The sequence below is a fragment of the Tympanuchus pallidicinctus genome, unplaced genomic scaffold (assembly GCF_026119805.1).
Source record: "Tympanuchus pallidicinctus isolate F22 unplaced genomic scaffold, pur_lepc_1.0 scaffold4, whole genome shotgun sequence".
Taxonomy (NCBI): domain Eukaryota; kingdom Metazoa; phylum Chordata; class Aves; order Galliformes; family Phasianidae; genus Tympanuchus; species Tympanuchus pallidicinctus.
In genome coordinates this window covers 48,639,620-48,927,977 of record NW_026294758.1, presented here as the reverse complement: position 1 = coordinate 48,927,977, position 288,358 = coordinate 48,639,620, and the positions used below count along the sequence as shown (strand labels likewise).

Genomic DNA, 288,358 nt, shown 5'->3' with positions numbered 1-288,358 from the left:
AGTGTTGAGGACAAGTTTTTTGGAGAATATAATAGATAGATTCTGTTACCAGGCTATTACAGGAACAAATCCATCCTGAACCACCTGTTCTGCTCTCAATCTCACCCAGAACTTCTGAGATTGTTCTTACAGCTGTCACCTTTGACAGAATACTTCCTAATGACCACACCTAAGGATGTGACTGTTATTTCACCATAAGCATAGGTAGTATGCAAATTAAAACAAGTAACTTGGAAATTCTTTGGGGTGAATATGTAAACATTAATCAGATCACATTACAAACAATGAAATCCTAAATCACCCATAGGTAAGTTACAAGCAACACATAGTTATTAGCTCTGCACAGAAAAACTTTCATATCATCTCCATTGTTATCCTTTAGCACATTAATCTTGTTAATCTACAGAATATAGAAGGCGATTATTTGGTCAGGAGAAATACAGTTCCTTTCGTATGGCCTATTTAGTGATTGAGAATAGAAATGTACTATTTTAATCTACTTTGTGTTTCATTCTGCTTTTGTTGTTTTCACATCAGGTTCCATTGGTTTCATATTTGTTTTAATGGGAATTTGACTGAAATAAATCCGATGCTTTCCAACTAAAACAGTGTTCTCAGTATGTATTCAGAGTAACAACATCCATCTATGTGCTTAGATTTTCCGGTACATATCCTTTTTACATAAGGGAATCTGAGGCTGCCATCATAATATGGAGTGTGTTCCTGGTGATGAATGCAAGCAGTTTCAGACTTAATTCTGCATGCATGTTTTGATTTATTTCAAGCCTGCTAGCTGCAGTATAATTTCTGTTTTGTGATAGATACAGGCAGGATTTCAGTGTCAATGTGTATGGATTTTGAGATGTGTGCATTGCACGGAACTGTCTTCCCTGTAGTTTTCTGGAATTATTTATTCCCAAGAAACACAGTGGTTTTAGTAGTTCCCTGCTGTTGAGTAGAGGTTTTTCTTGTGCCAAATCTTCTCTGAAAATCCTGTGAAATAGGCTTACTTCCTCTGGTCAGAGCAAGAGATCTTGCAGAAGGGGCATCTTGGTTCACAAAAGGATTTCCGGAGCAGTCACTGCCCTTTGCTGCAGTTTTGACCCATTGTGCTGAATGCATATAGCTGGGAAAATGCATGGGCCTTTTTCTGTACTATATTCCAGGAAGAACAAGATTCTTACTTGCCAAATGCAAATGCAATTGGCTTTGTTAAAGCTGTCAGAGGAATGTTGGAGGAGGGGAAAGTGGTCAAGATAAAGACATATTTGAAATTCATTTGGATGCAAACTGGGTAACAGTAAAATTCCTTCACCAAGACTGCTTGGTATAATCAGCGTAAGGCCTTTTCAAGTGAGCTTTAATAGCCTGTTCACACTTGGTTGTATTAGTTATGAAATCCACACCAAAAGTCATCGTGACTTAAATACATGTAGGCCAACAGTTGTTATCTTGACTTAATAATAGTTTTTGTGAAATCTGATTAATTTTTAATTTGTAAAACACCTACATTTCACAGGAGTAATCGTATAATCCGGATGATCTAGAGGTAATCTGTTGATGACCCTCACCCAGGCTGCACTGTGTTATATTTTGTACTCTCTGTCCATTCATGAAGCTATTTTTAACAACATGATTAAGAAAACTGTCTTTACTATAAATAAAAAGGCACAGCTTCTTTCTCCAATTGTAAAAAATAGATTTACACAGATTATAAATCAATGAAATAAATCCTAAAAGTAGCCTGTTGTGAAGGGCAGATGATAGCCACCTAGCTGTATTGATGTTTTCTGTTTATAATAGGGCTCCTTGTCCCATTTCATCAGCAGAAGAATGCCATATTTACTTATACAGCATATTTTATCCTGCTTAGTGGTTCTTTTGTTTTTTGAGTGGGTAAAGAGAACCTTTGGCCATAGTATAGGAAATATCTTATATAAAACAAAACAAAAAAAAAGAAAAACCAAACAACAATTCAAACCAAGGTGTGCAAACTCAGATATCCTGACTGCTTGGATTGCTGCTAACTCCTAAAAATAAAATGGTTGCCATTTATATTTAAAGCTAACTGTTAAAACAGTGCTTAATGAAAAACATACAAGAAGAGAAACCAGTGTGTTAATATAGGAGAAATGTATCATTGTATTTTCTAAAATACATCGACATTATAATTTTAAAAATGTTTTGTTTTATTTTTAAGCAGACTTTTTTTCCTGCTGGTTGCGGTAATCCAAGTTATCAAATCTTACTGCTTGCTTTTGTGGTTTGTTTCCTGGATAGACAGTTTAATTACTTTTTCAAAAACTTTATTCCAACAGACATCTGAGACATCTGAGGCAATGTTTATATAGACAGTTGTTGTGGTGTTGTGATATTTTGCTGTCAGTATTCCACCTCAGACCACCATGTGGACCAGTGGGAGTTAACGAGTTAACGTTCTGGTTCCGTTTACTGCCTTTTATGGGCACTTTGAGAACGCGGATGGGAGGGGAGGGGCGGCATCCCCGCAGGACGCGGCGGGCAGAGGCAGTGGGGCGGAGCTCCGGACGGGGAACGGGGGGCTGCTTCTGTCCGTCCGGCCCGGCTCAGCCGTCTCAGCTCGCCGCGGAGAAAGCACGTGCTTTCCCTCGCACTGCCGTAGCTTGACTCGTCTTTTGGGTGCTCTGGTCTCTCTCGTTTTGTTTCATTTAGTGAGATTCAGTAAATTACCCTTCCTCCTCAGATCCTTGCCGTTGTGTTTTCGTTAAAACTATCGGCTAGCTCTCTGCCCTTCCCCCTCTCCCGGAGCGCACGCGGCCCGGGGCCGGCCGGCTTGCGGCGAACCGTTCGTACCCCCTTTTCTTTTTTCTCTCTTCTTGCCGGGGCCTGTGCCCCTCTATCACGCGCTTATATCTAACGATAACCCCGTGACAACAGTGAATGTAAAGATTCATTCATTCAAGAACATTACAAAGAATTGCATTATGGAAAATAATAAAATTACAAAAAAGAGGGTTTCAGTTTACCAGAGCTCTGATAATTTCGTGATTTTAAGGTAATGATGAATAGCAGTTGCTATTTTTAGCACAGAAAATCACAATGCATCATGAAGTGAAAATTGAAATTCCAAACGGTGATAAGAGCGTTTTTTTTTCTATTTTAATGTTAGCTAATATGGCAACCAAAGTCAGGCTGACCACTAAAATGGCTGATTTTTTTTTTTTTTTTTTTTAATAAAATGATAATATGCCATCATCTGTGAAAGTCTCTCCAGAGCATAAGAATGAAAAGCAGTCTTAGGCAATTTGGCTTTGCTTTATTTTTCAGTTAATTTGCTTAAAATGTTTGCACTGGCTCTGTACTAAAAGATTAATAGGAGGCTTTGGGGCAATGAAATATGAGTTGATGAAGTATTGAATGACACCAAAGAGAAAATTTTAAAGTTATGAGCCTTTCAACTATGTAAAGTTCCATCTGAAAGGAAATGGTTGGGAATAAATTAGACAAACCATAAAGCAAGAGTGCATTATTGCATAGACTCAATAGAACACAGAGGTGTATATTTGCTTTAGTGGAAGAATGAGCCACATTAAGCTGATTAGTGCAACAGGTACAGTTAATTACCTAAAAAATTATTTCATTTTCTTTTATTTTGTGCAACATTCATCTAGTCCGTTTCTATCTCCTCCAACTCTACCCTTATTTTCTTCCTGTCTTTTGAAATTTCTTGATGCCAATTCTGAGCCAGCCTGCATGAAACTCAGTGAAACTGAGGAAATATGTTCCTAAAAACTTCCCAAGTTTCTTCCACCTGTGATGTCCCAGGAAATCATAAACAAGAACTCTGAAGAGCACCGCAAGTGCTTTCTTTCATAAGCACTGGCTTATGAAAGAAAAACTAGTACTGATTCAGGTACTGTGTGTATGGGAGACTGGCTTTTGATAGCCTAGACCTTTACAATAACCAGAGTAATAAATTCAGATTGTTTTGCTTACTGCTGACACACCTACACTTGCAAAGTTCTTTCTCTAGGGATACCAGCAAACAGAGATACCTCAGTGCTGTGTCAGATTGCCAGACAGTGTGGACTTTCTTCTTTCTCTTCACATACACTTGTTTGTGTTGCGCAAAGTACAGACTTTCACTTTGCAGTAATGCACTCCATTCTCAACACTAAATTGCTTTGGTAAGAATCTGTTAGTAAATTATACAATCTCTTCGGGTTTATGAACATTCTGTCTGCTAGATCGCAGACAAATCTGGGCTAACCATTGCTCTGTCTGTTCTTGTTAGTCAGGTAACAGGTTCACAATGGGTAAATGTGATTCTGAGCCAATAAGATTTCCTGGCATGCACTTGCTATGCTCTTTTGAGCACTCAGTGAACACCATACTACCAAGACTGCAGAATGTTACCCCCAATGTAATGAAATGCTGCAACAGGTATCTTCACACCAACCAGCTTCTGCATTAAGAATCCACTGATACCAAGTGAGGAGGCAGAAAGGTGAGAAAACAGATCACTTGTTATACAAGGGTGCCTTCAGAAACATCTCAGAGGTTACTTCTGTTTGAGAGACCATGGGAATGATGTCTGTAGTCATATCACCATCAGAATCTATTTGTTGAGTTTATGTGAGAATTACCATTCTCCATTTATTTTCTCCATTAGTTCTCTTCCCAAAAATATCTGATAGAGCTGAAGAGCCAATGAAAAGTAATAAAGCTGCTATAAAGAAAAGGGGTCTGTTCCTACTACCATTTTACAGCTTTGACAGTGATGAAAGGCATCTCAACTCCCACTCTGCCTTGAAGAATATAGAGGTGTGCTAAAAACAAACAAACAAACAAACAAAACCAGTTCAGATAATTTCCTGGCTTGTCAACAATTTCTTTTCACTCCATGTCATATCAGGTGCTCTAGCAACTGACTCTTTTAGCTACCTTGAGCTGGATGGGAATTTACATTTGAAGAAAGAACAAACGAAAGCATTAGCTATAACATTTTTAACATTGCACATTAACACCACAATGTACTTTTTGTTGCAAAACGATATTTAGATAGTACCAGACTCAACTGTCCTTGTGGATCCCTTCTAACTTGGGACACTGTGATTCTATGATTCTAGAAATGGCTAGTCATGAACAATTAATAGAGCCATATTAGAGCAAGACAGATCACCTGAAGCCAAAAGATAACTCAGGGTAAATCCTGGCAAGAAAGCAGAAAAAATTACCCCTTTCCAAGAATTTATGCAAGAGCCATGGTAAAAAGCAAGCCTGAAGGTGAAGCAACAACAAGGCTTTTCTACAAAATAGGCTCCAGTAGGAAGCACAAGACAGCTGTGACCAATGCTAATGGTCAGTGCTACGTTTCTTTTCAGCCAGGTCCTTTTCACTATGGACAGCAGCTGTCTAAAGTTATCTAGGTAGATGCATTCTGAGGTTAATTAAGAGTATGTTTGTGTGGGATGGATACATCCTGATACAAGTTTGAAATTGTAGTTAGAGTCTGAAAAACACTTTTTTTTTTTTTTTTTTTTTTTTGTTAATTCAAGTTGGCATTTTTTAAAGAACATGTGAAGTTTCTTATGATTGCATACGCTGTGAGGAAAGACACAAGGTCATACAGAAGTGTGAATCTCTGTCTGAAACATGAAAAGATTTATTGAATTTTTGGGATTGGGACGCTGAAAATTTCCCAGCTGTTTCCTATGAACAGTTTCAAAAGATTATCTCCAACCCTCCGAAGTGGTTTGGGTGTGGTGAGCAGAGATACTTTCCTTGAGTAACTCTCTGTTTCCCTGGAATTGCCAGCTGGAGCTGTGGGTACTGCCATGAGGGTGCTGTAGCAATTGGCCACATAGATGTATTCTTTGCTGGAACAGAAATACTTACCTGCACAGACTTGTGAGAGGGACTTCTATATGACTATAACCATATTTATGTTACTTTTTTTTTTTTTTTTTTTTTTTTTTTTTTTTTTTTTTCCCCTCAGAGAATTAATATGCCTTAGAACAAGACATCATACTACAGTCATCATAGAATCATAGAACCATAGAATTATAGAATCATAGATAGGTTTGGGTTGGAAGAGACCCTTAAGATCATCTAGTTCCATCTCCCCTGCTACAGGCAAGGGACATATTCCACTAGACCAGGCTGCTCAAAGCTCCATCCAGCTTGGCCCCCAGCACTTCCAGGAAAGGGACATCCCCAACAACCTCTCTGGGCAGCCTGTTCCAGTGTCTTACCACCCTCACAGTGAAGAATTTCTTCCCAATATCTAGTCTAAATCTACTCCCAGTTTAAAGTCATTTCCTCTTGTCCTGTAACTACAAGCTCTTGTAAAAAGTCCCTCCCCAGCTTTCCCATAGGCCTCCTTCATTTACTGGAAAGCCGCTATGAGGTCCCCCTGAAGCCTTCTCCAGGCTGAAGAGCCCCAACACTCTCAGTCTATCCTCATAGGGGAGGTGCTCCAGCTCTCTTAATAATCTTTGTGGTCCTCCTCTAGACCTGCTCCCACATCATGATGTCCTTCTTGTATGGGGGTCCCCAGAACTGAGTGCAGTGCTCCAGGTGGAGTCTCACAGGAGCAGAGTAGAGGGGCAGAATCACCTCCTTCAACCTGCTAGTCACACTTCTCTTGATGCAGCCCAGGATACAATTGGCCTTCTGGGCTGCAGGTGCACACTGCTGGCTCATGTTAAGCCTTCATCAACAGACATCCCCAAATCCTCCCTCCGGTCTGCTCTCAAGCTGTTCTCCACCCAACTTGTATCTGTGCTTGGGATTACCCCAGTGCAGGTGCAGAACCTTGCACTTGATGTTGATGAACTTTGTGAGGTTGGCATGGGCACAGCTCTCAAGCCCGTCTCAAGCCTGTGCCTCTGGATGTCATCCCTTCCCTGTAGCATGTCAGCTGCACCACTCAGCTTGGTGCCATCTGCAAAATTCCTAAGGGTGCACTTCATCCCACTGTCCATGTCACCTACAAAGATATTAAATAGCACTGGTCCCAGCACTGATCCATGAGAAGTGCCACTTGTCACTTTCTCCACTTGGACACTGAGCCATTGACCACAACATTCTGAGTGCAACCATCCAGCCAATTCCTTATCCAGTGAGTGGCCCTTCCACTAAATCAGTTTTTCTTCAATTTGGCAACTAGGATGTCATACGGGACAGTGTCAAATGTTTTACACAGGTGCAGGTAGATGACATCTGCTGATGCTCCAACTCTATCATAAAAGGCCACCAAGTTTGTCAGGCATGAGTTGCTGTTGGAGAAGCCATGTTCATTACCACCAGTCATCTCATCTTTATTTTCTATGTGCCTAGCACGGCCTTGCTCCATGATCTTGCTAGGCACAGAGGTAAGACTGACGGGCCTGCAGTTCCCAAGATCTTCTTTTTTTCCCTTCTTGAAAATGGGGTTATGTTTCCCCATTTCCTATCAGTGGAAACTTCACCAAACTGCCATGGCCTGTTAAATATGGTAGTAGTTTAGCAACTTCATCTGCCAGTTCTGTCGGAACCTATGTATGGATGTTGCCAGGTTCCATGTAACCATTTACCTTTAGATTCTTTAGATGACCTTGAACCTGATCTTCACGTATAGGAGACAGATATTCCTTCTTCTAGTTCTTACCTTTGCTTTCTGCAACACAGACTGTACAGCTAAAGCCATTGCCGGTGAAGACTGAGGCAAAGAAAACCACCTCAGCTTTCTCTGTATCCCTAATGACTAGACTTTCAGCCTCCCTCCAGAGAGAGCCCACATCTTCCCTGACTTTCCTTTTATCACTGATTTGCCTGCAGAAAATCTTCTTGTTTCCCATTAAATCCCTGGCTAAATTTAATTCTGTCTGGGTTTTAGCTTTCCTAGCTTGATCCCTGGCTGCTCAAACAGATTCTTTGTAGTCCTCCCTAGTAACCCATTCCTGCTTCCACTCCCTATCTTTTTGTGCCTAAGTAAGTCTAGAAGTTCCATGTTGATCCATGGAGGCTTCCTAGCACTCTTGTCTACCTTTCTCTTTCTTGAGATGTGCTGCTTCTGCTTCTGGTCTTGGAGAAGATGATCCCTGAATACTAACCAGCTTTCTTGGGCCCCTCTTCCCTCCAGTGCTTTATTTCATGTCACCTTGTCAAGCAGTTCCCTGAAGAGGTCAAAGTCTTTTCTCCTGAAGTCCAGAGTAGGTGCTTGCTGCACACCCTCTTTGATGCTCTGAGGATCTTGAACTTGACCATGTCATGCTCACTACAGCCAAGGCTCCACTTGAGCTTCATGTTACTCATCAATTCCTCCTTGCTGGTGAGGACGAAGTCCAGCATAGCATTTTTCTTCTGGATTCCTGTACCACTTGAAAGAGGAAGATATCATCAGTGCATTCCAGGAACCTCTTGGATTGCTGGTACTTTTTTTTTTTTTTTTTTTCCCAAACCACTGCTTAAATTGATCTTACTCTGCAGACTTTCTATGAATGCATCACATATTTTGCCATTTCTTTTAGTACGTTGTATATCAGAAATAATAATAAAAAAATCAATTGTCATCTGTAATCCTCATAGACCATGAGTTCAGCACCTTCTAAATAAAAAATACATTATAGCCCATGAATATTCACAGCTACTGTCAAAGCCATGGTACATCACTGTGACATTAATATCAAACAGAAGGGACTTTCCAGTGGAAAGCTGGTGCAAGTAGGCTTAGGCAAGCTGTTCATCTATCCCATCATTTGCTGTCATGTATGTCATGCAAAACTGGCAAAAAAACTTGTTAACAGGCATAATGTCACTGCAACATATCACTGCTACCATAGCTGCAAAAGCACATATGTGCACCAGATTGTTGGAAATACAGAAGACAGACATGTTATGAACAAAATTACTGGCCAACACAGTTTATGCTAAACTTGCATATTTAGGTATCAAATAGTAATTATAAATACATTTCCTTTGCAAAACTCTCTTACTTCTTTAAATATCAAACACTTTTGCCAAAGAAATAAAATAAAATGAAATAAAAACAAAATGAGAAATGAAATAAAATAAATACTCATAACTCTACAGAATTGAGACTGGCAGAAATTTAGACTGGCATGTGATAAACTCTCTAAGCCAATATCATTGCTGGTAGAAACAGTCCAGTTCTTCCTTCACTTCAAGAAGTTTGTGTTACAGATGTAACTCTTGCAGCTGTGCTGGAGAAGTTATGCCATGTAAGTGGGTCCAAGTGAAGGGATAAAAGCCCTACTAGTCTCTTTTGACTACCAGTAAAGCCACAGTTAAATAATGATGAAGAAGAGTTGCATTTTGTATTTCTGAAGGTTTCTTCCCACACCTTCAAGCTTTAGCTCTGAATTAATTAGGTAAATCAGAATAGCAAAATTGTGTTAAAATGTAGTGTCAGAAAGGAAAGCATTTAAATTCCGTGTAATTAGCTTTTGTAGCAGGCTATTATAGATGATTTCTGTTTCTGAACAGTGTACAAATTACACTTTGCATGTTAAGCCCAGTGCCAAATGTTGCAGTCCTTTAAGGTGCATTGAACTGCCTGGGATCCAGCTGCTGCTGGATTCCAGTATTAGGGATGTGGCAATGAATAATTGAGAGCCCACTCTGCAGTTGATTACCTGGCTCTACTCCTGTCTTGGCTTGATCCTGTTCTTCTCCTGTTAGCCTTTCAAGCCCTACTATTTTCACAAAGGTTGTTTTCTGGAAGTACTGATTCAGTGCTCTACACAGTGGTAGCACTTTGTTGTTGCCCTTCATCTTCTCTTTTTTTTCCCCTTGCCTTTCTGCAGGTGAAAATGTGTTCTAACAAACTTCCTCATCTGTAGAAGTTACTGCATTTTTCTACCAAAGCTGACTTTTAGTTCTTCAATTCACTCTAGCTTTTAAATGAACAAGGCATTTTGTTCTATGTTTAGATGACTAAAATGGTATTTCAGTTATTTAATAGTAATAGGCAGAGCAAGCCAGCCCAACAAGACTCCTCTTGACAAGAAAAGCTTTTTTGTTCAGGATGAATAATGCAAATTGGAGAAATAACACTGCTACTGCATTTTATGCGTAGGCAGATAATGTCCTATCCTTCAGCAAGTGCATTAGGCAAACAAGAACACTTCGGGGAAGCAGCTATTTCCCAGAATAGAACATTATGTTCTTGCCATAGTAGAAAGAGCTTTCCAAGTAAGTTACAGTATTTTCAACTGCATGTTTTAAGATTTTGATGTGCAGTTGCTTTGTTTGCCTTGCTCTTTCACTCTTACTGGAGTTGCTGCAATAGGAGACTCTAGAAATTAATGATCCTCTGCATTATCATCAGAAATGCCTGGCTCCAAAGGGCACATGCCATCCCCAACAGGTAGAAAAGTAGGATGATGACTTATCCTGGAGCAGGAATGATAGTAAACTGGTTTGCTTACTAGTAGTAATCTTGTCAGCAGGTTCTGAGACATGATGATAACCTCTGGCAAGAGTCAAATTTTGTCCTCTTCTTATAAAGTAAGAGTTACTCTGATTTGTAGGCTCTGTAGTGCTCAGAGGTTCTCAGACTCTCAAAGTGATTAGATAACAAAGTCTCTGCTGCCTCAGCCAGCCCAGTGCTCCTATTTCTAAGAAGAAAAAAACGGAAAGAGAACCAACCAACCTTGGTAGGCTGGTGCTAAAACCATGGATTGTATTCCCTTCAATAATGTAAAGAAATAATAATAATTAAGAAGTCCTACAAGTCTCACACTATGAGCTCTCTGGGGCTGGTAGCTTCATTGTAAGTATTCCTTTGTATATTCACAGAATAGGGATGCATAAATACATATCTGAATAGGAACGTATATAGGAATATGTATTCAACATATATGAATAGAATGTGTATTTTGTTGACATGCTAACTTACTTTTAGAACTTTCTGAATTAAACAGTAAATCAATTACTATTACTTATCTTTACATACTGTTAGGTAGCAGAAACACAGACTCAAGTCTCTCTGTCTGAACTATTTGAGAAATAAATGCAAGAAAGGTATGATATTCTTACACTCCCATATAAAATGTCACCACTTGCTTCATCTCAAATGTGTGGGTGGTGAAGACAGCTGATTAATGTGTCTGTGAGATCACAGATAAACTGGGTCTCTGGGAGAGATCTAAATAGAAGAACAAGAAGGTGGCACATCACAAGAGAGACAGAGAATTGGAGAAGGAAATAAAAGTCATCTATAATTGTGTATCCAACAGCAGTGCATGGATGTGGCGAATAACAAAATTCAGTATGAGGCAGAAAACCTTTTTTTTTTTTTTTTTTTTCTCCATAGGGGTATAATAAGAAATATTCTGGTGGGGGAAACAAGCAGAAGTTATTAGTGTTGCGGAAGTTGAACAGACCAGCAAGGCAGAGTTAGAGGCTAAGCAACAATTAGTGCACTCAGGAAATGTCTCCCAGGCTGTAGTTTGTTCATGTCCTTTGAAGTCTGTTTGCTTTCTAAAAGTTATTATGTTTCCTCCACCTCCAGGTTTCAGTGCATTTGTCCATGCCACATCCACACACCCAGGCATTCCATCACATTTTCGCCAGTGTAGTCTAGAGACATACTAGAATTGTGTTTGGAATCTTGGACTGGACTGGAGTACTGCCTGGTGATCATTTGTCGGCTCATTGATTAAGCTGAAGACATAAAAAAAAATTCAGGAGAATTTAATTGACATTCTTCAAAAGACAAAAAATGTTCCAGAAGCTCCAACTGTGATATGTGGTTTTGAAATTCAACACTAAGAATGAGGCAGAAGTGATTGAGAAGACATTTGGGAATGTTCTTCCTTATTGCTTCTCACTTCATCTGGTAGGAAAGTAAAACTAACCCTCCTCTGCCATGATTTCATTGTTTTCTTTGAGCTGCTGGTAAACACTTCTTGCTCTGACTCTAGGCACACTAAGATATCTGACCAGCACAAAAAACCTTTTTATCATGTTTATTCCTGAAGCCTATAAAGAGAACAGACAGTGCCAGCTGCTAGTCTTGTCTATTTGTGATAATGCAGTGCTTAGAGGCTCAGTCAGATAAGTCTCTGCTCATATCCATCAAATCAGTGATAGACTGGCCATAAGAATCAGGTTTCTCAGTGTGCTGTGCACAAAATGTTGTTCTTCAGTCCCATTCTTTTACAGAATTTCCTTAAGTGAATTGTTAGGTATTATTTCTGGACTTGGCCTCCAAAGACCAAAATAGAGACCTAAAATCCTAAGAAGATGACGTATACCCTGAAATCAGTGTATACAAGAAGAACCAAAGCATGGACTTGACAGTCGGAATTGGATAGAATGTTATACTATTTTATGTATCTTCAGCAATGTCTAGAACTATGCAAAGGTACCTTGCACGTGAATTTTCATCAGAAATCTTGCATTTTACCCTCAATTGTCCCTGCAAAAACTAAGAATTAATATGAGTCTTCCACTGTAAGTGTTGCAATTTTCTTTCTATCTATCCGTCTGTCTGTGTATGTATGTATGTATGTATGTATGTATGTATCTATCTATCTATCTATCTATCTATCTATCTATCTATCTTCTGTTTTGTTTATTAACTGTGCTGTTAACACTGCTCTTTAAACCTAATTTCCTGTAATTAAGTGAACAGAATGTCAGCCTAAATTATCCTTTAGGCCATATTAATTAATTTGAAAATTTATAACATTTAAAAAAAAGGTTGTGAAATCTTTCTGTGAAATTAATCATCTGTTGAAGTTCTGTTTGGAAGGAGTAAGGAAGTACTTCCATTCTGCACATAAATCTACAACAAAATACACGCCTTCTCTGTTGGAGCTCTTGTACTCTCCTTTTCTGGCAGCTTCTAAGTACTGCAAAATTTACACTGGTAGGATATGTTGTGCTATAGAGGGCCATCCAGGAACATAACAGCAGGAGTCAGTGACACAAGTTTTGAGGGGAGAGGAAAACAGTAAACATCCATCAACAATAGTACACATGTTCAATTTCTCTAGAAGCAGACCACTAGTTTAATAATAATTGTATAGATTAATAATTTGTAAAGAACTTCCTTAAAATAAATTACACATGCACATGAAAAGTTGTGTGGTGGTACTGTAACAGCAGTCACAAAGAGAAAAAAACTTCAAGCAGTCACAGAAACCCAGTCAAAGGGCTGGGACTTATTTTGCATTCTGGGCAGAAACACAAATTTCTTTGTATGTCTGTCAAAACTTGTACAAGAAGCAACTGAATAAAATAACTCATAAAACATATGTTGCAAGAATCTAAAGATGAATTTTTCAAACATCCTGGGGGAATATTTTTTAAAATATTTTTGGTTTCACATTGTGAGATGGAGTTCTTAGTCAAGGTGCTCATGGAGAATTTTGGATATTGTTGCTTTAATGTTGAGTTCTTTAATACCCACACAGTGAAGTCATGCTAAGAATGCATAACTTTACTATAAGGAATTACTTTATTAAGACTAAAGCTGCAAAATTTCACTCAATACAGAATACCAAGTCAGTGTTACTCATTCTGAGTAGCAGTTACCTTATAACTGGGGAACTTCCACATAATTCAATGGATAAAACAGAGTAGCCACTCAGAGAAATAAAGATGGAAACAAGTGAAATGTAAAGGGTGGTTTTAATGTGCCTGATCTCCATGTACTTGCAGTGCTTTGGGGAAGGCACACTGTTCAGCACAGTGTCTTTGAGAGTAACTCCTGCAGAATTACAAAACAGCATGTCAGTGAGAAACTGTGCTCCATGGCATTTCACAAAATTTCCCTCATTTGGACAGTGACACATGTACGGTGCAATGGTTGGAGGCCAGAGTACTGGGTACATCAGTTAGTTCCCATCTTATGCCTATAGGGACTTTACAAACTGAAGCTACTCAACCCTGTTGTTGTCTTCACAAGAAGGCACACTTGTGTCCTGCTTTATTTTGAGTTGTGAATGAAACAAATCTTACTCAGTAGAGATAGTAATGTGCAATGAACTGTTAGATCTTTCTCTCCTGATGCATACAGACAGACGTGGCATAAGACAGGCTGACAAAGAATGAATAGGTTGTCAAGCTGTGCACTGGCCAAAGACTGCAGAGATGTGACACAAGAGAAGTCTCTCATTAAAGCCAGCATATGGAACAGTTTCCTCCAGTATTTCTTCCTCTTTCTTCTGCAAATGTAGTTATTCACATTGCCTTTGAAAATGCATTTTTCTGTGACAAAACTGGGAGTTCTTAGCTTTCCAGGCCCTCACCCAAATAAGAAGAACATCCACCAGCTGAAGTTGTATTAAACACTTTAACAAGGGCGCTTTTTTTTCTCACAGGGAAAACGCATGCAAAGAGAAGATGTAAATGCAAACTGCTTAAATCTTGCTTGGTTTAGAGACAAGATGTCAAATCTAATAATGGAGTGACATCAGTAGTGAAGACAGTTTCACTGACACTTAAAAATATTTTTCAAACAGTCTTAATTAAACAGTTCAGTGGCTGTTAAATTTTGTGTAAGGTGGAAAAGAAGACAATTAGTTTGAAGTTACTGAGTTACACATTTGGATTTTGTTCTTAGATAGTCTGTTTCTGAATGTATTTAATGTCTCCTTTACAGAGCTTTTCTCCAACTCTGTCCAGGATGCTACACAAGAGCTGTTAAGGATTTACTACCTCAATTAAGGCTCTGAATATGCAAGTCCAGGCATTGAAGAATTTTTCCTATTGCCTTTTCTTTTTCCCTCATTTTATCAGTTAATTTCATTTGGTTTAATTATACTGCGTCTGCATTTTAAGCACATTGTCTTGTTTTGTTCCCCACGTGTTAAGGGCAACAGTCACTTCAAAAAACACATATTCTTCACTATTAGCACAGAGAATGAAATGCCCAAGTCACGGAAATCTCTTCAGAGTATCAGTTTTATCTTTATCACTACACTAATTAACTTCAGTGGGAGAATATCATCGAGATATAAGTTGCATTTTTTAAATAGTTCACCTGGTATGAAGGCCTCCATTCTGCTTCCTACTGTTGTCGCAGTGGCCTTTTGACCCAGGCTTTGGTGCGGTTCATCAACTGCATCTCTTAATGATCTCTCCTCCAGGCCTTCACTGTCTGTGATACTTGCTTCAGAGATGTGCTGTGCTGTCATCTACAGCAGACCAGAGTCTTACTGTGCTTTATTTCCTGTACATGTCTGTGCCACTGGTTTCCTTGAGTGGCCCCGTTTGCAACCAACCTTCGCTAGAAAAGGTTTCTTAGTACTTTCTTAACATATGCCTACTGTCATCAGTAGGCCTTAAAAGTACCTTTTAAACCTTAATCACTGACTGTATGTTTACATCCAGTTGCTTAACTTCTAGCTCAGATTACACTTCCCAGGAAGAATCTTCTGGCTGTATCACTGATAGCTTTCTTTTCCTCTTTTGAGTCTGAACCAGAGATGGGAAGAAGTCTTCATCCTCTGTGTCCAACCAGGGACAGGCCCCACACTGCTGCTACTTGCTTGATTCCTGGTGGAAACCCATGATTCCATGGCCATCAAGGGAACCATGAAGAACTCCATCAGAAGACGGATGGCCAGCAGGGATAGGGACGTGATTGTCTCTCTCTACTCTGCTCTTGTGAGGCTCCATCTGCAGTGCTGTGTCCAGGTCTGGAGCCCTCAGTACAAGAAAGACAGAGAACTGTTGGAGAGGGTCCAGAGGAGAGTCACAAAGATGATCAGGGGGCTGGAGCACCTCCCCTATGAGGACAGGCTGAGGGAGCTGGGTTTGTACAGCCTGGAGAAGAGAAGGCTGTGGGGTGACCTCATTGCAGCATTTCAATATCTAAAGGGAGCCTACAAACAGGAGCGAAGTCAACTCTTTGAACGGATAGATAACAGCAGGACAAGGGGAAATGTTTTTAATTTGAGGCAGGGAAGATTTAGGTTGGATGTCAGGGGGAAGTTCTTTACTATGAGAGTGGTGAGGTGCTGGAACAGGCTGCCCGGAGAGGTTGTGGATGCCCAGTCCCTGGAGGTGTTCAAGGGCAGATTAAATGGGGCCCTGGGCAGCCAGATCTAGTATTGAATGGGGAGGTTGGTGGCCCTGCATGTGGCAGGGGGTTGGAGATTCGTGATCCTTGAGGTCCCTTCCAACCCGGGCCATTCTATGATTCTATGATTCTATGATATGTTGCTCTCTATAGCTCTTTTGTTGGTTCCAGTGAAAATTTTGTAAAAGGAAGTAGCAAAAACTAGATCCAAAGGCAACAGTCTAAATAATTTATTCTACATGTCTTCAGAAATCCAGCACCTGAGGTATGAGTTTGGCCATCTGGTTCAGTCTTTCTTCCAACCCACTGCAGGTTGTGCCAGATTTTATTTGCGCTCTTGTATGGATCCACAGTTTCACATAAGGCTAAATTTGGTAATATTCTGCAGCTCATCTGCAAAGTGCTCTGGAAAGTATAACTTTTAGTTCTTGATAATATACTTGCATTTATGAAAATTATATTATGGGTTTATTTGCTCTTGTTATTACATCAAAGCCCAGAAATTTCAACTAGCTTGAGATCCCTCATAGTAAAGCATTCTGCAGATATGTAGCATGCTCCTTCAAAAGCTTGCAGTTTACATTATTATTTTCACAGATAACAAGGGCAAAGAAGAAAACATAGTAATTTTTGAAATGTTTTGCAGCAGGGCCAGGAATGAGACACTGAATTCCCTTCTACTATCGGGTATACCACAGCACATTATCTCATCAAGATTAGCAGGTCAAATTGCATCTCATCAAGTGAGAAGCTTCTACATGTGGTTTATGTTCATTTGTGACTGTGTGTCCATGCAGACACATACCAACATATTCCCATACAAATTTTTAAATACTTCCTTGTGTAGATCAAATTCTTTGCCCATGGAGTTTGATTTTCATGTAAAAAAGCTATATGTTTACTATCTCTTTTGAGAATATACCACATTACTTTTTAAACTTTTCTATTTCTTGTTTATTTTCTGTTCCAGTAACTTCATCTGTCTTTCTGTCTACAAAGTAACAAGGAAAAAAGCACTCAGAACAGTAGTGTTTTAAGAGCATTTAAGAGTCTTGGTGCTATCTCCTAGAAACAGGATCTTTGTCTGTATTTTTATTTAACAGTTCTACATAGGTCAAATGCGAATACTTGCAATTATTTACAAGAAGAGTTTGTAATGCTGCACTTGCAAAGATACACAGCTGTGTGACTACAGAAACTTCCATCTTAGCACTCCTGAAAATGGTAAAGAAGTAATGTATCTGTCTGTGTATTTCAACAATGAATATCTTAAGATTTCATCACATGATCTCAATATATATTTTCTCTGTTACATAAAACTGAATTCATAACTAATGCAATTTTAAGATATATTGACCATTTACATGTTTAATTGATGGCATGAGAGTTACAATACATAGCATTTTGGGACAATCAGAAGAGATTGAAATCCTCTATTCTGGTTACTCAAGCCAGCACCTGAGAGGCATTTGGTATGAGATGACAATGAAATTAGCTTAAATCTTTCTTTTTCTTTTTTTTTTAACGCAGATGAAAATGTAGTACTAGAGCCTACTTAAAAATTGCTGCTTGATATATTAAATGCATTTAAAATCTGCATACCAAAGGAGTAACAACATTCCTCCTCACACCATGATCTCTCACCCCAACCTCTCACTCTTCCCCTCAACTCTCCTTAGGCTTGAGACATTCGCTGTCATTTGTACCTGCCTGTGTCTTCCCCTATTCCACACAGAGGTGTTAAAGTGGCAAGCGCTGATGAGAGGAGGGGACGCAGCTGTGCAAGGCCAGGTCACTGTCCCAGCAATCAGCAATGGCACTCTGTGGCAGCCCCGTGTCTGAATCTGTGCTGAATCCTAGAGGAGAGCTCACATGCACACACACACCGCAAATTGCTGCTGTTTGGCATTCCATCAGCTGCGGCTCTGAAGTAACACAATTTAGATGAAAGCCCTAAAACTGCCTGCACAACGGAGTCACCAATATCTGCCAAAACTGCTTTCAAAGCTTACACGTCCTTGTCAACAACAGGTCATGTGTGGCTCTTTCATTGCAATGGGACTTTAACTTTTGATAAATTCTACAAGTAGTTGTCACAAAATACCACTGCCAGTATAAAACACAACAGTGACCATGAGCTCTGTGGCACTCAGTGCTGCTGAAGCACTCCATTTTTGCATTTCTCAGAAATACTTGTCATTTGCTTGAGTAAGAGGATCCTCTACAGCACTCTGTACTTTTTGATGTTGGGAGTAGCATAATGATTCAGGCCGATAGCTCTTCTAACTGCACACCACTGGCACAAAGGAACTGTGAGAAAAATTAAGTTTGACATCTCACCATATTCCAAACCTACCAAAAAAATGACCTACAAGGCTGCTTAAAGCAATAATGATTGTCCATAAATGATTACATCAGATGTGAACACTGAAGCTTTAGTTATAAAACCTTTAGTTATATATGCCTCCATGAAAACAAGCTTCAAAACTTTGGATTTCCCCCTCAAGGGATGGAAATTTAGTTCAAAATACAATCATGCTCCTGCTATCTGGACTGAGTGTGACTTATGCCACTGTAGTTACTTCTGCTTTTGGAATGCCGCTGCTCTGCAGGCATCAGCAACCATTTTACAAGAAGCTACGATAGCTGAGCAGAAAGTGTTTTGATCCTATTTTTAGTGAAATTGAAAATGTGGAAGTTGTTTCCTTATTGTAGAGACACACTTGTGCTGTGAACCGCAGTCTCAGTATGGGTGTATATATCCAAGTACATCTCCATTTGGAAAAAAATACCACCACTACATATTGCCACTAAAAAGGAAAGTTGTTTTCTGTTATGCTGTTACTCTTTTTTCATATTCAGAAAATATTAGCAAGAGTTTTTAACTAGCTTAGCCACCTCAGAATATTACCTTTTTTTTTTTTTTAATTTATTTTTCTTAATCAGAAGAAGTCAGCTCTCTTTCACACATAATTTTTCACAAAAGATTTCAGAGAGTTCTCCCTTTCTTGTTACTCACAAGAAAAACAATCCATTTTATTAAAAAGGGATTCCTTCCTGGTTATTCATATTTTGTTTAAATTTTATTTTAAAAAGAGCTTTATCAGAAGTACTTGGCTGTACCTGGAGCTGAACGTTACTAGCAGTGACATAAAATACTGACATTAAAAGCAGACAGAAAAGACAGAATCTCAACCTTAATGACTCTTAAAAATTACTGCATTTAAAATCAATAAGCACTACACATCTATAAGGAAAGTAGGTATTTTCTACTAAGCTGTTATTATCAGGAGTTATAGAGATGGACTATGAAGCTTTCCTTTATGGGGCTGAGAAATATGGGTAGAGCATAGTTGGTATTGCAAAGCACTGTCAAATTCAGGACTTTGATAACGGAGAAAATTGGTTTTGAAAAGCTTTTAAGGACAGTGTGTTTAGCAACAGTACCACATGCCCTGTCCAGGAAATTGCTTTGATAACCATTAAAGCTGAAGAAGTTGAAGGTATAGAAGCAGACTAAATATTGAGACAGCATATTATGTGCTTCTTAGTAGAGAACAGGCTTGCAGTTTTTTTTTCCAGCTAATCAAGAATTAGCTGGACGGGGGATGAAACAGATTTGAAAAGATTAAAAACATCATGAATTAATTCGTTAAATCTTGAAAGCAGTTTTGGCAGATAAATCTATATCTTGTGATATAGATAATTGTCAATAAATGCCAATAAAAAGCAATGATAGTAACAGTGTACTTTACGTTTATATGTTATAAAGGTACCTTCCCACTCAGCCTCTAAATAAACCTAATATTAAGCATTTAATATCTGAGACTGGTTCCCAAAATCTGATATCAGTATGTATGACTGAGAATTATTCCATTTTTCCAGCTAGTGTGCATTAACTCAGACAGCTTGCCATCAGCACAGTTCTCTACCTCACGTCAGTGGGAATTATGAGTAAATACACTAGTGGCAACAGTGGAATCTCTAGTCAGAAAAAAGCGTGTAGGGGAGGTGCAGATCAGTGAACAGGTGGCCCACATGGCTTGTGGGGTCTATCTTTAGAGACATTCAAAGTGTGACTGTGTGGCCCTGAGCAGCCTGCTGCAGGTGACCCTCTAATGAGCAGAGGGTTGGACAAGGAGCACACCCCCACCCATGCCGTGAGACAGCAGAGGCATCCTGACTTTCACATCTCTCAAGCAAATCTCATGACTTGGGAAATAAATGCTGGTATGTCTGCACTCACTCACTGTATAAAAAAAACTTGCAAAGACTTCTACAGCCTACTAGAGTAGAGCTTATGTAATAGAGCCCAATTTTCAAAATAGCTCAGCATGTAGTTGTTGCCTTTTGGGAAACTAGATCAGAAACTTGCTTGATCTATAAGCAAATCCCTTCCATTTCAACAGCTTCTCTTAGCTCTAATGGCCTTTATCAAACTTTACTTGTTTTAATTAAGGAAGGATGACATTTTTTGTTTAAAAATATTAACACATATATGTATTCATATAATAGTATGTAAATGTATACGCAACTATGAATACAGATCAAATTTGTTGTTATGTAATAGGTCTTGCAATGACAACCATTGTGCCACACCAGGACAGCCATTAGAATATGGTTCCAATGTCAACATTCCATGCAGGACTCTTAAATGAGGCTTGTAAATCTATGTAAGTGTACTCCCTGTTAGCTGCACAGTAAAAAAAGGACAAGAAGGTGCTCATTTTATGAATTTGTTGACTGCAGATTTAAATGGTTATATTTGAGTTAATGTTTAAACACATTAGTTCACAAGCACACAACTCCGTAGCAGTCATTCCAACCCATTTGAACGAATACAAAGATGTAATGAGGTCTCTGGATTGGCTGGGATACAAAAGCCTGACTAAAATTATATCTTTTTCTCTTTTGAATTAGTCTACACACAGAGTCTGTTTGAAATGAATAATGCTTTGTACATTGAGTCTGAGAGTGCATGGACAGTAAGACATGGAAATAATAAAAATTCCCTTCATAGTAATGAAAAGGGAAGTACAAGCACTGCGAGTACTCCTGCAGAGAATGGGTGCATATCACAGCCTCAGAGCTCTCTGTAATTGCACGACATGAACATTGCACAAGTTATATCGTGCCTCTTGTCTAAAATAATTGTCTGGTAATCGATGAATTAAAAGTTCAGGTGTTATCTATGCTGAAATTCTGATGAAGGTACTTTTGTAACAGTAACATGGAATCATAGAGTATTATTAGAATAGAATATATATACACATAGATGTTTATATAGTATATATACACATATTAGACATATATATATACATAAGTCATGAAAACAATTAAGTAAGAGCAGAAAATCTGTCTTATTCCAAACAGAATAAACAGTACATTAAAAATCAGAAAAAACAGGTTATTCTCAAACTATAGTCAAGATATATCTTCACAACTCAAGATAATATATAGATGGTGCTGAAATGTATCCTGTGAGCAGAGCATAGTCTGCTGAATACCTCAGGCTGTAGTGACTCTGAGTCTGGATGTGAATATATTTCAAGCTCTGCCAAGACTTTGTAGCAAATTAAAATGGAATAACTGAATATATTTGTCAGTATTGGAACACTCAAGTTAAGCACTTGGATGATCACTATGTTGTGTGAATTTTCTAACTGGTATGTGGAATTTGGCTGCCGTTTACACTCGGTGGTTTAAGAACTGCTTTCTGGATTTGGTCCAGTTTAGTCATAACTGCTGGTGCTATAAATCATCTGAGTGTTACGAAAGAATCCCTGCTCAGCTTCACTGGGCTGATACACTAGCAAGACCTAATGAAATACCTTAATTGCAGATGTCTTTCCCTGCAGAAAGAGCAGAAGTGGTGGCACAAACTGCTGAAACCACACTAATAAAGATGGTATTGAGTTATCTCCACATTTTTCCTGACTGGAACCTTTGCTGTGCCATTCTTCCACCTTCTCTACCTCCATAAAGATTCCATCTTCGCAATATTTTGACAATATAAATATCATTTATAGGCCAGTGAGAAATTTTTCTTCATTGCCCAAAAATACCCCGAGGGGATTATGTCTTCAGACTGGACAGTAGGGCTACACAAATTTGACACAGAAGGAGACGTACAGCTTACTGTTCACTCGTATCTTAGAGCCTTACCAGCACAATATGTTAGGCAACAGACCTAAAAGGAATCACACAGTGCCATAGCCCTTTGCATCACAAAAATAAGTAGGCTGGAATGTGAGCCACCACCAGTAAGTCCACAGCTCCTTCAAGTTCCTCCATGGGCGATTGGGGATGTAAGTCCCTTGCCTCAGCTGACAGATCCTATTTCCCATTTCATTCTCTGGGAATGCTTTTGGCTCAGCAAAACCCCAGTTTACAGAGCTCTGCTCATCTCCTTTTGCTGTTAACTTTCAAATGCAGTATTGCTGCTGCACTGCCTTGCAGCACGCTTGCATGCCCTGTATGCATCAGTCAGGCCCTTGCAAAGAAAATAGTCCAGAATGTGTGGTGCCACGGTTTTTGTGCTTGGGTTCCCCTTGTGGTCACATTTATGTTACATCAAGGGGTACAATTTCGTGGTTTAATTCTGCCAGAGAACTTAAGGAAGCACCCTCGAAGTAAGGAAAAACTACAGTGATTGCTCAAGACTTCTGGAGCCTGAGAATTTAGTCAGACAGACAGAGTTTTATTACCAGTCCTTATAATTTAAAAGAAAGATTGCAAATATGCAACTACTTGTGCTTCTAAGTAGGGTTTTACTGACAACACAAATCATTTCCACAAAAATTTGATATAAGTTTCTTGATAATACATACACCTAACCCCTGTAAATTAATACATAAATAAGTCACGAGTATAGATGTTATAATTCAGAATAGTGCAATAGTCTCCCAAACACCATTCCAATTGCCGCTGACCAGATTTTCTGGAATACCACGTGTACAGCGACTTTCACCTTCTAAGCCACTTTATGAATTTTGCTAATATAATTTTCCCTTAAATAAACTCATTACTGATTTTGAGACACATATTTGCAGTTGCAGGCTTTATTTTTCACGAGGTGATCAGTTTCCTTCAAAATACTGCATTCTCTTACTACATATAGAAACAGAAATTGGATTATTCCCTCCTTTAGTTGAAACACTTTCTGTTTTGAGGTCTGTAAAGAAAAATAAATTTTTCTCTGATTTTTTTTTCCAGTGAATTTTAAGTACATCCTTTTAATAATGAGAGTTGAAGACATCTCTACAAAGTGATCCAATGGATCTTACGTGATTTCTGAAACATTCTTGTGTGTGTGTGTGATAGCCAAATGAAATAGTTATCAGTCTCATGTATATCTGTGTGTATTCTGTAACACTGAGACCTCTTCCATTTGATTGGATTAGGTTGTGAATATTCTTTGCAGGTACTCACGCTAAATAAGACATAGAGGGCAAAACCAATCAGTGCCTCCAGACACTGGAATAAATAGAAGGCACTGATGCTACTGTTGCCATGTCACTCACTTATCATGCACAATATGATGTTATATTCAAGACTCTCCTGGACACCTACTTGTGCGACCTGCTGTAGGGAACCTGCTTTGGCAATGGGGTTGGACTCGATGATCTCTGGAGGTCCCTTCCAACCCCTGCAATTCTGTGATTCTGTGATTGTATATGCTGTTACTTTCAAATTACATTTTCTAAGTAAATTCTTTCTGGAAGTGTTGATGGAATAGAGATTATCTGAAATTATCAAGTTACTGCTGATAAGGTAAATATAGATTAAAAAATTCCACTGTGAATGAGAATACTTCAGAAACATAAAGCATCAGGAATTCAGTTTAGGTCATAACTGGTTAAAAAAATCTCTACAATATTCTCTTTATGGGAATGGTAAAAAAAAAAAATACTCAGAGGAGATGCCAGCTGCATGGTTCCCATGAGGGAGCTTGTTTTCTTTTTCTCTAAAAAAGTTTTCTTTTCCTCTAAAGATAAAGATGTGATGAGAAGGTGGTGATGCACCTAAGTCAACTGACTTTTACTGTGTTTCATGGGGCTGATTTTCCACACAGCTTTGTTGTCCAGGCTGGTGTTACATTCTACAGCATCATCCTCTGGGGAGACTGAAGTTTACCATAAAATGACTCACTCAATTGGAAGTTCCATTACTTTTCTCAGCTAATGCCTGTTCCTCAGGTGGCATTCTGTGTATTAACTCCAATAAAAGAAAAATGAGCAACGTAGACAACAGGACATTTGGGAACAGCTTAATATTTCTGTGACAGAATGTGAGTAGCATAGGTTTCTCTTCCACTTTCAGCATTAAGAAAAGCTAATGGAATGTAACGAACGAGTGATTAAAAAGTATTACCACGAAGCCAGTCAGAGTGTGAGCACTATATGTGCACAACAGAATGCTCTCCTTCCATATTCAACGGACGACTCTAAAAGCATTATTTCTGCAAGACACTGATCCCATCCCTCAATGCTGTGAAACCCTTTGTGCTTTGGGAAAATATGCAGCTCTAACGATGCTGTTTTCTTAGAAATCTGATGGTGTGTGTAAAGAGACTTAAAATTCTAATGGTAATGCATGATAAGCACAAGTGCAGAGGGAAAGTTAAAACTGCAGTTAGCTCTTTATTGAAGAAAAGGAAAGAACAGCAAAAGAAGGAACCAACTCCCCAAATGTCAAGCCACTGCAGCCCTGTCATGTGTGTACTAAGCAAATATGAACACAGCTGTAGCAGTTCTCCCTTGCAAGAGAAAAAAAACCTCATCTGTGCATTTGTTTATACACTGTTCTCTGACATTTGGCCAGGCCACGCATCTCTGAGCTGCAGCAGAACACAGAACTCATATGCTTCAGACACGCATGAGAGGATTTCTCTCTCCACAGCAGGCATCCCTGTGCCACGTACATCAACAGAGCCAGATCTGCTACCCAATTAACCTCTGGCTTCATAACACGTGAACCCACACCTCAGCAACAGCCAGCAAGCTGAAACTTTCTCCTTTCTGATGTGCTGAGGAAGGCCTATGGAACCCTGGGCTGCACTCGGCTGTGTGGAGGAGCCGGCAGCATGTGCAGCAGTGGCATGCAGCCTGCTGCCAGTAACCAGGGGTTGTGTAAGGATGTTGGCATTTCATACTGCTGTGCAACCTGCCCTACGGCTGGGCATATTGATCTCATCGTCCTTCCTTAAAAAAAGGAAACACAGAAACATCCCCAGCACTCCCATACTCCAAATGATTATTATTTTGTTACTTACTTCTGGTAAGTAACAAAAACCAAAAAAACTTCTGGACTTTCTGGGACACATTCATTCTGGAGTAGCATAAAATAAAGAGTTATGCTTCAGCTGGGTGCAGCTTCAGGATCCACAGACAATTTCCCAGGGAACGCTGACAGATTATAAGCCTAGAGACTGCAGAATGGCCATCTTTCAATCCTTATCTCAAGAAATCTGGAAATAACCCCACAGATCCCCAGAGTCCACCGACTATGGATTGAAAGTATTCCTAGAAAAAATAACAAACTCACTGCTGTGAACAGCTGCATTTACTCTTTCATTCTAATTTATGACTGTAGGTTACAAGGAGTTCCAGCTACTTGCTGTAACATCATGATTCAGTTATTTAATTCCTGGACACAGTTCAGAGAGAGGTAAAATCAACATCCACTTGGTGGAATTTGTTTGCTTTTCTGATCATCCCTCCATTGTTTTTCCAGTCCATCAAGATTTCTGCAGGAAAACACTATTTGTTTTCTTTAGGAGTGAACAGAAAGTACAACATGTTACTCATAAAATAAAAGACAAAGCTTTACGTGTCGCTGTTTTCCTAGGCTTCATGGACCAGATTCTACCATGATTAATTATGAGTAAGTTGGATCTATACACTGTTTGTGTATGCATCCCACATCTCCCCATTTCTTCAAATAAATTTATTGTAGAAACAATAATGGAAAAATCTTAGCAAAATCAGTCCAATTTTTCTACTTTTTTTTCCATATCCTTCTGGCTTTGATCTGATTTGCAGGAAAAGGAATGTACAGATCAAAGAGAAACCTGAAATAAAATTCTAATTACATACTGCATCCACAAGCCATGTTATGAATGCAAGTAGGAGAATTGAATTCTAATATGATTTAAATGCATGTTCATCAGAATGTATATAAATGTTCTTCCATACACATGTTTTGCACAGTTTTAAGCCCCTGAGCTCACTTAGAATTACTCTGGAGACATGATGGTGCAATAGATGAGATTCTAGTCTAAATGATATCATGCTGGCAGTAGTTAATCTCTGAACTCAACACTGGGGAAAAAAACCAAAACAACACCAATTGCAGCGGCTGAGATGCCAAGTATGTTAAACCTTTGAAAAGAAATGATATAAAAACTTGTCCGGAATGTGATGATTTCACCAACCCGTGGGATAGTCTGTGCTTAGCTGCAGATGTAGAAATAAATGTGCTTTATGACAAAACACAAATGTGACTGTGGGCCAAGTTCACACTGTGTGAGGGAGCACAGGACCGATTTTGGCAGATGGTGTTTCCACAAGGCGAACTCATTCCCTGGAGATGCAGAAAGGTCTGTGACGAATGTACTCAATGAGGCAGTGCTTGTTTAGAGACAAGTTTTTGCTGAACTTGCCTGTACTTAATAACCCCACCTCAGGCTTCCATTTTGTTAAGTTCAATGGATGGATGATGTAGGAGAGCACTCCTTTCAACTGTGAGCTCTGCTCACCTCCCAGTGAAGCACAGCTTGGTGGGGAGGTGGTCCTGCCTGCTGGCTAGGCAGCCCACCTGCCACTTGCATAGCCACTGGGCAGCTGGAAGTGTCTGCACCAACACAAGGCTCAGAAATTGTGTGGTCTGGTTAAGTCTCCTGTTGTAACAGCTGACAGAATGTAAATGGTGGATCATGGAATAATAAATCTGTGCTTTTTGTAATTAAAAACAATGAACAAAAATTGCTGTTAGTGGTGTTTTTAATTTAGCTTAATGTATTGTGCTGCATTACATAATTAGTCTCATACTTTCACGCTTAGTGAAAAAATAACAAAAATCATGGGGGTGGTAATGATAGACGAATATGAAGTAACTTGGAGGTTACATTTGTCACTCTTTATTTTATATGTAAATACTAAAGAAAGGACCTAATGTCTGTATGCATAGAATATCAGCAATCTGAAAGATATCTGAAAATACTGCATGTTATGTAGAAGCATTAAATTTGACTTTGTAGTTCAGAATTCTCAGGTAAAGTCTCCAAAACTACAACCCAGATTGTAGTTTTGGTTCTGCCCTTATTCTACAACAAAATTATTCAAAGTGCATTAATTATAAAAAGGTGAGTTTTAAGTAACACTCCTTTCCTTGTTCCAAGCAATATCTCTCTGCTCTCTACCCAACTGCCTCTCAGTGGCAGTGCATGTTCCTGAGCCCTGCACTTGACATGAGTGCCCACCCTGTCCAGCTCCAGCCACCTCTGTCCCCATGGCCCTGCCTGCTCATCTCAGCACTTTGTCTGACCCTGGGCTCCCCCTCTCCACCTGATTTCCTAAATGTCTTTTCAGACAGCCAAGCCACTATACTACAGTGAAGTAGATGATGATAGTTATTCTTAAACACCTAGTTAATATTTTAGGTTAGACTTGACTTAGATTTCCTTTTGCATGCAAATTTAGTACAAAATCTGCAGAGGGACAAAATGAAATCTGCTGTCAAGACAAAGGCAGTGCTTACTGAACAAAGCAAACACCATAACTGTTCAAAACTGTCAAACAGTTTTTGTCAAACAGCAAAGATTTTATCTAAAAAATACATGGTCTTCATTCTACTGTCTTTCACAAGTAGTTCTGAAACTTATGGTTATATATTTCCACTATAAACAAGAAATACCTAAAAAAATACATAAAATCTATTACTTTTCAGTTGTATAGACATTCATATCTACAACTCTCAACATATTTCAAAATTGAATGCTTAGGGTTGCAGCACTAAAGGTGTAGCAATAATAGATAGATAATAAGGAACCAAAAGTGTTTTTACATTTGTCTGGTTAAGGACACAAGGATGAGCTGTGGTGGTGAATGGAGTTAAAATCCAGCTGGTGCCCGGTCTTGTGCGTTGTTCCCCAGGGCTCAGTACTGGGGCCTGTTCTGTTCTGTATCTTTATTGATGATCTGGACGAGGGCTTTGAGTGTACACTCAGTAATTTTGTAGATGACACCAAGCTGGAGGGAAGTGTCAATCTGCTTAGGGTTAGGAAGGCCCTACAGAGGAGTCTGGACAGGCTGGGTATCTGGGCTGAGGCCAGCATGATGAAGTTCAACAACACCAAGTGTTAAGCCCTGCACTTCAGCCACAACCACCCCAGGCAATGCTACAGACTTGGGGCAGAGTGGCTGGAAGATTCTTTATGAACAGCTGAACAATTTATCTTCTGAAAGAGTGGTCAGGTGCTGGAATGGGCTGGCCAGGAAGGTGGTGAAATCATTGCACCTGAAAGTGCAATTAAAAAAATGTTTAGATATGATGCTAAGGGACATGGCTTAGTGAGAAAACATTGGTGGTAGGTGGACAATTGGACTGTATAATCTTGGAGGTCTTTTCCAACACTGGTGATTCTATGACTCTGTTCTGTGATAGTGAAAGATGTATCAAGATAATTGGAGCTGCTCAGGAAAAATGCATGATGTAAATCATAGCACAGTTCGCTTTGATTCACAAACTCACCTGAAGTGATAGACTACACTTTTCTATCTTCACTATTTTTTACCTTACATCTCCAAACCTCACTATTCAAATTCAAAACCATGATAATAGAAATAATTTGCTTTCTATGTTACATAACCCTCCAGGTGTGAATACCTAATTGTTCAGGTTTTTAGATCTCCGTTTCATACACTAATTGTCAAACTCCATTCAAATATGCAAGAAAACCTACACAGTACAGCAGCCGTTACATCTTACTATAAAATTGCTTGATCAAATTCATCGAAATTGTTTTAGTAGTAACATCTGATTTTGCAAACACAAGATTAATCTTTTGCTACTCGAATACATAAGCACAAGAAAGCTGAACTCAGTGGAGCTCTGTCTGCCTATGTCAGCAATGGATTTGGCCCCAAGGCTTCATTATTTAGATTGTGAATTCCTCACGCGAGGAGCTATGTCTCCATTTGTTTGAGAGATGATCTAGACGTTTTAGCCACTTTGTAAATAATAAATAGTAGAACAAACAGATGGCTTGGGAAGGGGAAGCCTGATGATGAGGGAGAAGAGCTTTGCGCAGACACATAAAAGCTTCACTCCAGCAACCTTCCCAGGACTCACAAAAATAAATAAATACATAGATAGATGTTGGTCTTTAATTAAACATTTTGGCTAGCATGCATTTGGATCTCTGGAATACTTCAACATAGGCAGTCTACACAGTAAGTTATTTATCCAAGGGGATCCTGTTGCAGATTCCAACATGTTCATCAGCGTTTAGTAAATAAAAAGAAGGAAATAACAGACAGGAAAATTTTGATGCCCTCTTTTTCAGATGTGCTCAGAAGACAGTTAACTGAGAAGGGACTAGAAAGGCTTACTGTCACCCTCTGAATATCATTCATCATCATATCATATCATTGGTGAAGCCATTACTCACCCAGATACCATGGCCAACCTGGTGCCTTTTCACTTTGAAGCAGCTGACCGACGTGGAGATCTACCTCACATAGCACAACAGCCAAAATTTCACTTTAGCTCATCAGTACAAAACACTTGAGCAATGCAGCATCTTAGTATGATGTACTGCCTCATTTCCAAACAACTGTGAGAATTTTTAAATTTAAGTAAAACAAAATGTGGAAGATAACCATCTGCATCAAGGAATGAAACTTCAGATTTGTGGAGAGCAAAACAAATATTTCATGGATAACCTAGCCTAACAGACTTTATGCTGTTTGTAGTACCAACTTCAAGTCATCAGCAGTCTGGGCAACAATTACTGTGACTTAGAGCATTCTGAGGATATAACTAAATTGGAGATGTAGTAGGGTTATGACTGCCATCAGATTTCAGGGCAATGACATTAGACAACTTCATTCTTTCGCATGAATGAAGTTAGAGATATTTGCATGAACTAAGGAAGGTAAAAGTGTACACACTGCTGTGCAGTCGAATTGTTGGTGGAAATTTGCAAAATTCCACCAAAATTGCAAAAAAAAAGATCTTTTGATGTAGAAATTGTTGGAAGATGGCAATAAGGCACTGAATTTTCAGCTGACGATATGGTAAGATTTATATACAGAGGAAAATCCTCAGTGCTAAATTTAATTAAAACATTCCCACAGAAAATATCAACTTGAAATGCATTAACTATACAGTCCTCTGGAACAACGGATACACTCTGGAACACTAATAATGATGGGAACAGATGGAAAACTAGATGCATTTGTAGCAGAGAAGAAGAAGGATTCCAGGTCCTTCTGCTAGTTTGTTGAATCTTTGAAATGACATGTTCGTTTAGAAAACACACTATTTTCTTGTTTCAATTTACCTAATCTTGTGAAATCTCTGCAAACTGTGGAGAATTCAGGACAGTACACTTCTACAGCCAAAAGCAGTTATTTGAGGTCTCTGAGCATTCTGTACACTGACACATTGTAGAGCTGCAGCACAGGGATGTGCATCTCAATTCAGGAGGTTGGATCTGACACTATTTTATGCATGTGTGTATTTTATAAATTCAACTTGCACAACATGGAAAAAGAAGATCTATATTTTGAGGATACAAATGTTCCTAGAGAACAGATGAGTCAGCAAATACATACTGTGATTAGACATGAGGAATGAAAATGCACTTATTATTTAGAAGGATTTTTCAGTGACTATCAGTATTAATGGTGATTTTACTACAGAACTAATTCAATCATATATTGTTATGTATATGATAAATTGAACTTATTTGCATAATAATGCAAAACCAGGTGCTGTTGATTAAGGTGAAAAGAGCAACTACTGACAAAAATAATCTTTGTCCATGACTTATCACTTTGGTAGTGATCATCAGATCAAATCACCCGCTGTTCAAAGTGCTTGTACTGTTTCTGGAGACAAAGGAGTCTTTTCTATCATGGTGCAGTACTAAAAATTAAAGAAAAAAAAAAAATCCTCATTTTAAAAACTAGTACTTCAGTAGGGCCAGTATTTTTTCTCTGTATGTAGTTAGAAGAGAAGGATGGAATGTGCACGACTGTGAGTAGAATAAGAATTGTGTACTTTTCCACAGATAGGAGGATTGTTCTGAATACATATTAGTGTAGGACCTATAAGTCCAAGTAATTCAGTCAGAGAATTTTTTTTTTTCTGAAATGTTCAAGAACACCTTTTTCTTAGACTTGTTTATTCAATTTTAGTTTGTGCTATTTGATTTAGGGATCACACCAAAGCAAGTTAAATCTTAACCATTTTTCTTAGTTGTTATGAATCAGTATAGTCACAGCATTAGCTGTTTTTCTGTTCAGAGCTGAGAAAGCCTTTCTGATACCAGACATAAGATTCTGTTGGGTTTTTTTTAAGCACACAAAAAGCAATCTCACATGCAAAGTGAGTAGCACATACAAAGATAAATTTATCCATGTGTAAACAAAGGTAGGTTTTCAGTTTGGTTCAAATAAGAATGTAGTTGATTTTTTTTTTTCTTTTTTTTTTTTTTTCTTTTTTTTTTTTTTTTGAGATATGATTTTTTTGCTTTTTGCCTCCTGTATTGTGGGGGGAGAGGGAGTGTTTAGAAAGATGAGAGCAAAGTAATCTTGTAATAGCTGCAATAGCATTTTGGAACAAGATTTGGCAAAAAACAAGTGCATTACTTGACCCGCAGAAGCATATTGCCTATGACTTTAGTGCTTCCAATTATCATCTCAAGAATTAGCTCTAGGGGCAAGTGTTTAAAGCTGAAGTAGCAGCTTTTGCTCTCCCATTGTGTTTCTTGAAAACTCTTTCTGCTTCCATTTTGGTAGAAGGAAAAATAGAAAGAGAAAACAAAGAAACAAAACAAAAGAGCAATCCGCTAGAGCTTCCAAGATAGCAAGGCTGCAGCAAAGAGTCAGAGAGAAGCAGGTATTCTGCCCCCCTGGGCATTCTACTCGTAGTTTCTGCTTTTGCAGCTGTATTGCCAGGCAGTAGAAGATTCATACAGTCCCTCCAGACCTATGAAGGTCGCTGTGCTAAGAGTAAGTTGTTCACGACCTCAGTACCTAAATGTTGCAGCCTTTGAATCCATATTACTCAGAAGGGGAAATCTGGGAATGAGAGGCAAACACAGAATTGGTTAGAGCATAAGTAAGACAATATTCTGTGGTTTTGTGGTCTGGGTGCTAGTAGAGTACTTTCTATGAACTTCACAGCCCCTCTCCTACATTTTTCCTGTATGTGAAATGAGAGTAATATCCCTGGGGTCTAAAGAGAATGGCAGAATTAGCAGGATATTTGTAAGGACCTGTAGAAGTGCTAAAACACGGACAGACAACAGAATGACAAGTTAAATAATTGTACAAAAGACGAAACGGAAAACTTCAGGAGGAAGTCCAAGAATAAACATCTGGGAAAAGGGGGAGGCAAAGGTGGCCTGACAGAAGGAACAGAAAAGCAGCATTATTGGTTTGTTTTTCCCTTTGTAGATCAAACTGACACGTCAGATGCAATGCAATCTGTTGTTTGTACAGAAAAAAAAAATGGGAGAAGAAAGACTGGGAACATCTGAACTACAAAACCTCTTAAAAAATAACTTTGCAGTGCCAAGAAATGCATGTGATGATAGAACACTTCTTCAAGTGTGGTTCTTCAAAGAACCTGGCTTTCAGCACCAGCAGTGTCCCAGGACGTGATGCTTTCAGCTCTAAGATCCAAACTGAACTGACAGGAAAAATACTCTTGTGTGGACAGAAATAGTTTTCTGTGTCTTTACAAGGAAGAGGAAAAGGTAGCAGGAAATTTAATTTATGCATAAGCCTGACTTAACCCAGTGACAGGCATTCAAATATACCAGTAAAACAAGCAGACAGAGGTCCCAGTGGCTCCTTCCCAATTCTCTTTCTAGTTCTTCATTCAGGCCCCCAACTTCCCATATCTGTATTCTCTCTCTTCACTTCTCCTGCATTCTTCCTTATTCACCTCTGTTCTATTTCACCCTTTTGTCTCTCTATCTTCCATTCTCATGCCCCTCTTTCCTTTGCAGCTCTCAGTGTACTCAAATATATACTTTCCTAAAGTCTCACCACTGTTGTTCTTTCAGTAAATAATACCAGTGACACCTGTTACACCTTGGTACTCCAGTTCTTTTGCTTATAGGTAGTGTTCTTGTGACTAATGTTCCTGTTTAGGGAACTGAAACTAAACAGATGATCTAAAACCTTCAGTTAGCTGCAATACTAAAACTGCAAAACAGTGAGAAAAAAAAAAAAAACATAAAGCAGAAGAGTCAGCATGGGAGAAATGTAAGACATCACCATGATTGATCAAACTGCAGATGAGGCAGATGATCTTTTATCCAACAGGAGAGAGGAAGGATATAGAAGTCCTGTGATAAGAAAGATGGGCAACTTATGTTCTAGATGGTAGAGAGGGAGATGCCAGCAGAATATATAATATCTAATCTAGGTGGGAAGCTGTTGTCCACGTTATACAGTTCACATTTCAACCTTTTTCTGCTTGTTAGTTAAAGCAATATACAAAAAAATTTTAGGTTCATACCACAGCAACATTTCATATACATCAAATAATCAAAAGAAAAAGCCAGTCAGAAATTTTAAATGAAGATGTGAAGGAAAGATTCCTCAGTCTCACTGAAGAGTTGCAGTTATATGTGACAGACTCACTAAATGGGAGGAAAGGAGGTGCAAAGCACCCACCTTCAACTGTAGCTATCATCCTGTACAGGAAAGCACATGGAAAACACCTTTGGACCACTTAGTAGAGAAGGTCCTGATGTAGTAGCATATCTGTATCTGGGTCATGCCTTTTGGAGGTCTTTTTCCAGAAACTGTCAAGTTCTTTTTCGGCACTGCTAGAGACAAAGAACCAAAGGTGTCTGATTCCAAATACAAACTCAGCAAATTTTCCCATTCAGACCTCAGTCTCAGCCTCTTTACCTTTCCCTTTTGCCTTCAGGGCATGTACCCACCACCATATTAACAGCTATTTGTTTCTTTTATTTTTTTGCTAACAACACTCAATAAGCTTGCAGTTCAAGAGACATCAGGTCAGCTGGGGAAGATATACCAGAAATCTTCCTGACTATTCCTTCCTCCAAAATAAAATAGCTCTAGTTAAATTCTTCCTCTACTGTCAAATACAGATAACTTTTCAGACAAAACATACTATTTAGTCTAAACTTGATAACAATTTCTCAACATATCCATTATAATATTTGATGTGAATCTTGCATGACTCTAACAGCCACTCTTCATCAAACTCCCAGAATAGGAACGGTTGGCAATCAGAGAAATTTATATAAGAATATCAATAATATTTCTTGTACAGTGTGGTTAGGTTAAACATATAATATACTACTCTTTAAGGGGAAATCATACTGAAATGAAACATCAGAAGCAAAGATGAGAGCCTGTAGTATCTTTGTGGTGAGAGCTTTCAGGTTTCACTAACACGAACTTATGTATGCTTCAAAGAGAAGCACTGCAAGACATTTAAATTAATGTAACTTATTGAAATGTAAACCCTACTGCAGGCAATTACGAGTAAAAATATTAAGGTTCTGATTCTGCAGTCCTTTCCTCATAGCTATCCAATCACACTGACTTTACCCACGTGTGGGAAGGCTGACTAAGTCAGGCCCTGATTTTATAAATCAAATCTTTCCTTCATAATAAAACAAGATAGCTAACCTTGAAATGATGGCTTTAGAAAGACATTTCTTGTCTTCTTTAGCAATGCAATTTAAACCTAACAGTGAAATTTTCAGGAAACTTGTTCAGCCTTCCATGCTCAGTTAGGACTAATAATAAATAATAAAATAATAAATAAGAAAAATATCGGTAACACACAGCAATAAATCCTCTTTGTTTCATGATATTTTAGGGTTTCATTGACATGAATTAATTAAGCATTACAGACACTTGGAAGTAAGTAATGTAATGCTCTGTGGGAGAAATTGAAGTGTGAAGAGTGATATCAGTTATGTGAGTTGAGGTAGTGGCTGATTGGGAAGCAGAACCCTAACATCCTGACTCTTGGTTTTCTTTTTTAACACCTAAAGAAGTTTTCCTCACTTGAATACTGGGAGCCAAATCAAAACAAAACCCTTATCAAAATGCTTAAGACAATCAGATAATGAATCAGAAAGTTTTTGTTCTTTCCCAAGACTGCTTGAAGACGTTGCCTCTGATGGCCTAAGTGCCATTCCCAGGCAAGAAGAGAGAAAACTGGGAGCAGATATTCTTGAGAAAATGCTGCTTATTTGGGCTCTCCACAGGATAAGTAAATGGCATGGAAATGTCAGACATCTAGAGATAGGAAGGGAGAATGTGGACTCACCCATTCCTTGCACTCCTCATATGTGTTCCCATTCCTTCTTTTCACTTCAGTTTCAAGACAAATAAAAAATAATCCAGCATGGCTTGTTTGTTTGTTTTTGTTCTTGTTTTTGTTTTTGTTTTTCTAACTCAGAGCTGCCTAAAACTGAACTTGAGAGTCCATCTATCAAAGGATTACATTTCAGACTTGACACAATGCAACACTCATTGAAGTCTATACAGGACTTCATCTAACCTGCAAATCCTATGGCTATGCACAAGTACTGTGAGATGATGACAAGGTTTGAAAATCAAGAAGAAAAAGTGAATACTGAAAATGAGAAAGCAGGAGGAGAATAAAGGAACAAATGATCTGAAGGATTTGCATCAGGCTAGACAACACTGAAGAAAAGAGCATATAGATAAGCAAAAACAAGACAATTTTCCCCCTCCCAATCAGAGACTCAGAGAACAACAAATACTGTTGTTTTAAATGGACTATGCTGAACGTGCTCCAATGTAACAGAAGAATGTGTGACCCAAGACATTCCAGTGGAAAAAAAAAAAAAAAAAGTCCTGATTACTGCTGTTGCTTCTTTGGCAAGGAAAACATTATCCTAGCCTTCACTTTCTAGCATATGTTTCCCTGCAGCTCATTTTGACCTGAGACAGAAGACGTTCTTTCTCCCCCCACCCACTGTAGTGTGTGCCTGTATTTCTGTGAAGAGAGACTTTGACCGAAGTGTCATCTAGGTGAGAAAGGGGAGGTCTGTTGTGGCCTGCATGGCAGTAATTACAGTTACTATAACCACTGCTGGGACAGGGACAGTGATAGCCAGACACATAAGTAGCCTCTTATTTCTGTGTATGAAGAGGTTGAGCTCCTGCCAACATTGCTTGTATAAGGCTGTGACCTGCTGGGAGATGTGGGCAACCACATCTTGAAGCTTCACCAACCACCTGAACTCCTTTGCTGCATTTTTCCCAGTATTAGCAACAAGGTTTCATGTTAGATTTAAATATAAGAAACCAGTGAACTGTAGGAATGGCTCCCAATCTTCACTTGAATTCCTGCTGCCTGGTCCCCATCTTCTGCAGTCCCTTCACAGACCTATGCTGCATTAGTCTGTGGCACTTAACAGCTGGGCTCAGACCTGGATTTTGACGGCATCTCAGATGTCTTTACTACTAAGTCCTCTGGCTTCCTCAGATCTGTATTTGGCCTACTGGAAGTGTTTACATTATAAAGAGACACAAGGTAACGTGCTGATGGAACTTAAAGTTGTTTGTGAAATGTACAGGCTTGGGACAATACAACTTCTGGTATCATTTAATGGAAAACATCATTTGACCTTCTGACTAAATGCAGTGCAGTGCTAATAACACGTCTTCTGTGTTTCTATCACTTGAGGAGATCCTGCTCTGTGTGACATTAAATTTTATCTATACCATCAGTCTCTAGTAGAAAGACATACAGAAGCTCTGCTTAGGGGACTGTACAAATCTTTTTATTATTATTAATGCCAAGCATAGCCATTTTGACTTTGTAGTCATTATTTTCTGAATTCATCTGTTCATTGTTCTGGAACTTGAGAAAAATATAGGTTTTATGTCTTATTTAATGAACTGTGGTTCACACTGTAATGGAATTGCAAGCTACTGTCAAACCAGAGATAATATGCCATCTGTGATGCTATACTAAATTGCTGGGCCAAGTATTCTGCTGGTATAAGTCAGCACAGTTTAATTGATATCAGTAAAGTCTTTTGATCAAATTTGAAGTAACAAATTCATCCAGCCAAATGAGCGTTCCTTTCTAGTTTCAGAACCAAAGTGCAGGTTTTGGAAGTTGTATTCCGGCCTCTAAGAGTGTGAACAAAAAGCAAACAAACAAAAAAAGCAAAACATCCCTTTTTAAAAGAAGTTCTTATATATCTTAAATATGAATTACTATGTTCTGCTTGCCTATACACATTAAATAGTCTTTAGCACAATATTAATCTCCAGGTCTTCTCAAAAACTCATGCATGTGCTGAGTACTTCTGCTTGTTGCTGTTTAAGCTCACTCCCTTATATATGTGAAAATGGATATTTATTTGGACTCAAAGCACAAACATCTCTTGGCTTTTTCACCAGTACAATAACAAGTTTTCTTAACAAGCTTTATTGTATAATTTCTGTACGAATACCTGAAGTTGTTAAAGTATCTGCAGCAGTCTGTGTATAACAATTCCCTTTGCTTTTCGTTGAGGGAAGGATGTCACAATGCTCTGCCTCAATGCTGTTTTCTTATGGGCCTAGCACAAGTCTCCATAAAAGGTACATCTAAGGCATTTTATGCAAGATAGAGATGGCCTAAACATTGAGTAAATGCTAGATGCAGTTCCAGTCATTTGACAAAAAAGAGAGTACAAGGTTTTTGATAGGTCCTTAAGGTGTTCTGCTTTTGTCTTTGCTGTAACTTTTTTCACACTGCCTTAAAATTATGTAGAGTGCCAGCTATGGTTTTTATCAGGCATTATCAGGCATGTCCTTGCCCACAGCAAAGGTACTGGATTTTAAGGTCCCTTCCAACCCAAACTGTTCTATGGTCCCATGATTAGCAAAGATGAGCAGAATACAGATGCTGTGATCATACTGTTCATGAAAGGGTGAGATAAGAACCTTAGAACGGCTCAGCACTAGGAGAAAGGTGCAGACAAGTAAGAGGTAAGTTAACAAATGTATGTTCAGAAACTCTAAGCTGTATAGCAAAGTGGAAAAGATGAAAGCCCAGCATTTCTATACAAAAGCACTGAGCTGGGGCCTTTTGCAAATATACAATAGTAGTTGTAGGTAAACCCACAATGCATTCAACATTCACTGATAGTGAAAGTTCTGAAGAAAGACAAAGTAAAACCTGGAGCTCTGGACTTAAAATAGCTTTCCTATCACTTTGCAGAGCTTACAGCACAAACGGGGCTGCCCACACCCCAGTAGACACACAATGATCCTTTGGAAAGAAGCACCTATGGGAAAAGAAAGGATGGGAAGATTTTTCCACAGTATCTAGGAGTATTTAGTCTGCAGAAAACCCCTGCAGGCTGGTTGCCAGCCTGCCCAGGAGCAGGAATACACAGTGGCACATTCTGGTGTTATTCTCCAAAAGTGTTAATTTTGCTGCTCTTTGGGTGTTTTTCGTCATCCTTATCCAAAGAGACAGACAAGAGGGGCCTTTTCCTGCTTTTCAAAGGCAACAGCAGGCTTCCCTTCAACAGCCACCCAGCAGGATCTATACCTGACCAGAAGATTTTATGTTTCTGCAGCTGGCCAACTTTCCCCTGAAGTACTGGATCTGAGTCACGACTGCCAGAAATAATTGAGTGGCTCCATAAGGACAGCTTTTGGCTTTGGAGCTGGTACTCCAAAGTACTGAAGCAAATGGTACTTCTTCACTTATTGTCACTCTCTACACAGAACATGCTGCATTGGTGGCAATGCCCTCTTTGTTTTCTATGGCACTATACTTTCATTCTCGCACTGGGATACCAACACTGGTTGTGTTAACATGTTGTCAGGTCAAAAGAAATCACCAGGCTGGACTGTCTTCCCTGCAGTCCTCTCAATAGTGCTCCTGTAGCATAGAGTTGCCTTGCAGGGGAAGCTACCAAAAATGGTGTCCTTGCTCTGGTGCCACTAATAGCAGCGTAAGAGATCACACAGGAGCACAGGATCATAGAGGTTGGAAGGGACCTCTGCACATCATTTAATCCAACCCTGCTAAAGCAGGTTCCTGCAGCATGTCACACAGGAAAGTGTCCAGGTGGATTTTGAATATCTCTAGAGGAAACCCCACCACTCTTCCCTCATCTAACCACCCAGTCATGGCAGAGTAGGAGACCAGACAGGTCATGCATCATTTCTCCTTGATGAACCCACACTGATTACTCCTAATAATTTTCTTTCCTTCCATGTGTGCTGAAGGAGATGTATTTCTTCAGTTGCACAATTTCCATGTCATGCACTTCTGGAACGAGTTTTATCTTTGGACAGAAATGACACTGGTTATACTGATTGGGGAAACAAACTTCAGCCTTGGATACTGTACCATTTCTGATGGTAAGTATAAACATACACACAATGATACACAATTCATTTGAATGTTCCTGTGTTACTTCCATGCTTCTTGCAGGAGCAATCTAGGAGAAAGCTGTAAAGGTGACTAAAGAAGAATCTCTCTGTAGTGTCTACCAGCTTACAGGGACAGACTGTTCTCAGAGTAGCAAGCTGGACCTAGTTCATGTCTCATTGGCAAGGGTGATTATGTTGGAAGAAATGGAAATTGGTAATGCTCTGTTGTTAATATTGAAAGCATTATGTGGAATGTGACACTGAAATTAGAAATAATATTAGATTTCTGCCTCCTAGAGATGCATTCCATTCAACAGGTAAGCTAAATGAGGATAGGCTCAATAAAACATTTTTGCAAGAGAGTAAGATGCAGTGTAAGGTAGAAGAGGTCTGTAGGCCATAGCTAAAGTGCCAGTGATATTTTTCTTGTGATAGCATTACTCAGCCTAATAAACCTCAAGCCATGCAAGCTCATCAGAGACACAAGCTAATGCTTATGGTATTGAGATGAGAGAAGAAATGGGTCTATGGGAGCTATTCAGTAACTGAACAAGATGTTAAGTAGTCAAGTTCTCAAGATACATGTGCATACATAACTAACAAACACTATCAGGAAGTAGAAGGCCCTGTATTATGTGATTACACAATACATGTCATACATACTGCTTTACACCATGATGTGATAAATCACTAGTTTATATCTACAGTTTGACATACCTTAAAATAATCAGTGATAGATTGCGTTGTAGACCAGCTTGTCACTGCTAATTCTCTAAACTTCCAGTGACCACATTTTGGTCTATATTGCTATTGTTTGTCCTTTAAAAGATGTGGCAATGTAGCAAGTATCAAAACAGGAATAAAGAAACACATCCAAAGCATTAGCATAACGAGGCTCATTCTTTCTTGAAGTAGAATTAGAGCTAGACATCTGCAGTCCTCTGCAGCTGAGGCACTGCACTTTTTCCCTTAGCCTCATGTAACTTGCAGTGTTGCCTGATAGCCTGGTGCACTGCTACAGACTGTGCCAGACCACGTCTCTAATAATTTATACCAAATAAAATATTTGTGGATTGTCTCTATGTCTTTCCTATACTTAAAAAAAATACAACTGGTGGAAATTCTTTTTGTGTGTGTTTTTTCCAACACTTGACACAACTTTGTAGATGACTTTTAGACCTCAGAATCCTCCGATGAAAAAGTCTCCCTGGATTTTGTTAAGATGGAAGCAAAATAACAGAGAAATCAAATGGTCTTCTCAAAAGCATATGAGAAAATTAGTAGAAAATCAGGAATGGAACAAAAATAAATATCCCTATCACACCATTTCTCGTATCAGCCCTTGTACCAGTCATCATCACTGCCTTTTTAATATAAGGCATAGCAGAATATGATTGCTTACACTGATGCTCTGCTATGAATATCTTCACTGCTTAACAACTCCTTTTTCTGAAGACAGGGTAATATTAAAAAAAAAAATTATATGTAGATTATTCTCTGCCTGTAACAGTTGACTCTATGATCACATGTGATTCTTTGTTTTTATTTATGCCTTGAATACAGTGTGCTTTCAACAAATTTTCCTTCATAAGCAAGAACAACTATGCATGTTTGGTTGGATTGTTGGCTTGTTTTGTTTGATTTGTGTTTCTGAAAGAGATTATGAGGATAACCAGAAAAGATAGCCTTCTGCTTAAAGGAAGTCTAGCAAGGGCTTTAACTTTTTAAATTATTGTCATCCAGGTTGAACACTAGGGGTCATATTTAGATAACCACTGACATATTATAGAGCACATACAGGAGAAAAAATAACCATGCATTCTCACCAGTGATTTATGAAGTTTTAACAATTGACAGAGGAACAGGAATGATTTTAGTAGTATACAGTGCAAATGCTGGCTTGCTCTGAAGAACTGGGTTGAGTTCTGTATTACTGTGCTTCCACTTTGAGTTCAGAAACAAGATAGGAAGGCTCAAAACATGCTCACAGCACTAGAATAGCACTATCTTTTCCCTAGAGGAGAATTTTTCTGCACAGACCTTTCAAGGTACATGACCTGTCCCTTTTGTATTTCCAGTGCCCCACCAATTCCAAGGGAAGAAGAGTGGGGCACAACACTTTTGTTATTGAGTCAAGATGTTCTTGGGAAATTCACAAAGTTCGTTTAGGATCAGATTTAGAGGCAGCAACACCAGTTGTCTTACTAAGCTTCCCTCTACTAACACATTTTTTTAACTTTCAGCGACTAAAGTTTCTACAGAATAGAGCTGACTTCAAGCAAAGCATCTGTACATTACTCCTGGGAGACATCCTGGAGACCAGACAATGACATTGTGTGTAATAGATGTAGCATAACACTTTTTTTTGGTCATTTTTACATAGTAGAAAAAGACTGCAGGAGATACGTACTTTTGTGGAAGTGCGGGTCTGACAATGTGAAGAGAGACCTGTTGGTTTATATGGTGATCAAGAAATAATGGAAATGGTCTGGCTGATGCTTCTGCATTGACACTAACCCCACCTATGTAATGGAGCCTTTACAGCTGCAGATTTCTTATGCTTACGTTTTGATGGATCGTTATAGTTCTGTTTGGAGCTGGCATGTTGCACTGTACTACTGGAGGTCTAAACAATGAAATATTATTACTAGAGAATAAGTTTTGGTCATGCCTAATCCCATTCTGTCTGCATGGCTTGCTTGTTTCCTACATTATAGTTTCCACTGCTTTGTCGAGTCACTTTTAAACATCCTAAGTACTGGAGTTTCCACCATTTCCTTTAGGAGGCTATTTCACAATTTAAAACATCTCACTGTCAAGAAGATTTTCCTGACATTCATCCTAAAATTTCCTTTTCTTAATTTCATCTCATTATTTCTAACTAAACACCCATGTAAGTAATTCCTTCCCACAACCAAAGCCAGATTGAAGACTGAGACTGAGAAAAGAGACAGGAACCCAAATGTATCCTTGCCCTGTGTGATAAATGTAGAAACACGTAATTGTCTAAAAATCCTCATTTCAAATTATGAAATGATGAATATATGTGCACTTCATTTGAATGCAGATGCTGTAGAAAACATGACAGAACTGAAAACAAATAAGCAGCTCAAGACAGATAGAAGGCAGAGTGGATTTTCACTACCTTAAAGCTTTTTTAAGAACATCTACTGCTATTCCATGCTAAAGATATGTTGTGACATCTTTTTCTGAAAATGTAGTCATCTTTAACTATCCCCACTGTTTTGTGGGGCTTCTTGTATTATTGCTTGACTGCTCTAAATCTGTTTTTTAAGTTTTTAACAAGTTATTCCAAGGCTTTAGTAATAGTAAGTTACCTCTCAAATAGGAAATAAAGATCAGGTGTGGTGATAAGAACCACTGAATTTTTAGATTTGGCACTTCTGGCAATAACAAAAGATTATTAAGTTCTGCTTAAGTTCTGGCTTACCTCTCTTGCACTGACATTTAGCTCTCCTATAGTTTCAAGCTGAGTATGTTGTCTTTCATTTCCCTTCTAAAGAACACTTAAAGAACAGTTGTGCAATATTGCTAGTACATGATGCTTTGATTGTGAATCCATGAAGTAATTGGTGAAGTGGTTAAACTTCAAGATATTCTGCATGAAACAAACAAACAAATTCTATTGGCATAGAAGCATATAGGTAGAGATCAAATATCTGCTGACTGCTGGAACATAAATCTGTACAGGGGATGACAAAAAAAATGTTTACAGTTGCGATTCTTTGTGCTACAGCAAAGAGTAGCAGTGCACAGCGCAGAGCCCTGGCAAACACTGCCATTCCTGATCTGCATATAGCAGGGCATGGAGAAGTGGAATAGCTCCACGCAATTGGCACGTGGGTAGAATGGGGTAGCAGACTCTCCCAGCTCATCACAGCCATGAAGGTTCGATCTGGGAGCATGCTGCAAGGTGTATGTCTCAGGATGGGAGATGCAACAGACCCAGCTCACAGAGCGTGGGGCTGGCTGGGTGCTGCTCCAGCTGAGGGCCACAGGTGGAAGGCCTGCTCCTCAACCTGCTTAATCTGGAGCAGAACAAAGTGACACATTAAAATAAGGCAGATGGGGCAAGCCATCAGAGGCAGGCTGGAGGCTGGAAGAACAGGCACAGGAATCATGCAGAAACATCTGTACTTAATATGTTACTGTATTCCAATAAACAATCACGTGAATGGCACTTGTCAAATCACAAACTGCACATCTTTTGAAGGCTGTTAAGAGGAACTTGTTTTGGGAACCAGACTATGCAAAACCTTAAGCAGGGGCATTTGCTGTGGACATAAAGTCAGCAGATCATGTCTGGGTACTGAATCCATCGGATGACTCTCCAAGTAACAGTTTTTCTCTTTGGGAGTTGCAGAGACCACTGTCAAAGAAGTGCCTGAACATCATCGCTTCTTTTCAATAGAGATTAGGGAATTCACCACTTGATGAGAATGAAACTGGGTAATATTCAGTGTCATCTTTTACTGTAATCAGCTGCAAAGTAAAGTAAGCATTTCTCTAGAAAACTGTAGCTGGAGAACTGTTTAAGTAGAATTAAATTTGTGTTTTTTGATACTGTAAGTACTAGGGCCATTTCTGCAGCCTGCTTAGCTGGGGTTTTATCTAAAGCATATTAACACAATTTACTGATTCATTAGGGAATGTACCATAATGCACAATGCACCACTGGTACATCTTGACAAAATATGTTCATTTTACTTTGGCAAACAAGCATATAAATGGCAAAAACTGTAATATGTGATTATGAGAATGTTCATTAAAGGACGTGTTTTTCAAAATGTAATCATCATAACTATTTGTTTAATGTTGGCAGAGTGCTTACTGCTCTGCAATAACAAATAAAAGTCATATTTTAATATCTTTGAGCCAACAACACAATAAAGAAGAGGCACAATGGAAAAGAATGAATATATTAAAAGAATTAATTTGAGTTATTGCTGTGAACTTGCAATGTTATGGCTATTGTAAAAGCAAAGATTTTTCCAAATGGGTTGAGTGAAGAGAGCTGTAAGTTTGGTCAGGTGCAGAGTAGAGGTTTTGAAGCAGAGTTTCCAGACTGTAAAGCTCCTGCCATACGGCTTTGATATGAGAGCAGTGTTCAGAGGCTGAAGCCCAGCATCCACAGGTTGTTTTCTTCTGTCATTTCCAGATATCCTGTTTAGCTGTCATTTGGACAAAACTACAGACATTAAGGTAAATATCCACTAATTCTTGTCCCTTTCCCCCTCTTTTTCTGAATATGCATCATATTAAATATAGTGTGGAATTTAAATCTGTTTTGCTTGTAAGAAAGCACAAGAAGGTAGCAGGAATCCAAAATAATTAAGAAATATAGTGGGTATAAAAACAAAGGAAAGCTGAGCTGTCAGAGAGGGGAATGCCCTGCATTTCTCTGAGATGTGCCAGTGCAGATAGCAAAACACCAAGACTGTCCTTGATTAGACAGCTGAGGATACCCATGGAGAAAACTCTAACCTAGCAACTGCAGGTGGTACAGGGGGGAAGAGCATAACTCCTCATGGAGGTGTGGTCTAGAAAGTTTTTGGCTGATCCAAGGTGATGCTAGCCTTGGCAGAAGTGGCTCTGTGCTTTCCCTCCTCCCATGTTCCTGTTACTTCCCTTGTGTCCGACTCTGGCATTTGGTCAGGCAAGCATAACATCACGTTTCATTGCTTTGCCTTTTCTTTCCCGTTCGTAACAGTGTAAAATATAACTGACTATTTCATCTTGGGTGGAAAAAGCAAGCACACCTCCTCCCTTCGGGTGCTGCATCGCAATGCTGTTGTTTCCAGGTGACCAAAAAAACCAGACCACTACTCTCCACCCTTGGGATAGCTGAATCACTGCACTGAGTGGAACTGTGTAATTCAGTCCTCGGTATCTCAGCACTGCCTGTGGGACTCTCTCTGCCCTGCAACGTGTGCACAGTCCACTGCCCTAGGAGAATGACTGCAAGCATGGGGAACCATACTGGGAAACTTTGTGTGTGCACAGAAAAGATCTAGTGTTTTCCATACTGATGTTCCAACCCCTACCATGAGAAAGAGGGAGCAAAGGGACTCATGAGACTGCTGTAACAAAGGCAAAGAAAGCACAAAAGTAAGACCTGCACACCAGCAATGGATGATGTATTTATGAAATGCTTAGATCCTGCTTCGTTCTCCAATGGGATGTGATATGTCCAAGGATGTGATCATGTCTCACCAATCTGGTGGTCTTCTGCACTGGCATGATGGCACTATTGGACAAAGGCAACTTATATCATCTAATTGAACTTTTGCAAGACTTTTGGCATGGCCCCACACCACATCTTTTTGTCTAAATTGGAGAGATGTGGGTTCAAAGGGTGGATTATGCAGTGCAAGAAATTGGTGACAACCAAAGGATTGTGGTCAATGACTTTATGTCCAGATGGAGGCTGGACAAGTGATGTTGTCCAGGAGTCCATCTTGGGTCTGGTACTCATTGACATCTTTATCATTTACATAGTTGGTGGGATTGAATGCACTCTCAGCAGATTTGCAGACAGCGCCAAGTGGAATGGTGCAGCTGAGATGGCAGGAGGAATACCATCCTGAGAGACCTTGACAAATTTGAATGGTGGGCCCATGTAAATCTAATGAAGTTCAACAAAGCCAAGTGCAAGGTCTTGCACTAGGGTCAGGGCAATCCCAGATATGTCTTCAGAAGAACTGATGGAGAGCAGCCCTACAGAAAAGAACTTGTGGGTCCAGTGATGAAAAGCTTGACATGAGCAAGCAGTGTGCTCTTGCAGCCCAGAAGGCCAATAGTATCCTGGACATCATCAAAAGAAGGATGGCCAGCAGAGAGAGGGAGGTGGTTTTCCCCCTCTGCTCTGCCCTATCTGGAGTACTGTGTCCAGGTCTGGGGTTCTCAACATAGGAAAGATATGGAGCTTTTGAAATGGGTCCAGATGAGGGCCACAAAGACAATCAGAGGACTGGAGCAGCTCTCCTATGAAGTATGGCTGAAGGAACTGGGCTTGTTTAGCCTGTGGAGGAGAGGGCTGCAGGAAGACCTCATGATCTTCCAGTATTTAAAAGGAGACTATGAACAGGGAGGAAATAAACTTTTTATACAGGTAGATAATGATAGGACAAGGGTGAATGGTTTTAAACTAAAGGAGGGGAGATTTACGTTAGAAGTTGGAGGGAAATTTTTCACTGAAAGGCTGGTAAGGTGCTGGAACACACTGCCTAGAGAGGTTGTAGATGCTTCACCCCTGGAATTGTTCAAAGCTAGGTTGGAAGAGGCCCTGGCCAGCCTGATCTCATGTTTGATCTAGCAGTCACAAACCCTACTCATGGCAGTACTTTGTAACTAGATGATTCTTCTAGAGATTCCTTCCAATCCAAACCATGCTATGTTTCTACAAGTCCATGATTCTCTCTTTTATGAGTGTAGAGTGTTTAAAATCTTGTCCCGTAGTGATACTGCATTTTTTGAAGCTTGTGAAAATGATGGGACACACCTGAGTCTAAGACAACTCTTTGCTTTGTGGATTATGGGAGCAAATTATTAACACTCACACAGAGAGGATGCTTGTGTGGCTGATCTCTGCATGTATTTGTTTTAGTGTCAGCTGCTAGCAAAGAACATGCAAGGAGAATCTGTATTTCAGCTGTGTGGGAGTGAGTAGGAAAGAAAAATGTCTTCATATTTTGTAGATTGTTTTTTTTATTAGTGCAATAAAGAAGTAATAGGAGTGTTCTATTTGCTAGTCACAATAAAAATGTTTAAAGTAATTGATGGGTACTTCAAATCCAAATTTTACTGCTCTTAAAGCAATAACATAAAAGTTTATAAAACTTAAAGATTATTGAAATATTTTGCAGATGAATATGACACCGAAAGATGATTTTTGCTTTGGATTTTGTAAGAACTAATACATGACACAAAACCTGATTCATAAGCATAGTCTATCTAATTAATCTAATACTTCTGAAATGAATGAAGATAAAGGCTAATCGAAGAGTATAATCATGAGAAACAATGAAAAGTACATGGACTTGAAACAAATACTACTGAAATTCAATGATCATGTATTCCTGGCTCTACTGGTGTAAAAATGGCTAACCGAACTTGCTCTGAAAGTGCCTGGAGTGCCTGACTGCCCCTTGCTGCCGATCTGGGACCCTCATTTACACAGACACACCATGGCATCCTTATGATGTCTGAGCATGTGCTAATTCCCATGGCTGGCCATGGACAGTAAGGGAGTAGGTCAGCCTTTGTATTGTGTGGATACAAGAAATCATCATGGGCAGCTATCCCTCAAAGACTGCAGTTCTCCTTTTCTCATATTGTTCTGCGCAATGATTCTGAACACTGGAAAAAACATTTATTCTTTGAGTATGTTTGGTTTGTTGCTTTTGTGCAGCTGTTTTGATCCTGAATCACATTCAGTATGCGTTCCTGAAAATGCCATCCTATGGAAAGAGCTGAAAATCACATGCTTTTGCAAAGACAGTCCCTCTTTCCTCTACAAAGCCTTGCCTGCACTTTGTTTCTTCTCCCACCTCACAGAATGTCTCAGATTGTAACAGATTTAAATTCTGATTATCCTCTGATATTTTTCTTATGCTCCACTGATCCAGTGGCCATCCAGACATTGTGGGAAATTAATTTTGACTTTGTTCCCTTTTACTCAGATTTAGGGTTCCCTGCTGTTGCTCATTGCTCTGTGACATTTTTCAGCCAGAGCTGTTTCCTAGATTCTGAAAGAGTCAGACACTCTCAGAACAATATTGCTTTGTATCTGTGTTATCAGCAAGAACTGTGTGCTCCCCTCATGACCTCCCCTCTTCTTCATCTTGAACCTTTCAAGCTCCAGGTTTTTTCATTCTGTTTCCTTAACAGTGAAGAAAACTGAGACATTGTCAGAATCAGGCATTTTGCCTCTGATTTGGTTTCATCCTGAATGTGATCTCTGAGTGGGTTAGCAGTCAGGAAGACTGGTTGCATTGCTCTGAGTCCCAGCATACAGACAAGCTAGAAGCTGCTGAGCAGAGCATAAAGCTTTTCAATAAGCTCAGTCACTGAGCAAAACAGACTTCCAGAGTGGCCAAGTAGATATATGTCATACACATCCCTCTTTCACGCACAGAATCAAAGCTCAGGCTGTTGATTTGGAATGCACATGATTTAGGAGACAAAGCTTGTATAATAACCCTGAAGTTTTAAGTGTTTATGTTTTAGCAATTTAAACGTACATTTTTGCTCATCGTATACTTAAATATTGAAATATAAAAAACGAACAATTTCGTAAGTGATCCAATTATTAAAAAGCAATCAGGTCAGGAGCCAGAGAAAACCTGAACTTCTTGTCATGTTATTTTTGCCATATAAAATAAGTTTTTAAAATCTGTGGTTTTATCTTGTTGAGATGTGGAAAGAAACAATAATTACAAGAAAAAGAATTGGTGATGGCTTTTGCAATTCTCTAGTTGCACAATAAATCCAAAAATACTCAGTAAATCCAAAATACTTCAGTTGTCTTCAAAGGATTCATGCTGATATAAGAGATTAAGATCAGCTTCACAGTTATATAGGGCAGGCTGGAATGAATCTTGCCATGCATTGTAAAAATAATAATCCACAACATAACTGTACATGTGGAAAATTAACAAAAGCAATATTGCACTGAGTGCAAGGATAATTTGGCTACCAGTTGCACCCCGTTGACAGCTATTTACAGAATTGTCTTGAGAGTGCTGATTCACTCCTACAACCCGATCTGTGGCATTATAGTTATTAAGAAAAGAACAGAAGAAACCCGTTACTTATGCTATTGCTGTTTGTTAACCATCTGATTTGGAAGCACTTAGGCACACACTGTGCAGATATAACGTCTGTGGATGGGACAGCTGCTAAGCAGAGAATACACCATTTCTCCTTCTCCTCTTCTCATGCTCACAGCCTGGTGAATGTAGGTTGCCTCATTATGCAAGCTACCAATCTCTGCAATGTAGGTGGTTTGAGACAAATAGAAGAAAGACAAACAGCATGTCTGAGAATGGAACAACAGGCTTGTCTGATGGTTTCCCCACGCTAAAGGATGACTCAGGAGCTCATTTGGGTTTCTTTTCTCTTTCTCCAGCTTATTAACCTACTCACTGTCAGATGCTATATTACAAACTGAAAAGGCCAACAATGTCTCTAGACAGAATGTTCAGCCTCCAGGTAATTTTCCATGGGCTGGCGCCTACTGATTCTGAGTTTCTGTCCAGGGCTAGATGCATTGTTCTGCTGTGTGGTTGGATCTTGCATCCGCTCAGAAAGCAATGCAGGCAGTGTGTCAGGACTGGGGAGAAGCCTACACAACTGGATGTGGGGGCTAGATTGATTCTCTACCTGAAACTTCAGTTCCACAAACTAACACACAATTAACGAAGCACCACCAGAACCAAAGCACAAGAAAGGAAAGTACGATAGGACATTTTATTCCAAAGAATTTGAAACTGAGTTTGCAGTGTTGAGAAAGTCTCTCAGTGATCTAGTGAAGAGGAAGCCATGCAGCACCACCAGTTATGTGACAGTGGGCTAATCTATCCCTGTGAAAATGGAAAAATGGTTTAACGCATTAGTAAGAATGAGCTAACCAAATTAGAGGTTTTGTAACGACATAAAGAAGTCAGACCTAACAGCATTTTTTATGAAGTACTTCTTTTTCGAGGTTGACAGCAAAAGGCAGCAAAGAATATGGCTAGGATCACTGATCATCACTTCTAATTGCAGTCCATTTCTGGTGCTCTACCTCTATCAGTAAGAGAAAATGTTCAGTATTCAAGTCTACATAGTTGACGGGAGACGAAAATCCAGAGAAACGACAATCTTGAAAGCCTAACAATCCAGATGTAATGCTCATTCTGTAATGACAGTCCTCAGTTCTGCCCCATTTTTTCTTCCATCCACCTTTTTAATAGCATTGGCACCACATGTTGCTAATGGTAAAAAAAAAACTCACCTGCTTTAAAAAAATATTAAAACTCCCCCAGAATGATTGGATATCAGTCACTACAAACACACACACATCATTTATCCAGAAATATTCCAGAACCATGCAACACTGTTTACTGAGCCATCTCAGCAGGGATATTCTGGCGCTATGTTTGTACAGAATGACCACCATGGATTTGCATCAGGGTTTGCTTTTGGCGTATGAACCAAAGTGAGCAGTCCTGATGAACAAAAGGGAAATGCACAGCTGAAGAAATCCCAGTGGCAAGATTTCTAGTGTAGTCTGAGGTTTTTCCTGTAAACGGGGTTTTTTCCTGTGCTTTTAGTTATAAACAAATGCTCTTCTACAAAACAATAGCAATCTCAGCTAAAATAAAATTAAAAAAATGAACTAAAACCAGAACTCTTTTAAACTTTTTGAAGAACAGAGAGAAACAGATCTAAGAGCTCTGCTTTTATTTTCCCCTAATTATGCTTGGTTAGATGTTTTAACACTCACTTTTTAGTAGCTGATAAATACTTTGTGCGTCCGCTCATGTGTCAGTCCCAATGCTCAGTCACATTCAGTCAATTTGTTTGCACTGACTTCTGACAGCAACCTTTAATGCATGTGGGACCTAACACAATTATCTCTAGCTATGAGGAAATCTTACAGCAGTCAGCAGGAGCATTCAATGAACAACGATTGCAGAGCACAGTGTTTGATCTGCCTAGTACTTCTCTGGTGCCAGGGAACAAAACAAACCATGAAATACAAGAAATCCCAAAGAAGCAAGCGAAAAAAAACAACCCCCAACCTAAACACAGATTGAAGTAATTTTTCTTTCTTTCTCTTAGGAACAGAAAGAGTAAAAGACTTAGAGATGCAATTTATCATTATTCATGCAGATGTGCAATACAGTTTTCCCAAGAGCTTTTCTGGATCCACAGCCCAGCAGCTATAGATTGCAGATATGCTGCTTGGTAGCAGTGGTGTTAGGTTTTCAGTGTTTCTATTTTGCTCCCAGAAATGACCTTTTTGAAATGCCCACAGAACTTCAGCTTTAGCAAAATCTGATGAAGACAGAATAGTTGGGAAAAATATCACAAACTAAGGGACAGAAGCGTATTTCAAAAATCATTACTACTCTTTTACTTTATATTAGATAAAGAGCGTATGTCAGCCAAGTTTGGTGACTGAAATACCTGAAATAAAAAGGAATAAATTGCAGAGTGATTATAAAACTTAGATAAATTCAAATTTTTCTCAAATTCATTTTGAAACGTACTACCAGACTTCCAGAAGAAATCATGTTGTATTACAAGAGCTAACAAGGCAAGAAGCATCACTTGAAAAACATATTAACCATCTATTTCTCATTATTTTCTGAAGTTTCCAAAGGCCAACATATTTTCTGTATTTCAGGTTTGTAAACACGTTAGGTAGTTTCAGGCGTTACATTATACTTAATGGACATGAGACTGTACGAACACTCTTAAAACACTCTTAAAAAAGTAATAACACCAGGAAGGACTGTATTTACTTTCCACTATAAAGATAGAATGCAGCTTTGTACTGTGGTTAAAAGGCCAGCTTTGAGGAACTACCGAAAAATTTGGTAGATTCTTTGACATCTTTCCATGTTATGCTTCTGTTGATGCGACACCCAATACAGACATACAGACCAAAGCCAAACTCTCATCTGTTTCTGACCTGAAGAAAGCTTGCAGTCCTGCTCACATAAATTTGTGCATGCTAGAAGATGCAAACACATCCTCTTTATCATACTATCTTATTTTAAAATGGTTTTTAATTATAATGTCTTAATAAGAGTAGTTGTGATGCTTACAAACAAGGTACAAGAAGAGCAATTCTTCAGATGACTTCAGACTGTGTCATTTACCAGAAACGGGTTTGCCCCACTTCAAATTACAGTAAGGTAGTTACTACCAGGAAAGGCCTCTTCTTAAAATTGTTCTTAATACATATTTCCACTTTCTCTCTCAAGAGCAACACACAGTGTGGTTATAATCTACAAATACTAAACGCTCATTAAAATGTTGATTATATACTACCTGAAAGAAAAGTATCAAAAGGATTTACATGAAAGTGTTAAATTTAGTTGCACAAGCACACAGTTGTGAGAATACTCTGATCATACCAAGATCATGAGACACAGATAGCTGTATAAAATTTTCTTATATTCTAACATTTTCTAATCTGACAAACTAAATGAAAGCCAGTATGACTGCAATAATTAAAAAAAAAAGGAATATGTCATACCTTAACAGTGCATGTAATGCAAAGCAATATAACAAAGGGTAGTAGAGCAGCTGAATGTTGATTATTAGAGCCCCACTCTCGTGCTGCAGTGCAGAAGGGAAGTCCTTTAGTTTCAGCTCCGTACATTGCTGATTCCATTAGCATTCTGCTGGCTCAGTCCTGAGCCGTCTACAATAAACATTCGCTGCAGAAGTGAAGCCAGGAAAGTATAGCAGACTGACATATTAAACAGTGAAGTATTCTTTGGGTGTTTTTTTTTTCAATCTTTAAGTATGTTATTTTAAATTCCACAGGTAGACTATAACCCAGAAGGAAGACATTCATCTTATTATTTCCCTGACAATTCATATGTATGAAGATGTCGCCCTAAAAGTTTCAGGCAAGCATGTCTGTTTTTTGCCTCTGGTCTCATTTTCTCAGGATGAGGCAGAATGTTATGGCTTCTACAGTTAACTCTGCACTCTCTTATCTATGCTGGGTGGTGGTGCAAAGACTGCTACTTGTAACCCTTTTCTCATGCTTATTAACATGCTGAATGTGTTTTATTTCACTCTTTCTTTGTGCGTGTAAGAAAGCTTCCCTCCTGTCATTGGGAAGAATGTTTATTTCCTATAGAACTAAAAACAAACAAGAACTATAGAACCTATAGAACTAAAAGCAAATAAACAAACAAACAAACAACTACAAAGAAAAAAGGAACAAGTCCTTAATATCACCTTAATAATTAGCCTGATGGAAGATCAAATGTGCCTATGACCACAGGTATGTTTTTTCTTGTCTGCTTTTCTGCTTTACTATACTTGAAGTTTACTATACTTACTATACTTGTTCCCTTCTCTGCATTGAAACTGGGGTTGCACTTTTTTGGATTTGTTTCTGCAGATTCATTTTGGTAAAAGTATGGTGAGGAAAGGTGAAATAAAGAATAAAACTTCCTACAAAAGTATGTTCTTAAAAATAAATGTACTTATCCGTTTAAAAAAATGTTTAAATGCCATAGAGTTATCCACTGCGACTTGGTTTGCTTGACTTTAGGAACTAAAGATTTTGGCCTTGCTTTTATTTCTCCGCAGTCATAAATTGTATGGGAATGACCTTCCAAGGTGTCTGCAGGCATGAAAATGTCAGTGTCAATACCTTTCCCTCCTTCACGGTTTTTTTCTGGTGACTGGTGAGAGATGGGCAGAGCAAGTCAATCATTACAGCTGCTCTGTGGGAAGGAGATTACTCTACCTGGACTTTGATGAAGCAACAGTGTTCTGAGCACTTGGCTTAGTAAGTTCCACAAAGAGAGTTGGTTATCAGCAGGAGACAGTTTCCCTCTGCCCTTCAGTTTCATTCTAGCATCAGATGAGGCAGTGGCAACAGCATTCATTCAAGGACACTGGCTCCAGCTTTGAGTGGTAGAAAGGCTGCCGACAGGAGGACCTGAGGTGAGATGAGCAAAGACCTTTACATCTCCTGCTCTCCTTGCAGCACCAGCAGGCTCAAAAAGTGTCCTTCAATCAGAATATCAAAGCCAGTTTATTAGATGGTGAAGCAGTGATGTGTTTGTTTGTGACCAGCATCTTAGCTTTGCAGTCCCCAAAACTAAAAGTGAAACCTGCTGTGTGAAGAAGCAAGGGACATCTGTGACAATGAGGTCATGTACCCTCTGTGGCCTCTGAACATATGCTGAGGAATATAGGCATTCTGCAATGTACTACCAACAGAGAAAAACAGAATTATGCGTGGTAGCAGTCTTCTGGGTCTCATGAATATTGAATACCTGGCAAAGAAGTGAATAAAACAAACGTTAATAAAACTATTTCAAAACAAAACCTCGTTTTTTCAACTACTAGAGTAGACATTAATTTGGTTACTTTCTGTGCCTCCCTACTTTCCCTATGCTTGGTATACACTAGAACTCTGTTCCCAAGGGATTATAGAGTACTTCATTTACAGCACGTTCCCTAAGTGCATTGCATTCTTTTGCTCTTACAATTAACCTCTCGCTACCAGGAAATGCTGGTGATGCTGTAAGGCCAGAGATCACCCGCAACACCTGTACTGCTCTGTCAGCTGCTGATGTATTCAGTCAAATCTTCCAGTTGCTGAATATTAAAATGAAAGATTCTCCACTCAGACTGCTGCTAGACATCTTCTGGGAATAGCGTCAAGAACTGTGTGAAGGAACACAGGTGCCAAATGTTGGTTCCTATGTTGGTTTGCAGCTTTTCATTATCAAACAATAAAAGAAGCAATCTTTATTATCTGTATGGGGTAGGGTACCAACTTGTCCTCCTACTAACAATGGATTTACAGCTGTAATTCATTTTGCCTCAGCAGCATTCATCTAGCTGTCAATCCCACAGCAAAATCTGGACCCACATTTCATAGGAAAAGCAATGCAAAGTGTCTTTTTTTTTCCTGCCTGTCACAGAGCACAGCGCTGAGTCACTTGTCCACAAGCAGCACTGCCTTAGGTACCATGTTACAAAGCAAACTAAAAACACAGACCCTGTGGTAGCGTCTAAGTTTTTACATGCAAGAATGTCAGAATGAAAACAGATTATTGGGAAAAAAAGGGAACATGTATTCACTATAGGTGGACATCAAACAACAGATAAAGGTGAGGGAAAACACACAAGTGAACAAAATCACTGTGGAGCACAATGGACTAAACTTATCCCAAGTATAACTGCAGCCAGCTGGCCAGTATCTGTTTGTCAGAATTTGCTTAATGGGGAAAGAAAGAAACAAAGCGAAGTACAAAATGTATTCTAGAACACAGCATGTAGTTTTTGCTTGGAGAAATCAGATGGCTTCCACACACTGCAAATCTTTGAGATAAATTATGTGTTACTGCAACCCTAATATAGAGATACGATCCTTATCATTTTTGTGGCCCTTCTTGTCCCCCTTTTTATTCAACAGTGTTTTGTGAATAATCCACTGCTATTTTCCTACAATCACACTGAAGAGGGAGTTTAAGAAATCTATTACCATGGAAATAAGAACTGTATACTCATGTATGTTCATTCCATATATGATTGTTCCTTGTCTGAAGCAAAAGTCTGCATTATCTGTGCACACTTATGACTGATTGTTCTGTGTGAGATATGGGCGTCTTACTCCTAGACGCTACTTCGGAAATTCATTTGTTTTAATGCAGTTGCACATAGCAAGCTGTAAAGTAGGTTTTATGAAGCCAATAATGCAGATATAATACTTGAGGAATTCCTTTTGGTTCGGTTGTATTTATTTTTCCAAACATTTTGTTTGAGAGAAAACGAGATTGCTATCTGCTGTTTCCTTATTTTTTTGCAGGAAAGCAAAGGGTTGTTGACTTCCTCTCCCCTCCCTTCCTTCCTTCTTTCTGAAGGTACTGTACTCATCTGAAAAAAAGAGAACGAAATAATTGTTCCTGTTCTCTTTCTTAAGTCATTTGAAACACTGTCCCTGCTAGTTTTCTAAGTTTACTGCAACCTCTGCACGGGGGGAGAAAGAGAGGGAGAGAGATTACCAACACGAGAGCAGGTAGAGAGTAGGGCAAGATTCCTTCCAGCTTCAACATCTGGTAAGTTGAGTGAGAATGCTTTTATGGTTAACTTTTTAGAAGTCATATATATATATACATATATATAGATACACTTTTGCATTAAGAAAAGGCATTTATCAGATACACATTTAACTGATGAGAAGATAATGATCATATACATTGACAAGCAGTATATTTATTCTACAAATGTCTCTAGTCTCTTTTTTTAGATACTGGTGATAACAACGTGCGGTTTAACAAACATGGAAAAGAAAGTGTTTTCCGCTGAAACTGATAATATTCATAACACAATCTGCTGTGCGTTTTGCATATAGTGACTCTACCAGAATCTTGTTACAGGCTTTACTCACTTTATCCTGAATGTTTCAGCAAGCTGCACCGGGCCACTGCTGAAATAACGAGAGAAGCTGTGTTGTATGAAAATTGATGTGTTTCATATATCATCTGCCACTACTGAGGTCTGTGCCAACCTGCCAACCTGTGCTACATGGAGAGATGAGTTGCTAGGTCTTCTTTTTCCTTCAGTTGATATTGTGTTTCTGATACTATGCATTTATCTCCACTCATCTGTGTATATGAGTAGTCAAGTAAGAGTGACATTTAAGATGTGCTAGGGCAGTTCCAGGTTCTCAGATGAATAAGAAAAAAAAAGAAAGTAAGCTGCTGTTGTACAGCACGTTAACAGTACTGATCACCAGCATAGGATTTACTTGGAAGTTGTCTGTTTATTAGTCACTTGTATTGTAGATATTGATAGATTTTTTTGTTGTTAGTCATAAATGTTGCAGAACCATCAGAGCAGAGCATGAAATCAGTGATTAAATGTAAGAGTGTGTTTCAAATAGTAGAAGAGAAAATCCTCCCCCTACACTTTTATAACAGAAGGATGCAACAATAGAGGGAAAAATTAGGACACGTGTTGATTTCTCCATAGTAGGAGAGCTTGGCCATTTTCAGCCCCGCTCTTTATTCAAGCTCTCCAATGTGTAGGGTGCTCTGCAGGAACCCAGCGTCCAGACAGCAGTCCTGAACGGTGGGCAGGCACCATGGGGACTGGTGGGCAGCCTGACTAACTCCGTTCCTGTGGGACACTTGTATTGCTCTGCCACCTTGACACAGCCCTAGGCTCTCAGCCCTTGCTCAATAAGTGAGCAGAACGGACTTTCCTACCCCTCTGTCTGGCACATGTGTTTCCATAGGAGGGAGTGTTCTGCCCAAATTCAGACTGATTCCTTGGTAAGCTGCAGATTTAAGTGCAGCCTGCTACTGAATGCAGCATCCTTCCAGAAGATCATAGCTCAGCATTGGGTTGAGTTCCATCGAGTCTGGTACCAGCTCTTAGGTGTACATGATGATATTTGTCCCTTCTCTGCTAATAGCAAGAAAATGTCACGTATTGCTGCAAGAAACTTGCCACATCTATCCCTTGGCATACTTGGATTTGCATTTTGTTTGTCTAAATATTTATTCATATTAAGTAGAGGGTTTGATCAGCTGTTTTGACAATTACATGTCAAATATCTGGACACTCAGTAGAAGAGTCTCCTAAGCATTCAAAGACATTAAAGCTCTGTGTTTGGAAGTCACTGTATTACTCTGTGGTTTTGTTTTCCTCATGCTGTAAAGTGTTAGCCTGGATTGCAATCATCTATAAGTTCTAATGTAATTAGCTCAGAAGTTCAGTTCACCTTGTAGGTAGAGCTGGTTGCAGCATTTAGATACGGATCTTGTTTATGAAGACAAAACTAAACTTTAATGTATTCTTTATTTTGACCATGCATATGATAAATTCTTTCTCTGAAATACTGTGGAAAGAAGAAGGTTGTCTGAAATGCATAAAAATTCGTATGTGCTCACACTCATATTAATGCTATTTCTAAACCTATTCCTTAGTAACAAGTGCAACAGGAGATCTTATTAATAGGAGCGATAAGTAATTTAATAATGAAGATCAACTATGAGCTCTTAACATTCTTAGATTTCATCTCTGATATTGCCTTTTCCTTCAAATAATATATTTTCTCCAGGTATTTGGTAACCTGCTTTCCCTTGAGTATACATTATCATTAGGATAACCACAACACTGTCTAGTATAACGGTGATTTGTAACACCATCAATATCTTTCTCCAAGGCTCAGGAAGAGGTGGTTTTGGGCTGGTGTGATATCCTTTTCCCACCTTGTTGAGATATCTAAAAACATAGAAGGGTATATTCTGAGGGTAGGCTGACTATCCATCTACAACCAGCTTGGCACAAATTAAATGTGTGTGAAAAAAGTTTTCAGTTACTTTCCTCAATGTGATTAAAAAGAACAAAATTCATTGAAGCTAAAAAGAGTAAGAATAAAAAGAGAGATGTTCATATTTATTTTGTTTTAAAAACTTACTACTGCTACAGCTAGAAGCCATATCTCCCTATATAACCTACATAGTCACTCAGAACATGTATTTCTGATTTTTAACGTTTTCCTACAGTCTTCTATAAAGCCATTACTTCAATTTGATGTGTTCTCAATTATAATGAAATAAAATGTTGACAAATTTTGCTTGTTCTTCTGAAGAATGAATAAAAACTGCATACACTGACGATGGCAACAACAATATTGGTAACAATGTATAGCCTATGGAAATCGCAAGTTAGCAGTTCTGATTTGAAAAGCACAGAAACTGATAGAAGTCTTACAGTAAATGTTAGTTGACCTTTTGTACTTATGACCAGAATCTTTAATGGGTTTTGGATGCAGAATACTAGCACTGAGCTATATTTTCATTATGTCTCCAATATAGATTTTTTACCAGGAGAGAATGTGAATCGTTGGCTTTTGACAAATCCTATTTGTCTTCTCATTCTTTCAAACAAGGACACATTTCTAATAGATGGATGTAGAGCAGACATTGGTGTACTGAGAAGTACTAAATACATCCTACAGATTCATGCATTGGCATGTCTTTTATCTGATGTTTCTAATAGTGCCAGGTAGACATTCATTATTTAGAATGAACGAAGCACAGAGGGATGAGTAATCCAGGACAAGAGGTGGGAGAGTAAGGATTACCCCAGATAGCACTTATTCTGTTTCCAATGTATGATATTATAAAACTGCAATTATAGAGAAAGTTTTCTACCTGAATTTCTTCCCCTATACTCATGCAGATTTGTCAGCAGAATATTACCCTGAAAAACAAAAGCAGTGAAAGCTGTGTATGGCAATAGGTTTTTTGTATGATGATTGTATAAGAATACAAGTCAGCCAAAGGTGTATAAGGAAACATGGCCCTTTATAGTTGATCTGAAATTACACATAGTTTCTAAGCACTGGCACACATCCCCATGTGGAAACATGCAACAAAAGAAACTTCTCCTTTGAAGAGACCTTACAAGTATTATGTGGACTGTCATAGATAATTGGCTGGACCAATTTTTTAACTCAACAAATGTTTTCAAATATATGAAATATCAAAACACAGTGAACATTTTCCTCTTAAATACCATAGTTACCCCTATTTTTCCTTACCACCTCCAGAAACCATTGAAAAGCAAGGAATATTAGCATGAGAAAGAATTACAGAGAGAATATGAATAGTTTAAAAAGAAATGAACAAGTTTGAGTGTGGGGGGGAAGGATTGCTCATGGCTACTCTCTTTATTGTTGAAAATTCGTATTTTGAAATGGAGACTGTAGCTCTCCACTACTGTAAAAATTCCAGTGGAGTTTTATACATGATATTCAGATATTCATCCAAATAAGGTGACTAAGTAAATAATACTTGTTGTTAAAACACATGTTGAATTCCATGCTGGATATCTTTTTTTCTTTAAATCTGTCCGGCAAATGAGAGTCCTTTTTACCTGGCTTTTAAAATGCTAATGATCCAGTTGAAAATTATTACATAATCTTTGTTTAGGTTCCTACTAAATGTAATAATTCTGTGAGTTGTTTTTCTAAAATAAGTGGTTTTATACTAATGCTATCCCAATCTTGATAAGCCAAACTTTTCCTTCTGAACTAACAACACCTAGTGTGTTGTAAAGACCTTGAAAGACACTGGAAGAAGTTAAGCTAAGCAATGAGCTATGAAAAGAAAATATTTTCATGCTCTGAAGATTATGGAAAGAAATTATCTGAACACTCACATTTGTTAACTTTCACTCTTTATTTCCTGCTTTGTATGTTAGAAAGAAACATTATTAACTACCTGAACCAAGGATGAAAAAGCTATTGTTCTTGCTCTCTCTTCACTTTTCTACTATGAAAGAAAGCCAGAACACCAACACATTTTTTCTTACGCTTTGTGGAGGTGTGTAAATTCATGTGTATGAATTTTGGTTTGATTTTAAAGAAAAATCTTATGACAGAAATTATGTTTCCTGAAAATCTACAGTGTTTGTAAAAAGTAAATGTGTAAGCTTCCTACTTCCTAGTTTCTTACACCTTATAGAAATGTCAGAATGCAGTGAACACTTAGAAAAGAAAATGTCAGTTGAATCTGAGGATTGATTAATTACAACACTTTCAAGGTAAACCAAGACTCATACATGGATAACATCACTTTTCACTAATGAGTTACAGAAAGGTAGAACTGAATTGAAGCTAAAAGTACAACTATGAGCAGGGTCATACATTTCCAGTTGTTATTCTTAAACAATGCTGTACTGCAAGTAATGCAAACCTGAGCCAAGAGACGTTAATTATGCAGTCCTCTGTTCGGAGGCCCAGTGAGGAATACAAACCAACAAATTTCTCTGTATATGCAGAAATTAAAGTGGTGGTGTTCCCAGAGTTAAGGATTTAAGAGAAGCCGGTGTAGTGGTTCTAGGATGGGACAGGTGGCTATACTTCTTTTCAGGGAGCAGCTTATGCTTCCCATGCCAGACACAGAGCGCACAGAGCAGCAACCATTGTGTTTACTGGGAGTGACAAGATGATTTCCAGTCTCCTTTTTTACTGGTTTCCCAGCTGTGAAAAACCCATTTATGCTTTAATTTTCAGAGTTGCAGTGTAACTCTAGGCTCTTTTCGCAGTGATGAAAGACTTCTTGTTTTATGAAGGGTTCTATGTTGTTTATGCTACTATACATCCGGAACAAATGTTTGAGATTCAAAGGTTTTGTATGGTCTTTGAAACTGGAAAGACTTGGTGTTCCTACTAACACTCAGTCTGTTAGATTTAAAGCAAATTTAAATTGACCCACTACAAAGATATCAGGGAAGAGTACACTGTGGAATATAATTGCTATTTCATGTTTTGTCCTCTCTCTTGAGTTGTTTTCTAAATCAAGTATCCGCTTGTGTTTCAGCTCCATAGAAAATTTATTTGAAAACACTCTTTGACACAGAGTCTTTCTCTATTTGTCCACTTTCTCTTACAGATACCTAAAAATAGTGTAATAAAAACAGCACCAGAAGGTGAAGAGAAAAGGATGTTTCAAGAGCATCCATTAGCTTTCTCCATCAGGGAAAAGCAGAGCTTGTTGAAACCATCTGGGAGGCTCTAGCCCAGTGTAGACTGATTTGCTAGTGTAGATTTCTGGAGCTTTTAATGACATCTAGTATTAGTCTGAAACTATTACTTTGTAACAGAAATCACACAGAACTATATTGGTCCCCCTGGAAGAGCAAGTTGATCAAAATGTGCTCCTAAGGTTTACCAGTATGGCTGTTACATAAACACTTCTAGGTGACACTTCATTCACAATATGTAATCAGCAAGATTCCCACAACTATTACATGCCTGTAGTTAGCACATTAATATGCTGTAGAACAGTCAAAAGTATCAGAGAGTTGTGTTGACTAGCTCCTCCTCCAAACCTCCTCTATGCCAAAAAGAAATCAAAACAATAATCAAATACTTTTGATCTCATTATTATTATCTGTTTTTTCCTTATCCCACATATTGGGAAATCTTTCTAACTCTATCCACAGGTAAAGCCTTGAGTAGAAGATGCTTGACTCTGTAGGCAAGTGATCAGGACTCAGAATTTTCTCTAATGACTTCAGAGACGATTTTCACTACGTTGTTCACTACCAGACTCAGAAAAAAATGCATGTGCAGGCACATGGTTCACACAGATGTTTACCCTTAGGTACTCTTCCCCAGGTCATTGCATACTGTTTATAGAAATGGATTAACCTGCCGTTCCTATCGCAACACAACAATAATTCCTATCTAATTTTCTAGGTTTTTGTATATGGCACTTGGCATAGCTTCCAGGTAATGAGGTCCAAATAGAATAATTTTTTTTTCCAGTTTATATCCGGGATTTGCTTGAGAGATTCACAGTGGTTGCATGGACTTTTGGTTTCCTTTTTCTACTGAAGAGATTCAGAATTGAGTTAATTGTCAATACAAGTGTTTGCTGTCTCTAGTGGTGAAGGATTAGTATTAAAGTGGCTTTAGAAATGTTGGAAATTTCACATTTCAAACTTCAGTGTTCGTTTCAAATTTCAACATCGACTTTTTTCTTTTCTTCTTTCTCCCTTTTTTTTTGTTGTTGTTTTTTGTTTGTTTGTTTGTTTGGCAAAAAGTAATTTCTTATTTGTTTGTAACTTCAGACTCTTCCAGTATCTGCTGATGACATTTGGATAAGTCTGAGCTGCCATTCCCTCTCTGTGTGCTAGTTAGTTGAATTCAATAAAACTGGCATTTAAAATCTGTTTCAATATAACAGTTAACCTTAAGAACTCCTCCCTGTTAGTTGATTTACACAGAGGTTTTTCTCCAAGTGATTAAAATCACAGAAGCTATCTGAAATTTGTTTTAAATTTCAGATTTCTTTAGTTGTTGAAACAAATTAGTTATTTTTAATATGTTCTAGAAGTTAATAAAATAGTTAAGTGCTATATGCAGGACACATTTTGAGAATCAGAGTGAGAAAACATTTACTTCTTGCTGTTCAGTCAGTGCAAAGATTAAAGGCGAAGGGCAAAGCCAGAGGGGATTACCATAAATTACTTCCTTGAAGACACTTCATGTAATAGTTTAAAACACTGTTCAGTAATGGAACTGAAAAACTAAGCACATTGTTCTTCAAATAACATGAAATAAATGGATCCTAAAAAATCAGTCCTCACTTGCTTGCAATTAGGAGATATATGTGAAGGTGATCTTTCTCTGGAAAAGAAATACATATTTTAGTTCTGCATGGTTTGAATGCTTTAATACAGATTTTATGCCCTGACGGTCTGCAAAGCAGTACTTCCTAGGCACAGCACAAACACATTGGAAGTAGTTTCCTCCCAGTGCTCCAGTACTTTGCCTTAAGAGTAATTTTCAACTCTGTCTTGTTGCTCATGATTTTTAGGTTTTTTTATTATTTGGATATCCTATGACTTGGATAAACACAATAGTGTCCTAGGAATTAAATAGATATCTCAAATTCTTTTGCTCTATTATTTCCTTTTGCACTTCTCCTCAGATAGTAATTGTTAAGTCAATATGAAGTCAGCTTAATTGCGAGTAGTACAGTTTAATAGGATTAATCAGTTTCCTCAGCAAAGTAGCCTTTCCAGAAAGTCTGCTGAAATTTCAGCTGAAACCACATCTATTTGTATATCCTAAATGACTAGGGAAGCATCACCTGGAAATTACTTTTAAGGAATTGTACACTGTTCAGTAGCAGATATATTTTTTTCTAAATGTGTCAAAATCCTCTTCTTTCAGTTCTTCCAGCACAGTGCATGCCTAACTATAACACAGAGTGCTTGCCATTTTAGCAACCATCAGTTTTACTGTGAATTTTGAATGGAATGAAGCAAATTGAAAGAAAAATAAACTTTAAAAGCAAGCTCTTGGTCCTGTTGATGAATAACAATATTCTCCACTATTATCAGAAACTAGACTTTCATTAAAATGTAATCTGTTCTGGAAACTTTATTTGAAAACTCTACTATATTGTACTCTTCTCTGCTTTTCTCCAAGCAGATGAATACGTGTCACCAGCATTTAATTTTATTTTTATTTCTTAAGGTATCTGTTTATTCACAGAAGATTTAGGAGGTATTGTTTCTTTCTCATACAGTAGCTGCTAATAGTATGGGAGCATTGCAGTGGGCTGGCTTGAGGAACCGAGGCTGAAGGTGCCCCTCAGCTACCCTTGAAGTTAACAAAGTCTTTGGAGGAGACTAAGGAGACTAGACCATCTCTCTGGCCTCCATGGAGGTGATAACGATACTGGGACTGCAGTAGGAAGGAAAGCTCAAACTATTTCCTTTTAAAAGGTCACGAATGCCAGTGAAAGATTTATTTTCAAAACAATACCCCAAGCAGAACAGCATGAAGGTTATGGAAGGGCATGTTTTTTAGTCATTTTAATTCTGAGTGTTCTGCATAAATCCTTTTTATTTTTATTTTTATTTTTCTTGAAATTGTACTACAGTAAAGCTCAGAAGCCCTTTCTTTTGAACTTCACTTTGTAGAATTTAAATACTCTGTTTTGTACGTGAAAAGATTCTGACCACACTGTCTTGTAATATCTGACTGGTGAGAAACACAAACAAACAAACACTAAAACTGCATTAGTTTAATCTAATAACTTTCCAGAGGAAAAAAAGAAGTCGTGCATATTATTTCTGTGATGCCAAAAATGCACAATTCTAATTTGCAATGACAGATAGGCAAGAAGGCAGGAAATTGAATGTAGTGATAGGACCTCTATGAAGAGCTGTCAAAGTGGCTCCTCATACTTTATAAGGGCAGCAGCAGATCCATGTTTCCAATTACCAAAATGAGAGCTGTTTATGCAGTTAAGAAAAGGAAGAGATGTATCTTACTGACATTGCTTTATAATAGTCAAATCCCAGATCCTATTCTCAGATCCCAGTTTTTCCATAATGATTTCACAGTGATGTGGATGAGACCACGGACAAAACAGAGATTGTTACACAGGATGAACTGCATTATTTAATTTGGTGGTTAAACTAGGTGGGCAACTTGTAATGGCTTCTAGTAATTACTGAGGGTAGGATCGAATTCCCAAGCAGCCTGCTGGTACCAGCTAAGCTTTACACATGTGAACTTCTGCCTTTATGTGCTCCTGGTGTCACCACACTGCCCAACCTGATTTCATCAGCCTCGAAGCCTGCACAGGATGTAGAAATTCAGTATACCCATGACCAAAAGCTCCTAGGGATCCAGTCCTGCAAAAATATTTATATGGAACTGAATGATATCAAATCAGTGCAAAATATAACAGCCATAAAGTCAGATACTTTGATTCACTTCCCTCCACCCCCTTGGGAGGTTCCCATTCCTAGCCTTTTAGAGGAGTACCCTAACCAGAGGCTAACTGCTCTATGTCACAGGACTATTACACAGCCAAAAACAGCACTGCTGAGTGCTGGGGTGCAGAGATAGTCAGGAGCTGTAGACTCTATCCTCTCTAAAAATACTTTTGGGCCCTCCTACAGGTGTCACTTGTGCAGTTTTATTGAGAAGGTGCAAGTTCGAGGCATCTCACTCTCCTGAGTGGTACAGACAGGCTCCTTTCAGTTATTCTTCCCGGTAGGCCTTTTGCTGCAGTGCTGAAGGGTTTAGAATGGTTGAATGCAATTTGCCAAAGTATTTTTCTAGCCTGGAATTTCCGCAGTATAAAGATAGACCTGTCCTCTGGTCCTGTCCCATGCTCTCAGCACTCTGACCTGTTTCATTTTTTCTTTTCAAAACAGACAAAAGTAGTCTGGAGTTCCTAGGATAGTTTCTTTTTGACATAAACACAAGTGTATTCAAAAATGGTTGAGTGTCACATACTGGTTGGAGTGCTTGAGGCAATAGTTTACTTCTGTGCATCCTCCCAGATTCATAAATTATTCAGAGTATGAATATTTCCATATTTTGGTGGGGAAAAAAAAAGAGGGCATTGTACATTAAAAAAATGCCAACCAATAAAACTATGTAGTTCAAAAGTTATCAGCAAAATGATTCAGCAGTGTCAAAAGGTCTGTTTCTCAAGAGAAACTGAAGCAGGACAGAATCTGTTATTTGAGAAGAGGCAGGGAGATGGAAAATAGGGCATGAAAGGAATGACTTACAGTATCTCTGGGTTTCAGAGTTTTTTAAGGATAAGTAGTAAAAACCACTTCAGAGAGATACAGATTAGAAGAGAATAAGCAGACATCTCTCCTCCCTTTCCTCCCTCACGCTGCAGCTCTCACTGCCCTGACAGTGCTCTGACTCTCTGGAAGCATAAGCCATTTAAAGATACCCCACTTCCCCAGGACATAGCTCCTTATCTCTGCATGCTCCTCAGCCTGTAATAAAAAGGTTGGCTTATATCACACCATGTTTTCACATTTCCTAACTTTTATTGAAACCTATCCTTCATGAAAGAAGAAAAACCATCAGAAGTCGCCAACCTTAGATTGGGAAACCTTTCAGCCACAGACAGCTGGTGGCCCACAGACCATGAAGGGAAGTTTTCACTATGCCCTTTCCTGATTTATTCTTCACAAGACTTTAGTTTAGTCACCTAATAGCTAGAGCTAACACAGCTGCTTTTATATCCTTTTGCATCTCACCAGCATCTCATTTTCAGATTACACTGATCTGTGGAGGGAAAATGAAAGGCAAGAAGTTGGACCAGAGCTGCTGTAGGCAGAGGTGGACAGTGCTGTGCTGCAGATAGTAAAGGTGGAGATCTGTCAGCATATCTCTTTTCCCCCCTGTTTACTCAAAAGCCTCGAATGCACTGTTGGTAGCAGAGAATCAAGGAGATGGAGGTATTCAGCTGAGGACATATGGCCTTTTTCCCCTTAAGCAGGTGTAGGACAGAGAATTTTCTTTAGCTTGTGATCTTCCACCATGCATACTTGTGGTTTTGGGTGATTTTATTAACAGATAATGTTAGAAAGCCCATGAACTTAACATACACTTCATTATCCAAATTACCTACACGTTGCTAATCATTTTTGGCAGATAGAATAGAGAAGCAGAGAGGGTGTGAACACAGATGGAATAGAGAAGTGATGAAGGAAGGAAATGTAGAGAAGAACTAAGAAGACTCACAAAGCAGAAGAAAAAAGAGAAAGAAGGATGAGGAAAAGAGAAATAAAAGCTAAAACAGCAGCAAGAACAGATTGTATTCAGAAGTCCCTTTACATAGTATATATATGAAAAGACTAGGGATGGATGGGCCATGAGGATGAGGTATTGCTAGGGTTGTTATCAATAAAGCTGTACTACAGATTTCAGTGGTTAATGCAACCTCCACTCAACTGTCTTATTAGGGAACAGAAAACCAATGAGAATGGCACCCAATTTTGGCTAAAATAAGGACAAAGCATACTTAAAAACAATGACAGGGAAAACAAAACAATCTGATAAATGGAGAACAGACCACTCATATTGGAGGAAAGGAAAATATCTACATCTACCTCCCTGTAGCTCCCAGCAACTTTATTCGAATCTAATCAGTTCTCCCACTGGAAAGCAAATCATGCAATGAACCATTCAGAAGAAGTATCTGATGTGACAGTCAAGGTGATAAGATTGCTTTGGATTCTCAGCAAAGAAAAGTTCAGAATCTCCTTTAACACTTTCATTCAACTATCAAAACAAAACAATGGTTTGTAAAGTATAAAAAGGTGATCGTGTATTTATTTTCTTACTGCTTTATGTTTTTTTCTCTATTAAAAGAAATACCAAAGTAGCTGTACTTCTTCCCTGAAAACTTACCAGAGAAGGATTTGTGCGTATAACCAAGTGACTCCAAAAGCCAGCCTAGGAGCAGTGCAGGCAAAATGTTTCCCAAATGCATGTATTTCAAAGGTGAAATAAAGAAGAATGATGTAAGTAAAAATGTTAAAACTTGGGAATCAAAAAAGTGAAGTGCAGGGAGCTCTTGAACAGCTTTCTGAGAAAGAAGATTCATTTCTTCATATTTATATTGTCTCCTAGACTACACAAATGCAGATACAAATACAGTGTTAAGTCCCTATAGCAGTCAAAATATCAAAAATGTTCAAACCTCAAACAAGAAGCAAGGAAGATATGACAAAACAGGCTAAAAAAAAAAAAAAAAAAGTATTACGTAATATATATAAGATATCTTAAGAAGTTCATTGATTGTTGGTGATTATTGTGTCTCATTCAGCTGTTAACATGTCCAATATTTGAAAAAATCAAGCTTCTTAGGTGTATGTGATTTTCACTATTGGTTTGTTAAGATATTGCCATAGGATGGCAGCTATTTTTTTTTGTATGTATACACTGAATTTGGTAAAGTATCAAAATTTGGTCATGGCATAAATGGCTTTATATCTCTTTGGGCAATAGAGCCTATAAAAAACTGCAAATTGCTGAACTGCAGTTCACAAATAATGAGTTTCAGAGTTTGTTGGAAATCTTGCCATAGAATTACCAGTGCTATTAGTCTTACTAGTCTTACATGCATTTGCTGAGATTAAAATTTCTGTTAGAAAGAAGAAGAAGATATCAGCAAATGAAGGTTATTTCCCAGGCAGAAGTGAAAAGACATAGAACTCCTTTGTACTATCATATTGCTGTAGGAAGAGAGAGCCTGATCTGGCCCACTTCTCATTTTCAACCATTCCAGGATGTCTTCATGAATGATTGCTTACTTGTTCCCAATTCCAATTGTATTAAGGTGGCAAAAGGGGAAGAGAAATATATGAGGACTGCTCTGAAAGTAATACCTTCTGTTTTATGATGTTGGCCCATGAAATCAGAGGCACATTTGGTGGTATGGCAGTGGAGGCTGAACCCTCCCACCAACATCCCATCATATGTTGTTGCTGTGATGGCAGCAAAGGGACACTCTGAAAGAGTGCCATCTGGCATGGAAGTGTGTGCAAAGTAAAGGTGTGTCACTAAATTCTTCCATGCATAAAAAATGGCACCCATTCACGTTTATTGATGCTTGCTGAATGTTTCTGGAGACCAAACAGTGTATGTGAGCACAGTGACGCAGTGATGATGCGTTGCAGCAATGGTAACCAGCCTCACTTCTGCTGGTGACATCTGGTAAGAATTTGGCATACAGGCTCTTGCTCATTGCTGGTGAAAATACATACCTACTGGTGATGACTGTGTTGAGAAACAGTTTTGTAGATGAGAATCTGCTCTATCAAATGGTGTTATTGTGCTCTTTGTCGTGTATTACTATTTACTCAGTATTTGTAAATTGAGCCCACTACTTGCATTTGTGCTCTTGAAAATGTGGCTGCTGATGCCTAGAAAAGATAGATTAAAAACACTTTGCAAAGGCTTCTTAAGGAATAAAAGAGTTGACACTGATCTTAGGGAAGTCCTTGTTTGGATTTGATCATTATCTTTTACTTCTTGTCCTCCTTAATGATTGCATTCATTAAACCCAAGAGAAAATAAAATGCCATAATTTGAAAAAGCTACACATATATGTTGTCAAACAACATAACCAATATCTAGTATGCTGTTTTGAGCATACTTGCAGCACCCACAATGTTCCCTGAGGAACAAGCAAGCAAATGCATGGCTTTTACGGGTACTGTAAATTACAACAATCTAATCCCATTTTGCAAAGCCATATGGCCAGCAAAGCAGATAAGACATATATGATAGCAAGAGGTTAAAAAAAATCCACTTCATTATTTTCCAACTTTTTGAAATTATGAAACTTCCAGAAGAAAAGGCAATGGCAAATGGTAACATTTGGGAGTGGGACGTCACTCATACACAGGAAGCAGCATGAAAGAAGATATGAAAACAACAAAAAGGGAAAGAAATAATAGCTTATGGAGGGTTTATTTTGCCTTTGAAGGAGGCATCAGATATTCATTGTCCGAAAATCACTTGGATACAAGTAATGGATATATCCAAAGCTGTGCAGGTGATCCAGGGATTTTCAAACTATGACAATTCTTCAGAGCAGTGTAGTTTTGGTAGGGAACACTGTGTCAGTACTGAAATGAGATGAGTTCAGCATAAGAAAACCCCTTCAGTCAGATCCTGCAACTGATGCAAGTTTTGCCTAAATAGCGACTGAGTGAAAAACAAATAACAACTTTGGTATTTAGTTCAACAATTGTATGACTGAATACATTTAAAATCAGAAACTGAAATGAAGGGCGACTCAAATGAAGGAGCTCCCACAAAACCTATTAAGAAAACTGTAAGCACCTCTGTAGTAACAGGTATCCATTGAAAAACACTGCTGGTTGCTCACTAAGGCTCAAGGTCTCCAGCTGCTCAACTTTGACCCAATAAATGTGGTAATATGTCATTTGTCACTGATTTGCACTACATCCTACACACGAGCAGATGTTAGATTTCAGCCTTTCGTTATAGCTGCCAGTGTTCAGGTTCAACAGAGACAGCAAACACAAATGCAAACCTTGTACTAAGTAGCTACTCTCTCCTTGTCAGAGGGTACGCATCAATTTCACTTGTTCTGATCTCATTTCTTTACAATTGTGTGCACCAAGAACAAAATCAGAACAGCATTTAAGCTGTTAAGCAACTTTATAACCTCTTATTGGTATTGCTGGGCTTATTATTGTTCTGTAGATTGAAAGCACTTTCATACAGGAAGCAGAATGCTGGTTCTACTGAAGACTGAAGAAATTTTATTGTTGACTTCAGTAGGGATTATTAACTAGGGAGTATAACAGTGTGTGTGATTGCAGAGTGAATAGTCTGATTTACACACTTTATTTTATCCTTTGTCTTTAGAAAGAAGTACATTGGCTGACAATGAGAAAGTGAATGGTTATTTATATTCTATCTTAAACTCTCTTCTTCTTTCAAGGAAGCTAACAGCATTATTAGCTGCTGCACAGATAGTTGTGGAGTACGTCCAGATTAGACTACCCGAACTGCTTGTAGCCTTTCCTTACTGAAAGGGTAGGGAATTGAGCTTATTTGTGGCTCAATTTCTCAAAACAGTGCATTTCAAAATACGTTTAATTACATACAGAGAAAAACTGCGAGAATGTTTGTCCTGAAGAAATTAGAAATTAACCCTTTTTTTTTTTTTTTTTTTTACACTCAGGAGAGTTTATAAATTTTTGTCACTGAACTTTCTGGAATAAGTTTTCAAAACTGAAAATCTGGAACACTGCAGATAAAATCTAGAAATTTCAATGTTTATCCATATTCAAAACGAACCGAATGCTTAGAGTCACACACCAGTAATCTACATAGCATTCCATCCTAAATAACTGTGTTGAAGAAGGAAAGAAGTTTCAAAGTGCTTATGTAGGAAAGAGAAGAGGTCCCAGTTAGATATTTAACTCAAAAATTTTCCACGTTTTTCTTCTCTTTTTACTTATGGTTGATATGAAAATGAGATCAGCTACTGCAAGGTCAGAGAGAACAAAAATAATAGGGAACAGCATTATTATAAACTTTATGTTCTCTGAAGATTTTTAAAGAAGACTCCTTATGTATGACAGAACTATTTCTCAGATGGTGATTGAATATGCAGTCCCTTCTACAGCTTCTGCAGGACGCACAATTTTTATGGAATTAAGTTCTTATCATGGTGAAGGAAGGGTTTGCTACTAGTAGAAAAGGAGACGATGACAGGCCAGATTTACTCTTGCTTCCATGAATTTGTACATTCCAGGGTTTTGGCAGTTTGAAAGTAAAAAGAAAAACAGCAAGACTATATGTATTTAGGCTGTAAATCTGTACTTTTCTTCCCCTAATGGATGTTAATTTTCTGCTTACACAGAACTTCTCTGAGTGTGCTGTTTATTAACTTTTTAAACTTTCCCTTATAGGGTCCCATGATGTGTACTGCCATGGACAGTGGTATAAAACCATGCTCTCAGTGAAAGCTGTCAAAGGTCAGTTGTGCCAGGAGATTGTTTCTTTCCAGTAATTTCAAGAAATTCTATCACTTCTGTCATAATTCTGTGTTCCAGATAGATTGAAACTTTACATAAAACAGGGTGTGGAAGAAGGGAGGAACTGGCAGCCAAGAGACAAGAGAGCAATTAGACACAACTCACTGTCATTTTGGCAGCATTTCAATAATTCGACACAGACAGTAAATAACATAGCTGGGTTCTAAATTTCTAAGAGCTTTCTGATGCATGCTATACTCATTTTGTATGAAAAGAAGGAGGTACACAAGGAGAAAGACATTTGAAGGGCAGGCCCATATTTTGAAGGGTAGACTTAGGTCTACACGTACATTTCACATTCTAATTGCATGAGTTTAACATTGCTCAACATGAAATTTGAAAAAACCTTTTTCCATTCTTTAGAAAAAAACTGAATATTTTTTAGCGTTCAGAAAAAGGTCAATCCTCCTTTGTATAAAAAAGTATCTTTGAGATCTGACATTTCCTTATTCTGCCTAGTTACTTAGGGTTGACATGGAAACGTAAGAGAATGCAAACTCTCTTGCAGTCCTCTCCGATGAAATGCACATGTGCACATACACACACCTTTATATGCTAAATGTGCATATGCATATGCAAATGCAAACTCATATGTGTGCATACATGTGCAGTGTCTCCATACATATGCTACCAGTCAACAAGCTAGGGACTGAAAGCCACATCCTGGTATAACTACTAGATATCTACCCTGGGCTAACTTGATTCTTTTTTGTTTGTTTTTGCACTGTCACAAATGTTTTAACCATCATCCTTGAAGAGATCCTATAGTTTTCCCTTTATTTCTCCTCTTGCATTAATTGATCCCTTTGTTTAAAATTTCCATCTTAAAGTTTTGTCACTGAACCTTCAGATTCCCACAATATTTATTCATAGGTAGTTCCAGAATCTAACTAACTTCCAAACAGAAGTAACTTGTTTCCCAGCAACTTTTTAATATGCCTTCTGTTGCCCACACCCTAAGTAGGTCACTGAGATGCGCTTTTATCTATCTTTAGAAGCTAGTTTATTCAGCACAGAACTTCCTGAAAAAGAAACAGGGGTGTCTTTAGTACTCTAACCACCTTCATACTCTCCACCCAGCATTTCCAAGAATGGTGCTGTAAATAGCATCAATGTGTCATAGATGACAGAGGGAAAATACGTTCCGTTTTCCAAGCTAACCTCCACTTGGTTGGACAGATGTATGTACACAAACACAGACATACATACATACACACATTTGGATAGAAGCATCCCCAGAAAGCCAGGGCAAAAGGTAGCAACCTTGTATAAAGTGAAGTTAAATGCATAGCTAGTATGTCAGATGAACTCCAAATTTAGGAGAAGTACTCCAAGGGATGCTCTCCATACAACTAACGGAATACAAAAATTTGCCAGGGGACAGTTATTAACCTGCATTGTCATGACACTGGAAATGATCTGATCATTCTCAGGTGTCAGTTACTCAGGGAACCTCTGGGACCATTGAAGTGAATTCCATGTTTAATTTTAAACAGTGAGATTTGTGCTCTACTTCAGAAAAACTGAAAAAAACATAGATAATGTCCATAAAACTGAATGCACGTTGGAGAATGGTCAGAGGCTTTTCCTCCCCTGAATTTGCCAGGTAAATATCACTAGGATTAAAACAAAGAAAATGAATCAATCTCCACCTTCTTGTTACAATACAGAGTGAGGGAAGCCAGGAAATACAGCGCAAAACCTGATGGTACACGGTGTCCTTAGATCACTTGGCCATTGTTTTCTCTCACAGCAGCACATGCTAATGATACAAAGAAGTTTAAAGTTTTTGGCTTTGACTTTTCATGTCACAACCATAATAAATGTGCACATTATTGTTTGTATTGCCATATCCTTCAGATGCACCGCCAATTTCTAGAGCCTGTTCTTGCACAGCCAAGGACAGGACTTTGCCCACAAATAGCCTGGCTGAATTCAATTAAGTATGAGCACTGCCATGCAGATTCAGCTGCTAAACAGAGAATCACAGTACAACATGTTTATGTTACAAAGATATTGTATGAGTGAAACCTGATTTAAACCACAATTCCTACCACAGGAAGACCAAAGATTCTTTGTTCTCCTCTAGCAAATTTCATTCTGCTTTAGAAGTTCTTCAACTTGCATGATCCTAAGCAAGGCATCCTTAATTGCATTTAATTAAAAAAACAACCTCAAAACGAATAAATAAGACAATAAAGTGTTAACCCCAGGAGAAAAGACAGAAATAAAAATGTTTGTTTATTTGTTTTAAGGAATTAAAAAAGAAATAAGTATGATGAAGAACGAAGATGCAAATTGTAGTGTGGACAACACACAAGCTTCTCCCTTTTCTCACTGCCTACAGCCACTGAGTCCTGTTACAAAGCCACACAGAACAACTCATTTTGGTGAAGAGTTCAGACAGCATCTTTCACATTTCCGCTATGGCCCTCCTCCTCTTGCAGACATGGAAAGCTTCCAGGGGTCCCTGGAAGGAGGGTCTCGGAAACGCAAAAGCATGCCAACAAAGATGCCCCCTTCTATCGCTCTTGAGGGCTCCTCATCTCCACCACACAGACTTGAAGATCATAATGACATAGATTCTTCTGGTCTTCCTATGGCGTTTCAACAACCAGCACAGCCAAAGTACAGCTCCCAGATGATTGATCTCTGCAACTTTGGTTTTCAGTTCTACAGATCTCTGGAGCCTTTTGGAACCAAGTCCATTAAGCAAGAACCAGTAAAACCTAATTTGGCATGGCCCAGTAGTCCAGCATTTGTGCAGGCTCCTTATCCTTATTATCCTAAAGTCCATCCTGGCCTAATGTTTCCTTTTATCATGCCCCCAAATCTTCATTTCAGGAACCCTTTTCAAATGAAAAGGCCTCCAGAACCATCCTTCCGAAGGGCTGAAGTAAGAGAAAATGGTGAAAATAAACAGAAAGTAGAAAGAGTGGATGTCAACCTTCAAATAGATGACAGCTACTATGTTGATGTTGGGGGTGAACAGAAACGCTGGCAGTGCCCGATGTGTGAGAAGTCCTATACATCCAAGTACAATTTGGTTACCCACATCTTGGGGCACAGTGGCATTAAGCCGCATGCTTGCAATCGATGTGGCAAGCTTTTCAAGCAGCTGAGCCACTTGCACACTCATATGCTAACACACCAGGGCACGAGACCACATAAGTGCCAGGTCTGCCACAAGTCTTTCACTCAAACCAGTCACCTTAAGAGACACATGATGCAGCACAGTGACATCAAGCCTTACAACTGCAGGATCTGTGGAAGAGGCTTTGCCTATCCCAGTGAGCTGAAGGCACACGAGGCTAAGCACGAGAGTGGCCGAGAGAACATTTGCGTGGAGTGCGGTCTGGACTTCCCCACGCTGGCCCAGCTGAAGAGACACTTAACAAGCCACCGTGGCCCAATACAGTACAATTGCACTGAATGTGATAAGACCTTCCAGTACCCAAGTCAGTTGCAAAACCACATGATGAAGCACAAAGACATCCGTCCATATATCTGCACTGAGTGTGGCATGGAGTTTGTACAGCCCCACCATCTCAAACAACACTCTCTAACTCACAAGGTAAGCCATCACATGTTGAACTCTCACCTTGTGTCACACAGAAGCACAGGGACTACAAACTGCTAAAAATATGCCCACCTCCATCCTATAAAGCCTCATGCTGGCCCTTTGCCAGCAGTAGAATGTCATGCAGAACAAAAGTCCCAAGTAGTACTGGCATCAGTAGAAGATAGATGTCTTTGTCAGACTTAAGAAAGTATGTGCAAAAACATTCTGTTATAGACAAGACTTCAATTAAGCCACCAGCATTACTTCCCACAGTTGTACTCTCCCTGTTTCTGGGTTTTACCTTCAGAACGAGCTTCTGTAAAATAGCATTTTGCAGATCTGTCTAACCTCAAAAAAATTTACCAGAAATTTTCTTCTGAAAAACATATGTGTATCTTTGCTTCCCCTAATTGGGAAGTAGGAGGATATGCAGTAGGATGTGTGTGTGCAGCAGAAGAAAGTATATTACTCATCCAATTTTGAAGAGTCGTTATAATGAGACATATAGGGGGGAAAGAAAAGACCCAAGAAAAATCCCCATTTGTGCATAAATTATCCAGAATGCCACTTGATGAAAGTGGACAAAGAGGACCATAATCCCAGCCCATTTGTCTCAAGTGAGAGGCTTACCATGGCCGTAAGGAATGACAGCTATTTCAGTTCAGATCGGGAGCAAGCTCTGAGAAACATCCAAAAAAATCCCTTTAAAAATAGGAAATACTTAAGTGTTCCATTGAAGAATGTCTGAAATTAGGTTATCCACCTCTTCAAAAATACAATAAAGACAAATTAAAAATCCACATATTTTATAAAAATATACTCCCAGTTCCGAATGTCTTTTCCTTTAACACTTAAATTTTTGTTCTTTTATGAAAAACATTAAAAATACAGAAAGCTAAAATTTTTTAATCATATAAATACATTTTCTCTTAAAAAAACCTCAGCCTCTACTTCCACATTTGCTTTTTATTTTCTCCATTTGCTGTTGCTGTTTTACTCTTTCGGATGCTCCCCAGATCTACCATACAAAATTCTACTAATTTAAAACTCTTTTTTTTTGTTTGTTTGTTTGTTTTGTTTCTGTTTTTTTTTTTTTTTTTTTTTTTTTTTTTTGTAATGGGAAATGCAATGCCCTTCATCCTCTAGAGAGTTACTGCTTCATTGTCCACATCTGCAGGTGGATTCAGCTGCAAACATAATTAACAGTAGTTAGTGCCCAAACGCATCCTTGAATCAAATAGCTTGATGCTTAGAATTGCTGGGCATATTCACAGCTTTAGCTTTGCAATTATCTCTGTGAAAACCACTGACTGGCACAAAAGTGACTGACATTTCAAGTCTTTTTTGTAATGAGTTTTATGGAGGAGTAATTGCTCTTGGCACTGAACTAATACATTCTCACTACCTGCAACAAGTTATGCTCAAACTCTTAAGGTGTTCCATGGTAAATTCATTGGGTTTTGTAATATATAAATGAATCACAGGAGCTGGCAGTTAGAGCACGTATATCTGACCAAGAACATTGGATTTCATTTCAATGAATCGACTGCATGGCTCAGAGGCTGTTAGAAATGTTCTGTAAACGCAAGTTAAAGCAGGGACACTCTATTAGGGTGAGTGTAAATTCCATAAAGAGTTAAAAATATTTTTTCTTCATTGAATGTAATATGTAGATCTTTGTTTGGTGATATTTAATTATTTCTCATTTATTTCAGCTTACTTTCAATAGCTCTCTGCAAAAAAGGAGTAGTTCTTAGTACCAAATGATGTTCAGTTACCACAGCCAAACACTTCTTTTATCTCTTAAGTGGCTAACTTTTACTTTTGGTTCATAGACGTGCAAATTTGACCAGTGCTTCACATAAGCAGTAGAGAAGGACAGAGAAGCCCTGGTACTACGTCTCACTGACATGCAAATTTAAAGATGGAGACAAAACTCCTTATTTCATTACACTTAGATGTTGTTTTCCTTCTCTGCTTCTCATATTCTTGTAAGAATTTGCCAAGAAAAAGAACATAAAACATAAGTATATACTCCTTGAACAAATGATATTAAAGGCAAAATAATGCATTACTTGCTTTGCTAATGTGGAATGAATAATTCATACATTGCCATACTGAAAATGAAATAATTTAGAAACTGTTCAATCTACTGTTTTTTTTGGGTTTTTTTTTTTCTCTTTCAGGGTGTGAAAGAGCACAAATGTGGAATCTGCGGCCGGGAGTTTACTCTGCTGGCCAACATGAAGAGACACGTCCTGATCCATACCAATATCAGAGCCTATCAGTGCCATTTGTGCTTCAAGAGCTTTGTGCAAAAGCAGACTCTCAAGGCACACATGATTGTTCACTCTGATGTCAAACCCTTTAAGTGCAAGGTGAGTATCTCCTTTGTGGCAGAGACATAATCTCACTATTTCTGGGATATTACCACCTTCTGACACGACTGAATTTAGAAAAACATGACTTGCTCACATTCTATAGTTATATTTAAATTAGCATAAAACAATCTGCTTTCCATTCTTGATCTAAAGCTCTGCTTAGGTAGCACAAAAAAAATGGAGCTAGATTTCTGTGATTTGCTCCCTTCCCCTACCTTATCTGTAACTTTGATCCTGACGTATTGTTTCCCACATAGTGAGCATATAAATGTCACCGCAATTTGAGGGCAACAAACATACCTGACAGTTGTCCACAACAGCCATCCAATCAGAAGTCTCAGTACTTCAGTTCTTAGCAGCTTCAGGCACTGGCTAAACACACTGATCAACTTGGGGCTTCCACAGAGGACCTTGGGAAAGCTGCAACCTGATCTTCATGCAGCTATGCTGTGCGATAGTTCAGGGAAGAACTCAAAGAAAATCAGAGCTATACAGAATTGCAGAAGGCATTTGAAGGGGCCAAATGTGGTCACCAGACTGAAACTCAAGGCAGGGCATCAGTATCTTAGCAAATTGGCCTGTGAGACCATTTGGGAATGGCAGATTACTGCCTCCTTCCAGTGCTTCGGAGGCTGACATTCCCTCTCCATTCCCTCTTCCTTCCCTTCCCCAGACATTTTGGAGGCTTTCATTTTTTTTTTACTGTTTCCACCTATAATTTCTTCCTTATGAGTTATTTATGCTTACCTTTTTACCTGATATCAGACTCTACATCTGCTATTTCTGCTTATTTTCTAGTCCATTATTATAATCATATCTTATAAAGGCAAAGGTTGGGTTTTTTTTTCCCACCTTGATCTGCTCTAAGGGGGCAGTAAATATGGAGAGCAGCATATTATCCAGTTTACAATTAAGTGACAGAAGATTGATCTGGAAACAATTTCTAGAACACTTTCATCCAACAACTTTATGGAATTAAATATTTTCTTAAGTGGACTCTCATTCAAAAGCAGATATAAATGAAAAAATATGAATGGAATTATTCTGTCTTGAAAAGTGTAGAACTTCAAAATGTTACATGAAATTATTGCTTTCAGTGATAGTTTTAATAGGAAAATATCAAAACTAATATTTTTGAACTCATTTTTTCTTTGGTAACACTAAAGTACTTCATTTCAAAGGTTTTCAATGTCAGCATGTTGGTACATTTTAAATGTAATTTAAACATCTACATTTTAAAATGTTATTTTCTATAATATCACTCTATATTGAGAAAATAATTTCTCAGTATTAGTAGCAGTATCAAAATACTGATAAAATAATTACTCAAGCTGCTGAAAAGCCTGAGTAGTTCCACGTCAAGTCCGCTTGAAACTGTTATTCTTTGAACAGACACCTGCAACCCTGCATCTTCACTGCCTTTTGGACAAAGTCATCTTCTACTCTTCAAATTTCAGAAGAGAAACTCGATTGTTTGATCAGGTGTTCTGGATGCAGTATGTGGATCCGTGCTACATCTGAGACAGGCGCAGAGTAGCTGAAAGCTTGTGTTCCTGATAGGGTTTGGTAATGACAGACTATTAAAACTTAGAATGTCAACAGTGTGAGCCAGGAGCTGGAGTACCAGCAGTATACTTTCCAGCCAGTAACAAAAGCTCTTGAGGAACAACTGGTTTTCTTATTTATTTATTTATATTTATTTGTTTGTTGATTTTTTTTTAAATTTTTTAATTTTTTTTACTTCATCATCACCCAGCATTCTTAGGAGAAAAGAAACTACAAGCTCAGTGAACCAGTATCTACTTTGGCTAATGGGGTATGAATCTACATCAATGACCCTAGATGGACTGGAGATCATAACAATAAGTGAAGTGAGAACAAATGTTTTCTCTTTGGCACTAGGAACATTCCTAGTCTCACTGGCAGAGCCTTTGAAGGTCTCACAAGTTTTTCTGGCTGGTATTCAGAGGGTTAAGTCAATGACCAGATAGCAGCCTTTTGGCACCAAGCTCCTCCTCGGCAGAAGGAAGGATATAGCTGTATGAACAGCCTGCTTAACAATGGCTCACATGTCCCCAGGGAACCGCCTGCAAATAGATTTCATCTTGCTTTCTCTTGTACTTTTCAAAGCTTCCTGTTTTCTCACGGTCCTTTTGGACAGTTTACAGTCTTTCTCCCTCTCCCTCTCTCTTTGAGGAAAGGAACACCCTTCTTATGAAGGGAAAAAAAAAATAAAGAAGAATGCAAGGGAAAGAGAGCACAGCAGTAGCCTTTCTACTTTACCACATGCAGTGGTTTTCTTTACCTTTTTCTCACAGCAAAGAAAACATGATGCTTTCCTATGCGTGTAATCACAGCTAAGCACAGACTATCTGAAAAGAGGGAGCAGAAAATAGTTGCCCCTTCTGTTTTCTCACCCAGCTGAAGCGTGCATCTGTGTTTCATTACTCTCTGAAGAATGTGCATCTCCATGGCTTCTGAAGGCCTGAGACCATGCTTTCTTCTTATTTGTTTTAAACAAAACCATAGAAGAGTTCTGAAGGATTTGCTCCAAATGGTGTAACAGGGCTCACTGTGTCTGTCAAAGGATAATTCTCTGAAATTTGAAATTCCTTCTTGTGCAGAAGTTAATAATGTTCCTTATCAGCATTAAGGAATGTGGTGAAGTTTTCTCACACGCAGCCAGCCAAATATACATTGCAGCGGATATTTTGAAATTGCCACTGTAAATACATAGTTAAAGGTAAGCCTAAACAATTTTGGCTTATGACTGTATATCAAAATATCTTCTTTCCAAGTATGAAGTAGTGTATTTATTTTGGATGAACTGGGCCACCGACTGGAAGCAATCCTGTATGAGACACAGTCTCTGTGCCTATCTGGTACTGCTTTTTCAGAAGTGTCAGTCTACACCACTTTTACCCATTGCACATGAAATTGTGGTTTTAGACCAGGAGTTTAAGCCAAAGAAAAAATGAGATATAAGTACTTTGGGAAAAAACAGAACAGACTGATAAATGTAGAAGGTGCTGTTTCATGCAGTGGCTTAGGAAGAAAAAATTTATTGTTGATCTGAGTCAGCATTTCTAACACACTGTGCTGAAGCCCAGCCAGTGCATCAAAATGTGTTCAGCAGACTTACAGCTGATTTCCTTCTCTTTGGGATGAGAATGTTATTTTATCTAAACTGGAGAGCCTAAAATAAGGTCCACAAGAAACCATGCTGTCCCTGTTATCTCAATGTCTTTCACACAAGATATTCGTCCATCTGAATGCTCAGATTCTGCGTTTTGTTCTTTTCCATGGTTTTGGATCATCAGTGCTTGCAGCCCTGTCCTATAGAGGAAGTAAACATTTGCATCTTCCTATTTTGGTCTGCAAACCCATTTGTTGTGTGTTAGCTGTCTCACCTAGCACTGACTTGCTGTCTTTCAGCATGCGAGCCTTTCAACTGCTCCCTTCACGCTCTGACTCATGGGCATTCATATGAAACTTTTCTTGTGTCTTTTGAAAAGGATAATTTACCAGATACCATGCCTCATGGAGCCATCACCCCCCAAAATATTTTTATATCTGCACTTCTTTCATTTTCCTGCCACAAATCTCAGCTCTGATACCATTTCTTCATGGTCTTGTCTGAGGACAGGAAGAAATTACACATCCCTAAGATCATGCAGGACTTTGGGAAATGGTAAACCTACTTTCTTTACCTACTGTAAAGGAATAACCTTTAGGAAGTTGCCTTGCTAGAAAGAAACGCTGCTGCTGTACAAATTTTAATACTCAGTATCCTATATATAGACACAGATTTGCGTGAAGTAGTCTAGCCAATTGCCTGTTGAATCAGATTTTCCTCTAATATCGATACAGATGGAAAAGACCTAGCTATGAAAAAGCAAAAGTTGGTGAGAACATAGGTCAGACAGAATGGGAGCAGCCAGAAGCTGTCTGTTAAGAAGTGTTAGAGGAGTATTATGATGACATTCTTATAGGCAGAGAGATATTGACACATCATAGACTGTTGAAGCAGCTGTCGATATCTGCTCTTCCTTGTCATTTTTCTGTGCTGCTCAGTGCCTCTCCTTTTTATTTCCTCAGAGCACATTCTGCAGGTGTTTTCGTGCTTTCATTTCATTGAATGTAATTCATCAGGTACATTAGCTTTCTTCGAACACAAAGGAGAGACAGTTGAGTGGATGGATGACCAACCATCATCAGATATCTTTTACAAATTCCTAACTCATTTTCAGTAGCTTTTTTTTTTCCCCACACTTTCTCTGGGAACATCTTGTTGATAAATTTATTAGCAGAATATTTTATTAAAATCATAGGAAGAAATAATGTGTTTGAAGTAAAATCATTTTAAAAGCAAAGGAGTATTTCCAGAATTTTTCTTTTTGAAGCGTTCAATCAGTTCTGCTTGTTTTTAAAAAGCAATACTTTTCAAAATTTTTATATTAGCAAGCTGCTTTTCCATTTTGGTTTCAAGAGCAAAGATTGTACCACTACTTCATTGAAGATCATTTCACCACCTCGATTCCATCCAAGGAATCAAAAGTCAAATTGGACCAAAAGTTTGTTGGAGCCTCATTAATTGCTTTTTAATCATTTTCTGCCAGATGACTTGATAAAATTCCTGTTACTCAGTTATAGTGACTATGTATCGTATAGTAACAAAGACAGTGGTAAGATGATTCAGACAATAACATTATTTGTCTAAAATCAGTGCGAAAAAAAAAAAAAAAAGGTAGAGGTAGGAAGCAAACACAGATTTTTACATAGGACGGAAATAGCCACTTGAATGTGAATAAAATTATAAATCCTTTCAAGGAAAGACAAGAAGACAAGTAAGGCAAGAAGCTAATAGTACTGATGTCAAACTCCCATGTCTTGAAACTACATTTGATTTATAAGGGATGGAACTACAAAAGGACATCTAGAAAAACAACAATGAAAAAAATTCTTTATTGTTTCATCAAAGGGAAACCTGTAGGATCAATGGCTCAGTTGACAGGAACATGCTTCATGGAAAGCTGAGTCATTCTTATGGCCTCATGCCTGTTTAAATTCCAGCTTACTCACCAGAGACATCAAAATACAGCAGCTGGTAAACAGAAGATGAGAAAATCAACGACAAAAGGGAGAGAAAGAGGCAAAGAAAAAAAGAAGGAATTGCTTTTTTTTCCTGGCTTTAAGCAAAATGTGCAGTCGTTTCCAGTACACTAAAAGAGAAGTGATATTCACAGAAACTTCTCATTTAATTATAACATTTCTGCATGGCATTATTTTTGAATAAAGGACAGTTTTATAATCTACAAACAAAATAGTTCACTGGGATAGAAAGTTATAATTTCATTCAAGTCAAGAGCCTTTTGGGTTTCATGCTTAACTCTTCCCACTTCTTACAACACTCCCCAGTTGTAAGTAATCTGTGTCTCTCTTGGTCACCACTTTTAAAAAGTGGCAGCAAAACAGGAAGCCCTGGAGAAATCACTCTCAATCATATATATACTTCTCTGTAGAGTTTTACTCTGTAACAAACTGCAGCCAGAAGTTGCCAAGGCTGGGAAAGATAGGCTCTATTTGCTTTTAAAAATATTCACCTTGTAAAGTCTCCTACAGTCTAGTTACAAATTAGTTTCACTTTACTGTTTTGTGTTTGTTTGTTTGTTTGACAGCTTTGTGGAAAGGAGTTTAACCGAATGCACAATTTAATGGGACATATGCACTTGCACTCAGACAGTAAACCCTTCAAGTGCCTCTACTGTCCCAGCAAATTCACCTTGAAAGGAAACCTAACCAGGCATATGAAAGTCAAACATGGGGTCATGGAAAGAGGATTTCATTCTCAAGGTAATATTTATGGGCAAAATTATTCTCTGAGAGATTTGGACATGCATATCAGTAATCTTACATGGGTCTTTACTACAGACTTACAATCTTACATCATAGATCCAATGCAACTGTTAGAGATTGAATCCTGTAAGCGTGGGAGTTTGTTATTAACTATTTATATTACTTCTGTGCTACGGATCAGAGCTGTCCAAGACAGCAACTCTGTTCTCTGAAACCTTTCAAACAAGATTTCTGGTGACACAGAGGTGCAGACTGAGATGGAGTAGTAGTTGGAGAGAAAATGAGACAGTAACGATAAGAAAGTCACTTTGGCACACTAAACTTGCCATTTTCAGATGATAGGGAGAATGCAATCAGTAGTGCTAAAGCAAAAGATTTATCAAGTCATAGCAAATGCTCTTGTACTTAAGCTCACAAGCTCCATCACTGCAGGAGAGGTGCAATATCAACAGCCCCGCAAAGCTGCTCCTAGTATGCGGCTATCCCTGACACACAAATGATAGTGAGCAGGAGTGCATTCAGTTTTAAGAGACATTAGCATACACAGCTGGTCAGAACATTGATGAAATAGCATTGGTCTTCCTAATGGAGGGTGCAATTACACAATTTCTGAAGAAATTTTTATAGTTCTGGGGGTATTTGACAGACCATGGCTTAGCAGCCATTAGCAAGCAGACATTTTGCCCCATACTCATCTAGTTTGTATGTTTTCTTTTATATTTGAGGTATATCTAAGTGGTTTTAAACATGGAGATGAACCATAAATCCATTCAAAGATGACAGAAGCAAAAAAACCTGGAAATTTTCACAGGTCTTGCTCATTGTTTATTGGATTCCTAGCCAGAATGGGAATGCAAGCCCATGTAGCTCTACATCTAGGAGCCTTTCTACTCAGTATACATTTGTTCTGTGCTATAGTGATGAATCTGATTCTCAGCAAAAGTCATAAGCTCACACTCATATTACAGAGACACATGAATGAGAGGACAATCCTCCCTTATTTCAAAGTATATGGAGTCTGACCACTGTGGTAGTATTTTCTTCCACATACACGCACATCTCCTAAAATCAGCCTTAGGTGCACGAGTGACTATCTAAAGAACTGATGGAATTAGGGAGGATTGTTTGGAGAATTTTAGTACTAAAGTTGTTCTGTTTGCTTAGAGTTTCTGGATAAATAATTCTATCATGGGTAATATTTCACAGCATTCCTCAAAGTCAGGCTTTAACGCAACCTAACACATATGGAAACACGTCTTCTAATGATATTTGGCATACAACGTTCAAAGATTGTAACAAGTAATGGGATAAATGGCTCTTTTTTTTTCCCTTTAGTGTCCTATAGCACTGTGCGAGTTATACAATTACTTGTAATTGAAGACAGCCTAAGTGCTTTTCAGCATACAGAGATTCTTCAGCCCTTGAGGCTTATCAGTCAGGAGACAATTTGTAAGGGCTGCCACCTGCTCATGAGCCATTTTAATGAACACAATACAGTTGCACAGCAGCAGCTGCATCTTGAACGGCTGCATAAATCCCAGACATTGGATCATATTACTAAGAGGGGAAAAAAAGCAAATAAAGCAAGCAAATAAAATAGCTTTTATCATAGATTTTTGCTGCTGAGTGAAATCCCAGTAGTGTCACCTTTGTTTAAATTGAGATGGACTATGCCTGCAATATCTGAATTTTCCTCTGTGAATCCTGATGTTCAGAGCACATTTTGAGTCCACTGTTGCCTTCTGGGCAATGTCTGGGTTTCCAACAGAGAGGAGACGCTCTGACAAATAATAAGACAGAACAGGCCAAGGACCACACTCAGACTTACACTGTGCAGCTCAAAATCATCATTTGATTATGGTGATTTCCTCAAGCTGAAGGACATAGAACATTTCAGTGACTTTGGATGAGAGTGAAAAAGTCAAAGGGAGATGAAGTTTTAGACAGATGGAACAGGATTGTATTTTCTCTTTATAGTAATATCTTTGAACACAAGTATCTGCAGAACAACCATATTAAAACATTTTAAATCTCTTCCACTCTTCTGGAAAAAAAAAAACCCCACAAAAACTGGAACTTTGATTATGGTATGTGATGGTTTAGATCAAAGCCTTCACTAAAAAAATAGGAAGAAGGAAGTGGGTAGGTTCACTGGCAAAAAATAGTTTACAAGAGGCCAGACACTTCACTTTTATTCCTAGGTCTCTCTCAAGTGTCTGGCATGTACAGCAAAATGTTATGTGTGCCCTGACCTGGCTGTGAGGTAAATACTTCTTTTTAAACTTTAAAGGGCTTGGAGATAACTGAGTGGAAGACAAAGGTAAATAAAGACCATCTCAGGCTTTACGTTTTAACTGTGAACTGTATAGAAGCATTTGCTGTATGTAAATTGTTCTTTTTCTCCCTCTTTGAAACACTGCAAGGTTTTGGAAGAGGGAGAATTGCTCTGTCTCAGACAAATGTGTTGAGAAGCTTGGAACAGGAAGAGCCCTTTGATCTTTCCCAGAAAAGCCAAGGGAAGGGGATCTCGTTTCATTCGGATGGTGAGAGTGCCAAGGGAAGTTCATGCCAAGAAGAGGAGGAAGACAACTGCTATGAGACAGAGCAGTACAGCCCTGGTGTGTACCATCATGACAACAACAAACTGTACGTTCCTCAAGATCTGTCTGGCAAACCACAGTGCATGATGAAGGGATTCAGAGAGTCCTACTGCAGTGAGAAGGAAGAAATGTTAAGTGAGGGAGGACTGGAGAAGAGAGTAGGAGATTCTGACAATCAGGAGAGCCCAGGAGAGAGAGACCTTGGAAATGACAAGGAGCACCTGAGCTTTAGAGCCTTTGAAAAGGCCAGTCTGGGGCATTCTCTCTCTGATTACTTGTATTTCAAGCACAGGAGCAAGAGTCTGAAAGAATTACTGGAAAGAAAAATGGAAAAACAGACAATGCTTATAGGCATTTAAATGGGTGTTTGTTTTAAAACAGCTGGAAAATAAGAAACAAATAGCTTTGAGCATGAACTGTAATTTACTAGAGGTTGGAATTTTGCAGTAGTCTTTACAAATCAACAAGCCTGAACAATAAAAATATATTAAAGAAAAAACATACATGAAAAGAACAAAGCAGTCCACAAAGATCAAGAAACACATTAGATTTTGAACTGTAAGATTTTTATACTTATCCATTTGGCATACAGCAGACGATAGGATGGGTATAGAAGTTTATTTTCCTCTATCTGGTATCTGGGGTGGTATATATTGCACTCAATTTTGTAGTTATCAGAAAGAAAACACTGTAGTGTTTCATTTATTATCTTCCTAAATATATTCAACCACTTCTAACCACAGTTCTCAAAAAATTTGAAAATACTAGGTATTTCACAGCATAAGCAAGAGAACTGCTTATGGTGTACAAAAAATGCCATCCGTCTCAGATCACTTCATATACTGCTATGACTTACAATGAGGAATGGGAAAAAATTTATGAAGAAATGCTAATATCTTCATTTTGTGAGTCAGTGAAGTGTAGAGGTCTAAGACGTTGGAAGGGCTGGAATCCTTTATGGTCACAGAAGCTTTTTCTCTGGCAAAAGGATTGCCTGTGTTTTGCTGTTTCAGTCAGTATGGAAGCTTTCAGCAGTTCTTCAAATGAAATGGCATGAACTGTGTTGACATTTTGTTCTAATGTCTGCTCACACCAATACATTTAATGAGCAGCAGCACGGAGTGTTTGCAAGTATTGCTGTAATTACACCTAAAACAAAGAGAGCAATTTCATTGAGAAAATAATGTAGTTTTGCCATTTCTCTTCCAGTTTACCTTGGCAAGCAGATATGATTTTTAAAATACAAAGCCCAGTCAGATTTTATTTTGGAAGGGATTCCAAAAAAGAGCCTGGTAAGGGTGAAGTAATATTCACAAAGAAAGACAGGTTTTTTATTTTCTTTTATCTGAGTCAGAATTTTTCCCTCATTAACACAGGTTGACCAGTAAGCTCCTGCCCTTTCAGGATAATTCCACTCATGCTGTTTTAATGAGTCATTCGCAGCTTTTTATTATGGTTCTTATATAATTATATTTCATAGCAAAGATACTAGAAGCACATTCCATTAAGCACATTCCATCAATAGCATTATTTGGCCAGCACCTTGAATACTACATCTTCAGCATACAAGACGTGCCCCCAAGCCATTCTGTTGCTTGTAAGGAAATAAAGATATGATATGTCATTTAATTATTCCTATATCATTTTTGGAAATTATAGCTCAATAGGTTAAACTCCTCTAAATATGGTATTTCATTTCCAAATATTGCTACCTTCTTCATTTCCCTACCAATATCTTAATTTGGAATACCTTGTTATCATGCTTAATATTTATTATGTAGGTAACTCCAAAAGTAATGCCTTCTATTTATTTATATGGGAACACCAAAAGATACAAAGAGCACAGTAACACTGCTCTATAGAAAAATTCTCAGCTACAAAACACTGTTTTCTGGTATAGTCACCACCAGTGGCTATGCATTTTCACCAGTGATGAACAAAAGCCTGCATGCCAAGCTCATAACAATCTGCACCAGCGGAGGTGACCTGCTGTTGCTGTCACCACTGCTGAAGTGCACCACCCACCACCTCTTTGTGCTCACCCCCACTGTTTGTTCTCCACAAACATTCAGCAAGCATCAGTGAATGTAGGTGCCATTTTTTTTGCATGGAGGAATTCAGTGGAACACCTTTGGTTCATACACACCTCCATGTCAGATGCTATTCAGAGTGCCCCTCTGCTGTTGTCTGCTACATGACAACAAGATGCAATGGGATGTTGGTGGGAAGGCTCAACCTCTATTGTCATACCACCAACATACGTCTCTGATGTCATGGACCAACATAACATAGGAGGCATTACTTCTGGAGCAGCCATTGTAAGTTATATTAAGTACAAAGTCACATACTCATGGCTTGCTAACGCAAGAAGCCTGTTGCTGCAGCTCTCTGCCATTATAAGAAACCTCTCACATTACAGAAAGAATAATTATCACACCAGCTAATCAGCAATAACAAAGCAACAGTACTTATTTAGAATACAAAACTGTGTTTATATAGGCTGAGGTTGTAGAAGGTGGTTCTATTTTTCAGTATTAAAACCTGGCATAATAAGAATTCTGAATGACTAGGAGAATAAGCTGTTGATGTAAGAAGTTTTACAGTACAGTTCATTCCTCTAAATATAATTAACCGTAGTTGATGTACATACTTTTTAAAAATAAAGAGGATATATAAAATTGATGTGGAATGTAGGTGATTTCAGGACTAGACTGAATGATGTCTTTCAAAATAGGGTATTTTTCAGATGGTTTATCATGTACATTTTTTCATATACATTCAACTTGTTCCTTGCTTCAATTGAAAGATAATTCCTTTTTAAAGTGTAATGTGTACAGCTACTTTCTTTCTTGGACTACTGGAAAAGTCATCAGGTAGAAGAAATTCAGTGTGATCTACAAGTCTGTCTCTTAGAAATCGGAGAAATGACATTTACCTTCCTGGTAATGTCTTGCTTCTACCAGACAGAAGTTCCTGTTTTAGAATGCATACAGCCAACAGCTGAGTACCACAAACCCTTGGAAATATCTCTATCAAGCAGAAACACTTCCATTCCACTTCTGCAGCCATAACAGTTCCTATAATAACACGAATAAGCAAGAGATAAGGAACATGGCTGCAGGTCCTACATTTTTTTTCTTCAATGCAATTTATATAACTTACGTATTTATATAATGTGCTAACCATATACATGCAGAAAGTAAAGGAATTGGAGTACCCGGAATGGCAATGCTATTTGGGATTAATCTGTAACATACATCACTTTTCCTGCATTTTTCCCATTACAGTGAGACTTGGAGAATGTGCCCAGTCACATGGTCACCCTAAGTTCATTCATAAGTGCCTCGGGTTAACTCATGTTAGAGTAGTAAAGAATTTGTTTAAAAGCCCAAGTCACCAGTCAGAGGAATACAAAACAAAAGCAATACTGAGATAAAGAGAGGAGTGTCAAGTGAGCCATGCAAAGGGATTAGGAGGTGGCAGCCCTGCCTGCTGCAGAACGTGGTGTAGCTGAGTTTAAGACACTTGTTATAAAGAGGCCTCTAGGGACAAATTATAAGCGAAATAACAGCCTTCATTGTGAAGCACCTTGCTTGTCAAACATAAGTTATTTTCACAGTATTTACATTGGCACCATTCTGGGAACAGACAGTAACAGCCTTTGCTTTTTTAATAGCTTTGAAAATGCTTTATAGAAGTTTACTTTCATAATGAGGCTATTTCCCATCTCTGCATTTTGAGGGATTAGCTTCCTTGTTTTGCTTTCAATAGAGACCTAGTAATCCTGTAGAGACATTTTCTGCGTCCTGACCTTGGGACAATCTTTTTTCTTTCTTTACTGATTCCTAAAAGGAGTCTATCTGCTCTCTTTTTGCAATATTGTAGACAAAAATGCTTATATCTGATTCTTCTCTGCTATTTGAATTTTCAGCTTTGAAACCATAATTAATTGAGGCCCAATCTTCGTCACACTTATCACATCCATATAATTTTTCCTGCGTTATTACAAGAGCCTAAGTTCATTCTCTTGGAAAGCATCAAAACAAATGAGAGTGAGCACAAACTCATACAGCTGAGATATTTTCCAAAGCAGATGCTCAGGAAACTTTGCTGAGTCAACAGTAAACAATGCAACACCATAATGAGGTTGAGCAAATGAAGGCATGTGGCTTGTTAAGTCAGAGATTTTTCTGCTCTTTATAGCAGCAAAGAGAATTCTGGAAGACACTGTCAGACAGAGTAGTGGATGGAAATTCAAAAGCTGGTTTAAGAAAATCTGAGGATAAAGGAACATAATATGTTTATTAAGAAAGAGAAGTAGTAATCTGAAATGAGTGATGTTTTGAGTTTGGCCACCAGTACTCAGCCATCCCCTTGTGACATGGAGTTCTCTTGGTTGCCAAGCAGCCTCTGATTTGTGATAGCAAGGATGGGTGCGATGTGCTCAGTAAATCAAAGGATAAAACACTTTATAATAATGCTATAACAGAATTTTATCCTGTGCTGCGCCTCACAAAACACACTCTTGGAAAGTTACAAGAAATGCCTAATTCTACTGCACTCACCTCTTTACAAATCTGCCTTGATCCCATAGCTATTCTCTGATTTCTCTCTTCATATGGTGCTGCTGGACTCTGCTATTATTAGTGTACGGTTAAGAAGTAATATAAGTACTGTATTTATTACACCAAGAGTTTCTAATAATTATTAACAGTTTTGAAAATAAATTGTGTCTGCTTAGCTGAACAAGATATAACAGAGCTAACATTTTGTATTCCTAACAAATTTTGCGTATAGTATGGTGTATATTTATTTCACACAAAATTCTGGGTTGTTATTTGAAACCCGAACTCAAAAAATGGACCAACTTTCTGAATACTTAGTTTCTGGCATTCAATTTCAGTAGTAAAAGCATATACGATGTATTAACTTAAATATATTAGAGATGCTGCTGTACTTTGTGTTGAAATGGATCTGGAGTTCTTGGCACCTTTGCTACTTTACACAATAAACACATGGGGATGATCTGACAAAGTCACATGTGAAGAGTGGTCCTTTTCAAGGGAAACCTAAATGTATGACAGAGGGGCAATTAGGAGACAAATAAGAGCTGACAGGTTCCCTAAGACAGAGAGATAACTTTATTATTACAGACTGCAGGGAGACCATAAAAATGATTGAAACTGATTTAGGCATTTGTTAATTTAGCCTTAGACAAGCAAAAAAAATTAACATTTATCTTATTGATACTTCAAAAATCTGCATCTTGTATTAGAATGAAACATATCTTAGAAAATGGAAGTTAAGGAAATGGAAATTCCTTCATAATTTCAGAAATAAGCAGAAGATCTGAACTTGGAGTTTCAGAGTTTCTTTTTCTAATGGAAAACACTTCTAAGTGATGAGGAAATTCTTGGATTTATTTGTTTGTTTTAACAAGATCCTGATGCAATTGGCATGATCAGATTTTACAGAAATAATTTAAAGTTGTTTTTGAACACACAGAGGAAGTAATTGGACTACTGGCTATAAAATAATTCAAGTCAAAAAGAAAATAGAAATGTTCGATTTCTAATTCTCTGAAGTATACACCTTTTAAAAAAGCCCAAAACACTCATCCAAACACCAGAAATATATTGAGGCTAAGTGAAACAGAACTAAACCCTTTTTAATTTTTTGTTTTCTTCTTCTTTTGGCACCCCTCTTCCCTCCTTCTTTTTTATTCCAGGTAGCAGCCACAGTGTAGTTTATAAATTAGTTGTATATGAGTACAGTAGTGTACATGAATCATTTGGAATAGGACACAGCTCATCACCAGGGCTTTGAATTACAATTGATGGGGGAAGGAGATGTACTGTTAGGGAACAGAGGAGAGTCAGGGAACAGAGGAGAGTCAGGGAACACTGTCACTTCAGGAAGCAGTTGGGAAAAACCTCAGATTATTCTGGAGGTTTGTGGGAAGGTTCTGTCAAAAAGGTAATGTAATTAAAAGTTCAGCAGAAGTGCCTCTATTCCAATTTTATATTCTACCCGCATAGAAGAAAAGCGAGAAACCATGATGCAATTGGAAAACTATGGTCTCATTTCTATCACAGAAACATGGTGACTCACGTGACTGGAATACTAACACTGAGGGCTATGAGCTTTTCAGAAAAGATAGGCAAGGCAGGAGGAGGAGGGGGGGAGGCTGTCCTCTGTTAAGAGGTGGATAGCCTGCATGGAGCTCCCTCTGAGAAACAGTCAGGGACAGGCTGAGAGCCTGCAGGTTAGAATTAGAGACCAGACCAATAAAGGAGAGCTGGTGGTCAGAGTCTAATACAGACTGCCTGATCAAGGGGAGCCTATTGATGAGGTCTTCTTGCTTCAGCTGCAAGAAGTCTCATGCTCATAGGCTCTCGTCCTGATGGGGGATTTCAGCCACCCAGATATCTGCTGGGAAAGCAACACAGCAAGCTACAAGCAATCCAGGGGACTCCTGGAGTCCATTCATGACAACTTTCTGGTTCAGGTATTGAACAGACCCATCAGAGGTGAAGTGTTGCTGGACCTGGGGCTCACAATACAGAAGGTTAAGATCAAATGAAGCCTGGACTGCAGCAACCATATCCTGGTCAAGTTTGGGATCCTGAGGAATGTGGGCCTGGCAAAGACCCTGAATTTCAGGAACCTCTCATGTTCCTAAACTTATGAGAGGGGGTGGGAGGAGCAAAATCCCTTGCAGTACAAAAGCAGAGCAAGACTGACACCACCTCATGAGGTTGAATGTGTACAAGTATTTGGGGCCAGATGACATGTATCCACGATGTGGAAATGGCTGGTGTTTCCCAAGCTGCTCTCCATCATGTCTAAAAAATTGTGGCTGTCAGGTAAAGTCCCCAGTGACTGGAAAAAGGGAAACATCATTCCCACATTCAAGAAAGGGTGAAAGAAAGACCTGAGGGACTACAGGATGGTAAGCCTCATCCTCATGCTTGGGAAGATCATGGAATGGATCATCCTGGAAGAGATGTTAAGGCATAGATGAGGAGGTGACATGTGAGATGAGGAAGAGATTTGAGACAGTCAGCACGGCTTCACCAAGGGCAGATTGTGCCTCATCAATCTGGTGGTCTTCTATGATGAAGGGATGGCACAATTCAACAAAGGAAGGGCAACTGATATCTACCTGAAGACGTGCAAGGCTTTTGGTCCCACATCACATCTTTATCTCTAAATTGGAGAGAAAAGGATTTGAAGGGTGGATTATTAGGTAGGTAAAGTCGAGTGTTGTTTTCAATGGCTCTTTGTCCAGGTGGAGGATGTTCACATGTCTGTCCTGGGACTGGTGCTCTTTATCAATGATTTAGACAGTGGAATTGAGTGTACCCTCAACATGTCTGCTGATGACACCAAGCTGAGTGGTATTGTTGACACAATAGAAGGGAGGGACACCATCCAGAGGGACTTAACGAGCTTATCATGGAATCGGAGAATCACAGACTCCTTAGAGTTGGGGAGACCCTCAAAGTTCATCTAGTGCAACTCCTATGCAATGAATACAGACGTGCACAGCTAGATCAGGCTTCCCAGAGCTTGATCCAGCCTTGCCATGAAAGTCTCCAAGGAAAGGGCATTGGCCGCATCTCTCAGCAACCTGTTCCAGTGCCTCTGCGCCCTCACTATAAAATACTTTTTCCATATATCTAACTTAAATCTACCCTCTTTAAGCTTGAAACATTTCCCCTTGTTCTATCACAATAGGCCCTGCTAAATGGTCTGTCCTCTTCTTTCCTGTAGCGTTCCTTTGGATACTGAAAGGTGTCCCTCAGGTCCCCTGGATCTTTCTATTGCCCAGCTGAACAGCAGCTATTTCAGATTGTCCTCGTTGGAGAGGTGTTTCATCCCTTGAGCCATTTTTGTGGCCCTTCTCTGGAACACACTCCAACAGGTCCATATCTTTCCTATACTGAGGACTCCATATATGGATGCAGTATTCTAAGTGAGGTCTCACCAACAGAGTAGAGGTACAGGATCACTTCCTTCACCCTGCTGGCCACGCTTCCTTTGATTCAGCCCAGGATACTGTTGGCTTTCTGGGCTACGAGGGCACAATGGAGGCTCTAGTTTGCAATCCACCACTACCCCAAGTCTGCAATCCACCAGTATCCCGAGTCCTCTTCAGCAAGGCTGTACTCTATCCTTAGATTTCCTAGCTTGTATTCATATCAGGGGTTGCCACAACCAAAATGCAAGATCTTGCACCTGGCTTTGTTGAACCTCATGAGATTCTCCTGGACCCACTGCTCAAGCCTTGTCTAAGTCACTCTGGATGATATCCTATCCATCTGGTGTGTTGACTGGACCTCACAGCTTGCTGTCATCTGAAAAATTGCTGAGGGCACACTCAACCCCACAGTCAATGTAATTGCTGAAGATATTAATGAGTATCAGTTCAGCACTGACCACTGAAGGACATCCAGCCATTGAGCCATTGACCACCACTCTCTGGATTAGGTCCTTCAACCAGTTATTCATTGAACAGCCCACCCATCAAATCCACATCTCTCCAATTTGGAGAGAAGGATATGGGGTACTGTGTCAAAGGCCTTACATAAGTCCAGATAAATGACATTGGAGGCTCTTCCATTGCCCACTATTGCTGTTACATCATCATAAAAGGCCACCAGGTGAGTCAAGCAGGATTTGCCCTTGGTGAAGCCATGCTGTTCTTCTATATCACTTTATTGTCTTCCATGTGCCTTAGAATGGCTTCCAGGAGGACCTGTTCCATTATCTTTCCTGGCACAGAGGTGAGACTAACACGTCAGGTGTCAGGATCATCCTTTATACTCTTCTTAAAAATGAGTATGTTGCCTTTTTTTCAGTCACCAGGGATTCCTGCTCACCTGATTGCTGTGACTTTTCAAATATGATTGAGAGTGGCTTGGAGACTACATCAGCCAATTTCCTTAGGACTCTGGGATGCATCTAATTGGGACCCATAGACTTATGGATGTTCACGTTCCTCATGTGGTCACAAACCTGATCTTCACTGGGATGGACATTGCTTTCTGAATCCCCTCCTACCAAACCAAACACGTGAGGGCTGTGTGGCTAACAGTTATCAGAGAAAAACAAGGCAAAAAAAGTTGTTGAGTTTACTTCAACCTTCTTGTACTCTGTCTGCTTGTATCACTCAGTAGGGGGGTACACTCTCCTGGTATTTCCTCTTCTGGTTGAGGTAGCTGCCTTTCTTGTTCTTCTTGGCACCCCTTGTCATGTTTAGTTCATGCTGAGCCTTAGCTTTCTTGATCCCATCCTTACACAGCCTAGCAGATTCCTTATGTTCTTCCCATGGTACCTGCCCTGTTTCCACTGCCTGTGCATTTTCTTGTTTTTTGGTTTGACCCGCATGTCCCAGTTTAGCCATGCTGTTCTCTTGCCTTCCTTTCCTGACTTGCTACACCTGGGGATGGAGAACTCTTGCAACCTGAGGAAAGCCTCTTTAAAGATCTGTCAGCTCTGCTCTGCACTCTTGCCCACGAGGACTGTTTCCAGAGTGTTTTGTTGATTAACTCCCTGAAGATCTGGAAGTTTTCGTTCCTACAACATAGCATTCTGATTTCATTCTTTGCTGGCCTCATATCCCTCTGGACTGTTAACTCAACCACAGCATGGTCACTACAGTCCAGGCATCCTTTAATCCTGATGTCACTAATCAGTTCATTTGTGTTGGTGAGTAACAGGTCCAGAATTGTACCTCTCCTGGTGGTGCTTTCTATTACTTGGCTCAGTTATCCTCATTGCATTCCAGGAGCCTCCTGGATTGCCTTACAACTCATCTTGCTACTTTTCCAGCAAATGTCTGAGTGGTTGAATTCACCCAACTTGACAAGCGCTTGCTACCATTATATCTCTGGTAGCTGGGGGTAAAAGGCCTTATCAAGAGGATCCTCTTGATCAAATGTAGTAGACACTGATCACAATGCTCCCTTTGTTGCCTCAGTCTCCATCTCCCATAGGCTTTTGACTTGCTCATGAATATTTGTTAGGGGAAACTCACATTCTGTTCCTTGAAACTTGGGCAGACAAGAATCTAACCAGGTTCAACAAGTTCAAGTGCAAGATGTTGCATTTCGCTTGAGGCAATGACAGATATGAGAACAGACTGGGAGAACTCATTAAAAGCAGTCCTGCAGAGAAGCACTGGGGGTCCTGATGGATCCTGAAAAGCTTGATGTGAGACAGCAGTGTACACTTACAGCCCAGAAGGTGAACGTAGAGATTTTGGTTAGATGTTAGGAATACAATTTTTACTTAAAGGATGGTGAGGCAGTGGAACAGGTTGCCCGGAGAGGTTGTGGGTGCCCTATTCCTGGAGACTTTTCAAGGTGAGGATGAATCAGGATCTGGGCAACCTGATCTAGCTGTATATCCCTTCTTATTGTGGAAGAGTTGGGCTAGATGGCTTTTTAAGGTCTCTGGAAACACTCAAAGCTAGGTTGTATAGGATCCTGGGCAGCCTGACCTAGTGGCTCATGGCAGGGGAATTGGAACTAGCTGTTCTTTAAGGTTCCTTCCAACCCAAGCTACTCTATGATTCTTTGAGGAGTAAGATATGTTTAATTAGCTGGGGAATTACCTTCCCCATTTCCATACAAATATAATTGATTCTCACTGTTTCCCCTTTGCCAGCTGCAACAATGAAGTTTAGAAAAAGCTTTCATTTGGTCCTTTTCACAATCTCCATTTTTGTTGAAATCTGTATTGTGTTCATTTATATATTCAAATAAACAGAAATAAGAGATTGATAGCCTCTCAGATGTTTCTAATGGGGCATTTCTGTAACTGTAGTGAAGTGCAGAGAAAGGCTGACTATATCCAAACTATTGCTGTGTTGCAACAGAAGTGTTGGGACTATGGAAAGGAAAAAAAACAATACTGCTGCAAATGAGATCGGGTATCTGAATAGCATAACTGGGATGCATTAGAAAGAGTGTGGCCAGCAAGTTAAGGTTCTGCTCCCTCTCTACGCTGCCCTGGTGGGGCCACATCTGGAGTACTGTGTTCAGGTCTGGGCTCCCCAGTTCAAGAAAGGTAGGAAACTACTGGAGAGAGTCCAGCTGAGGGTTGCAAAGATTATTAGGGGCCTTCAACATCTCCCTTATAAGGAAAGGCTGTGAGAGATGGGAGTGTTCAGCCTGGAGAAAGGAAGGCTGAGAGGGGATCTTATCAATACTTACAAATGCTTTAAGGGCAGGTGTCAAGAAGATGAGGCCTCGCTCTCTTCAGTAGCGCCCAGAGGCAGGACAAGGGGCAGTAGCAACAAAGAGGAGCACAGGAGAACACATTCCATATATACATGAAGAGGTGCTTATTTACTGTGAGCATGACAGAGCACTGAACGGGCTGCTGAAAGAAATTGTGGGTCTTCTTCTCTGGGAGTATTCAAAACACGCCTCGATGCTCTCCTGTGTGACCTGTTGTGGGGAACCTGTTTTAGCAGGGGTTGAAGTAGGTGATTTCCAGAGGTCCTTCAACCTCTACAATTCTGCAGTAACTATGAAGGCGCAGTGTGGCAGATCTACTTCAGATTATTACAGCCAAATGGGTTTGCATGCTGGTTCAAAATGCAAAGGTCAGACAAAAACATATGACTGTCAGTCATTTCAGCATTTGTAATCATGAAACACATGAAACACCAAATACAGATCCTCACCAATGCTATTCCTGGGTATGGTGGAGAGTTGATCATCTTCCATAAATTACCTAGTGATCAGCTTGCAAAGAAAAAAAAAAACAAAAGCAGAATATGGTCTTTGTGAATTAACTCTGTGATTTCTTACCATTCTGCTCCCTTTATCTGAAAAAAATACTGTATATCCAATCCATTCCAATAAATAATTTACTTTCAGTGGAGTCAGGCACCATTCCCACTCAGTTAATTTCTTCCTGGATGGAAAAATCTCTTGTAGTGTGTGCATTTTTGTACAAGAGACCTATATTTTTGGACATGAGATTGTCTGCTTATGCTGTACTTATTCCAGTACGTAAGTACTCATGTTTCTCAGTGGAAAATGGTTAAAGAATAATTTATGATTGAGTCACTAACTGACTTATTAAAAGACAAGGTGTGCTAAATGAGAATGATGTATGAGAATTAATAAATTTTTCTACCCTATATAAATTAATTTCTACTATATTAATTATATATTATATAAAACAGTGTAAAGAGGATAGACAAAGTATCACAGAAATTATTCTAGAACAAATAGAGAGAATTTAACATAAGTAGCACAAATGTTCCCCCTTTCTCCCTCCCCACATATCAGTACAGAGTGTAAATCTGCAAGCTAATTAATTTTTCACACACATTAATTTTTCACACTCCATTTTATGCAAGTTATAGAGATTTCCTAGAAATATGTAACTATTAATCTTTTTTATTTGTTTAGACCAATATGTTGGCTTTTTTAAAAAAAATCAATATATGAAATATTTATACAAGAGAGATAATCAGCTTTCCTGCTAGCCACATACTGTAATGAAAACTGGTAAAAATGCTGAAGTCTGTTGTGAAAAAAGTTGCACTAAAATTGAAATGGGATTGTGCATGGTACCTGGAAGCTTGTGAGAGTAGCACCAAGACGTGCAAGGTCATAGATAATTTAGGTTTGGGAAGTCTACATGTAGACACTGCCTGGAAACTTGGGAAATAATGTGGTCTTGCTCAAATGAAAAAAAACCAAACACCAAAACAACCTACCCCCTAAATGCAAAATGTTATTAAACAGGGATTACATTGCAAGTCTTACAAGGATTGCAAGAGTCAAGAACAAGCAGTTCACATGAGCAAGCAGCTGGGAGCAGACACTGGCAAAACTAGTACTACTCTGAAATATTTCCTATGGAATTGGCTTACAGTAATAGAAAGTTGTACATGCTTGTTACCACCACTGTGGGAGGCAACCATCCTGCGGACAACCAGCATTGCTGATAACTCAAATTGTACAAGTTGTACAAGTGTCACCCACACCAAGTGCAGTTGGTCCATTTTAATTACATCATACTCTGGTTAAGCAGAGTGCTTAATTTCACTCTGGAGGGGATGAACAGTTCTGAAGCAGCTTTTTCCACCCAGTTTTCTGTAACCAGCAGCTGCAAGGCATAGAACTGTAAATACATGCACGCATTTTACTGATGATCATCTAATGAAGACATCTGCTCATCAGCAGTAGGGTCTGTGGTTCCTCTACTCATATTTTATTAACACATCCAGACCCTCTGTAGCAGGAAGCCACCCAGCTACTCACAGCTGTAGCACTTATTCATTTGTATTAATCCAGTAGTGTCATCATGGAAGTTTAATAGTTATGCAGATTAATTGACTTGTTTTCTCAGTTACTTATATACTTCCAAGTTAATTTTTCCAAGTTTTGCATTTTCAGGTTTCTAAGCATAACTAATTTTGCATAGATGTTACGAAGTATCCTGAAAAAAGTATGACCTATGTGCATTTTTGACAGATGGTGGCATCCAGCAAATGGTATTTTCTCACAGAATGTGTGAGGCAGTAGGAACATATCAATATACTCATAGTGGACAGAACTGGTTATCATCTCTTTTATCTTTACATGTTTATATTCCATGAATTAACAGTTGTGTCAGCCAGGGTACATTTATAATGCAGTTGTTTCCATATATCACTTTTTGAAAGGCACTAGCATAAAAAAATCCCCTTTGATTGACAGAAACCATAAAACCCTGCCAATCAGGATTATGAAAGGTGATCTCTTCCAGTTCATATCATCATAAAACAACAGCTTCATAAGGCAGATTCAGCAAGTCTGGATTGTGCAAATGTGCATGCAGTTTTGTGAGTCCACAGGTACTTCCCTTTGTAAAAAATAATCTGCTCCTTATCTTTTCTGCAGCTCAAAGATGTTAAGAGAAATGGTGCCAAAGGCAGAGAAGTGTTTGCTTGTATGTCAGAATATTTTCCCCATTTTATTTTTTTCATCTTTCTAAAACTTTCGATCTACAAAACTCAATCTGAATTACCATTAGTCATACAAAAAGTTATTGAAGAGAGCATAAGCATTTTGGCAATATACAGAGATAAAAAAAAAGACCATCTTGCCAACAGTAAACATCTTCCAGCCTGTTTATGAAAAATCGTTAAAGTTTCTTCTGTTTCAAAGCTTCTTTATGGTGCTTAAATGGAGACTAAGGCCTAGTTGTTAGAAAGTTATCCTACCCTGTTCAAACTTGTAGACTCTTCAAAAATACTTTATCAAATATGTAGCTTTTCAAGCATTACACCTTCCAGCCCCTCCTGTGGAAAAATATGTAGAGAGCTCACTGTATGTAATATCACACTTAGGGAGGGGCATATGCAAGCTTATGATTTTCAGATTGGCTGTGGGCCAGACATTGGAGATGTCTTACTTTCCTAGGGAAGTTGGGAAGGGGAAGGCTGGAGAGATGATCCTGTGAGTGATCTATGCGTTTGTTTCCTTACATTAGTTTCCTTAGCCTGATGTAGAGGCTCCCCAGGAGATGTCACTATGTATTATGTATGCAGTAAGCCCTCATCTTTTTAAAAGACTGGAATACAGCAAAAATCATTGATTTATATTCCCTCTTCAGCACAGTTTTCTCTACATAGTTTACAGCGAGGGCAAAAAGGTCCTGGAAGTTGTGGGAGTCTCTTGTCAAGGAGGCCCTAGAGCTGGAACAGTGAATTATCACTGGCAAGATGAAGGGATGCAAAACTGTAAAAAAAAAAGAAAAAAAAAGTCTATGTCATGCCAGTAGCATGCCTCCAAGTTACCATCAGTAACTTGAACTTTTTTTCTTACATACATCTCAGTCTGGATGGATGCAAGAGATCGGGTCTCATTTCAGCTTGCTGCATGACAGCAGGAATATAACATGATAACATGTTATAATCGTGATAATATTATTAATGTTATTATCATGATAATATAGCATGATAACAGGAATTATTTTAGGAACCACTCTTTTCCCAAGAGCAAAAACACTCTCAGGATTTGCAGCTATACTGAATAATATCATCTTGAGCTGATCAAGGGACTAAAAACCAATCACAACTGAGATGCTCTTAGGTCTTTTACTTCTTCTTGGTCCTCCACTTCTTCTTTTGCTTCTTCTTGAGGTCCTCCATTACTGCAAGGTACGAGCCCTTCTCATAATACCTTCACAAATCACTCTGACAGGGATAGCTGATCCTTATACTCATTTTTCTGTACAGGTTACCAATACCATTAAACTAAAGCTACATATCAAAACCTCATATTTTTCCTCCGAGCACCGAGAAACAGAACTTCTTTCTTCCAGAGCCTTTGACTACCTTTGTTCATCTCACAGCTCCCACTGACCAAAATCTCTTGGGTCACTGAGCTTATGAATGCCCATCCTTTCCATGCTGATGGAAGAGTTTGCATATGTTCCTCACTTGGCCAGAACCCATCTTATCACACCTTCTTTATTTTGCTTTTTGTATCCAGAGTGCATATCTTTGAGTGTTTGCAATCTAAATAATGATCTGTCAGGGTATACTTCTTGTTACAAGAGTGCCCTCCCTAATAGTATCACTCACCTCATCTGTCATCATAATCTGCTCCATGTCTCTTTTAGCACTCTTTCCTTTCTCCCCTTCATTTATTTATTTATCTTTCCTCCAGGCAGAGGCAACTGCCAACACCCTCTCTTCAGGCAAGCAGCAGTAGGTGGTTATAAGTCAGACTATGAAGACAAATGAAAATACAGAACAAAACTGCATGCTGCCCTAACTGTGCAGCTGAAGCACGTGTTAAGACTCACAGTGTGGGTGTGATTGTATTTTCCACCTCTGAATGAAATGTTTAGATGTTTTGTCTTTAGCCATGCTGTTTCCAAAAGGGTGTGTTTTAAAACCAGGGTCCATGGAAATGTTTTTCAGAACAGAATTTCAGTTTACAAACAAATTCTAACACATATGAGAGTAAAGAAGACTTCATAAAGCCAGTTCAGCATGAACAAACAGGAGTCCAGATCTGTTCCCTGTCTTGAATGAACAGTGGATTGGGCCTGACAGCTGGAATACTGGAGATGACAATATCAGCCTGAGCTGTTCCTCCCATAGGCAAGGAATAGATGCAGATCCTACAGATCGATATAGTCCACTACACAGCTGAAATGGAAAATGGCTTTAGATGTCAGATCAGACTGCTGCCTTTTGCCTATGGTTTCAGCCCATTAACTGAGGAAGGGATGCACCTAAAACAGGTGTCACCAGACCTTTCAACTTTGAATGGCTGATCAGCTGCCAGTTGGCTATTTACAATAAGAGATAAAACAAGGTTTCTGACAGCCAAACTTCCTCTGCTCTCTCTTCCTCCTCCCACAGCTGAGCAGGCTCTGATCTGAAAATGCTCCTGCGCCAGTGACCAGACAGCATTACCCCCGTGAAGCACAAGCCTGACCCAGTTTGACTCAATGTTCAATTTTGAATGGCACACAGCCAAGTTGCTACCAGTTGGATTATTCATGCTGCAATAGGAAGCAATCTTTCTGACATGCAAACTTCCTTCTTCTGCTGCCTGAGCAGCAGTGCAGGCAGTCAAAGATGCTGAGTTAGATAAAGAGCAGTTTGACTGCAAAGATACAAGTCTTGACTCACGGCTCCACTTCAGCTTCATTGTGCTACCCAGTAACAAAAACCACCAGTACCCATGGCAGATCCTGGGAAGACAAAGCAGTTATACTTGCAAATAGAGAATTTCTGTTACAGATCCTATAACAGCACTCATTTTACATTCACGTGAAAGAGATTTGGAAATCTCTGATAAATTGATCGGGCAATCCAATCTCAATTAGAATTCAGGATGCCAGTGCCAAATTTGTTTAGATTCACCTTGCTTCAATAACCTATTACAACGGGCTTCACAATCAGAGCATCAAACTGGTTATGTGAGGTCACTTCTTCCTCTTGCTTTCCCTCCCCTTGGAAATTCTTCATCCTACAAAAGAAAAAAATATGGCTGCACCAGCCTGCAATAGACTTCACTAATCTCATCACTTGAACTGCTGAGCAATACAGTGTCTGGAGAACAGGAAGATAGAAGAATTAGTCGTGCTATTTAAAAACAAGGCACCGATATAAATCGCACGTTTCACAAGGGCTACATCAGGCCCTTAGATTTTACTTATATGAAGGGGAAAGGAGAGGGTTGGTGTATAACAAGGAAAGAAATGGAAAGTCTTTATTTTAGTTCCTAATTCAAACAGGAATGATCTGTGATGGCTCACACTATCACACACTTCCATTAATTTTACTCTCCCTCCTTGCTTGTCATGCCGTTGTAGCAGTGTATCTGTGGGACTGGTTTACTTTCCAGTCCTGGAAGAAGGGTGGCAGGTAGTAGGGATCTGCCTTACAGTTCAGATGAGTAACGGTAAATCAAAGTCTGTGATAAGACTTAGTAGAAGTGCTCAAGGAAACCGAAAGCCCTGAAACTAGGTTGTAATTCATGGAGTATAGAGTTCTTCGATAAGTGAGACAGATAAGAAATTTACAGCAGGAATAATTCAAGAGCACTAGCCCTTAGACAATAACTTATCCCCCAACTTTTTTCATAACTGTGACTGTGGTATTTTTATGTCAGGTTCCTGTGAGCTTCTTTCACCTCTGGCAGATCTCCATTAATTTTCCAAAGGCTGAGAGCTAAGCTTGGACAACCCACTCTCTCCCAAAGCTCTCATGTCTCAGAGGAATATGCTGTTTCACATTGATTGAAAACAGCCCAGGTCACAGAGGCCAGCACCCAGGGAACTTCCCCTAGAAGTGAAGTCTTTGTGCTAACCACATCTTATGGTAGGGGTGGTCCATGTCACCACTGAGTGGACAGGGAGAGGACAACGCAGTGACTTCTGCTAATTTCAGCAGTGTGTAGTATGCAAGGAAAAAAAGCTAGTAGCGTTTAGATTCCTGATCTTTTTTTTTCTGACAAAGATCTATAGTTGCTTAAACCTGTGCAAAAGCTGAGGAGTAAAGTTAATGAAGGCAGCAGATTTTAGAAAAACTGTGGCTATGGTTGGAATAACAAGTACCCTACCATATAATTCTGCATTCAGGCAGGGCTTCTGATGTAAAACAAATTACTTCTGGAGTGCTAAGGGTCTGCGGGTGTGTTGCTCTCTATTTACAAAGAACGTACGCAGAATTCTGTCTCCTTGAATACAGTAGAGACAAACAACAGGAGGCAGTTTCTTTGTTCTGTAAATCAAGCCAGTTTTATGCCAGCATTCTGTCCAAAATTAGTCCTTTCTCTCCCTCTTTGGATTTCTTCCAGGCTTATTCTACTAGCTCTTCCTTGGCTGGCCATAGCTGGTTTTGATTGCGGTTTTGTTAGGTTCGCTTCTCACTTGCACATATGCACCTTTGCAACTGAATCAGAATCTATCATCAGTATTTGCAGAATGTCACAGAGAAAGCTTTTTGAGTGGCACTGCCCAGGTTTTCCTTAGAACCTTCCTGGTCTGTATTTGGGTAGGAATTTCTACTGTTTCATTTGTTGACAAATGAAAGGATACTGAATTATTTTATAAGTGATCTTCTGTGATACTAGCAGCCAGTCAGTCCGCCATACTGACAGCTGAGACCACTGATATATCAGCTATGAGCCCTGGCAGCATCCTCCAGCCTAACAAATAGTTGTGCTTATTGTAAGAAAACAAGTTAGTGCACAAAGGAATTCAGCCAGCAGGTTGCATGATCGAAACTGGGAGGATGGGTCTGAATTAACTGAAGATGTGCATTTAGAGAAACATTCATACAGCTTCAGATTGTTATGTAGTAAGGTATCTTGATTCTGACTTAAGAAAATTCCCTTTGAATTTGAGTTAAGCTACATGAGGCTTTACTCTGAAAAACAGTATACAAAACAGGAATTAAATGCAGGTTCTCTAATCCATTTTAAAATTAGTTTCGTTTCAAAACCTTGAGGGTCACCTTGTGCGTCAAAAAGCACAACCGTTACCTCCCTGGCTCCTTTCATGACACCCATGAAAATGAAATATGTCTGGTCAGTGTAATATTAATATATGCTGACATGCTTGAAGCAATATGTAACATGCACTCAGCACTGTTCTGAAAAATAACTCTTCTTGATGATACACAGAACAGAGAAGTATAACAATGCAATTTCTCCTCCAAATTTGCTCGCAGCAGCAGAGTTGATAGAGATGGCTTATTAACACTGCAATTTAGTAAATGCTTTGTTGTCTGGAAGGGCGACATGTCCCTGGCTGGTTCATTTAATTCATCAATGGAAAAATGATGTAAGCAAGCCACTGGCTTGTCCATGAATTTTAGAAATCCAGCCTAATGGGAATGGCAGTTTGATTTGAAGGAAAATGAATATTTGTGGAAATACAAATCTTGGGAATCCTGATCCCAGAAAAAAAAAAAAAAATCCAAATTTATAAACTTCTGAATTTTCTGAAATGACATCAATAATGACAAGAGGTTTTTACACTTATTTGCGTCATGAATGGTTCCACTGTCATATTTTCATAGTTTTTAATCCAAGAGTGCCAAATTCTGTTTTCACTCTAAAAATGAAGGATTGGTAGCAGTAAAGTAACAAGTTCTGTTTGATTTACTGAAAATTGCCTTAGAAAAATTCTTTCTGCACTCAAGATTGTGGGATTCCCCTTTAGGACAGTAATTGTCTCAGCCTATAAATGTACTCTTCCTGTCCTTCTGTATTACCATTCATAGACCTCACAACAAACAAATACACTTACATCTCCCTCTGCCAGCTGTGCAAATTGAATGGCTTCCTAATGAGCAGTCATCTTACCTGGATAAAGGTAAATAGCAGAAACACACGTTTATCTCCCCAAAATGTTTGAATATAAAGAAAAATCTAATTCATATTTTACTCTAGAAAAAAAAGGAGAGCTGGAGGGAGCTAGAAATGCAAGCTAACTCATGCTAGGAATAAATAATAAAAACAATCTATGTTATTTATATAATACCATCTGAAAACATAAAATAATCTACTTTTTTTTCAGAATAGATTACAAAAGAATCTCTGAATATTTTCTGAAGTAAAACCCTTTCTGAGGACAAAAATTGTAGTTGAAATCAATATAGCTTGGTGGGAGAGAAATAAGTTGATGTGAAACTTCTTTCTCTGACACACTACTTAGTAAGTTTCTCAGCCATAGTCATTCCTGGCCTTATAAAAAGTTCAGCTGTTCTCTAAAGCTTGAAAACTCAAATGGTTGTTCTATGTGTTGTGCTGTTTTCCTTTGACTTTTCCCCTTCCTTTGAAATGTAAACCCATGACAGATCTCTCTATTTGTTTATCTTTTACAGCACAGAGCTGTGCACATTTCTTGTTCTATACAGATGATTAATAATGTCACGACTCTTTAGCCACTGACTAGTAAGTAACGCTTTGCTTCTTACCCCCTGCTTCATAATTTGAAGTCTCCCACCCCCATGCATGACACACAGGACTGTCATTCTCTTTCACTGTCATTTCCTTCTATTTTATCTAAGTGTTTCAGAGTTTTCCCCAGGAAATTCTTTTCTATTCATTTTTAGTGTTTTCAGGGAGCAAACAAGATGAAAGCTTAATGAAAAAAATGTTGTCTTTCTTGACATTACTGTAAATATAGCTGATGTTTCCCTTTTTGTAGCTATGTAGGATGCAATCTGAAAACATATTAAGGCAAATAGCAGATAGTGAAGCCTTCGTTTTACAGCACAGCAGACACTTTATTGAAAATGGGTACCTCTCTAAGTCAGCCAGAATGCAAGGCAAAGTCAGAGCAACAGGTTGAGAGACTTCAGTAGGTATTTAAAACCTGACTGCTCCTTTCCACAGAAAGATGTCTTAATAAACTATTTATTCACTCTTTTTAGTGGCTTTAAACACATGAATATGACCTAACAGCCTTCTTACATAGAAAATGGGAAATAACTCATTTGAAGTCAGGTTGTTCTAATGTCTTCTATCCTGGCAAAGCAGGTAAGAACATTTTTCTTTTCTTTGGCTACTTCTCTGCTATAAGCACCATACAGAAGATGAAATGTCTCTTCATATATTTTACCGGCAGCTACAGTCACTGTGCAGACAACTTGCTGAACATTGTCTTCCAGAATGTCCACCTGATAATCTGATTGAGTAGTATGGTAAGTAAAAAAAAGCCCCATAGTTCTCAGTAGTTTCTCTATCTTTAGTTACGTCTTCTTTCTTAAAATATACTAATTGTTCTAACAGGTAGGAAAACTTGACAAAGAAGAATTCCATGTTACTATGGAAATTGCAACTTGGCACACTGACAAAAGAAAATAGATTTATTGCATTAATAATTTTAGCAGCTGAAGAGGGCATGATGTTTATAGAGAATCATTGAATGACTGAAGTTGGAAGGGCTATCTAAACTGCATTTCAAAATGGGACAAATTGCTCAGAGCATTTACCAGTTGAATTCTGAGTATTTCCCAAGGATGGAGACTCCAATATCTCTCTGAGCAACCTATTCCAGAGTTTGACCACCAGGTGAAAATTGTTTCTTATTCCTATGTTCCAGTTTGTGCCTGCTGCCTCCTGTACAACAGCAGCGCACATCCAAGAAGAGTCTAGCTCTGTCTTCTCTATATATTCCCAATGATACAGTCTTAGTAGTACAAAGATATTCACTGCAAAGATAATTTCCAGTCACTCCATAACATTGCATTAGTTTATTCCACGCCAAGACTTTGAACTTGTTATTCTTCATGAGATTCCAGTCATCTCATTTCTCCAGCAATTTGACAATTTCTGGCACGTGTCTGCATGTCCTCTATCAGCCACTATGTCAGCCTGATATCTTTGGGCTTGCTGAGGCTGAACTTCCTTTCATCCAGGTCATTGGCAAAGATGTTTAGCAGTGTGGGTTTTAGTATCTGCCCACAAGGGATACAAATAACCAGCCAACAGCTGGGCTGTATACCTTTGACCACACAACACCCGGTTAGAGACAGTAGCCTCTTAGCTCCTAAGCACTTACACAGATACACTGATTTTTGCCTGTTTCTTTTCATACAGTAATTTTGACCCTGCTGTTATAAGTTAGTTAATGATTTTCTGTTGCCATTTGGTCTGGTACTGTTTGATGACCTGAAGGTCATGTCAAAGGAGTGAAGGAAGGAATAGGAGCCTATGTAGAAAAAACAACATGATTTTATGGCTCTTGGTACACACTACATCAAATTTCTGTTTGACACAGATTTTTTTCACACAGAATGCTGTTTCCTTCTACTGACCAGGATTCCTACCTTGATGAAGATTCTGGTAAGGTAGCATATATTCTCATGGTTATATATTGTGCTTGTATAGCCAAAATGTATGATAGAAGATGTAGTTCAGTCATCTTTGCAAAGGTACCATTCAGAAAAAAAAATCATTGATATTAATTGAAATGTGATAAACTTCAGCCACAAAGAAAACCTTTACAGATTTTGAGGAACTCTTTTTTTTTCCTTCATGATAAACTAAAAATCTGTCAGGAAAAAAAATACCAAAAACTTAGTTTTCTCCTGAAGAGCAGTTTAGAAAATATGTCTAATCGAGGAAAGTGTGGTTTGTCACTGGAACTTAGCTGAAAATTAAGTCCTGTCATTCAAAAGTAAAGACAGGACTTAATGGCACAATTATATTCACTTTGTAAAATCCCCAAAGTCACTCTAATAATAAAAAGCTTGCCTGTAAGCTTCTATTCAAACATATGTTGAAATTATTCAAATGAATATTTTAAATATGTATTTGGGTATTGAATACCCAAGCTACACACGCAACACCTCCATCTTGGTAGCAGAGTTTATTAGATGTAGGATAGTGTGGATTGTCTGTTTTTTTTCCTTAAAATATTTCTATAATTAAGGATAACCACACTCATTTACAAATGTTAAAATAATCATATGGTGTTAGGGGAGCAAAATAAAAGAGTTGCCCGATATCTCCTATTCTTCAGACCTCAGTTCTGTTTTCCCTGTCCTCAGCATCCACGTGACCTCATAAATACTTAACATGCTTTAACAAATCTCCATTACTTTATTTCTCAGGATATTGCAACTACTTCCTTGTACCTTGCAGTAAAAGTGTTAGAATAGTAGCTCATGTATCATTATCCTTGCATGACATCAGTTCTTGCAAATATCTTTCTAGCAGATACGTTAGTGGTTTCCAATTGAATTTGTGTAAATATTTTGTGCTATTAAACTAGAACTCACCTAATTTTGCACCTGTCCCTTCCTCAGTTTAAACAATCCACACATATTTCTCCTTCCTGCTATTGTTCTCCCATATAGGAAAAGTAAAGGAGCTCCAGAGTGTGCAAACTTTAAAGGAAATTACATTAATATATATTATAAAGGCACATACATAAATAATGAGCTAGCGAGTGCCTGGGTTGAGTTGAGTTTGCAATGGAGAAAATCAATCCCATCAATCCATCCCATCAAAAGTATTTTCTCCCTCCCCCCTAATTTACAGGTATCTACTCCTCTTTTTTTTTTTTTTTTTTTTTGCACCTATAGTGTACATGCAGATCCCATTTCACTCAGTAGCCTAATAGCAATGTGGCTATTTATTTTCTTGGCAGATGAACTATATATAGGTTGCTCCGAAAGTAATGCCTTCTATTTATTCCATGGAAACTACAACAGCTATAAAGAGTACAATAACACTATTGATAGAGCAAATTTTCAGCTACAAGATGCTGTTTTTCAACAGAGTCACCATAATTAGTTATGCATTTCTGCCAGCCATGAGCAACAGTCTGCATGCTGTGCACATGAAGATCTGCATGGCTGTCCAGAACACGGCTTGTCTTTCACATTGCTGTCATCACTGCTGAAACACAACACCTACCACATGACTGTGCTCACATCCTCTGGTTTGTCTTGAGATCAATAAAAATTTATTGTGTTTATAGCACACAATTCCAGGGTGTCAAGCATATGCACAAAGAAGGGTCAGGCTTAGTCAAAAACAGCGGTCTTACTTTTCACCTTGCCTCACTTGAATGTTATTCCTTCCTGCTTAGAACCACTACACTGTACCACATAACTCAGTTCTTAAAGAAAAAATCATTAGACCTGTATGTCCCTGAATTCCATCCCACCTTGTTGTCATTTTAGTGCTCAGCAATTATATGATTGAAATAGAGTACATGTGGATGAACAGTGGATCTAGGGTAAGCATTATTGGCCCTGGAAAAGTTTTGAAGTGTTTTGTAGCTCACAGACAGCTTAAGACAAGATTTATTCATCTTGCTCACAATATACAGGAAAAGTATGAATAGAAAGTGGATGGAATGGTAAAGTTGCTATGCAGCTACCACTCTTCATGGTTGAGCATCTGGAATATAATGGAAAAAGCTTTTCTGACCACAATATTAGATCTCAAAGAAAAGACTGATTGAACTTTCATAATTATAATGACATATGAAAGTCCATGTTTAGATGATGCAGATACAAGGTGCAAAAACAGATAACTGAATTTCTGGTTTAGCATTTAAAAGTTAAATATCAACTGCATTCCACTAATATGCTCTGAAGCAGTATGTGGGCATTTTTCATACATTTCAGGAGTTTTCTCTAAATATAGTAATGTTTAGATATTACTACACTTCTAGCGACTCAGAGTAAGTGATATGAATCTTGGAAAAGTACTGGGTGTCTGTGTAGTGCAATAAAAAACATATTTAGAATAGAGAAGTCCATCATGAGCGTGATGGGATGTTTAGTTTTGATTTAGTGATTTGGTGATACACAATCTGTAAGTCAAGAGCAGAAAATGTCTTTGACCACAGTGTTCTTCTAATTGTTCTTTTATGTGCAGATGTGAATGGATGAAGGTCATCAAAGTCTCTAGAGCTTCTTTAAAACCATACTTAAATAACTTCAGCGTTATTCTTTATTTCTATTAGTCTTTGAAACTGTTCCAAAGATGCAATCACTTTCACAGAAGTATAGTTTGTGAAGCTCTTGAGAGTTAGTATCTCATACAGAAAATGATAGAGGACATATTTTTTATTGTACCACTGTCATAATAAGAAAAATTTTAATTCTGTGAAGAAAACCTTTTACACAACCAGGTGTTTCCTGAATGTTATCTCTTTTGATAGCTGAAAATAAGGGTATAATCAACTAAAATTGCAAACATTGTAGTGTAGAAAGCAGTGCATCATCTAATTACTTGGAAGGTCAACATAGCCAGTAAATGCTTGCTCTATATAAAAAATACCACTAAGCATAGTGCAGAATTCAGAAAGAATGAAATATGAATAAAAAATCATATGTGCTTGCAAGGAATCTCTGTGAAAACTTGTATCATAAATATATCAAACACAAAACAGAACTATGTTGAAAATATGGGCAAGTAGTTGGACTTAGGCAACAATTCTTACAAAGTCATTGAAGAAACTGCAGCTATCTTCCCAATGCATCAGAAGCATTAACTATATACTTCACCACATGTTCATCATAGAAGGAATTTTTTCTTTGTTTATGTGTCATACATTATTACTGTAAAATCAGCGAGTATTAAAGTAACTTGCTAAGTAGAATACAGTATTCTAGCAATATATAGAATTATTCTTTTGATATATTTTTTTTAGAATAACCAGAAAAACTCACACTTGCTCTCTAGATCCCCAGGTGCACATCTCTTCTGTACACCTAGAGTTTGCTTGAACTTTTGGCTCTATATTTGACACATGGAAACTAGAGATACCGTTTTTTCTATGCTTCAACACTTCTCACATTATCTTGCATTCCTTTGCTGCTGGCTGTAGCTGTTTCAGCGTGATGATATCTTAAACCAGGTCTGATTCCAGCAGTAAATGCTTTGTAATATTGTGAGCCAATCTCTTATTATTTCATCTCTCATGCTTCAAAGTGCACATGTGAATATCTGGTCCCATGAAACAGCAAAACACTGTTCTGGGTATTTGCCCATTATTTCTGTGCATGCTGCTAAAATGTACAGCATACAACTACAATATACAGCTTACGTACACAAGTAGTTTTTCTATGCCAGAAGTGCAGTATCACATTTATCATTAGCAGGAGGAAGTACACAAAACACCAGCTGGCTTTCAATGGGGTATGAAAGGAACATTTTCTTTCCTCACAAAGCCCTTTGGCCCTACTTACAAGTTGATAGTTTTTGAGTATTTGAATCCATCAATAGAAATTCACAATTCCATTCAAGCTTCACAAACACAGCATAGGTGGATCCAGATTCAGCAAAACATTTTTGCAACCATTTTGCTGATAAATTGCAATTTTAGAGCTTGAACAGCTGTCATAAAGAAGGGCTGCAGATACAGGCAGCAGCAGTGATGAGGCATACAAAGAATGATCTGTTTATAACAAAGATATAACAGGGCTTCTGCCTGCCTGAAGGCAAGATATGCGCTACACTGCCCAGCTCCAACACTACCCCATCGTAGGAAGAGAAAACAACTTACATGGATAAACGTCAATAAAGGAAAATAGCTTGCTTGCAGATCAGGGAAAATTGAAATAACCTTGCCAATAATGAGATATCCGTCATACAAAAAATCTGGGGTTTAGTCGCCAGATGAAAATGAAAATGAATGAAAAAAATGAATGAAAGAAAAAACAACATTTCAATGGACAAGGTCAAATTTGGATTTGTGCAATAGATTTCAAATGTACCATGATTTTTTCTGTGTTTCTGGATTGAAAATTGTTTCATTACTACAAACAGTACTTTCTTGAAATGCCTGACATTTTCAGATGTATACCTTCATTTTTTCCCTTGAGGTCATTTACAGAAACAGGAAGCACTCTCATTATGTTTCTACTCATTGTTTAAACAGCATTCTCTGAGCTGCCCTTTTAACCACATTTATGAAGTCTACAGACTGGATATCTGGTGTTGGAACCTAGAAGAAAATTCTCTAGTAGCAGAAATACAAAGAGCTCAACCAAAACAAAGTGAGATACAATAATTAATATTAGCAGAATTCTCGCTTCTATATCTTCTTGAGTTTCTAAAGAAGCCTGGGAGTTTCACATATCTCAATGAAGCCTAACAAGATGCTGTAATATGAAAGTACTTATACTGAAAGACAATCAAAATCCAATACTCTGTGTTTTATGAAGTCTGCAGGTTAACTAGCTGGAATTTAAGAACTGTAAATATTTCAAGATTTTAAGTTTCATGGTGTGTTAGAAAATTACATGGCCATGTCCATTCCCAATGTCTTCATGCACTTCTATTCCTGGCATGAGGAAGGGCTTTGAAAGTAAACCATCTGGTAAAAAACACTTCCAGTGGGCAATTGGCAGCCAGGAGGCTCCCATTACCTTGTACCTGATTTTCAGAGCTGACAAATAGCACAGAAAATCCAGGTGGATCAGCATCTGAAAGGTCTGTCCCTTCTTTTACAAAGACATGATCTCTCCAAGTCTGAGGCAGGATCAAAAGTTGATTGTAAATACAAATTTGTCTATAAAGCAAATGGAATAATTCTCTATAAAGAAAATGGCCAGCAAGTCATTAAAAACATCAACGTACTTCATAGACTCCAGAAGGGCTAGATTTCAGTCCTCACAATGGTTAATGGGTATTACTATGGTGTTACATACAAATGATACATCTTTATTGTACCCAGAACTGGAGAAAGGTGCCACTCCCTCATACCAAGAAATGTCCTAAGTTACCACAGCGCAGAATGAAACCGATTCAGTGATGCAACACTAGTTTTCTGTGAGTTTTCCTGTAAGAATATATTAATCACAAGCATATTGAGCTATTTAATACATCACAGGTATTGAAATAGTTGGGTAACAGTTGGCCTACCTGCCAACTATGTAGTTTCCTTATACATACACTCCTTTCTCTGATTTGCCCTAATTCACATCAAGAATCATGACCACGTGCAGGATAGAACTGATGAAGTGAACACCTGCTGATGTCATTTTTTTTCTAGCACAGTGGGAGGCAGTTCTCACTTCCTCTTCCCCATCACTCCATTTTCATGTGTCTCTTTTCTGAGTGTGGAAGTTTAAGGAAAGAAGTACCAAGAAGCAGTACAAAACACTAGCACAACACTGCAGTAACTCGTAGCTTTCAGGGTGTCTGCATAAAAACCCAGACTACTTAGATGAGCAGACTTGTTCAAAACACACACTGATGGCCTCACTCACTATTTATAATTCTGACCTTGAATATTTATAAGACAAAAACCATATGTGCAAATTATTCCCTTCAGCTAACAGGAAGACTGTGCATTTATGCAAGCAAAATGACCTAAGAACATGTATGATATTCTCATCGGCAAATTGAGCACAAGATGTTACAGTTCTCACTGAATGACAGGGAAGGAACAGAAGCAGCAGAACACAATGGAAAAGATGCCACCACTACATCTGGCTCTGAATGGCTGCACAGCAAAGGAGAAGAAATATATGGAACCATGCCATGTCAGCACCATGAAAAACTTCTCACCTCTCAAAATCACTTTTGGAAGAAAACAGCTTGCTCTTTGGGTGAGACATCCAGAACTGAGTAAGGGAGAACAGATAGAACAGCAAGCCCTCTCACCCTTTGGCCTTATACTCAACATACACTTTATTCAGGAATAATCAGTCATGCTGGGACACAGGTAATTTTGCTGCTGTTTTGGCACTGTGCAGACCCGTTCAATGTTTTCATTTCATGGAAATTGGCATTTCTTATTTTGTCAGCAGGATTTGGCAAGAAATATTTAGGCGCCTGTACTTGGGAAAAATTTTGCTACCACCTTCATTCTGAAGGTAACTGTATAGGTGCTCCATTAAACAAGTGACCGGGAAGTGCTGATTTAGTTCAGGAAGTTGTACAACCCTAAGGAAAAAGTATTTAAAAGAACACTGTAAATATAAACAGAATGTTAGTGAAGTAAATGGGACTTCAGATTGAATGTTAACAGGTAGGAAAGATCCACTGTTAGAGGGTGACCGGTGATACTTAGCCAGTAGTTGAGAAATGAACTGGGCAGAATAAAGCAGTGCTACAGCAGATATTTTTTACATAATTTGCCAATGGAGGAACATTTCTTTGTCTCATTCTCTGGAGGCCAGAGGACATTTCTATGCTTCACTGCTTTGGAAGAAAGTAAAAAAAGCTAGTTAGTGGAACAGACCCTCATTCAAAGGGGCTCTCAACCTGTGCTTAAAACACTTCACTGAACATGAAGCACAGTCATGTTATGAGTAAACAGGAACAAGATCTATCTATAAACAGTTATGAAGCCAGCATTTAACCAAAAATCTGTACTTCCTGAAAATGAATAAAAAGTGAAATAATAGGCTTGGTTTCACTGGAGAAAAACGGAGCTTCCCTCATACTTCTGCAGTTGCATGGGCAATGATTTTAATTTCGCACCTCTGACTTAACATTTCAGTGTTTGTCTTTGATGGTATGTAATAGAAGTAGGACAAGGTGACCTTCAGAAGCCCCTTCCAATGACAGTTATTCTATGGTTCTTAGATTTGTTGTCAAGAGAAAGAAAAAAAGAATTTAAGAACCACTTACGTGGTTACAAATACATGTGAGGCAAAAAAAAATTACCTAGTAATTTTGGTAATGTCAACATGACAAGACACCATGCTTCTTTCATCATATTATTCACGTGGCAAACTACTTTTTCTGCGTACTCACAAAAGAGGTAGGTACGCTTCAGCTAGAGGGAGAAATGTCTTGCAGCCTGACTGCATGAGAACTTTCAGGTCTGAAATTAGTCAAGCTAACCTTTTAATATGTGTGAGTGGCTGTAGAGAGCTGTATGAGGGTCATAGACCTTTTCTAAAATGTACTTGCTTTAGCGTTTTGTGAAGCATACATTTTTGAAGCTTTCATTTGCTAGTGCTTACAAATATTGAACCCTTCCAAGGGGTAGTAAAAGTGCAGCAGAGAAGATTCTGTGGTCTGAATTTCCCCTGAAAGTATTTAACCACTAGGGCAATTTTGTAGATGTATCATCCTTTCTCCATCACAGTTCTGTTTTTCTATCATTCTGATGTGAGAACTGATAAAACTTCAAACATAAAGAAGAAGTTCTCTACAATGCCTCTGCCTTCTGTTTCTCCTTTTTTTTCCTCCCTTCCTCTTACCCCTCACCAATTGATGGTACAGAAATGAGGAGAAGTTTCTTAAACATTTTTGCTTATGTTTGACGACACATCTTAATTAGGCATGATAAAACTGTGAACTGATTCCATTTCCTATTCTTTGCTGGACAGAACTCTCTCATTCCTGTTCTGCAGCACTTGGTGCCTGTAAGGAGAAAAGGACCATTCTCTAACAGTTAAGCCAGAGACATAAAAAGAGTAATCATTAAAATCCTGCCATCCAGAGAAAGAGCCATTTATTGCCATAAAGATTAAAAAGTGCTATAGCTCTGGTTAGTAGTTATGTATGGAGTAATTTCCAATGAGTTGCTACCTGGGAATTCACAGTGCATTCACATCTGTTCCAAATGTTATTATTAAGTTACATTTTCCATTATTCTTAAATTTTCCATTGAGAGTGGTGCTGCCAAGTATCCTGCTACAAGACATTTCCTGTTCATAAAGTAAATGTGGTAATTTCTTCTGTGGTAGACAGCCTGAATTACTTAGCACTGGCAAGAGTGAAGGTGGGCAATTTTCTATTGTATTTTGATGTTGTAGTTTATGCTGGATATGGCTGAAGTACTAATCTCTCTTCAAGCATCTCATAAAGGCCAGTGGGGCTCAGAACTCACAGATTTCACCTAAGTGCATAGAAATTGAAAACAAAATAGTTCAGGACTTAGGAAAATTGACATTAAGGGAATCTTGTACAATCTACCCTGAGTACAAAGCCTTGAGAAGGAACCCTTAATAGGAACTAAAAGGACATTTTCTCTTTTGGAGAAGATGTCAGAGTGGATGCAGGGGTCACTTGCTGCAAGCACTCCCCTTGGGATTGCAGGAATAAAGAGCTCCAGCTGACACAGACAAGCAGTGGTTGCGTCAGCTGTCCAAGCATGCTGTCACACCAAGCAGCTAAGGCAAAGCTTTGTTCTCAACAGAAGTGAGTACGTTTATTCTGCCTCATTCTTGAAGCAGAGAGCATGACTTGTACACAAAGCTGTGTCTAGTTAGTTAGAACTAAATAGAGAGTGCTAGTGACATGGTATTAGTTTATATCATTATCCGCTTCAGCACTGTCTCTGGAAAGTGGTCTTCCCCTGAAATTGCTCCAATATGGCAGGAAATATTAAAACTGTTGCTCTAATGACCTGTTTTAATTGAGACAGTAAAGCAGTGCTTGCTGGAGATGTATATTTTCTTTTCTGCTGGCAAATTCTGGCATTTAAGAAGACAAGTAAAGCTGATAACATGTGAAATACATGACACACAAGCCTGTCTGTAAAATCTTTGTACCAGCAACTTAAGCCAAAACATTAGGAAATGTCACATTCAAACAGACCAGAGAAGTAGCAGTAATTCTGGGTCTAAATGAAGAATCTGGTAACTATGGATTTGAATCAGAGGATGAAGGCTACAGTCTTGTCTAAAACAAACCAAGAAGCAATGCAAAGTTGATCTTACCCCTCTCAGTCTTGGATTTTAGTATATGAGTTAGACACATGGTGGAAGAGAAACAAAAAGTGCCACAGTTCCATTGTGGAAGAAAGTATCTGATAGTGTTCTTGAACTCATTTCAAATTCCCCGATTTTGGAAGTTTGATCTTAAGAGCTGTACACCATCAAAACTCAGAAATATTTGGTAATACAGCAGAAGTCCTGTAAATCATGGATGAAATGACTATTCGTGCCTGCGCAGGAAAGCTAGCAGATTTTTGCTGACTGTTAGGTTCCAAGGCCACCTCATTTTTATTATATCAAGTCTAGCTATGTTTGGTGATATCCAGATTGAAGGGTGGAACTAACCTGATCCTGTCTCCTTGCTTATATGTACTGCCCATGATTGTTGCATGATCTGAGAATTTGCACTGCTGTGGTCTGGATGGCAAAAGGACATCACAGAGGCCAGGAGAGGGATCAGAGTCCAGAACTTTCTTTGTAACATGTAGCCCTGACACCCTAAGTAAGAATCAGTACCAAACAACTCCCCATCTGGATGGTCATCATCTTCAGTTTGAAAGAGACCATAAAGAAAACTATTTCTATTTCACTATTTTGTTTCTACGGAAATGTGTACAAATCATCTTCTAAGCCTGCCACATGGTAGATGTTGAGAGGTGGGTTTTTTGTTGTTGTTGTTTTTTCTGTGTGTGTGTGTGAGGATTTTTGCTTGTATGTTTTTTTTTCACTCTCCGAGGTTTCATTCCCCTACTGACCTGTAGGCTATAACCCACTCTGATGCAAAACAGAATAACTCAGTTTGGAATGAAATTTTAATGGTCACCTTGTCCAAACACTTGCTCCGAGCAGTTCTAATCAGGTTAGTTAGCTTGTGTCCACTCTAGTCTAGAAAACCTCCAAGAACAGATGTTTCTCTGGGCAACCTGCTCTAGTGTTTGATCATTCCCCTTTCTTTTCCTGACATCTGATCAGAAGTACTCATGTTTCAGCTTATGCCCATTGCCTCCTGTTCAATCATTGTGCCCCACTGAGAAAGCTCTAGTTGTACCTTCCCAATGTCCTCTGATCAGGTTACTGTAGACAGAAATAAAGCCTTCCCCAGAGGCTTTTCTTCTTGAGATGGAACAATTCTGGATCTTTCCGTATCTCTTTGTTTGTCGTATTCATCTGCCCCTGATAAGCTTGATGGCAGAAATTCAGAGTACCTCAATCTCTCCCCTGTCACTAGCTCCTCTGCCCTATTGATCAGTAGGCCCGCATTCTCCCGAATATTTCTTTTGATACCAGTGTTCTTAGTGTACATGCTCTGTCTCCTCAGTAGCTTCAACCCCATCGAAGCTTTGGCTTTTCTGACCCATTTCCATGCACACAGGCAATGTCTTTTCATCCCTCTCAGGTACACTATTTCTACTTCCACCTTCTTCTTGCACCCTTTTTTGTATCTGAGCTCAGTCAGGAACTCTGTGTCCACCTACACTGGCCTTTGGCCAGCTTGCCTGATGTTCTACACATTGATATGGATCATGTGCTCCGAGGAAGCTCTCCTTGAAGATCAGCCAGCGCTCACAGGCTTCTTCCTTCCAGGACAATTTCCTACAAGATCCTACAAGAAGATCCTGAACAAACAAATGCCTGCTCTTTTGCAGTCCAGGGTCTTGTATTCTCCTCAAGATACTAACCTCCATGAGTCTCACTGTCACTGCAGCAAAGCAGCACATCCACCCTCACCTGCAGTCCACTGCATCATCAGTCACCTGCAGCAAGGAACTGTCTTTAATATTAAAATTAAAGTCTTAAAATCTTAAAAAATTAAAACATTAAAATCTCCTAAATTGTTTGTGCCTGGTCATACTGCCTTTCCAATAGATATCTGGATGGTTCCAGTCACAGATGACAGGGCTTGTGACTGACATTCCCTAAAGCTGCTTAAAGATGTTTTCACCTGGTTCCTTTTCATGATCATATGGTCAGCAGCAGATACCCACTACAGCATCACCTGCACTGTCTGTCCTCCTGCTCTTACCCACAAGCTTTCTACTGGCTAATCACCTGTTCTGAGGCAAAACTCCCTATGTACAACCCCCTTACACAGAGCCCAGCCTTTGTGTCATTGCTGTCCGTCATGTCTTTCTTACATCCTTCCATTGCATCACTCCAGTCACAAGAGCTATCCTACCACATCTCCACAATCTCTACAAGGTCTGAGCTCTGCAGCTGTGCATAGGCTGTCAGTCTGCTTGTTCCTCATGCTACATGCATTTCTGAACAGATCATTGGGATGGGTCCCAATCTATGTTTTCTTTTGCTGGGCGAAGAGTGAGAATCTCCCCTGTCATGCTGTCTCTCAGAATGGATCCGCCACTTGTGCTCACACTTTTCTCTAGGCGATGGTGATTTATGGTGATGCTTCCTGGCACATTTAATGCAAAGCTTTCCTCAATAAATTAGCAAACCTGTTAGAAAAGACACAGAAAGTCATGTTTTGTCAAGCACATCCCATACATACTAGCTCAGTAACCCTCATTCCTCAGAGGATTCTGCGTTTGCAGACACTTTTGACATTAGCCATGCTTCCAAGCCTTGACATACCAAATGAGTGTACTTCTGCACTGGATTGAGGAGACATCACTTCATCCTCTCTGCTGTCACCCACAGGGCTGCTTTAATTTGCTGCAGGTTACTCCTAGCAGCATCACAGATGTTTACATACTCTTTATTAAATCCTTATTAAGGAGAATGCAGAAGCACAAAGGCATGTAAAAAGTCTCAACAGGCATAGCTTTAAAACAAACAAACCAGCCTTTGCTTATTTTGCAATAAAACATTTTTAAAAGAATTCAATCTGAAATAATATTGAGAAAAAGTATAATAATAATAAACTTGAATAGATGTAGACTTGTGCACTATAGATCTGCCTACATTCTGTAGTACTGCAAAGATCTAACAAGCCTTTTTTTTTTTTCAAAACTTAAACTTGCTTACAAAGTTCATTAAAATAAGCCATATGCCCCCCCAGATCTGGAAGCATTTCTGAGCTCCCATGCAATAATTAAGCCTTTCACCTTCATTTGCATTGTTCTGAAGCGGAAAATTAAGTTGGGAGAAGGAAGATGCTGATGGAGAAGAGCATGAAAAAGACAGAAGTATTAACTCTTGGAGAAAAACAGAAGCATCTACAGCAGAATAACATCAATACTTTTAAGACTGCACAATCCAGACCGCAATGTGAATGTAAAAATGAGCACTTTTCAAATTCAAGCTGGAAAAGGTTCCCAGCCTTCTCTTAAACATAAAGCAGGAGATGCGAAGTATGACATTATATGAGAGTCAGGTACTGTAATTAATAGCAGCAGCCTTCCTCTTGGGTTTTTAATAAATATTTCTGTAAAATATCATAAAAACTGCTGTGTGATTATTGACAGGTTTTTTTCAACAAATGTAATGTTTAATCTAGTTTGTAGTCTATGTTGACTTTCAACCAGTTCAGACTGTTGACCAATGCCTGAATTTAAAGATGGCATGCATTAAATACGGGCAAACTTCATTCTTTCCTGCCTTTACATAACTGGAACCACAGGTAAAAACTAACCCTGGAAACCAGGTTGGTAAGAAAGTATGATCAAGAAACGCCACCTGCTGTCTCCTGGACTACTATTCCAAAAAGCTGCTGGACATGGCACAAAACTCGTGTTTTCAATGAGGAAGAACATTTGAACACAATAAAGAAATATAAGTCCTTCTTTACATAACGGTAACCAAAAGAGCCCTCTGATCCTCATTGCAGCTACTTACCATATAAAGTTTTAAGCAATATTTCATAAAGAAGTCTCTTGCACTGAAAGTTAGAAAAAACAGAGAGATACAGAATGGTTGAAAAGTATATCTTATTATGTTCCAGATTGCTAACCCAAAACTTATATTAATTAAATTCCAGTGTGGGCTTTTCTTTAATTCCAAGGTTCAACTTGATGAATACTCCGTATATGCAAAGCATAATTATTCTGCTGGCTACAATATTATACTATTGTTAACCTATTATTACTATTTGCCTATTCTCTGAGGCTTACTCCAAGAAATGTTCAGTGGTAATTGAGTCCTTGACATTCCAAAACCCCTGATCTCCACCATCTTTAAAGTGTTTGCCTATCATTAGACAAGTTTGGTTTCCTGAGCTTTAGCACTATAAACTGGAAAAAGAAGCCTACTACACCTTAACACACCAAATTAAGCACACAGTTGAAGACTCCTGCACAAAAGCCAGAGTGCTCAACACCCTGACACACAAAAGCTAAATTTATGACACAGATAGATACAAATCCAGGCATTCTGGTTCAACAAGACACTGGGCAGTTTGCATGGAACAAGATTTTGTTTAAATCAGCTACATAAATACTGGATGTTGTTGTCTTCTCTAGCTTTTTACCTAAGGGAGGATATTATCAATGTACTTATTATCAAAGTGCTTCTGGATCAACCTTCAATATTCTAATGCTTACCTCTGTCTTAATTTTGTCGGTGTTCCTTTGAACTTACCCTTTAGTCCTGTGTGGCTGCCCACCCTCTTTTTCCTCTGAAGTATTGCTGGTTATCTCAGTATCAAGGTTTTCCACGCTGCTCAAAGCAGAGGCCTGTAACCTGACTGACAGCGAGGAACACCAGCCTCACTGCCTCACTTCAGACATCTGCACTCTCTGCTGGTCCTCTTCAGCTGTGGAAGGGGCACAGCGCAGGAACCCAATGTAGGGCTTTTTCAATGGTATGTTTTGCTACCAATGTTCCTTATATGCACATTGCTCGAGTGGTACTGTCTGACACAGGCCTGTGATGGAACTAGCCTCCTCTTTGGAGGATGAAGTTCCTTTAAAATAAATCATCATCTTTATAGCCTGCTTAAATAAATCAGTCTGAGAAAGCAAGCAGTCAAGAGAACACTGAATAGAAAATGTCAGCTGTAATGACAGTGAATTCTAACAGAAACTGTCATTATTTCAGTTGCAGGTGGGATACAGCCTCAGAAAGGATCGTAACCATTCAGAAAAAGATAAACACAAATACGCACTTCTCAGTCCTAGGACAAACCAGCCTTCTGCAATTAATCCTGCAATTAAAACATGCTTTAAAGTGCCAATTAAGGAAATTAAATGGTATTGACCTTATGCATTTGAAATGTAACAAGTTAAATAGTTAAAACTATCTTCTGTTGTATATGAAAATGTAGTTTCACACAGAATCACAGAATCACAGAATTGTAGGGTTTGGAAGGGACCTCCAGAGATCATCGAGTCCAACCCCCTGCCAAAGCAGGTTCCCTACAGCAGGTCGCACAGGTAGGCATCCAGGCAGGTCTTGAACATCTCCAGAGAAGGAGACTCCACCACCTCCCTGGGCAGCCTGTTCCAGTGCTCCGTCACCTCACTGTAAAGAAGAATGTTTCATGTAAAATAGTTTTATCTAATGGCAGCCACAACCTGAATAAATTCAAAAGCAGTGCTCTCGTTTCATTTATCTGAAATTAATCTCTGCCACACTGCAATTAGCCTTTACATGTCCTGTATCAAACTTATTTACGAAGAAAAGATGGGGAGCTACTTCTTCATTTTATCGTATTGGAAGTCTTGAAAGAAATTCCAGCTGAAACCAATTAGAACTGTAAAAAATCTGTAAACTCCTAGATTATGAGTGAAACTACATGTCATATAACATTATAATGAATATTCCAAAATTTAGTAATTCCAAAAATCAGCTGTATTCTTAGACTAATGTAAGTAGTATTTTTACCTGCACAATCACTGATAAAAGCATGCACACTTACAACAAAAATCTGACAAAAACTTCAAATTATTCTTCACTTCCACATGCAATTCTAACCACCATATAGCACTACCTAATGCATTTTAATATAAACAAGACACATCAATAATGAAAAGAAGTTCCTCTCAGCACCTCAGGAAGAAACTTGTGTTGGTCCCCCTTGTTCTTCTGTTCATCATGGATGTGTTCTTCCTTTTTCATAGCAATTCATTGGCTTCAACAAAGCCAGTTGCTGTGCTACAGCACAGATGAGATGCCCCTACCTGGAGAGTACCAAGCAGAGTTCCACTCCTCCTTAGGTTCACATATCTGCCATGTTCTGTATCAACAGATCAATTGCCCTGTATACAGATATTCTAAATGCACTCGGGCACCAGATAGGCTACTGCTGTTTTCAATTTCTTCTATTCTGGAAGGTGGATGAGATTTTTGGGTACAGCTTTTTACAAGTTTCTAGACCTAGGTACATATGACTTAGTTGTTAATGCTGGGTGAACATGAATCTTCATTGTACTGCTTTTTTGATCACTTGCTCTGAGTGACTTATGCAGATGAGAAATAATTCTAATCTAAAAAGTGATTATACTTGCTCTAAGCAACTTGTAAGAACTTAATTGCAAATGTGTATCAAGATACGATTATCTTGATAAACCTAATATCTTGATAAATTAAAGGAAATGGTACGTATGGCCACTTGCTCTGAAAACTTCTGTTGAAGAATCCCCTTCAAGTGACAAAACTGCATATAGTTACCATGCTACCTCTCATGAAACCATTTAATAAGCAAACTAAGAAACAAAATCAAATATTCTGACATATTGCTTCTGGGGAGAAAAAAAAAAAAAGATATTAAGGTACACCAAAGATGCTTGCTTTCTTCTATGATTTTTGACAGAATTTGAAAAAAAAACACTTAATGTACTTTGATATTCCCTCATCTAAGCTTTGGCTGTGGGGAAAGTAGCAAAACATCCACAGCTTCTTTGGGCAGCTTGTGCCAGTGCCTCACCATCCCCTGAGTAAAAAAAACTTTCCCCGACATATAATTTAAATCTCTCAACTTTTGATTTAAAATCATTCCCCCTTGTATTACTATCCATATGAAGTTTCCCTCCTGTCTGCAAGTTCTATTTAAGTATCAGAAGACTGCTATCAGGACTCTCCTAAGCCTTTTCTTCCCCAGGCTGAACAAACCCATCTCCCTCAGCATCTCTTTCTAGGCTTCAGCCCTGAAAGCATCTCTGCAGCCCTCATGTGGACCCATTCCAAAAGCTCCACATCCTTCTTTCCAGACATGGACTCAGTACTTCATATCATCAGCAAACTTGCTAAGGGTGCACTCAGTCCCACTACCCAGATCATCAATAAAGATGTTGAGAAGAGCACTAGTTCCAAGATACACAGCCCTCTTCACTGGCCTCTATCTGGACACAGAGCTGTTGAGCACAACCCTCTGGCTGTGACCCTGATTTAGGTTTTTGAGGAAAAACTTCAAATTACTGATCACTCATTTTCTGAATAAAACCCAGCAAAAGAGTATATTTTAAGATCAAAATTCAAATAAAAAAATCTATATGATCTAAATTTGTAATTTAGTTTCAGACAAGAAGCTTAAACAATTTTCCACAGTGCAGAAGGGAAGAAGACATTTTATTCAAACATGCTTCTAGGTGACATTAGTTCAGTTTAGCAATAAATATTGAGCTATTCCAACAGTAGATTTGATCGAAGCAGTTTAGCAGCCTGATAACTCAATTGTTTTTTATTTAAAAGTTTTGTTGGAATCTTCTTTGAACTAGGAATCTGGAAAAGCATGTCTTCCAGCGTGCATGTGGTTATCCGTCCTGAAGCTTGTAGTTTGGTATAAATATCTCTTAATTTGGCAGAAAAGTCAGGGTTTTTTTCCATCTCTTCCCTGGCTGTGGCCAGCTGGGGAGGGAAAATAACACACTGTCACAATTCAGCCAGCAAAGATCTCAATCAAAAACCGTACTGAAGACAAAGGAAAAAACCCATAACCCAGCTTAACATACATAGCTAGTGGAGTGGCTTCTAAGAAAAGGAATTTAAGCAGTACACATACATGAGCAGGCAATACTGGAAATGCACTAGATACCTATGAGGGAAAGTTTATTACATTAAAAACTTTCTCAAAGCAGTACAGTCTTATTTGCAGACCTAGAGTGGACTAACACAATTGTTTTCTATTTAAACCCAGGCAACACAAGTGCTTCCCGAAATCTATTTTCCAAATAAGCACAATTATTATTATTCCATATGAAGCTAAAAGTAGAGTTCAAACCAGTAAGTCATACAAAAGAACAATGGAAATTTCAGTAAACTATGCTATACATGGAGTATAAGCTAAAGAATGAATGGATCTGTTAAAAAAATTTAGTGAACTACTTTAAAATGAATGGGCTAGGACAAATACTTGGTCTTCCTAGGTACTGTTACAAGTTTACAGAAATAAAACACTGAGATATGTAGTTTTTTTTCCACAAATATCCATTAACTATGCTTTGAAAGCCATACCTCCTCTTTACCTACTGCTTATGTATCAATTATTCTGCTATGAAGCAGCACTAAAAAGGTAATTATTTAATTACTAGCACAACCTTAAAATACATTGTTCCATGCATGTTCAAAATGAGCACACTAATAAATTTCAGGAAAAGAAGCAGCAGTGCTTTCAAGCTGAAAGGGTTTCACTCATACACACATTTCCTTCTCAGTGACCAGTACTGTAATGGAATCTATCATTTCCTAAATCACACTTCTCTGTATAGCATCACAGATGTTTGCAATTCTACTGAAAAATACAAGTGTGATCAGGACTTTAGTCTCATTTTTACATCAAACGATGCCAGCATATAAAGCAAGGGAATAAATTATTTAAGGCCACTAGGGAACTCTTCATCTTCTCAGTTGAAATTCGAGCTTCTAAAAGCTAGATTCTCAATAAAAAGGGAAGTAGACAGCTAAGCACTTTGCCCAACAGCACAATAAACCAGTCAGCTGCTTTGGCATCTGAATGTATCAGAAACAAAACAGTTTTAGTAAGATGTACTCAGAAACCTGAAGCTCTGTAACTCAACTTCGTAGCTTAGCTAAGCACCCAAGACTTCCTCTCAGACTTGCCTTACCACCCCCAAGCCTGCATCCCCAACACACATCTGTGATGACATACTTGCCTGATTCAGTTCATTACTGTTATACTTACCACTTGCTCAGAAAATTCGATTTTTTTCACAAAAGGAGTATCTACGTCCATTGCTGCCTCTAAAGTCTTTATTACCTCTTCTAGCAAACCAGATCTGAGCTGGACAAGAACCTTAAAAATAAAATTAAATATATCCACAAAGTAATCATTAGAAAGAAAGCCTTAGAAGAAAATATTTGAGGAAAACATAATGAATGAAAGAATGACCAAAATACTTTTCTAGATGCTGGGCTGATAAAATCTGTTAATTGTGAAGGCAGACAGAACGGTCAATTTCCACATAACGTTTTGTTTTGTTTTGTTTTGCAACTGAAACTTGGAAAGGAATAGAGAACCTGGAGCCTTCAGCTGCTTTGCACATAAGAGTTGTTTGCCTATTAGAGCATATTTATACTGTAAAACTCTAATACAAAGCAAGCATACTTACTTTAAGATTACTGTATAGTTTATTCTCTGTTTTCCTTATCTGAGAACAATAAAATTGGGCTTGTGCTATATCATCCTGAAAAAGAATTAAAAATAATTTAAAAAAATACAGTTAAATATGTGACACATTCCCACAGTAAAAGCCTAAGTAGAACAAGAAGCTCTTAGAACTTCTCACTGAAAACAAAAGCATCTACAACACTTTCACCAGGTCCCACAGCCCCATGTAGCATCCAGCCTGTGAAAGAAATACTCCACACTGGAATTTGCATGTTAGCTAGCTCTCCAGCATAGCAAACAGTATTTTCAAATTTTAGTTCTTACATCAGCAGACAAATGAATTCATGTAACCAACACCAAGCACAAGTGCACTTTAAAAATAGAAGAATTACATCCAAGCTTGGACTTCGGCACATGTCAAAGTACTTAAATGAAGTGCAGGACATGATTAGTGGATATCTTATTCTGCCCAGCATTTTTAACTTCTAGGATATGCACACTTAAAGTACCACATCTGTAACACCAACTCATTTGTATGGACATTTAAACATTACGCTGACATTTACAAGGGATCAACAGACGTCTTATTCAAAGCAAGATTAAAGATGCCAATGAGCATGCAGTTTTAGGAATAGTTAAGTGTAATCTGGATCATTAATCTGTTTACAAAACAGTAATTTTAGCTAAGTTTTATATAAAACAAAGTACCAAGAATATTTCATGTTGTTTCAGAGACAGAGATTTTGGTTTTTAACCCCAATGTTAATGAGAAGACCAAATCATACCACCATGCAAATGAACAGTTAAATTTCAGTGACATTATTTTTCAGCTGTGATGTTCATACAGAGATTCTGCAAAAAGATCAAAGAATGAATGCATAACAAAGCTTTAACCTCTTATTTCATTCATCCAAAACATCTACCAGTATCAAATCTCTAGTTCTTTTAGACACTCACAGTCTGATATCTCTTTAGATATGCAAGAGAGAATGTTTCCTCAAAACATTTCCTCAATAATTTCAGAAGAAACAGTATACATAAGGATTTCCTAACTCTTATTCTCCTATCCAGTTTTTCACTCTGATCTGCTTCAAATCAATGCTCAGGCACTTGAAATATATGGAAAATCTCACCTTGAAGTCACTTGCTACTAACGACAGGCCATCCCCAAAACAAAAGGGCAATAGATATCACAGTCCTTGAATTTGCCTCTACAGATAAACATTCTGAAGAGCTTACTGCACAAGTGTTTAAAATTATTTTTATCCTACTTGAAGGAAATCATTACTAAGCATCAACATCTGAAGGACTGGGCCATGGGAATATCAAAAACCACTAGCCCAACTTTCTTCTACTTTGTAAGAAAATTCTGCGTCTAATTGTCAGTGGAAAAATGCATCTGTGTATTAGACTCAAGACAAAGGCTTCAGAATTTTGACATTCAGTTTATGCGAGAGTTACCTATAACCCTTTCTTCAGGGCCATAAAAGTTATAGTACTTAAAATAATTGCCTAGATCAGTTATGCTTCCTCTTTTTTAGCTTTCTTCAGCTGACCGTCATAAAACAAAATAACCTTTTGAGGTATAAATCAAAAGAAGGCACTATACCTGCTTCAGAGCAGATGCCGCAGCAAAGTAGAATGCTCGCAGTGGTAATGTGTCACCTTTTAGCTGTGCTTCTTCAAGCAGTTTTGCAGAGATTTTGCAAGACTCCAGGCTGCCCTATGTAGAAATTTCATACATAAGTTGCCCTTGTCAATCATGTGATCTGAAATTACTGTACTGCAACTGCAGTGACATTCAGAAGGCATTCAGAAGTAAATGCATTGTAAGGCCAGCAAGGCAATCTATGTCTGAACCAAGGAGATTCTGTATTTCCTAAGATACACAACACCAAAAGATGATACTTAGTGCTACAGTGCTCAGAAGAGGGTAAAAATAACCACCATTTCATTCCTTTGTTGTCCAACAAAGGAAAAAAAGACAACACTGGCACTCAGCTAAAAGCAATTTCAATTTTCCTACCATTCCCAAATCAGGAAAAAGGCTGACTCTTTCTAATTCTAATTCTAAGCCATTCTAAAAGGGTAGTTAATGAAGATCAGTTTTCCCAAACATTAAATTAATCAGCACCATTGTATTACAGAAATCTGCACACAAATAAATTTGAATATTCAGCAGTTTTGAGCCTCTCTTTTCAAGATTACATTTGGCAAGATGTTTCCAAAGTAAACACTCTAATGTAATGTAATCTCAGAAGAGCGGTGGCCAGCAGGGACATGGAGGTGACTGTCCCTCTCTACTTTGCCCTCATGATGCCTCATCTAGTGTACTGTGTCCACATCTGGAGCCCCCAGTACAAGAAAGACAGAGGGCTGTTGAAGAGGGTCCAGAGAAGAGCCACAAAGATGATCAGTGGGCTGGAGCAGCTGCCCAATGAAGGCTGAGGGAGCCGGGCTTGTTCAGCCTGGAGAAGAGAAGACCTCATTGCAGCATTTAAGTACCTAAAGGGAGCCTACGAACAGGAGAGGAATCAACTCTTTGAAAGGGGATAACAGCAGGACAAGGGGAAATGGTTTTAAGTTGCGGGAGGGAAGATTTAGGTTGGGGAGGGAAGTTCTTTATTATGAGGGTGGTGAGGTGCTGGAACAGGCTGCCAAGAGAGGTTGTGGATGCCTCGTCCCTGGAGGTGTTCAAGGCCAGATTGGATGGGGCCCTGGGCAGCCTGGTCTGGTATTAAATGGGGAGGTTGGTGGCCCTGCATGTGGCAGGGTGTTGGAGCCTCATGATCCTTGAGGTCCCTTCCAACCTGAGCCATTCTGTGATAATAGTTTACATATTTGCCTTTTCCAAGGTGGAAAGCTTGCATTATTCATGAGAAACAATAAATTGCATCAGTGCTTCATCTCCACATTCAGTTAGCAATTAAGTACTCCAAAGGTCAAGAATTACCAGCACAGTTTACTTTACGGGCATACATAACTTGCATCTTATTTGTAGTGAATGATATATGGTAATAACATTAACGGCACTATTTTCAAAAGAAGTCTAGAGTAAATGGTAATGTGTTCATCTGTGCATCATTTCAAAAACCACCAGCTACCAAAAATAATGTTCTTCACAATGGAAATGGTAAAGGGAGCTAATTGGACCCGGAACAATTAAAAACCTTATCTCTATTCCTACTGTTCAAAGTGCCATTCATGTAAAACAGCAGCTGTGATGTAAGACTGGGTCATCTTTTGGGTTTTACGGGATACTTCTCAATTTCACTGCTCAATGTTTTGCACAGCTTGTGAAAACACCTTTTGAATGACATAATAAATGTCATGTTCTTTAAAAATTTTGAAACATTCTGACCACAAAAAAAGATAACTATTGCACATACACATTTCATTATTATCAAAAGGCTTATAGCACTTTCCTGCACTAAAAGAAGAACCTCTTTTTTAGTTCGGGTAATAGCAGACCCTACAAATATTTAAAACTTCCCAATGGCTGTCCTCAGAAATACTTCTGTACACTAACTTCTTAGTTTATCCACTAGCAGTAATCAGAGCTTTAAGCCTTGTACATTCTCCACTAGTGGTCTCTGGCACAGTTCCTTAAAAGAAATCAAGAATTAACCAGGTAAATATCCAGAACTGTTGTTAACAGTACTAGTGCCATTGTTTCCAGTATTCAAATTATATATCTCAAAGACATTTCCCCTCAAGATTTTTCCTCAATTTTCTCATGTTGGCAAAGCAAAAGCACTTTGGAGCTTCATGGTGTCTCCTCCTTACTTGGAGTCTTAGCATTCAGCACTAACAGTTGAAACAAGATCAAGCTGTTGAAGGAGCTCTGCCTAATCATCTTCAGCACATAAGGAGTTATTTTATTGTGTCTGTTAAAACAATTGAATGTCAGTTTATGATCATTTCCCCACTATTTTATGAATTTGTTAAAGAAATTTAGGTTGTATTGATGGGCTGACAGGCTGGATCAGTGAGCTGAAGCTAACTGCATGATGTTTAAAAAAAAACAAGTGCTAGGTCCTGCACTTAAGTCACCATAACCCCAGGCAGCGCTACAGATCTGGGGCAGAACAGCTTGGCAGAACTGCAGAACTGCATGGCAGAAAAAGATCTGAGGGTGCTAGTTGATAGCCAGCTGAACATGATTCAGTAGTGTGCTCAGGTGGCCAAGAAGGTCAGTGGCATCCTAGCTTGTATCAGAAATGGCAAAGCCAACAGGACTAGGGAAATGATTGCCCCATGGCACTAGTAAGGGCCCATCTTGAGTGCTGTGTCTGATTTTGGGTTCCTCATTAAAAGAAAGACATTAAAGCATGTCCAAAGCAGAGCAACAAAGTTAGTGAAGGGTCTGGAGCACAGGTCCTGTAACAAGGACTGGGACCGTTCAGTCCAGGGAAAAGAAGGCTCAAGGGAGCCCTTATCACTCTGTGCAACTTGACAGCGAGGTGAGGGTTGGTCTCTTCTCCCATCCATCTAGTGATAGGACAGGAACTAATGGTCCCAACCTACACATCTGGGGAGGATCAGGTTGGATATGAAGAAAAGTTTCTCCTATGAAAGAGCAGTCCACAATTGGAACAGGCTCCCCAGAGGATTGATGAGGGCAGTGTTCTTCGAGGTGCTCAAGAAATGTGTAGATGTGGCACTGATGGAAATGGTTTAATGTGCTGATGGTTGGACTACATGATCTTAGAGGTCTTTTTCAGCCTAAACCATTCTATGATTCTAAATAACAATGTGCCAGATTCATTGCTGAAAACAGACGCAGAGACAGTAGTAGAAAGCAAAAGTCTCAGGAAGCTCTTCCTCTTCTATATGCTAGGGATCCGAGCCCTAGTGCAACAGGCCATGGAAAGTAACATGTTAAAATTTTGGAGATTATGTAAAACTACCATAGACTGAGTAGACCTCAGAGAAACACAATTGGATTCAGTGAAAGTCATTACTTTCCATAGAGTGGAAGGGACAGAGTGCAGACCACAAAGTAAGTTACAGTCACAGATACTGACTAGGTAGATACTAGAAGCAAACACAAGCTTATAAACTAGTGTTGCAGCACAGTGTCATCGTATTTCTACATTCAGTATTTCCTAAAAACAGCACACTCTGAATAGAACTGGTAGCACTCCTAAATGAACTGCTGCCACGAATCGCTAGCTGGTTTTAAGTGCAAACTGTTTCCACAATTCTTTTTGAGATCTACCTACTGCCCTAGTCTACAAACATAAAAGCCATATAGTTATCTCTGTTTCCCTGACCTAAAAGCAGCTGCAATTCATCAGGACTAAGACTTGCAGAAACACCTCAGAAAGTACTTGAGAGTCACCATGTTTGGCTGACTGCTTTTTATCACACGTGCTCAGATTCATTGTAGGTTAACTGAGAAATATGGGAAATTTAGCCTTGTAGAATCATTTTGCTTCAGCCAGTATCTCTTTCAAAAAGCATGGTTAAATTGAAAAAGTTTTCTACTGTGTTTGGAAAGGGCCTGTAAATACTTCAAATTGCAGAATTGATTCAAATCTGGAGAGATATATAAAGAAAAATGTTTGGCGGACTCTCTTAACTACAGATGGGAAGCTACTCTAAGAACTGTTACAGAACCTATGTAGCCTAATTCCTTATTGTGCTCACAATTTTTCTAAGAGTACATTTAAGGTTTAGGGGAAGCCTATCTCTTGCTGAAGCATTCATTTATCTTTCTTTTCTTGACTCAGCTGGCATGTTACAGCAGATTACCTTTGAGAACTTTAATCCCTGTCAAATTTGGGTGCAATTGTAAAAATGGTCCAAGATTTACTTGGAAGAGAAATGGGAGAGAGTTATCTGTCAAACAGTATATATCATATATATCCTATTTCCCAAAGAAACCAGACTATAAATCTAATATTGTCAAGTGCCAATCAAAGGCTGTATCAGATTTATTTCTTAATGTTAACATCCTTTAAATTCTTTTAGAGATATGCTTTGTGATATTAGCTGGTATCGGAAGACATACATGTACAAAAGATCATGAACAATGAAGCGATTTATGACTTAATTGTGTCTAAAATACTTGCATTAGATATGAAATCATGACTGGGAACATATGAAAATGTCAAAATTCCTAAAAGGAAGACACAGAAAAGGCATTTCAAGTACTTCATCATGTTAATTGAAAATATTTACCAATTTGTAGCATACTGCAAATGCCAGTAAATAGGTTTCTTTGTTGAAAGGTATTCCTTGTGTTTTCATTTCTGCTAGGACTTCCAAGGCACCTGCCAAAAAACACAGTTGTGTTACTCAATTCAGAAATTTAATGCTATATGTTTAATGACTTGAAATAATCTCAGCACTGTGTGCGCTCAGGAACTTTACTTCAAAATCAGAGTGCAATCTGACATCTGTTAACTTTTTACAAATTAATACAATTTAAGAACTTTAACAGAGGATCAATTGGATGAGACACTGCTTCAGAGAAAGGAAGCTTTCAGTCTACACTAGCACAGTACACAGTCTACACAGCACCTGACTTTACTGTTCTATTATCTTCACACAATCCTAAAGCAAACATCAGGATAATTTACAAAGCCACTCTTTTTTTCCTCCTAGCAGTCCAGAACAAAGACAAATCACACAACAAAAGCTTCAACTACTTCCAACCTAATGCTCCTCACTAAAAACGTAACCTGTAACCTTCGTTACACTGCAACACTGCATTCTGGTTCAGATCTAGTTTCTTTAAGGATGATCCAGACTAAGCCTTCAGGACAACTATTGAGCTGATTTGCCAAGCAGTGAAAGACTAAGTGCTGCACATCCAACAAATTCCAAAGAGAGTGATTTGGTTGGAAAACTTATTCCATACTCTTTTCAGTCAAATCAGTTGATTCCCTGTCATATCATCAGAAAAGACCAAACTGTGATTTTATGCACTTGCCTGAGCTTAAGCCTTACGAGAAGTGGCTGAAGGAGCTGGGATTATTTCCTCTAAGAAAAAGAGGCTCAGGAGAGACCTCATTATAACTACCTGAAGGAAGATTGAGGTAAGGTGGAGGGTCAGCCTCTTCTCCTGTGTAACTAGTAATAGGAATAGAGCGAACAGCATCAAGTTGCACCAGGGGAGATTCAAGTTGAACATTAAGAAAGACTCCTTCTCTGAAGGCATGAACACTGGACAGCACAGGCACTGGGATGGTCTGCCCAGGGCAGTGCTGGAATCATCATCCCTGATTGTGTTTAAGAAACACTTAGATGTTGGACTGAGGGACATGGTTTAGCGGAAAATACTGGTCACTGGATGATCTTGGGGGTCTCTTCCAGCCTTGGTGATTCTATGAGCACAGAACTGCTAGAAAAATGTGTTGGAGAACTTACTGTTCCGAAAACTGTATAAAACAAACACAGAATAGGGAGACACACATGCATACACACACACAAAAACAAAACTACAGGAAATTAGAATCCAGAGAGGAGTTAAGCTTTTAGAGAGCTTTAAAGAAGAATGTTCCAATCATAATTCCACATGACTGCAAAATGATAAGAATGCCATTCCAAGTATGAAACAGATAAAGTCTTCCATCTTTATTACACAATACAGTACAGCTATTTTGCATCTATACTGATATACATGATGTTTGGTCTTCTAAAATCTTGTCAGTACTTCATATTGATAAAGCCAATTAATATTTATACACATACTCATAGTGAGAAGTACGCTCCTCTAAGTGCATTTGCAATAATAAACTCAGTACTTACTTTTGTAATGACCCTTTTTAAACAACATAGTCATCAAAATATGGAAGGATGTACTCTCTGAGAAAAAACCATGCAAACTCTGTAGAAAAACATACAAACATACAAAGAGTGAGTTTTAAAGAAAGTTAGAATAAAGTAAATGAGCATTATTATGGTGCACAGCATTTATCAAGTCTTCCCATTGAAATGAGCTGCATCTTTACAAGTTGAGTATTTAATATTTCAGTTCCCTGACTCCTCTGTCAGGTAACTTCTAAACTAGCAGTATCTCAGTATACTCAACAGCACACTTAAAAATTAAACATATTTACAAGAGATTCGTACTTCTATGCTTTTTCCAGTGACAGACTGTGACCTTTAAGTTAATGCAAGCAGAAGTCTGACTAATTGCTACTCCAAAAGCTTAGCAGATATGCAGCTGAATAACAGTATCTTTGGGGTGAAGTACCACTCATACTAAGTAAATTTCAGCTATTCACAATATGAAATAGTAAACAGATCCACACTAGGGCTTAGGTCATGACAAGCATAGTAGCAGAACAAAGAACAAGTATATTTTACATTCCACAGCATTCACTGCATGGTATGACAATATGAATAGCCACATGAAATGTCAAAGACATTGTGATAATTTTCTGAAGCAGGGTCTTAAGATGTGATACAGTACATTATCATCCATCAGTGACCAAGTCCTGTAAGTACTACAGGACTCGTCTTAGTGCCTGATCTCATCTATAGCCAAATAACACCTTCATATACTTACACATACCTAACCTAGGAACAGTAGGCCAAGCAATACTTTTCCCATTTTCAGTAGATATATCCTTACCTTGATTCCTTATCATATAGCTGACTTACCACTAGCCCCCAGTTTTGAAAATAGAACATTCTTGCATAGAATCATCTACATATATTAGATATAGGGTACAAACAATATTTTGTCATAATAATGCACACAGCATTTCAGAGATGTTCAAAACCAAGTCCTTAAGTTTCTTCAGCACTTCAGAGGGAGTCTGAAGTACAGATTAACAAGGTAAATGTGCTGGTGTAAACAATCTAAGGAATTTAAGCAAACTGCTACTGAATAAAAATTCAGAAGTGATCACTTCCAAGAATTATTTATACAGGATGGATATATGAAATAGAGAATGCGGGAAAATATGCATCAGAGCTTTTTTGAGGAATTATCCTCGAATCAATATTCTTTATTGAAATGATGCAACTACAAAGAAGTGCGATAATACAAAAGTTAGTCAAATTAACATTTACTTTTAATTACTGTTTAACTTTCAAACTGTTTTTTTTTTGTTTGTTTGTTTTTAAACAAAAGCTTTATAAACAGTGTTGTTAGATCAATGTGATAGACATCTTTGCTGTTGCAACAGATATACAGTGTACTTTAAGTTTCTGAGGTTATGCAAAGCACACAAATTACGCACATTGAAGTAGTGGGTAACAGTGATATTGGTGAAATACATAGAGGAAATTACCTGATCTTTGATAAGTTCTACTGCAGGAGTTTCAAGGTCTAGCTCAAAACATAACCTCATAAAGAGGGGCCCAAATTTAAAACCATGCATGTCTGTGATTCCACTCTGTTCATGGTACCTATTAGAAAGACTCAAAAGAGTAAATCACACAACACATAGAATTTGCCAAGGGAAAACAGCTTTAAACAGGCAGTACAATCTGCATGTGCAGTGACAGACACATTGCTTTTCTATCTTCAGTAAGTGGCATTTAGATAAATGAGGAAATATTTTCTGGAAAAAAATGTAATTTTGACTCAACTAATAAAGTGAAGTAGCAATATGAAAATTATTCTATTTATAATGAAGACATTCATATCCGATTAAGTTATAGAATGCATCCTCTTCACCAGAACTGCCAGCTATTTTGCTATCTATTCACAGAGCAATTGCACAGGAAGTTGCAGTGGTCCATTTTAGCAGTGATACCTGCTAAAACATTTCAACCTTTTCTAAGCCAAACTAATTAAAAAATAATATATTTTTTGCTTTTTTTTTTTTTTTTTTCCTTCCCAAAACTTCTGCATGTAATTGCTGGGAAGGCTTTCATTCACAAATCCTCCTGACCTGCCACTGGTTTCCAGACCAGTTTATAAACAGAAACATCTTAGCTGGAAGATGCCTCTGAGCACACCAGTACCTCCCAGCTTAAAAGTGAAGTTTCTGTGTGGCTCACTTTTCATTCTATATATAGCAGAAACCAGTTCATTCCCATAGCTTGACTCTTCTTTGATTGAGAATCTCTGAAGGGTTGGAAGACCCAAAGTAAATGAAAATGCAGTCTTAGCCTAATGGACTAACTGTGCAAATTGTCCTTGAACTAGGGCAAACCCTCACTTGCAGACATAACTTAAGATGATCTAATAACAAAACTGTAAAATAAAAAGAGAAAACAATGTTACCTGGATTGTTACAAGTACCTGTAAATAACTTTTTTGGCTAGCTCCACATCAGATGAAGTCTGACATAAGTGCAGTAAAATTTTTAATTCATTTTTGAGAATAATTCTATTTTCCTTTAATTTTTCTTTAATATTTTTGAAATATGGATCTGAAAATGAAGCACATTATAAAAGCAGTCTACAGACAATTCCATTATTTATGTTGCATATCTCCTACTTGAAACAGAGACTCAATGCAGTAAAAAGCCTGTTTTTTTTCAGTATAACTATTATACTGCTATAACTATAATATTATAACTAAAATAAATAAATAGATCTCACATATTTTTTGTAACAGATTAGTTATTAAGGCTTTTTTTCCCCACTTCTAATCCAAAATCAATTACAAGCCTCATTGACTTCTTTTCATATTTCAGTTTCTAGCCTAAATACCAAGTACAGAAACCATTTGAACATACATAGTTAGCACTCTGTTTTGATTAGTTATCTTCAGCTACTGCTTGTACAACAACAAAAAGGTGAATTGTTACCTGTAAACCCAAATATGTGGCTTCTGCTTAGGTATAATATGAAACATGTCCAATATGAGTATGTCATTATCACAGCAAAATAATGGCATTATGACTTATCAATGCCTGATTCAAACTCTGCTATTACTTGGTATAGAAAAACAATTATTTCAATTTTGCTGAACTCTATTTCAGATGACTGGTTTATGTAGAACTAAATTTGATATCTGTCCTTTTCTTGGCACTGAAAAAAAAAAACAACAATATCATTTGGAAGAACTGCCAAAAGTTTGTAATCACCAAACACCTACACATGATAAAAAAGGTGCATTAGATTTTAAGGATGGATTTATGTTTATATTTATCCTCTCTAAAGTACAGAGTTTACATACACTTTAAACTAGCATGACAAAATCTCTATCAAGGAAAATCCACCATCCTTCCTCTCTGATCAGTTGAGGGAACCTGAACTCGTTTTTCATATTCAGAGTTTAGAGACATAATCTAGGCGTAAAACTGAGAGTTTATATGATATAAACCAAACATAAAAAGCTAAGGGAATGAACTCAATAACTTTACAGAGCAGATTAAATCAATTACTGGCATAGGCCTGCTCTGGACTGGTAAGTAGGTATCAGGCTTTGTGTTAACCTCCTCTGCTGAAGATGTATTTGAAGCATAATTTGTAGACTAAGCAGTACTTTACGTTAGACTACATGATAAAAATGGAAATGCAAGGGCACAAACATTTCAGGTCCTTTTCTAATGTTCCTTGACATTTTTCAAGATGACATAACTCACACCATTCTTCAAAGCTTCAGATCTGAAATTTTAGCTGCAAACAACTTGCAAGAGGAAGATGCAAACTATTCCTTTCATTGTAGTCAATTTTCTGTATATAATGGCTTTCACCATCTTCTTTCCAGTACTCACATTAAAATAACAAAGGTTCTCATCAAGGAAATATAAATACCTTTATTGCCATGGAATTCATTTCTAATTGCCTCTTTTGCCTGCTGAAATTCTTGTAACTTTATATTATCTTCTGTTAGCAGATACCGTTTACCTGCCATAAGAAAAATAAAGAAGTTTAAATTTTACATTCTACTAACTGCTTTGATAATGCAGAACTTTGCAATTATAACTTACAGCTTTTAACTATTGTATGATACCAAATTATTGGCAGCACAACACTAAAAGACTGCAAGAATTGCAATTGCTCACATTGCTGAGAAAACAAACAAAAAACCAACCAGCCACTACATCATAGCTTTCCAGTATTAATATCAACAAGGTTAAAAAGGCACGTATTTATTGGATGTGCAAAATAAAAGCTAGAGATGTTCCCCTCTTGCCTAGCTAAGATACAAGTGAATTCTGCACAAGAATCCTGCTTGCCTGCTTTTGTAAGGATCTGCCTTGTTGTCTCTCTGCTGCTAAGAACACCCTGGCAGCACAACTGCCATCATCACTGCAGTATGCCTGATGCTGGCTGCCCCTGTTTCTGTGAGAAGACAAAAAAGGAACATGCAAAGATTATAATTTGCAAAGCAGTAATGCTCAAGAGACCCAGTGAAGCTGTGGTACAGGCAGACACGAGAGGAATACAAGCACAGGTCCAGAATCAGAAAGCTAATTCTGGGCACCAGTCTCAGACAAAGGGTTCTGCAAGCCTAAGAAAGGTGTCATGCAAATGCCATCTGTCAAGATCTTGCTGTCACAAAGCCAGTTCTCCAGCAGCAGATTCCTATTTGTAGCAAACAATCTGGTAACAAAGAATCTTTGCAGCAGTTCACATTGTCTCAATAGAATCATAGAATGGCCTGGGTTGAAAAGGACCACGATTACCATCCAGTTTCAAACCACCTGCCATGTGCAGGGTCGCCAATCACTAGACCAGGCTGCCCAGAGCCTCATCCAGCCTGGCCTTGAATGCCTACAGAGATAGGGCATCCACAGCCTGCTGGGCAATCTTTTCCAGTGTGTCACCACCTTCTCTGTGAAAAACTTCCTCCTAACATCTATCCCAAACTTCTAAGCCCTCCAAGTCTTCTGCTTGTGAAAAAAACGACTCTTAATCAAGAGGGTAGGAGGAAGTACTGACCCAGGGAAGTTACACATCAACTTCACACCTGCCCAGCAAGATGCAACAAGCCATACAAGCAACGTTTGTTTTCTGCATGAGAAATGATAACAATGTGCTGATAAGAATCCACAAAGCAGCACACCTATCTCTTAAATTTAACCGGAGGATTAACAGAGGGTAAAACAGGCAGGAGTTACCCTAATTTGCCCCGCCTCGTGGGAAGCCCCGTTAGGCCTTCACAGACAGCCCGTGCATCTCAGGGAGCGGACAGGTGCTGTGCGGGGAGCTTTGAGCAGCGGAGCTCTACCTCTATCCAACTCAGCCCCCCGCTAAATCCACCGCCAGGCGTAACGGGACTACAACTCTCGACGCGCAGACTGCTGGCAGCGCCCGCCAGGCATGCTGGGAATTGTAGTATTCCAACCCTCCCCCACCCCCCCTTCCCGGTGACCGGCGCGGCCCCACGCCGCCTACAATTACCTGCGGCCATACAGCCGCGGCAGCCCGAGGCGGACAGGCGAACCACCGAGCGCCGTACCACCGCCCGCATCGCCCGCCGCGACCCGCCGGAGAGCACCGCCGCCATCTTGTACCCCGGCCTGGCGGAGGCGGAGCGTTGGCGGGCCAGCCCCTTCCCCACCGCCTCCTTCCTGGCTGCCATGGCTGCCGCCGTGCTCGTGCGAGGCGCGCTGCGGGGCGGGAAGGTCGTCGGCGCGGCGGCAGGTCGGTGGTGCGCGGTGCTGCGCGGGGCCGAGCTCTGTAGGGCCGGGCCCGGCCTCCGTGGGGGCCGATGGCTGAGAGGGCTGTGGGATATGGTGCAGGGACGGGCTATGCGCGGAGGCACTCGCCAGACGCCGGGACTGGGGCAGCTTTCGCAGAACGCGAGGGACAGAGACGAGTTCTCCGTTCGGATGTGCGGCTCCCAACCTGTCTGCCTATATGGACGCGGATATCCGTGCGGGGCGGACGGCAGCCCACCGAGCCTGAGCAGAATCTGACGAGTGAGGGGGCAGAAGTGTAGTCCAGGCCGATGGTTTTGAAGGGCTGTTTTTGCTTTAAAAAAAAAAAAAAAAAAGCCACCTGTGTGAAGGAATCACAACACTGGGTAATTCTATGGCGTCCTTCCTGTAAAAGTCGAGTTATTTCTTTATCTTCCTTTAGCCAGTTCTGTCCATCGTGCATCTTCAGGACCTTATCATCTGTCAGTGATGCTCAAACATGGCCCATGTTCCTCCATTGGAAGCATTTATTTTGCTTCAGAAAGGAACACAGTCTTCAGAAACTTTCAGATATGAAAAGTATCTGGAAAAAAGTTTGTGAACCCTGTGGATCACAGGAGCTGCAAGCAAAAGAGTTGATCAAATGTGTAATATTTCACAGATGAAAGTTCAGCTTTCATTTCCAGTGAGAAAGCTTTAAGGGTGGAGAAGAACATCAGCCAAGAACAGAGAAACCTTTCTGTGCATATTTGCCACTTATGCCTACATCTAGCTAAGCTCTGACATCTGATGAAAAGGCCCATGAGCACAAGAAGTTGTCCTCTATTGTTCATAATTTCCCACCTTATAAAACATTTTCTTAAATGCACTGTTCAGTTTTGGAAAAAAGACTGTTGTATGCTGGAAAAATCTTTTAGGGGGAACCTCCTCAGTTTGAAAAATAACAAGGTAATGGCATTTCCAGCTCGAGGGAAGTTAAGCTGTTTAGATAGCTACTGCTACTATTGTATAGTTTAATGCGTTTGAGTCAGTGAATGTGATAAAGGTACTTGATAGAAAGTTTATATGCTCGCTTAGATAGTCAACCTGACTTACACAGTGATTTTTTTTTTTTAAGGTAGAAGATCTCTTCTTTCTGCAGCATATGTGGACAGCTCAAAATGGGAAAACAGACAAAAAGAGGAGCATAACCTGGGTGAGAAAAGTTTCTTTATTTTTCCACCATTTTGACAATTGCACCTGAAATAATTTTAGATTACCTCATCACTTAAAAATCCAAACAAAAAAAAAAAAAGGGCCAAAATGCTTCAGTGATTCTGTGTGAAAATCTGCCTAACGCTATGAATGTCTTACATATTCAACGCTGTAATTCTGAAAGAAAGGACTTGTCCATTTACACAATGTTTAGTTTCTACAAGCTTTTTTATTTTATTTCCCACAAAATCCAGACTTTCTATGAATGTCACGTTTTTGTGTGTGAAATCTATAACTGTTTCTGACTACAACTGTTTTAGTTGTAATGCATTGCAAAAGAGGCTCATTCAGTAAATATTAAAGGGCTCTAAAAACCTTCTTAAGTACTTAATTAATATTTTCTTCATAATTTTACAAGAGGGAGAAGTACACTGTATTTGTTAACTGTATCTCAAATTATGAATCTGAAAGAGGAATCAGGAGGTGAAATTTGAGGGCTTTTCTCAAATCAGGAGTACCCATGAAATTATAGTATTTTTAGTGCAGGAATCTATTTGTTATTTGCCTGTAAAGAGGCAAACTGATTTGTCAGTGTTTTATGGTACATGGACCAGAACAGCTGGTAGGGGCTGATTAATATAGCTTGGATCTAGTAGTTCCTTGAAAATCTTTATAGTCAACCAACACGTGGTGTTCAGTCTGTATTTGCAGACATTGACGCCCCCATTGCATTTGAACCTGTCACTTGCAGATAGAATAGAATTAATATTTTGACCAACTTTATAGACAATACTAATCTATTGTAGAGGAAAACGTCATATAACTTCTTGTACAGTCCATGTTTGGCCATTTCCAGGCCTAGCAAGACCTTACAAGCACAGTTTTTGCTGCTGCTCTGCCAAAGATCTTGATCCAAAACAGATAATTGCAATGTGGACTATGCAGAACTACTTTGCATTTTCATTCTGTTGATTCAGTGTCAGCTGTGTTAGCTTTTTCCAAGACTAGGCACACTAGAGATGTTGGCTCTGTTGCTCTCAGTTCCTTGTTGTGCATACAGTCTTCTATGTAGTAAATGGTGATTGTAGCTGGTGTGAATTCTTTGTGTTGAGGAGATGCTGGTTTGTTTTTATTCCATAGTTTCAGAACTGTTATTCTGCAGAACTATGGTATGAGAATGTACTGATGGGGAAAAAACAGGTATTTTTGATTTAAAGATGAAGGTGTTATTTAAATACGTATAAAGCCAGTTTCTGATGCAGTGGTGTGCTGCCATGTCAAACTCACTTACTGCATCTATATAAGAGATATACTACAGATTTACTTCTTTGTAGTATCCGTTTAGCAATCCAAGCATTAGCAGCCAACTCCAGCACACAAAAAAATGCAGGAAAGAAAAAGATTGTATTTTGTGTACACGGAATATATTTTTTAAAATGTAAGTACTATAAATGTCTTATTTTGAAATTTACAAATGTGTGGTGATAGGAAGATAGGGGTTTAGAAGAAATTTGAGCTGTACATACTGAAAAATAGAAAGCAACAGAACAGGAGGCGTGGCTGGACTTTGCATAGTGTTTCAGTTGGTTTGTTGCTAAAAAAGGGTAAAATTAAGTAATAGTAGGTATCCTGATGAGAAAGATTGCAATTATCCAAACCTAAGAGGTCTGCAAAATTCAAGTGAGATCGATAATGGTTCTTTTTTGTTTGTTTTAAAAAAATCTCCTGATACCTGAAATAGCTTATCTGAAACACCAGGTGGCAGCGCTTCCTTTGCAAACTCTTGTTTCCAATTGAAGTAGTCTTTGGTACAAGGCTGTGGATCTTTCCAGAAGCTGCCAGGAATGTGGATAAACAGAGAAATGTGAAACATAAGCTTTACTCACTTCAGCCTTCCTTCATGTTTTTCTTTCTGAAAAACCTGGGGCTCAGTTGAATGAGCTTTTAAGATGCTGTCTCATCTGTGGGTTTCTGACCTGTCCTGGACCACTTCAGGGCGTTAAGGTTAGCTCATGTTCTGTGACCTTACGTTCTAAAATCATTAAAATTCTGCATGTGAACTCTCCCAGTGTAGATGTGTATGTAACAGTCTTGAAATTAAGGCTTCTTATTTATTGGAATTACATTGTCCTTATATACTTGATGTTTCCTGAGGTGGACTTTTCATCTTTGTGAGCACCTAGATAAAAGAAATGCTAGACTCAGGAGTTGAATATAGCCTACAGTGGTTTTAGATATCACCTTCCAGTTTCCAGTGAGGTGTTTAACAGAAGTTGTTCTGGAGTAGATAATTATGCCCCAACCTGTGCATCTGTCAGATCCCTGTTGCAAATGCAGGAGATTTCTGATTTAATACTTTCCTGAAAACACAGATGATGAATGTTGGCTGATAGTTGGCTTGATATGTTTAGGTGAGAACCTAGCCATTTCCTGTCAAGTTGACGTGGCGGTAGCATTTCTCTTCTCTTATTTTTATCACTGCTAGAAATGCCCTTTGTAGTCTTTACCTGTGTGCTCTTTCTTGAGTGCTGGAGAAACAGGAAATGCAAAGTGAAATATGGATACTTTCTGTAAGGATATTTCCACAGAAAATGCTTTACCATGTAAAGGTTGATCTGCTCGCTTAGTGGCTTTGTAGTGTTATATGGTTTTGATGGCCTGTGTCATTTCAGCATCCCATATTGTATTTTGCAAGAGCTGCTCCTTGCCTTGGCACCTTTGCTCTCAATTTCCCTTTCATTTCACGTTGATGAAATACTCTCTTAGTTGGAGATAAGCTGCTTGTCAAAGATGATGTTTTTGGTATTCCTGAGAATACTTTCAAGTGTCTTAGGAGGGAAGGTGTTACGTAAATACAAAATTAATGGTATGCAGCAGACAGCGGCATTATCCAAACTGAAGGGTCAAGCAAGATTTCTCGTTTATTATAGCAAAAAGTATTTGCATGTGCCTTGTAATTTTAGAGTAGCTGTAAGATTAGGGTAGCACTGCATACAGTTTATAGCGTTAGAACTGTATACCTCTCAGTGTTAACTGGTGGTACAAGAACAATTTAACTTTTTCTATGGTTACTGGTACAGTGCTGCTTTCTGTCCTTTCCAGTATTGCCAGAATAAGTGGTTTGGTCATTTCTGATATGGCACTCACTTCAGGGGTTGAGGTCAGATGACATTTATGGAAAATGAATTGTAACAAGCCAAGCCATCAGCTCTTGCAGTGCAGTCAATGGAACTTTGTGTCATGCAACGCAAAAAAGAAAAAGAGGTGAAAGTGATACAGATAATAAATATATTGTATTCCTGTGCATGGAAAACTGAAGGAAGAGAGTATGATTGGAGTCTCTAAATATTATAGATTAAATGTCATCAGTTCTTGTCTAACAGCTGATGGTGAACAGTTTAGTCTCTGAGTCATTAGTTTCTGGTAATAGTACAAAACTAAAACTATAGATTAAATTCATGAAGTTCAGTGTTAATCTACCTGTTCCGCAGACAAAAGCTTACAATTCCTGTATGGCCAATTTAATATTGTTAGATGACTGCTGAAGCAAAATGCTATTAAGTTAATAAGGCACTGGCACAGGGCCCAGTTTGATTAACAGAATTTCTTCTGACCTGTTGTTTGTGGCTGTAGGGTATATGAGGATGGTATGGCTTGCTTTTGTGTTTCTTTGTTTTACCAAAGAAGAAAGGACGAACACCAGAGGCACTGTCCAGCATGTGTGAAGCTCGAAAGCAAACATAAATTATCAGGACATCTGCTTAGGCTTTTTAGATGAGTTATATTCGTTACCTTATCCAAGACATTATAAGGTTGAGAACCTTTCCATAAATTATTTCCTGTTGGAGTATTTAAAAATAATTTAAAATATTATTTTTATACAACTTCAAAATGAAATAAGGAATCAGTTAATTTCATGGAATCCTTAGAGTTGGAAGGGATCTTTAAAGGTCATCTAGTCCAGTTCTGCTGCAATGAACAGGGACGTGCACAGCTCAGTCAGGTTGCCCAAGGCCTTATCCAGCCTTGCCTTGAAAGTCTCCAGGGATGGGACATCAATTTCATCTCTCAGCAACCTGTTCTTAGTGTCTCCTCATCCTCACTGTAAAAGACTTTTTCCTTATATCTAACATAAATCTCCAACCTCCTTAAGCTTGAAAGCATTTCCCCTTGTGTCACAACAGATGGTACTAAAGAGTGTCCCCTTCTTTCCTGTAACTCCCCTTTAAACATTGAAGGGCTGTTATCAGGTCACCTTGGAGCCTTCTGTTCTCCAAGCTGAACAGCCCCAGCTGTTCCAAGTTACGCGATAACTCTGGAAGTTTTTCTGTAATATTGGTTGATTAAATATACTATTCTTCTTTTTTCTCCAGCTGAATTAGCCAACTTAATGGACAGAACCTATGAAAGAAAGCTGCCTGTCAGCTCTTTGACAATAGCCCGGGTAAGAAAATTATTTCCAATCATGAAGTGATGGAAATGACAATGATGGAAATGACAATGGAATGCTTATGAAATCAAGGGAGCTCAGAGGATATAAATGATATCACCTCTGCTGTGAACTGTGGGATTATAAATGTCTTGTTATACTGTTCAATTGCTGTATAAAACTGTTTTATTGTTTCTTTGAGCTCATTAGTTAGCACCTGGACTGTTGAGTCTTCAAAGCAGAGATAGAACTTTTTCTCAGTAAAGCTGGGTTTGAATTTGTTAGTGGGCTACAGTTTTTCATAATACAGATTTCCTCCCTTCCTGTGTTTTCTGTATTTATTAGTGAGAGCTTATAATGTCCTCTAAGGTACTTCATAAGAACCCAGGCTGCTAAGGAAATGCAGTGTGTTAACATAGTGCCTATATTCTGAATCACCACTGCGGTAACAGTGTACTGGTACACTAATGCTAATTAGAATTCGTTAGCACTATTATCCATAGAGTCACAGAACAATTTGTGCAGTTACTGAACGTCCTTGATTATTGGCTCTGAAACTAACCATAGAGGAAATGGATGTTCTTCTCCTTTTTACTGCTTAATCAGATTTACTTTGTACCCTCCTCCTGTTCCTGCTTTGGGCTGACCTCTGCACTGGTTAAGTAACATTTTCAAATTTTCAAACAGCCTGCCCTTCTAGTAACTGGATCTCACATAAAATTCAGATTTTCTAAAATGAAGTACACAGGCATGCTGTTGCCACGCTCAGAGATGATCTATGTATACATATATATATGATGAAAGTTAAGAATCTAAAAAACAAGCACCAGTCGGCTTAAACTGTAATTTTTAGCTTATTCTTAGGTTAAAAAGAAGCTCTGATCTTCCTTACTTGTTTATGTATTCTGAGCTAAAGACATTGTGTAACTTTATGCTCATGTTGAACATACCAGAAAAGAAGATTCACTGTTAGCGTAGGAGGAAGTCTGATCAAAAACTTTGCTTTTGTAGTTGATAACACTGGGAATTTTGTGAGGTTTTATGTGGGAGGAAGGTTGTGCTTTGCAGCTTGGCGGTTGATTTTTTTTTTTTTCTTACCATTATTTGTATGTGTGGTAAAACAGAAGATGCCATCATCCTTCAGAATTTATAGTGTGAATGTGCAAAACAGGCGAAGGGGAAAAGAAAGCTTTTTAGAAATAGAGCAAGCGAATGTTAAGACTCACTGAAAATTGGAAAAAAAGTTAGAAATTGAATGCACGCTTAAGGGATGTGTTTTAAGAAAAAAAAAAAAAAAAGAAAAAAGCAAGCAAAATAGTGTGTACTGTGCTGCAGGGACATGGTTCTCTGATTGTCCCCGTGTGCGATACGTAGCATTGCTTATAGCTTGGGGAGAGTTGGCTGAACTTAGAAAGATTTTACTTTCTGCAGCCTAGAAGAAACCTGATTAGGAGCAACTGAAGACTTGAAGATGTCCATTATTGTCAGATACCTAAATATGCAGAACAAATTTGTTGTGTGTATCCAAGTGACATTTTCTTCTAATATGCTAGATAAGTGCTCCCTCTTAAGCTTTTATTTCTTATTTTTTAACCAGTTTGTTGACAACATTTCTTCACGAGAGGAAGTGGATCAGGCTGAATATTACCTTTACAAGTAAGTGTCTTTACTAAAAACATAATCTTTGAAAAATACAAATAAATATCATAAAGTCTTGACCTTTTAAGACTGTGACCCGTTTATGTGCTGTAAAAATACATGTGTCTGCTATCCTTCAACTCACACCCAAGGGCTTTTTTGATAACTTCCCCTTTGTTTTGGCTATTTTCTTTCCAGACCTCTGCCATTAAGTTCTGCCAGGCATGTTAGTCTGAGCTGCTGAGCAGCTAAAACTACTTCCAGTGATGATTTAAATTATTGATGCTGGTGTTATAAGGAATTACATCTGTTCACAGTATTTCCTTCTCTAGCTTTTTTTGTCTTTCAAGCGATAATTTAATTAAAATTGCTATATGCATTCTGTAAGTGCAGGAAAACTAGCTTGTTTTCTCAGAATGAATGTAACTGTAAACTGGATTGCTGTGGTCATGATCAAGACAGCAAGGCTAAACAGAATATGGTTTTGTTGCTTTTAAAAAAAAAATCTTCCTTGTTCTCTCTGTCCCAGATATTAACTTCATTGCAGGCATTGTTAGGGTTTTCTGCAACTAATTTGTGTTGCTTCTAGTATCAGGTTGAACACTTGCTTGCTTCAGATTGATACATCTCAATATCGACTTTGAGAGGGCAGTAAATCTCACTGATCTCTAAAATAGATTAGTACTTTCATGGATGATTACATACACATTTTGAGACATAGATTTCCTCCTGGAGAAAGTAAACAGTATTATCAAAGTGGATGAGAAAGCATGTTTACAAACAATGCCATGTGGCTATGTGTAAATAACAATTGTTGTTACTTTAATGAAGAAGTTTATGGTATGGATGCTTTAAGTAAACTCATAGTTGTAAGTGCATGAGTGCATGGTACTTAAGATCTCTGTGATCTTCTGGTATTTCTGGGCAATAACTGAACCTCAGCTTCAAGCTGTATTTAAAAGAGTCCATGTTGCTATTACAAGTGATATCTTACAATGAAAAAATAAAAGCAGAAGGAAGAATCTTTTATAAAAAGTGCAGGTTAGGGAAGCTTCAGTTACTTCTGGACCAAATTTCATTTGTCCTGTCATATGAAGTTTAGAAATCATTCTGGGATTCTTCAGCAGGCCCTGGAGAGAAGAAAACAGGGAAGTCAAGTCTCTTTAAGACTTTTTTTTTTTTTTTAATTATTACTATTTTACAGATGCACTGTTAGTATCTTGTTTTAGCATTCTTGAAGCTTATTACATGAAAAGAGCCACAGAGACTCCAGTTCTCACTGGTTGAGTTGGGGCATCAGGGCAGACAAGAGGAAAGTTTGATGGTTTGATTTCTGAAAGTAAAATCCTGATAGTAGAATTAGATGTTCATTCGTAATGTATCTTAACAGCTTTTTCTTTCTTCTTGAAAACAGGAAGATGAGAGAGTGGCAAAAACTTAGAAATACCAAAAATCTTCTGTAGTAAAAGGAAGAAAATAGAGGGTGAACTCTAACATAAGTATCTTCCTCCCTCTCCATCTATGGCTGGTTAGTACCTCAGTTTGAAATACAGGACTTTTTGTATCTTTAAAAGCACTTTGTAAAGTAGAGGTTTGCAGTTCAAAAATAATTGCAGTTATTTACAACTGCTCTAGGATATAATTCTCCTGCAGTTAGTAAGATTAGTTACCTGTGCATCAAGTATGATCATTTGAAATTGATACAAATTTTAGTAGCTGATAAGGAGAAAATAGGATACCAATGTGTATAGTTGGAATTTTTTTAAATGTGTTTCCTTATAATGTTGCTTGGTTCTGCTATTGTAAAATGATTAATCTTTTGGTGATGTTAGTGTCAGTTTTCCAGGAGACTTCATTCTAGCATGTTACATGAAACTATTCTCAAAGCGCATTAGCATGCAGGTAATGAAACACAGTATAAAGAGGTCTGTAATTCATGTGAAAACTTAAAAATCCCAATTATAACGTAAGCTTCCCTTTCAAATGAAAATAAGTTTGCTAGCTTCAGGAAATACAAGATGTGGTTGGTACCCACAAGATCTCTTTTATTATTCTTTACGTTTTGTGCTTAGGCTAGAGTTCAAATGGAGGACATGTTTATAAAGATATCTCTTGGCAGCTGAGAGGATGTTGTCACAGAGTCCTGCAAAAGTGGCCACATCATGAGACTTGAGGTGGAAGAGAGGGAGAGTTAAAAAATAGAGAAGCTTTGTCAAGAAATCTTTTTCTAGCTCGTTACTTCCCTAATGAAAAACAGTTCAAAGCACTTTTTTTTTTTTCTGTGATGACAGTGAGCTTTTTGAAAAAAGAGAAAGCTGTGTCACTGAAAAAGTTTTTTTATATCTTAAATCCATTGTGAACAAGTGGCATGTATGTTTCCTGGTAAACTGCCTGTATGTGCTTTTGCCTGAATGCAAGATACCCCCAGAGTTCTATGTTTTGCCTCATAACTACTTACAGAGTGTAAAGGAGAATTTTAATGTCTATCCTCAATGTTGTGTGTTTCTGTCAATCTGAGTTAAAGGGTAGTCACTTTCAAAGCACTTAAAAGTTTGGAAGATGTTTATGGTATGAAAGGGCAAGCTGTGCCAGTGGGAGGATTCAGGGGAAGAACAGTGGCATTTCCATTTTCACTGTGTGTTTTTTTTCTGGAAGATGAGAGTGCCAGAGCTTGTAAGCTTTGTAGAGTAGGCTTTTCTTCTGTTATGTCAGACAGGACATAGTTCTGAAAAGTAGTATTTTGGAGTATCACTATAACATGTTCAGGAGCACAAAAGACAATGTACACGTTATATTTAGTCCTGTTTCAACTTTTTGTGCATTTAAAATATTGAATATCTAGCCACACTGTCTCCACAGAGGATCTTGAGCTCTCAAAAATAGTTATGTGGAGACTGCTATGCAACACTGTGGAGCGTGTCAGTAAAATGGTAAAGGCATGACATCACCTGCTTTCAGTACTCCTCTTTTTGTTCTCTTCTGAATATCTCCCCACCCAAACTGTCAGACTTAAAAATCCTTTCATCTCCTAGGATCTCAGTAGAAGTACTAATCAGAATGCACTTTCTGCTAGATCAAAGACCTGCAGTTTGCCTTACTTCGTCCTGTCTCACTGAAATGTCACTATTTCTCACATCAGGGTGGTTTTCAGATGATCAAAACATTAGCATAATGGCGGTTTTATGGTGAGGTAACTTGCTGATGGAGTATATAGATTTTGTGCCAAGAATGATTTTCAATGTGTTTGAAAGCTATTGTGGAAATTTTATGTTGAGGTTCCTTGATAGGTTTTTTAATTGCATTGAACTCGTGACCTTGGTGTAGAAAAAAAAAAAAGTATATTGTCAGTAAAGTGCAGATGTTTGTCTGTGGATCTGATTTTCAAATGTGAAACTTGCAGTGTTTGATACTTCAGTGGCAAATTCTTGTTCAGTGTCACTGGAATTTTTGACTTTCCTCGACTGATACTTGTTTATTGGAAATTAAGTTAGTTCTACAGATTTTAGTGCCTACTACCTGGAAGCAGTATTGGATTATAATAAAATGTTACTGTGTCAAACTATTGGAAGTTCTTCTTAGGCATGCCGTTACATCTTTTATGGCAGAAAGTGGAATTTTTGAAGCTAAATTGCAGCAATTTAGTGATTTTAGGAGAGTGGCAGTTTCCATATGTATGAAAATGTGCTTATTCCTTGCAGTGCTAGTGTACCAGTTAGTCCAGTGATGTGTATAAACTAAGTTTCACTGTATTATCTTTATCTGCATATCTGATTTTCAGATGTGAAAGTTGCAGTGTTTGATACTTCAGTGGCAATCAACTGATTTAACGTCCTGAAAACATCTAGTTACTCTAAAGTACTGCTTATAATAAAAGATCACAGTGCACCCGCAAAAGAGGTTGTCTCTTAGCATACGCTGTGTATGCTGTTCATTCCCACTAAATTGACACCTGACTTGATACATCTGCAAAATGTAATGAGTCCTACTAAATTGTTCCAGCACAAATAGAAAAAGGAGAATAAACATACACAAAATCCTACAAGATACTTAATTCTTTCTTTGAGTTGTCTTGTCGTAAAGCTGTAACTGATGTAGGTTTGGCTTTAGCTTCCTTCACAGAAATATGTTAAAGAAATACATAGATGCATAATTAAATGAATCAGAAATATCTGCCTGCTGTTCAAGTTATGCAATCATTACATTTTGAAGTGATGCTGAGAAGTGATGGAAGTTTCTGAGGGGAAGAAAACACTCCATAACCAGAATGGTATGTTTTACTGATCTGCATAACTGTCTAATCTGAGCAAGCCAAAATATCTTCGTTTGCAAAAGACTTGACCTACACTTTGGCATTGTGGGAGTTGCGATGAAAGGAGGTACCAAGAGAGGTTTACCTAATTAGGATGTTCCAGTGATTTGTGATAAACAACTGACAGAAATACTGATTTTCTTTTTTCTAATGTAATTGCAAATGGTGGTCAGTATTTGTTGCTGCTTCATAGAGCTGTTGCTGCTTCAAGAACTGTTGGTCATTGGCCAGGTAAGTGCTGCAGATGGAAGGGTTCTATTCATGTAGACTTCACAGCTCTTCTGGTCCCATCATTCAAGTCGCTTCTGCAGTACATGCTTACTATCCTTCCCATCTTTCAGAGTTTGTCCACTGTTATTGTGTGTCCATAGTCTTATCAGAGTTTGAACCATAGAAAGCTTTGGAGAAAATAACTAGCAGCTACATTTGGGAGACCAGAGTGAAATTTCAGCAAGCTGAGTCTTGTAGCCCTATGTCATTCAGGTGGATAGACTTCGTGGAGCTGCACTGGGAAGTGTGTTAGAACGGATAATAAAGATATAATACTGGAAAGTATTCAGAAGGATCTCTTCCTATAATACAGATCTTTTCAATTATCTTTTTGTAGCTAATATGGCCTGTTATAAAAGCTGCCCTTTAAGCTTTGCAGAAGCTAGACAACGTTTTCAAGGCACTGCATAAAAAGAGAGAAAAAGTTGGAAGACTTTCATTCAGCAGTAATCTTTTTTTACTGCATTGCCTAAATTCAAGAGAGATAAGAATTTAGATCTTAAAAGCTCTTCATATTTAAAACCAGGAGAAAGTAAGATTACTCTGCAAAGTACATTTATGTATTAATATCAGAAGAAAAAAATTCACAGTAATTCTGGAATAAATAGCATGATGAAGTTGGTCAAATTGCAGCATAGAGAGAACTGACTTGGTCACTTCATCAGTGACATTGGCACTGGGAATAAGTGCACCTTCAGCAAGTTTGCAGATGATACCAAGCTGTGTGATGTGGCTGACGTGCCCAAGGGACAGGATGCCTTCCAGAGAGATCTAGACAGCAGTCTTGCACCTGGGTTGTGGCCATTTGTGGCAACCCCCACTGTCAGTACGGTCTGGGGGAAGTGAGGTTGGATCCACAGGTTTGCCAAAAAGGACTTGGGGGATGGGAAGCTGGACATGAGCCAGTACTGTGCCCTCACTGCTCAGAAAGTCAACTGGGTCCTGGGCTGAGTCAAAAGAATTATGGCCAGCAGAGTGAGGTAGATGATCCTGCATCTCTGCACTGCACTGATGAGGTCTCACGTAGGGTACTTCATCCAGATGTGGGTTCTTCAGTGCAGGAGAGGCAAGAACCTGTTGGAGCACATCCACAGGAGGGCCACAGAAATGATTCAAAGGATGGAACACCTTGCTTACAAGGGCAGGCTAAGAAAGCTGGAGGTCTTCAGCCTGGAAAAGACAAGGCATTGGGAAGACCTGGTAGCAGCCTTTCAGTGTGTAAAGGAGACAGACAATCAGGTTCTGTTGTGATAGGACAAGGGGAAGTTGTTTCAAACTAAAAGGGAGGATATTTAGATTGATCTGAGGAATAAATTTTTTACTGTAAGGGTGGTGAGGCACACTGTCCAGAGGGGAGGTAGATACCCCACCCCTGAAGACACCAGGGATGCCCAGGTAAGGCTGGACAGGGCTCTGAGCAGCCTGACCTAGTTGTGGGTGCCCATGTTCATTGCAGGGGAATTGGACTAGATGGTTTTTGAGAGTCTCTTCCAACTCGAACAATTCTATTATTCTGTGGTTCCAGATGCATTTTGCACTTAGTACTGGGAGAAAAGCTTTCATTATTATTCTCAGAAGAATTTGCATATCTTTCAGCAAGCGTCTTTCTTGCCAACAGCTCAGAGCATTCTGTGTAGTAGATAGTATTGGAAATAGTGTGAAGTATAGTATGCTTAGTAAGTATTTAGGTCTTGGCTGAATGTTGTGCTCATTACATGCTGAAGGAGAAAAGGCAGCACTGTGTGAAGGTTTGACTGATTCTCACCATAAAGCTAATGTTTGCTGTATTAAGGGGTATTCTAAAGTTTTTTTTTTCGTAAGTTCTTGGACCAGCAAGAAGCCCAGCTGGAGACAGATTGTGCATTATATTTTAGAAATATTGAAAGTCTAGACAGAGGTTATGTTGCAGCCAAAAATGTAAAGAGTGAGTAGTTCATATGAATACAAATGAGCAGAACAGAGTAAGGCCTTTTATAGCATCAGAATTTAAAACACAAACACATGCAGAGATTATTCATTGGCTGGCTTTGATGACTAATAATTGTGAAGATTCACTTGAGAATTATCCCCGTCCAGCTTCCCCTGAAAGGAACTTCAGATTTGATTACAGCTCCTGAATAGTATTGGCAGCCAGTGCCAGATAGCAGGTCCAAATCTGTGTGAGCAGAACTGTTTCTTTTGAATTTCTCCTGCTATAACTTTAAGTGGTGTTAGGTAGTAAGGTAATCTTTTACAGGTAAGTTGAGGATTGCCACTACAGTTATAAAATACTGAATTTTTATTAGGCTTACACTGTACACAGGACTATGATAATCCCTTTGTTGGGAATTGCTAACTTGGTGGTTATTGTACTTGTCAACCTGAATCATTCCTTTAAGGTGCAAGCACTTACTCTTTTCCTTTTTTTTTTTTTCTCTTTTGAATAAAAATAAGTACAGCAGAAAAAAGATAACAGTGAACTACAGCATAAAAGAATAGTCTTGATGTGCTGTAGACCAGAATTGTTTTACTACAGGCAGACTGATTTGAATTAGAACTATTTGAAAGTTTTACGTTTATTATTTTTTTTAATCTTTTGAAGGAAAGCCATATTGTTGTTTTCTGATAACCCTTGAAGCAACTTTGATTTTCTTTGGAATTATTATACAAAATTTGGAACCATTTTTTTTTTTTTGCTGACCAAGAAGACCATTGTATTTTTACTTAGCAGGTTAACAGGTATTCATTTGCAGGATTAAATTTCGTGGTTGATAATCTTTAAAAAGAAAGAAGTGTTTATCAGAGTGCTGTTTTTATTTATATGGATAATTTTTGTAAGAAATAAGTTTGAATGAAAGTATTATATTTCTGCAAACATACACATTTTAATGATTATGTAAACATTAATTAAATTAGATATAATATGTAAAGTATGTATTGGGATATCTTTTGCATTTAATACTTCATACTTAGAGGAAGTTTTGTTTCTATTTGGTGAAATGAGAAGATTCACGCAATATCAAGATTTTAGTATTTATATGTATTTTTAGTATTTGTCTTTACTCATCCTTTTTCTAGAACAGTGAAGTATTGTTTCTTGCTGCTTTCAGTCACAAGTTACTCATTGTCAAGCTGAACTGAACTACATTTTCATCATCTTTCACTTACTGAGTCTCACTGCTTAGTACCATGAGTGGTGAAAGCAGCAATTAAGGTAGCCATTCAAATGAAAAAGAAAAGATCAAGCCATTTTAACTTCATCTGTCTGCATGCATAATGTATAAAATATTGAAGAAAGTTAAGGAAAGTAGCACATTTATTCATTGGGAAATACATAGTTTTGTGTCACTGTAAATAGTGAGAATGCTGAGTACATTAAATGTCTCAATTTGAAAATGTAGAAATGTGTGAAAATTCAGAAATTGAACAAATCAGGTGAAGCATTTCTTGGGAATATTAATGCTTGTGAATACCTTATTGTGTTTAGTAGTAAATGAGTAAAAGAATTTATGAGCTAAATTATAGTTACCATTAGTGATAGTTTTCTCTCGAGAGAATCAGGATGTTCATGGCTTAAATGAAATGCATAAGCAGCTGTGGATGAGCTTTTCTTGAAATAAGAACAAGTATTTTAATGGAAGTGGGTTTTTAAAATGAAGAGTATTGTTTTTAAAACCAAGAGTTTGTAAACTTTATTCTAGAGAAATTTAAGCTAGAAGCCAAAGAAGAAATGTAGATAGAAAGTTGTGTTGGCTCTCCAGTATCCTGATGTTGGTATAAGAGTTGTGTAACTTATCAAAGCTGTTAAAATGTATGTTGGATTGAATGTTTACGTTACAAAGCTGGTCCTCTTACCTGGGTTGACACAGGATTTTCTGTTTTGTTTTTCTCTTATTTTGTTAACTAAAAGAAATGCTTGTAACAGTTGGAACTGGAGATCCATTAAGTGTGTAAAATATCCAGATCACGTTACAGTATAGATTAGCAGGGAAAGGGATTTATTTATTTGTCTTCTTTTTTTTTCCCTTTACCTTGCAATATTTCCGTCTTTGAAGAAAAATTATCCAGCAGTCCCATGTACATGCTGATAACAAACATACAAGCTATTTGGTGACATTGTTGATTTCATACCAGCTATTGGAGGATGCAGGGAAGCAGAGATGGAACCAAAACGTCTCTCTAATATTCTTCTGCATGAGAATTTCCCTCTGCACCATCTTTTTCTAAGAAGATTTTCAGTGCTGTTGAATGGTGACAAATCATGTAGAGGTTTTGTGGTGTAATCTAGTTGGGAGAAGGACAAAGGCACTATAATCTTTTTTCCTGCATTATGTCACAGTTGAAATAGAAGGTTTGCATGCACTTTTCAATGAGAGCTTCCCTTCTTTTTAATTCAGTACAAGGAAAAACCCACGTGATCTGAATTTTAAATGAATCATTGTCTACAAGCCTGTTAGGTTCCAAATAGCATTTAAGATGAGCACACTCTGATCAGGCATCTTATTAGACTTCCTAGTGGTAAAAAAGAGTGTTCTATACTTTCCTGGGCAGTTGGATCAATTGAATGCTCCAAAATAACGTTTATTGTGTTGTGTTCTGTTAACTTCTGTGTATTTCTGTGTGTTGCACAGTATGTAGCAAACAATAGTGGAAGTAATGCAGGTTCTGGAATGTAAATGCTTTTAGAAATCGGAAAAATTTCTAAAAAGGACCTTGGTAAAGGGTGCATCACACATTGATATGAACTTTTTTTGTTCTGTTACGTGCAGTCATGGACAAAATGATTGTAAGAAAATCAAAATCACTTGTCAGGGAGATACCTATTTCAAGCATGCTTTTTTCTCTGGTGCAGAATAGTTGGGAGTATGACTGTTTTAATTTATTCAGATGGATGTTTGCACTTTAGTAGGTCTGAAGATGTTTGGTGAACAATCAGTTACTGAGTTGTTTTAAAAAGTACCTGATTATATCCCTCAGGTTATAGATCTCTTGTTGGCCACAGTAATAAAGAATTTTCACAAACTAACTTAATATTGCTTGATTTCGATGAATCATTTTTTTTCTTAATACTTCCGTCTTACCTAGAATGTCCAAAATGTGCAGGAGAAAAAAAAATAAGAGGTAGGTACACTTACCATCTTGCATTACTGCTTACTTATGGAACACATACAGTCCTGACTGTACAGAACTGTTTTACTTCCTGAGGGGGAAAGAAGCTTGTGTTGTGAACAGAACTGCACGGCAGTTCTTTGCTGTAATTGAATAGAGGTACTGATAAGCAAAGGTCGTAGCTTAACATTTTCTGGGGGTGATTTCTGAGGTTGTTTCTCCCTTTCTGTCTGTTTCTTTCTCTGTGCAAATTTCTGAATGTAACATGCCTACTAACCAGGTGAAAGAACAGAATAGAGGGTTTTTTGTTTTTTTTAAAAAGACTACTTTAATAGTGAGCTATTTTTAAAGCTTCACGCTCCAACTAATATGTCTATACTGCCTGCTGGAATGAGGACTGTTGCATTTTCAATGTCTCTGTACCAAGGACTCCCGTCACTCTGCTCAGCTACCTTCAGTTTTCCTTCTGGCAGGGTCCTGACTACCCTCGTTTACATCTCTGTCCTTTTCTTGGTGCATCTCCAGTTCACGGACAGAATAATCCCTTCTGTGCTCTTTTTTTTCTTGGAGGGGGAGTGACTGATGTGACTGGAGATGGCAATGTTAATGCCTAATAGAAGTCCCAAACTGTTCTTTCAGCTCATTTTACCTCCTTATCATTATACTGCTTACCTTATTTGCTAAAACTCTAGCATATCTCCAGGTTTTTCAGCTGTCTCACTATTTATGCTAGTTTGAAAGCTTGAGGAACTGTTAAAAATGATGTTACTCACTTCGGGAATAACTGCGTGGGTGCTTTCTTACAGCATTTATTTTCCTTTCTCATCCATTAACAAGTCTTTTGGTGCACTGTGATACACATTATTGAAATGTGATAGAGCTGTGGTCCTTGCCTCCCAACTTTAGCCTTGTTCATGATTCCTGTGCGTATGCTTTGTATGCCACGTACCCAGCTGTCTGAAGCTTAGATCAGCTGGGTGAGCAGTTTGTTTCTTTGGACCAGGTAAGGATTTGTCCGAGAATGTAGTTCAAGGATTGTTAAGCAGTCAATGATGAAAGCATTCTTTCATCTTCAGAACTGGAGGATATACAGAAACGCAAGTGGTAGAAACTCCTGTTGTATCAGCTGTAAGCGTAGATACAACAAATACGACTTCTCTTGCTGAAAAATGAACAAGGATGTTTTTGTTTTTTATTTTGGGGTCATTACTGTGCAGCTTGACAAGCTGAAAGTGCACGGATTTACATGCAGGTTTACATCTTTCTGAGTAATGTCTTTTTCCAAGACTGAGCGTGTATAAAGCTGTCTTTAATCCCAGAGTCAACTTTTTGCTCATCCTCTTTAAATAATATTTATCCAATTCTGATCTCTCCACTTTCACTGCTGTTTTCATTTTGCAATGGAGAAAATTATCCCTTTATTCAATCTAACCAGGCAAACCGAGGGAAAAGAAGGGCATGTACCAGCAATGGAAAAAAGGATGTGTCACCCTGAAAGGACACAAGGATGTTGCCTGGACATGCAGAGGTGGGATTAGGAATGCCAAGGCATTGATGTACTGAACTTGGCAATTGATGTTAAAAACAGTGGGAAGGAATTCTAAAGGTACACAAGTTAGAAGATACAGGCCAATGAGAGTGTATCCTCTTTGCTAAATGAGGAAGGAGAGCTGGCTACAACAGCTATAGAGAGGGCTGAAGCGCTCTATGAAGTTTAGAGGAATTCAGTGCAAGCAAGGCTGATAAAGATGTCTGAAGGAGTTTTCCCCTCTCCTTTAGAGGAATTCATAACAGCCTGTTGTGGCCTGGTGGAAGAGTTGTTACTGCAGTTGTTACATTGACTGTGAGTGGAGGGCAGGACAGTAAATTCAGGTACGTTTCAGAGGCAGGAATCTCAATAAGTAGCTTCAGACTTTGCTGCAAGCTCTGGATCTGTTGCATTTTGAGTGGTTCTTCTCTAAAATTACATGCAAGTATCACAGAATCACAGAAACACCAAGGTTGGAAAAGACCTATGCGATCATCCAGTCCAACCATCCACCTATCACCAATAGTTCTTAGTAAACCATATCCCTCAACACAATGTCCAGACATTCCTTGAACTCCTCTAGGATAATTGTGGCCAAAGTGCAGGACCCAGCATTTGGCCTTGTTGAACCTCATCCCGCTGCCTTCAGCCCAGCGATCCAGCCTGTCCAGATCCCTTTCTATGGCCTCGCTACACCCAGGCAGATCAACACTTCCTGCCAACTTGGTGTCATCTGCAGACTTACTGAGGGTGCACTCAATGCCCTCATCCAGGTCATTAATAAAGTTACTGAAGAGGACAGGCCCCAGCGGTCACCAGCTGCAGTTAGCTTCATTCAGTGCTGCTCTCTGGGCCTGTCCCTCCAGCCAGTCCCTTACCAGCCGAGAGTGTACCTGTCCCAGCCATGGGCTGCCAGCTTCTGTAGGAGAATGCTGTGGGATAGTGTCAGAAGTTTTGCTGAAGTCTAGGTAGACTACGTCAACAGCCTTTCTCTCCGCCACCAGTCAGGTCACTAGATTACAGGAATCAGGTTGGTCAAGCAGGACCTGCCCTTCATGAACCCATGCTGGCAAGGCCTGATTCCCCCAGTCTTCCCGCACATGCCATGTGCTCTCTCTCAGGACAGTCTGCTCCATAATCTTCCCTGTCACTAAGGCTTACAGGCCTGTAGTTCCGAGATCCTCCTTACAACGCTTCTTGTCACATTGGCAAGCCTCTGGTCTTCTGGGACCTCACCAGTCAACAAGGAACGTTGATAGATAATGGCAAGGGGCTCAGCTATGCCTTCCACCACTCCCTCAGCGCTCTTGGGTGAATCTCAGCTGGCCCCATGGACTTGTGACAGTCCAGTTGGAGTATTAGGTCTCTGGCTGCATCCTCCTGAATTGTGGGGGATTTAGTCTGCTCCCCAGCCAAGACTACCAGGTCAGAGAGTGGAGTACCCTGAGGATAACTGGTCTGACCTTTAAAGACAGACATAAAGAAGGCATTCAGAACCTCTGCCTTTTCCTTATCCTCAGTGGTCACATTCCTAGCCTCATCCAGTAAAGAATGAAGATTCTCCTTAGTCCTCCTCTTTCTGTTGATGTATTTATAAAAGAGTTTCTTGTTCCTTTTTACCCCGGTGGCCTAGTTGAGTTCAAGCTGGGCTTTTGCCTTTCAGATTTTCTCTCTACACATCTTAACAGCTTATCTTTCTGAATTGCCCATCCCTTCTTCCACAGGAGTTAGGTTCTCTTTTTCTCCCGGAGCCTCAAGAGTAGCTCCGTATTCATCCATGCTGGTCTTCTTCCCTGCCAGCTCATTTTGTGGCTAAGGGGTACAGCCTGCTCCTGCGCCTTTAAGACTTCCTTCTTGAAGAGTGACCAGCCTTCTTGGACCCCTTTACTCTCTAAGACTGTAAGAGAGTAGAGCCTTTCTTTTGTGCTGCAGAAAGCTGCTCCTCCATTCAAACATTTTAGTGAAATTTATAACATATAACTAGGGTTTGTGACTATTTGATTTTTTTTGTATTTAGTGTATTAATGTTGTTCACTGTTGTTTACTTACAAGAGAGCCTTAAATCTACTAAGAGGAAGATGATTTTTTAGTGATGTACTGCCAGAGATTTATAAGAATAGGCAGAAATGCACTTTCTGTCAGAAAGTGAGCTTGCTGTTTCATTAGGCAACTCTAAGAACTGACTGTCAGAAAATGTAGTTAGGTTATAAAGGATAGAAAAAGGAAGCACAAAATCCTGGCCAACATGTAGTTGATTGCTGTATATGACAGACGATATTAAAAAGACTGCAGAGCTGAGAAAGAAAAGCTGAGCTTTCTTTGCAGAAAGGTGGTTTTGTGTAGTGTTATAAATAGGTACCTTGATGTTACTGAGAGGTGAATTCAATCTTTTCAGTTGTTGGGAAAGGTTGATTACCATAACAAGGTCCTGAAAATGCCTAAGGGACTGTGTAGTATGAACTGCCACTAAAAACATCTCACTTCCCAGTTCATGTGGTTCAAGGGTTAAGAAAAAAATTAGACTGTAGCACTGGGATAAGTAGAAATAAAAGATGAACGTGTGTAGCTGGAAAGAAAGACTACATGCTTACATTCTTGGGAGTCTCCTGTTTAGACTTAATCTTAGAATGTGCTTCTGTACCATCACTTCTCAGTGTCTGAAATGAGGCCTGTTTTGAGGTTGCATTAATTGACAGTGTTACAGCTCTGTGTATCTCCTGAATAAAAAGTACTACAAGAAATGCATTCATATGTAGGTAGAGCAAGCCAAATTTAGAGGAATTATTTTTTTTTAGTTGAGGCAATCAAGTCTGGAGACAGTCAATAAAAATTGAAACAAATGCTAGGCTTTTTTTAGGGAGTTTGCATGCTGGTTCCTGTATAAGAATACAGAGCACTAGACTATTCTCTATTATAGCTGTCTTATCTACTTTTTTTAACCTCTCCTCTTACTTCTTTCATTAGAAAGCATCCATATGCTTTCTGAAAGTACACAGACATTATCTGTATAAAAATCATCATCTGTATAAAAATAAATTTATTATGTGTACTATTTGAGTTCTTTTAATTTCACCACAGAAGTGTTTCCTCTGCTTTCACTTGAGTTAACAGTTAATGTACGAGGTGTTTCGTATCGGATTTATATGGCTATATGAAATTTGTAAAATGATGTATGCAAAGAAAGTTTTAGACCCAGAAGCAGGCAAAAAAGAAATGGAAAGGTAGTTTCTTTCATGTATGGGTGGAATTTTTTTTTTCTTTTACGCTGACACGTGAGCAATGCTCTGGTGCCATTTAAAATGCAGAGAATTTTTCCCAGGGCCCGTGACTTGAAATCACAAAGGGAGACTTCTGGGTGACGTTTCCTTAGCCTTCCAGTTTCCAAGCTAAGCCTGCATGGAATCTGTTTGATCATTATTCAGTGTAGCTTAAAAAATGTGCCTGTGAAGTAAAAACCATGGCATTGCCAAAGAACTTCACAGCATCGTATGACTTGTGTAAAATGTGAAGTGTCTTTGGAATCATTCCACTGAGAGAGCTTTCTCCTGATTCTCAGAGATATTTCTTAGGATATTTTTGTTTCATTTGAAGTCTCCTTACATTTTACTTTCAGGCTTCTTAGAATTATAAGGGGATGAGAAGAAATCTGCACTCTCTGAGTTAAAGCAAGTGAACATGCAAGCTTCTACTTCTCTCTAATTCTTAAAGAAATAAGAGAGATCTGAAAAATAGACGAAACAGATTTACTGCAGTCACAAGCTGGGCTCCTTCCTAGAAGTAGGAGCAGAACCTACTAGTGTTCTAACAGTACATGAAACTTTGGGGTTTAAACTCCGAGGAAAGCAGATAGATCATTTCAGTGATCTGTATTAGAAATGATGAAAGAATGAGGGTACTTAGTGTCCTTTTGTCTTAATTTCTGTACTTCGCAATATGGCAGAAGACAGTTTAGGAATCTCTAACACATAAGAAAGTATTATGTACAGGAGATTTTATTTAGGGAAATTGTTTTATATGAGGTCTGCTCCAGAAGTAATGGCTTCTGTGTTGGCTGACAATGTTATAGATGGCTATTCCTTGTATGGCAGTAGAGATTGAACTTTCCCTGAAATATTCTATTACTTGTTGCTCTGTGATATAGCAGCAGAGGGGCAGTGTGACAAAACGGTGTTTGACATGGAGGTGTGTATGAAGAAAAGATGTGCTATTGAATTTCTCCATGTGGAAAAAATGTCACCCACTGTTGTTTCAGGAGTCCAGTGCATGTGAGCACAGCGAGGCAGAGAGTGGTACATTTCAGTTCTGGCACCGGTGGATCACCTCCACTGGTGCAGATTTTTGATGAGCTCAGCATGTAGGCTCTTGTTCATCAGTAGTGAAAATGCATAGGTAAGGGCAATACCTTTGTTGAAAAACAGCATTTTGTAGCTGAGAATTTGCTCTGTCAAACAGAGTTCTGTGCTCTTGTCTCGATTGTAGTTTCCATGAAAACAAATATGAGGTATTGATTTTGGAGCAACCTACATATATGGAAATTAAAAATCAGCACAGCAAAATGCAGGTGAAGTTTAGAAAGTCTTTAAGAGATCTGCAAGCCTAAGAGATCATATTGTTGAGTGCACAGCAAGTTTAGGTCACAACAAAATACTTTCTTGTTAGGTCAGGCATATTAGACAAATAGAAGCTCTGTTTCACAGATGGGAGAAAAAGAAACATTACGATTTGCACAAGGACAGCCTCTGGCTGGCAACCAGCAGTTGATCCACCCTCAGGAAAGCCATAGCATGCAAAAAGGAGTCTGTTTAGCAAAGAATCTGCCGAGCTAGCTTTATCTCCATACAGTTGAGCTGTTCCTGATAGTATACTTCTGCAGAAGCTGCCCTGTAACCCAGCAGATTTTCCTTCTCAATCGTCCTCATTTGTGGCTGTCCCAAAACATCTTGCAACAAATGTAGGGAAAAGGGTGCAGTGTGGCATCTTACTGCTTCACTTTACTTTCATTTTTGCTGTATTATTTCTCTTGAAAATGGGAGGTATGTGAAAGTGGCGCTAGACTGTATGACCACTTGATGGCACCAAACAAATCTGAAAGACCATTTAAAAGGAAGAAAGAACTGGTAGGGAGCATTTCTGTTTTGGGAGAACACCAATGTTTGCTGAGTTAGTAATGTACTTCATAAGACACTCCTGATAAACTTTACCATTGTGCATTTTCTTTAACACATTACGAGCACTTCAGCATGCTGTAAATAATTAGCTTTGGGACCTTGTGCAGAGTATTACTAAACTAGGAATGCATTCTTAGCCTGGTAGGTCAGTTTGTCAGCAAGAGAGAGTGTGCACTTGCTTGGCTAAAAATACTCTGGTTTCCTTGTACTGTATACTCATACTATCTCTTCTATTTAATAATCATCATCACACAATAAAAAGTAGTTTCTGTACTGGATCACTTCAACTATTTTCAAATAGAAGGAGAATTCTAGTACCATTGCACCATGTGCTATTAAATTTGCAGTGATTTTGACACTTCGGTAACTACTTGTCTTACAGATATTATTCTTCCCATTCTCTGTGGGACAAGATGTTCTCAGGTCAGTGATGAGGAGGATCACCATATTGATTCTTCAGTTCACATGAAGGTGTACCAACAGTGAGCTCCCCTAATAGCCTGATGTTTCTCCTTGCCTTTTCTGAATACGTTATAAGAACCTTGTCCTTCCCATGTTTTTATTAGTTCTCAGAAAAATGAGTTTCAGGAGCAGACGTTTGCAAGATAACCTCCTAGTCTATCCATTAAACACACAGCAATTGCTGGAGGCTTCCTTTATTTAATTCACTCTGAATCCTCTGTTTAACTTCCTTTTGTCCTTTCATCTCCAAACACATTTCCTTGTGTAATTACATCCTTTTCTGTGTCTTGTGGAGAAGGAGGAAGACTCAAAATGACCAGCAATCTCGTTCTTTCACTGTTCCATTTGAAATAAAAATGTCTGCTATGTTTGTTTAGTTTGCTTGGGTCGGATGTAAAAACAGATCCTCTTGGTTTCTCTTCTCATCTTACAGAACAGAGACAGAGCTTATCTCAGCATTGTGTGGATTGAAACAATTAAGTGTATGCTTATTTCTCTTTAACTTCCAGTTCTCCTACAACATCATAGGTTAATGAAAGTGTCTAATGCTGAGGAATTTTGTATACATGCATATAGATACTTGTTGACATTTTTTAGCTTGCCTTTCTTCATTCCTGTGTAACTGATTTGTAATGAATAGTTAGGATTAACTAGAAAATACTTTGTCTTGGAATCTCCTTGAGTTTCCTGTTTGTGTGGTACCCAACACAGTGGAGGCAGAATCCAAAATTATGGATATTAATAGCAACATATAAAAATTGTGACTCATAGGGCCTGTGATTGTGTGTATGCATATAAACGTGTCCACACACATGCCCCCAGGCCTTCAAAGCCTATATCGAGGCTTTTTTAGAGAGTTCTTTCAATGTGTGCCTGAATTTTGTGCATATTAATTCCAGAAACTTGTCATGACTGAGGATCTCTTAGAGAGTTGGGACTTCATGATCCTTGGGATCCCTTCCAACCCAAGCCTTTCTATGATTCTGTGATCAGTTTCATCACGTTTCATAGATTTCACCACGTTCGTGTTTGACCTTTTACTGTCCAAGTGTGATTGGGAACCTACAAGCCCTTCTCCATTACAGTAGGCTATAGCATTCCCAAGGTGTATGAGGTGCCTGGAGTGCTCTTTCTCAGTGTAGGATGCTTGAGTATAAACATACTTGAGAGTAAATATGCATCGGCTTAAAGGTGAATGCTTAAACTCTTCAAAACCTTCATTTTCTTTTACTGTTTACTTCCCTCTGTAACACATTTGTAGGAGAGATGATAAAGTTTATATCAAAGGAAAGGCCTAAGTCTTTGAGAGTGTCAGTGTTATATGTTTATAGGATTGTTGTTTCCACTTTTGTAACAATATTAACCATTTAATAAAGCAGCTTCAAAAGATGCAGACAGCTTTGTTGCTGGGTGCTAGTGTTGTGCTCTGACCCATCTTAAATGGCTGGTGGAACACTGTAGCAATTAGATAATTGTTTCATCAACGTATGATTAAATCCAAATTCCTGTAATTGATGCTTCCTGTAAGCATTATTGAAACAGATCTTCAATGAAATCAGATACATATTCTTGCTTTCCCAGTGTTTGAATTCCAGAGGGAAGAAAATGGAAAGCAATTAGAGCAACAAAATGGATGTTCATAATTTAATATTCAAAGCAGACTTTTTCTATTAAATTTGCATTGACGAGAGAGATTTCATGTGCCACTGAAGAAGTAGTATATTTAGACTTTGTGTAGTTGTTTAGCTCTGCTTTTGGCACTGAAGTCTTTTGGATGCTGTAGACTCTATAACGGGAATGCTTTTCCAGACTTGGCAATCTGTGTAGCCCTTAGCCATGAGATACAATATGCGGAGATTCAGTGGGGGGGAAAAAGAGAGTTGGTGGCCATGTTAATCTGATAAATGTTCTGGAAAGGATGCTCACTCAGATGGAAGAGCCAACCTTGCCTCTAAATAGTGCTGCAGCTTGGCTCGAGGCTGCTAGCATCTGCACATGAGCCTAGCTCAGTCACTGATGTTTACTACAGAAAGTGGCACTACCTCTGCGTTGGGGACCAAGTCTGATTTTCATGTGTTGAATTTGAATTGAGAAAAGTTATGTGTACCTCTTGACGCCGAGGTCAGCATGGTTCAGCATGGGATCAAGGCAGCAGCTCCTACCACTGGATTCGTAATTGCTTTTTGAGACTTTGTCGGAGATGAAGCTCTGTATGTTTTTAGTCGATACTTTTCCAGTCACGAAGTAAGTCATATATCGCTAAGTAAGGATGAAACAAAAGAGGCTGAACTTAAAGTTAAGGATTGGAGTGAGTTGCCTGTGAACACTGCTGAATCCGTTGCACAAGGTGTCTCAGAACTGATTAAAATAAGTCCATGAGGAGCAATGCTAGTGCAGCTGATGCAGAGGGGTAGGGGAAGAATATCCAGTAATTTCCTTGTGCTTGAGGCATGTATCTCTGATTAAGCATTTCTAAGCACAAATGAAGTCTGAGGAGGCAGAGGTGCAGTGAATTCTTGAGTGACTGAAGTGAGGTATGAATTAAGTGTTTGGAGATATCAGATACACAGATTCTGGAGGTTCAAAGGCAGCAGTGTTTTGATGTAATTCTGATACTTGCTAATGTTGTCAGTTGTGGAGGAGCGCTGTGTTTAGAAGAGATTAATAACACAGTGTTTTACAATCAGAAGGACAGTGCTAAAAAGTACAACAATGTTGATAGCAATTTTAGTTGCCATCATAAATATACCAAGCCATTATTTTGTCATTTTCCTCAGAGGAAAATAATTTCTGGAAAGTGAGAAATTTGAAGTATTTTGCATTTGTGAAAAGATGAGATTCTCCCTTCAAACAAACTACTGAAGTGTATCAGCGTATTGTTTCTTTTACTTAAAGGACTAACTAGAATTCTTGGAAGAGCATTGTTTGGCTGCAAAGTTAAATACAGGAGGATTAATATTTGGGTCCATGAAGGGCTGAAGTATTGAAACACAATCTATTGATTATTGATTTGTGAACAACCAATTGGCCATGAGCCAGCAGTGTTCCTTTGTGGCCAGGAAGACCAGTGGTATCCTGGAGTGCATTAAAAAGAGCATGGCCAGCAGGTCGAGGGAAGTGATCCTCACAGCTACTCTGCCCTGATGAGGCCACATTTAATCTACTGTTCTGGACTATCCAGTTCAAAAAAGATAGGGATCTCCTAGGAGTCCATCAAGAAAAATGATAAAGGGCCTAGGCTTCCTATCATATGAGGAAACACTGGGTTTGTCAGCCTGGGGAAACAAAAACAGAGAGGGGATCAGATAAGTGTTTATAAACATCTAAAGGGAGGTGGGAGGCAGATGGATGAGCCCACGCTCTTCTCAGTGGTGCATAGCAGTAGGACAAGGAGTAATGGCCTAAAACTTGAACACAGGAAGTTCCGTACTGACATGCGGAAGAAGAACTACTTTAAGGTAAGGGTGATGGAGCACTGGAACAGGTTGCCCAGAGATGTTGTGGAGTCTCCTTCTATGGACATATTCAAGACCCATCTGGACTCCTACCTGTGCGACCTATTGTAGAGTGCTTGTTTTAGCAGTGCAGTTTGGCTCAGTGATCTTTTGAGGTTCTTTCCAACCCTTGCGATTCTGTGGTTACAGATTTTTTTTTTCTGTGATTCTGATTCAGCAAATCAGTTGTCACCTGGAGTGTTTATCACCATTTAGGTTTCGGCACAGTCCAAATTGCTGGTACTTGAGAGATTGGACCATTCACAGTTGGATCAGACAATGCTTAAAACATGGTGCACAAGACAAAGCCTTATACACATTAAAAAACAAGGTAAGATTTTACAAGGAAAAAGCATAACTATATTTGATCAACATTTTGAGACAATTGTGCCCTACCTGGAATTCCTATTACAGCCTGTTATGAATACTGTTGTTTTAAGTTCAGATATATAATTGTCGAAACAAAAACTAAAGTTTAACCTGAGTTGCTGAAACTCGAGTCAAACTTTAATTTCAGCAAAAACTCTTTACAGCTTTTCTGTCCTCTTTTTTCTCTTCGAGCTTTTTGGTTTTAAGTAGTGCTGGCGTTTAAAGCACACTGAATAGAACATAAAAACATAAAAACCCTGGTAGGCAGTGCCTTTCTTAGTCCCAAAGGCCCTGACAAAATGCTAAAACAAACCCAGTAGACTGAAAAGTAGGAGGCCTACATCACAGGAGCCATGTTAATAAGCTTCTTGTATTGCCTGACTGTCATACTGCACCAGTGTGCAACTCCATGGTCTTGATCCTTCTGATACCTGCAGAGCTCTGCTTTGAAAGATTTGAACAGCAGATTTTCTCACTGATTTTTTTTTTCTTCTCTTCAGGTCCAGTATGGAATTTTCCCAGATAATTTTACATTTAATATTTTGTTGGATTGTTTTATAAAACAGAAGAAATATGAGGGTAAGAAAATAGATACCAGCTCTTCATCCTTAGTTGTATGCTCTTAAATATGCAGAGCCTTCCTATGTATTGAAATATATGGCTATAGCCATATTTTCTCTAAATTCACCTTAAAAACACACTTTCCTTATCTAAACTACTTTTCTGCATATTTATATATCACTTAGGTTGGATCTCTTTCATTGTATGATTTTGAAACATGCAATTCACAATGTTTCTATGACCATTAATGCTATTCAAAATGTAAGCCATCTTCTTCCACTTTTTTTAGAATTCCAATTTACATGTTAATGTTCTGTTAGAAGGTGCTAGTGAAAATTCAATAATGTTGTCCACCTGTAAACTATTCAAAAAGCTATGCATCTAAAATGAGCTATTTGTCTAGACTTGTTTGTTGCTGGAGAAAATGCTGAAAAGAATAATCCTCTCATGTTTGATGGCAAATATGTAAGGTTTTCATTTCACTGCATTTTTTTTTTTTGCACTATAGACCGGCAGTGATCTTTCTTCGCAATAAACCTTTTGCGAACCAAACAACTGAGAAGGAAAACAGAATTGTTGAAAGACTTGTCTGAAGCTTTTGTCTTGAGGTTTTGCTAAGTGGGAAGTTAATACATATTTTATTTCGAGAGGCCCCTATCCTATGAATTCCTCTTTTTTCTATCCATATTTTTTTTTCTCTGACAGGCTCAAAGCCTTCAGACCTTCATGAGGGGGAATATCACTGGAACTCCCTGAGCAGCTCCTTGAGAGCACTGTTTGCTGAATACAGTGAATGCTGTGGGTGGTCTGTGACAGTATTTATTCTCTGCTGTGCACTCCAGTCACCTTGAAAGCAATGAATTTAAGCCAGTCTTTAGTTTAAATACAAGAAAAAATAAGTATTTTGAAGGTTAAAAAAAAGAAGTTAATGATTGAAGGGCTGAGCAAAGAAGCAATCAGAGTCTGAGAGCAATGGGTTAAGATGTGTTTAGAAAGCTACTTGTTGTCTTCCACGTAATCCAGTTGATTGAGCTTTCTCCTTCTCATGACATTTTAGAACAACCCAAGTGGATAAGACTAATTCTCTACTGTTAGTCATAGGAAATCTTAAACTTTCTTCCTAACCACTTCAAAAAACACTACAGCAGTAAAACATTGGGGAACGTTAATGGATGCAGAAGAAGGAGCTGTGTAATTTTCCACTTAACGTGTGTTTATTTCCTCCACAGATGCTCTATCAGTAGTTACAGAGATCATGCTGCAAGAAAGTTTTGATGAGTTCTCGACACAGCTTCTTTCTCTCTATGTTTTATACCAGTACCTAGCAACCAAGTCTGAATATACGGTAAGCTGACCACACTCAAAATGATACATGGAGCTTCTGTTTCTACATGTTGTATTGCAGTCAGCTAGGCGTTCTGTTCTGAATGAAAACTTTCCTTTAAGTTTTTGTAAAAAATAAAATGCTTGCAAGTTTTCTTTATAATTTTGACAACTATAAGAGAAAGAAAAAAAAAAAAGAGGAAAACCAGCAAATCACACGTCATCCCTTTTTGTTGTTTCTTTCTCTGAAGGCATGTCAGGATTTTCAGAGGTGGTATATGATCACTGTAAGGTTATGAAGTGACATTTCACTTCAGTTCAAAGAGGGCTCTGTCAGTTAACAAAAAAACTGTTATTTAGGACACTGTTAAGGTGAGTGTTGCTCACCATTGGAGCTTGGTAACAAAACATTTCGCTAGAACTTTACCAAAAAGTGTTCTTCTATCATTTTAGACAGTTACTTCTCCTGTAGTTTGGCATGTCTTCAAAAGCCTATTACCATCGTCCATAAGAAAAATATTTGAAGCCTCTATGTGTCTTATTAAAATGTATTTATAAGATTTTAATCAGTTGGGTTGTAATTTTAGTTTTCACTGCTGGAAACAGGTGTGTGTTTGCCCTATTCACTCTTATCTCCTCCATTCCCTAGGAGACAAGTATACTCGATCACTTGTATGTGAGAAGCATTTTCCTATTATGTTTGTCTGTCTTTGTGCCTCACTGCAGAGAGGCACTTGTCAATACATGTGGTATTTTTGAAAGCTGAACTTACAAGCAGTGGTGGTGTGGACATGTAACACTTTTTAAAAAGCAAGCTTATTTTTACAGCTGTGACCTATTTAGTATGTATTTTGAAATAACTCCATCCAAGGACAGCATTATAAGCCATATTTTTATAGGTATACAACATAGGGAGTACCAGTCAAGACTTCATAATGCTCAGTACCAGTTTTCTGTGGCTAATTTAGGAAAAAGTGCGGAGAGTAGAAAGTAGCTGCTTGTGAAAATCCCCATTCCTTCTTTTCAAGGTGCAAGAAAGGTCAGCCAGTGTCCTGTTGCAGACAGAGCATTGGCTGTAGTTTAGGGATCAGCAGGCTGGCAAAATGTTTTGTTAAACTTGTACTGTATCATAGGCAATCTGACTACGTTGGTCCTTAGTATTTGTAGTAATGTTATTTTATTTTATTTTATTGCTGCTGTAAGCACTGCTGAAACACTGGTCTTAGCTCTCACCAGAAAATTTCGTGCTTGATTGTTGAAAACAATCAGTATGATTGCCATGTTCAGTTGCAAAGGTATTAAGTTCTCCCAGTTTCTCCAGCTCTTGAAGCCAAACACACTAGCTCCCAAAAGAATCTAGACCTTTAAAGTTCTCTTCTGGTTTCATTTGCTCTTCCTGTAACATTCAGCAGGAATACTGAATTCAGCAGGAAACAGAACTATCCCCTTGTATCTCTTGCCTAGGTTAGACAAATACATTTCATGGTTGTCAGATAATGGTATTTTTTGTTGGATATATGTGTGTAAGTTCATGTGCACTTGAATGGAGACACCAAAAATGCCATATCCCAAAAAGACACCTTCTTGCATTAAGCCAGGTCAAACCCTTGTGCTTTTTAAGAGTCAGTGGAGTGCAGGGAATTTTTCAGAATAAAGTTCACACCTCCCTTGTGGCTTTAATATACTTACTGATTGGGGCTCTAGCCATATTTGGTCTGATCTGTCACTAGGATTTGAAGCAGCTGCTAGCAGCATATTCTTCTCTGAGCATTTTCTATTCTAGCAGAGCGTGAATCTTACCACACACTTAAAAGAAAGGACTTTTCCAATATAGAAGACATGTAATTCTTGTTTTAAACAGTATCAGACTGAAGCAAATGTGAGGACATACAGGACAGAGACAGAGTTTGACCAATGTAAATCAATATAATTCTTAATCCTATGTGAACACACTGACTAACTTCAGAATGTTGACTCCATGCATTTTATTTTTGTTTAGAAGATATTCCTTTGCGTAAATATACTGTTGTTTTGGATATGAGTACTATAACTGAACACTGAATTTGTTGCATGATTCTGTACTTTATTAGTAAGATGTAATTAAGGCCAAGTGGTTGCTGCTGCAACTTTTTTGTTTGTGTTTGTCAAGGAACGCATGCTTAGTTTACATCTTAGTTTACTGTTTGCAGTGGGAAGAAGAGAGAAATCTTGGCGCATCACTATTGCTGACGGGTCTAAAGCAAACAAGTACTGTGGGATTTAGCTCCCAGTTGTATGGTTATGCATTTCTTGGTAAGTCCTGCCTCCTTTGCAGTCATATTTATCCTTTTATTAGTTGGATGAATTGAACTGGTGTCTGTGCTTAACTAAAATGTAATTGATGAAAAGATTGAGGAAAAAAATGTAGAAATCATGGGAGGAAGAATTTCAGAGTTAAGACCAAATGAAGGAAGGTAATCTTAGAGAGGAGTAAGGTTGTTTTGCTTAGGGAACAATGTATTTTCCAAATAACCCCCCCAAAAAAAGAGTTCCACAGAACAAATTGACAGTTATGAAGAATGAGCTTTTTTTCTACTTCAAATCATGAGCTTAAAATAATGCTTAAATCCCAATGTGTTTGGAGGCCACAACCTGAAAGACAGTATGTTTAGAATATTTAAATAAAGTATTAGTACTCACCACAACACTAGTTTTTCTGTTGTGAATAGCAGATGGTACCACCTTTATCTTCTATCTTTTAAGGAGCCTTCACTGCTAATGATATGCAGTACTGTTTGAAGAACAGCTAGTACATCCAGGATAGGTGGGAAGGAGGATGTGGGATGGGGAAGAAGAAATAAGCAATTATTGAATTTCCTTCACGGGAGTATAGTCCAGACAGCGTATGTCCTCTGCAAAATGATTATTTGATTGAAAGTAGTAAATTAGTTTAGAATGTGTGATTATGCACTTGTTCCATTACAGAATTAAATTTTATTCTAGAATTCATTCAGGATGATAATAAGTGTACATGTTCTTAAAATATGACCTCAAAATACAATACATAGTGACAAAGTTAGGTTGCTGATTATGATTTATCATGACTGTAAAATGAAGACTTCATTTTTAGCCAAAAGGGGGATAAATATGAAGATTAATTGGAAATCTGATATTCCACGGAGCTGCTATTAAGTGGCATTCGGTTTTGTGCCATATAGATTGATTGAGTAACGTCTGTAGATGTGCATTTCAGTGTTTGTGAGCAGTAGTACTTGTTCCATGACTTTTACATTCAGTAGATCAAAAGCTATTTACTGTTATGTCACATATTTCACAGTCTTGCCAGCACTAATGGAACCAACCTCTGAAAGAGTGAAAGACATCTTCAGGCACAGAGTGGCCTAAAGCACCTTAGCTATTTTAATTTATCTGTAGTCTATAAGCTTTGTGCACATATTACCTTATTTTTCTATGAAGAAGAGTAAGTTGTGTTTTCACAGTCATGCATTGTTGCAATCAGAGTTCAAATTCAATTGAGAACTTGGATGCATATCTCTGATAGGATACACTGAAGTCGTAGTATTTTTTTTCATTGATAATGACAAAATCAAGAACTTAGGGTGGCATTCATTGCCAGTTGGTATTCACAAACTGGAATGTCATGTAGATTTCCTCTGTTGTGTTGAATGGGAATTTCATGTTCATACTCATGTACTCATTACTCATGTTCACCTCAGAAGAAACACCATGTTGTCTGCAGTGCTGCACATCATTGGTCCTGATAAAGTCATGCAGACCTTGTTGCACAGTACTATAAGTCAAGAACCAAGATTTCATTTTGGCAGGTCTCCTGTATTTTCTCTCAGGAAGTTCCAATTAGAAATAAGAATACTGAGCTGTAAGGTTATAGAGCATGTACTATTAATCTCATACAATCTGTCCTTGATACATGTGTGAGTAGAGCCTCAAAACTGCACGTGTGAGTCCAGTCTCTCAGATTTGGTGGACACATGTTGCACAGTGAGTCCATGAAGGCTCTGAAACTGTTTGTCAGAGATGTTCAGAAATCCTGCTTAGAAGTGCTGTTATAATAGCCAGACAACGGGGAAGCTTCTCCACTTTTCCTCTTTTCCGCATGAATAAAATTTCCAGGTGGTGGAAAAAATAAGTGGAGAGAAACAAGAAACAAACATGATAATCCTGAAACTGAGCAAACAGAAGGACTTCATTTAAGTACAGTAATGACAATTCTGTCAAAGCAGCTTCATAGAGAAGAATGTTGTTCTTACCAGACAAACCTAAAAACTTTCTTTTTCACAGAGAACTGCGTCAACTCTTATAGGTTTCCTTAGGAGTTGAGTTTTCAAGTACTAATCTGAAAGTGTCTTTCTTATTCCTGGTACTGTCTTATCACAGGGAAAGTGGAGTTGAATAAAGGTCTAAGAGCTGTATACAACCTAATGCCATTGATGTGGACACCTGGATACTTAAATAGAGCTTTGCAGGTGATGGAGAATGTAGCTTCTTTGCCAGGAGACAGCAAAATCTGCCGAGAAGCTGTAAGTATGAAAACTTCATATAACCTGCATAAAACAAGAAATTACCTACAAGCCAAACTCCAGTAAAACTTGTAAATTACTTGTCTTGCTAATGAGAAGATATCAGACCTTTTCAGGCCCAGCAATTTTTCAGAGCTCTTTGGAGTCCAGGAGAGGTAATTTAGAACAGAGATATTGCATTATTTGGCAAGCCAGCCAACTATAGATATCTGGAGACCTTTTGCTTGTGGCAAGTTTCATAGATTCCAAGGTTACACAGTTATTTCTTCCAAGATAAAGATTCAGAATAAAGATTCACAGAAGGGTAACAGCTCTTTATATTTTAAAAGACTGAACTTTAAAACGCAGTCAGTCTGCATTCAGTAATTTATGACAGTCGTGTTATTCCCAGAACAGCAGCAACATCCATATAGCAATTTCATATTTTGTATCAATAATAGATAAGGAAATAATTTAGTAAGTCCCACAGTGACACTAATAAGTTTTTTTGATACAGCTTCAGTTAAGAGATGGTGGTTCTCTTGGTAACTCTCAAGTGGAGGTCATGAAAAAAACAAGAGTCATAGAGATTAAAAATATACCTTTACCAGTATGTTGTATTATCATTTTTCCTGTTAAATTATCCAACCCATTTCAGGAATGAATGTGTTGTTGAATAAGTGATTTCCCCCCTTACTATCATTAAAGAGGAACCAGGATGATCTATTAAATACTGTATTCTTTGAATGTTCCATAGTAACATCTTATTTAGATGTATCTGTGACTGTGTATCACACTATCACAGGGGCTACTGTTTAACATTAGTATTTATGACTAAGTATCAGACCTGGAGAAGACATTAGTCTAGTGCCTGACACGTTCTCAAATACCAGTCAGCACCTGACTGACAGGGAGTAGACAGAGACCTGTTGACAGAGACTGACAGAGTTATTCTGCTGCAGGGATTTCAAAATGCCCAACCTCAAAAGTCCAAAATGCAGTTTGGAATTCTTCCAAGAATGAGTCTGTTTGCTTTTAGAATTTATCATTTAGAGTAGTCTTCTAGAACTACATGGTAACTTACAAAGCTGTTTGTCAATCTGACGGTGGTATTAGTCAGACTGTAGTTTCAAACTGTTTATGCTGACAGTGACAAATGTGATTGCCCAGGTTGATGTTCTGGAGACCGTTTTACGGTCTGTCCTTGAAGCAAAACCTGGTTCAGAACCATCTGAAGAAGGCAAAGAAGTAAAACAGAAGTCAGAATATGCAGAATCAGAAGAAACGGAGCAGTTGAAAATACCTAAGTACTACAGCCAATTCAAGGTAGGAAACTTCCTTTTATCTAAATATTCTAAGCTATAGATCTCCTTAAGTACATAGCAGAAGATGAATTAGTTCACAGATTATGGCTAGTAGACTGACATTCTTTCAGTACACCAAGAATCTACTTGGCATTTTTGAAACTGATTTCACCTTACATTTTCACTTACTCAAAGAGGAAGCAGCCTTCAAACAAATAAGTGCTTGAGGCCACTTGTCTTTTGTCTGTCTGCTGGGATTTTATCTTCACTTTTCATACATCAGAATGATAAATCCAAATGCTGTTTGCAAAAGTGGTAGGTCATTAGAGATCCATTATCTGACCTTGTGTGGGTTCTTGCTCATTAAAATAAATGGTACTGGAGATGAGACCAATCTAAATTTATTATCCATTTATGTACATTAAGTACAAAAGTTGCATGTATACTTTCAGTCTGGATAATAAGTAAGGATATATCTCTTCTCTTCTTAGCTTGTCACAATATTGATAACAATATAAAATTCAAACATTACAGCATACCTATATGTTTTTGGTTTTTTTTTAAGCATCTCATAGCTATGCAACAATCCCATTTTATTTGATCATCTCTGATTTGTGTTGTGGTAAAAAACAAAAAAAAAAAGCTAGTCCGGCTTATAATTCCAAGAGTAATGCTCTTTCCTTAGACCATCAGTTTCCACTGTTGCTATCATGACCTTGAACAGCTTTGAATACATACAGTTGCTCTAAAATAATTCCAGAAATTAGATGACTATTACCCTATGGTTTCACATTACCAACATTTGCTTTTCCCTTCTTTGGTTTATATTTATATAGACTGTTTACCACTAATATTTGAATATTACAGTTAAGCACTTAGGACTTTGTATTTTGAATGTTTGGGAATGAATGAGAGGACAGCATGTGATAATTCATGCTTGGATGAATTACAGTGAGTTAGGTAAATACACATGCCCTTTGAAGGAGAGAACGAGGCATTCTTTGTGTCTGTCATTGTCCATCCATTGTCTGCCCTTAAACAAAATAATGATGAATGCTCAAAACAAGGTATAAATGTCAAATAGTGGGGAACAGTGGTGCCAAGAAGATATTTTCCCATTGCTTCAACCTTTCTTCCATAATTAACCCCATTTCATAATTAACCCCATTCATTCCCTGATGTAGTAATGATCCAGCAAACTTCTTTGTCCATCCTTACCTCTAAGGTCTCTGAGAATTCTAAATCTAAGGAAAAACATAGCACTCACATGAAATCTTAGGTATCCACTTAGGTATCCAAGAGTAAGTGATATATAAAGAAGTCATAATTTTCTTGATGAGAAAAAAAGAGCTTTCAAGACAGAATGCCACTTCTGCTAAGTCTGGAAGAGCTATTATACTCCTCTCTGAAATCCATTAAGCCAACAGCAGTCAGTTTTCCCAGCTGAACCCCTGGACAGTGGCAGGACAGAGATGAAAGTACACTAGAAATACACATAGAGCTAAGGGAAGTTATGGGTCTGGCTGCTCTGAAAAATACTGGTGATGTTGGCATTCACTACCAGTGTCCTGGCACATGCTGTTTAATCCCAACACAGTAATTGCACTTCTGCTACTGAAAAAACTGTTGCACTTAGTCCAGCTCTGCGTTAGCAAGCATGTCCCACTCTTTCTCCTGGTGCTGAAAGTGAATCACTTCAGTCTCATGCTTGTCCAGTTCTCTTTCACGAGTGATACACCCAGGCATGCAAGGAAGAGCATCTGGACTTTGTCTAGACATACAGTTCCTGTACCACGTTCTGCATGGTTTTCTACACTGGCTTGGACTTTATGTCTAGTACAAACCTCTGAAACAGCCATTTGTAGAAGTACCTGAAAGAGCTGTGGCAGCCTGTCCATGAAATCAGATATGTGAGAGGTAGAATGTTCTTTGCCTCCAGCAGGCAGGACTTGAGAGCCTTTGGCTATTTCCAGATAAAGCATTCAGAGCAGTAATTTAGAATTTTGTGTCTGATGCTCTCATTCATGTTGTAATTACCTGTTTCCAGATATCATATTCTGAGGCATACTACTCAGTACAGTGTTCCTTAGGCAATTTCTTCCATCTGTGTCAGTGATCAATGGGCAAGCATTACATCATATAAATGCTGAGAGCACCCTCTTTAAAAGCAGTGTACCTTTTCTATCTCTGTGCAAAGCCCTGGAGACTGCTTATAAAAATCAATGAGTTTGCAATTTAAGGATGTGCCCTTCTGGTACCTGCAGGATATAGTTACTTTCCTAAATGAGTTTCATTAATGTATTACAGCAGAGCAGAGAAGATTCCAGAGTTCAATAGTACCAATAATGGTTTAGGAGAGAGGCCCAGCTATTTTCCAGTTCATTGCATTTCTTCTTTTTCAATTTCATACTGTTTAGTTCTAGCATACAAACTCTCTTTCCAGCACATCCTCACTAGTAGGTAGGGAGACTGCATCAGTTATTAGGAATTGTGTTCCTTTCTCAAGCCCAAACCATACTGTCTTCATATTTATTTTGGATGTATTGTAAATTCACTTGTATCTCAAACAGAAGAGAGATAAATACACAGATATTACTAATTTTGGTTTTAATTTGGTAATGTCACATTGTTTCAGTTTATAAACTTTGTCATAAAATCGAAGGCGACAGAGCCAAATTCCCAAGCACTTCAGACCTACACACATAGTGTTAAAGAGCTTTTTATCTGCTGTCAGTCATGTTCAAACTTCTCTGGGCCTGACAAAAGAGCAAATCTGTTGTAGTTGTGTCGGCTGAGGCGGGAGGAGGTGAAAAGGCATCAGAAGAGATGCTCCAATTTCTTTTTTCAGAAGAAGGCATAGCCTCGAGGCTTGAGTTGAGCTGCAGTGCCTTTGCAGATTATTGCAGTGAGTGCTGGGTAAGAGGAACGCTGTGGGCCAGCTGCATGGTGTGCAAGCTCCCAATGATAACTGGGAGTGGAAGATCGAATGTCATCGTGTCCTCAGAGTCACCGTATGATGATTAATTATCCCATCTTCTTTCAGTTTTCTTGCAGTGCAAATCAGTAGGGTTTATTCATATAAACCCTATTTATTATTTATAAAGAACACATGAAAGAAGCACGTGGATGTACCTACCTACTTTAAACATTTCTGCAAGTGCCTGTTTCAGTAAAATATTTTATTTAAAAGAACAGTCAGGAATATGTGTTCCTACCTAATGAATGAGCAAGGGTTAAGGAATGTGCCAATGCCATGTCGTCTTCCTCCCGCAGGAAACTCTTTCCTGACTGTATATCTGCACTTTTAAGGCAATTAATCAGTTTGTTAGAGAGCCATCAGGCCAAATATTCCGTAAAGCCAGAAATAGTATCAATGACTCAATGACTCATCATCTTAAGTGAATTAATATATTTATGCTGCATGAGCTCTGGTAAGTAAAGCTCAAGAAAGAAGTATTGCAGTTTGCTACTGAAGCTATATCTTTAGTTAGATTTTAGAATACACCTGAATAAATATTACTTGCTTTAGCTCTATTGTGTTTAATATGTGTAAACACAGTCAAACCTCAGATCACAGTAACTGTTGGCAAAAAATCATGGAAGCTACTTAGTATGCTATTAGTAAGCAAGCATTTAAAGTGATCTGCATATGTGGAAAGTGATGCTAATGCAGGCATTGGGGAGCACGTCAGTCAATCCGCTTTGATTTAAGACACAAAAAAAGGTGCTTAAATTGTATTTTCACTACTGACTGATCAGCTAACCCTTGTTTATACCAGGTGACTACACTTGGAAAAATGAAGAGAATTTCAGTACATAACGAAACTTTCTTGTTTCCATTTTATTGTTCAGAAAAATTTATTCCAAAGGTTAGCATTTCAAGGGGAAGAAGTGATATCAGCTACCACAGTCAAAGTCCTTAGGTAGGACAAAATGGCCAGCTTGGATCAGCACAGCTAGTCATTAGATTCAAACAACTGTATATTGATTGTTACAGGGAAGTGCTCGGTCACTGATTATTTTGTGACTGTCTCTTTCTTTCTCTGTCCCATCAAACCCTCCTTTTTGTGGCAGGAGCTGTACTCTAAGCTGCATTCACTTGGCAAGGTTGAATCTGAAAGCCTGTTAACTCTGACCACTCAACTTGTCAAGGAAAAGCTGCCAGCATGTGAAGTGGAGGACATCGCTAAGCATGAGCAGAAGCTAAAGGAGTGGGAGCAAGAACGGGCACTTTTGACTGAGAGGGAAAGAGAAATGAGAGAAAAAGCTAAGCAGGAACTGGAAGCTAGGAAGCTAGCTAAGGCATCTGCTTAATAGTGAAACTCACACCGCCGTAATGGTATGCATTCCTCGGTATATGAACTGTTCACTATTAATATTTCACTTAATTACTGCTGCAAATAAGATTGTATGTGACTGTTTACTATATGCAAATAAATCTATTTCCATTTTGCCTGCTTCCTGAAGCAAAAGCATGTGTAGTTTAGAAATCATCATGTTTATGATCTATTTTCCTCCCGTTGGCAGCCAGGCAGGGGGTGGTATGGAGACAACACAAAGAAACAAAGGCATTGCCTGTGTTAAAAGTTGTAGAGGGGGGAAAAGACAAAAGAAGAGGGGAAAATTTCAAACACAAGTTGTTTCAGTATGAGTTTCTCACAGAAAAGAATGCCTGAGCCACTGAATTCAGCCACTAAGAGGATTAATGTATAGTGACTGCTTTTTTTTCCTGCCCACTTGGAAAATTCAGGCTAGTCTGCATGGAGCTGGAAGCCTACTTTAGATTGTTTTCGAAACAGGGAGTTAGCACTTGCAAAGGCACTTAGATGTGCCTGTAAAAATGCTTCCTTGTTAAGGAATTGAGAAATTTATGACTTCATTAGCACTTCCCTGCTCCACTTTTAAGGTCAGTAGAGAAACAGGTGCAGTCACCTCAGCAAAGGGGCCTCATTCTGCACTGCAATTCCTTTTATGTTCTGGGCACTGTTTTATGTTCTTTTTTGAGCTAATCCCATTTTTGCCTCAGCTGCATACATAATCTCATGCCCTATTCTACGGATTGTGAAAATGGTGTAGCTATTCATACAGAGCAAAAGAAGATGGCAAGGGAGAAAAGGTTGTGGGTTGCATCATGTTTACATTCCCTGTTGCCACAGAAGCTGGTCAAGAGACAGTTTTCTTCAGCTTCTTGCAGGGCAAGCTCCTTAAAAACAGGGAGACTCTGACAACAGCCTTTCTATATGGCACCTTGTTGTGTTAACAGTGGTGCCTCAGTGTGTTCTACCACAGTATCTGAGAAGTATTTCCAGTTTTATCATGGACCTGTCTAGCCTTAGAGCTCTAAATCTCACATCACACACTCACTGAATCCTTTGAGAATAGACCATGCTGCAATTCTCTGAACTTTTTTGTAGTTAGGCATCTTACTGCCATTCACCAACTGCTTTGCCTATTCTATTTACACTCACAAGTTGATTGCTTTCACATCTGAGAACGTGACAGTAGGGTCCTTTGCCCTTCTTGTCAGCAATTCCTGTGGTCTCTCCGATAGCCCTGGGAGTGCAGTCTCCAGGTGAGGCGGTGATTCTGTGTTTTGGCCTAACTAATTCAGCAGTAGTCTTTACAGGCAATTTTTCTCGTATCAATTCTTCTGAAGTTTTGTTTTTTTTTTCCTCTTAAGCACTCCTAATGCTTTCTAGCTTAAGAGAGACTGGGAGGCCAAATACACTTCTGAGAACAGTTTCCTTAAAACTGGTGGCTTGAAGATAGCATTTCTAGTGGGCCACAAGAGACTGAAGTGTCCTTCCCGTGCCTATGCTCAGTTTTTTGGCATGAGAACATGGGTCGTACCTCCAAAGGTTCACAATTGATCCTGCATCATCAAGTTTTGTTCTCAGCTTCTTGATAAAAGAACCAACTTTTCTTCTAGGGATATTCTGTACACCACCACATTTTTAAGAGATGGAGGGTCTGCTGTATAGCTTCAGACATCTCAGCTGTTGCTCCCATGCCTATGAGATACTATCTGGCTAGGCCACAGTGGATAGTCCCATGCTTCTAGCTGCTTGCTGGCATCTGTTCATTGGCAGCATGCACAGCCTGTTTCTGGCCCCATCTCTGCTCACTCACCCTGCTGGGTGGACATGCCAGGCTGCTAATGCTCATCAGGCTCTGGCAAGCAGCCACCTGCCACATCCCTGCTATCTCGTAGAGCATGCATTACTTCCCACACAGCTAAGCCCCCTTACTATTTATTTAGATTTAACTGCTATAGCAACAGAAAAAAAATCTTCCTCTAAGCACTGACCAACCTGTTAATATTGCAGGCTGCCTCCTTTTTTTTAACTCTTAAGCACTGGGTTTGAATGCTTTTGGCTCCGCCTGTAGCCAGAACTCTGACTAGATACAGCCTTTCATCCAGGCATGAACTTTAAATAAACTGGAGAATAAGTGTTGTATGACGTTGTCCTCCAGGAGAGATTTTCCTCACCATGGATAAAACAGATACTCTGCACTGGACTTGAATCTGCTCCCACTTGTCTCCTAGCTCCAGGAAAAGGGAGTTTCCCTGCTAAATACTTTGCAGGCATCAGACAAGATTGTGGTGGCCAGACAAGAGACACCAAACCCAGTACCCATGGCAGTGGGTTCAGATCATTTGTAGCTTAAGGAGCGAGAAATTCTGGCAAGTCTTGTCATGTATCTCTCAGCTCAGCATCGCACTGAGCAAGAAACCTCTTCTGATGCTTCCACCAGTCCCACATGTGGATCCCTCTTCCCTCTCTGCAGAGCCATTGGTACGTATTTCTCCACTGCGCATTGGTCTCCCATCTTCTCTGCTCCCCCACCCCTGGTCTCACCACCAACTCAGTAGCAACAAGTTTCTGCCAAACCAATGTCTTATCATCAACCAGATTTCCCACAAGCCTGCCTGTACACTCTTGAATTTGCCAGCAGCTCCTCTTGTCAGCTTTATCTCCATTGATTCTCCAGCCTGTCTTCACGTCTCCAGGGTCTCAGGCAGCAGGGCACCACTGCACTCATCTCCTAACACCCAAAGCTTCAGGCCTTGCTCACAGTCAGGAGGTTGTGAACCCCAATTTGCTGATGCACTGCACACATACCTGCCCCGTCCCTGTAATGGTTTTCCCAGTCCCTCCATTAAATGTAACATTATGGTGGCCTTGGATGAGTATTTCCTAAAGATATCATAACAGTGGGGCTTAGCAAAAATTGCTTGATTAATGAGCAATTTTTAATTAGATTTCCCATCTTCAAACAGCATTTCACATGATGCTTTGTCAGCTCTTGATTATAGAGCAGTGTTTGTTTGTTACTTAACCCAATTGTTATCCTGCATTTGCTTTTTCTGCAGAAGAGCAAGGTGTGCAGGAGCACAGACAGGGCCGGAGCTGCCCAGGGCTGCACCCGCCCCACGCCGGGAGCTGCGCTGTGCGTGGCCCAGGGCAGACGGTCTGGGTCTGTGGGTTGGGGCTGAGCAGGAGTGGGACCAGGTGTGTGCGCCGCGTGTGGCTGGGGGGTGGGAGCCACTGCAGGTTGAGGGCGCTGCCTCTCATTTCCTGATGGAGCAGCGGTCCTGTGGTCGTGGCTAAACTTCAGTAAAAACCTTGTACATCTGCCACTGGGTCCTGCATCCTTCAAATCTGAGGAATGCCGCAGGTCACTTTGTGACGGAATTTGTCCAAACTTTCAGCATCTCTCAGGAATGAGTCTGGGTTCCAGGTAGCCCAGAGTCCTTCTAACCAGATGCCTGTGTCTCTCTGGCAGCCATCACCTTCTGTAGCAGAGCTGGCTTTATCTAAGGGGCTGAGCAGAGGCTGTACAGTAGTGTTTGATCCAGTGCTGCTTAAACACAAGCTTTGATGCCAAAGGAAGTATTTATATATGTGCATATAAACATAAAAAACCCTACTCTTATGTTCTCTACAAACACAAAAAGGTTTGGAGTCCTTTAGTTCTGCACCCTGGTGCATATTAGATGCAAGATCACACACAGCCCAGCAAGCCCGCCCCACAAGGCCACAGTTGGGCTTTCCTCAATGTGGCTGCCCCTTGCTGCATGTCAGACAGCTGCCAGACTCTGCTGCATGCAGACAGGGCTGTCGCAGTGCTCCCTGCAGGAATCTCTCTTGGTAGTAACATAATCTCTTTGTGGACTGCCTCTCCTGGAAATGCTCTTTCACATCCCGCTTTCTTTCATGACTACAGCTGTGATTTGAATTAAAGATATTTCAGTTTCTCTCTTAAGAGTGTGTTTGTAAACCACTGAGTATGTCTTTCTTCATAATAGTTTTTGAATTATTTCTCTACTTGCGATCTACTTGTTACTTGGTCACAGTGCTGATGTGTGCACGGTGGCCACAAGCCCAATACCCCTGCAGGGCTGCAAAGGAAACAAATCCCTGAGGAGCAGAGCTTCTTCAGTATGTCTGCATGAGCTTTGCTGCTGCTGGGAGAAGGACCAGTACTTCAGGAGTTAAAGTTCAGCCTTCTACTATCAACTGAAATGAGAAATCTGCAGCTTCCCAGTTCACATCCACTGCAGACACCAAATATGCTGCTGATTAGGTATGGAAATACGTAACTCTTCCGCAAGTGTCATTGCCAGAACACTCCCAGAAGAGCTCTGAAGATCGTATTATTCACAAGGGAAAAATTACTTTTTTTTTTTAAAAAACATATTTTTTTCCCTTGCAGCTCAAATAAATATTGCCCGGAGCCTGGCGCAGATGGGCCCTATTTGCAGTAACACCAGATCTGGTGCACACAGGGCTGGCACACACTGGCACACACTCCTCAAAAAGGAGCGGTCATGTTTATAAGAGGACACTGCTGCTGGCTTCACGACTGGCTCACAGAGCACAGTCCAACTCTGCAGGTTGTGCTGCTGGTCTTGCTAGGGCTCTTCTGGGGGAGAGTATGGGTTAACTTTGCAAAAGAGTCTAGAGAGTAACAGAGTACATTTGTGGAAAGTAAAGTTCACTTTCCAGAAGCGTAATTGTAGGAAATGTTCATACCAAGACATGGCACTTTTGCTCCAGAAGAAAACCTACTCCTGATACAAGTGAGGAACAGCTTGACCTCGGGACAGAGGCTCCATTGGAATGTCACTGTTGTGAATGAGACATTGGCCAAAAATTAGTCATGAAACATCAGTTCAAGAGTAAATTTAGTAGAGGTGAAATTGTGCTGTCCACCATAGACACTGTGCTGTCCACCATAGACCAAGCTCTGCACAGAGACATACACACCCTTCAGATAGGCCTTCAGCTTTCCAGTAGAACATGTGCCAAAGGCCTTAAGTTGCACCAGGCATTGTTCAGGTAAGAGACATTTCTTCTCGGAAAGAGTGTGGAACAGAAAAATGACAGAAAACAGAAATGCCTCTTTCTCAGAAAGAGGCATTGGAACAGACTGCCCAGGGGGTGGTGGGATAGATAAATCTACACATCTTTAGAGCGGTCTTGACACGTGTTGATGGTTGGACTGGATGGTCTTGCTGGTCTTTCCAGCCTTGATGATTCTGGGATTCTGTGATTCAGCAGTCACAAAGCTGTCACTGAACTCTGAGCAACCAACAGGACACCATCTCTGCTGTTGCTCTAAAGCAGTCTGACACACTCAAGTGCTCCCAGCATATTCTGAATTGCAAATGCCTAAGGCACAGAAAGAGCACTGGAGCCCATTCAGTTATCAGGATTATCAATATATCTTGTTTATTACAAGTCTTGACAGTTCTTCCCCAGAATGAATTGGGAATGACACTTTCAAGTCTATTCTGCTCTAAAACACAGGGTAGATGCTGCTGTAATTTTATCTTTGGAACTGGAAACCCTTGCTGGAAACCCTGGCTCACTGTCCAGGGGGTTCATATTAAGTATTTAAGTGGCTCAGCGGTTCAGCTTACTATCAGCTGTTCAAGCTCAGCGACACAACTGGGCTGAGATATGATGAGATCCATTCACATGTTTCTGGACCTTCACAGGAATACTGAACGTAACTACAGTTTATACAGAAATTGTTAGCTTTGTTTTTATCAGGACATAGAGACCCTCTATTTCACATATCCTAGCTGTCATACGCAGTGTGCAATGTGTCAATCGTGGAACATGCAGTCACTCCGGCAGTGGAGCTGACAGTAGATGCAGCCACACTCCCCTTCCTGACACCTCCTCACAATGGGAACAGTTACACTAGAGCTGCTGGAAGGTGGAAAGCAGCTACATCAAGTGGTAGGGATCCATAGAAACCAGCAGACAGGTGCTCAGGAAGCATGTAGAACCTACTGATTTGATTCCTCAGTTCTCAATATTTCAGGAAATGTAAATGATTTCCTTTCTGGTGGAAATGGTGTTGTGTATGCAGTCAAAAGCCAGTAAATCTCCTAGAAGCTGAGCGTATTCAGCTTTGCTTAGGTGACTTTCATCTCTGCTGTTTTGGGCTATATACAAGGATGACAATGCCCTGTGGGCTTCATGCCAGCCTGAGAGGTGAGGTAAGGACCGCAGGAGCAGTCAGCAGTGGAAGACTGCTGTAGCCCTGGGGATGTGCTGAATCTATGATGCGTCACCATGGACATTACTCGAGTGAACTCTGCGTGCCTCTCTTCTAGGAGCCGTGGTTCTTCCCAGACATAAAGCACTAAAAATTGGTATTGAACAGCCTCCAGGTCTGAGATGCCACAAAGCAGATCCATCATTTTAGAGAGACCCAAGAGGCCTATCATGAGGGATTATGATTTTCCTGTGTCTTCTGAAATGCTTCACAAGCTGATTGAACTTGTTTATTAGCAATACTAATGGAAACAAAAATTCTCCACATAGCTGCATTGAAGAAATGATTTCATTTGGCCCTGAAAACAGAAAGCTGACATCAGAGACTGAGCAGGGCTACCCTTTTTCATGGGCTCCAGGGGTGGTCCCAACAATGTAAACCTAGAGCCTTGCCTTTCAATTACAGATGGATAATTGGGATGGCAACCTGACCTGTCCCGCCTAAATCATTCATTTTAATATATTTTAAGAAGGATCGGGCTACTCTACCACAAAGCTCAAAAAGCCTTGGCACTAACATTTGCAGGATTATACTTGAGGTATAAGATTCATAGCATTCTCTCCCCTCATCTGGTCTTCATTTCTCTCTTTTTTACCATGCTCAGCCCAATCCAAGCCAAGAGCAATATTTCTTATTGATACCATTGGAAGTCAGAAATGCAACCTTAGAAATTGGAGACAGAGAAGGTTTCACAAAAAGAATGGCTGAGGAGGACGGAAAGCTCCCATTGCTGCTGGTTACCCTCACCCACTGGCTTGCGGCTCACTGAGGAGAAAGACATACGTGGTCACTGCTGCACCTTGCTACAGCTGCCATAAAGCAAAACTACAGAGGCTCGACTCCCAGCCTTTTTCACATCCTTTGTGCTGACAAGCTTACCAAGATCAATGGACAATGGAGGCTGTGTCTGCTGGAAACAAGCAATGCACTTGTGTTAAACTGCAAGCCTGGTTTGGAAAAGATTTATTTTCTAACCAGGTTGGGCTTGGTTTGATGTAGCTTTACTGGGTACCATCTCTTGACACAGCCAGCTGAACATGTACTTACTGAAAATGAGGTGTTTTGCTGCTGAGGAATACGGAAATGAGAACGGAAAGAAGTCATATCATGGTATACCATGGTAATGTTCTACACCTAAAGAGATAAAAGTAATTTTTGTTTATTTTCAAATTCCTAAATGGAGATTGGTTCCTATCTGATATCTAGTCACTGATACTTCGAGCAAAACCCCAAGTAATAGGTAATCATGACTGAAAGGAAGGGGAAACTTACAAGTATGTACAAACACAAAGACAAGAAACATGCCAACACCAATTTACCACTTTTGTATTTTATTGTGGAACTGAGTTTGTTTCTTTTACATCAAATATCCTCAATGGAAGAGGGGATATTGCACACAAATATCATAAAAGCACTACATATTACTTTCACTGGAAACTAATTTTCTACATTAGATATGACTGGATAGAATAGAAGTGATGCAGGATTATAAGACATAATACCATACACAGCTGCAGACTGACACAAACACCATTCAGAACAAGAGAGAGGAGGTGTGTGAGGTGCTTCTCAGTAGCAACAAGACTGTTTCTTTCCATAGCTGGGAAGAAAATGGCTGCATGCAAATGCGTGAAAGCATATCTCAGATTTGTTCTTTTAAAGTTGTGATTACAGCCCAGTCTTGAAGAGGTAGCTCCTGCCATCTGGAGCTCCTAGCAAGTCTAGCACAGAGAAGCTTTGTATTATTTTTTCTTTTTTTTTCTTTTTTTTTTCTTTTTTTTTTTTTTTTAACCTTTTGATATTTTGTATGCCATTGTTTTATTCAGTTGTTTAATTTTTTAGATTTTTTTTTGTGAAGTCACAACAATCAGACTTTTTTTTGTTTTTCTTTCAAGTACCAAACATTTTTAAACCAGGTGGAACATATAACTGCATTCTAAGAAATGCTTATCCCTAATTGCTTTTAGTGTTTTGTTCAATTATTATGTGAAAAGATGAAAGCTTACGGTTTCTTTCAAATGTAAAGATTATACTTCTCCTTTTCTAATAAATCCAGACCAACAATATTACTATTTCTCTCAAAACATCATTACTGAGCAAGAACCTCTGGTGACAGATGAACAAAGAGAAGCATATGACAGAAATGTCCCAGATGTACAGTAAGCGCTCTTTGGAGCTGACTTGCTTGTAGTGGGAGGAATTCAAAATTCAATTAACAAATCAATTAAATCTTAGTAAAATGAGTACTGGAACTCTCCTAAATAGAGTAAGCTATCATAGACAATTTTTAAAAAAACATTCATATACACAGTTATCTCCATTAACCACTGCATGTAAGGTAATTTTAAAAAAACAAAAGTGAATTCTATGAAAGATGGGATAAAAAGTAGAGGTCAATGACATTGGGCCCACCACAGGACTTTGAAAAGGCATGCATGAGAGGCCCTGTCCAAGTTCAGGAGTGGGGGGTGATCTCTAAAGGTAATTCTCCATTGAATTTTATTAAGTAGAATAATTAGTAGCATAACGATCATGACTGGGATGCTATTATGGATAACACCATCACTTAAATGGAGTGTCCTTTACACTGAAATATTGAATCTTTATAATTAATCAATAACAAACCATGCTCCTAGAAATCTATGCCGATCAACAGCACTCATCATTAATGTACATGGTACATTTTGATGACTGTTACTAAGCTAATTGTGTAGTATTACGACTAGCACAGTTAGATTAGTTCCACAGACAGGAAAGACATTAAGGGCAAGAGGAGGGAGTTCATCACTATGTTGCACCCAGGCATGGTTACCATTTAAAAGGAAATGGATGGAACGGGCATTACAATACCTCAGAGGAGCCAGGCTGGGCTTTTAATATTATTGTAGCAGCAGAAAATGAATGTACATTTTAAGATTGGCTTTAACTGCCTTTTTTTTTTTTTTCTTTTTTTTTCTTTTTTTTTTTTTTAATAAGTAAAACAAATGCTTGAGCCATCACAAACTTACTTTGAGAGATTTAAGGCTTGATTCTAATTTACAGTAGGATCAAGTGTCTGTAACTTCCCTGATTGTAGCAAAATTGCTCCTGATTCACACTGGTGTGAGATGTGTCTCAGGACCACTGCTGTGCCTAAAACAGATTTTCTACCAAAGCAAAGGTACAAACTGTTTCAGATTTTGTCAGAAAACCAGAAGATCTGTTCCCATCCTCTCAAAAAATTTGAAATTTTACCTACGTATGAAAGTAGATAAAGCAGAAAGAATTGCAGAAACAGTACCAGCACAACTATTCTGTCAAACATGTTGCCTAAAACTTGGAAGATTATGTATTACTAAAGCAACTTAAAGTAAATGATTATGAGACCAGCAAGTATGTTTGCTTTCACAACACACTTCTAACTGCCTTTTGTGCTATAGTCATTCTGACTTATTCTTAAAAACTTAAATGGTATAGCAATAAATAAAACAATATTGCTAGAGATACCTAAGAAAAAAAAGGAAGACATTAAAAATAAATCAAAAACCTCAACAACTGACAAACAGTAATTCACAGCATTGAATGGGCCTTAAGACCCCACAAATAAAGGGCCCTAAAGCGTAATAAAGAAAAATTCATAAAATTAGGAGTGCAAACATATACCTATTAAACAAAAATATCCTAACAATGTATCTGAAATAAATTAGAAGTAAAGAAAATAAAATAAGGTCATAGTTCACTACATTTTGAAATGTAATACCAGCCATAACAGTGAATCATACAGACCAGCACATATCCCCATTCTGGAGGCCTTAACAACTTCTTTAACTTCCAATTCACAAATTTTCTTAAATGCAATATATTTTTTTTATTGTTAGGGTAAAATTTCTGAGACTGAAAATCCAGACTATCTTGAATCATGGAACTATTCTACATACTGTTCCTCTGCAGGCAGCCTAGAGAAGGAAAGGGGAGGGGAAGAGAAGGGGGAAAGGAAAGAAGGAAAGGAGAAAAGAAAAGAAAGAAGGAAAGAAAAGAAATAGGGAAAGGGAAGAAGTACAGGAAAAAGGTAAAGGGAAAGAGGGAAAATGAAAGGGAAATGGGAAAAGGGAAAGGGAGAATCAAAAGGAGAAGGAAAGGAAAAGGACCTATTTTAGCTTATTGCTTGTTCTATCATCTTGCAAGATCTTCTGAGGATTGAAAACGTAGCCTACATCTCTGTAAATACTAGGCAATCATCACTGCAAATCTTATCTTCTGTCATCATCAATAGATCAATTTTACCATCAAAATGCCCCCTCACTCACCTCAAAAAAAAAAAGTTTTGGCAGTTAATGATTTTCAACTAATTTTACCTCAATATCCATTTTCACTAGAACCTTAAACAGCATTATTCATTTACCTTACAAAACTACTAAAAAAATTGCCTTCACCTGAAAATTTTTCTTTGCATTTTCCTGTAAATGAAAACTTTTTGTTAAAAATTCATCTATTAAAAGTTCACGCAATGCTAAAAAAGGTTTCTGTACATTTGTTCCCATATTCACTCTTAAATTAAACAAATAAAATAAGGTAAGACAAAGGAAGTTTGAATACTGTACAGACTCGCAGGCAACCTTTTCATCATTCTGAACATTTCACTTAGTTTTGCAACTCTGATACCCCTTCAATCTTGCTTTCACAGTACAAAAGAAACTTTAAAATAATTAAAAAAAAAGCTCATCTTGCATTGTTGAGCTGTCCAGGTGCAACAATGAAGTGTTCACATGACTAACATACGTAATTCATAGCACCAAACTGTTTGACCAGTCAGATAGGTTTCTAGTACCACACTCACACTTCTTTATTGGTGTAACTATGATCCTAAATGGTTGTTTTATAAATTTGTTGTCTCAACAATAAAAAATAAGTGCATCAAGTTTCTTTGTACATTCAAGTCACTTTCTAAGGCAAATTGTCTACTGTACTCCCAACTGCTTTGGTATTTTGCTTCAGTCAATCAACACTTGACATGAGTGTTTAAGCACATGGACTGGTCAATTCTGAGTGGAGTAAATGGACTTTCACTGGGAGCATGCCTTAGACCAACAATTCCGCATGTTGAAAGGAAAGTTTTAGAGTTCTAGATGGGATTTAGATGATGTGCATATTTGGCCTATGACTGTTATGGCATGTCAGTATGCAAAGTTCAAATTAAAGTGAAAAACTGCTAATGAGAGTTTAGGTTGAACATCCCTTCCTAGACACATTCTGTTTCTTCTTATTTTCTACATAATTTGACTTTGTAAAGTAAGTATCCCCATTGTGATAGCTCAGATAGATAAAAAGTTTAAAATTTCTTTTCATACGAGAGCATAAGCAGACTGCAGTAAGCGGTACATCTATTGCCATGAGACTAATGCAGATCTAAGTAGTTATTACTTTCTCCTCCTACCCCTCTCTTTCTTTCTCTTTGCCCTCTCTTTAGAGGGCAAATGCCTATACCTGGCAGAAGTCAGTTAGGGTTGCTAGTGCATGGTTTCCAAAAGTTCAGCGGAGATGAAACTGGATCTGTATTTTCGCAGTAATCTGATCCCTACTATGGGAATGCTGTTATTTCCCTTAGCAATCAGTAAAGACTGAAAAATATTAGTGACTTGCATCACCACGACACAGTATAGTATTTGGCAGGTATATAGTTCAGCAGTCGAAATAGATGGGTCGAACTTTTAGAAAAAGTGTTTTCGAATGGAAGAATTTCTGGAAACGAAGTTTAGTGTTGGGATGCACGGCCCGTCTTACAGTTCTATCTTGCATGCAGGAAAAGATTCATCTTGCATAACAACGGTGCTGCTGCTTGCCAAAACCATGATGTTGAGGTCCTGCTGTTTCTCATGGGTCTCTTGGTACCATTCTCTCATCACTTCTGAGTCATGGGTTGGGATTAATGTCACCTGCAACAACAAAAAAGGAGAGCTCTTCAGACATGTACTACAGAAACAAGTGATAAAAAGTAACTGTTAAATTCTCAACTGATAAGTATGCTTTCCTTTTGTAAAGAGTGGATCTTATTGCTATTATTTACTACTTATATATAAGTAGTAAAGTAAGCGGATGGATAAAAGGAAATAATAATGTAGATTAGATAAAATGACTGTAAAGAGGCAGTTTATTGAAGTAAAACCTTGTCTCTGTTCTGTAAGGTGTTGAGATGTAGCTTTCCAGATACGCAGAAAAGTGTAGTCTGCATTGAAAGTCCTTTAGGTAATGGCCAAATATTTTAATTACTTATCACATTGAAAATGCATGAGAAGCATACAATTGCACGTGATTGCTATTCAAACTATGGAATGTTTGCTTTTTTTTTCCTCTGCAAGATTTCCAAGCTTAGGTTGTATATGGCATAGTAATAAATAGCCAAATAGCCTTGTAAACCAAGAGTTTCAATCTTTTATGTTTTATTCTCCAGAGGTAGATCAGAAGGGTTAAGAATAGGGGAATTGGCTGAGAATGTTGCAGCTCAGTGCTTCACTTGAGTTTCTGATCACATCACTAGTGAAACAAGATGCCCTGGCAAGGAACCTCACATCAGCCATCCACTCCGGAACTGCTCTGGCCTTGCAGAGTCGCTTCCCAGAGAAGTTTTTATTTCCAGGCAGAAATATGAGCGAAGAGCCTACCTGCATGTTGCTCTCCCACTGGGCCTTGCCCTCCAGCAGGGAGTCCAGAACAGCCCTGCTTGGCTCCTCAGCTGCAGCATCATTCCCGCTCACCACATAGTAGGATGATCGCACCCTCTTGAAAAACTCAACATCAACATTCTTGCTATTGCTGTGGTTGGGAATGTACACCAGATCCAAATACACTGGAGGTCCTGGTGGCACCGCCGTAGATTTTGCTGACTTAGTAGCCCCAGGTCCTTTGGAAATGAAACAAAACAAAAGAATACACCCCAAGTTGGTTATAAACAGGCATTTATTAATGGCTGTTATAATTGCTGACGTGATATTTCTTAAAATAGATACTGTTGGTTAAGTATAGAATATTTCTGTGTCTTCTGAAACAATTACAGCAGTACCCTTCTACACGGAATGACATGTCCCATTTCTATTGCATCTCAGTTGTTGTACTGGGAGCAAAAAAACTGGGAAGACCCAACTAACTGTATAATACAATAAAAGCTCACTGCCACATAACCAGATATTGACTGTACCTTTCCTAGTAAAATGTTACTATTCTCCAAAAATTATTACAAAGATCTGAGACTACTGAATCACATTCAATAAATGGCAGTATTAATTTCTAAGTTAAGCAGTGCAGTTTTTCAAACATCTCAGATCTGCATCATTATGAAACTAGAGTTATATGGGAGGCCACGCAGATTGGAATCAATCTTTATTTACATACATAAATCAGCCATGTCCCACAAAAAGTTGTGAGAAGCTAGTGCATTATCTAAGAAATGCTTCAATCAAAAGGAAGTTAAAATTTCGAACATTCGCATACTTACACTTGTTTACAGTGTGAACTGGCATTTATATTTTATTAGCCTTCTCCTGATGTAATAAAGAGTGATGTCTGGCTAACACTAAATTATCTAAGCAGTACATTTTATTTATGGTCACAAGCTGAAGGGCCATGGAAGTCCATTACAATTGTCTAGCATGATCTGACATTCATCAGAAGTTCGTATGTCAAATAAGCATCATAATATCAAAAGATATTCTGAATTACAGCATTTTTATCTATTTGGCTTGTGACAAGATCTTTTATCATGTTTTATCACAAAAAAATCTGTGACATATTCTTGAGTTGTGATACCAATGTTGAGCAAAATATTAGGCACGATATTCTACTACCAAACGCCAATATCAGGCAGACCTTGTCTTAAGCTCTAGTGTATGCCTGAAAGTATGACTCAAGCAGGAAGAATCCAATATAGAGATGAAGTGCTGGAGAAATGTACAGCACGAGGAACAATACTGCTGCTTTGAAAAGCATCCATTAGGAGAGACATGCAAATGGTGGTTTAGGAAAGAATTAACAGATGACTTCAAACAGAGAAGCTATGGACAGCTGAATGCTGGTCCGCTTGCACTGAATCCCAAATCTGTTTCTAGCAAAGAGATTTCAACAGAACATCAAGCCTGATGATGACTTCAAAATCAAAGTATTTTCAAAATTCACTATAACAAGATCTGCCGGAAACAACTTGTTAGCACAATGCCTTCTTAAGTAATCTAATTTGTGTTTTATTACTGCCTAGAAAACACAACAGTCATTCAAAATGACGTTAACTTTCCATGTGTTTAGTCACTGCTGATGGCATAAGACTTTAACCGGATTATGTGATATACATGCTTAGCCCACTGTAAGTGCTCTTACTGCTGTTATCATATTCTAAAATTCTCTTTTTAAAAATAATCCAGCAAAGTAATAAAAGCATCCAATGTCCTAGAGTATCTTTGCCTCTCACAAAATTAAATTGCATTAGTTAAGAGCATTGTGTCCACATGATTCTGAATGAATGAATAAAGTGGGCCACTTTATTACTAAATTCATTTCACCTAGAAGAGTAGTACTTATAATTCTATTAGTTGGTTAACAATTTAGACAGCTGGTATTAAGCTTTTTATACTTGATGTACTTACTCTTAATTCTTTACATCCCAGCAAACAGAGATATCAAGTTTCTCAGATTACAAGACTTAATTCAGTGAATTTCATTCATTTGAACGTGCCTTATACACCCTGGAGTTATGTCTAAAACATGGACTTCAAGAGTTTGCTGTAAACCATGTTCTCAGCGTTTATAAAGGCAACCTAAGTTCATTGCAGCAGCTAGGAAAATCTTAATACTAGAGAGCACGTATGTGTTTTTACCTGTGGTGGCGGTCTTCGCTGACTTGGATGCTGTTGTATTTACTGCATTCTTGGTGTCTTTATCTTTCTCTTCCACTCGGGTCTTCACTTCTGGAGTAGAGATATTTTTGCTTGCCTTCTCCACAGACTCCTTCTTTTTTGGAGAAGCTGTTTTGGAACTTTTTTCCAAAGAATCTTTTGCAGCTGGCTTTGGAGAAGCCACTTGTTTTGATTTACCATCACTTTTTTTAACAGGAGAAGATGACTTGGTCTTAGTACCTGTTTTCTTTGTTTTAGTTTTTTCTTTAAGATCTTTCTTCAAAGGTTTACCCAAATTCTGATCGATAGGCAAAGCCTCTGGATCAACCATGGAGACATCCGGGTGTCTAGGGGAAGGGCTGCGATCCTGCATTGGGACAGGTGGTGGATCAATGTGTCTGTATGTAATTGTCTTGTCTGTTGGAATGGTTTCTGACTCATCTTCCGAGTCAATGTTAGCATCTGCAGTGATGGAAGGGCATTCCTCAGTCTCAGGAGGAACATCCGAATCAGTCTGAGAAGGGGCAGACTCGCTCACTGAAGTTGGAGGGGTTTCATCACACTGCCGCCCTTGCTGCTTTCCCCCAGAGGGTGGCTGGGCTCCCCCAGACTGAGTTAGCAGCTTTTCTTGGTCTTGAGATTGTTCTTCACTTGCAAACCACTCAAGGGGATTAGGGTTGATAAATGAAGGTGAAAGTTCTGTTTTAGGATGCTTATATTCGCAGGATGACACAAGGCATAAATCAACATCTTGACGGGATTCTGCTAACGATTTTCCTGGAGTAAAATGTGCGCTTGCCTCATATGAATAGCTAGTGGCTTCAGGTGATCTGGTGGCTTTGTCAGTGGTGTCAAACGAATAATCTGTTGAGTCAGGTGACCTGGTGGTTCTCCCACTTGTACCATAGCAGTAGTTAATGGCTTCTGGTGACTCAGTGGTTTTCCCCATTGTCTCATATGAACTATCCATAGCATCAAGTGATTGGGTACCTTTCCCAATTCTCTCATACGAATAATCTGTGACATCAAGTGATTTGGTAGTCTTCCCAATTATGTCATGGGAATAATCTGTATCATCGGGTGACCTGGTTGCTTTCCTTGTCATCTCGTAGGAAAACTCTGTATCTCCAGGTGACCTGGTGGTCTTTTGTGTCATTTCATAGGAGTAATCTGTATCTCCAGGTGACACAGTGGTCTTTTGCGTCAAGTCATAGGAATAATCTGTGGCCTCTGGTGACCTGGTGATTTTCCCTCTCATCTCATAGGAATAATCTGTGGCCTCAGGTGACCTTGTAATTTTTCCTGTTGTCTCATATGAATAATCTGTGGCCTGAGGTGATCTAGTAGATCGTCCAACTGCCTCATAGGAGTAGCTAATATCCTCTGGTGACCTAGTGCTTTTTTCTGTGGCTTCGTAAGAATAACTGAGTTCCTCTGGTGATCTGCTGCTCTTCTCTGAATCTTCTTTTTCGGGGCTGAATAAAGGTTCTGGGCTGTGCTTTGTAAGGGTTTCTTGTAATGTCACAGCCTGGTAACCAAACACTTTATCAGAGGATACTTGCAGCGACAATGGAGATGTGTGACTAGCTGACACTGCTTCTGTGACTGCAGGAGGTGAATCTGGAAAAGTAGGAGAGTATAGAGGAGAAGATTCTCTTGGAGTTAATGGAGAGAGGTCAGACTTTGGTGATAGCTTTTCTCCTAGGCTCTGAACCTTTTCTGAGGTAAAAGAATGAAGTGAGATGTCTCTGGGTGGAACAGCACCTGAAAAGGTTTCCTCTGGCAGTGGTGAAGTTACCTGGGAAGGTGTATGAGCTGATGAGCTTGAAGAAGAAGCTTCAATTTGAGAAACTGAAATAATTTCTGAAATATCCTTCTCCTGAGAGTAAGATGTATGCTCCAGAGGGGAAATCTTCCTTGCAAAGGTAGGCTCCTGTATATCTGAAGGACTATAATCTACTTCAGTCGGTCCATTTTCAGCTACATGGTGTATACCAGTGCCTGCAGCAGGATATTCAGGAGACTGCCTACTGAAATCCATTGCTAAAGACTGCTCAGGGGATTCCTGGCCAAATTCTACTGACATAGTTGACTGTTCAGGAGATCTGTGATCATGCACTGGGGTTCTTGATTTTGCTGTTTTAGGTGAGAAATCAGGTGGAGAAATGGACATAGGCCTTGGGCATTCCTCCTTAGATGGAGACATTTCTGTTTCCTGAAATGTTGTTGGTGTTTGTACAACAGAGACTGAAAGGGAATCATCAACTTCAGTTGAGTGAGGGGATCCAACCTCAGCATGCAAAGAAGGGGATACATCATCAGTGGTTGGTTCTGGAAATGAACTAGTAGCAACAGATGCTGTGGAGACAGAAGCTACTCCTTCAATGTGCGAATACGTATCTTCTGCTACAACCTCGTCAACAGGAGTTGCAGACTTGTCAGAAACAGTGCCTTCAGATATTGACATTTTAGTGTCTTCTTTAAGGGAACCAAACTGACTGATATCTATTTGAGTAGGTGAGAGATCACCAGTCAACTTCCGTTCATCCAAGACTAATGAAGACTGAGAGCTGCTGGGTTCTGTATCCTCCATTTTTCTTTCTAGGCTGAAGCCTTCCTTAATTACCATAAACTCCATGCTTTTCTCATCTTGTTTTTCTTGGAAAGGGCCCACTGAACTGGCTTCAGAAGATGGGCTCATCTGAACAGGCGATTTTTCTTTTTCAGGTTTCTCTTCAGAAGGACTTCCATATTCTCTGATAGGAGATTTTACATCAGCACTCAAAAATGTATCGTAAGAAGTCTCTGATCCTATCAGTGGGGGACTCCGTAGAGGTGAGAGAACCTTTTCAATAGGAGATTCTGAATCTGGCACAGGCTCATCCATAGGGCTTATTCTAGGTTTTGCAGACTCATCTTTGACCTCACTGAATTCAACGCTAACTGGAGCTTCTGATGACTTTTCACTTGTTTCAGAGGGAAGTTGACTGGATTTTTCATCAGTGGGAGACTGATAGTAAGGCGTGTGGCCAGCGCTACCAGCAGCAGATTGTGAAGGAGATGCAACTTCTAATGTTTTATCTTCAGGACTTGCACAGTGCTCTTCAGCAATTTCTTGGTGTGCACTAGGCAGTGCAGTAATGGAGGCAGTCTCAGCTGAGACCTTGATCTCATTGGGAGTAAGAGAGAAGTTCACACTACGTTCACTCAATGGTGTTTTGGCAACTGGTGATGGAGGGGACAAACTATCAGCTGGACTCTTGGCTGGACTACGTTTTCCAGTAACATCAACATCTTCTGGATGGGTTTCTTTGATTTCTAACTTGGCAGTTTCACTTTCTTTTTGCCGGTACACGTCCTGGAAAGCAGATTTGCAGAACTTGTCTTCTTCTAATGAAGAAGGCGGGGAGATGGTAGAAGCTGAGGCATTGTAGTCTTTACCTTCTGTGGCCTCTGTTTTGGATCCTTCAGATAATCCATTAAAAGCATCTGGAAGTGGAGAAAGTTTAGGTCTACCAAACTCTTGAGAATACAGTGACGTTTCATATTTGGTAATGTTCACATACTCCTGAGAAGGTGATTCGCTTTCCTCATTGTTAGTTTCATCACTCATGACATCCCGGGGCGTAGACATTTCATCCATAGGAGTTGGTTCACTAGATATTTCAATGGTAGACTGTGTATAACCTGAAGTAGCTGTGAATTCTTCAGGTTGATCTTCTCTATTTTCTTCATCAGAAACAGTGGCTTCACTTTCTGAACCACCAGGTAATGTCTCATCATGGATAGAAGAGGCTGGTTCAACTGCTGGAGATTGAGGCTCTGAGCGTTTTGTTGGTGTAATTATGAGCAGGCCATATTTATCTTCAACGTCACCAGCTTCTGCAGCTTTGTCTACCACAGCCATCACATAATCTTCTTCAGCTTCTATTTTTTCAGCCTCCTCTTCATCTCTAATGTCTTCTGCTTTGTCTTCCTCCTCTTCTTCAGTCTCTTCAGTTTCTGCCTTTTCTACTGCTTCTTCCCTGTCTTCCTCAGCCCGTTCATCTGATGGCTCATAATCTGCCTTTTCAATATATTTTTCGTCTTTCATTTTAGCATCTGCTTCAGCCATTATTTCTTCTGAATAGTCGTGAATTCTTCTTGCTTCTTCCATGTATGGTATTGTGGTATCAAGTGGCGTCTTTTCTTCCTCATCTTCACCTCGTTCTTCAGCTTCTTCTGTCTCTGCCTTCTCCTCATAATCTCCAGCTTCAGATGATTCTTCCAAGCCAGTTCCCTCATCTTCAAACTTTTCAATATCATCAACTCCGTGTTTTTCTACAGGTTCCAATTCTTCAGGTGTCTGTTCACACTCGCCCTCAGCCTCTGTGGTTGTTATGCCTTCATCAGAGGATTCTGCAGGTCCTTCGTTATCTAATTTTTCCTTTTGTACTTCAAAGGCCTCTTTATGTTCTTTGCCAGTGAGTTTTAGTTCATCCTCTATGAGTGCAACCTGAGGTCTTGTTGCTTTTATTGTTTCCACTTCTTCAGCTTTTAATTCTTCAAAATCTTTTGTTAAATCTTCTGGTGAAGACATAAGGGATCTTTCTGCTTCAAGTTCTTTTCCACTAGCTGTAATTTCTGAAGCTGCTACAGCTGCTACGGTTGTCACAGCAGCTCCAACTGCTGCAATGGCAGTTTGTGCTCCACTGACTTTGTTCTCCTTTTTCACAGTCTTAATTTTTCCTTTTTCCTTTGCTTTTCCAGCAGGTACTGCTTCTTTTTTAGCAGGTTCCTCCTTCTTTTGTGGTTTCGGTTTTGCTGCTGGCTTTTTGGCTTCAACTGAAGGAGTAGGTGTCTTCTTTGTTTCTTTAGGAACCTTTTTGATATCCTTTTTAGCTTCCTTTTCTTCCTTCTTAATTTCTTTCTTCTCTTCCTTTTTAACCTCTTTTTTAGCTTCCTTTGGTGGAGCTTCTTTCTTTACTTCCTTCTTAGCTTCCTTTTTTTCTTCCTTTTTCACCTCTTTTTTAACTTCTTTCTTGACCTCTTCTTTTTTGGGTTTTTCCTCTTTTTTGATGGGTGTTTTCTCCTCTTTTTTAGAAACTTCTTTCTTTGGTTTTTCTTTTTCCTCTTTCTTTTCTTCAGGTTTTGCTTTGACTTCCTTTTTCACTGACTTTTCCTTTGTTACTTTTGGTTTTACATCTGTAGCTTGTTTTTCAGAAGTTTCGGATTTCCCTAATTGCTCTTCCTTACTGGTTACATCTTTTTCTGCCACGGTAGTTTTGATTTCTGGTTTTGCTGGTTTCTCTTTTTTAACTGGAGTTTTTTCTTTGCTTTCTAATTTCTGTGGCTTTTCTAGTGCTGGACTAGGCTTTGCAGGCTCCAGTGTTTCTTCTTTAGATTCTTTTCTGACAGTCTTGCTTGGTGGTGTCTTTGCAGCTGGCTTCAGACTCTCCTTGCTGTCTGCTCGTTGTTTCAGCTTTGCTTGTTTCACAGCAGGTGAAACACTAGCGATGTTTCCAGTCAGGTCTTTTTGTGTAACCATTGGCTGTTTAAGGAAGTCTAAGTGTTTGAGTTTTTCCAGTCCTTCTAGAATATTATACTGGGTGCTGTTCCCAGGAAACAGAACTCTGATTATTTTTTCTGCAGGATTAGCTGGATGCCACACAATCAGGGATGAGACAGAAGTGAAATAGGATAATGGAATGTCTAGTTCTTGGCCATTTGGTAGCAGAAATTCAGCTTTGTCTTTGCTAATACCACTCCACTGATGCATAAAATATTGCATCTCTTTGCTGCTTTTGACAGGATTAAGCACATACATCTCAAGTTTGCCAACTCCCATCTTCTGAAATAAAATGATTGGGTCAATTGTATTTCCTACATTTCTGAAGAGAGGTTCTGGCTTCATAGACAATTTATTTAAGTACTGGAGAGTGAAACAAGCTTCTTCTACGCTTCTTTTAACTCTGAAGCTTGGATCCATGTTCTTCAAGTTTTCGGGTACATTAAGGAATACAACTCCTAAATCAGGTGAGATCAGATTTTTCATCCAGTCACTGTTGGTAGTAGACCCTTGAGATTGTTCCTCTTCTAATTCAGCTATCTTTCTCTGGAGCATGCTATTGATTCCTGGCAGGTTATCATCCCCAATATGAGTGAGCAGAATAGAATCTACCCTGTCCAAATGTCGGATAAGTTTCCAAAAGCAGGATTTTCTTTCAGATCCTCCATTGATAAGCATATTGAATCCATTCACTGCAAACAATGCAGAGTCTCCTCTTCCACCCGGAAAAATGTAACAGCAGGGTTTGGAGAGTTTCAAGAAGCCTCCTGAGGTTGGAGGCTCTAAAATGTCGAAGGGCGATGGCACTTCTACTGATTCTGACAGGTATTCTGTAAATTCAGAAAGTCCTTCCATTTCAGGCAATATGGAAGATGAATTGAGCTTAATATTAATGAAGTCTTGAAGGTTGTGTCTGTCAAGGTTGGAATTTTTCCAGTCCCCTTCCTCGGGGCAGAAAAGAGTTAAGCTGGCTTTGTTGGCAGGGTGTGTGGTGCTCAGTAATTCACCAATCTACAGTTGTAAAACAAAAACAAGAAAATGCATGTAATTTTTTTTTTCATGTTAATGTATGTCAGAACATAATATTCCCTGATCCTAGAAGCTAGAGGACCTTGCTACTACAATTAGTTTACCACTATTTTTTTTTTAAATGCAAAGGAACAGTTTACTCCTGGTCCCTTCCTCACTGCTCAAAGGAGGAAATAGTCCCAAGGTTTCCCCTTTTCTTCTTCTCCCTTTATTGGAGGATAGTACAATCTTTTATATTCAGAGAGGATGAGATCTACCACTGTCAGCACTGCCACTCTCTGCCACTAACTGATGAGTCTCTATGATGCTCCAATAAATCCAAGAGACCCATGCAAATACCTATGAGAAACAGCACGTTCCCTCAACAGGCTGTATTACACATAGGAAGCAAGGTTTTAGCAGCAAGGGGGCTGCAGTGATGGCCTCTGTGAGCAAAGCCCAGCAGCTGCCCCATGTCAGATCTCAGCCAACTTTAGCTGCTCCAACAAGGATTCACCATTGCCAGAGCTGAGCCATGAGTGACACTGGGTGTGCTCTAGGAGAGCACGGTTAAGAAAGGGGAAAACTGCCAACGGCAGCTGGGAGAGAGGAGTAAGAAATGTGAGAGAAACAGCCCTGCAGCCACCAGGGTCAGCGCAGAAAAAGGGCAGAAGTTGCTCCAGGAGTGGTAGAAGAGGATGAATGGGAGGAAGGTGTTTGTGGATTGCTTTTAATTCTCACTGCTCCCGTCTGTCAGCTACAGCCAACACATCACACTAACCTTACTTTCACTGAGTTTGTTTGCCCATTCATTTGTGATCTCCCTGTCCTTATCTAAAGCCGTGCACTGTTTCCATCATATTTTCACTCTCTGTTCTGCTGAGGAGTGAGAAGAGTGAGAAGTCAGCATGGAGGTGCTGAGCTGCCTGTGAGTGTGAAACTACCACATGCCCTACTGTGAAAAGCTTTTTTTCTGTTCCAACCTTAACTAAAACACGGCACTAAATAGCTCCAGGTTACTACATAAGCAAACATGAGAAAGAACGACATATTTTAAATCTTCTCCTAAAGGTGAGGAAACACAGCTAATCTCTATTGTGTTTGTTCTTAATAAAGAGAACACCAAACTACATAAAATTCTTTAAAGAGCAATTCAGACATAACATATCACAATCTTCTTTACAGAAACACAATTGTCAGTTTAGCTATAAGAACAGTTTCCACAAAGATGTTATACATTATGCTACAGCTGAATAATTTGAAAGTCTTGGACCACAAACTGAATCAGTGGAAAAAATGTATATATATAAATGAATGATGTTTGATTTCAGTAGACCTCTGTGGGCCTCTGTATATGCCTTGCTTCCTTTTCTTGGCTGGCTATTTAAAAAAAGTAACTGCAAACTAACAGTGACTTCTAGGGATCAAATGCATTTCAAAGAGCAGGAATCCAGTTCTTCACCAAGCCTTTCAACCATACGCCAAACAACTTTGTTTTGTGAACATTATCAAATGGATACAATAAAGTCACACTTGTGCAAACTTTCCTTTTTCAGTTCTGAACTTACAAATCTTACTGCACTGAAATTCTCCTAATTAATTTTGGAAATTAAAATCCTATGGATGCAGCCATATAGTTTATTTAAATATGTGACTTACACAACAGCCAAATTAAGTGTGACAGCTTGTTTACTGTGGGTTCCTGCCCTATGGGAGCTTTCAGACACAGCACATTAAGCAGGACATCAAACTAACAAGCCATGAAACAAACAGTTTTAAATATTGGTATACTTTATATTTTTGGTTAACAAGAATTGTAACATTTACAGATTTCACTAGCCAAATTTTAAACATAACAGTAAAGAAGCCAAGCAGATAGGTGTACAAAATACTACAGCTAAACAGACTGCCTCTGTTTTATTTAATGTCACCTATGGCTCAGCTGCCAACAGGCAAGAACCTCTGTGAAATTCAATTTTACATCTCTGTGTTTGCATCTTAAATAAATCACCTGTACATTTCAGGAAATACTCTATTTCCTTTTATTGTAAAAAGTTCACTGGTTTTCTGTTTCTCAAAGTTAAAACTTAGTTCTCTGAATCACGATGCAATTCTTTAGTTGAACAATCCACATACACATTAAAGCAAAAGAAACAGATATTTTGGGAAAAAAAGCTCATCATGAAGAATAAAAAAAATCAACATGAAGCTGTTAACACTTACACTAACTTAATCCATTATGCCATTTTTTATATTCTTGAAACCTGTGCCATCGCATGAGCATGAATGGAAGATCCTTTTCTAAACATACCTCTTGATCCGTGAAGATCTCAATGAAGTTCTGGAAGGAGAAGGATCCTGACTGAAGGATGAGCTCTCCTGTGTTTTCGAAACACTGTCCAGTTAGTACAAGGAGCTTGTGTCTTGCAGCATCTGTAATCATCAAACGCACCTAGAGTGAAGGAAAGAAACAGATCAACAACGGGAGCTACCATGTGTTTCTCCATTCCTCTGAGAAAGTTCTGTTCACCTCACTTAATTTAACACATGTTTCAGAGCACTATTCCAGGACTGCTGAAATATTATCGTTACAGATCTGCTAACAAAAGACAATGAGAGAGGAGCAAAAGAAGGCGTAAGAAGTGATTAGGCAGAATCAAACTAAAGACATGAGGAAAAAAGCAGGGAGCAGACGAGAATAAAATCCAAATGATAAGTAATATTTTCAATTAACATTCTTCGAATAACTCTTAGGAAATTTTAATAGCACAGTATTGGGATAGCCTTTGATAACTGTCTCTCATGTACTGATGAGGAACAACTACACTTTGTTTTGGAAGGCCATTCTTTTTAACCCTCTATACAGCAGAATTTCAAGTTTGGTAATTCCTCTGTTCAAGGAGAATTAATATAAAACAGAGTACTGATTCCAGAATATGACTATTCAGATATTAAACTAAATGAAAAGAGTCCATCTGAAACAATTATGCATGTAGATATTGCATCCAAACTCCATCTCCATGGAGATGACATAATCAGCTCAGCACTCCCAGCAAGCCATTCTTTCAAATTCATATACTGACTGTTAAGCAATCAGTTATTCTGAATAATGCCCTCTCACGCCAGGGAGGCTGAGCCAGGAAGTCCTGATCTAAATCTCTGCTGAACAGCTCATGTTTTCAGTACAATTAGAAAAGAGACACTGAAGAGTTTCTGTCGGAAAGAAGATGATTACCGCATCTTCACTATTTTATTAAATAAGCAACCTTGACTTTAAGCAGCAGAAAGTTTCTTTAATTAAACACAGGATGAAAGCTGGTTGATCAGTAATTGCACTAGATGATTATAAATTCAACAGTGTCCATCTGGATCAAGTCTATTTATTTCTATTTCAGAAAAGAATACAGATAAGTGCAGTGGAGTGTATGAGGTGTGCCTGAAACCCTATCTGTTTCAGTTGTATTAAAACTATGAAAGAACTGTTTTCCTCTGCTGTCTTTTCTCTCATTGCTGGCAGCAGCTCTAGGCAGTTTGCCAGCTAATGTACAAACTCACTAGCTTTCCAACAGCAAAATTATTTCCTGATTTGTGAACCAGTAATACGTGACTGTCACTTAAGTCCCCTTCAGTCTATTCTATTAATTGATGGTTCTGCAGAATATATTGGTTCTGCAGAGATAAAAAACTATGGCAGGAAAAAAAGGCAAATAAATGCTTGCAGATTGCAGAGCATATCATATCATACGCACAAAAGAACTTCCAGAGGCACATAATTCTGTGTCTGGCTGTAATCAGGGCATTCTGAGGGACTACCAGAATTTTGTCTGCTGATTTTAAACCTTCAAAAAAAAAATATTGCAAGGTGATGACTCTGTTCAACTTTACCCTTGGGTGAAGTCCCAGATTGCTTTAAAAAAGTGAATGGCAAAACATAGGCTCAGCCAAAAGCAGATTACTTATGGTACAGCTGCAGGAGTATTATGGTAATGGGGCGGGGTTTTAAAAAATGAGGGAACTGTTAATAGTTTTCAGAAATTTGTTTTCTTAGGGCAGCTCTCCCCTTTTGGGCTTCTCTCTTTTGTGAGGTATTTGACAGCTGACAGAACATGATAAGAGCTGCGGGCAGATCCATGCTTAAACTACCACCAGTACCCCTGTCACCAGCGTCATTAGCAGAAGTTTGTTCTAATGTCTTTTGCTTTTACTTTTCTTGAATTGATAGATTCAATTTCCTCTTCTGATGAAGTCAGACCTCCATGGCATATCACTGTCTCCTGAACTGCAAGCTGGAAAACTTTTGATGTGTGAAACTCAGTTTTCTAATTTGCCATAGTGGGCAAAGAATGTCTCTTTCAATCTTCATTGTAATTCTCCTGACTCTTTCTTATCGTCTCTTCTGGCTTTTGTCCAGTGAGACTGTTGTTTAGCCAGCCAAGGTAAATCTCAGCTTCTAACTTCTGGCTGTGACCAGCTTGGCATGATGAAAGCAAAGCAAAGATTGCCTCCCACAGTCTAGTGAAAGGAAAGAAATGGTAACCCAGCCAAATATATTCCTGAGCCAAAGGAGTAAAGCCAGAGTTCAGAAGTCATTAATTGGCCTCAGATCATGTTCTTCCATGCGGTCACTCAACAAAAGAAGACAAGCAACAGCAACAGCATTTCCCTGCTGTTGGCAGTTCCTTCTGCACACACTTTAAAGCTTTTTATTCTGAAAGCCTGAATGTATTAAAGACAATCTTAAAAGAGCTGCTGCCCAGTTGCCCTTCCTCTAATGCAATGTAAGATATTTTCACACATAATCTTGAAGTCAATTAAGTTGCCATTAACTAAGGTTGATTAGCTGGTTTTAAAAACTTTTAAAACTTAATAAATTTCATTTGCTTCAGTGTGTTTCTTCCTGTTGTAAAAAACCAGACTTTTCTACAAAGTACTGAAAGTAGAGCCACTTCATTTCTCCAAGGGAATCATACTATGCCAGTGTTTCCCAGCACCAGCAAGCACTACAATTATGCCTGTTTTTCCAACCTTCAATATCACTAGACAAATTTCTCAGTTTTGTCTTCAAACTCCCTGCTTAGTTCTTCAGCTCTAGTAAGTTTATGAGGAACTGGCACTATCAAGACTCCATAGATCATGTCACATGCTCTCTGAAGGACAGAACATATGGATCATATTAGAGTCACCACTACACAGGCTGAGGTCTTCTGAGACTTAAATTTGTCTCAGGGCACCTGGTTTCTTTTCAGGCATTTTTTTTTTTTTTAAGTAAAGTAGATGTCCAGAGATATCAATAGTAGAAGAACAGAAGAAAAACAGATGTAGTTTCATCACTGGTGCTTCCCCTTCTCAGGAAGGGAAATTGGTGCATTATGAGGAAAGGAGTACTAGAATCAGAGATCTGCTTCTGTCTTGCATCTTTGATGTCTTACCAATAGTCTAGGAAACTAGAAAGAAAATCAAGGGAAGGCTGATAATGTTTATGGTATTTACTCAAAACGTTTTCATCTACTGCTAGGACCTGCTCTCACCCTGCCAACCTAACAGAGCTTTTACAACCCACATAATGAAATATTTCTGAGTGATTTACCTCGGTACTGACTGCTTCATCCGAGGGATTGATCAGGACTACGGTTTCTAAGACGTCACTTCTGTGGTGAAGAATTTTCTGACCTGCAAGCAAAGAAAGAAATAAAAAAAAAGAAACTAAATTAAATAAGCCATGCACCAAGGTTCAAACCAGTTCTTTACCTGAGCAAGCCATATATTCTTTGTGACAGCTCCCTGGCTCCCCACAGCCACAGACACTGCACAGGCTCATGTTCTCAGAAACATTAATGGCACGGGGTTCCATGGGCCAGAATCTCCAGAAAATTCAAGGTAATGGGAATACATTGGCAGTAGTGGTTGTTGTGCCTTTACTATGTTACTCACCCTGGTGCCACTGAGCTGGTGTGATCAGGGACTGCCGTAACTATCACCTGAGCAGAGCACCTGAGCCCATGTTCTCAAGGACATAACCATCACAAATACAGCTGAGACTACACAGTCCCAAGTGGATTTAATCGAGATTTCCCAGGAACTATAAGCAGCTCAGTTGAGGCAGCAGAGAAGTCAGCAAAGGCTGCAAACTTCTCTTGCGAGGAGGAAAGTGAATATTTGTGCCACACATCAGTACTACTCACCAAGCACAGTTGGTGAGGTGACGTGAGCAGAGCAGTCCAGGGGCTGTCTCCATTCCACTCTGCCAGCAGCACATCAAGCAGACCCCAGCCTCCCCAGCTGCACCAAACTAACCAGGTTCATTAAAGCTGGCAATCAGCCCAATAAAACTCCCCTTCCAGCCTTTTCCCTAAAGTTCTGTAGCACTGGCACACAAAAAAAAAAAAAAATCCCTGACAGGATGGTCTGACACTTGCCATGCTGCCCTGCCATAGTGCTTCATCTTCCCTCTTGCAAAAACTTTAACAAGCAATGTTAGGCAACAAGAGTGAACAGACGTGCAAAACAACAGCTAGCTCCTGAATGAATAACGTCTGGACAGTCTTGCTGCACTGCACAGCCCGCTGGCGTTGGTACTTAGAAGTTAGTTTGTCTGTGTGTTTAATAGTGATATTCATCTGACTGTGAGTGGATGCCAAAGAAACACAACAGAACTCTTGACATTTTTTTTCTTATGGTAATTGCCAAACCCTTATCAGCATCTCTTTCTGTGAGAACTGTAGTGAGATTAATTAGCAGCTGTTTTGTCATTCAGAAATCCAGACTGGTAATTAGTTCAAAACCAGAATAGCTTTCCCTTCCAAGCAAACCACTCAGCATAATATTAATTAATTAAAATAATTAATTGTACTTAGAAGGAAGTAAGGGGGGAACAAAACAAGTCACCTATTTGCCAACTTAGAAAAATTCCCCTGTAAAGAGATTTAAAATAACAAGTGCAAGAACAGTGATGGTGAAAAGGGCTCTGCATTTCTGAAAGCACAAGAGCAGCAAGGCAGTCTGAGAGGGTGGGTCACCAGCCTTTCCCACACAGCTCTGGCCCTGCCTTTGCTTGTCCTGCACCCTCCTCCTCCTCACCCTGAGCTCAACAAGGTCTCTATTCACTACATCTTCTGCTGTTGCTCTGGTGAAGCTCTGCATTTATAAGCATAACAACTTGCAATCTAACGATAGAAAGGAAAAAAAAAAAAAAGAAAGAAAGAATGCTCTCGATTAAAATGTGAAATGGGGTTACTGCTTACTTTCTTTTGCTTGATAGTGCCTAAAGATCTGTGGATTAAAATCAAATCCATTTAAAGAAACCCACTTTTCTTAGGACCTGTGGCCTTGTATGTACTAATTTGAAAGAAGGAGACAGACCTTATGGAAGGGGAGGTCTTCCTCTGCAGCATCCCGTTCTAGCATTAGCCTTTGTAATTCAATTTATTTTAATAGGTCTGCTTCCTTGCCTAACAGGAATGCATACATAAGGTCACATTCAATAAAACATCCAGCTGGCTCTGTTACCACAGACTCCTTCAGAACACACCCTTTGATCAGATATTTTAGTTACTACTAGTCTACTACCAGATACAGGCTTCTGTCAAATGGAGAGATTTAACAGTTTGTTGAATCTACTCTTTAACGTTGGGAAGGAAACAAAAGAAACTGTCACCCTCTAGCTGCCACAGAAATTTCTCATGTTACAGCTGATGACACAGAACACACACTTTGCTTCAGGCCAAACTAAGTCTCATATATGATTAGATGTTAACACATTAAATGTAGCTGGAAAAGAAATGCATTCAGCCACATGCAAAGTTAGACAAAGATGGTGTACACCACACTCAACATGATGACTTGGGGCTTCACTAACATAGCTCCAAGCTACCTCTGTAGATGGGACAAAACAGACCTGAGGAGCCAAGATGCTTGCTGACCACCACTGTTGGTGGTTACTTACTGCAACTTACTGAATTATAGATGGAGTGGGAGAACTGAGGATGTGCACAAAAGATCTGGGGTTGCTCTAAATTAACTCTACTGACTTTTACAGCCTATCTCTACCCTTATGTTGGAATGGTTTTGTGACACGATAGAGAAGAAGGGAAGAAGTTTCTAAATTGCACAGTAGTGTTTGGGTATCCAGATTTTATACACCTTTAGATTCTGGAAGGCAAGACAAAATCCTATCTAAAGATTCAGGAAATAAACATTAATTCTCTTCAGAAGAAATTTAAGTTTCTGTTCATCATTAATTTTAGTAATTTAAGCTTCACATTAAAAATATATATGAATGGAGTCATGGAAGCTGTTTGATTCAGAATCAGTGCAATAGAGTAGAGAAGTAAACAGCACATGACAGTTACTTCATCCCAGAATCATCCCAGTTCCTATGGCCATGGGATCTCACAGATCGTTGCTTGACCAAATACTGATGATATCTATACTAGGATTATTGACATCAGTCTTGCTTCTAGGGAAGTGACTCAACAGGCTTCTAACTTGGTCTTTTCAGGCCAATCAAGCAGCATGATTGCAGGACCCACTTTTAACAGGGATTATACTGCAATTAATTTTGTGCAAACACAGCATATGAGTGCATACGGTAAGAGAAAGCAAGTAAGTGCGGCTTCAGGTCCCTTTGAAGCAAGGACCACTACTGACAGTCTTCTCTTCTCTGGCTTTGACTGTGCAACACCAGCCCATGGGGATGCATACTCTAGGCAAAATGCTACTCAACAGAATAGTTCCCATCAGCCCTACCCACAATGAGGATGGACGCAAGCACTCCCTCACTCCCACCGTGGCTATTCCCATGCTATCAAATCCTGTAAAATTCAGAACAACTCATCCATAGAGAAAGCAGAAAAATCTTTTCTGTGGTGATTCTCGGAGAAAGTGCAACTGGAGAACACCTTCTCTCCACAGATAACCATCATTTCATGCCTGAAATAACATTCAGATGCAACTCTTCAGCAACCTTTAATGTCTTTTCTATTTCATCGTGAAAAACTTCAAAGTATTGTTAGTCTTTCGTATTAACAGTATATTATGCCAGTTACTACCCTGGTGGCATTAGCAGATGGCACAGCTTGCAAGGATTCCCAGTGAAACCTCTCACAAGTCTTAAGTAGACACTGACTCTTTGCAGCTGGAAACGTTTAGTGCTTTGTGATTGCAAATAGCAGCAATGCCCACAATTCCCTAGCTGCTTGCCTCTTGTGGAATAACTTCCGTACAATGACGGGAGGAAAAATCCTTTGAAATGAACCATGAAACATTCATTTCTAGAGTTCTTGAGAAGACATCTTAACAGAAAAATTTTGAAGAAGAGACATTTTCCCAACCAGGCAATATTGCGTTTGAGAAGCAGCAATGCGTAAAATTTTTCCTCAACGTTTCTGAGTACAGATGGCAGAACAGGTTGGTATATTTTAGTTCCTATTCAGGATAAAATCCTGTTTATTGTTATTAGAGACACAGTTACTTCTTAAAAGCTTTACCCAATAGCTTTATGTCCATGTTAAGCAAGAGCTGATGACTGAAAGATATTACTAGGTAAGGATTTTGTATATGTGAATGTATAAAGTTTCAAGGCAGGCTTGTCTGAAGCACTAAGATCAAAGCATGGGCAAGTGAGACACTTTTTAAATATTTATTTTATAGAAGAAAATATACAAGGAAAAAAAAAACAAACAAAAAAACCCATGTAAAAAGGTAAAAACTGAAGTAACAAAAAGCCTGAGGCATACAACAAGACGTCAGTGCACAGTATTCAAGCTACTAAGATTCTGATAGAGTATCCGTGTATGCCAGTCACTTTTCTGGAAACCAGTAACTGATGTTAAGGAATCATCTCAGCCACCTCTGTTCAGATTTACCACACTTGATGAAGGGTATTGGGAGGTTATCATATCCTTTGTACGTGATCCATTTAAGGTAATAAATTACTTTTGAGCTTTTTGCCTAGCAAACAATAGTGCCATAGCCATTTTCAGTAAGTTCAAACTGCTAGTTGTTTCACTTTATTTTCCAGTGAGATTTCAAAAAGGTCATGATAACCTTGCAGTCAGCATGGTCGCTTTGTGTTGTTAGTAAGGCATTCGGAGTTCCAAATCACTGGTCATCTAGTGGCTGCTATTTCCTATACTAACTGAATAAATCCATTTTTCTTGTTTTCAATACAGAGATCAACAGGCATAAATTAAAAAATAGCTCTGTAATTGTGATCAGCCCCTAAACCTTCTGGCTGCCAACCTGAATGCATGATGTTGCAGGAATTCCAGATCAAGGAAAAAAGAAGGACCTGCTTTACAGCAGAGTAGCAGTTATTTGAAGAAATCTTGCATAAATGATATGCACCATTCTATTCATCTTCTCAGTTGAGATGGGGTCACCAGAGTACTTTACTGCTGACCTGAACTGCAAGCTACTTAAACAGGTACTAAACAGAGGGTTTTGCAGAGCTGACAAAACAAATTCTGATGTAAAAATTTGGAGTTCTCTATCTGCAAGAATAGAATTCATGGACTTGATATATAAATGGTTGCATGAAGTCGAGGCACTGGACTATGGGAACAGAACTTCAGAAAGAGCCATGCAGGTAATGCAGGGTGTGGGAGAACTGACCAGTCTGTCTCACAATTAGCTGACAGGATGGGGTGAGCCAAAACAGGCACAACTCTGTTTAAGTCAAAGAAGATAGATTCATTGCCATGCTCAGTGTAACCTAATGACTTCTTACATTTAAGTGGATGTGAAGAAGAAACAATCATTTTTACCAGCAAGAACTCTTACAGACTTGTAGGAATATCAGAGTACTTTTCTGCATGAAAATAAAATGCATTCTGGTTAGGATGCTGAACTGGCACGACAGCTGTGAACAAAGTCAGTTTTACTAACATTGCTAAGCCTACTGACAGTGACGAAGATTTAGAAGGGTGACACTGACTCTAAAGTGTTACTGTTTTCCTTGTAATTATTTAAACCTGTTAGGTTAGGTTAGGCTCAGACTGAAATGTAACATGATGTACTTTTTAACAGAGAATTGCGTGTAATCTCTGCAGTTAGGCTCTTCCTGATCTGTTGCACTCTGAACTCTGCTGTGACTCTGCAAGAAGCCTGAATCCCTGCTTTACCTTCTCCTTCTAAATATAAATGGAACTCATTTTCAGGTTTCATATGCTTCAGTGCCAATTTGGTGATGGCTAAATGCTTTTCCTACTCAGTTCTAACTTGCAACGATTTATTAAGTACAAGTCCTGAGAGGCAGCATCCTGCATGTTGTTTTTAGGATCTTTAAGATCACTTCTATGTGATGAAATAAGACTAGTTAGATAATTTCATCTTAGTTCTTGGATGTGTCTTCATCCATCAGATTTCATTTGAGTTTATACTTCTAGGTAATAATACTGTCTTGAACATAGAAGGCTAGACAGAAGCAAGCAGTTCCCAGTAAAAGTACATGAAGCCAGCCCAGCAATCCTTGCCTAAGACTCTTAGCAGCAGTCTGGGAAAGAAAGCCAATGCCTCTGCATGAACATTCATGGCCAGGCTCATATCTCTCACCTCTAACTTCAGTCTCTAATACTAGTTGACTTATGAGCTGACACGTTCTTGGAGCTGCTGTGAAGTGTTGCCCTACATCAAAGAGCACAGGGAACTCCACAGCTTCCACTGAAGTCTCCTGGAGTGAATTCAGTGCATTAAGTCACATCTTCACGCATCTCATTGATCAGTGAACTAATTGTATCAACTCCACACACCACATATTGATTTCCTGCACTCTGTCCCAACTTTATGAGACATCTAATTTGCTGCCAAACTGCAGTCATTCATCAAGCAGAAGGGAACTGCTGGCCTTTCACTCCCCTCTGGTACTGTTAGGAGCAAACTGCTACCCTCAGCTGTCATCACTCACCTTCAGAAACAGGATTTTTCTTGTAATTCTTCATGTTTTATGATTTCAGGGCACTAATGATGACTGCTAATGTGCTAAAAACTTCTTCTGAACATGGAGATATTAAAATAAATAATGTGAGACAAGTAGAAGCAAATCAGCCTAGAGCACAACAAGTTTATGCATTACATTTTTAATGCCTACATAAAAAAGTTTACTTGACAAAAAGAGGACATATCACAGAAATGTAATTAAGTCACTTACAGTTTTCATTATTCATTTGACTGAGGCTGTGAGTGAAACTAGAATCAAAGATAGCTCAATAAAATCGGAACCAAAGAGAATAAGAATACAGCTCCTGTTTACATACTGCATTTGCAACAGTAGTGGAGCCCATACTCCTGATAAATGAGTTTACCCTTGACTTTGCTTACGGAAGAATATAACCTGTAGTCAGTCAGCAGCAGCACCAATCTGTTCAATGAATTCACCTGCAGGTTAGTCTTCTAGCACTAAAATTTGCTAGCAACAGGGAAAAAGACCAGCCATTTTGTGAAGTAAGCAGCTTATCCTTGCCAATTCTAACCAACAGTTAAAGAACACTGAAATATTTTGAGAAGTAGTTGCAAAGACATTCTTTTGCCTCAAACTTCAGTCTCTAATACTTGTAGACTTATGAGCTGAGACATTCTGAGCTGAGACATGAGTGTCTGCCTTTACTCACTGGAATCCTTCTTTCGTTACAAGACATTCCTTATCCATTCTAGGATAACAAAATATTGACAGAGACTAAAATTCCATATTTCCAGAGGAACTACCCAGTATCCCAACCAATTGCTGCAGAGATACCAGGCTTCTGAGAGCAGTCTTTGCTTTCTCTTTCGAGGCTCAGCTGTTGCTACAGGCAGACATGGCTGCTCCTGAGCTCTGGCACTTCTATACTTTCGTGGATCAGGATCATTTACAGTCCAGTAGGTGGGTAAAGATCAAATCCCAGAAGCCCTGTCCAACACTATTTGGACACATTCAGTGTGTAAATTCAGTGAGACAACTGCAAGCAAAGGTCATAAATCCAAACTGGCATGCTATAGAATTATGCTTTGTAGACAGGCGAGTGCAGCTTTGTGACTCTACTGCAAGAAATGGTGCCCTATAATTGCAGGAACAAAAGAAGTGTTTAAAGAGCACTGCAGTTTTGTATCTGGGCAAAAAGAAAAGGAAGAGCAACCAGGAACTACAGAGAGGGTGTGGCTGCAGGACAAAGGAAGGCATGAGGACAATTGCAAGCATTAGTCTGGTCACTACAAATTGCATTAGCCCTGAAAACGCACAGCCCAGTGTGGAACCAGACTCTCTGTGGGGCTTGAGCTGTGGTCTGTGCTACGGCACTGCGGTGTGCTGGTGCCTGTTGTATCCAGGCTGTAGAAATCCAGTTTCTTCAATATAGAGGAATATATATTTTAGTAAAAAAAAAAATATATTCCCAGAAAGAGTGGTGAGGCATGGGAACAGCCTGCCCATGGAAATGGTAGAGTCCCTGGAGGTCTTCAAGAACCGTGAGGATGTGGTAATGAGGGACGTGGTTAGTGGTCAGGGTGGGGATGAGCTGACAGTTGAACTTGATGATGTTACTGGTCTTCTCCAACCTTCATGATTCTATGACTCTGTGATGGCCAGGCCATGCAATGTCTCTGATTAAGTGAACTCCCTTGTTCAATAGTGTGGCTGTACTCTGTGCTTTTGAGAAGGCACCTCATGCCATGCCATGTCATTCCATCTGAAGTTTTTGATAGCAAATGGCAATCCCTTGAAGTCATCATCCTCCTCAAGGACTGCACCTGCAAACTCGTGAGAGGTTTCGGCAACAACTGGAACACCAGCACTCATCAACATAAAAACATGCATAGGCAGCTTTCTGTCTAATTCTTAAATTGTTTTGCTTTTTTATATAAATCACATATTATTTCATTTTCAAGGCAATAAGTAGCACTTACTAATGCTTCATATAAATAAAACACAAAGTATTTGTGATTCACTTCCTGAATGACTTCCTGAATGGCTTCCTGAAACGCACATTTTAATCTTATTTTGGAATATTTCCATATATTGGCTTCAGAAAATAGAAATCAAATTTGTCTTTTGAACACATCTGATAGATATGACAACATTTTAACTCCATTAAATAGAGATAAGGAAACATTTTTCAAGGTCATACAGAAACAAAAACCTGAATCTTTAGAAGCCAGGCAGAATCCTTGGCTACACAATCTTTTTGGTTCTGCTGGGTACATCAGTGTGTTGTTATGCATTATAAAATACCAAATACTTAAAAAGCTATGCATAATTATTAGTTTTTAGCAGACCTCTTAAGTCGCCGTTAACTACTTTCCACAGCTGAAATTCTTCCATAAACCATTTCCCTGGCTATTAAGATATTATTTGATGAATAATAGCTTTATCACTCCAGACATTGGAACTCTAGCTACAAATGGCAGCAGAAAAGAGAAAACAGCATCTCCTGAAGTTAGCGAGAGATTTGGCAGGGAATATCTAGCAAAACCATATGAATTTAATCTTTTCCTCTCTTAGAATTTGTACCTCATAAACTTGATACAAGCAGGCTGGCAAAATGTAAGCAGCGGTCTTGAGTTACATATTTCCATTACATGTAGTAATCTTAAAAAGCTGTCAGCAGCTGGTTAGAAAGTTAATGACATGCATGCTACGGTCAACCCTATACAACAATGTAGGCAGCGATCTTTTCATTGACTCATATTAATCTCCCTCCTGCCCTTAAATTTTAAAAGCAGCAAGGGCAGCTCTAAGATACACTGCAGAACTGATGAGTAGATCTGGAGCTTTAGTTTTCAGCTGCGCAGCACATTGCTCTGGTACTGCATAGCAATTGGCAGCAACACACCGACTGGAGACTGCAGTGGTGCAGAGAGCTGACTCATCATCCTGAAGGTCACAAAAAGTCTGCATTCAAGCCTGCCTTTGGGAGCACTACTAGCCAGAGAAAAGAGAACTGTACATCAGATCTGTTCCAGAAACAATCTTTTCTGTCTACAGTGAAGGACATTTCTTCTTCTACCACCAGAAATTACCCTGGACCCAAAAACCAAAACAACCATGAGCAGAGTAGTTGATTTCCCAGTGTAACTGCTTCTGCAATAATTGCAACAATGTGATTTTTAACTTTGCTGAGATATTCAGAAAAGGAACCTCTCCTTCACATCCTGGGTTGGAGTATCTGTCAAACAGCCAAAGAGAATCTTATTTGGAAAAAAATACAACTTCTTTCTCAATACCTCTGTGGCTCATTACCTCACTCTCTGGAGTTTACCAAGCAGCGCCATGTATCGTAATTCATGGGAACAGTTAGAAGCGTATGTACTCTTTTGCTACAGTGACACCCAGTATACACACAGCACTACAAACAAAACCAAATGCTAGGCTGTTAAGAATGCTGAGCAAATTTGTGCATCAAATGGAAACTGACTGCAGCTATTTCCAACGAATGCCTTTAAGAAAAAAAAAAAAAAAAAAGTATCAGATTAATTTTAACAGCTTCTTAAAATAAAGCATGATTGTGCTGATCTTTCATTAAACAACATGGTGTCTAACACAAATCCAAGTGAAATCAATAGGAAAATTGCCAATGAGCTGAATGAAAACTGGAAGAATTTCTCTAATTTTAAATGCATACTGCTGAAAACAAGACAAGAAATGTCAGCATTATGTTTCTCCTTAATGGAATTTAAGCAAGTAGCCAAGATCCTTGTATTAAAAATAAATAAAAACCTGTAAAATGTACTCTACTGCCCCTCTAATATCATCTTTGCTAAACCCTCTTTTTAATATTCTTTCAATTTTACTTCCCTGTCCTGCAGTGCTGGGCTGTGCCTTTTTGCCCACATCATCCTGACTACTAGAGAAGAGAAATTTTTCAGAGTTCCTTCCTCTTCTGTGCAGCACTATGTGCAGAAGCTTGCTTGAACTTCTCCACAACTCCCAGCTTCATGTGGAAAATGGAGCACAGCAACACTTGGGAGGAGCTCTCATATGCAAAGCATGCAGCAAAAGGATGCAAATAAAAATGAATATTTCAGAAAATGAAATCATTTCAGTAATCTGTCTTTTCTCTTCCCAGACGTATTGACCTGAACAAATTTTTAGTCTTTCTCCTTTCTGCAGTTTGATCATTTCAGAAGGTCTCTGTTAACGTTACCAAATTGCTTTAGCTTACTAACGGGCTTTAGTCACTATGGCAGCTGAGGCCAAACACATCACTGCAGTTAAAATCCTCTAGGGAATATTTCTCGTCTTGGGGTCATTACTGCAAATGCAACTTCGTTTTGAGTTTATCAGCTGTCTACGTGAAAAGTCAAACAATTCTTAAGACAAGGTATAGGGGTTTTGTATGTGGGGAATCCATTTCTTCCCTCAAAGAGATTTTCTTTGATGTGTATTTATTACAGAATTATTCTCAGTCTGTATACAATTTCTATCCTTCCTCCTATTTCAGTTGAGGGAATTTCAATGGTGTGGCATTCCATGAATAATGAGTGACAGATCTGTTTGCAAGCACTAAGGGCTGTTGAAGCAAACTTAGCACTCCAGACCAGACACTTAATTTCTAAATATTTCTAAAATAATATTATTTATGGCTGAATCTACCTTGAGCCTGCCAATCAAATTTTTTTTAGAAAACAAATACCAGTTTGCAACCTACTCTTGATACTTTTGCTGTAATACTTATTACATAAAATAATAATTCTACATTGCTTGCCAAAATAATTCCCTAAACATAATTTATGTAATGATGCTCTTTGAAAGGACATTATGTTCTGGTGAAGTTCCTCTTTTACATGTAATGTTATTGATTGCTGTTTCCAGAACAAATCACAGAATTGTAACAGCTGTGTTACAGAAGAAAAGTTGTATTTTTGAATGCTTGATTTTACTTTTATGAGTTATAGAATTTCTAAGTCTGTCAAACATACATTGTTACAATCTACTAATTTACCAGCTGCGGAATATCCCTGAGCCTCTGCAAACACTGTAAAACATAAGAAGATGCCCCATTTCTAAGCCCTTAATGAGAACTGGGTTTAAGCTTTTCCCTCGGCAACCATCCAGATTCTCAGCTCTATGGGAAAACTTGCCCAAAGCTTTTATTTTGCTTTGCATGTAGTCAGAGGGAAAAGAAAGAAGGAAAGAAAACAGAAAGAAAAACAAAACACGCAAATAATCAAACCACCATGGAGATAAACAGTGTTACTAATCAGTTTCTGAGTTCAAATTCACCATCATATTCTAGTAGCATAAGGTCTTCTGGTTTGAAGGTTGAAGGCAACTGCTTTACTCCAAGATAGAGATCTCATTCTTCCAAATGGGAGACTCAGTTGAAAGCCTCAAAACACCTTAATCCTCTGATTCTTTACTGGATGTGTGCACCTAGTTCATCAGCCTGACAGTCTTATACAAATTGCAAATGTAATACGGAATAAATTACCTCTGTATACAACACAGTCAAGTACTATGAATTACAAATTCTTATAAATAAGGAAATGAGAAAGCACACCTGCTAGCAATGTGTTTCAACACAATGTGAAAATTCTTTTTGCTTTCCTTTCTGTAATTAAAACAAGGCATAAAGTAGTCCCTCCAGTATTTGCCCTTGCATCAACCAATGACATGCAATTATTCAACCAGTTGAAACATAATACAACACAAAAAAAAAAAAAAAAAAAAAAAATCCAACAATGCTATCCTGTGATTGGAATATCGAAAACAAGTAGAGAGAGAAAAAAGCAGTATTTTCAGGAAATATGATCCCGTATTATCTTGAAAAATCTGTGTCTTTTAATACCTGAAATTAAAAAAAAAATCACAACACAATTGCAGTAATTCTTGCTGTAATCTGCAGTATCATAAGCAATACATGAACAATGGAGACAGCTCATATCCACTGGCATGGTACAAAGAAAAGATAATTCTTATCAGAGGGGCTTGGAAATCAGAAATCAATGAACCTGTAAGTGTGACAATAAAAGCTGGCCATTCTATGACAAAAGGGGCAGACTCCAGAGGCTAATAAGAAGTCCAGCTTGAATTTTAGCTTTTCTTTCTTTTTTTCTTTTCTCTCTCTGTTTATTCTCTCTGCATTAATACATTAAATATGGAAGAAAAACTAAAATAAATAGATAAATAAATAAATAAATAAATAAGGTAAAAATAAAAGTGAAGAATAGACCTGCTTCTGAAAACACATAATTTAATTTTCAAGCAAGCAAAGGCTCACCCTGTGGTGTAAAACAAAACAAAAAAAAAGAATTAAATATGAGCTCTACCCTAGGTTCCAACCCTTGCAGCTAAGTCTTCCTGCCTCTTCCTAAATCTTCATTGTTATTTAGGAATCTCTAATCACCCTTTATGCCTCAAAAATACAAATCTCTGAAAATACTTAATAATTTCACCCACTGGGAACAGTCGTCCAATTTCGGTCTGGTTCTTTGTGGAACTGTTAGAAACCTTTAGCATACCACGACTCATTAAACTTTAAGATCTATTCTTCCTTTTATGTGCATGCTTAACACCTATTAATGGCCATGAGAGTTACGTGCACACAACAATGAAAGCTTAAACTCTTCGTTGTTTAAGATGTGGTGATCAAACACAGCGCTGCTTTAGGAAAAACCTCAAGGATATTGCAAGTACTATGCAGAGTAAATCTCATTACACACTGCTAATAGCATTTGTGGCAGTGTGTGCTCCTTAAATCAACCATAGGTGACCACCTGGTGCCCTGTAGCTGGAAGGCTGTTCCCTCAACACATGGACCGACTGGTCTCTACCAAGGAGATTAATCTGTAAGCTGCTATGATTCTATTCTCCTGACACTTGGTCCCCCATTGAGAACAACATGTGTTTTATTTTCAGTTTGAATAAGTGAAACTGAAGTATGGAGCGTTTTAAATTATGTTTATTTGTAGGTAGTTAAAACATTATTGTTCTTTTGAGGCGAGATGGAGAGCATGGATTCAAATACAGAGATGTTAACTTGGGAATGAGCATGTTGTGATGCTTTTCACTGCAGTCTTCACACAGAATGGACTTCTTGATCAGATTCACCTAGTACTTTCCAAAAGTACAGATGCTGCAACACTGATTTTAAATACTCTCAAATACAGCAATGAAAGAAAACAAAAGCATCTGTACAAGAGAAACGAGTACACTGAAAATCATGCGAGACATCTCTTTCATTGGTCAGCACTGTCTTTTCTACAGAGGCTATCCACAGTATTATTAAATTAGCATGGAGAATTTTTTCAACTAGGTCAACAACATATACCAATTAAATCAGCAGGGTCATGCTGACTTACTTCAGCTAGTGTCCTAGCACACAAATTAGTTTTCCCACAGATTTGAACAGAAAGGACAACAATAATTATGCAAGCATTTGTAGGCTCCAACTAAGCAGTTAAAGCAAGTTTTATCATCCAAATTCCACAATGCCATGGAAAAAAAATGCATATATACAATTTTGGCAACACTTGCTCTCTATTTCAAATCAAGAAATCCAGAAAAATCAAACTTTAGTGAAAGACATTTGCACTAGGCACAAGGTTAGAATTAGTTTATCTGGCTTGCATCCAGTTGCAATGATTTAGGATAACAAGCAGGGCGAGCAGCAATTATCAACTTTTTAAACAAATTTTATCTTTCTAATTCCTTTTGGCAATTGACACCAACTAGCCTTCCAGCAATGAGTTGCCAAGATGAGACTTCAAAGATAACTAGAGAAGAATAGGAATTTACACATGTATCAAAACTGAAATCTAGAGATGTCTTGGCAGAACACTATTAAAATAGCTCATCTGTTGATATCGAGATAGAGAAATGAGGGCTCCAATTATGAAGGAAACAGTGAAGAAATAAATGTTCTGTATTCACATCGACAGCTTATCTAAAGTTACAGCGCTTAAACAATCTTTGGCGAATCCTAGAGATGTAAAGGTTCTATTTAAACTAATTGATTTAGAAAAAAATACAGATTTTAAGATAGAGACTGTCCACTTTTTTTGTCACAAAGATTGTCCTTCTGCTCCTTTTGCTCATCTGTCTGGCAGGCTGCAGGCATTGCCATCAGCTTGCATAAACTGTCCCTGCAAATATTCTCCAGCATTCCTCACTTCTGGAGGACCTCAATTGTAGCCCTCCAGGTCATACTGTTGAATTATTTTCATGTTGAGTTTAAAACAGATAAAGCAATTGGGGAATAAGAGAGGCAGAAGAAAATAAAACAGATCTTGGGAGTTTGATAACAACAGAAGATAATGTGCAGACAATCCAGAAAACATGACAAAAAATCTCAGTTTTCACATGGGTGCAAATGAGGGAGAGTAGTAAATTCGGTAGAGAGAGTAAGAAGAGTTTTACTGAAATTTTCTGAGTATTAGTAGGTTAACAATAAACAACATCTTCATTTTGATATATCTAGTCTTAAAAATTCCTGCAGGGTTTCTGCCCCAAAACTCTGCAGAACCTATAGCTGCAAAAAGTGGGAATTTGGCAAGACTTCATGAGGATATTCACAAGGTTTAATACAGCGTCCTTGACAGGCACAATTCAAAGGAGACCTATTGCAAGATGTCTTCGTGAAAATCACTGGAACAATCAAGAGAAAAACATTTTCCTTATTCAACTATGATGGTGCAGTGCTGTACTGCCAAGGAATGGATATCGATGGAGCAAAAAAGACAGTCAAGTCCAAAAGTTCACTAGCTTTAACTCAGACAGGTGTTGTACCAACTCAAACTGAATGTAATTTTTATGCCACATCTGCCTGAAGGCCAATAGTGTGCATTAGGACTTCATATGTGGCATTAGGCAAGGCAACATCACCTTTGCACACAAGGTAGGATTTTACTTTGTTCTCTTAAGAACATTTCTTAACCTGTTTTCATCTGATACATAAAATGAGTCTCTTCTGCAATATCCTGCCCACACAATGACGCAGAGGATACGCTCTATAACTCACACTCCTTGTTACCACAGAATCTAAGTTTAACTGAAGAAAACTGCTCAGTCCTGATTGGTGTCTGCCATTCTCATGTGAACTGTTACAGCTCTCTGCTGAAACAGTCCCTCAGCCCCTGTTTTATAAGTACCTGGAAAAAAAAAAAAGTACCCCATGATGATAAAATAACCCATGATGTTGGGTACCATGGCTTTTCCACACAAGCCAAGTAGAATGGGCTAGTTACCACAGACTGTTACTCAACTTTTAATAGATTGTTCCATAGGAAAAAAAATGTTGAATTTTAGCTAATATTCCTATACATCTCTTGGTGAGCAAGGGACAAGTAATTGTTTCTTTAAATACGTAGATTATTTATTTTACACATATTATTTATTATTATAGATTTTTCTTTTTCTTTGTGCCTAAGAAAAAAAAAGTAAACATCTTTACAATTATCCTCACCAGACACTGGGACTGTGCTGCTGGGAACACTTGGTTCTTACCCTGAAGCTGCTCGTAATACTGTTACAGGAAAAAAAAAAAACAGAAGAAAACCTATGTTTTGGTCAGCCAGGAGTGGGGACTTAAAAAATAAATGAATGTCGAGAAGAGCAAGTATCACCTGGACACACAGTGCTTCCCACAACCTCCTCTATTTTAATACCAATTAGAGGACCCTGAGAACTGCAATGATGAGTGCAGCTGTATGCAGGTATCAGAGAAGTGAGTAAATCTGTGTGCCCATCACCTCCAGGGAAAGGCTTGTGAATAAGAGCTATGCTTTCCAATGCTTTAAGCAGTGATCAAAAGTGTAGGGATAAAATTGAGGTTTAAAAATAATACCTGTCTCCTTTCCCTAATATCCCTTGCATCCCTCATTGCCCACTCTTCAGCAAGATTCCAGGATTTCCAGTAACTTTCTCTTGTTCTGTTTCTCCCAAATACCATGAGACAATTATATATCTGCTTTTGTTTCTGATTTAGAAGGCAATGAAGTATAGGCTACTATCCACTCAAATTCTAAGCAGAGATATGGTCTGGTATGAACATTAGACCATGACAACATTTCTATATTTGACAGTAAACCTTCCATAATTATATTCGTAATTAGGGAAATATTTTCTCCTTCATATTCCAAAGAATAAAAAAGTAAAATAAGATCAAAGAATCCGAATAAATCAGCACATTTATTTGCAAACTGTCCTTGGCTTGGTGGCTGTAACACAAAAAACCACAAGTTCTTTGGCATAGCTCTCACTGTATACAGATTTAACCCATTTGCTATTAGGGAATAATAAATCTTGATATGCAACTGTAAACACATCTCTGCTGTTCCCTCAGGTCACTGCATGTGGACTTATTTTATAGATGTATCACCAAACCACAGCATGTCTGCTGTTATTTTAATATATTTATAAAATGTCCCCTGCCACTCTCTTTTGAATGCTATAAATTGATTTCATTATTTGCTCAGGGACAGTGAGAATTCAGTTAGCATTGTAATATTTTGTTTATTGCATGGAACACTCAGAAACACTTTATAACATTCAACAGTTATATCAGATAGTCCTTAAAAATCTTAAAGACTCATTTCTATCACCAGAATATGGGTTATTTTTCAAGCCACAAGTAGGGTATGCAGGCTATTTTTCGGGGAAGGATATATTCACAAGCATAAAATCAGTTAGGATATTTGAATTAAAGTTTAATGACACTAATGCAATTCTGTGCATTCCATAGAAGGACTTTTTTTGCTCACATGGCTTCTCCTGTATATACCTATAAGATGGTGTTTCATTCTCACTTTACTGAAATATGGTCTATGGCTACAGTAACACACCCACATTTTCAACATTCACTCCAAACCTTACCATCCATTAAAGCATTCATTGCTCATCTTAGCATTAGATAATACATCAAGCAATATGTTTAATAGAGTGACTTAAGCCTAATGAACAGAAGAACCTTTTCAGTTTATACAGCCTGTAAATTCTACACTTCCTGAATCATGGAAGATCTTAATTCTGGCTCTCAGCGATGTATTCCATAGCTCTGCTCTTCCCTGTGTGCAAACACACTCCCAAGGCCTACAGATCCATCAGAGGAACTGCAGTCATTGAGGCAGAGCCGGCAGCCCATAAAGCTCTGGTTTCCCTGGCCTGACCCTTTTTCCACATGCTTTGCAATGTTCAGGATAAAGGCTCTCCTGAGGGCTATATGAACCAACATAGTGGTTTTTGGTGGAGCTGAACTTCTGCACCATGTCATCTTGGAGACTGTGGGAGCAGCAGAAGGAAGAGAAGATGTGGCTTGTTTTGTATCTGAAAAAGCCTTTGCTTAACAAAGAATCTTTTAAAAAGGCATTTTTTATCCTAGCATGAATTTTATTTAAGGGAAAATTTCTGCTAAAATATACTTAGCTGACTCTTTGACCGGCTCTTTTTTTTTTTTTTGTGTGTGTGTGTGTGTGTGATAGAGGTAGAAATTCTCCTTCTGGTTTCTCTACAGTGCTCCTTCCAGCTCACTTCCCCGCCTGCTTTATTCTAGACAACCCCCAGGGCTGGTAGCTCATCCCTGTGTGCTACATTTACTGCCAGAGAGCACTGTGTTTCATAGCTGCAGTTGTTGGCCAACCATTTATTGTTCTGTTTTGTTTTGTTTTTGCCATTATTTGCATTTCAAACAGAGTCAATAGGAGCAATAAGCTACAAAATAAATTGAAGTTCTGCCTAGAAGGCAAACACTCTTTATTAATATGACTCAGCTACTGAAGCACTGGAACATGGAAAACTTGTTAAAATTGCCAAGTCCCTAATTCAGGTGAGATCCAGTCTATCTATATGTCAAAAGCTGTAATTTAAAGTTGGAACATTTTCTTAGCTGATGATAACCTAGTTTCAATAGGCAATCGCTTCTATTGCTCAGTTTAAACACATTACAGCAGGATTCCAAGAACAGTGCAATAGAAAAACAGAAAAAGTAGAAACTGGTTTGATGACTCTTCCTCTTTTCTTCTTCCTCAAGTACCTTTACTGTAACAGTTCCTATTTCTTATCTCCTGCAGAGATCATTACCTATTCTAGGCCTATTCTCACATCCTTTAGGTTATTTCTTAGTTTGACTGATACAGATTTGGAGACTTCTTTTGGAGGCCAGTGCCAGATACAATCAAACAACTGCAGAAAGCATTGTAAATCAATACTTTAGGAGAAGATAAATGAAGAAAACCCAGAGAGAAGCTGTAACATCCCTATGGAAAATCCATGGAAGTTTTCTGCAACAATGATTGAATGCAGCCCTAGATTATACACTGCACTGTTATGTGTCAGAACATGCTCAAGGTGTTCCTGCTCATATGCACGCAGGCAGGTCTCCTGTGAGGAGCAGATGAAGGTGCATGAAACTAACTTATGAAACTAACTTCTCACTGCAAAGACAACTTCCAGTCATGCTTCTAATAAAAGTCGTGAGTGCAATTCAATCATGTTTGTTTCCCTCTGCTTCCAAATAGCACTGTCATCCATAACCCCCTGTACCTCCAAAAGATATATATACATCATTGCCTCCAATATCCATGAATGCTTTTGGCAAAAACACCATATTCCCTAGGAGACAGGGCAGGAGGGGAGCACTGGGAAGGGAAATGGCAGCAGAGCCCCTGGCTATGACATCAGGCCTCTTAAACTGATGGCTGGGACGCTAATAACAAGAGCACTTTGTGTCTTAATGGACCTCTGAGATCCTCAGTGCACCCCCAGTGTATAAGTATTAGCCTTCCCCAGTTCTTTTTTTTTTTTTTTTTTTTTAATTCCCTCTTTTAGCTGTGCCTAAATAAATCATCCAGGAAAAGCAGTGGCAGAATCAGGGTTACAATTCTGCCTTCCAGCTCAGGATGGGAAATGTTCAAAGCATCTTGCAGGGAGTCATATCATCCCATCAAGCTGTCAGGACACACTCACAGCAGTGGTGACTCATCTGGACATAACACCAAGATCCTGTCCATAAAGCATCTCCTGGCATCTTGCAATATAGTTTGCATCTCACAACACAATTCCCACATATAAGTAGTTTGTATTCCAAATGCTAGTATCTCCCTGGCTAATATACTAGCCAGTTTGGGTGATAATTATTAAAAAACAACCTATAATGTTACACAGAATAAGGGCCAATCCCTCCGGCCTTCAGACAATAGAACATTCTCCATTGGCTTCAGTGGGAGTTGGATAAAACTGCTAGAGATAAAATCACTAAAAATAACTGCCTAGAAATTATGTTTTACGAGATAAAAACACTGCCAAAAATATTTTAACTTGCTAATAATAATCCCAAGAAACCTCAATGGTGACAGATTTTCAATGAATTAATACATTCACCATGCACCACAATCTGAGTTTTCCCATGACTTCAAGAATAAGTTAATTGTAGATTGATTCTACAATACTGTGAACTCAGCCATAAATTATTCATCCTTTCTCATATATCTCTACATCCCATCTGCAAGTTATATGGAAATTACCCCCTGGCTCAGATTCCACTTAATATAAATTGGCATAGCAACAGTAATTCTGTCTTTAGCATGCACTTAGCAGTAGGCTGAAAACATTCTACTTAATATCTTTAATAACTGAGCAGATTCTGTGGATTGCATTTTGATACATGTATGCAGCAGCAACACCAGAATAAACTCTCATCTATTAGAAGAGAAAGTGCTGTACCAAACAGTATAGAGAAAAATGCAACATGTAAGAAAAAAAGTCCTTTATCTTTCTTTCTTTTTTTTTTTTTTAATTAAAGCCATTGTTTTTATTCCAGTCATATAGGTCCATTGATGCATTCCAAGCATCTGCAGAGATGTGTGTCCTTTCTATCCTTTCATTCAAGCGTTTCTCAAAGAAATCAGACCAAGGAGACAGATAAGAAGACAAAGACGAAGTTTGAAAAACTCCACACTTCAAAGCGCCATTTTCCTTAACCTGTAAAATCCAGACAAATTCAGAAGTCCACTGAATGAGTAACCTATGTTCAGAATAATGTTCAACCACACAGTATTGCTACTGGAATGCCAAAGCTGTTCTAAAAATTTCTGAGGTCAATCTCTTGCTTTCTTAATTTTAATCCTACACTCTAGCTTTTTATTGCATCTTAATATGTTTAAAATATATTTTAAATAAAGATATTTGAGAATCAGCTGTTTTAAATCACCACATTTAACATTCACAGGCAGTTATGTTTTTGGGTGTGTGTGGAAGTCACCATCCAAACTGCTACCCTTCTTTGGTCCATTAAGAAATCTCAAGTACAATGAAGTCCATAAAGAAAAGATAAAATACTTCCAATTTACGTTCTCTTTTGCCGATGAGGACAAGTCCTATCATATTAGATACTTGCCCGTGACAATTTAAGGGCAACAGAAAGTTGGAAAGAAGTTATTTCCCTTCACTCTCTTATCAGCTAGCATGTCTGATTTTATTTATGCTTGTCTTTGTGATTGCCTGCTGTACAGCACACAGCTTATCAACTGACACAAAGATGAATGCATAATAAATATTCTACAACAGCAGGAGAGCTTTGCTAAATATAAATGTAAATAAACTGCCGGGTCAGACTTCTACCCTTTTCCCTAAGGGTAGGTACAGTTGTCTTCTCACATCGCTCAAATTGCAGTGCCATCTCAATTGCTACTAGCAATGAGTAATTAGTTTCTTTCTCAGGCACCTTGAGTAACTTTTGGGTGATCTCTAAGGTTTCAATAGAAAAAAAAGATGGCAATATTGCCCATACAGAGCTATTTTAAAATCAGCAACTTCAGTTCTTGTATTTAATGAATTGTTTGGAATGTTTTAATATGCTTCATATTGTTGTAAAATTTTCAATAAGCAATTGCTCCAGCCACAAAAGAGAGCTGGCTTGGCAAAACCCACAAGCATCTCATATGCAGTAGTAGTCCAAATTGGAGGCATAATATTCTTGTTTCCTTATTTGCCTTGTTAAAAGGATCAGTGAACACTGCCTTGAAGTGCCCAGTTTAAAAAAGTGTTTTTGTCTTGCCCTAACAGCCTGTCTTTGCCCTTTGGGCATGGGGGAAACCATAGAAGGAAAGAAGCTTCAGTTACAGAATTTACATTAACATTTTCTCCTTTCATTTTTGTAGGCTTTCCTATTTCTTCCTTTCTTTTTCCATGTGGCATTAAGAAAAATGAAAAGACTGTATTCTCTCTGACTGTTATTAATAGGTGAAATCTGATTTTGATAAACAAGCACATTCAATATATTTTGCACATGGCTGAGACAAACAAACAAACAAAAAAATCATCCAGTATCTTCCTAATAGATTAAATTTTCCTATCATGCATTTGTACCTTGCAGTGGAGCACACAATTATTCAAATTCTTGGACAGCAATATCAGTTACATTACTGGACTAAGCTCAAAGACACCATCTTCCAAAAAACAGTTTGAAATTAAAATATATTTTTATCATTAGCATGTGCTACACTGACACAAACTTTATTTTTCTACAGTTCAACCAGTGTTAACATTTTGGTGCATCAGTGCAGGTACTTCAAAAAGAAAAAGATACTTGACCTTCTCTCCTGTTTGAAGATATCAAAAAATATTCTCCCCACCCAAAATTACAGGCTGTGAATTTTTAAATTGGAAGATCTGAAACGTATTACACTGCAAAAGTTTCCCTATTAATTAACAAACAAGGCAGTTTTTACTACCTGTTAAACTAGTACTGGCATTTGGTTTTAGCAAACTTAGCTCATTCTCTACTTGCAGATCATCAAATCTGCACTGATCTCTTCAGCTCAGGTTGCAGAATTCTGTACTGTGTAGCTAGTTAATTTCACTAGTTCAGAACACTAGTAATTCAGTAGGAATTAATAAGCAGTGCAAAATCACAGTAGTATGGCTATTAACTTCAAATTAATCACTCAGAAGACAGTGAGACAAGTGAAATGACACTTATATTCATGAATTGTGTGGACAAAAATGGAGAAAACATTAAAATTCTGTTCTTCGCAGCCCAAGGACCTGATGTAGGCAAACAGATCTTCTCACAGTTCTTTATGCTTTTGAACATTATGACTTACGGCCTAAAACTAAGACTCATACTTCATCATTTGCCTAGTCCAAAGGCAGATTTAAGAATTTGTAAGCATTCTCTTGGTACAAGGCTTGAATTTCCTGTACTATTTTCTCATGATTGTTTTGCTTCGTATTATTACAAGATTATTCTCAAAAATCCTGGCTACCTTTTATAATAATACATCAGATAGTAAGATTTACACACAACCATACAGCTGCTCCCCCTGTTTCTGTGTGGAGTACAGAATAAACATATGACAGCATCTGGATCCATAACACTCTCTGTGAAGTCATCTAATCTGGCAAAGGAAGTTCACAGAGCCAGATATAAACATAATGTAATTTCTTGACAAAAATCTGTTTTATTGCATTTCCTCCTGAGATGCAGGTATATTTCTACTCAGAAGACATCTGACAGTATAAGATCCTTTGTAGTACACCTTTCAAAGCTGAACTGTAATCTCCTACCAGGATTTGCTCTGTATTTGTCTACATATAAGACACTGTCAGCACTTTTTTCACAAACTGCTCACCATGAAAGTTTTAGAATCTGACTGTTGTAAATTGCTTCCCTTAGAAAAATGCATGGGCAGAAGATCTATTGTACAATACTTCAATGAGTAATGAGAGTTCACAAAAACATTGGGTTTTCATTACATTTCCAGCACCAAAATTGTTTTTATTTCTTCTACAGACAAAGACAATAAACTCTCATTTAAAATTGTCTCCCTCAGCTTAAATTTTCACTCTGAATCTCTAGTTCTGCCTTTGGTGGTCTTCTCTTTTACGAAAATTACATATTCCCTATGCTGGCAGCTAACTTGATGGGAAACCCACAGAGGAAGTGGAGCAGAATAAGGAATATATGAGAGAATCCAAAGAAGCACTGAAGAAAGGTAATGCAAAGAGTACCACTGAATGAGGAGGATCCTTCACTGAAAAGGAGCTGGACTGTCAGCTGACAGGAGAAGGACCTGGCAGGCTTTGGAATATAAAGGATTTCCAAAAGCACAAGCACACCATGGTGCCCTGTGGTCCCAGACTCTACATCCAGAACATCTCTACTACAAAGATTCTCAGTGGGGGAATCAATTCTTCTGTATACCCCCATTTTTAGCCTGCACCATCCTGTGGTCCCCATAGCCATATGACCAAGGTGATGTCTGCAGAACTTCCGTACATACAATAGTTTGTTCTAGCACACAATGATCTAATTCTTGATAGTATCTAATATTTAATAATGCTTGATAACAGAGGAACTATACTGAATTCTTCTGGTATTAGTGACAGTTTTCTTTTCTTTTTTTTTCTCCACAGAACTTCAGAATGGAAGTTGGTTTAAACAAAGCACAAAGAGAATCTTGGCTCCACTTAATACTAAAATCATTTCTCTGAGTGTGTTGTGTCAGCTTTGGCATTTACACTGTTCATGCAAATTATACAAACAAATAAAAATAGCTAACAATTTTTGCAGAGTAAGCATTCCTTTGCAAGTTGAGTAGCAGCATGTACGATCTCTCCCACTTGGGGACTTACTCCTTCTTTCTGCATTTTATGACTTTGTTAACAAATGCTGATTTCTTCATAATTAAATTAACCATTTAAGTTCTAAAGTATTTGACCATGTCAAGATTTGCTGCAATACCTCCCTGATTACCAGATTAGTACAGTGGAAAGGTACTTTTAGCAAATGAATGGGACAATGAAAAAAAGAGGAAAAAACACCTGTAAGGAAAAAAACAGTCATGCATTATCACTACATTTGAACATTACTACACAGAGAACTGCACTGAAGCAGGTCGTCTATCTACAGAGGAGCCACTAGTCTAGTAACATTTTGAAAGGTGTAAGCTTTCTAAGAATTCTCTTTCAGTAATTATTAATCTGAAAAATGTGTTTATATAGTACACAAAACATGCTATGTGTACTGCATTGTTTTTCACAAGAACACAAAAGCACTTTCCAGGTCTGAATCTCACCATAGGCTATTAATAAGCACTGCCCCCTGGGAAAAATCTGTATCATTTCAAAAATATCAAGATTTCCCTTGGGCTACATAGAGTATAAAGGAAATAGGCTCTTTCTTTTTTTCTTTCATTCTTTCTTTTCTTTTTCTTTTTAATAGTTCAGTACACTTTCTTCACTGTCTTTTTCACATAACATTTAGATGAAGCCAATATTAGTTACACAGCAGCCTGATACAGCCAACAAACCCTTTCCCTAGTAAGGAACAAATCCCACTCTGTGCACCTCTGATCAACATCCAGGAAAATAAGGTTACTTCTAGTCTGTCTTCTCATCAGCTTCTTCCATGCTTCTCATTATTGATCTAATTTACTTTTAGGGCTGGTAAAGGATGGAGGGATGTGCCAAGTTTACTGGTTTGCAGCAGCCTTGTTTGAAAATCTCTCAAAATAAAGCTGACACAAGAAATAAATCTGGATCTTCTCTATAAAATCCAGAGTGGTTCTTTTCTCTCAGCTTAACCTAGACCCCACTCAATCAGAAAAGAAGTGAATAAACACATCTGCTGTGTTAGTGCCATGGTCACTACAGCTTTCTTATGATCCTATGACAAAGAGAACTGGTAGTAGCTGTGGAAATTGAGGGGTCTCAGGTCAGCTGTGTCTTGGGATTCCCATTAAGCACCTCAGGGGTGGTGGTCAAGCACTGGGGAGAGCAAAAAAAGTACAGGAGCCCCCGCAGCCCCTTCAGAGCTTCAGCGAGCAGCAGAGACAAAACATGCTGTTCTTGACAGTGTTCTGACATGAAGATACTGTAAAATGGGCAAAATAAAACTGAGTTGAAAGACCTTCTTTCAGCCCATGGATGCTGAAAGGATGCAAGTACAGTGAATTTCTGCCATTTGAGTCTTTTGTTGTCACCAGGGACATCCAGAGATTCCACAAGCAAAAGGCATCCAGTCTGCTTCCTCACCACCAATTTTCCCCTTGATGTATTTCTCGCTGCCTCTGAAGCCTGCTGTCAGTAACAAATCCTTCTGCTACCAGCAGCCTTTCAGAAGCTGTACTGCGCCAATCAACCACCCGACTGAGAATGCTCCTGTGGGCAACTCCATTACCAGTATATACACCCATCTCAACGACAACTGCATCTCTTGCGTGCCTGATTTCCCACAACAGAAATTGTTGTGCCGAGCCCTTCCTTTTTCACAGAAGTTGTGTTTATCACCCCTTTTCTTTCAACCAGCCGGGTTGACAGAGTGAAGCTTTCCCCAAAGAAGGTCCTGTAGCCTTTGGTGATGAGTACCTCCTTTGACTCAGGAGAACAAGTCGGAAATACTCAGTTTTTCACATTCAGCAAAAATAAAATCAAATAAAATAAACGCTAAAAAACCCCAAACCAATACAAACAAGAAAACAACAACAACAACTGGTGTTTAACTATGTCTTTAAAATATTGATCTAACTTTGAAAGTTGAGGCAGTAAATTAAAAGGTGAATCTTTCAGAATTAGGTGAAGGACGTTTGTAACCTACCAGATCTTTGTGCATAGCTTTACACTATTATAGTTGTTTAAGTGAGGAAATTAAATGTGAACACCATTTCACGTGGATGCCTCTGGGCATTATTAATTTCATAGTATTAACTGTCATGCTGCTTCATAAATAATCGATCTGAACAAGTTAGTAAATGCCTATTGCTTTTATAATAGAGAAAATACTTTGCATTACCAATGTTTCTGAAACAGGAACTGATTTTTTCTCTAGATATAAAGCCCTGGGTTAAATACTTTCGCAGTTTCCAGTGGCATCACTCATACTCACCCTTATTTTGGCAGCAAGCAAAATAACCCTGATTAAATTAATCAGTGTTTTCAGCTTCTATGTGTGCTCATTATCAACCCTCTAACATTGTATCTTCTGAAGATTTATTTAAGTTAAGTACAATAATTGCAGGCACTGCTTCATCAGGAACTGTGATTAACATGGGTTATCAAAAGCATTTTTCATGCATAACAAATACAGCAAATTGCTAAAACAATGGAAGTATCTATGATCTACAGCAGGTCTATCTACATGATTCCATATTCAGTGGACATAATTAGAAGAAGACAATTTTCCATCTTATATTTACAAGGGAGACCAGACATACTGCCTGCAGAAAACTGCCCTGACTTAGAAATGTCAGGTGAAGTAAGTCTGTGCAAAGCAGAAAACATTATTTTAGATGTGATACATTCCCTTCAGAAATCTTGCTAATCACACACAGACTGTGCAATTACAGACATTCATGAACTATACTTCATTAGAACGACAAAGTGTCAGCATTGGTGAGACATTTAACACACTTAATACTAAATGAACATTACAGAAGTACACTTTTAGGACCATAATCAGTTAAACAATGATTAATTAAAATAACTCAATATTTAATGTATTTCCTCATCTCTGGGAGAAGATATCCTCTGACGTTTTCATATTTTCTCTTGACAGAGAAATATTAAGGTTGACATTAAATCTCTATCAGAAGCATCACTGTCTTGTACTGTACACAGAATTTTATACATTTTTTTTATGAAGTGCAATTCACATTAAGCCCAACTTCATTGTCTAAGGGAATTGTCTAGTGTATACTGTAAGAGCTCTTAGATTTAACAAACTCACCTACACCTCCCTGATAGCTCCAAGCAGAATAAATACAAAGGAACATTCTTTCCTAATTTGAGAAGAAAAAGTACTTACGTATGGAAAACAAGAATAATTAGTAATGTTGGGAGAAGTCTTGTCTTTATTGGAATCTATGGCAAAAAATCAAAAATGACTTGAACATGCAACCTCTCCTCATGTAACATTCACTGGATGGCTATTGAAATACTGGCTGTCACGTAAATATTTAGAAGACTGGACGTTTTCATATTTGCCTTTCATCTCCAATTTGAATAACCACAATAAACATATGGAATTGAGCTATCCAACATTCCTCTCATCAGAGCAGTTGTATATCCCTCAACAACTTTGGGATTGATCATTTTTAGCCAATCTCTTAACCCATTTTTTTCCTGCTACACTGCTGCAAGAAACAGGAAGCAGTCTCTGAACACAGCTCCTTTCATCAAACCTAAATATCAGATTATAAGAACAAGACATGGGAACACAGCAGAAACTAGTGGGAATCCTCACCCTGCCAGTGTTAATCCTTTTTAGTATTCTACTTCACACCAGAGAGGATTTAGTTGTTTCATAAATGGCTCTGGGGTCCTCAAATGAGCAAACCTGTGTAACAGAACAGACATTTGTTTCAAAGAGTCCTTGTAATAAATACCAGTATTTATCACCGTATCAGTAGATCATTCTGGAAATGTAGCCACCTCTCCTTGCCTAATTAAACTGTGCTAATACAAAAATGTGGGCCAACCCCATACAGCACAACAGAGCTGCCAGAGTGTGAAAATGCCTGGAAGTCATGGGCCTCTTGAAAGATATGCACTCGAGCCTGCCTGCATGCTAATGAACTCCACCAGATCATAATCCACACAGATGGAATTCAAACTGCCTTCCACAACTCCAGCCCTACAGTCTTCTCATTAACCCTCTGCCATGAGATAAGCAGCCGTGAGAAGGCGGGGTTGGCACTGCAGAGGTGACAAAAGGCAAGGACCCCTGCTTGCCACCTCTCTTCCTCCAGGATTTGAAGGTTGTGTCAGCTATTAAGCCAAGTTCTGAGAGGTAATCAAAATGTCATTTATTTCATCCTCCCATGGCATTTTAACCTTAGCCAGTAAGCATTTCTGGATTTGGGAGTGGCAAGAACGTTTCAGTAATCAAAGAACACACATTGCCACGGACACGTGGCACCACTTACAAGCATTTCACTTCCACTTGAGATGAAGCTTTGTTAGTGATGGCAGACAGTATTTCACCATCTCAGATTACAATTTGCACAAGCATCCAGCTTCCTACAGGAGTTTAGTTTTAATGAAATTCAGGTGATTTATTGCCAGCTCCAGCAATGCCAAAACTAGCAAGTATTTTACTTCAAGTGGTGCCACAGCAACTCAGCAGTACTGCCTTTCATTCTGTGTGCAACCCTGTGATAAAATACAGATCAGCACTCTACTGCCAATTCCTTCAAACCATCTACTAATAGGTCCTACATGCTGCAATTATTCAAAAGAACTCCAATGATACCCTAATAAATAGCTGGGTAAATGTAGAGGGATTCTTTGGTTGTCGGTAAAATTACAAAGAATTTACACTTACTAGGAGCAGAATTTGCCAAATTGATGTAGCAATTGCAATTTAAGACAAAGTGATGGCTGTGTTTGTTTTGTAAGTGGTAACAGACACCTGCTCCCTGAAAGCATTCAAAGCCCTGCTGTGTTGCCCACAGCTAAATCAGCTGAAGGAACATGTATAGGATGTCCATCAGTATTTGCATATATTGGAAGGTTTTGCTTGTGCAGATGGATGCAGGTGTTCAATTTTATTAAATGGTCTTTTTTTTTTATTGCTCCTTTACAAAAAAATACGGGACTGAAATCTGAAGAAGTTAAATTGGTGAATGGCTAATCTCAGCTTTTCATCTTTTGTGTTATTTTCAAGGCAAGTTGAGTGATCCCTGTACTGATTACTTTCTAACATCTGGCTGGTGGCTTATTTGAAGAGAGACTGTGGCCTCATTTTGAATTCTAATGAAGACCATGCCACATAAATCACTGACATTAGATTCCCTGCTGGCACACTTGGCAGAGCAGTCCTTAATGGGAAACTGAAGCAAGACAAAAGGAATTAAGCATCATTAAATCTCTGCGACTGAATAATCCAGATCAAGGCTTTTCTGCAATAATTGAGTATCATAGACTTTATGCTGTGGAGGGAGAAAGTTAAGAACTAAGTTCTGTATCTCTTAATTTAGGAAATACAGTGTTCTGCAGTCACAGTGACACTTCTTTTCCCCAATTCCTGAGAAATGCAAAAATCCCTCACTGAGATTTAACTTGTACGAATGAGTATTTTTAGACAGACAATACTGAAATGCTTTGTCAAACTACATGCTACTGTATTTCTCTGTTCCTAACAGTCACACCACAGACTGAGACAGGCGAAAAAAAACTGAGATGTACTAAACTTGACAGGTGAGTCGGAGTCTACTTGCCTAGGTCTCAGTTCTATTATTTCATGTTGCACTCTAAACTCAACACCTGAGAAGAGGTATTACCATGTCTTGGTGTGATTACTCTATTCCACTTTCAAGAGGAAGGAAGCTCAGGTCCACTGGAGCAACACGACAGTACACAGAATGCATCATCTGTAAGGCTAATTTAATAAGTATTTCCTCAGATATATCTACAGCATGCACTAATTCATGCACAAATACAACCACACATACTGTGGTCTTGCTTTTTTCCTTGCTGGTTCTACAGACTTACTGCAATGTTAAGCATTTTCATAAATGACCTGCAATCTTTACACTGTGAGAGCTACCATGCTGACTATGAGAGACCTCAAGTTTGCTGAGCTTGTTTGGCACTGAGGATTGTGTCCTACGCAGTTAACAGATCTCAGTTGTATGAAACATGGACTCCAAACAAAACCTCAGAGAAGACAGAAACATGTGTATCATATTAGGTACTATGACCTAAAAACTGTAGAGAAGTATTCCTACTGAGGTTCGAACATGCTTGCAGCGCTGCAGTAAGTATGGGCATTGAGAATGCCATCTACTGGCAAAAAGGCATGACTGAGCATTAATTCCACAATGGGCAACTTCCAGAAAAGAGAAAGGGTAAGAAAACATGATGCAGATTGCTGGTATGTTTTTTTATTAATTGCTCATGAAGTTGGTTTTTTCGTTTGTTTGTCTGTTTGTTTGTTTTGTTTTTTAATTCCATAATTTTAACTGAGTTATACAATGCTGACTTTCTGTGTAGAAAATCTGGTTGAAGTGAGTTCTGAAGGCTATTATTACAGAAAGTATTATTACAGAAAAAAAGTAATGTTTGAAAACAGCAATTTAAAAGATATGAGAGTATGATTAAATTTGAGTAGAGTGACATTTCTTTTACTTTCCTGTGATTCCTCTTATTTCATAGGATCTCAAAAATTAGTCTCCAGAGTTCTTTAAATATTTAGTTGGAATACTGAGTTTAAGCTTTTCATTTTAAAATCTGTAACAGTGTCAAATTCAGCAGTGAATCTCTTTGTCATTAGGCTGCTAGCTCTAGCAACACTAATTCCAAGCTTTACACAGCCAAAGCATGATTTGATAGCAGACATCCCAGTGGAGAATATCTGCTCTATTAACTCCACTTACAAAGCAGTAACTATTGTCATAGTACTATGGCAAGCCAGATCCACTTAATCTACATCTCTGCATTATCCATTTTCCTTCCATCATTCCAGATGAGATGTCTGTTACATTCAGACCACACCTAGCCAACAGCCAACTTACCTAGAACATCCAGTGACAAACAACTGGTCTCACATCTAGATGCTATTGTCTGAGAGTGTCCCTTCTCTGCAAATAAGCAGCAGATGTGGAATAGTATGGAAAGTAAAACTTGAAGAAGTTTAAAAAGAACTTTGGCCTAAATCTAATCTGGTAAATTTATTAGATTATTCTGCCCAGATTAAGAATCCCTGACATATACAGCAATCTGCTCAAAGGGAAAATCAAAGAAGCTGGAAGTGCCAGAAGGCGGCAAAAATAGAAGGATGAAAAATTGAAAAATTACAAAGCATCATTTGTGAACAGAGAGATTTCTGATCATTTTTTTCTAAACTCAAAAAAAAAAAAAAAGAAGAAAAAAAGAATTTGTTGCTATCTACAATGTGGCTTCAAAGAGAGAGCAAGCTTGAATTTCCTAGTACTAGTATTAGCTATGTGCAATTTTCATTTTACCACCATATCACCATGACTTACTGTGACACACAAGAAGAATGGAGGAGGAACAGTAACGGGGAAAGGAAGAAGAGTGAGTGTCATCTCTTCAACACTCACTTCACTGTCACCTTGAAAACATCCACAAATCTCCAAACTCAGCATTCCATTCAAGGAAAGAAGAAGGGCATAGGATGCAATTTTTAGAACACGCTGAAGAAATAACAAAATGAAACAGGAAATTGGAAAAAAGCTTTGGATGCAAATGTCATCAAATATGTCTCCGATCTGTACTCTGTCTATGCAAAAACTGCCAATGCAGAGGAAAAACTGTCTTTAAAACACAGCAGTAGGGCTCTGCCAACACAGTGCTGTAGCAAAATTGAATAGTGATGTGATGAGGAGAATGATCCCTCCTGCAGGTCTTCTGAGAGCCTCCTCCATCGCTGATGTAATCACTCAGTTCCCTGAGAGGGGAGTCTGGGGTTGTGCCCACACAGCACTGCCCTATCCTGCTGGAGTCAATAGCTCACCAGGACCAGGAAAAGTAGCTCTGCAGGACTGCCTTGAACCACACTTTCACTTCTGATAGTGAAAAAATTATTTTGGAGTGGTCACTTCTTTTAAAGTCTTCTCTGCTTTTTTTCTGACCACAAATTGAGACAGGAAGGGAGAAAGAGTTATCATGCCAAAACGAACACTGCTCTAGGCTAAAAACACCAGGTTATGACCTCCCTGGAAATAGCCAGTACTGTTTGTCTCTCAGAGTACCTGGAACAGCCTGAAAAGCATTAGAGGAAACAGGCAATTTCACAGATGACGAGCTGTGTCCAACAGCAGCAGGAAAAAGTGCACAAGTTTGGAAGAGTTAGAAAGTTAGAAAAGCATCAGTTCTGCAAATCAATAACATGCAAAGCTGAAAAATAGTAGTAACCTAAGAAATAAATCTCTATATAATATTTCCTCCAGATTCTATGCAAGAAACTGGCTTCTTAGGAATCTGCTTTCAGTTTAAGTCAATTTAATTACATAGTGAGTGCACAGGCCAAGAGGTTGAAACTACCCCATTTTTGGTACATATGTCTCTAATGTATGATTGTATTATACTGTTCTATGGCCCAAAGAGTAAGTCTACAGTTCAAGGAAATCAGAAGGCTTTGCATCTCCTCCTTCCCATGATTACCATCAATAAATCGTAGTGGAGGACCTACATCCATTAACAAAGCCCTATAAAATAGGTTTATTCCCCACTGTAGAAAGCTCCTCTCAGCAAATTAATACAAGTGATTCTCCAGTTCAACATGAAGGAAGAATGTCACAAAGAGCTCCTTCCACATGATAATCCCCTATTTGACATACAATGACATTATCCCACAGAAACCAGTGACAAATTCTAATTCCTGCTGTATTTATAAGCTTTAGTAGGTATACAGGGTTGTTAGGTGCAGAGCAACTGTTCCCACCAGGAATAGCTGAGTCTGCCAGGAACTCTTCAGGAATACAATTAGTACACCTAAACTATGCAAGATGAGCTGAGACAGTGATGTGATCGAAGGAGCCCATCCTTACTTTTTAAGAGTCAAATACACCAGCCCCATTTGGATTCTTTTTAGTGACATCTGTGTTTCCATGTGTTCTGTTGAAAGATGATCTGTTTTTTCATTTGATCCAGCAGATCACATTGTAGGACACAACAAGAAATAAGCAAAAATTTCAAGCTTTTATATGGATAATGGATTGAAATGTACAAAAGGCATTCTGTAATGTAATTATTGAAATGTAGAAAAATTAAAAGCTAACTAACTTGATAGGAAATGTTGAGTGTACAAAAATCTAACTAGCACTGAAAAAGATTTAAATCTTCCAAGCCTAAGGAGCTTTCAGAATCTAAACTTTGAAGCTAGAAATGATAAGTTTAAAAAATCCAACAACACGAGACAATTCTGACTAATGACATTAAATTAATAGCCCGCTACAAGCATTAAATCCTACTAAAGATATTCTTGGGAGTACTGCCTTCTGTATCCACTTCAAGTCCTGTTCACACACAAAATAATTTTGCATTTTGCACTTTTTTTGCTTGCCTAAACCCTATGCACATCCTGGAAGACTGAGAAAACTGCAAGAGGTTATGAAATCTGAATGGCCATAACAACCAAATCAGGAGGTACCCCAGGAGGGATCTCTTAGTGAGGACTCTTTTTAAGACTGTGTCAGTTAGCATCCCATATTTTTTTTCCAGAAGTCCAACAACAGAAAACAAAAAACATGACTTGAACATGAAAACATAAAAGTAGTGTTTGTAATTTTTTCCTATATTAATGTTTTTCTAGTCCATCTTGTCTGTCCACTGTTGCCAGGTCAGTTTTCAAGATGCTGATTTCCTCACACTTGAAATAATCCAGGAAATGTCAGTCCTTTCATTATGGTCTTTTGAAAAGATTCATACATAAACAAATATTAAAAGACAACTCATTTTTGGAAAAATAGGATGGACTCTAACTAGTCCATCTAGTTGAGACGGACTTAACTTTCTTCGTAGCAACCTGTATGTGTGCCTTAAACACTGTGCCTTAAATACTGCTGATAACACACAAATGGCTTGACTGTGGCTGGAAAGTACTTGCACAGTGTCAAAGCTTTCTTTCTTCCACTGTACCCAACAGTGGCTGGCAGGTGGCAAGAATCTTTGGAAACAAGGCTGGAACAGCTGACTCTTGTTGACCAAACACATACTATATAACTCATGCTCTGCAACAAAAGTTGGGGTCAAGAAAGAAGTATAGATTGAGGTGGTCCATTGCTTAAAGACTGGCTGGCCTATGTGATACACCTGTGTGTATGCCTTACTTGATACTGTGACAGACTTCCTTCACTTCGCCTTTTTTCCCCTCACCACCACTACCTACCTATTAAGCTCTCTTTATCCAAATCCATAAGTTTTATAGCTTTTGCTCTTTCTGGTCTATCCTGGGAGGGGCAGGGATAGAGGGGACAAGTGAGCAGCTGTGGGTGCTTGGCTGCTGGCCAGATCAACCCACCACAAACAGCTTGTAAGAGCTAGCAGAGCTTTATTTGTGCCCCCAGAGAGAGAAGCCAAAGCTGGGACCAATCTTCTTTGTCATAACATTGGAACAACTTCCAGAGGGGACTTAACTTCCAGCTGGAAGTCTCTATAGCACATTAGTATCACTCAGAGATCACAAAGCCTGAGATTATTCCACTAAGAATATGGTTTGCCTCCTTGGAAGGATTTTTGCTTTGTTGTTTTTTTGTTTGTTTTGTTTTGTTATTAAATAATACCCTATGCTTCCCACTTACAGGGAAGACAGACTCAAAGACACAGGAGAATGACTCTGCTGATGGTTACAGTGAAACTCTCAGCTACCAAAGCATATGAAGTTGCTACATCAAAAGAATGCTGAAATTCACATAAATTCACTTCTACAAGCAGTGCTTGGTTATTAGTTTTATTATTTTTTAACTTAATTTGTCTTCGATCAGCAACCAGATTCGAATTATAAAAGACATACTCCAACCAGCGAAATATCCAGGAATCAGAAGAATCATGTCCTTACTTACATGTGAGTCTATATTGCACAGACAGAACACACACACAGCCTGCAAGCACAGAACATCAGAAATACGGACTTCTCTGCTTGATTCTAGAAACAGCGTGCCACGAGTACCCACCATGTCTTTGATGGAAACACAGAAGGCATATACAGTGCATATACATGGCTGTCTGCTACAGAAATACCCACCTTTCTATTTATGACTTTTACCTTCTAAAGCATGATCATCTCCACTTAATCACACGGACTGTGATGTACTAAGGACTGCTCCTGACAGACTACAGACAGGAGGAGCACCTGGATCTGTGGTCAGCAGTAAGGCATTTCTTGCCATGATTTCTGCTTTTGTCTCTACAGGCTGAGCTAAAGATGGAGCTCTTCATGTAGTACCCCACTGTGGTACTTCTCATGCAAGAATGGGCAAGGGGGACTGAAAACATGCTCCCCATTCCAGCAAGCATGGAGACATGGAGTCTCTAAACTCTTCTTCCCTGTGCAGGATGGGTTTGGTCTTACTGAGGAACACTGTGGTAAGCAACTATGAAAATAAAGGACTGATTTAATCTGACAATAAACAGAAGTTAAAATTTGCCTTTTCTCCATTTTTGTGACACACAATTTGGTTGTTGTTTGACCTAAAAAAATACCAGGAAGTATGGATCAAAATTTTCCCCATACAATAAAGTCCAATTAGAAACACTTCATAATTCTCTCAAGTAATTGATAAGCAGTTCCCAAAAACTAATAGAAATAATTCTCAAATGCAGGCAATTGAGAATTAAGAGAAACAGATATTGTGAAAAAAAAGTTACGTGTGACAACCAGAAAACAGATGAAAAAAATGCAGTGATGTTTTGGTTACACATTTATTTTAAATCTGTGATGGAAGGGATGAAAAGTAGTTCATCTGTAAATAATACTTAGCAAGGGTAAAAAAAAAATAATTGTTTAAGTCTTCATTTTCAGATATCCAACAGACATAATGGTAGCAAAGGAAGACTGGGGAGTTGTGAGGATAAAGTATAATTCTGTAGGTATTTGTTAAATAACCTGTAACAAAATAACCCTTGAGTATACCATTAGGTGTGAATTATCCACTTAAAAAATAGGGATGGGAACACAAATTTCACAGTAGCATTTCAATTCAAACATTGTTCACCAATAACTTAATCCTGTGCCTCTGCTAGCCATCTCACACAGGTCAAAAACATACTTCCACAAAATACGGGCTAGGCTAACACACTGCAAGTACTTGTGATACAACACAGTTAAAAATAAACTCTCAGTCATTTTGCTGATTCATGTTAGCAGCTTAGCATCAGCAGGTACTAGTGTTGTGGCACTAATGTAAATTCATGCTGATTTTCTTCGAGATCATTCCTTAAAAAAAAACAGAGGTGGAATTCAGTGCCAGAATGATTGTTGCAGAAGTGCACGAATTAATTCACTGGGAGGAAGGGGGTGTGTGTGGGGGGAAGTAAAGAGAAAGACAGAATTACTTATTACCCCATCCTAGGCATTCTGATTAGTACTAAAAAAGGAAGGCTTTGTCGATGAATGTACCCAAGCACAGAAACAGTTGTGCTGTAAGCCTCTCCTGAGCTAACAAACCCTAGCTTCACACACAAAAGAGCTCATGCCACTCCATTGGTTCCCCTGTTCTCCCAGCGTTGCCCTGTACCCTTGTGCCACTGGCAGCAACACACTGTGGGGACACCAGCCACTGCTGCAGCAGTGAGTCAGATCAACCCCCTATTCAAGTCCTATTTCACCTCCATTTTCTTTCATCTAGGGCATAAATACTCTAAAACACAAAACAAGTCTGGTAGACAGCTAAAATTAACCTCTCTGAACATACAATGAGCTCAAATGACTCCTCTCGATAGCTATTCCAGCTATTAGAGCCTTTAATAGCTGTGGCATCATATTTATAGACTGCCCCTGAATATTCCTACTAGACTACTTGAGTTCCTGGTCTGAATTAACTCCCAGACACTTAGTGGTGAGGCTCAGACACCAGCTGAGTTCACCCCTTCCTCTCATCTGCACAGATGGACATCGACGGGACAGACCTCAAAGTGAGGGGCAAAGAGTCAGACTGATGATCTCTGCCCCTCCACATCAGATGAGTTAAGCAAAATAGAGATCTGGCCTTGCCATCGTGGCTCTTTTTTTTCTGTTTGTTTCATTGTAATTGATAGGTTTTGCTTAAGAATTTACATTATCTGACTTGATGAATTTTGATTTCCTTTTTTTTTTTTTTAAAGTACAAGAACACTGCAATTTAGGATTTCATCAGCAACTCCATGAGCTCACACAATCTACTGGGCATATATTAACTGCTTTGGTAACACTAACGGGACTACAGATTGTTGTGGCAAACAATAGAGCTATGGATTTCAATGACTAAAACCCTCCTGATTCAAAACCACAGGACACTAATAATCCTTAATTGTAACTTCTGAAATGGTAACTCTCAGAATGAAGGGTGTTAGGCTTTCAAGATCAATGACAGTTTCAGAAAACAAGGCCCTTCCACAGGAAGTCCAGAGGAGATAAGCTCACAGACACAGCTGAAGCAGGAGGATACTGCTGGGATACCAAACACCTCTTTCACTTAGACAGGTTCCTCCATGGCCACAGGAAGGATGCTGAAAATCAAGGTGAGGAAGGTATGGAAGGACTTGCTTAAATCAGTGCAGTGACCAGCTGCTGACCTGTGGGTAATAGGAGACCTGATGCTGCTTGGACTTTGCTTTCCATAGAAGCCTGTTCTTCATGAAATGTTTGAAGCATAAAATAGCCACAGAGCTCTCTTCAGCAATAATTCTTCTCAGAGAACGAGGTTAAGGGTATGTATGCTATCTACTGATCGGCTATGTACTGATTAGCTATGTAAATAAAAACTATTTTATCTAGACAAGAGCTTGCATACACACCAAGGCAACAGCTGAACTCCCAGGTGGAAAAAACGGGACAATATGGTAGGTGTGGATGTCTTGTGGAAAGCCCTCAATGGTTTCACCCCTAAGCAAAATCCAGTTACTCAGTCTTCTGTCAAGCAGGATATACAGCTTTATGCTGCTGAAACATACATCCATCCATTAATTGAGAAAGGATTGTTAGCAACAGCTGCAGTTTGAACAATCTCCATTTGCTCTGCCTCCTTACCAGATACATGGTTCCTTTTCCAGCATGTACATGTTGCAACACATTGTTTGAATTTTTTGTCTTTGTGAAGTTAACATAAGATGGAAGTCATTGCCAGAACACGACAGAGAAAACAGAGGCAAACGCCCATTTTAAGTCATGTTGCTTGTTGTCTTGGCAACCAGTTAATAAGTGCCGTTACTCATTTTTCACCAGCACCTGACAACATCTCTGCAGATTTGGTATTATTAAAGAAGTGCAAACTCAGCCCCTTTATAAGGTATCAGAGAAGATCTCGCTAGCATTTCTGTTCCGAATTTGATTTTTCAAGGAATCATAAATCATCCATAAATTGTTCAGAAGCTGAATATAGGATAAATGAATACCACTGTGACAATCCATTCCCTTGGTAAAAGCACAAAAAGAGTGTTCAGATTCACTCATGCTCGATTCTATATCAATATGTACATGGCTTTCACTGCAAACGAGGATTACCCCTCAAATTCCTCAAGAGAAAACACATAAATTATTGCTATGACTAACATCTTCTCTCACATGTCCTTCTTTCAACATTGCAGGCATATGGTAGGGTTGGCCCCATTTCTTCCAAGAGTTGTCTTGGAGAACAAGTCATACTGTTCATATTTCTGCTGTGTGTATCCTTGAGCTGATTTGAGAAGCATACAAGAATGCACTGAGCCAGCACAGCAATTATCATAATTAAACATGATAATCAAACAAGCTTCAGTCAGTATTCAGACCTTTCTGTACGAAGGGCTGTGCAGACTCACTAAATGATTCTCCCATTCCTCAAGAGTAAACTGTCCCTATGTTTGAGTCATGCAAACGAGTTCAGTCTCAGAAGACTGAAGAAAAGGACTGTTTAATTACACCCCATTTGACATGGCACACATTATCCCATCACCTGGGATGAATACTTGCTTTGGACAAGAGATCACCTAGTTACCCAGAGCCCACTGAATTTCTGAGTTTGAGACCATAATGTGGTATGTACCCACAATAATCTCTTTAACACGTGTAGTATGTGTTGCCAGTTTCACAGGTTGAGCACTCACCAAAATTCAACAATCAGGCACTGTAACAGAAAATATTTTGAAATTATATCAACATAGGGTAACAAAAAAAATCCCATCCTCCTCGCTCTATCAGTCATGAGAACTCAAAGGAGCCTCAAGGCAGATTCAACATCAAAGAACCAGAGAGAGAGACTCAAATCTTGTCCTCTAATCTGTGCCATGGGACTCAAAAAGTGCCAGTGGGTTTCCACACAGTCTGAGAGAAGAAGCTGGTAAAGAGGGTTAGTTTTATTCCTGGATGTTTCTCTTTTTTCCAGGTTTAAAGCTCTCTCAGTACTCTTTCAATGTAGATTTTGGCAGCTTATTGTTTAAAGATTGTGCAGTGCTGAAAAACACATTCATTACTGCTTGTCATAGAGCTGTTGATGAATTCCAGTCACATGCAATTAAGCTGTAATTCAACACAATGACAGACAAAACAGACAAGTCTAGACAAACAAGAAAAAAAAACACAATGAAATATATAATTCCTAAAGAAAAATTCCTAGAAGATTCTATATTATTGGTTGAAATTGAACTCAAATTTGAATTGAAAAAAAAAGGTTCATAATGTTCTTTCATTTATTACGTGAAAACACAGTATTTAACTATGTGAAACTAGCTTTATTTTAATTCATTCAATGCTATCAAAAAGTAACATCTTAATGGGATGGCAAAAAACATTGAGTGCATTGGAGTAATTCAGTCCTGAGTATTGCTTTACCAGTTGTTTTTTGAACCAAGTGAAAAGCTATAGAGGTACATCTTTGTCTTGAATCTGGCTCAATAGATAAGCAGAAATAATGGCAAAATTTGCTATATCCAATGCTGCAAGAGAAGGAATTCATTACATGAGATGTTTTGGTATTTTATTTAAAACCATAAGTCAGTGCAATCAGCTATCAGGATCTCTTCATCAACTGTGCACAGCAAAAGACCATATGCATGTGAAGTGGCAGTATGACACAGCATTTCAGAGCCCTTTTCACCATGATCCTGAAGCCAGAGTTTAGAACATTTCTCACGTCTATGTTGTACTTGTCAATGTGCTCATGATCACAGTGTTTTCACCAATGAAAGCAAGCTATACTTCAAGAAGTGTATATTTTGTTTAGATATGGAGGCCAAGGTTAATTTCACACATGCACAATTAGCATTTGTGTTAAAGTAAGGAGATGGTTAAAACGAAGAGATAAAGAAAAACTTACCAAACTGGATTCCACGTAACCAGAACAGAATTGAATTTTACACTTCACAAAATTAGTGGGGGGAAGCGGGAGCAAGTTGGTGGTGTTTGTTTCATTTGGTTGTTTGGTTGTGTTTTTTTTTAAACCTGTGTGGATCTCCTAAAGAAAGGACAGGCTTGAAGAAAAGGCAGCAGAAGAATTGGCTGAGTATCATAAGCCCTGTAAAGTGCCAGTTTCCTCGTAAGAGCCTATGAATGTTCCTGTGAGTGAAGGCAGACCCTCCACCCCTTGGGTTTTCATTACAAGAAAAGGTAATACTGTTTCTGGCTCTGTCAAACTGTAGAGCTAACCCTTCAGGTTATTTTATGTATGTGCTCTGCCTACCATAGGTAACAAGCTCCAGTCTCTGGGATTAGCCACACAGATTAGTGCAATACACACAAGTGATCCAGTCAAAAACTGAGATTCATTTCATTTTAATGGGGCCCCAAAATTAATCACAATGATATATATCAAGATAACCTAAAGTCTAATTAGTTTAATGCTTCAGACGTTTACTTTTGCCCTAACAGTTAAAAAACATAAGTAATTTTCAAGCAATATTAAAAACAAAACAAAAAACAAAACAGAGCAAAGTATTCATTGTAAAGATCCACAAAGGAAAATGGGTGGTGTAACACTTTGTCAAACATGCCTAAAAGCTCACCTCGAACTTCAGGAGAGAATCGAGCTGAATGGCGAGAAACAAAAAGTTTCAATTCTTGATCCAAGTTGCATTCAATCAGGTTTGTGTCCCATGATCGGATTCCTAAAATTCAAAATACAAAAACACATCTAGCTTGATATATCAGCACTAGAAAATTTCCCAGTTTACATCCAGGTTATTTGCATATTTCTAAATTCCAAAAACCAGTCTCTCTTTCTGTTACACCTCACAACCAACTTTTGCAAAGTGCTGAGTGCCCAGACGAAGCACTCTGGACAGGGATCAGTCAGACGCAAGAGGAAATCTGCCTTTCCAAATGGCAGATTCCTTTCCTTTTCCTTTCAAGCCTGCTTAATGATTGCTTGTCCCACATCCTAGTGGCCACATGGCGAGAAGTCACTGATGTCCCTGAATTGACTTAAAAATAGCAGAAGACTAATTTATAAAAGTGAAAATGTGAAATGTGAATCAGGTGACACTGTATTTGCTCCCCTGAAAGAAGGACAGCATTACCTAGCACGTTGCAAGTTAATATTTAAATACAAAGTACTAAGGCCACCAACAATATAGAGACATGAAGCTGCTTGAATGGGTTCAGAGGAGGGCTGCAGGGACTACTGAAGGGGTGGAGCACCTCTGTTATAAGGCAGAAGGTGCTAGGCTTGTTTGGCTTGGAGAAGAGAAGACTCCGGGGAAACTCTATTGCAACCTCCTATTACTAGAGGGGAACTTAGTAACAGGATGAAGACCAACTTTTTATGCAGTCAGATAATAATAGGACAAGGGGGAATGGCTTTAAACTAAAGGAAGGGAGATTCAGGTTAGAGGCTAGTAGGAAATTCTTTACTTAGAGGGCGGTGAGGTGCAGGCACAGCTTCCCAGAGAAGCTGTAGATGTCTCATCCATGGAGGTGCATCCATGGAGGCCAGGCAGGATGGAACCCCGGGCAACCTGATGTGGTGGTTGACAACTCTGCCCACATCTGGGGAGTGGAACTACATGATCTTTGAGGTCCTTTCTAACCTAAGTCATTCTATGAGTCCATGACTTCTTTATTCAAAAACCTTTGAAGCATCCAAGATTTCAAATTAAAATGTAAGTGATCTTTTATTTATGAATATCAAAACCCTAGTTTTGATATTTAGAAATGCTACCCTTGATCTTTTTTCTTTTAGAAAAGATAAACATCACATCTCTGTTCTCCCCTCAGCTACAAAGAAAATGAGACATTTGACACATGATCATAAAAATATATTTTGGAATCACACATTTTAAGAATTGACATTTGATGGGGGAGGAAGGAAGAATAACCGAAACCAAAAGATAAATTTATTTTCCTACTGTATGATTTTGATGACTATCTTTAAAAACAAACAAACAAACAAACAAGTCAAATTAACAGAATACATTTTAATACTTTTCCATAATTTTCCTGTCAAAAACAATGAGCAGACAGTTGCACTTTATATAGGTTGTATATAACCTGACACTGTTGTAGTTTTGAATACCGACATTATTGTGATTTTTATGTTTTTTTCCTAAGAGATTGTCTTGAAACTTATACAGATTAGGTAGCAAATGCCAAAGGAACTGCGGATGAGAAAGCATCTGTTGGCCCTTCCCAGAAGCTTGGCCACGTCTGTGCATGAAGACATTGGGTTAAACCACTTTGAGTCTTGGTACTTCTGGACTGGAGAAGCCTGAAAAGGCATATGGCCAACTCCTTACACTGTGCGACCAGTACTAGCACTTCTGCTGGTAACTTGATCTGGGTTTAAGGCCACTAATTTTCCTGCCAGCACTGCCTCCTGTGCTTTATCTTCTTTTAAGGCAGCATAAACATCAGGGCTCCCTCTGGCAGATCCCATGTTGCAGGGCTGAAGGATGAGGAGGAGAAAGAGCAGAGAAACCGGATCTGCTCTCCTGGTCTTCCATTGCAGCTCCGAGGAGTTTCTCCATGCAAATGCAGGTATCTGCATTTCAAGAGCCTTTTCAGAGAGAATTCATTGAGTAGTTGTTCCTTGTCAGCAATCCAGTCAAGGTGTCTCTGGGATATCCTCCCAGTTAGGTAGATGCAAAGCTCTCTAAAGATCTCTAAAGAGATTTGAAAACACAGTATCATCTATGTTTCACTACCACTCTGAAGTAAAATACTGGAACTATCATCAATCACTTCTGTTTCCTGACTTAGACATCACTGTTCAGAGGTATAAGCGGTGACTCTTCTGCAAGTCTCCTTTTTTTCGTTTCTCAAAAATCTCTTGGCCATATGGTGCATTTTCGGGGCGTAGTTTTGGCAGGCAGACACAGCTCAGCAAGCTTTAATATCTTCCAGGTGTTGGGATATTTGAGAGCAAGAAAGTGAATATGATATATTGCTGCACACGTACAGCACAGATGAAATATATGAGTAGTGAACTAATGCTGATAACGAAGTTGGAGTGCACTGAGTGTTGAACCTGAAGAAGGAAGAAGAAAGCAGCTCACTGGCCTTCAACAGCGAGACTGCGTGGGAAGGCTGCAAAGCTTTCTGAAGGTCAGTTAAGCAATATGGACTATGATTCAGCACTGCTGCTAATGACAGAGACTGCCCACCATCCCAAACCATTTTCTTTTTTTGTTTGTTTGTTTGTTTTTTTATTTGCAGTGGTGCATCATTCTGATTAGGCGTAGTCATACCACTGAGCCCATCAGTGTCCAAAATGCAGTATTTGGTGCAAAATAACTAAAAAGAAATGCTTAGATATGCTATCCACACTGAGTCTGAAAATGAGATTTGGGTAAAATAGGCCAGATTTGTAGATGCATGAATCAGCATTTTGGATGCAAAAATTATACAAATACCTTAAAATGTAACATAAATGTATCAAGTATGTTATATCACCAAATCAAGTTTGGATACAATGGAAGTAAATCTTGAACAAAAATCCAAGGTCAATCCAATGATGTGTATTATTCTCAGCATGGAAGAAACTACTGGGAGGATGACTGAGCTGTAGCTATTTCTTTCTTTCTGCAGCCTCTGGAGCACAGCGCCACTAGACACAGGGCTAATCAGACGGCAGACAGGGCACACCCAGCAGCATCTGCCAAATCAGTGGAAAGATCCTGAAGCTTTCTCCTTACTCCCCTCTTCTTCTTTACTGGATGGTGGTTTGGAAGACTGCCCCCTGAGCAAAATGGCATCCCAAATGTAATTACTGAAAATGCAGCTTGCCAAGCAATTCCCACTTCATGATATATTAAGAAATGACTCTGCATTCCACCAGGTTACGTAGCATCACGCCACTGATGTCCTATCAGGAGATGTTTTCGCTGGCGTATTGCTCTGCAGATCAGTGCATGAATCCATAATTTTCTCTGGTACTTAGAAGATGCACCAGAGAAGACCTTGAGGCAGACTTATCAAGAACCCTAAAATCATTTATGGCTTTGCTGAGGACAAAGGTTAAAAGAAGCCAGTTTTTCCCAACTACACTGCACTTCCCAAAGAGAAAGATTAGTCAAGCCCTCAAATAGACAGACCTTCAGTCTTAGAGTGTACTGATCCAGAACAATGCACCCCAAAATCTGACCAAGGTTTTTTTCCTAGCAGGCAAGATCCCAGTCCAGGAAGAGTGAGGTGACTCTCCCATCCAAAATGATGAATAAAAATGCCAAAGTTTCTTTTGAATATCTAGAACTGTAAGCAGGTGCTACACTTATTGGTAGCAGCAACAGAGCTATGCAGCAGCAGCTGTACAATAGAAGCTTCACGAAGCGACTGAAGAACATTTCTTCTGAGCAAGGACGACATCAAGATGTCTTTACAGAAGTTTTATCCATTTGCTCTATAAATTGCATCAATATAATTGAAATTCAGCCAATTCACTTCCAACAGAATCAACAATCAGTTAAAATGTGGGAAGCGCAGTGCTGAAGAAGCTCTGAATGACAAAGCATCTGCATCAGTAGTTCTCCCTAGAAGACAATGGTTGCGATAAAGATCAACGGGTTTCGGTGAAGCTGGTAAGCTGGGATGAGGCAGCTCTTTACCATGAACAGCCATGAAAAAGAACCATGAAAAATCGCCAACTGCAGCAACAAGGATTGAGAACACAACAATAGAGACAAGCGAAGTCCTAGCTGGAGTGCTGAACCACACCTACATGCAAGGCTGCTACCAAATCCCCCTTGCAGGCTCCCTCTCTCCTTTCTAACAATAGCATAATTCTGATTTTTGCACTTTCATCAGCCCAGATCAAGGTATATGCTAAAAAAATCACATCTTAAGCTAGTTTAGCAAACTATGGAGTCCGCCAATCATTCCTTTGTGCTTCATACCACTGTTACAGCAACAGGGCTTTTCACCTCCCCATGCACACCGCAATATCCTTTATTAGAAACCAGATCAAAAACTTACAGAACTTGGTCATTTCACGTATGGTACCTTCACCTAAAGCTGCCTTTGGGAAAGGACAAACGAGCAGCGAGCCACAGCAGCCCGAGCTGGACAATAACGGGGCTGGGCACTCAGACTGCAGCCTCGTTACCAGCATCTTTTTACTTCTTTCAACACAGGGGTGGGTGTGTGTCACGCTCGGGTCCCGAAGGATTCTGCATCGCGCTGCCGAAACTTGGGCACAATGCGCAGGGATGGAGCCGCACTCTTGCGGTCGCTGGGAAAACGCCCCATCGCCGCCGGGGTCTGCGGCTCTGCGACGGGGACGGCGATGGGGATGGGGACGGGGATCGGCTGCAGCCCCCACCCAGCTCCTTCCCGGCGGCGGCGGCGGCGGCGCGGGCGCCCTTTGTCCGCTCCGGGCTGCCATAGGGACCGCAGTGCGGACTGCGCCACGCCCACCCGCCGGTGTCTCCGGGCAGACAGGCTGGGCGTCCGCCGCAGCCCCGACAATGGCGCGGGGCGGGAGCGCGGGGCAGGGGCTGCGGGCGCGGGGCGGGGGGACCCCGCGGGGCGCCCAGGGGTGCGGGCGGGGCCGGGATCCGCGGTTAAAGAAAGAGAAGCGCCGGCGCTCGGAGCTGGGCTGGGCGTTTCCCCGCCCCACAGGGGGCAGCGGGCGCGGCGGTACGGAGCCCCCCGCCGGGGCGCCGCGGGCAGCGGGCGGGGAGCGGCCGCCGGGGCCGTGCGGGAGGGAGGGGGCGCCGCGCTCCGAGCGCTCCGTCGACGCCGTCTCACCTCGTTCGATGTTGGCGATCGCCCGGCGCAGGTGCTCCTCGGTCACCAGCTCGCCGATGACCACCAGCAGGTAGAACTTGCTGTCCAGGAAGCGGTGCGACAGGCTGGGCGAGGGGGCGGCGGGGTTTGGGAGGCTGCAGGAGGGCTCCGAGTCCGCTTCCACCACCACGGTGGCCATCGCGCCCCCCGCTCCGCCCCGGGGCTCCGGGGCGCTGAGGGGAGAAGGAAGGGCCGCTCGGCGGCGGCTCCGCAGGCGGCAGGGAGTGAGGGCGGGCGGGGAGGCGGCCGCGCTTTTATACGGAGACGGGGCAGGGCAGGGACCTGCCGAGGAGGAGGAGGAGGAGGAGGAAGGGGGGGAGCCGGCGCATCCCCGCCGCCGCTTTTCCAGCATCCACGGCTGATGTCATCTGCAGCAAATCCTCCCCGCGGCGGCCCCCGGAAGCAGGAAGGACGCGGGGTGCGAACAACGCCCGAGGGACGCCGGCGGACCCCAAAGTCCCGCTGTCTCGCAGTCCGCGGCCCTCGATGGTTAAGGCCACTGCGGGGCTCCGGCTGCGCCCAGCCGGGCTGGATGCGGCTCTGGGTCCCTGCCTTCTGCAACGCCCTGCGGTGGTGCAGTACAGCTCGATAACCCTTACGGCCAGCAAGCTAAGTGATAGTCTTACAGCTTGCTTAAAAAGATGCTTCAAACGTAGGGCTCCTGCGTACCTGCAAGGTGCATGGGTTTGCGACTCATCCCAAGGGTTGTGGATAGGACAAGCATTGGGAAACCGTAGTGCTAAGGCCTCGGAATTTCAAAGGGCTTTAGGTGGCCCTTTTTCACCACACTTAGGCAGCTCCAGTAGTGCTGGAAAACACCTTCCATCACAAAAGGGAAGGGTGGATTCCTCAGGAAAGCCGTGTAAAAGCCAGACATCTGCTCTCCCGTGTTCACCAAAACCCCCTCAAGAGGTAAATTCAGTTACCATCTGGATGGAGCGCTCTAGGATAAATCAGCCTCCTGAAGATGTTCCTCTCACTTTACCACGTGCTGGGATACACTGAGCATCATTTGTGTGACTGAAGTGGTGTTGGACCTGGGAGAGGATATAAATGTTGATAGCCTCATTTACAACACATGTTCTGGTTGCTGGCTGAGGAGATGTCAACGTGCAGCTCCTTGCAGCACTCACTGCTCCCAGCCCTGGTGTGCCCTGGTTGCACTCAGTCTTTGCCCGGAGGAACTGATACCCCAGCTCTGCTTTCTTAGAGTAAGCACTTTATTTTGGGGCACAGTGCAGTCATTCTAATTGACATGCACTTGTCATTTACTTGATGATTCCAGATTGTCTCTGCCCAGATCTCAGACTGAATCTCTGCTATTCTAGATGCAGGTCCATAGCATCATCTATGCCCACCATACCTAGAAGCTTTAGAATGAGTAGTTCTGCTTGTATTCAGCACTGAGTTCCTTGGCTAGTACAGCATGATGTGGTTGGATGCTGCATCCAGGAGAGACTTTTGCTGTGCTGCTGTACACCAAGGGCTGTAGGCACTTTACAGCCACATCAGGTGGCTGAGATGATGATAAGAGCAGCACTCCTCCAGAGTTAGGTCTGACACTTCTTTTAGAACAAATGAAGTCACGCAGATGCCCAAAGACTAGTAGCATTTCTCCTAAAACTGGCACTGTGCTCATGGGCACCTCTGTTCTACAGTACTTCCCTGTTGAGCCTGCAGCTTCCATTAGGAAAAGAACACAGATGCAGTTTAAGATAAATGCATACCTGCTTAGCAATGATGCTCCCACCCTGATAGTTTGTATTCTGCATACACATATCCCTAGTATTTTGCCACGTGGTGCCCACTAGTGCCAGCTGCTTGCTTCTCCCAGTGCAGTATGTGGTTTTGGGGCATATGCCTGTGCCAGTCACTAACATGAGCATCTTATCCCTGTTGTGTGGAAGGTTCTTTGAGGATCTGCTCACTGTTTGCAAAATGTGGGTAGTCATTCCCAGACATAATGGTAAAACGATAACCTGTTTCACAAGTAGGCATTTTTCTTGGAAATGCAAGCCAGTATGCAAAATGTATTATATTTGCTTTTTAGCACTTCAATATTTTTTTTTTTTTTTTAAGAAAAAGTGACGACATAAACATCTGTGGAAAAATATGTGTAGATAAACAGAGTAAAAGGCTCAATGAATCTACTGAATCAAAGAAGAAAATGCTGTTGTACAGGTAGGTGATACAGTTATACCTGAAATAGCCTGCTGAGGTAGTCCTCTGTTCTATGAGGATATTGCATGGTAAAGAATATGCAGTAAGCACATTGTATGACAGCAGGTGCAGGGTTACAGCCAGTCCTTGTGATGGTGGAGATGTTTCACATATTAAACTCTGAGCATCAGGGCTGCCTTTGGGAGAAAATGGCCTTGTGCTACAAGAGATGTAGACCTCTGCCCTCATGTTTTCACCAGCTTACATCACTTCATGTGAGATGGAAGTCAGACAAGAGAAGATGCTTTAACCCCATGAGCATGCCTCTGAGAAACCTGCAGACTCCCAGCTCCATGGCCTGTGGGTAAACTGCAGCTGGCCCTGCTGGCCACTCCCATGTCTGTTTGGTTTTATGTATCTGGAAACCCATTTGTATTCTGCAGTATGGAGCGCATCAACAGATCGGCTGCTGGGTGAAATGTGGAGATGTGCTGTGTAAAGCTGACTCAGTGTCATGTGACCTTTCGTGTTTGAAGTGATGTCAGCTTTCTGGCTGCAGCTAAATCACGTAAGTATGCCACTCCAGTGGTGGAAGGAGGACTATGGAGAATGTCTTGCTGTTTTAAAGGGACAACAATCGATATCCAGTGTTCTCTGTCTTCTTGTTTGCTTTGGTTCAGTTTTGTTTCTCCAGAGCATTTAATAGCAGATTGGTATCCCACAACTGAATGTAGTCGAACATTGCACATAAAGCTGTATTTTTCTTGTGGATATGGTGTTTTCTAAAGTAAACAGATAGTTTTAAATAAAGCACTTGAAGTCTAAAACTAGAAGACACTTCTTGGTGGTGCTGTCATTTGTTACCCACTAACATTCAGGTTTTGTTCGAGTCATATCTTCAGGCTTTAAATGAGATCTCAGTGATGTCCAAGCCCTCAGGCTGTCCCTTCAACCAAGGACGCCAGCAGAAAATAAATGCATGTCCATGTAAGCTGCTTCAGACCAATTTAAGAACTTAACAGAGTAGCTCAGAAGGCTCTTTAACTAGTCTCTCTTCACTAAATAAAACATTAAGCTGAGGACTGCAGAACATGTTATGAAATGGGTTCACGAAGTGGATGGTTTTTCATAAGAAGAGGCAATGTTGTTTATTTTGGCAATTAAGTTTTGCCAGCCTACAGCAGAGACTGCAGAACCACAGACTGGCTGAGGCTGGAAGGGACCTGTGCCCCTCTGGCCCAACCCCGGCCCCAGCAGGAACACCCACAGCAGAGTACCCTGTGCCTTCCCCAGGCTACCTACTCCCAGTGCTCCCCTGTGTGTGACCCACAGCAGCAAGGGCTGCATGGTGCATTGCACCCACTCAGCCCAGCCTTCATGTCCACAGCTCAGCAGTGATGGCCTTAGTGGCACTGACCCTAGCCCAGGAGAGCAGTCTGCAGGAAGCAGGTGTGTAGCTCTTGCTTCTCCCATCTGTCAGTCAGGAATAGAAGGAGTCAGGGGCAGTGGCAGCAGAGAGAGCTGGGAGAGAATTGAAGGACTTCATCTCTGGGAAAGACATATTAAGAGGAGACATTGACTTCTTAATATGGTGAGCCTTGTGCTTAACTACACTGCAAATAAAAACTACTTGGCTGACATTTATTTCAACTAATTTAAATTATATTCTTCCACTTTAATTACTATTTTCTACACAGCAAAAGCAAGAAGTTTTCATATGCTTGTGGTGAAATACCCATTTCAGATGGTATTTCTGCTGTTTCCCATTCCTCCCACTTTCTCTGAAGAAAAAAAGTGAAGAAGAAAAAAAAAACATTGCAGAAGAAAAAAAAGTGAGGAAAGCAGCACTGCTGATTTTAAAAATAACATTTTATCTCACTTTCGACTCTCTCTCTTGAAGTGAGAGAAAAATAACACCAAGAAACATTTTGCTGTGGATTCCAATTGCAATATATTTATGTGTGTGTGAGTGTGTGTGTGTGTGTGTATGTATGTATGTTCAGAGTATTTTTCCCCTATTTGTTCTATGGAAAAGGAAAAGGATAAAAGTTAAAAAAAGGAGGGAAATGAAAATATATTTTATGTCACCAATGAGAAAGAAATGTGAGAAAAGGAATTTCTTCCTATTAAAAAGAACAAATCAGAAATTAATTATTTTAAATAAAATTATCCTCATACATTACAAAAAATTCATAGTCCATAGTTGGATGGAAAAAACATTTCTTCTGCAGTGAGGGGAAATAAGACAATCTTAGGTAATTAGACCCTGTTTATTGGTAAGGGTGACACTTAAAATTCAGTAATAGTTGATAATAAGAACATTAAAAGTGATGATATCCATTGTCCTGCATAGCTGGATGTATAATTAAAATTTCACTAACAAAACTAATGGCAAGAGAATGTAAATCAGCATCGTGCAGTAGATTTTTAGTTCTATTTAAGCGTCTCTAAGCCCTGAAGAACAAGAGAGAGAAAAATGATCTGTTGGTACAGGATGTGGCTAGGATTTACAAGAGTGAGTTCTGCTGTATTTTTTTAATACTTGTTGAAGGACATCCTTTGCCTTCTAAGGACAAAGTGCTGTTTGTTGTGGTGACACCATCCTAAGGAGCACCACAGCCTAGTGCCTTAGCATGTGCTTCCTTCCAAGCCTGCTTCAGACCTCTCTCTTGACTGGAGAGGGAGGAGAAAAACAAGGCTCAGGTTTTGAATGACAACATCTGCACTGTCACCTGCTCAATTTTGGGACCAGCTAGAAGCTGAGTACTTCCATGAGCTGGTGCTCTACTCTGCTTTTGTGAGGCTCCATCTGGAATATTGTGTCCAAGCGTGGAGCCCCCAGTACAAAAAACACAGAGAGCTGTTGGAGGGGGTCCAGAGGAGAGCCACAAAGATGATCAGCGAGCTGGAGCACCTCCCCTAGGAAGACAGGCTGAGGGAGCTGGGCTTGTTCAGCCTGGAGAAGAGAAGGCTGTGGGGTGACCTCATTGCAGCTTTTCAGTACCTAAAGGGAGCCTATAAACAGCAGGGTCATCAACTCTTTGAAAGGGTTGATAACTGCAGGACAAGGGGAAATGGTTTTAAGTTGAGGGAGGGAAGATTTAGGTTGGATGTCAGGGGGAAGTTCTTTATAGAGAGAGTGGTGAGGTGCTGGAACAGGCTGCCCAGGAAGGTTGTGCTTGCCCCATCCCTGGAGGTGTTCAAAGCCAGATTGGATGGGGCCCTGGGCAACCTGGTCTAGTATAAAATGGGGAGGTTGGTGGCCCTGCATGTGGCAGGGGGTTGGAGCTTCATGATCCTTGAGGTCCATTCCAATCCTGGCCATTCTGTGATTCTGTGATTCTGTGATGGGCATGGTGCTGCCTGCATGCATTCAATACTGTAGCTTCCTGCCTATGCTGAAACCCTTCAGGGGCCCATCAGGGAGTTGTGAGTGTTCTTCAGTGTCAGGCTTGTTAGCTACTGCAAGCATGGGCAGGAAAGTAACAATCTGCATATTCTTTTGAACATGCCACAGCAGAAATGCCATATTACTACTGTATAAAAAGGAACAGGAAGCAAGAATTCTAGGTGAACTTTATTTCATCAGCATGCTGCACAGGTCCAGCAGATCATAGTCCTGCACTGCTAGCACTTCAAGGCCACAGCAATTTCATGTAATTAGCAGCTCTAACCAGGGCAGTGCACCGTTCTGCATGCCGATGCAGGACTTTTAATATGCATGCAGACCACATTCCTGCAAGGGTTCTGTTGTGGCTGTTCATTCTGGATTTTACCTGAAGAGATGTAGTAAGTTGCAATGAAATGCAGCCTATTCTTATGAGAATAATGTATAGCTCTGCCTAAGTAGGCTTTAGTCTTTCTATGTAGGTCAACTTCTACTGCCATACTACTAACATTTTCCTCTGTTGTTGTGAGCCAACATAATAAAATAAGGAGCACTACTTTCAGAGCAGTCCTAATACTAAGGTCCCCTTTAGTCATACTCTCATAATTATCTTAAACTGTTGCACTTACAACAAAACATGCTCATTTTCAGAAGAACTTGGTATGGTACAAGAGGAATTGTTAGCTTCATTTTACCTACCTGAAAACAAAACACCAGAATTATTTATTCATACCACCTGCAAGACTGACCATCTGCTTCCTTTCTATCTTCTTGCTTTTTCTGTTTAGGCTTAATAGCAAGATTGTTATCACTCAATTTTTCAGCATTGTTTTGTCTTTTTTTTGATGTCCCTTCATATTTTATCTACCATTTATCTGTCTGTTCCATGCACTCTCAGTAGTGATACAAAGTGAAGATGATATAGGGATGTTTTTCCTATGATATTTCGTTTCCTTCTACTTTATTTTCCCTTTTATTTGATAAGTTATTCCTGGCCATCCATGTTCTGCAGGAGGCTGGGATTTGCTTAGCAAGGATCATTCTGCAGAGTTTAGACAACGGCCTCTCTCCTCAAGAGAGTCAGTGGAAAGGCAATTCATAATTTGGGAAAAAGCAAGGGAGAGAGTGTTGATTATAGCACTATTTCTCAGCCCTGCAAAGCCCAAGGAGTTGCACAGAGGTATGCCAAGGCAGGCACAGGCTGAAGCAGTCACCTCATCCCTTAAGGATGGAAGAACAACAACTCACAGTTGTGGTCCTCTGCCTTTCCCATGAAGAGCGCTGGCCAGGGCAGCAGCACCCTGCGATCTGTTGTCAGGATCCCTGTGGCACCCATTTTTCCATCCCTATGATTTTAATCCAATTCAGCCTTTATCACGTGTACAGACTGTCCCTTGTAGATGCTGATTACCACAGAGAATTTAGATCTTTGACAACAGACTAGATTTCCTGATTTGCTTCACATCCCCTGAGATGGCACCTGCAGAGTCCTATGGACCTCCAGCTCACAGTAACAAACTCTGCTGCCTTTAACATGGCTGTCTGTCCAAAGCAGGAGCATAGACAGCATCATGCCGTGGGGTTGCTATACAGCATGCTGCTTGTCAGCTGCTTTTCAAGCAATGCCAATGTGCTCTGGCTCCAGGTCCGAATGCTAATTGGATGCTCTTGTGAGTAAGCATTTTCCAGACTGTGTTGTGATCTCTTTGAACTACTCTTTTTAGGGGGAAACATTTCCCAAGGCTGCTTGCCTGATTCCCTTACCTCACCACTGTGCCACTGATGGCTGTTTACAAACTACGTATGGCACCAGCAACAAGTGCAGGAGAACTGATGATACGAAGTTGGGAGGATTGGCTGATACGCCTGAAGACTGTGCTGCCATTCAGCAAGACCTGGACAGGCTGGAGAGCTGGGCAGAAAAAAAACAGATGAGGTTTAACAAAAGCAAGTGTAGAGTCTTGCATCTGGGGAGGAATAATTGCATGCACCAGTACAGGTTGGGGGATGAGCTGCTGGAGGGGAGCTCTGCGGAGAGGAACCTGGGTGTCCTGGTGGACGACAGGTTGGCCATGAGCCAGCAGTGTGCCCTGGTGGCCAAGAGGGCCAATGGCTTACTGGGGTGTATTAAAAAGATCGTGGCCAGCAGGTCGAGGGAGGTGATCCTCCCCCTCTACTCTGCCCTGGTGAGGACTCATCTGGAGTACTGCATCCAGTTCTGGGCTCCCCAGTACAAAAAAGACAAGGATCTCTTGGAAAGAGTCCAGCGGAGGGCCACAAAGATGGTGAAGGGCCTGGAGCATCTCTGCTATGAGGAATGGCTGAGTGAACTGGGTCTGTTCAGCCTTGAGAAAAGAAGACTGAGAGGGGACCTGATCCAGGTCTATAAATATCTGAGGTGTGGGGGGCAGAATGGCGAGGCCGGACTCTTTTCAGTGGTGAGTGGAGACAGGACAAGGGGAAACGGCTGGAAACTGCAGCATAGGAAGTTCTGCACAAATGTGCGCAAGAACTTCTTTACAGTGAGGTGACGGAGCACTGGAACAGGCTGCCCAGGGAGGTGGTGGAGTCTCCTTCTCTGGAGATGTTCAAGACCTGCCTGGATGCCTACCTGTGCGACCTGCTGTAGGGAACCTGCTTTGGCAGGGGGTTGGACTCGATGATCTCTGGAGGTCCCTTCCAACCCCTACAATTCTGTGATTCTGTGGTTCTGTGAACTAATCTGAGGCATCCAGTGCCATCTCCAGCCTGGCACTGCCTTGCTGTCTGATTTGGAGTAACCACTAGAGATTTCATTAGCATTATTTTCCAGTGATTTCCAAGACACATTTCCATTTAAAAGCTCTTTTTAGAGCTTAGTTCTGTTTGTATTTTTTTGTTGTTTTGTTTTTTGTTTTTTTTTTTTTTAGTTTTTCCCTGTGCCTGAGGATGAACGCACAATCTAGAATCTAATAAACACTGAAAGTCAAGCTGAGTTATTTTGGGTTGATGCAACTATACTGATATTTTGCACTGAGGATTCAATTAACATTTCTTCTGATGATAAATAAACCGAATAAAATCCAGCTCATCTTCCAAGAGTTGAATTTGTTCTCCACTGCTAATAGCAGTAAAAATTATTAAAATCTTGTTTTAGTGAGGAAAGTAAACTTAGGTAATTATGAATGAATGAGAGGAGCCACTCAGCCAAGTGAAACAATATACTTTATATTTGTCACATAAATGCATTTATTGTAAATTACATCTTTGACCTTCATTAGTCTCCTCTCATTTATAAGCTGCACTTGCTCAGCTTTGGAAAGCTGCTTGAAATACGTGGGAAGAAAAGGCAAATGTAGCAGAGTTCAATCATTTTCAAATTTTAGGCCACATTTAGTTGCATTTTGCCAGAAGATACTCAATTCTTGAAAAACAGCAAAACCAAAGGTATTTCTTCTCCATTTTTGTGTATCACATTTGGTATCTTCTAATCAATTTTCTCCCTGTATATATTACTTCCAAGGTTGCTTTTTTCTCCAGTTTTTATTCTACTGTTTTCTTTACTAAGTGTTTCTCTCTCTATTATGGCCTTTCAGTACTTGAGGGGATCTTACAAACAGGAGGGAAGCCTTCAGACCCAGTCTGATATTGATAGGACAAAGGGGAATGGCTTTAAACTAAAAGAGGGAGATTTTGGTTAGATGTTAGGAAGAAATTTTTCACTCACAGGGTGGTGAGACACTGAAACGAACTGCCCAGAGAGATTGCCCCATCAATAGAGGTGTGCAAGGCCGGGTTCAATGGGGCCCTGGGCAGCCCAATCTCGTGGATGGCAGCCATCATAGGAGGTTGGAACTGGATGACATTTAAGGTCCCCTCCCACCCAAACCATTCTACAATTCTGTGATTCTGCAACACTGTTTTTAAAAAGGGAGATATCGTCACTGTGCAAAAGAGTGAAGTTGAGATTTCATAGCATGAGAGAATGATTGTTCTCCTTTTGCTTTGTCTTTTGCTGTCTCAGCCCAAGGAGTTTGTTCATCTATTCTCCAGATGCGCTTTTGCTTTCTGCGGTAGTGTTAACAAAGGAAGTTCATTATATCTCAGAGAATTTAAAATCCAGGCACACTGGAAAAAAAGCACGCTATAAACACATTTTAGTTCAGTCAAAATAGAAGAGACTGAAAAGTTTACTGTGTTGGGGTAATAGTATATTCAGTACAATAAAGTACTGCAGTTCTTTTGTACCCATGACACAATGCCTCTGGCTTATCCTCATTGTGCAGTGCATTTAGTTTACTGCAATTCTGGAAGCTGATAGCAATAATTAAGCAATAAGGCACAGCAAGTAGTATTTTATTATGCAATCCCAGAATGTTTAGGTGAGTTGTTAGGCACACAGCCAATTGCTTTAAGCCACCTGCAAGAATTATTTTTATACATAACATGGATAGTGGTTGGGAATTATCTGATTTGCTCACAGCTATGCAGTTTTCACAACCTAACCACCTCAGTAAAAGCTCATCTGCTTTGTAACTAGACTGATATTGAACTAAGGACTAATGATCAGGGATGAGCATTGCTTCTGGTTTAATGACTGACAGGTATAAACACATGGCCCAAGGCATTGCAATTAGTCCCCAAGCAAAGCCCTGAGATGCAGCTGTGGGTGTTATTATAAGATGAGACTGAAAAAAAGTACTTCAAGTTTGGATGATGTGTATGAGCACCCGTGGGTAAGCATGGGCTGTGCCAATGGAAAAAGGTGCACATAAGCCACATGATTTATATGCATATTCAACATTTCATATGGATTGTAATAATATGTAAGTGCTCCTGGAGATCTTTCAGTCTTCCTTTTTGAAATACTTGTTCATGCAGTTGGCTTACTCTGTCCTAGAAGGTTAGATTTGCAGAAATTGGAATATCCTTAACATGGGCACTTTGTTCTCTTCCTCTTACATCCAGTTTAATCAATTATTGCCTTGCTTTTCAGATTTGCTTGTGCATCTCTTCAAGCCTTATCTCATACTGTGTCAAATCTGGGGCATAAAGAACTCATTGCAAACATCTCTCATGTTTTAAATGGGAAGAGAATTGAAGCCTCGTTTTGCAGCTTCAGCACTTCTGTAGCTGAGACTGCTATAACTGCATCTCTTGTCTTCATAGCAGCCATAATGATGTAATGGTCTGCCTTTGTGTGTTACCGCTTATATTACATATCTATGCATAAGGTAATGGTTATGTTAGCACTTCCTAATAACAGCAATTTCAAGTTATGTTTGGAAAATGCTCCGTGAGTATTGGGAACTCCCAGTTCTCTTAAGCAAGATGACAAACTTGGGTGTCCCAATTTGGATAGGAAACGTTCCACGTCTCATCAGGACAGTATGAGATGGTGTTCAGAACTGAGTGGTACCCAGTGACAGTGCTTCCTTTCCTCCAGGCATTCAATGAGGAAAATAAACCTCTCAATTTGGCCACCAGTTTAAATGCTTAAAAAATACTCCTGTGGTAACTGGAGCTTAAAATTGTGATGTTTTGTATTGTATATGGAAAGTAATAGAGTTTTGAATGAAGGCTAAAGTAGCTCTGGATGCTCAGCTGATGGCAAGTCACAAGAACATACTGGTTCTTAGAAGACACAATGTCCTCTGTTGTTGGCATGTACAGGTGGAATATGAAATTCTACTGAAGTGAATGAACATACTGTTCCTTGTTCAGTAGACTCATTGCTGCACTTCATATAATCTTGAATGTCCAAATAAAATGATAGCTGAAGATACAACTGGAGATAAACCCCCCTGATTTTGCTTCTTGAAATATTCATTGGCTACCAAGATCCCTAGAGGGAAAAAACATTGATGTATACTTTAGATGAAAGAGAGCTCATTTCCTTTGCCTTTTGTCCCTCTGCAGCCATGTCATATTGGTAGATGCTGACCCATAACCTCATCTTATAATATTGATTTGCATTTGTTTTCAGTGTATCACCTGCTAATCTAGCAACACACACAAGTCACAACCATTTTGCAGTGCGGATCATTTTGTGAAAGGTTTATTTTCACTGCTATCAAAACCTAAATGTAATTAAATAATGGAAGGTACTCCAAATATGCAAGCAGTGTTTGAATTAGTGCAAGCACTTCCCTACCTTGCACTGTGTTAACAATAATGGAAGATGGAAAAAAAGAAGCCTTCCAACTGAGGTGCCCGGTGTAAATGTCTGTAGATATGTACTAAGCACTATGCATTTGTGCAGGATTTCTAAAATCTTTGTCTTGACTCATGGATTGAGCCACATGTTCTTAGTTTTTAAATGAGAAACCTTGGTGGGACTTTACTAAGCATTCAGCTCTCCAGATCTGCACAATAAGCCAGTTAGTTACTGAACAGAATCATTAATACATGTCATTATTCAGATGCATACAAGTACTGTCCAATATGGTGTTTGAGGGGAAAATTGATTTCCTTGCTCTTAAATATGTCAAGGGCCTACAAGCAGTTTTGCCTTGAGTGTTGCCTCTAGAGCATCATTTTGTACTGCTTTCTCTATACCTCAGAATTCAAGCTGAGTAAATGCATTAACACAAAATTCTATGGGCCAGCTACAAATTACCATCAATTACAACTGGTGTTTATTTTCTTTAAAAATATTCCAACTAAAATTGAAGTGGAGACATTTTATAAATAACAGTGTTCGTGGTGAGGCAAATAGCTGTAACTCAGCTTCTTTTCCTCTCTACAATTTTATCCCTTCAAAAAACCCATCAAGCTGTTTTCCTATTTTTATTCTAAGTGCTAAACGAGAGCACTGATCATTCTTACCCAAGAGGCCTGACTGGGTACAGTACTGACGTTAGTCCCTTTGTGAGACTGTGGCGGATGGTGAATATGGTCAGTTCTTTAAAACAATGTATTGATCAACCTGGTGATAGGAACGGAGCAGGACGTAAGAGAAGGGCAGCTCCTCTAGACAAGCTGTATAATTCCTGAAGCAGCTTGCAAATTTGTCACTTTCTACCCAGCAAGGCTTCACCTTGGCTCCTTACCGTGCTTTTCACCACCTATTTGCTGAGCTTCACGGGAGGTCAGGCCAAACCCTTTGGATCAGCTGTTCAAGAAATCATCTTTGAACAAATTCCCAAGAATAGGCAGGAAGGTCTTTCACCCCTATGGCACCATTTTGCTTCATTCTTTTTCCTGAGAGTCCTGCTATATTCTGAGACGCAAAGACCCTGTTTCATTGTATTGCATGTTCATTGTAAGGTTTGGAGACCCCAGTGCCAGATGGGGCTGGCCTGCGTGGCCAAGAGATTTTTTCATATCAGTGTAAATTGGACAGTGTTTTCTGAAAAAAAAAGTGTCACAAACTGATGCAAATCATTTTGTCATCAGATTCTTGAGGCATGAGAAGAGACATTTCAAAAGGCTTCTGAAACTAGAAACCCTTATCTGTACTTAAAGCAAAATCTAATTCTGTCAAGGAATTTCCATACCAGCTTTCTATAGACAAGGAATTTTGCTATAGACACCTGCAAAGGAAAACAAAATATATAGCATGTCTCTGTGCCAACACAGTCGTCTTCCTGCATTCTATTCCCTCTGGAGACTTCTAAACCTGTTATTCAGGTTTAAATTAACATAGCTCTAACTAATTGATTGATAAGAGGTATGCCATCCACAGAGAAATGTATAATAAATCAAGATAATTCCCAAATAAACTGTAAAGAAATACAAATCTCCACTTATTTTACACTAAAATGCAATTGGAATGCAGAATAACTTTTCAACAATTTTAATTTCGAACACTTTCTGGTTCAGATACACAACCCAAGAACCAGAACCAATTGTCCTCAGTTTTATTATTCATGATGTAATAACATACCAAACTATACAGTTTGCTACTGAAGCCCATGAAGTTGTCTCATGCATTCTCTGTTTGCATAACTCTACACAGAGACTGAGGCTCAATGGGAAAGCTCTACACACATTATGGGAAGACACCAGCAAACCTCTGTGGGACTATACTTATGAAGGAAGCATCAGTGAGCAGTGAAGAAACAGGTTTGTGTCTATGGGTTTTGTGCACCTGCAGAGTTCTGTGCATCTGATTCATCTGCTTTCGAGATACTAGTAAGAACTGCACTGCATTGCACTGTGGGCAGAAATAATGAGTAACATGTTTGGTTTCTGTTGTCAGCAGTGTTCTCCTTACTATTTCACTGCATAGTTTGATGTGGTTGTCTGAACCAGAATTGCATTATAATCGTCTTCTTCTAATAAAAAAAGAAATTAACTAGCAAAATCTGTAGGAAATAGCACAGAAAAAAATATTTTAAATACCTAAACTTTTTTTTTTTTTCGTTGTTTCTGTGTATGTTTTTTGTTGCTTTTTTCAGTGGTGTTTTTCTAGTTCTAAGCTTAGGTACAAACTCTTTTTAAGACATACCCTTTTCAACACTCTATGAAACCTGGAAAGACTTAAAATTTGTAACTTAAAAACAGCATAGATACAAGAAAAATACTGATCTCAAACTTGAAGCTAAGAGAAGCTTAAATACAGGAGAATATATTTTCTAACCTTAGAGACAAACTCTTTATAATTTAGTTAGTTACTACATCTATATACACACTTGGAAACCATAAACATTATACCAGTATTTTACGTAAAAGGTTTATTGACTTGGTTTCCCACCAACTCATTTGACTGATTTTCGTGGGGCACAGCAACAATGTCTGTAAACAAGCTCACTCTTGCTTTAGATTTTCACTTCCATAGAATCTACCTCTGGGTTATCAATTATTCTACTTGTAGCAGAATTAATCTCAAGGAAGTGACAGGGCAAACAGTCTGATTGCAGATAAATTACTGTATTGCAGAACATTTGATAAAGGTTCTTTCTTACGGAGTTAAAACAAGTGTGTTTGTGGCATTAAGAATAGGTTCTGTCCTCTCACCTCAGTTTATGTGTTTTTTTATGTTTAAATATCATATTAATTAAAAAAAAAAAATGTTTTGAAAGTTTTGTTTAAAATTTGCCTTTTGAAACCCAGAAATTTTATTTCCTAGCTTTCCTCAAGCTACTGCAAGCTAGCAACTGTTGTTAAATGAAAGCAGAATCTTATATTAATGGGATTCCAAGAAGAGGCACTTTCCTTTAAAAAATGCTAAATACTCCAAGAAGGGCGATTTCATCCACTTTCGCTATTCTTTGTAGATTCTGCTACAAGAAGCACAGCTTTCCTTGCTTTGTTTTCCGTGGCACACACATGCGTGTGCATACAGCCTATTGAAGCACCCCACACACAGCTGAGCAGGACACTGCTGCTGCTAGCCACGGATTACTGCCAAGCAGTGGGCGGTGATCACATTCTTACTGCCTTCTCTGAAAGAGGGGTGCTAATTGCCTCCCCTTGCCTGCCACTAGTGCTAATAATACATGCAAGAGCCTAACTGCATTTAAAATGTTGTTCACTTTTTCAAACTTGACTGAAACTCCTCCCTAAATCCAGAAGTCACAGGCAGTGGGAAGGAGAGAAGCCAACAAACGGTGTGATCATGCCAGTCCCATGCCCTTTGAAGCCTAGCTGGAAATACAGATTAAATTCCACAAGTCTCTGCAATCCATTATAAAAGAGAAAAGAATTCATAATGTACACTGGTATTTTTGATTTCTGGTTTCAGCAGCTGAACATTTTAAGTGGCCATCTAATGGTGACTTGTTCCTATACATGGCTTGGTCAGAAGGAATTGATGGAGACAGAGGAAGTCATTGGACCTAGACAGGTTCAAGCAGTGGGCCCAGGAGATCCTCTTGAGGTTCAACAAACCTAAGTGCAAGGTCTTGCACCTGGTCCACAGCAACCCCATTATCAGTACAATGTAGGAAGCGTAAGGATAGAGCACAGCCCTGCTGTGGGTGTACTTGTGGATGGGAAGCTGGACATGAGCCAGCTATGTGGCTTCACAGCCCAGAAAGCCAACCATATCAAAAGAAGCATGTGCTGCATCAAAAGAAGCATGACCAGCAGGGCGAGGAAGGTGATCCTGCACCTCTACTTTGTGCGAGACCTCACCTGGAGTACTGCATCCAGATGTGGAGTCCTCAGCACAGGGGAGACATGGACCTGTTGGATTACATCCACAGAAGGGTGACAAAAATTGGAACACCTCTCCTATGAGGACAGGTGAGATAGCTGGGGCTGTTCAGTCTGGAGAAGGGGAGATTCCAAGGTGACCTGGTAGTGGCCTTCCAGTATTTAAAGACTGGATACAAGACAGAAGGGGACAGGCTCTTTAGCAGAGTCTGTTGTGACAGAATAAGGGGAAATGGTTTCAAACTAAAGGAGAGGAGTTTTAGACTATATGTAAGGAAGAAGTTTTTTATGCCTAGAGTGGTGAAGCACTGGAACAGATTGCCCAGAGAGGTGGTGAATGCCCCATACCTGGAGCCACTCAGTGTCAGGCTAGACGGGGCTCTGAGCAACCTGATCTAGCTGTGGGTGTCCCTGCTCATTACAGGGGAATTGGACTAGATGGCCTTTAAGGGTCCCTTCCAACTCAAACAATTGCATGATTCTGTGATTTGATTTCTCACCTGTCACCAGCTGGTCTATTAGTATGCTTGTACTTGATGTAGCTGTACATAGGGGCTAAAAGAGACAAGTGCTGCAGGCAGAGAGTTGTATACCCCTACAACCATATGTTGGGGGAGCACAGAGTTAACCAGTTGTTTAAATCAGTCTTATCAAGGCAAAAAATCAAGCAGAACTGACATTCAGCTTTGAGAAATCAAGAATCTGCAAGATTTCATGTAGATTAACAAGGAGAGTGTCAGACTGCACATTTGCACACTGTGGAAGACTTCCATCTTGGAGAAAACACTTAACAGAAGTCTTCTGGCAGAGTTTGTGCAAGGTGCTGTCTGCAGTAAAAGGACAAGTGTCACTGGGCACTGTCTCTATAGTAACAAGGCCATCAGAGGGTCTGTTCTGCATTTCCAAGAGCTGAGCTGCACCAGATAAGTGAGATGCTACAGCATTCACTGGCCATGCCTGATGTGGCCACACTGCCTCTTGCTTTTCTGGCAGCTGAGAAGACACCTAGCGCAGCACAACCTCCGCAGTCCAATATCAAAACATTCTGCATGCCCTGTAACACTGGAGAGCATAGCACAGCAAACACTGCTGTAAGATTTAATTTGCTGTTGCAGGTCCAGTGAGAAGTGCCATCTATGGAGTTTTCGTACACTGCAGTAAAAGGAATGAAATAAAGATATGCAAAGGAAGATTTTTCACACTGTGCCTCTCTCCTTGAGGCTCCAAAACTAGTTAAGATCTGCAGGTGGCTACAGAAGACAAGTGTCTGTACCACTAAGCAGAAGAAATTTTCCAGTTTGGTTTCTCCAAAGCAAGCTGACCCAAAAGGTGCTACACCGTCAGTAACTGCTGCCAAGTGTGCTCCCTCTCTGGAAGCTTCAGGCTTTTAGCACTAGGATCCTGTCCAACTGGAGGCTCAGCGATGATGATAAAGCAAAGCCTACAATCAGCTGAGCTACTCAGAGAGCAATCTCTTAAAAGCAGGCAAGGAAGGTTGTCTCTCTCAACCAATAACACTTAAGAATTCCTCTGTGTTTTTTTTGTCTTTCTCACATTTTATCCAGACCAGCTAAATGGGAGCCCCTAAGGCTTCTCACACATATCTTGCTATGAAAATAGGCTAGTATTTCACTCCACCATCAGCTTCATACATAGCAAGGGGCTTTATGCTACAGTATTTTCATTCTTCACCTCCTAAAATATGACAGTATTTTCAGCTCTTTCTGCTGTGGTGCTTCCCATCTTCATTAGCCTCACTGCTACCCGAAGGCAAGGCTGCAGGATGGCTGAACTCCCTCACACAGCATAGGGAGCCATGCCAGAACAGATTGCAAGGAGAGTGATACAGCACAACTGAGTCTATCTTTCTCTCCTTAAGATAGAAAATGTGCTTTGGAAAAAGCAAACCTCCGCAGTAAGCATGCTCAGAAGAAACTCACTGTTGGGTAATTACTGTCCGCCTCCATTTATGGCCTGAAAGGCAAAATAAGAAGTCAAGCTTCAGCCCTTCTCTGATACAACAAAGTGAATCACTGTTTTTGTAGTTGTCAAAAATATAAATAGTTGATAAACTGCAGATTGGCATTGTCTCCTGCCTTTTGGCCCACACAGTATTCATCTTGCAGGATCTAACTCCTCCTCCATACAAAGATAACTCATCTGCCCTTGTGAAGGGAGTTAGTGTTAATGCATTTGGGTGAATCTTGGTTGATAACTAAGTTCATTATAGCCTGTACTTTGAATGAAAATTTATCTTCTCATGCAATAACCAGTTTCTTCAGCCCTTTCTCCCATCTCCTTTGTCAAGTGTCATCATGTCCAGTACAAGTAGTTTAATTCACTGTCAATAAGATCTCTGAAAAGTGTTACAACAGTGTAAACTTTATCACTCCATCACAGTGTTACAGAAATCTGAGGACGGATAAGTAGCCCCAGGTTACTTCTGCACACTGCAGTGCCAAGCTCACAAAACAGCTGAGGGTAGCTGTAAGGGTAAGGTCACCAGCGCCCTGGTTTCAGCTCGGATAGTTTTCTTCCAGCAGCTGATACGGTGCTGTGTTTTGGCTGTAGGAGAAACAACAGTGCTGATTACACACCAGTGTTTCAGTTATTGCAGAGCAGGGCTGCACAGAGCCAAGGATGTTTCAGCTTCTCACACTACTGTGCTAGTGAGGGGCTGCACAGGGAGGTGAGAGAGGAGAAGAGCAGGACAGCTGACCACAAGAATATCTTGTACCCTAGGAAATCACTCTAGGAAATAATAAACTGAGGGGAGTCACTGGGGGGGCTGCTTATGCTCAGGAGCTGGCTGGACATCAGTTGGCTGCTTGCAAGCAATTTTGTTGTGAATTGGTTGTTTTGTGTATTTTTATTTTTTCCCCTCTTCCTTATTAAATTGTCTGTATCTCAGCCCACAGGTTCTCACACTTGTACCTTTTTTGATTCTTTCCCACACCTCACTTGGGGGGAGTGAACTCACAGCTGTGTGGTGCTGAGCTGCCTGCTGGCTGGGTTAAACCACAACAACCAGTAAGTGTGAGAACAGAAACACCACATTTGGAGCAATGAAGAGATCTGAGAAGCCAATTAATTAGTTGAAATTCTGAGGAAAGACTAAAGATTCCTAGATCAGTTGGGGTTTTGTTTTGTTTTGTTTTGTTTCCAATTTTTTTAATTCACTTAGCTGTCTAAAGCAGGATTGGGCCAAAGGAGGCTTTTGAGAAGGCTTATTCATGAAGCTCGTAGCTCCCTCGTAGCCACTAGCAGACAGGAATATTGTCCATTTATTTCAACACAGGAGAAAAATGAAAGCAGTCCTGACATCAGAGTCTCTGTAAAAAGAGGCTTGTCTGGTAGTTCAATCTATGCATTTTCTGACAAAGAGCATTCACAGAGCCTGATAGTAAAGTTTGTTCCTCATTTGCTCTACAGCAAGAACAATTTTCATGGTTTATTGTACTCTTTCACTGAAAACAGTTTACTTTCTAAATTTAAAAAATCCACACACAGTTGCATTATAAATTCACATCCAACACTATTATGTTATTCCATGAAATACAACATTATGCATCTTATCAGCTCACGCATGCTTTTAGTCTGAATGGCTTTATTTAGATTACTGCAGCTAGCACAGGAAGAAAGAATCATTATTACATCTTCTTGACAAAGCACACAGCATCTACAGCTCAGAGTGCAATATCATGTCTCTTGAACTCTAAATGCAATGCAATACCCCAAAGATGGGATGAAAAACTCCTTTTATACCTATGAAGGCAGTACACAGCTTTGAAATTCCACAAATTCACGGGCTATTAAATAGCAATAAATAATATTCTAGCCAAATTCATGTATTACTCCAAGAGGCCAAACAGTTTGAAATCTGCAGACCCTCAAAGTAAATAAATTCATAAATTCCAAATCTCACTGCTTAGGAATATCCTATCTGTTTGGGACAAATATCTGCCTTTGAAAAACTACTCATAGCATCCTGAATTTTGTGGATAAGGAGTGGCTAAACTTTGCCAAACTGAACAGGAGAATTACAGAAGACATAAGTAAACAGTTATATTACCTCCTTTTTTCCTCTTGTCATAGGCAATTCCATTCCCAATTTAACCCTGATACCCAATCCTTGATTTTTTCAGTACGTGGGTCTTATTTATTCCAACCAAAGCACAGGAACTGCTTTGATGAAACTATGAACATTTGACTAAGAATCAGCCTTGAAACATGGGTTCCTGCAGGCTTAGGTAAGAGCAGCTCCAGGTGAAGACCAGGCCTATCCCCATGTTCATTAAAGAAAACAGGAACAATGCCGTGGTGATGAATGAAATTATTCTGATTCAAATTACAGTGGCTTGACATTGCAAAGCGACATTAACTTAGATGTTTCATAGGAGATAAACAACTACACAATCACAGAATTGTAAGGGTTGGAAGGGACTTCTGGAAATCACCTGGTCCAACCTCCTGCTAAAACAGATTCCATACAGAAGGCTGCACAAGAATGAATCCAGGTGTCCCAGTGTATTTTGAATATCTCCAGAGAAGGATACTCCACAAACCTGTTCCAGTTGTCTATCATTCTCAAAGTAAATCAGTTTTTCATGATGTTCATATGCAACTATCTGTGTTCCAGTTTGTGCTCATGCCTCTTGTCCTGTTGCTGGGCACCAGTGACAAGAGCCTGGCTCCATCTGCTTGACTCATGCAGATTAGATATTTACGAAGTATTGATAAGATCCCCTCTGTCTTTCCTTCTCCAGGCTGAACACCCCCAAATTACCCCTCACGTGAGAGATGCTCCAGGCCTCAACCAACTTTGTAACCCTCACCTGGACTCTCTCCAGTAGTTTCTTATCTTTCTTGCACTGGGCAGCCCAGACCTGGGCACAGTACTCCAGGTGAGTATTGACCTCACCAGGGTAGCATAGATGGGGAGGATCACCTCCCTTGACTCCCTGATCATGCTCTTTTTAGGTTACCTGTTGTCCATGAAGACACCCATGTCTTTCTCTGCAGAGCTTCTTTCCAACAAGTCATCCCCTAATCTGTACTGGTGCATGCAGTTATTCCTCCCCAAGTGTAAGACTGTACACTTCCCCTGGTGGGGAAGTAATAGCCTGTCCAGGTCTTGGTGAATGGCAGCACAGCCTTCTGGTGTGTCAGCCACTCCTCCCAGCTTTGTATCATCAGCAAACTTGCTGAGGCAGCACTCCATCTCTTCATCCAGGTTATTAATGAAGATGTTGAGCAAGACCAGACTGAGCACCAATCTCTGGGGAGCACTGCTAGTTATAGGCCTCCAACTACTGGCTTCTTCCTGCACCACAGATCACAACCCTCTGAGCTCTGCCAATCAGCCAATCCACCTCACTGTCCACTTATCCAGCACACATTTCCTGAGCTTAATCATGAGGATGTCAAGGGTTAGAATGGTTTCTTCATCACTTTAAACGCTTTTTTTTTTTTTTTCCACTTTTATATTCTAGTGTGATACCCAGTAGATATTTCCTAATCACTTGTCTGAGCAAGTAACCAGGTAACCAGGACACCTGATATCTAAAACACTGATTCAGTATTTTCTCTATTTCACTAATTTCACTATTTCTCACTTCTGGCACCAGAAACTGAAAAATAATTTAGCAGTATAAATATGGAAGAAAGATTCAATTCCTTCTTCTGTCAACACTGTATTTGCTAAACAAGACGAATACGCTACAGGTAACATTTTGCCCTCACTTAAGCTTATCTTATTCATTCTTCCTTCCTCTAATATGAACAAAATATTAATGGGATATTCCAGTGATAGCTGAGTCAAAATATGCCTTAAGGCTGTCTGCATGATGGATATACATGCATACCAGCACTCAACATTTGAAAAAAATAAAGTGACATAACATTTTCTTTGTGTGAAGATAGGCCTTCAGCATAAAACAATGGTCTGTGGTTTCATATGATGTTTTTTTGACAGTTTCTTTTTAATTTGCAACCTGAGTGATTACTGGGGTTGTTGGATAGATGTCATCAGTCTGACTCCGGAAATGACTCCTAGACCATTTTGATCTTATCCTCAATCAGTTTAATGATATCCCAGGAGGCTTATGATGGGATTTCTTACCATTACAGCATGTCATTCCCTGCAATTTTGAATTTCATACCCTGCAGTTATAAGCTTACAATCTAAGGTCCTGTAAAGGAACGTTACCATACTCCTTCCTTTACAGGCTTGCTTTTTTTACCTTTTATGATAGAATCATAGTCTTTATATTGTCATTTTACATGCATTTTTTACATGTCATTTAAGTTTCTTGCATGCGTGTACTGGAATTAGTATCACAGAATCACAGAAACACCAAGGCTGGAAAATACAAGATCATCCAGTCCAACCATCTGATATGTATACGTAGTGCTTGTCAATTCATACAATAAATAACTGACATATGCAGTGAAGGCTGACTATTCATTTATAATGATAACTTTGAACCATGATGAGACTCTTTTGGTTTTGTTTTTTCCCCCATTTCTTTAAACATTACCTTATGAATTCTGTTTTCCCTCACTCAGAAGTAGCCCATTAACACAGATTCTCTAATTCCTTGTTAAGTACCAGTGTAGCAAAGTCTTTCACTTGATTTGGCAAAACCAAGACATCTTCCTTTCACTGTGGTTCACGCTCCTTTCCCATCTGGAAAGACTCGGAATACAATAGTAAAAATGTTACACAGAAATGCACACAGAAATCTTCTTAGAATAAGAGATAACCTTTGACTGCCAAGATTAAAAATTATATTGTGCTTAACTGATAAATGATGTTGCTTTTCATACTGAATGCATGGGATATTTTTTACACATATGCATATACACATATATTATGCTACAGCTGGCAAAAGTAAAAGAGACTACAAAGGAGCAGTGCTTTCTTTCAAAGCACAGGCACATATGCTTTGTATCATAGTAGTGAGATAGCGATTCACATCAGCTACAACTTCTGTGCCACACTTCTGGACTAAAGCATTAGAAAATAAATGATGCAGTTCCAAAATACTGGCCAGATATTCTATTCTTTCATTTATGTACAAAACTTGCTTTTCAGAGGATGCACGAGGAGGCTGGTGGGCATTTGCATGCACCAGAAAAAAACACCAGGAGCAGAATCACAGAGCAGCCTTTCTTCTGTCAGAAAAAAAATATTGCCTCTGTCTCATTGTCCAGAGCCTATCACATCAGTGTGAGACTGGGCACTGGTTTCAAGAGGCATTGTATTGATTTATACTGATTTATTAATCTCATCCCTTGAGCAGACATTATTTAATTGCACACATAGACAAAGTTTACTAATAGATGGGACAAAAAATTTGTGGAGGAATCACGATGGCTGGATTTGATCCTAATATTTACACCTCTTGTCAAATTCTTGTACAAGAAGTAAGAAACAGCACAGAGCTTCCACTTTGCAGTACTATTTTGAGAATATATTGAGCTGCCAGAGCTGGTTCAGCAAGGTTTGTTATTAGAGACGGAGAAAATCCAGCTGCCAGAATTTTTGGAAAGGGGTCCCAAGGGCTCTGAAGTGACTTAGAAATTTTCAGTGATGACTCATCCCTGTTCTTCTGAATGTAAAGGTTGAAGACAAGAAGGCCCTTTTGACTGATCAGGCAAAATAACCCAAATTTAGCTGTCTGCTGTGTTAAAATCTCTTCTCAGTGCCATCCTGTCTCCTTGCTCAATGCCAGCAATCTGAATGCTGCCCTACAGCTTTTGGTCTGCTTCTGGCTGCACATACATCCCATGGTGGGCAGAACTGTTCTGATTTGTCTAGGGAGCCTGGTACAGGCAGAACTACTAATTCTCATGTGCCACATGGCTTTCAATCAGGTAGCTCACAGAGCACATAGACAACATCACACAGCAGCCAAGCCTTAGCCCAAGGCCACAAGGTTGGTTAGGATGGCCCTGCTGCTTCACAGGTATAACTGTGTGTTAGAGGCATGGGAGTGACAATTAATAAACTGGCAGCCAGTAAATGAGTGAGAGCAATGTGCTGCCAGGTTCTTGCTGCCACCAGTTGACATCAAAGCTGGTGAAGTTATTCTGGATTCATAAGGGCAGAAATGAGATCAGCATCCTTCCTGCTGAATGTGAAGCTACAGCAAAAAAAGAACAGGATGGCTTGTTGAAGTGAAATCTGTGCCATCCTTTTATATACAGTTTGATTAACTTCAAAGGCTTCTATAGCACAGACACCATCTCATTTACAAGAAAAAAAAAAAACAACAAAAAACAGAAGCAAGCTCATTTTGACTCTGGAACTTGTGTGGAGTGTAGTGACTTAAAACAGTCACAGTACAGCTCTAAAGATAAAAGAAATGGCAATCTCATGCACACCTTTTTTCCCAGAGCGTGCTGATTTCTGCACTGGACACATTTTACCCCGCAGCCGTGCAGGGACATATGATGCTTTCCCACCCATGGGTGGCTGCATGCCTGGGACTGGATGCATCCTTTCTTTTCCAGGAGGAGGGAGACCCATGGGAGCATGCCCTGTGTCACCACACCCATACACTGCCCTGCACATGTCTGGGAGCGGGTGGGTCCTCCACACATTCTCTTACAGGTTGGTCAGAGAGGTAGTGAATGCCCCATTTTTGGAGACAGGCTGGACAGGGCTCTGAACAACCCGATCTATCTGTAGATGCCCATGTTCATTGCAGAGGAGCTGAACTAGATGGCCTTTAAGTGTCCCTTCCAACTCAAACAATTCTATGATTCTTACAGCATTCCTCAGCTGCAGCCAGGCTGAGCACAGCCTATCATCCACCATCCCCAACGAAGATCCACCAGCAGCAACAGAAGTGTCAGGGGGAGCCCCAGTAGTGCCTGATGCATGAGATGTTGTGGGGGTCACAGGGAGACATACTGAGGGCAGAGGAAGTTTGGAAATCTAAAGAACAGCTCCTGGTAGTGCTTTCTTGCTTTGTTGCTGTTGTTTGATTCAATGAAGCTGGGCCTAGGCCTGCTCCAGGCCCACGTATGCATGAGGGGGATGCTCCCAGCTTTCAAAGAAGCCTGCTAGGATAAAGGAGACACAGATTTCTAATGTGAGAAACACCTGCATACTGTTGCTGTACAGAGCAAAGATACACACAGAGATCACAGTCCCTTACTGCTCCTCATTAGAAGTATAAGTTTTTTCATGGAAAATCCTCTCTTTTTTTTTTTTTTTTTTTTAAATGAATTATTTAGTTTTTCTTCATCTACATACAGCAGTACCTTGTAATTATTAATTCGTTTCACATCATTACCCAGTAACCCAAATCCTGGCTGAGTGGTTTGGTGCTGAGTGCCGCAGGTGTTTGAAAGAAAAGAACAGTGACTGCTCCAGACTGATGGGAACATCCCTCTCTGGCTCAGCCTTGGCTGGCTCTGTAAGAGCACCAGCTTTACAGTGCTCAAGGACAGTGTTTTTCCACCAACAACAGAACTAAACAATTGCCTGAAGCGAATGGATTCAGAAGAAGGATGATAAAGCAGGGTAAGATGAGCATGTGCTGACACAGATTAGATATCGACACAGTTTAATCCCCCACCTGCCTCCTTGCTACCTGCATGCTCAAGATAGAACTGGGTTTCACAAAGGAGCAAGGATTTGCCCGATGCATTTGACTGCAGTGGCTGTTTCCTGCACAGTGGTTTGCTAATAGTCTCCTTCCAATCCATAATGCAGTTGCATTTCAGCCATGCTAAAAATATGCACTGTGTCCCTGCACTGTGGTTATTTAAATGTATATAAAGTATAGGCCATGAAGAGAGACTGATCTGTATGTCTGTATGCACCTGCTGTCTCTACATTCAGAGTCAAATATCACATCGTGCTTCTGTATACATGCAATCTATGCACTAGCGTGATAGGATGAACAGTTTTCTAAAGGAATATCAGAAGAGCATTAATGTCAGAAAGCTGGTGGCAGAAATCCAAACCCAGGTTTCAGTACATTTGTTATTAATTACTGTAATAAGCATCTTGTCTTTAGGGAAAATTCTGCTTTTTAAGAATCAGTGGGAAATTAACAAGTCTCAACATATTTTTTGCATGAGTTGCTTGTTCAGCTTTGTATCGGAAGGAAACAAACACATTGACCGATTGCTTTCAATATCTGAGCAGACACATTGCTCTGCTATCAATTTTCCAGACAAAACATACAGCTGAGTAACTCAGGCACCACATGTTTACCGCTACCCTTCAGACTGCTTTGTGTCTGCCAGAGCTGTAATCTCAGGCCTGAGCACTTTCACAGGATATACAGAGAACAACACGCTGCTCATTCAACAAAACACCTGCAGTACTGTTCTGAGAAAAATTCAGCTCTGCAGAAGAGCAAGGTGTGCAGGAGCACAGACAGGGCCGGAGCTGCCCAGGGCTGCACCCGCCCCACGCCGGGAGCTGCGCTGTGCGTGGCCCAGGGCAGACGGTCTGGGTCTGTGGGTTGGGGCTGAGCAGGAGTGGGACCAGGTGTGTGCGCCGCGTGTGGCTGGGGGGTGGGAGCCACTGCAGGTTGAGGGCGCTGCCTCTCATTTCCTGATGGAGCAGCGGTCCTGTGGTCGTGGCTAAACTTCAGTAAAAACCTTGTACATCTGCCACTGGGTCCTGCATCCTTCAAATCTGAGGAATGCCGCAGGTCACTTTGTGACAGCAGCATCCTTTTGGCTTCACAAGGGTCCCAGAAGACATGAGGCCGCATGCAGGCAGCCTCTCAATTACCTATAAACAATGTAGGATGTCCTCCTTCTGGCATTCTGAAGTACAAACAAGCAAACAAATAAGTAAGATAATAAATAAAGCAATGAAAAAGCATATGTACATGTCTATAATATTCATCTTCTTTAAAAAGTGGAGTGGGAAAAAACACCAAAGTCTGAAATTGTACAGGGGATAGCACAACCTCTCAAGCCTGAGAGGATTTCAACCAAGCAGAGGGAGCTGGGCCCTGCTCATCACTCAACAGCAGAAGCATAGCAGCTTCTGTTGCTTGCACCAAAGTATGCAGATGAGCTCTGTGACACACAGCAAGGACCCTCCCCTGCTCCAGCAGCCTCCTGGAAGCTCTGACTGCAACAAAGCCTCTGGTTTGCATGCAGTCTTCCCCACCTCCACTGCTTTCTTCTGTCTTGCTGTGTTTATTTTTGCTTTGTTGAATCCATCTTTCCTCTCAGTGCTGTTTTCTTCCCTTCCTCCTTTCTCCTCGACTCAGTAAGTACAAAAGGCAGATTTTAATGGTTTTGTATACTGTCCTTTACTTTACACGTTTACTGAAAGGAGAATGTGAGCACAAAAATATTTGTGTGAAAAAGCAGGATCTTAGAAAATTGACCAAACCTCCTTCCCACTGTTGTTTAATGTTTTATTCCTTTACATTCACATTTCCATGCTGCTAAGTGAGCTTTTAAACTCACTCTTTTTTTTTTTTTTTTTTTTTCCCTTTATATGCTTTCTAATTATTTTCTAATTGCCAAAATTTGTAGAGGAAATTTTATTTTAAAAAGCTGATGTTTATTTGCTCAACTCAGGAGGACATTTGCTAGTAAGAGAGCATTTAAATAATCAGCAACACAGCCCTTAGGAGCAATGCAAGAAAACAGGAAACTGCAAGTCATGGTGAATTGGTAATGAAACATAAGCTCATGTAAGAGAGGAACCTAAATACTGCAAAATCATGGCAATGGATGCTCTGCTTACATGAAGTAAAAACAGATGAAGAGATTCTATGTACAAGATGGAAAAACAAACTAATGAAAAGGGAAGATCTTTAGCCTAACATGAAGCCTTTTCTGTAGTAAGGACTTCTGTATGACAGGGCTTTGGAGAATGCCCTGCCCCTACAGCTCCTGCACACTCTGGATGCAGTGGCAAGATGAGTCCTACTTCCTGCAGTGACGTGACAGTTTCTCACATTCTTGCCCCATCATTTTAAAGCACTGTATGTAGATTTTAGTGTTCTCAGTTTCTGTACAACTATATCTACCATCATCTACCAATGTTCAATCTTTGGAGATTTCTTTGGTTTTATTCACTTGTGTTGTTGGGGCATCTTAGTATTGAAGATGAAGTCTTTTCTAACAGTATCTCTCACAAAGGCCTATTAAATCATAGCAGGATGGTTTGAATCCCTACATGCCTATTTTTGCTTGATAAAAAAAATATCAAGCAAACATTATTCTTTGGGTCAGGGCCACCTGTCACAGAGCCCTTGGGCATTTGCCACCGTGCTGAAAGGGGAACTGCCAGAAAAGTGAATGGGAGATTAGCATAACACTTGATGACAGATTTGGCATGCTGCATTTCTAACACAGAATCTTCTTTAAGAGTCACAAGATTTGATCACTGCTCATATTGGTCCCTTCTGGATGTGTAATAGCATATTCCATGATAGATGCAGTATTAAAAACTCGAAATTCATTAGTCATTGATTAGCAATGTTGCTATTGATTACCCTCATGCAAGTCAACTTTGGTACTGTAGACATTTCTTGGCAGCTCTGGAGTTCCTTAGGGCTGTCATATCAAGTTTTCTCCAGCCTTTAGCCAGTTCTGCCTATTTTAAGTTTCTATTTTCAGTACTGTTTTTAAAATTCATGCCTCTAAACCATAAGTGAAACGGATGCAAGGCGTGCCTTTTTACATGCGAGTGGATATTCATTCATTCAAATTCATGCATTCATTGCTAGGTTCTTATTACTTGTCCTTTGGATACATATGCAAATGCTAACACTGAAAGCAGAAATGAATGTAAGTTCAGCATACATACATGAGAACTCATTTAGCAGTTTGGATCTCACTGCTGTTTTGACCTTTACCGCCGACCAACTGAGATCCAGAGAAATGTGCAAAAATGAGAGAAGTTGGAGGCTTGGCATTGATCCAAAATAAGGCCAGGAAGAGATTCTACTAAAGCGATAAGTAACCTAAAGATCAAACTTAACATAAAGGTTCAAGATGGCAAGTGAGCATCCTCAGTCTAATCTGGGCCATTAACTCAGGGAAATACACCTCCAGCAGAAAGATGCAGCAAATGAAAGTAGGTCTGCTTCTGCATAGAACAGGTTTCAAGCTCGCTACCTATTATCCCACATCATTTCACTCCTTACTTTCACAAAAGTCCTTGCTACACCTTCCCTTCTGATTTGCCTCATTGTTCCAAGTGTCTGGGGAAAAATAAGCGTGTGATGCCTTTCACTGTCCCTGGCAGCATGGAGATGAAAGATGGCCTTTCTAAGCAAGAACCCCTGCTGTTACAATTTCAAACCATTGGAGCAAAATAGAAGCTGACAGGCTTAGAACTCTTTCCCATAGATCCAGTTCTTCTTTCTGAGTTGTGCTGGTTGAAATGCTGCTTTTCCAGCTTTGTTGCTGGGCTTGCATCCAATGTTTACACTGCATTACCAATATCTGCTCTATATTGTTTCTGTCACAGAGTTTCAGATAGCATACGTTTTCATTTTATAGCTCTCCTGCTTCCCTTTAACTTATGACCTTTATTGAAAATGAATGCATTTGTCTGCAGACTGTCAGGCAAAAGGGTTGAATCACAGGGTCTTTGCAATCTACTGCAGCTGTACTGGGAGAGCAGTGATGGAAAACCATAAACTGCTTGAGATTAAAAGTTTATTCTGGAGGACCCCACACTTCCTTCAGAAGGCAAAGCACATTGCAAGCCCTTACCAAAATAAAAACAAAGGCCTGCTGGGAATGGACATTTTTATTATTTTCTAACACATTTCTTTGTTGACTTTTCCTTCTTTTAAAAGCATTTCTCTCATTTTCTTCATACTATTACTGTTCATGAAACTCAGTCTCTCTTGTGAATCCTAGATTCTTGCATGAAGCATTTCAGAAATTACAAGGGGACTGGGTGAATTCCAGAACTCAGCAGCATTTGGCAGCAGGGACCTGACTACAGTGCTTGGGCAATTTCTACAAAACAGAGGCAAGAAACTATTTTGCTTTTGTTTCACCAACTCATTGAAGCCTAATCACTCAGGTTCTTACAACATCAGCATTGTTTCCCAGCAACATAAAGGACAACCTTTCTTTAAAAAATAACATTTTCTGCATTTGTTCCTTGAAGAGCAGGGTGAGCTATGCAAGAGTATTCCAGACAAGGAGAAATGCCTGCCAGGAGGACAAGGGAATAAGCATGGGAATGCTGGTGTATGCATGCTGTTCTTACTCCCAGCTGGTCTTATGGCCATGTTCACTGTCTGAACTGCAGAAATTTCTGCATTCTCAGATTCTACCTGTGAGCACAACTTAGGACACTATATGGTTTTCCAAGTGGAAGCCAATGCTGGATTACCTAATTTATTGAGATCAACCATAGGTAAAACCAATCTCCTGATTGTTGTCTTTCACCACCCTGATAATGTACTGGAAATATGTGGTGGTCAGGCCATCTGCTGTCACTATGGCCCACATCTAGCTGTCTTCCCTCCTCAACTCTTCAGTCTCTGGGTGTCACAGAATAGAAACCCCTTGGTAACTTCCCCAAGATGGGCATAGCCTTCAGCAAGGCAATGGCTGAAACATAAAAGCAGACAAAGAAGTCAGTGGAACAGGCCTTCTCCTGTTTATCTTGCTACTGAGCTGGTACTTGTGCTCTCCTCTGCTGAATGCCAAGTACTGACAACTCAAGACAGTTTTAATGGACTTGGCACTGTCCAGAAAAACAACAGCATCTTCATCGAACTGAAGGGCTGGAGTTGAAGGACTTTGAGATTTTGAGATTGATATATCTGGGACATGTTTCTGAAAAAATAACAGTAATAAACTACCAGAGTGAAGAAGTTTTCAGTGATATTTACATGTGGCCCATACAAGAGTGAGTTAAGGTTACATCTCAGTAAAGCAGGTAATTCATATTTATTAGAGTTTATTAGGGAATCAGGGGAACACCATCTCATCAAAGTAAAGCTGGGGTGAGGAGGACAAGGAAGGGGTGTCACTTGATTTCACACCCAGAATAAGAGATGTACAAAGCTTGGATGACAACTGTTATGGTTATGAAATGTAGACAAAAAGATTAAAAATTAAAAGAGAACACAGCTCAACCATCTGTTGACTACATATACCACTGCTCAGGCAATGATATCTGTTATAAGACATCATGGAGGGCTACTGTGTTTAATCACAATTAATACCCTGTTCTTGTGTATTCCCTCCTTGTGGTGCATTTATTTCTATGACGCCAGTATGGCTCTATTGAAACAAAGGAACTCCACTCACAAATGTATGAAGCTCTTAGGACTGTCCTAACTATTCGTATGAGTATTGATTTTCCTCAGCAGGTTATCACAGATAAAGGTCACACCTAAAGGAAAATAATAAATTAAAAGAAAAAAAAAAAAAAAAGACAAAAAAAAAAAAAAAAAAAAAAAAAAAAACCAAACCAAAAAAACAGCGCAGACAGACAAAAGAACTCTAAAGCTTCATAATAAAAAATTGAAGTGCATTCTGCCTTAAGAACATGTGTTCTTACCTCTCAGATCCCTTGAGGGAAAGGGAGGTCTAGTAGAGACTAAGACAAATCACCCAGACTGGCTCACTGAAAAGAGGAGCTGAGATCTCAGTGGACAGGATTTCTGAAATGTGCAAGTTGCATGTTGATGCAGAAGACTCACTGCAGAACTCAGCTGTGCTGTTAGGGCTAGTGACAATCATCTATTAGAAAACTGCTTTTTCTTGCTTTTTTTTTTTTCTTGTTTCTGGCAGTCCATGAAAAAGAAGAGATGATTGCTTTCTTTAAGCTTTATTTTATTTTTACTTGAGTGCACTATTTCAAGGCTATCCTTACCCAAAATCTCTGTTTTCAATTAAACAAAACTAATCGTCTGCTGTGGCTTATTTTGTGATCTTCTGGAGGTTCAAACAGCTGGATCACCTCATGGGGAAATTCATCCCCAAATAATATTTATTATTCTTTGGTCTGCAGCTGAAATATCTAACCTTGTCATCTCCCTCTTTTTTTTGGTCACTGCATAAGCAATGTGCTTCTGGGCAGGCTTGTATTGATCTAAAAAGCCATCATAAATTTTCCAGGTTCAGATTCAAGTTGCATTAACTGGAAAAGGCAGATCACTGTAAAACGCAATATTCTCAAGAATCAATAAATCTTCCATTCGAAACTGAATAGGAGTTTCATTGCTGCCCCCTCCCACCTGCTCAGAGGAAGCAGCAGATCTCTCAGCGCAGGAGTGGCAGCAAGCTGAGAGCTCATGGCTGCATCAGCCCTGCTCCTTCACATGTTAGCACCAGGCATGGTGCAGGAGCAGAATGGGTGGGGCTGGCAAGTTAATGCAGAACGCTTCAGGCTTACCAGGCATCTCACTGCCTTAATGGAATTGAGATGTGCCAAGCCTACATCAATCATTTGTCCAATTTCCTTCTGCATTCCCCTTTTTATTACGGTCAAGTGTTAAAATTTAATGATGCATTTCAATGTTTTCTAATTTAATTTCAACAAAGGATTTTTTTTCCTTTCCAATATCCTTCAGACAACAATAACTGAGTATCATTTTACTTTTTGTCCTCCTCCTGCACGTTTTTCATTACAAAATGGGCAGCGTGGGCATCTGGTCACAAAATCTCATTGCAAAACACGTTGCTGCATCAGACTTGTTGCGAACTGTTTTGCCGTGAACAGCTGATCATAGAGATCTCATTCAGTGCAGCATTTATCCCAGGGCATGGAGCTGTTCCCCAAGATGTGGAGGTGAAGTTCTGCTACAGGTACCACAGCAACTGCTGTTCTGCTGCCTTTCACCTTGCAGAGGACTCATGCAAACGTGTTTCTTAAGTTGCCATCGTAGCCAACATGTCCTGGGTAGCTAAGACACGATAAAGGAATGAATGACCTTACATTGGAGAAATTGGTTGGGATGAAAGTGCCGAAGCAAATACCTGAAGTATATTTTCTCACAAGGATTTTAGGTAGGATTTCAGTGAAGATAGTCAAAGCCACTTGTCTTTTATTCTTAACACAACAAAAGTGACAGATCCCACATTTTCCTGGTGCTTACAAGCACCAGGTGAGCTCCAAGCAGCTCGCTGGACTGGCCTGCAGCTGGAGGGGAAGATCCTGCAGCCAGCAGCAGGTGTGCATATAGGGGGCCTCCAGCATTGCTCTTGAGGGCAGATGGAGGCTGGGTAGTGCAGAGGAGCCATGCAGCATAGGAACAGATGAGATTTCACTGAAAATAACATTTGCACTTTCAAAATGAAGAACAAAAGATGTGGAAATGCAGTAGGTGGGGTATTATCTGGAAATGCAACTCATGGGGTATTATCAGGAGTGTAAAGAAGCAGATCTCACACCCAGAAAGTTGTAAGGATCTGAAGATAGCAGCATTCCTGCTCTCTGCATTGAAAGTGTGTGCATCCATTTGGCATTAGCACAGCCCAGGCTGAGACAGCAAGAGACAAACTAGCCCAGCCCACTATTCACCTGAGCACCAGTGGGTGACAGAGCTCAGGGCTGTGCAGGGAGGGAGGCACTCAGCATGGAACCAGCCAGGAAACCCAACTCTGCTGACATAAAATCACTGCAGTGACAGCTTGCTCCCAGGTGGCAGGGAGTACAGGGTCACAGAGCCGTCAGGAGAGTCACAGCAGCAAGGCCTGTCACTGCTTTTGTCTCCTGTGGAGACTCGATATGTGTCAGAAAGGTGATTTCCAACACAAACACGCTGTTTCACACAAAAGCCTGCCTGTGTGTCTTATAAAAAGGCAAGGCCTCTCCAAACTCTTCTCCATCCTGCGTGCAAATTGCACAAATATGCCTGTGCTCAGTAAACTCAGCTGAGGTGATAAATGCTTTGGCAAATGACATGGCTGATTTCTTCTGTAGCACTCCCATTTGCAATTTGTAAACAGTCCCTGGCAGGTAGTGAACCAAGAGATTTCAGTACAAAGCAATTTACTCAAATTCTCTGAACAGCATTTATATAAGAGGATGGTGTAGAAAT

The 288,358-nt window shown here is 39.3% G+C and overlaps 4 protein-coding genes and 2 long non-coding RNA genes across 8 annotated transcripts; 4 read left to right on the top strand and 2 right to left on the bottom strand.

Annotated features, from left to right (window-relative positions):
* Nucleotides 1-56,319: 56,319 nt before the first annotated feature.
* Nucleotides 56,320-91,754, top strand: ZNF366 (zinc finger protein 366). The gene is made up of 6 exons (XM_052701275.1): nucleotides 56,320-56,498; nucleotides 72,196-72,261; nucleotides 74,577-75,895; nucleotides 78,070-78,261; nucleotides 83,943-84,117; nucleotides 86,544-91,754. Exons 2-6 carry the CDS (start codon nucleotides 72,237-72,239, stop codon nucleotides 87,077-87,079), a joined length of 2,247 nt encoding a protein of 748 aa, XP_052557235.1. The 5' UTR covers nucleotides 56,320-56,498; nucleotides 72,196-72,236; the 3' UTR covers nucleotides 87,080-91,754.
* Nucleotides 91,755-107,401: 15,647 nt separating this feature from the next.
* Nucleotides 107,402-109,066, top strand: LOC128089699 (uncharacterized). The gene is made up of 3 exons (XR_008210649.1): nucleotides 107,402-107,746; nucleotides 107,835-107,910; nucleotides 109,005-109,066. It is a non-coding gene; the product is annotated as an uncharacterized LOC128089699 (long non-coding RNA).
* A 16,731-nt stretch (nucleotides 109,067-125,797) lies between these two features.
* PTCD2 (pentatricopeptide repeat domain 2) lies at nucleotides 125,798-141,260 on the bottom strand. 2 transcript variants are annotated; one of them, XM_052700706.1, is made up of 10 exons: nucleotides 141,080-141,260; nucleotides 139,487-139,579; nucleotides 138,024-138,153; nucleotides 137,065-137,194; nucleotides 135,572-135,650; nucleotides 134,000-134,091; nucleotides 129,423-129,536; nucleotides 127,815-127,889; nucleotides 127,388-127,498; nucleotides 125,798-126,093 (listed from the first exon to the last, which is right to left on the bottom strand). In XM_052700706.1, exons 1-10 carry the CDS (start codon nucleotides 141,258-141,260, stop codon nucleotides 125,869-125,871), a joined length of 1,230 nt encoding a protein of 409 aa, XP_052556666.1. In that variant the 3' UTR covers nucleotides 125,798-125,868. The 2 variants fall into 2 exon arrangements, with proteins under 2 accessions (XP_052556666.1, XP_052556668.1); XM_052700708.1 differs by having other exon boundaries at nucleotides 137,065-137,182.
* MRPS27 (mitochondrial ribosomal protein S27) lies at nucleotides 141,209-181,444 on the top strand. 2 transcript variants are annotated; one of them, XM_052700709.1, is made up of 11 exons: nucleotides 141,209-141,322; nucleotides 142,436-142,513; nucleotides 146,886-146,956; nucleotides 148,539-148,597; nucleotides 169,115-169,229; nucleotides 169,768-169,846; nucleotides 171,058-171,173; nucleotides 173,341-173,443; nucleotides 175,547-175,689; nucleotides 176,839-176,994; nucleotides 181,047-181,444. In XM_052700709.1, the coding sequence occupies exons 1-11, from the start codon at nucleotides 141,259-141,261 to the stop codon at nucleotides 181,284-181,286; spliced, it is 1,224 nt and encodes a 407-aa protein (XP_052556669.1). In that variant the 5' UTR covers nucleotides 141,209-141,258; the 3' UTR covers nucleotides 181,287-181,444. The 2 variants fall into 2 exon arrangements, with proteins under 2 accessions (XP_052556669.1, XP_052556670.1); XM_052700710.1 differs by having other exon boundaries at nucleotides 141,236-141,322; nucleotides 142,440-142,513.
* Nucleotides 181,445-188,856: 7,412 nt separating this feature from the next.
* Nucleotides 188,857-255,110, bottom strand: MAP1B (microtubule associated protein 1B). The gene is made up of 7 exons (XM_052700717.1): nucleotides 254,675-255,110; nucleotides 249,499-249,600; nucleotides 208,549-208,631; nucleotides 205,273-205,413; nucleotides 196,388-202,964; nucleotides 194,186-194,424; nucleotides 188,857-193,459 (listed from the first exon to the last, which is right to left on the bottom strand). Exons 1-7 carry the CDS (start codon nucleotides 255,063-255,065, stop codon nucleotides 193,304-193,306), a joined length of 7,689 nt encoding a protein of 2,562 aa, XP_052556677.1. The 5' UTR covers nucleotides 255,066-255,110; the 3' UTR covers nucleotides 188,857-193,303.
* Nucleotides 255,091-257,706, top strand: LOC128089378 (uncharacterized). The gene is made up of 2 exons (XR_008210499.1): nucleotides 255,091-257,233; nucleotides 257,317-257,706. It is a non-coding gene; the product is annotated as an uncharacterized LOC128089378 (long non-coding RNA).
* The last annotated feature ends 30,652 nt before the right edge of the window (nucleotides 257,707-288,358 follow it).

Bases quoted from the DNA above. Each gene is read 5' to 3' on its own strand.
- MAP1B (XM_052700717.1), bottom strand. From the start codon at position 255,065: ATGCTGGAAAAGCGGCGGCGGGGATGCGCCGGCTCCCCCCCTTCCTCC. The intron at 205,414-208,548 runs GTAAATCACTCA...CCTTCACTCTAG, and splicing joins ATGAAGCAGTCAGTACCGAG to GTGCGTTTGATGATTACAGA. The intron at 194,425-196,387 runs GTAAAAACACAT...TCATTTCCAAAG, and splicing joins AGCGAAGACCGCCACCACAG to GACCTGGGGCTACTAAGTCA.
- ZNF366 (XM_052701275.1), top strand. From the start codon at position 72,237: ATGCTCTCAGTGAAAGCTGTCAAAG. The intron at 72,262-74,576 runs GTCAGTTGTGCC...ATTTGTTTTAAG, and splicing joins CTCAGTGAAAGCTGTCAAAG to GAATTAAAAAAGAAATAAGT. The intron at 78,262-83,942 runs GTGAGTATCTCC...TTTGTTTGACAG, and splicing joins TCAAACCCTTTAAGTGCAAG to CTTTGTGGAAAGGAGTTTAA.
- MRPS27 (XM_052700709.1), top strand. From the start codon at position 141,259: ATGGCTGCCGCCGTGCTCGTGCGAGGCGCGCTGCGGGGCGGGAAGGTC. The intron at 146,957-148,538 runs GTAAGAAAATTA...TTTTTTAACCAG, and splicing joins GCTCTTTGACAATAGCCCGG to TTTGTTGACAACATTTCTTC. The intron at 176,995-181,046 runs GTAGGAAACTTC...TTTTTGTGGCAG, and splicing joins AGTACTACAGCCAATTCAAG to GAGCTGTACTCTAAGCTGCA.
- PTCD2 (XM_052700706.1), bottom strand. From the start codon at position 141,260: ATGGCAGCCAGGAAGGAGGCGGTGGGGAAGGGGCTGGCCCGCCAACGC. The intron at 135,651-137,064 runs GTAATTTCCTCT...GTTTTTCTACAG, and splicing joins TAGAACTTATCAAAGATCAG to AGTTTGCATGGTTTTTTCTC. The intron at 134,092-135,571 runs GTAAGTACTGAG...GTTTTTTGGCAG, and splicing joins TAAAAAGGGTCATTACAAAA to GTGCCTTGGAAGTCCTAGCA.